This window comes from Oryctolagus cuniculus, chromosome 6 (genome assembly GCF_964237555.1).
Source record: "Oryctolagus cuniculus chromosome 6, mOryCun1.1, whole genome shotgun sequence".
NCBI classification, from domain to species: Eukaryota; Metazoa; Chordata; class Mammalia; order Lagomorpha; family Leporidae; genus Oryctolagus; species Oryctolagus cuniculus.
The window spans coordinates 160,024,556-160,268,159 of NC_091437.1; the positions used below are offsets into that span (position 1 = coordinate 160,024,556).

Genomic DNA, 243,604 nt, shown 5'->3' on the forward strand with positions numbered 1-243,604 from the left:
TCCCACTGCTGAACCCACAGTCAAGTGGTGAGAGAATTCCCTTGAAGTTTGTGGGAAGAACTGCAAAGTTGCCTGGGCGTGGCCTGGACACCGAGGACGGAGGAACAGTCGGCTATGGTGGGTCATCTAAACTGCAGCACCGTGTAAGGCGTAGAGCACTGTCCCCAGTGCGGAGAGAGGAAGGTAAGGCTGGGAGTAAGCCAGCTGCCAAGGCTGTGGGAAGAGCCAGATTCAATGCAAGCACACGCCCACGATATCACCTCGCCTCCAGTCTCCCAAGCGTCAAGATGGTAAATGAAGGGCCAGCTCCAAAACAAGGTTTAAAGGACACATTTCCCATGGTGAGAAATGAGGACACCCGTGTGCCTATGGAGGCCCACGAGTGATAACCGGGGACCAAGACCCCTGGACGAAATGCTGGGTGGAGGGCGCTGTGGGGAGCAACTCGGACTAGACTAAGTTACTGGAATTAAGACTTATTCTATGCATCTGCTCTCCCACAATATGGCACTGAGAAGGGAAACAGCTTCTACACAGCTGCCTCCAGTTCAACCAATAAACTGTAGGACCTGCTCCTGATTGGAGGAGAGCAGCGTACTTGGCGTGTGGGTAGCAGAGTTGGGATTGGCGGAAGAGGACTATAAGGGAGGAGAGAGACAACATGCACCAGGAACATCTAAGGGGAACATCTATCTGAAGGAACACCTGTGCAGCCCCCGAGAGAGCCAGCCGGCGGTGTGCCGCTCCCCCGCGGAAGTGGGGAATGTGGCAGGGGGAACCGCCCTTCCACGGAGGTGGAAGGGTCGGTAGCCAACCCGGGAAGAACCAGCAGCAAACCCGGGGAGGGCCGAGCAGACGAAAGAACAGCGCAGGGTCCTGTGTCGTTCCCCCACGAAGACGGGGAGCGACAGGGCGCCGTAAAACCCAGCCTGTTTTTAGGAGCTGCTTCTCTGAGAGCACCTGAGCCCCACTCCAGCAGTAAATTAAAGGCGGGAAGACCTGGTCATGCAGGGAGCCAGGTTCCATCCCCATAAGGGGCCTTCAGCATTAATGACAACCAATGTGAGCAGTTATGCCACCTGCAAAGCCACACACAGCCGAGGATGAGTGTGTGCAGCTCTGCAGGACCTGGGGGCGGGCTGCAGGGCGGCAGCGACACACGCTGGCGTCTGAGCTGGGTCTCGCGCCAGCCTCCTGAGGAGATGCTGGCTCCGTCCTTAACTGGGCTCAGCTCCCGGCTTCCCCTTCAGGTTCCTCATCTGTGACACGGGAATCACTGTTCCTACCCTCCAGAGTGTCTGGGGTACAGGAGGAAGGGGAGGCGGCCAGGCCCGGTCAGATCTCTTCGATGACAGGTGCACCCAAACCTCCGGCTCCAGGGGCTGTGAACTGCATCCAGCCCACTGGGAACAGTCCGTGCAGATGACTGAGAACAGTCATTTAAAGGTAACTGACTGCTGGTGGTAGCCACCCCTACAAAACACCTTTCCCGTGTTTTGCTGAGTAGGTAGGTATGAGAGCCTGGCCTAAAACACATCAAGCAACACCAACATTGCCCTCTCTATGCTCCCTTGCAGCCTGACCCTCATTCAGCCACAGGCACCTGAACCCTTGGCTCAGCCTCTGCTTCCTGGGGACCTGACCAAGACTAGGGTTTAAGGTGATACTCCCAGGGACCCACTGGTCTCTCGGCTCCCTGACCACTGACCCTGTCTTAAGGTATCAGATGACCTGGGTAGAAGCTGAGCCCAGGGCTCTGAACTGGGGTTTGTGGCCATTGACTTGCTCTGTGCACAAGGAAAAACTATTCTGCTCCGATAATGCCCAGCCGAGAGCTCACACTTTGAGAGGCCACAGTGAGCCCTGCATACGCGTGGTTATAAGGAGACAGCAAATGAAGAGCAAGAAAAGCTTTGGATCTCAGAACGGAGGCACCGAGTAGAGATCAGGCCGATCAGGCAGTTAGAGTCAGCAGAGGACGGACGCGCGTGTGCTGCAGGACCAAGGCCATGTGACCTCCACGAGAGACTGAGAGGCCACCCGAGCCCCCACCCCACCCCAGGCCCCACACCTCCCTCCCTGATCCCCTCTTTTCTTAAGGTGGCCTGAACCCATCTCTGTACCTTCCAACTAAAACACCCGAGCAGCATGGCTGGAGTTGTCTTTCTTTCCCGCTTGTTCACTTGGCCAGCTCCGGGTCACCTTTGAATCTCAGCACAGCTGCAGCCCCTGGGGAGAAATCTGCCCTGAACTCCTACTCTGATCCAGGTGTGGTGTGGTGCCTCAGTCTGCAGCCACCCCACCTGGAGCACCTGCTGCATTTAATCTCTCATTAGTCCTCCTGCTTAGACCACGAGTACCTGTAGGACCAGGGCGGAGTCGTATCCACCCCTGGACAGAGAGAGCACCCAGCAAGTGAAGGGCCCACAGCCAGGCCCCACGCTGGTGGGGTGCAAGGCCCTGCTCACAGTGGGACAGCAGGTGCATAGCTCATTGCCACCTGAGGCTGGTTTTCCCAACAACATTTCCCAGTCACATCCCCAGGTCAGTACAAAGATTATGTCCAGATGGCCAGTCCAGGAAGGTTGTTCAGAGCGAGCATCCTCTCACCTGGGCCTTGAAGATGCAGAATGTTGACAAGCAGATGGGAGGGACTTAGCTCTTGGCCCTGGAGCCTACGTGGTGTCTGAGAGGTGAGAGGAACTGAGGTGGGAACCCAGGGTCCTGGCCTCAAGGGGGCTTCCAGGAGCCTCCCACAAGGACCTGCCACATCTGTCCACTGGCCAGGCTCAATGCAAAACCAAAGGCCATCGCGTGGCTGGTATAGGTTGATGTGGAGGCCCTGTTGGATTTACGGTGACACACATTGATTTTGGCTCTGGGAAGATGTCAGCTTGCCCATAAATTAGAAGATTTATCTGTAGGTGCTACAGAGATAAGTGGCTTCACACATAAATACCTTTTCTTTACACTGAGTGCTAATGTGCTGAGGACATTCTGTGAGCAAGGCTTCGGGGAACTCCTGTAAAGTCCCTGGATCAGCCTGGGGTGGGCTGTGGGGCCGCCTGCAAGGAGCCTGGCCATGGGGCTCCCATATGTCACGCCCCACCTGCCAGCACTCATCTCCTGAAGGGCTGTGCTATCAGGCCTGTGTGCCCCGCTTGGCTCTGAAGCACTCACTGGTGCACTTATCCAATATCCACTGAAGATTTATTTTGCTGGTCTCAGGGCCAAGGACATGGAGGTGAATGAGACAGAGTCCCTGCCCCCACGGAGCTCACATGCTGGTGGAGAACACAGCCATAGACACCGGAATGGGAAGACATCAGGTGCGATCCACACCATGAAGAAAGCAAACTGATGGAGGGGAAACATTGCCCAGGCTGGGGTGGGGGCTCCTCTAATGGACTGGTCAGGGGGTGATCCTAGCAGAGACTCGAGGATGAAATGAGCAGCCTTCCAAAGAGGGGGAGGAAAAGGGCCTTCCCTGCAGAGGCGACTACGGACACAGGGAAGAGCTCGGAATGTTGCTGAACAGAGAGGAGGCTGGAGTGACCGGGGGCAGTGGGCAAATGGGAGATAAGGAATAAGATAGGAAAAGGGGGAGGGGCTGGATCCCTTGAGCCAGAGGAGTTTAGTTTTTATCCTAAGTTTCATGGGAAGCCGTGTTTCCATGGTGTCTGTGAACATGGTACAAGCTACCACAGGAGACTGGATGGAGGGCCAGGCAGTGAGGAATTGTAGTGGTCACCCGAGATGGGGGGAGAGCTTGTTCGGAGGCAGGGAGGGGCAGGAAGTGGATGGAAAAAGAGCTGGAGAATTCCATCAATCTTAAGTGCCAAGAGAGACCCAAGATTCCCAGGCCACGACTGCCCAACTACAGTCAGGATCACCAGTGAAGTGTCACAGCCCCTGCGAGGAAGCCAAGGCCACCCATGGCCTGCAGGCTGTGGCATCAGATCCCAGTGCCCTGGATGCCTGGGTCGAGCCTTCTGAAGTCTAGGATGCAGCATCTGAACTCGTTCTGCACCATGGGATGGATTTAAACCCCACAGAACAGGGTAAGGATCTTATTCCATGTACCAAGGGTCTTTTCACACAATGCTCATTGCTTTGGGGAGGGAGGCTCTTCTTCCTTTTGGTTGTATGTATTATTATTTTTTTCTACATTTAAAAAAAAACTATTTACTTGAACGGTATAGTTACAGAGAGAGAAGTGGTTTTTTTTTTTTTTTTTTTTTTTTTTTTTTTTTGACAGGCAGAGTGGACAGTGAGAGAGAGAGAGACAGAGAAAGGTCTTCCTTTTGCCGTTGGTTCACCCTCCAATGGCCGCCGCAGCCGGCACGCTGCAGCGGCGCATCGCGCTGATCCAAAGCCAGGGGCCAGGAGCTTCTCCTGGTCTCCCATGCGAGTGCAGGGCCCTAGCACTTGGGCCATCCTCCACTGCACTCCTGGGCCACAGCAGAGATCTGGCCTGGAAGAGGGGCAACCAGGACAGAATCCGGCGCCCCGACAGGGACTAGAACCCGGTGTGCCGGCGCCGCAAGGTGGAGGATTAGCCTAGTAAGCCACAGCGCCGGCTGGAGAGATTTTTCTATCCACTGGTTCAGTCCTCAAATGGCCACAAGAGCCAGGACTGGGCTAGGCTGAAGCCAGAAGCCTGGAACTCCATCCAGGTCTCCTACATGGATGGCAGTGGCCCATGCACTTGAGCCGTCTTCCACTGCTTTCTCAGGAGCGTTAGCAGGGAGCTGGATGGGAAGTGAAGCAGCCAGGACTCAAACCAGTGCTCACGTGGGATGCTTAATCCCTCGCACCACAATGTCAGCTCCCGTAACAATCTATAAAAATTATTTTCCAGTTAGTCTTTTTTTAAAGGTGGTGTTTTGGGGAGCAGATGTTCAGCCTGGTGGTTAAGAAGCCCACGTCCCACACTGGAGTGCCTGGATTCAATTCCCAGCTCCATCCGCAGATTCCACCTTCCTAACAATGCAGATGCTAGGAGAGTGGTGCTGGCTCAAGTAATTGGATCCCCAACACCCAGATTGGGTTCCAAGCTCCTGGCTCCCTCTGGGCCCAGCCTTTGCTGTCGTGGGCATTTAGGGAGTGAACCAGCTCTGTCTGTCTGTTTCTGTCTCTTTCCTCTGTTTCTCTGCCTCTCAAATAAAGTAAAAATCAATCCATCAATGGAGATGTTTTGTTTTGTTTCTGTGTGACTTTGTTATTAAGCTAACCGGTCATTTAGCGGAGTGTCTCTAGACTGACAGGTCCCAGACGGATTAGTTTGGGGCGAACTCTCCTGATTTTAGCATCCTACAAGAGGAATGTTGTTTTCAGAGATAAGGAGGGGTAGGAAAGAGACCTTTGCAGGTGTTTAATAATCTCAGGCCTCCCATGCCCAAGCCCCTCCCCACAAGACCATCAGTCCCCTTCCCAATGGGTGAGGACCCCACCACCTCCATATCTCCAGAGATCTGTCACCTGGCATGGCGCACAGTATCAACTCAGTGCAGCATCAGAGGAGGCTCCCCCCACCAGCTCTGGGGCTGAATTATATGGACATAAAGTTCTGGGCTTAGGCATGGCCACAAGCTGGGAGGAGTCAGTCAAAGGTCGTCTGAGAGAGAGAGAGAGAGAGAGAGAGAGAGAGATGGAGGGAGGGAGGGAGAGGCACCAGGCAGGGAAGCATTCTGTTATCTTTGCTGGAAGCACGTGGCTTCTGGATTGGGGCATCCTATCAAGGCCATTGCTAGCTGGTTGACCAAAAGAACAAACTGACAGGTTGAGGAACTAAGCTTACCAGGCCTTGAATCACTGCACCTCTCACCTTCTCTCCTTGTGTGAGAAAGCAAATGCCTCTGTGTGTATGGGATAGGCTTTGAGTTGGGTCTTTGGCAGCCCCAAGTCCCCAGACAGGTGCTGTCCCAAGGATATGCACTTCCAATCCAGCTCCCTGCTCATGGCCTGGGAAAAGCAGCAGAAGATGGTCCAAGTGCTTGGCCCTTGCCACCCATGTGGGAGACCTGGATGAAGCTCCTGGTTTCAAACTGGCCCAGTCCTGGCTATTGCAGCCATTTGGGAAGTAAACTAGCAGATGGAAGATCTCTCTGTCTCTCCCCCTCTCACTGAGTTTTCAAGACAAATAATCTTTTTTTTTTAAAAAAAAGAGATTAGGATAATACTATCTACCCCACAGCTTGCTTAAATGATAAAATAAATTGCAGATAATCTGGGCTATGCTCCATCAACACAGGCTCTCTCCTTCTCTTTAGCTTTCATCTGTCACAGAACCAAGTGGAGAGAGTAGAAGCAAAGCAAGGTGAGTGTCTGCTGAGCAGGAATGAACAAGCTCTTTGCATGCCTCTCGCTGTTCAGTATTGTCCTGTGCTCCACGCCAAATGTGCTTGTGGATCAAACCAACAGGGAAGAAACAGAACTCTTCCCACAGCAGATGGAGAGAAAGAAAGTTCCCACCCCCTAATTCTCTCCCCAGATACTGGCCATGGCTGTGGTTGGGGCAGGCTGAAGCCAGGAACCAGGAGCTCAATCCGGGTCTCCCACACTGGTGGTAGGAATCCAATTACTTGAGCCATCACCACTGCCTTCCAGAGCCTGCATTAGTCAGGAGCCAGAGCCAGGAATTGAAACCAGGCAGTCTTGATATGGGACATAAGCAGACTAACTGGCACCTAGACCACTAGTCAAATGCCTGCCCTGAGATTACTTTTCAGCCTTGGAAACTGAACACCCCCGTATTAGTCCGCTTTCTATTGCTATAACACAAACACCCAAGGTAGGTAGCCTTTTTGGCTCATGTGTCTGGAGGCGAGAGGTCCAGAGGGAGCATCTAGTCAGGGCTGCTTGCTATTGGAGTCCTGACATGGAGCAGAGAACCACCCAGCAAGAGACAGAGAGTGGATGTGTGTCAGTCTGTGTATGTGTCCCTGTGTCTCTCTCCCTCTGCTCATAAAGACCCACCCTACACAGCACAGTGGGAGCAACTTCCCCCATCTCAATCCCATTAAGGTGGAACAGTAGGGACTGAACACTTGCATGAGTTTGGGCATATGGGGGTTAGCTATACCCAACACACAACAAGCCCTCTTATGTCTGCCAAGGAGTTGAGGGTCACTCCTGCCCTGCAGGTCTCCAGGACCCACCTGCCCCAAGTTGCCCTGCTGGTTCAGCCTCATTCTGACCCAGCAGGTCCTCTGCAGGGCCTGGACTTGGAGAGAGATAGGGCAGCGCACGAGAGAGCTGGGAGCCTTGCAGGGCTGGTCCTGGGGCGACCAGCCTCTGCACCTGCTCTGCCTCCCTCTTTGCAGTGACCCTAGTTGGGCTGATTCTCTTCTCTGGGCTTCAGGTTTCCTCACTGCCAACTAAGGAGCCCAACAGATGGACCTGGGGTTCTTCCAGCCAACGACGCCACCAGAGGCCACCAGCTGCCCTGTGGAACCAGGAAAGATCATGCATTGCAGGAAATACTATGAGCGCCTCAGGTTCCTGGGTGCAGCCCAGAGTGTGTTCCACTCGGGGAGGCCTGACCCCTGCCTGTGGAAGAGAGGTCCGTGGACCCAAGTTCTCTGTCACTTCCTGTGCTTCTCGAAATGTGCACACATCATCCCAACCCCACGTCACTGTCACCTCTCAGATGAGGAAATGCCATCCAAAACCAATACTGGTAGGGAACCTGGAGATTGCATCATGAATGAGTCGGGCCTTTGGCATGCACGTGGCCCGTTACCTTCACAACAGCCTTGAGCGCTCAGCACATCCTCCGTGCGTTACAGATAAGGCAATGAGCACAGCAGAGCAGGTGGGTGGTGCCGAGATGAGACGGCAGGGCCACATGCCCAGGGCAGAGCCCAGCAAGGAGGAGGCACCAGGAAGTCCCTGCCAGGCAGATGAACAGAGGGGCCACACCTGGAGCTCAGGAAGCCAGCTGCAGAACTCACCCTGAGGGGTGTGGGTCGGGTGGGAGGGAAGCAGGTTGGCACACACAGATCCTCAGGGAAGCTGGTGTCTGGCACTGCACCCCGGGCAAAGGATCTGACACAGGGGAAAGCCGGCTGGGGGGAAGAAACAGAAGGAAGCCTGCAGGGAGTCTGAGCTCAGAGTGGGCAGGGGAAGAGGTCATGGAACTGGGTCAGAGATAGGCTGATAATGGAATCCTCATCTCTCCCAGCCCCTGAGGACCGCAGCTCAACAAACAGAGCGTGCAAACATTCAGAAGGATGCAAGTGACCTCAGGAGCATTGAGCTGCCTTTCTGGGCAAACCCAAGGGTGCCTACCTCTAAAGATTTTTATTTATGTATTGGAGATGTAGAATTACAGACAGGGAGAGGGAGAGACAGGAAAGTCTTCCATCTGCTTGCTCACTCCCCAAATGGCCACTGTGGCCAGAGCTGAGCTGATCCAAAGCCAGGAGCTTCACGTGGGTCTCCCATGTGGGTGCAGGGGCCCAAGGACCTGGGCCATCTTCTACTGCTTTCCCAGGCCACAGCAGAGAGCTGGATTGGAAGAGGAGCAGCCAGGACATGAACCGGTGCCCATATGGGATTCTGGTGCTGCAGGCAGAGGCTTAGCCTACTATGCCACAGCTCCAGCCCAGTGTCGGCCTCTAAAGGAAGTGGAGATGTCAATCAGTGCCATCCTCACTCTATACAGGTCCCCATCCACCCTGCTACCACAGGTCATGAAGACCCTCCACCCAGGGAAGGAAGAAGTGGATTAAAAGAGAGAAACACGAAACTCGGGAATTTGCTTGTAGGAGACAGAATAGCCAAGAAGCTCCTTAACATGAAGGAGAATGGAGCAGACATAGCACTGCCACCTGGCTATCTAAGGGGACCCATGGTTTACCTGTGGCACCATGGCCTTGGGAGGAAGCTGAAAAAGGATAAGTGCCTGGTTTCCCGCACACCTGCCTCTGGTCTAGTTTGTGGATTTGCAACCACATTTCAGTAGCTGCAGGCTTGCGCGTCCTGTACCTCGCCTCTCCACGCTTCATCAGTCACAAAATGGGGAGTGATCTGAGCTCAGGGAGGCTCTGAGAGTTGTGAACTCTGTGAAATGTAAATTGAGCAGTGACTCTGGGAGCTCAAGGAAGATAAGGGACGACCTCCTGGAGAAGGAAGAGTTTGACCAGAGACCTTTCAAGGATTTCGAAAGTAAGAGGTGGGAGGTCAAGCAGAGGGAGGGCGGGTACAAAGGCCCAGGGTGAGAAAGGCTGTGGAATCTGACTACCAGTGTCTGCCCCTGGAGACGGAGGGAACTGGAGCACTGAGGACAAGAGGGAAGACAGGTGCTCAGGGTTTGCGGCTTCTGAACGGCAAACGACCAGCTTCTCATCTCCCATCCACAAACGCTTGTGAACTTGCTGCAACATTTGTCTGCAGAACAGCCTGCACACTCCATCTTCTCTTGTTCGTTTTTGGCTGAGCAGGGAAAACAACGCTCCTTGTCTTCTCTTTTTCCTCTTTTTGACAATGCATCAGGAGAGACGCAAGTCAGAAATCCAGCGCCACGGTGCAGAGGCAGTGTGTGCGGGTACTGCGTCTCGGCTCAGGAAAGCATCGGCCCAGAGCAGCTGAGGACGCAGGAGCTGCAGGGAGCAGGCACACCAGACAGGGAGGGGGCACACGCTTCCCTCGGGGCAGAGGGAAAGGCAGGAAGAAAGAGGGAAATCAGAAAGAGGAGTGAGGGGCTAGTCAAGTCGGCCAGCCATTTCCATCGGTGTGCCAAGGACTGGCAAGCGTCTCACGTTGACTGTTCAGGTCATCTTTGGAACTTATTAAAGAGAAAGGGCAGTTGACTCGGGGCCACTTCTATTCCTGATCAAATGGAGCTTTTATCATCACAGCCCAGAAAATATTACAGCGCTGAGTGCTGGCAAAGCGCTACTCAGCTCTGTGCATGTGCATGGGTGTACTTTATAGCCAGCCATTCATAATTCATGCTGTAGCTGAATGACGAGAGGGTCACAACCCTTTGGCACCCTCCCCTCTTCCCGAGCACCTGCCACCGACTCCTCGGGGGACTGCCCGTCCCTCCCTCTGCCTGGGACCAGAAGTGCCTGCCAGCCGCGCGTCATGCAGCGCCTGACACGCCCGTGACAAATGCTGACATCTCCCTCCAGGCCTGTCCTTGCACCCACCCCACATCAAAGGGCTACAGTCGGGCCATTTATCCTCCTCACATTGTCCTCCTCAGCTTCGCCCAGCCTTCAGCCACGGAGTGCCAGCTGAGCCAGGACTTCATTCTGATTGGCTGCCGCCCTGCCCGCGGCAGCCTATCAGGTGCCTGTCTGGACTAGCTTGGAGTGATGTCCCAGGGTGCTGAGCAGGATGAGTGGCTACATGTTTGTTCCTCCATCCTGTCCCCCAGCGCACTCTTGGTGCACCTGTCCCAGCACATTGCTGGGCACTTTCCCACTCTCCAGCTGCAAAGACGCAGGACAGCATCCTGTCCCCCGTCCACTTTGCTCCTCCAATGGTCATGCTGTCCCCAGGTAGGGGACAGAGATCTGGACACTGGGCCCCTCTTCTCCCTGGGGTGAAATGGGTCCATGTGACTTGGAACAGCACCAGCACACAGTCAGTAAAACCAGGGCCACAAGGCAGTGGGGACAAACTGGACCTGCCACTGCAGATGGCCGCCTCGAGGAGGGACGATGCCTCACCATCACCCAGCAGAGCGATCACCTCTGTACAGTTTTTAAGTGCAGTTCTGTCTCCATTTAGCTCCCTGTTTGTGTGATTTGTTTCATTTCCATTCCGAAGATATTTACAGAATAGCTACAGTATGTCAGGCATGATGCAAGCAACTGGCGATATAGCAGCAAGCAAAACAAAGTCTCTGCCCTCTTGGTGGGAAGGCCCGGAGGCCATGGACGCAGCAGCAGGTGCAGGTGGCATGGGGGGTGCTGAGAAGGGTGCTTGGACATCGGTCAGCAGGGAGTGATGGGGAATGGGGCAAAAGGGGGCCAGGAACACGAGGCCAAGGGGGTTGCTGGTTTGCTGGTGGGCAATCAGGGATGCCTGTCCAAAACACCTGAGGGCGGGGAGCAGCCTCTGGGATGCCAGGGCGAATTAGGATTGCCAGTTCCGCAATTAGGACCCAAATGTTGGAGACAGCCCTGCCGGGGTGTTGAAGGAGCAGCAGGAGGATGGAGGGAGGAGGAGAGGGGGAAGAAGACGATGTCAGAGAGATCCTGGCCAAGGTGTGGCAGAGACCCCTGGACATGAGGGTTGTTGCAGCCCTGATGGAGAGGGGGACCGCCTGGATGGTGTGGAGCAGAGACTCCATCTGACCCGACCCCGGCTCCCCCAGGCCCCTCTGGCTGCAGGGGGCAGGATGACAGAGCACTGCAGGTACTGGAGGTGCTTGGTCTGGCTGGGTAGCTGGGAAGGTGCAAAGGGCGCCCTCTGGATGCTGCCGTGGGTAGTGGTGCCTGGGGAGGGGCTGCATGTGGGTGAGTGAGGGCTCCTCCCTGGAGGGGCTCCCTCCTGGCCTCCCAGCAGAACCCACAGCAGCCCCCAGCTGATGCCCGCTGTGGGGAGCCAGGGCATCCTGGACTCTGACGTGGGTGCGCTCTTTCTCTCCCAAGTCTCAAGGCTAGAGTGGTAAAGGCGCACCTGTCTGAACCCTCCAGTGCACAGGCACCTTGCCAGCGCTTGGCATGGCACCCACAAGACTCCTCTCCACTAACCTGTGATGCAGAACTCTGCAGGCACGTTTTCCAGATGTCTCAGATGACGGAAGAGGGCCCTCCAGAGCCCCCTGCTCCCAGAAAGTCCAGGGGTGGAGCCACAACTCATATTGGGACATCTGACCCCAAACCACACCCTGCACCCCCTAAGAAATATCTGTTTTTCTCTCTGCTGGTCGTTTTGCAGAGAGGTTGTCCCACCACCGGGCTGCAAGCCCACATTTACAGATGCCTCTGCCGTTCCTTCCTCAACTCCTCTTCCCTTCTTCCTTGGCTTTAAGTCTTGGAAGTGCAGCAATTTTATTTTTCAAAAGTCATATACAGGGGCTGGTGCTGTGGCACAGTGGGTTAATGTCCTGGCCTAAAGTGCCGGCACCCCATATGGGTGCTGGTTCGACTCGGCTGCTCCACTTCTGATCCAGCTCTCTGCTATGGCCTGGGAAAGCAGTGGAAAATGGCCCAAGTCCTTGGGCCCCTGCATCCACATGAGAGACCTGGAAGAAGCTCCTGGCTCCTGGCTTCGGATTGGCACAGCTATGGCCATTGCAGCCAATTGGAGAGTGAACCATCTGATGTACAACCTCCGTCTCTCTCTCTACCTCTCCTCTCTCTGTGTAACTCTGACTTTCAAATAAATAAGTCTTTAAAAAAAGTCATACAAACATCACATAGATAATGTAAACCTGTTCCATATAACAAATGTTTATGCTGACATCAATACATTGGAAATAAATTGACCCAAAATGCAAACTGTAGAATAATCTGGGAGTGCCTATTTTCTTCTCTGTTGTTCCCTCTATTTTCCAAACCTCATACAATTGACAGCAGGCACAGGTTCATGTACATGGCTCCGAGGCTGGACAGCCCGGATGCCCCCTTGCCCATGACCTACTCCGATCCATGCACCTCTCCTTCCTGTTCTGTAAGTCGGGGGTTATCATAACCCTGCTTATCACACCCTGACACACAGGAAGACCTGAGTGAATGACAGCTCTCACCACGGGCCCACACTGCTCTCAGAAATCACGGAGTGCAGAGCGTTTTTACAGCAATAATTAAGAAATAATTCAGAAGTCAGGGTTGAGAGGAGGAGAATTAAACCTTGCTCTAATCTTCAAAGCGTTGGCATCTGAGGCTGCATTTGGAACGTTTCAAAGCTTCCTGGAATCGGTCTTCATTCAGTGGCCAGGCGCTGGGGAGAGGTGATAAACAGGCCTGCAGCGAGAGCATCGATGCACGTGTCATCCCGTGCAGGGACGCCCCTCAGAGTGAGCGGGCTTCTCCCTTGCTGCCGCGAGTGTGTGCTGCGTGTGTGGGTGTACCCGGGAGGGGAGTATGTTTTGTGTTTGTGTGGTGTACGGGGGCTATGTGGGGTGTGTGTGTGTGTGTGTGTGTGTGCTCTGTGTGGGGTGTACATGGGAGGGGAGTATGTTTTGTGTTTGTGTGGTGTACAGGGGCTATGTGGGGTGTGTGTGTGTGTGTGCTGCACGTGTGGGTACGGGGGGAGAGTATGTTTTGTGTTTGTGTGGTGTACGGGGGCTATGTGGGGTGTGTGTGTGTGTGCTGCACGTGTGGGTACGGGGGGAGAGTATGTTTTGTGTTTGTGTGGTGTACGGGGGCTATGTGGGGTGTGTGTGTGTGCTGCGTGTGTGGGTGTACATGGGAGGGGAGTATGTTTTGTGTTTGTGTGGTGTATGGGGGCTATGTGGGGTGTGTGTGTGTGTGCTCTGTGTGTGGGTGTACATGGGAGGACAGTATGTTTTGTGTTTGTGTGGTGTACGGGTGCTATGTGGGGTGTGTGTGTGTGTGTGCTGCACGTGTGGGTACGGGGGGAGAGTATGTTTTGTGTTTGTGTGGTGTACGGGGGCTATGTGGGGTGTGTGTGTGCTGTGTGTGTGGGTGTACATGGGAGGGGAGTATGTTTTGTGTTTGTGTGGTGTATGGGGGCTATGTGGGGTGTGTGTGTGTGTGCTGTGTGTGTGGGTGTACATGGGAGGAGAGTATGTTTTGTGTTTGTGTGGTGTACGGGAGCTATGTGGGGTGCATGTGTGTATGTGTGTGCGTGTGTGTGTGTGTGTGTATTCTGGGCATGGTGCGGGGCTGTCACATTTTTGTGTGTGGTACATGGCATTAGTAGTGGGTGGTGCGTGTGGTGTGTGTGAGATCAGGGTGAATGCTTGTGTCGGGGAGTGTGCAGTGTGTGGCATGGGGTGTGTAAGGCCACGGGTTTCCAATTCTGGCCCCTGCTGATGCAGTGGACACAAAACCTCTGCTCTCTTCTTTAGCATCAGCCTGAATGTTGTGCCACATGTATGTGGGCTGGGCACTGGCGAGCCAGATGTATACAGGGTGCAGAGGTCAGATGGAAGTCATGGCACCCACTGCATGGGGGTAGCTCCAGAGACACGATGGCCTGCACTGACCACTCAGGAGGCTGGGCTGAGCTGGGCCCCGCCCATGGACTGGAGCCCCGGGGCCTCGCCAGTATGTCTCTGATCCTTCCTCCTCTCCACGGCTCAGATCCTGTGCTCTGACACCGGTACTCAGCCCCACTGCTGCTCCTGGCTCTTCCTCCAGGCCCGGCTACCACTTCCTGGCACACGGGATGTGGTAGGAAAGAGGGCAAGACCCAGCCCAGCTGTGGGCGGTGTGACAGAATGACTGAATGACACAGGCACCTGGAGCCTGTCCCTTCACCTGTGGGTGGGTTTTATGCGGCTTAGATGAGACCACACAATAAATGGCTTAGCTGTGTGCCTGTCACATGGAGAACAGTGGGTAGACATGAGCTTCAAAGTCAACAGTTAAAGAACAAAGGCATTGAGTAAGGGGATATGACCACCCCTTCCTCCTGGCATTTGGGGCCCCCACTCTGGCATGGCTTTGAAACCCTGTCTGGGCCCTGCCCTGGTGACAGCCCTTAGCCAGCTGCAGGGGGGCGGGGCCTGACAATCATGGGATGAGCTCCTCCCTGCTCCTTCCAGGGAGACCCCAGCATGAGAAAGGATTGAAGCCAAGGAGGGGGACAAACCTTTTGCTTGGGATCTGTTACAGGGGCTGATGCTGAGGGCAGATGGAGGGCTCAGGCCAGACAGGGAAGTCCGGACTGTCACCTGACCCCAGAGCCTCTGTCACATTCCCAGGGCACAGGAGCAAGGTGGGGAGACAGGATGGGCACTGATGGAGCTGTGTGGCCACGTGGATGGGAGCACGGCGTGTCTGCCTGCTGGCGATGGAGCTCGTGGCTGCTGTTAGAGGACGTTTCTGCATCCCGGGGAGCAGAAGTTTGACGTCAGACCACCCTGACCTCCTTCCCTAGCTGGGAAAGTTGACCAAGCCTCTCGGAGCCCCTGTCTCCTATCACACGAGGTCCACTTCACAGGACAGCTCTGAGGAAGAATGAAATCCTTGGTAAGGTACCTGGCACACAAGCACATGGCTCCTCCCAGGCCATCTTAGTTCATGGCCACGTGTGACCCAAGGACTTCTTGCATGACATGAAAAGTCCCAGGAAGTACCTCTTCTGGGTGAATGGGGCTCTCCTGATGGCTGATGAGCCCCACGGTCAGCTTCCCAAGGAGTTCCAACACCTGCTACTGTAAACACACACAGTGGCTTCAACAAGCAATGTATCACCATCTCCCATGGGTCTGTGGATGCACTGGGCTCTGCTTCATGGTTCTTCTCTCTCAAGCCCGTGTGGCTAGAGGGTTCAAGCTTAAGAGACCTAAAGCCTGACTAGGAAGGGCATCTAAGAACACTCTACACATGGCTGGCAGTGACGGGGGCTGCAGGCTGGGGGCTCAGCTGGGTCACGGAGATGAGGGGAAGATGAAGAAAGTCAAAGTGGAGCAACCAAAAAAAGACAAAATCTTGTGAAACAAGTTTCTAAGACACCACACTTCAGGCAATGAAAGATGACTACCAACAGGCAAGAAACGAAGCGAGCCGAGGTTATGGCCTTGACTTTCCAGACCACAGCAGAGAGAGTAGAAGGGACCCAGGCAGAACCCGACAGACTCCCTGAGCTGAGAGCACAGGAGACTTCCCAGGGCAGAGTTCCAGAGTATGGGATACTGAAGAGAAGGGCACCCAGAGATCTGCAGAAAGCCCCTCTGAGACACAGAAGACCCCAAAGATGGCCACAGCCTTACCCCCTAAATTGTGATTATGCAACTGACATGGCAAAGGGGCATTGAAGTTGCAGGTGGAATTAAGGTTTCTCATCTTAAAGACACCTGCATCCTACATCAGAAGGCCTGAGTTTGAGTTTGGCTCTGCTCCTGATTCAAGCTTCCTGCTAATGCACACCCTGGGAGACAGCAAATGACAGTTCAGGTAGATGAGCTTCTGCCATCCATGTGGAAGACCTGGACTGAGTTCTTGGCTCCCAGCTTTGGCCGCTCGCCTGGCCTGGAGCTATTGTGTTTGGGGAGTGAACCAGCAGATGGGTCCTCCTTTGCTCGCTCTCTTTCTCCTTCTTAAATAAGATAAAGTATTTTTAAAGGCTGACCACAGACTGACCTGAGCACGGGGATCATCTTGTTTCTCTAGGTTGGAGATCAGAGGAAGGAGAGGCTGGAAGTATGAGGGGTGCCCAACCCCCCACAGGTCAGGGAAGGGGCCAGGAGGGTATGTGGGAGGCTTGAAGCAGGGAATGGCCTGCAGTTCACAGCCCAACAGGAAATGAGGATCTCACAGAACAGAATTATGCTAAGAACCAAGTGAGCAGGAAATGAGTTCTCCCCCAGAGCCTGCAGAAGGCAACACAGGACGCCAACACCTTGCTCTTAGCCCGGGGACACACGCATTTAGGCAGAACCACAGAACCACAAGAAAATAAACTTGTGCTGTGTGTAAGAAAATGTCTGGCGGTCCATGTTCAACACAGAATGAAAAACTACCCTTGGCTGACTTGCAGGGGTAGCAAAACTCACTAGGCAAACAGGATGTTATGGAGTAGCCAACTCACAAGAGGACATTTAAGACCCAGAGAAAGCCAGAAGGTAACTGTAACTCAGGCAGTGTCTGGGAAGATTGTGCACCCCGTGGTACTCAGCCAGTGAAGAACTGGGCAGGGCCCTGCATGCTAGGACACATCGTCTGCGGTAACTACTCCGGCTGTGCCTGCTCACCAGACACCCCATCTTTCAAGACCAACAATAAAGTCTCACGTTCACTGCACTTCCTGAGTGACAGCCCAGCTCTTAAGTGGCCAGATAAGGATACTTCCCACATATGTAAGTCACTAAATTGGTGCTCATTTGTTAGGACAGCAACAGAAAACAACCCCTCCCCCCCACCAAATATTCTGCATGGTTCGATCAGCCCACCCATGTGAGGAAGCCACCTTCTAGCTGGATGGCCCAGCTGGAAGGTTAACAGGACATGGTGCCCACTGATGGCCCCGAGTCTGCCTTCTGTACTGACAGGCGGCAGAGCCAATGGGAAGCAGAGACAGCTTCCTTATCAGGCTTTGCTGCTGAGTCATGAGTGGCCCTAGACAAGACTCCACCTCCCTGGTTTCCATTCATTCCAGTGGAACACGTGGGCTCTGTCTGGGAGATTCCAAAGGCCCCTCCCAACCACAGTGATGTTTTCCAGTCACCAACACAGAGCACTAATCCTTGGACCACTGCTTCTCACTCACTGCTTTTCTTGGTGGGGAAAGAACTGGAATTCGTGGACGCAACAGTTTAGACTCGGCAGCAATGCCGACAAGTAGCACTGGGCCTGGGGGCCTGCTGCAGAGTGGACCTGAAGTTCAAGGCCATCCAACGGAGCGACCCCATTGTTCATAGGAGTTAAAAGGGGGAACCATGTGATACATATGCCACAATAGGAGAGGCATACTGCACAAGACATGCAATGGTTTTTAAAGACTGCAGCAGATCCAGGCCGGCGCCGTGGCTCACTAGGCTAATCCTCCGCCTAGCGGCGCCGGCACACCGGGTTCTAGCCCCAGTCGGGGCGCCAGATTCTGTCCTGGTTGCCCCTCTTCCAAGCCAGCTCTCTGCTGTGGCCAGGGAGTGCTGTGGAGGATGGCCCAAGTGCTTGGGCCCTGCACCCCATGGGAGACCAGGAGAAGCACCTGACTCCTGCCATCGGATCAGCGCGGTGCACCGGCCACGGCGGCCATTGGAGGGTGAACCAACAGCAAAGGAAGACCTTTCTCTCTGTCTCTCTCTCACTGTCCGCTCTGCCTGTCAAAAAAAAAAAAAAAAAAAAAAAAAAAAAAAAAAAGAAAAGAAAAAGAAAAAGAAAAAGAAAAAAAAAAAGAATGCGGCAGATCCAAACACACAATGCACAGAGTTTTCCGGGTTCTAAGAGACATGGATGTGGAAGAGTAGGTTGCTGAGCAACGCGGAGTGATACTGCTTATGTCTGAGAAAGATGACAGACACAAAGATGACGGGTGTGTGATCGTGTACAGAAAACATGTAGGCACCAAAACGCATTGAGAAGAGCTCTGTTTGCCACACAGTGATCCTGTCAAAGCCTAAGTCGGCTCATGCCATTCCTCACTTCCGGCCTCTACCACAGCCTGGCTCAGGCTCACAGAGAAGCACACAGGTCTGCCTTGGCCAGCAGGGTCCCCTCTGATCTCGCCAGCTCTTCTCGGCCACTCTGCTCATCCTCTCCCTTGGTGGCTGCAGAGACTCTGCCTCCTGCCACCCCATGACCAGGCCTGCGAGTCTCTGCCCACTCAGTGCCTACACCTGCTCTCGCCCCAGCTGACAGCCCTGCCCCGGGCCTGCCCACGCCCTCACGCCAGGCAGATTCTGCCAGTCTCCCCCAGGGAAGCCGTCTCTGAGCACGCTGTGAAATACACTTTCTCCCCAGCGCTCTCCCTCCACACACCCACTTTACTTTTCCAGAGAGCACACATCATCATCTCTTGTTTTTAAATCTCATTTGCATCCTGCTTCCGGCTCAGACTGTGAGCTCCTCAAGTTTTATGCAAAGTCTTTCCCTAGGACCCAGAAGAGAGCTGGCACCCAGTGGGTCCCCGGCCGGGATTTTATTGAACAAAAGGAGGCATGATGCACAGCAAACCACACCCTGTCCATGCCTCCTGTGGAGAGACCAGGCTGTTCTGGAAGTGGTCAGGGAACTCTCGCTTTATCTGTCTGCTCCGAGTTGCTTATGGCGAGTGGGTTTTCACGTGTGGCTTATGAGATTCAACACAGAGAACAGGCCATTGTCATGCACAGCCCTGGAAACTTGTGAGAGTCTAAACTGGGAAAGCTGGGAGCCACAGACTGGGCAGTGGGGAGGAAAGCAGCAAGAATGCTCCAGGCAGAGGGAGCAGCATGAGCCAACTGTCCAGGTGGAGGTGAGCCTGTTGGCCAACCCTCCCGGGAGGGCCTAGTACTGGGCTGAAGGTCAGGTTCAGAGGAGACGTCTGACCTGCCAGCACTGGCACTGGCAGTTTACTCAAGCCCCAGTCTGGGGAGACACAGGAGCTGGTGACACAGTGCAGACAGAGGGGTGCACTGCTTTCCTGTTCACCTCACTGAGCAAGCCTCAGCACGGAACGACCCCTCGGATCCACAGAACCACCCCTCGGATCCACAGAACGACCCCTCGGATCCACAGAACCACCCCTTGGATCCACAGAACCACCCCTCGGATCGAGCAGGCTGAGCGGTGAGAGCGGCTGGCATCCTGGCCTGAGTAAGCACCTCCTCTCTCTGCCGATGGCACCTGTGACTGGTGACCTGGCACCATCCTCAGGCCCAATGGGGCAGCTGGTGCCATTGGCCGAGGAGGGAGAGGGCTGTGTAGGGGTGGGGAAGGGAAGGGAGGGGAGGGGCAGAGGCTCAGACTGTGATGGACTCAGAGCCACCCCAGTTCATTTTGACCTCTGGGGAGTCACTGAGCCCCGCGGTCATGGGGATTTTCCTCTTCCTCCTCTGTGTGCCCACCCTGGCCCTGATCTGACTTCCATCTTGTCTCTTCAGGCTCTGCAGTTCCACCTCCTGGCTGCACCCCTGTGCCTCTCTTGTGCTGGCTGCACCCCTGTGCCGTGCCACCCCTTCCTGGACAACGTGGAAGACTTGCCTTTGGCTGTCCAGCACCCAAGGAAGCCATTCCTGATCCTCCAGGCCAGGGTGAGCCCCCTCCTCGGTGCCCCTACAACCCTTGGAAATACCCTCATTCTCACCTGTTCCTGTCATGCCCCAGGGATCTGTCTGTCCTGCCAGCTGGGACTGGGTGGAGGCTGGGATGGAGCTGTGCCCAGGTCTTGGGGCAGAAAGGGCTCTCAGTGAATACGGGGTATGGATGGAATGCGCAGTCTCCACGAGGAGACTGGGGAGGAGCCTCTGGGGAGGCTGACAGGGCAGCTCACCTGCAGGAAGATATCGCTGCATGCCCAGGAGAGGATGAGGTTGTGGGGACAGTCAGGGAGGATTTCCAGTGAAGGGAGCGGCCGAGGGCCGCCATAAAAGTGGCCTTGATGAAATAGAAAAGAACAGGAACTGAGACAAACAGTTCCAGAAACAGTCTTGGGAAATGGGGGAGTAAACTGGTTCACAGAGAAAGCAGTTAGCTACTATTCAGAGATACCGGCAACAGAACATCCTGTTATGTACATAAGCCCCCTCCCCTGTGCTTGCTCAAGCTTAACAAAGAAACTGCGAGGCACGTAAGGCACGTAGCAGCCCGCTTCTCTTCCTCAAATGACCCCCCCCCCCCCGTCATACCCTTTGACCTAGTACTTTTCCACTGACTATACCTCCCTACCGCTTCCAAACTGCCATATTAGGTCGATTGCTGAAAATTATCCAATGAACTTATGCCACCCTATAGTATGTTAATCTTGTGGTTTTGCCCCTTTAAAGCTGTGTGAGATAACTGCTCGGGGCTCCTCTCTTTCTCGCTGCTTGCGGCAGCAGAGGGCCCATTTGTGCAAATGAAATAAAACTGCCTCTTGCTTTTTGCATCGCCTGGTCTGGAGTCTGTGTTTCTGGGGTCGTCACAAAAGGGCACCACTTTTGGGGTCCTTCACCAGAAGTGCCTTGGCCACTGGGGAGGGTCTCAGGCAAGGGGCGCACCCTCCTGGCGTTAACTAAATCCCAGGGCCAGGTTCACAATTCACATTCTGCTCTGATGTGAGGTGGGGTAGGGTGGGATGCCTGGAGGAATGCAGCTTGTAGTTAGTGACTTGGAGTCTGAATTTTAGGGGGACACATCCCTGTCCCTGCCTCTCCAGGAGGGCAGGGGCAGGTGGACGAGCAGGACCCTCATTCTGGCCCAGGTGGAGGGCAGGAATTGTCTGCAAGCTCCAGAAAGATCGTCCAGCTTAGTTAAGAGTAGCCCATGCTGGGAACGCCCAGCAGCTGTTGCTGCAGCAGTGGCCAGCAGGTGTCTCAGAGTGAGGACCGGGAAGGAGACCCGGTCAGGGTGACCGCTGTGTGGAGGAAGACTCCACCTCGGGAGGGCTTCCTGGGGACTCGGAGCAGAGCAGTGTCTGGGCTTCAGCAGCACCCTGATGCAATCATTTGACGCTCCTAATTTCTCGGCTGTTTAATTACAGGCTCTTCCCCCTACATGTATGTCTCATTCTCCTCTGAGCACCGTCACTAAGGCTGCCTGACTGGGAACATCGGAACAGAAAGGAACCAACAGGAGAGGGCCACAGCCCAGCCCCCTCCCTAGGGCAGGGGCCAGAGGCCCAGAGACAAGGAGAGGCAGCCTCAGGGCCACCGCGGAATCGGAGGCAGAAGCAGTCCAGAGCAGCTCCCCCCGCTCCATCTCCCTTCTGTCTCCATCAGTGACCCTCCTCTCTTCCTCTCAGAAATGGCCTTGCATTTGTCAAAATGAAATCTGATTACCGGTGTGAAGGTGCCTGGTGGCTGGAAACCAAAACAAACACCTGTGCAGGTTCTGAGCGGCTGGCCCTGTAGGGTCGAGCACCGAAGGCAGGTGGGCCAGACTACCTCACCACCTAAGTTTTCTGGACCACAAGCACCCTGCCTCGTTAGCATACAGTCTGCAGCTGCTTCCGCGCTGTCATGCCAGAGCTGACGTGTAGTGATGGAGATCGCACAGCCCACAAAACCTACAATAGCTGCTCCTCCAGGGCTGCAGAAGCCCACCCCACAGCTCTATTAGGATTCCTTCAAGGTCTAGAAGAAGCAAAATGCTGTCTTACAGTGGACAGAGCAATAATGTCTACCAGATACTGAGACCACAGTGGACCCTGGAATGCCAATGGTACCGGCTGGCAAGGCTTAGATTTTCCCACAGCCGATGCCTCCATCAACCCTACAGATTGGGGTGGACATCCCCACTATGGATGAGATAACGAGGCGTGGGGAGGCTGAGGAAGTTGCCAGAAACCATGCAGCACAGGAGCTGTGCCCTGGAGTTGCCCCGATGCAGGCTCCTCCTTCCCAGGCGTAGTCCAGGGCTAATGCCAGCCCACAGTGAGTGACAGTTGGGCGGGCACCTCAGAGACCCTCCAACTCCAAGCTCTGTCTGGCAGAGACGGAGGCCCAGACAATGGAAGAGACTCCATCCCCCGACCAGGCTGGCCTCAGTCACAGGTGCTCTGAGTCGGCTGAGCTGCTAGGCAGGTAACACATCTTACCTTCATCTATGTGACAGCCACGGACACATCCATATCTCCACTTTTTTTTTTTTTTTTTTTTTGAAGGCACTGGGGCTCAGGAATCTAAAGAGCTGTTCCCGGGCCCCACAGCTAGGAGAGGTGAGGTGTGGATGAAGATTCTTCTGAGCCCAAAGCCAGGGTGAGCTGGAGCTGTCACAGAAGCAAAGAACCATCTACTTCCACTGCTCAGGACAGCCCACCAGCCCTCCGCTCCTGCTGCCTGCCGGCACCAACCTGGGGTATTGGCTGGGCATCCTAGCGCCCCCTTCTGGTGCATCATCACCTCGGCACGCTCCATTCCCATTTGAACCTACTGTGGGCCCACACTCACCCCCCACAGCAGTCCTGCACCTGCAGCTGACATAGGTTCCACCTGCTTCAGCACGAAGGCGATGAGGAGCAGGTGCTGGAGGGAGAGCTGAGGCCAGGCATGCGTGTATCCAAATCTCAGCCTGGGTTTCATTCCCAGCAGACGGAAGTGTTCCCCTTAAAGCAAAGTAACTGGCCAGAACCTTGATTTCCGCATCTGTGAAATGGACAACACAGGCTACGTGTGAGGACTGAGAGGTAACATGTGCAGAGCATCAGTAGAGGGATGATGTCACCGGCACTCAGCAAACGCTCACTGGCGTGGCCACCCTGCAGTGCACAGGGAGGGAAAGGAAGCACCCACAGCTCCAACGATCTGCCCCAGGATCCTAAGCTCGAGGCCCAGGAATCCCTGGCAGGTGCACTGAGGTCGTGTGTGTGCGATGCTTTCCCAAGGAGCACGTCTGTGGCTCTGCTCAGAACCCCAAAGCTAAGAACCACTGCTTGGGAGGTCTGCGGCTCCTGTCTGGGGGACCCTCCTCCCCTCCCTCTGCCCTCAGCCTGCAACATTCTCCCCACCACAGCCCCTCGCATACTCTGACATCTGGGCTTTCCCGGGAGGTCTGTGCCCACACAAGCTCCATCTCCTGCCCCTCTGGAGCCCAAGACTCGGGAGCGCAGAGCAGACCACGGTTCAGCAGGACAGAACGGGAAAGCAGCGTGCACACCAGGCCCCTTCCTTCTCTCTGCCTGGCCTTGGACATCAGCGACGCAGGAGGTGCCAGCAGAAGCTGAGGCTGAGACGATGCCCTTCACCCACCCGACACACACGACGGTTTGCAGGGCTTGTGAGAAACTCCCTCAGTTACACTGCGCTGGGTGCATGCAACCCCAACCACGCAGAAACAGATCCGGCTGATTTAGGACAAGGGAGATGCTGAAGACGTCACGGGTGGTTTGGACACCTCCTGGGGTGGTAGGTCCTTGTAGCAGGACTGCAATGCCACCAGCTGCCCTGTGTTGCCGCTGAGCCTCTGCCAGCGTGTACCAGGTATCCCCCTGCTCAGTCTTCCCTTGACCCTAAGAGCTTGGCATCAACTTCCCCATGGTAAAGCCCCAGGCAGGAAGCATGAGGACGGATGGGGTGGGGAGGGGAGGGAACGGAGGGCTCCAGGTTTACAGGCTTTGCAGGTGCTTGCGCAGACAAGGCACCTCAGGACGGGTTCTAAGGTCTTAAGAGGGCCAGGGATACACTTCTGGCTGTGATGTCCAAGGCTAAGGGCTCTTTCCCTCGGCAGCCACTGGATGCCCAATGTCAGAACCACAAGGACAGGAAGTGACCGCCCTACCGCTTTCTTAGGGCTGTTCCCACAGCGAGCCCCCAGTGGGAGGAGCCTGTCTTGGCAGTGAGAGGACCTGTAATGATCTGTTCCCAAGGGTCCCTCCTGCCCCGTCTGACATAAGACCTGGGTGGTGAAAGCAGCAGTAGCAAGGGCCAGAGGCTGCCCCAGAGGCTGGAGCTTCCCAGGCCTGTGGTGGGGACATCAGCCCTCTCCGCACACGCTTCGCCAAGGAGACGAGCAGGAGCATCGGGCACTCGTGGGCTCTGTGCCATCTGCTGAGCCCTCTTCCCTCTCTGCGCTGCAGTTTGCTTGTCTATAAAATGGAGCAGCACAAAAAAACAAATTAAAGATTTGCTTATTTATTTGAATGGCAACATTACAAAGACAGAGAGAGAGAGAGAGAATATGAATCTCCCATTTGCTGGTTTAAATGACCACATTGGCTGGGGCTGGTCCAGGCTGAAGCCAGGAGCCAGGAACGCCTTCCATGTCTCCCACGTGTGTGGCAGGGGCCCAGGCATTTGGACCATCTGCTGCTGCTTTCCCAAGTGCATCATCAGGGAGATGGTTTGGAAGTGGAGCAGCTGGGTCTAGAACCAGCACTCACATGGGATGTGGGCTCCACCTGCTGCACCCCAATGCCAGCCCCGAGCCCAGGCTCCTTGTGCCCCACGGTCCCTGCTCTGCGTTTGTGTTACACGCCAAGCAGCCATCCTAATCCCTGCAAACCAGCGACCTTCCGAGTCTCTCCTGGCATCTGGGGCTCCCGCCACCTAGGCTGCCACCCGTGCGTTCGAGGGGCTACAAAAATACATGGAGTAAAAATGACAAGAGGCCTGAGAGGTGTGAGAGGCAGCCCTCCTGGACGCTGGCCAGGAAACTGAGAGGCATCCTCTTACTGAAGCCGCACATTTCCATCAAGGGTGTTGTTGACCTCCATTTTAGGGATGAGAAAACTGAGCTCAGAGAGAAGGTAACCCCAAGCTGGGATTCTGACCCATCGTGGCACAGGTTCCGTGGCTCACCGCAGATCCACCAGGGTCCTCAAAAGAGTGCTGGCTGATAGGGGACTGAGCCCCTGACTGGGTTTTCAGTCACTCAGCTCCGTGTGACCTACAGACAGGTGAACACTCCACTCCAGCCTGCAGAACCCATCAGCTAATGCCCTCTCCTCTCTGTCCCTGGACTGCACAGGACCCACACATTCATTGCAAACAGTTCCAGTAGTGGCTCCCTTACCAGCCTCTCTGTCCCATCACAACCCTGCCCAGAGCAGGGCTGCTGTCTGGGCCATCTGTGTCCCACACATCTGGTTCCGGGGACTCAGAGAAGAGATGCAGAGTGGGGGAGGCAGCAGGTGCCCCTGTCCCGAGCCTGGTTCCCCCAGAGGACTCTGGTCCAACACAGCTTCCTTCTGTCTGCACAGCCCTTTCTCTTCCCGTTTGTCTGCTCAGTGATAGTAACAGACCAAGTCGTCCCTGCCTGCTTAGCCTGCAGGAAGTGGGACAACTTTTATCTACCAGAAACCACCGAAGCCTTAAATTGCAGCGTGGATGGCAGCAGTGACAGATTAGAATTTTCTAAGTCAAAGCCCAATGTACCTCAGTCATGACTAAGAGAAGAACTGAGTTGACTTGCAAATAATTTACTGAGAAAATGTTGTGATGCGTAGTAAATTCAGTCCCCCTTGGCATGGTTTTGTGTTTTTTTTTTTTTTTTTCCTTTTGTTCCCCTCCAGCAAAGTATTAGTCTACTTAATTGATTCGCAAAGACTTCCTGCTAGGCCTTACCACCGTGAGCAAGTGATGGATGCAAACCTGGAACCCATTCAAGGGCATGACGGACAGTTCATTCCGAAATTTTAAAAGGGGTGGAGGGGGAAAAGCATGTAGAACCACATGGGTTGTATTTCCTCCAGCCCAGGAAGACAGAACCAAACAACAGGGGGAAAATCATCAGTGACAACAGCTAATGAATTTTAAATACTGATTACAAGAAAAACTAATTTTCTAAATTAGCCCCACAGATACAGGTTAAAAACGGAATTGCTGCCTCCTCAGAAATGCAAAACCGAGAGAAGCTCACACAACTCAGCCACACTGGAAGGTCATGTCCACAGTCTAACCACCACCAAGAGCGGCCGAGCTGCCCCTACACACCCACACGACCCCGCCCCCCAGAACTGCCCAGCTACGGGGTTGCTCATCAAGTCTTCATCTACGCCCTGGTGGGCACACCTGTCCCCTGGGCCCCCCTCCCCACCACCACCACGTGCTGACCTGAGAGCTGAACACAGAACCTATAGAAAGCTCCTTGCAGAGTTCCTGATGTGCAGGGAGCTGGCCATGCCTTGTGCAATTATTATCCACCCCTGCACTACATGGGGGAGGTGGTGTGCTCGCCCAAGTCCTGCTCCGGCCTCTACTCCTTATTCAAGGCCCGGCCTGTGTTAACAGCTGGGAGCTGGGACGTGAGGCCACACTACAGAGGCAGCGCCTGTCTGGGTGCAAGAGCTGCTGGTGGCCGAGCGGAAGGGTCGCCTGTGGGAGGGACCAGGGGCTGGCTCAGCAGCCCTCAGCTGCCTCCCCCCACCCAGTGACCCAGGGATTCTTTAGCTGGTCCTCATCATGCCTCTGGCCTCAGGCTGGCCCTGGGCCTCCTGTTCTGCTGGCTTACACTTGACATGGGTCCTGGGCACCTGCCCCCACCCTCAGTCCCTGCTCCTCCTTCCTGGTGTTGGAGCTGACAGACGGAAGTGACAGGGTGGCACAGGAAATACAAACAGTACCAGAGCAATCAGGAGCCCGTGTCTGCACGCGGTCCCCAGGTGCATCACTTTGTAACCTTAAGTGTCACCCAGGGCAGGCTGCTCACCCATAGCAGAGTCCTGCGCGAGTCACTGTCTTCTCCACTATACAAGGGAGGGTCAGGTGGCAGAGGGCACGATCCTTACCAGAGCTGATCTTGCCCGGGCTCAATTCCTGGTTCTGCCACTTGCTGTGTGGCCCTGAACAAGTGAGTTAACCTCTCTGTGCCAGCATTCCCACATGAGGTCACTGGAAAGCGGCGTGTGTGGAGAAAAGCAGCGTGTCCTGTCCTCAGGGGATCAGAGTGGGTGAAGATGGCCGGACCCCGGGTGCGCACAGGTGCGGCAGGACCTGCCTCGATGCCCCCACCTCCAAATGCGTGGGATCCACCAAGAGCAGCAGCCTGGGGATGCTGGCCACACCACACCTGCCATAAGCATTGGTCTACTGCTCCTAAGATTCAAGAGGAGATGGCAGCCACTTCCCAGCCGGCAGGGCAGGGGGTGCTGGGTGCCAGGGGACGGCAAGTGAGACTGGTCACCGCAGAGCGAGTGCAACACCTTGGGGCGCATCGCTGGCCGCAGTCCAAGCACTGGGCCTTGGAAAGGGGTCAGGGCTGGACTCAAGCGTAAATCATCCCTGCACTGAGGACGCTAGGACTCGGGCAGGCAGGAAAGGCTTTTATTCCATCCGCCTCACCTCCTTAGGATGGAGGTGAGAAAAGTGCATTTCTCTTACAAGCGGAATTCCAAGATGGTGAGCTGAGACCCTGGGACGGGGCTGAGCTGCGGTGACTTCACGTGACAACAGGAACCCCCGACACTTGAGGAAGGAGGGACTTTGTCCATGGAGCCAGGACGATCCCCGCCCCACCCAGAGGTGACTCCAGCACCATAAGGTCACTTCCTGTCATGGCTTCTCCTTTTGCCAGACTGCATAGTGGTCCCTGATGAAGTCTGGGCACCTGGATGGGGCTCAGGGAGGTAGGGATGTGGAGACAGCCTGGGAGTCTCCATCTGGATCTTGAAGCGAGGGAAGAGGTGGGGCAGGTGACAGAGAAGTCTGTCCAGAAGCAGACACTACGGGGCAAGGGCGTACGTGTGTGCTGGGGACGGGGGTTCCTGGATTGCTGGTGATGCCCGTCACGCTGCCCACCCCAAGGGGGACGTGGAGAGTCCCGCCTGGGCGGCCGGGCGGCGAGGGCAGAGAGAGCGCCATTCTGGGAGCCAGGCCGGCGGCCGTGGCTGTGCGGTGGTGCTGTCCTCTACAGCTCCTGGGCCGGCTGCTCCACAGCCTGCTCCTCCGCCGGCTGCACGGCCTCCTGCACGTAGACGATGAACTCCGAGGCCTCTCCGCCCTGCGTGTACACGGTCACCGTCTCGATGCCCTCCACGTCATCGGAGGACACCACCAGGTGGTGCTGCTCGGCCAGCTCCACGGAGGCTTGCTGGAGGGTCTCCTGGATCATGACCGTGTGGTTGGAGCTGGGCTCCTCGTCGGTGACCTGGGGGAGGGCAAGAGAAAGGTCACCCAGGTCCGGTGGTGACAGCCACAAGGGAAGAGAGCAAAATCACACTCACAGGCGACAGAGCAAGTAGTACATGCCAGGAGCCCTGTCCACGCTGCGTGGAGCCCTCTGCCCAAGCTCATCTCACGGATAAAGCACAAGTCTCTGTGACGCTAAGCAACATGGGTAAATGGTGGAGCCCAAGTTCAAACCCAAAGTCAAGCTCTTTGCTGGCCATCAAGCTGCCACCAGGGCTTCCGGGGGTGTGGGAACTACCTAATGAATGGAGGCTGGAAGGCACTGTGGAGGCCCCCGCTGCAGCACAGGGGTGTTGGGGAACCAGGTCTACGCACCCACACTCCGGGAGGTCGGCTCTTGAAGGGGACAGACCGCGTGAGACAGGTTTTCCCCAGGTGCTGTCCATCAGCACTGATGCTCCCCCTTCCGGAAGCAGCCTGCCTGTGAGAACTTGATGTCACAGCGAGGGCAGAGGCCTAGCGAGCATCTGCGGGCGCAGAGCACCTGCTGCCCTCAGCCAGGCCTTTCTCCACAGCCCCAAGCTGACAGACTGCAGGCCAGGCCTCGTGCCAGCTCTTGCTGACCTCCCATGGTCTGCGCTGGTTTTGATCTTGAGAAGAGGAATAAGATATGTGAAAGACTTAGAGAGGTGGAGCCTGGAGCTGGCGGATTAGAACACAAACACAGGAGGAGGGAAGGTGCTGGGCTGCTGAGCCGGGGTGGGACACGAGAGTGCTCAGGGGGATGGAGGGGTGTAGGGCCCGCGCATGTCCAAGGGGTGCCTGTGGCAGGGTGGAAGGAACGCATGCCTTGTCCTGCACTAACTGACCTGTGGCCATCAGCTCCTCCACGTATCAGCTGCAAGGCCTCGGGAAGCACCTCCCCTACCTCCCTGTCTTCCCATTGTAAAACAGCGACCAGCTTGCCCACGTCAGAAGGCTGCTGGGGGTGGGGGCAGGACTGTGGCCCAGCAGGTCGAGCTGCCACCTGCCAGCACCAGCATCCCATATGATTCCTGGCTGCTCCACTTCCAATCCGGCACCCTGCTAATGCACCTGGGAAGGCAGCAGGTGTCCCAAGTGTTTGGACACCTGCACCAAAGTGGGAGACTCAGATGGAGTTCCCGGCACTGCCCTGGTTGTTGAAACCATTTGGGGAGAAATAGCAGATGGAAGATTTCTCGCTCACTCTCTCCCCTTCTCTGTAACGCTGCCTCTCAGATAAATCTTTATTTAAACACAACAAGGCTGCTGTGGGAATCACAGGAGACGGCGTTTGCAGACTGGATCCCTCATTACACCCCTGCCTTTCAATCTCTTCACGCATCCAGTGACACTTTCCTACGCAGCTGTGACCTGGAAGGCATGGTGGCCCCTCAATCATTCTCCCAACAAACTTTCATCACTGCCAGCCACCATTAGACTGAGAGCCCGACGGGGCAGGCAACATGCTGTCTTGCTTTAGCTGCCTCCCTAGGGCCAAGCTCGCCACCTGCCTGGCACACAGCGGTTCTCAGTGTTGGCCACGAGATGACCCGCTAAGCGCCCAACTCCACGACAGGCACTCACGCGGCGTCACGGTGGAGAGTCACAGTCGCCCCGAGCAGCTCAGCTCGGGGCTGTGGGGCTCTGCGCAGCTGCTCCGGGAGGACGGGCTCCAGGCAGAAGGGAGGGAGCAGGGATCCCCAGATGTGGGGAGCGGCAGGTTTCCCAGGTAGCCTGAGGTGACTCAGACTGGGCGGCGCCCCACTCCACAAGCCATCCATCTGCGATGGGCCATGATGCCAAGGGCCCCATCAGCTCAGAGGGTCGCATTCCAGCCCTGAGATCATCCCAATACTGGGAGCGAGAAGGCACATGTCAACAGCTGGGTGGGCCGTGTTTAGTTCAGAAAGGCGGAACAGGCACCTCTGGGTGGGCTCTGGAGGCTCCCCTGTTGTGGACACGGAGGAACTTTCTATTTGGACTGACGGAAGTCACATGATCTGTGCAGCTACCAGGTGGAATCACTGATACATTAAACTGGACTTCCCTCCTCCCTCCTCCCTCCCTCCCTTCCCTCTTCTTCCTCCACTGTTTGTTTCACTTAATGGGGAAAATGTAGCATGAGCCAGGCTTCAGAATTAAGCGCTGGTTTATTTTACTAGGAAAGACAGTACCTGACAGGAGACTGGGTGATGGAACAAGGGCACGAGCCTCAGCCATGTCAGGTTCCTGTTACCCTGCTTTCTTTCAAGGGACCAGTACTGCCCCACCCCCACCCCAGCCCACCTAAGGCATGAAGAGGCCCAGCCTGCTTCTGCCACGTGCTCCATCACCCACCTCTGCGGATTTATTTTCTCGGAATAAATTCAGACTGGCTGCAAACTCGTGCCCTACCTCTCTGTTCTGCACCCCTTTTTCTTACATTTGGTGCCCTGGGTGAGGAGGGAGCAAAGGATCCGGCCTTTGGGTTAGAGCTGTGACTCCCTTCCCCCTTTTTCCGCAATCTCTCCTCTGGCTCATCGATTCCTGTGATGTGATGCTGGTGCCCTGCCCACCTCTTACTTAGTTCTTTCCCATCATCTTCACTTTCCTTTCAAGAGAGAGACGGTGGAAGCGTGGGCCTGGGAAAACCTGGTGGATGACTGAGGGCCTCCCCTTGAATCTTCTACCCCACCCCCCGACCTGAGAAGCCGGCATCTCGGGAACACACAGCCCTCCACTCACTCCATCCCCCCACTCTCGAGCACCTCCTCTTCCTCTCACCAGCAGCAGGGGCAGTCGCCGCCTCTCCACCCTCCTCTCCCCTGAACTCTCTTTATTCTGCCCTCCCCACGGAAGGACAGCCTCCCTACAGGCCCCCGCCCCACTCTCTCTCCCTCATCCCACTCTGCCCTACGCGCCACAGGCATGGGTCTCTGTGATCCTGAGTCCAGAGACCATCCTCGGCAGGTGCAGCGGCAGGTGACAGTGGCTCAGGTGCCACATGTCCCAGACAGTTAGATTATTGTCCCTAGCCCGTCCTGATCAGTCTAAGGCTGATGGCTTAATCCTCAGTCAGTCCCTTATTCAAAATAAGCATTCGAGTGGCTTAGTCTATTAGCACAGGCTTAAAATTGTTCTCCACAGTAGCAGTAAGGCTTCCACAGAGCCATTGTCCCGAGGCGGGCACCCCTTTTCCCCAAGTGCTGTATCTGACATGTCATTCAGCTAAATGATAGCGTAACAGAAAACCTTCCCCTGTGGGACTCACGAGTCCCTCCGTCAGGCACCGCGTTCTGTGGTCCTGCCCACCTCAAGTGTTCTGGAATCCAGGCCGGATCACAGCCAGCACCTGGGCTCTCTGTGGGGTCTGCTGCTGCTGCTGCTGTGGGGCCGACTCCCGCCCAGATCCCCTCGTCCTGGGTGTCACCCTGTCACGGCCACTTACTGGGCAAACGACGGGACAACTTGTGCAGTGCCAGGCGGCCAGGGTGACTCCAGCCGCCTCGGTCTTGCTTGATCCCCACTTCCCTGCCCGTCCTGCCTTCTGCACCTCCAGCTCCCCTCCCAACAATCACAGAAATCCCGAAGTCTCCCAGCTCAGGAATCCCGCCCCTGTGTCACTCCCGTGGAGCCCCGCGGAGCCGCCTCGCGTGGGCTTTGCACCGTGATCCATTTCGGCACAGACCTCCCGACTAAGCCAGGAGTCTCCGGGAGCAAGGGCGGCCCAGTGCTCGTGGGCACACAGCAGGTGTCTACGCTCTTCTAGAATGACTGCTGTGGCCCAGTGTCCCCCCTCCAAAACTCACGCTGTGACTAGGGGACATTCTGGGGACGTTTGTGAGGTGACCTGGTCTTGAGGGCTCTCCCCGCAGGGATGGACAAATGCCCCCATCACGGGACTACGTGCCCCGGGACAGGACAAGCGTAGCCCACCTGCTGTCTCACATGTGCTCCCGCACCCTTCCCCCAGGCGTAGGCAGCGCTTGCCTGATGCCCTTGCCAGGCCCTTGGTCTTTCCAATCTACAGAACCCACTGCCAGCACTGGCATCGTAGTGCAGCAGGCCAAGAAAACACGACGCTGGCATCTTGTGTCAGAGCACTGCCCCGCTTCTGGTCCAGCTCCCTGCTAATGTGCCTGGGAAGACAGTGGAAGATGGCCCAAGTGCTTGGACCCCTGGCACTCACGTAGGAGAACTAGATGGAGTTCTGGAGTCTGGATTTGGCCTGGCCTAGGCCTGGCCACCGCAGCCATTTGAAGAGTAAAGTGTGGAGATCTCTCTCTTTCCCTTTCAAATAAATGAAATAAATATTTTTAAATTTTTTAAAGATTATTTTATTTGAAAGGCAGAGTTACAGAGAGAGAGAGAGAGGGAGAGAGGGAAAGAGAGGGAGAGACAGAGAGAAGGAGAGAGGGAGTGAGGGAGAGAGAGAGAGAGAGAGAGGTCTTGTATCCACTAGCTCACTCCTCAAATGGCTGCAGCAGCCGGATGCAGGGGCCCAAGCACTTGGGCTAACCTTCACTGCTCTCCCAGGCCATCAGCAGGAGCTAGATCAGAAGTGGAGCAGCCAGGACTCAAATCAGCACCTATATGGGATGCTGGTGCTGCAAGCAATGGATTAACCCACTACATGTCACAGTGCTAGCCCCAGAAATAAATATTTTTTTAAAAAATCCATTGTTGGGGTTGATGTTGTGGTGTAGTGTGTAAAGCCACTGCCTGGACTGCGGTTCAAGTCCCAGCTGTGAAAGGAGCAGAGGATGGCCCAAGTGCCTGGGCCCCTGCACCCACGTGGGAGACCTGGATGAAGCTCCCGTCTTCAGTCTAACCCAGCTCTGGCTGTTGTCACCATTTGGGAAATGAACCAGCAGAGAGAAGACCCCTCTCAGGCTTGCACTGTGGAAGCCGCCGCCTGCAGTGCCAGAATCCTGTATGGGCGCCAGTTTCAGTCCCGGCTGCTCCACTTCTGATCCAGCTCTCTGCTATGGCCTGGGAAAGCAGCAGAGGAAGGCCCAAGTCCTTGGGCCCCTGCACCCATGTGGGAGACCCAGAAGAAGCTCTTGGCTCCTGGCTTCAGATTGGCCCAGCCACGGCCATTGTGGCCATTTGGGGAGTGAACTAGCGATGGAAGACTTTCTCTCTGTCTGCCTAACTCTGCCTTTCAAACAAACACCATCATTTATCAGTCTCCAGCCTGTGGCATTCTGTTACAACAGCAGAATGGACTGAGTCACCCACCCACGGCAGCGCTGGAAGTGACGATACAGAGTCTCGTGGAGGAGCTGCAGGTTCCAGGCCCTGCCGCCCTGGCTCTGAGCCTCCCCAGGGCACGAAAGCAGGGAAGACAGAGCCTGTCCATGGAGAAGCCTTTTTGGCTCCCAAGTCCCAGAGGGCCAACTCTCTTATTGTACAGGGGGAAATCCCAGGCTCTGGTATCCCAGAGGGTACTGACTGCCCCGGGAGCCTTGCAGGCAGCAATGCTCTGTCAGGCGTAACATCTTTCCCTGTACACGGTGACACCTTGGAGCCACAAGCAGTGTGGTCAGCAGTGACCACAGCCAGGAGCTGGCGCAGGGCCTGGCCTGGGGGTGGACACCAAATGGATTTTCCCTGAAATCACTGAGTGAAGGAGAAAGCAGCAAACGCACACGGCGCTGGAGACACAGCCAAGCACAGCCAAGGCTCGGAGGGGGTACTTGTTTTCTCATGGCTAAGAGCCGTCCAAACAACCTGTAAGGATAGGAAGTGCCTGCCGTGAGCCAGGTGCAGCGTGAAACATCTCAGCGACAGCACTCGGTACTCATGGTGCCCAGAGCGCCCAGCCCAACATGGGGATGGGGATGAAACGGATACAAGGCTGCCCATCTGCACACGCCTACCCTTCCCCCTCCTGGCCACAGGCGGCTCTGTGCAGGCCATGCTCCTGCTCCCCTGGGCCCCTGCGCCTTTGGTGGACACAGCACCAAGCTCAGCCCAGGGGGACACTGCAGTGTTGGGGGCCACACACCCTCCTCCTGATTCTCCACTGGCCTCCAGCACTGACCCCGGCCCTGTCTCTCTCCAGGCTCTGTCTCCACTTTAACAAAAATGCACTGAAGCCCTCTGCTGCCAAAGCATGCCAAGCCTCAGAAACGGATGCTGGTAAGGATGCCTCAGACTCCCAGGGACCAGGCCGACCTGCTGCAGGAGCCCGGCTCACTGACACGGGCAGGAAGCCCAACAGGAAGACCACAGGGAGAGGTGGCCCGCGGGGAAGCTTGCCCAGGACGCCTCCTCTGGAGGGCTGCACTTGACCTTCCAGGCACACTCCCCCACCCCCTCTGAAACCTGATCCCTAAGGATCCTTAACCCTGGTGCTTCCCCGTCAGAGGCCACACCCACCCCAGTGTCTCCCAGGACCTCAAAGTGGCCCAGAGATACACATCAAAACAGGAAAAACAGAACCCATGAGCGAAAGAGTTGAAGGCATCTCATGGCTGACCCCATGAGGCGGCCATGAGAAAAAGAGCAATGTTCGTGGCAGCTGGGTACTGAAAACAACATTTTTTAGAGCAGCTGGTGGAATATGATACAGCACATATCTGCATCACAGCTTTCTCCCAGGGCTCTCAAAATACCACACAAACCCTTCCTGGTGCCCGAGCTCCCCACAGGCCTGTGCAGGGGGTCTCAGGCCACAGTCCTCAGGGGCCTTGGGGAGTCCACTCCTGATGGGGCACTGGAATCTCCAGGCTTTCAGCAGGCCAGGCTGAACCTGGCACAGTGCTTGAACTTGGCTCTCAGCCTATAAAGAAGTGGTCCACAGGAGCCACCACTGTGGTACCGCAGGTTAAGCCATCATTTGTGACGCTGGCATTCCATATCAGAGCACCGGCTGGAGTCAGACCCCACCTCCTGCCAGTGCATGTGGGAAAGCAGTGGATGATGGCTCAAGTATTTGGGCCCCTGCTGCTCATGTGGGAGTCCAGGATGAAGTCCCCGGCTCCTGGCTTCAGCCTGGCCCAGACCTGGCTGTTGCGGCCATTTGGGGAGTGATGCAGTGGATAGAAGATCAGTCACTCTCTCCCCTTTGCCCCGCATCTCTCTGTTGCTTAAATAAACGAATAAATAAATAAATAAATAATCTTTAATTTAAAAAAAGAAAAAGAAATGGCACATAAAGGAAGATAACGGTCCTAAAATGCAAAGACCCCAGAATGGAGCATTGTGGGGTGACATCGGTCTTACCCAGGGGGTGGGGGCTGCAGCGCCATCTCCCACCTCAGCACCACCACTGGGAGGTCACCTGCTCCAGGCGTCGTAAACATTTTAAATGCGTCCTAAGTAAGCAGGGCCGGCTTCCTACTTACTTCACTGCATCCTGGGGAACTGCCCTCCCTGAGGACGCATCAATGTCCACGGAAGCCCAGGAAGTCCACGGAAGTCCTGCCGCCCAGGAAGTGAAGAGAGAAGCCACTAGGTATCCTGCTCTGGCTGGCGCTCCTGTTGGTTCTCAGGACCTGCTAGGAGTCGGCCCCACACCAGGCCCCCTGAGGGAAGCAGAACTCGGCCAGGAGAACACGGTTGTCAGGGCACCAAAGCAGAATCAGAGAATCAAAGGAGCCAGGCTCCTGGGGCCGGTGTTGCGATGCAGAGGGTTAAGCCTGCGACACCAGCATCCCATATGAATGCCAGTTACTCTACATCCAATCCAGCTCCCTGCCGACGGCCTGGGCAAAGCAGCAGAAGATGGCCCAGGAGTTGAGCCCCTGCACCCACGTGGGAGACTTGAATGAAACTCCAGGCTTCTGGCTCCAGCCTGGCCCAGACTCCGCTGTTATGGCCATCTGGGGAGTAACCCAGCAGATGGAAAATCTCTCCGTCTGTCTGTCTGCCTCTCTTTTTCTCTCCCTCTGTAACTCTTTCAAATAAATAAAATAAATTTTTAGAAAACACAGACTCTCATGAGCAAACGGGCTGGATACGGGTGATAGGAGTCTGTGTGTATGTGCGCGCCTATATATGATACATGCGTGTGCATGTGAATATGCAGGTATGTTGCTGTGTTTGTGGATATCATGCACTGGTGTATATGTGTATATCTGTGAGCATGGATGTGTTTCCATGGGTTGCATGTACATGTGGGGAGTATGGACATGCGTGTGTACAGCTTTCCTGCGTGCATATGGATCTATGTGCATGGGCATAGGCAGGGTGTGGGCGTGGCTTTGAGGCCACCCCTGCACGGGCACTGCTCACTATCACCCAGTCTCGGCAAAGACCTGCAGCAGAACTCTCCCCTGCTCACACCTCTTTTCCACTTTATCTGCCTGCTTCTTAGGGTGCAACTTGCTCCCTGCATCCCAGCGCTTCTTCCACGGAGCCCAGCAGGCAGCCTGCCACCATTACAGTGTCCCCAGGCCCTGATCTCACTCAGCTCTCGCGCAGCCCCGGGGAAAAGCCAGGCAGCAGGCCTTCCTGCTCAGCCCCTGTGAAGGGCTGGCTCCGACAGGCTGAGAGCTTCCTCCAAAGGAAAAATGCAACGTGTAGGAGTTACACTGACATCTAGGGATTTGTTATTGTTCCTAGCCCTTGTCTGTATTCCTGCTGAAAGTGGGCTTCCTACTTTGTACCTGCTGAACTCTGTTTGCAGGAGCATTAAGTCTGTGACTATTAAGTAAATTAAAAATGTTATTGCAAAAATTAAGAAAGAAAGAGGAAGGGAGGAGGTATATTCCTAGAATAGTATCTATGAACTATATGAAAGCTGTTCTCTTTAATTAAAAAAAAAACATGTAAAAATTCCTAAAAAAAAAAAAATCCCTCCATGATGAACTGGGGGGCAGAGAATTCGAAGCCAAGGACACGCCTGTGGGGCCTCTGGTTCTCCTCCAGTCACTGGCTTCGTGTCACCCCCAGCATGAAGCCCAACCCCCAGCTGGACAGGCAAGGACCTCCCTGCCCTGCCCACTGCCTGTCCCCGTCCCTCACACACAACTTTGGCTCCTGAATACATCATTCTTCTGCGGCTTCCTCCTGGCCTCTGCACCATGAAAGGAGGAGAAGCGTTTTCCCACATCGGCCAAACTAAGCCACTGGGCAGCAGAAAGCAGTGTGTGTGGCCAGAACACCACATGCTTGCTGCGTGCTCAGGGAGCTGGCGCAATCCAGCTTGACCCAGAAAGTCCTCTAACTAGGAAAACAGCAGCCCCGCCCTCCATTAAATGTGGTCAAAGGGGAAGAGCAACATTCACAGAGTGTGCAAGAACCAAGACAGGTGAGCGCCGCCGGGGCCCGGACACGTATTTACGCCTCCACCGATGCCAGTCCTCCCAGGAGGAGGTGTCTGCCGCCTGTTCCTGTGCCCGATGGACGGGGGACAGGGGACCCTGTGTGCTCAGCGCGTCCCCCTGCACACCACGTCCACAGAGCCTCTGCTGACACGGGGCAGGGGCTCAACAAGCACCCAGTTATTCTAACGTGCACCCCAGGAGACACCTAGAACTGTCCAGGGACAGATCAGACAGCGTTCCCCGAGAAAGGGAAGGAGGCGGGTGGCAGCGTCCTACTGGCTGCAGGCATCTTCTGATACCCAGACAAGCCTCTTGTGCGTAATTCTTGACTGCCCAGGCCTCTCAGCATTCACACACTGAGGTTCTGCTTTCTGTAGGGCCAGGCACCTCACTCAGGAGGAGACGTGAGCCCCACCCGGAGACCCCCGCACAGAGGAGTGCTGGGGCTCCGGCAACCCCCTCCATTGCATGGCAGGTCTTTTCCTCACAGAAACGTCCCCACCCGCCCGCCTGCTCGCCCCACAGCCCGCTGAGTCCGCTTCCTCGGGGGCTCCAGCCTTTCTGGTTGCCGACTGCAGGTGCTGGATGAAGATGTGGCCATGGGGCAGGTGCGGGCCCTGTGTCTTACCAGACGCCATTTAGGAAACCTCGGGCTTCTGATCCCGGCTTCCTGCTAATATGGACCCTGGCAGGCAGTGGTGATGGCTCAAGTACTGGGGTTCCTGCCACCATGCGGGAGACCTGGATTGAGCTCCCAGTTCCTGGATTTGCTCTTGGTACAGCCCTGCCATTGTGGGCGTTTGGAGGCTGAACCAGTAGATAGGAAGTTCCCCCCTTTTTTCCCTTCCTCCCCCCAAATAAATAAATACATTTAAAAATGAAAAAGCAAGAAATGGGACAGGATGGACCCTCGCCTTTCCAATGCCACCCCGAGGACTCGCCCCCTCTGTGCCAGCTGGGGAACACTCTTCTCCCCAAGTCAGCAATCTGTCTGCTCCAGAGGTTTCTCTCCCTGTCTTTCGACAAGGGTGACCTGAGGCCCACAGGAAACCCCAGGGGAGCCCTGCTGGATAAGGGAGCAGAGGACGGTCCCCACCACTGAGCCACAGCCCTGCCCACGGTAGGGAAACCAAGCTCCCGGGGGAAGAGTGCTTGCATTTGTTGTTTGTAGCAATCACAGCAAACCAGGAGCCATTTAAGTCACTCGACAAACTGGCGATCCCTGCTCCTGCTGAGCACTGGCACTCACTCACGGGCTGACGTGAGCAGAGGCCCCAGGGACACCACTTCCCATCCATCAGATCCACACAGGCCGCACCCTGCACTGTTTGCACCCCTCTCTCAGAGCAGGAGGGCCGTCCAGCACCGACTCTGCTTCTGGGCTGGGGTCACCCCCGTGAGTCCCTCTCACTCAGTGCCCAGCCAGCCTCCATGTCAGCTCAGGCTGCAACAGCAAGTGCTGAGAACGGGTGGCTGACAGCAGGAACCTCCTCTCCCAGTGCTGGAGGCTGGGTGTCTGAGATCCAGCGCCAGCACAGTGGGCCCTGGGGAAGGGCCTCTTCCAGGCAGCGACTGCTGGACCCTCATCTCCCTGTATGGTGCAGAGAGAGGGGCCCAGCCCTCTCACTTCTTACTCAGGCATGGATCCCACTCACGAGGATTCCATGAATCCCATTAGGGACCTAAGCACCTCTCCCAAAGCCCACCTCCTAATGACGCACCACACTGGGGATGAGACCTCAGAGTTTGAATTTGGAGGAGACACAGTCAGTCTGGAATGCCCCCCCCCACTCCCGGGGCTTTGCTAGCAGCCAGAGGCTCTACTGTGAGCCACAACAATGCTGATTCCCATGATGCAACTGTGCGGTTTATTTAGGGACCTGGACCTAGCAATAAGCCCTCGTATGAAACACGCCATGTCTGATGCACCCCAAGCACAGAGCCTGGAGGACAGCCCGTGCGGTGCAACCTGCTTCCTGAACAGAAGCCACCAGAAACTGAGGCTGAACTCTCCACGCCAAGACTGAAGGAGCCGTGCTGTTTCCACAAAGAGGAGAGCTCAGATTCGAGGGAGGCTTGGCACGCGCCTGACACGGGGCTGACTCCTTCATTTGCATAATCAGATACAATCCACAGGACGGCCCCATGGGTAGATGCTATTATTTTAACATTTTGCAGATGAGGAAACAAAAGTTCAAAGAGAAGAAGGGCTTAACCCAAGGTCAGGCACTGAGGGACGGATCCAAGGCTCAAGTGCAGGAAGCCTGGCTCTATCGCCACACTACCGGTCAAACCAAGGACTCTCACTGTGACGCGGACCTGGGGCGACACCTACAAACGGGTTTCTCAGGAGACACCCCTTGTGCAGTCCACCCAGGGGAGGGCCTATGGCCCAGGCTCCCCAGGCAAGCACCCTCAGCAGCCTGGACATCCTGAGGGTGCTCCGAGCAGGTCGCACAGAAGGCAGCCCGGCCCCACGGCTGGGCCTCCTGCCACGTGATCTTGCGTTCATTGATGTGAATGCCTCTAAATGCACCCAACCCTTTGCCAAGCACTGGAGATTCCAGTCGTGGATGAGACCAATCTCCAGTGCTTCTCATGGCCCTGCAACTAGACAGGGAGCTAGGCCCCGTGGACAGCCTGCTGTGCCAAGCACCATGACCCGGCAGGGGTGTCTCCTGCTCTCCCATCTGCACCACTGCCTAGAAGGGACAGGAGAGCTTCGGCCCTGCTGCTAACAGCCCCGGCATGGGAGGAAGCACCACGGCGACCCCTGGAGGGGCCGGGACAAGCAGGAACCTGCAGCTGGGGTTTGCTTGGATGGGAAGCAGCTTGTCTGGGGTCATCCACTTCCAACAGCCTGCACAGGCAGGCCAGGACTCCTTATGGGCGATGGCCATCTGGCCACTCACTTGTCCCTCGTCACATGCCAGTGGCGTGGAGGGGATGAGGAGTGAACTTTGAGCTCCTCGAGGGACCTGGGCCCTGCTCCTGGGGAAACAGGAAGCACACAAGTGCCTCCAGGCCTTCCTTGGGCCAGGATCCTGCCTTGCAGGGTATCCCAGACACACCTGGCCTGAACAAAGGGGGCTTTGTTTCTCCTTGGGCTACCGATTTAGTGACGGTTTTCACGTTCCATTACCACAAAGGCAGCAGGGACCACAACCCAATCCTGCTTCTAATTGTGCTGAGGTCTGTCTGCCACCTGGTGGGGGAGGGCTCTGCTTTCAGGGCGCATGGGATCGGGGGAGGCCCACCTGGCGTAGCTCCCTACTGGGGGCCAGCTGTGCCATCCAACAACACAATCCGGGAGCAACAGCTCAGCATGCGCCCAAGTCCTGGGGAGCAGGACTCACGGGGCCCCGCCCTCGCTGAGAGCGCATCACTGAGAAGCCAGCCCCACTGCGCCTGATCTGAGGGCCGCAGGTGGGGGTCAGCTCAGCAGAGGCCCAGGGGCTCATGGGCAACAGAAAAGGAGACTGAGGTTGCAGGGAGGCGGCCGTGGGCCTGGGAGGTCATGGTGAGGTTCCAGTGCGAGTTTACTGGAGCCTTTTTAGGTCACTGGAGGGTTGTAGGTGAGGGCTGCTCTAATCTGATGATACCTCTAAAAGATCACTCTAGGGCCAGCAGGGTGGCACAGGGGCTAAGCCGCTGCTGCAACACTGGCATCCCATTTCAGAGTGCCAGCCCTCCTACTTCCAGTCCAGTTCCCTGCTAATGTGCCTGCAATGGCATTAGATGATGGCCTACGTGCTTACGCCCCTGCCACCTATGTGGGAGGCCAGGAGGGAGTTCCTGGCTCCTGGCTTTGGTCTGGATCACACCTGGCTACTGCAGCCATCCGGGGAGTAAACCAGTGGATGGAAGATATTCATTCTCTCTCTCTCTGTCATTCCCTCTCTCAATCTGTCTTTCAAATAAATCAATCTTTAAACATGCCACCGTGTTTTCCATGTGAAGAGTGGCTCCTGGAGCAGCAGGGGGTGGAAGGGGGCCAGGGAAGAGCAGTCCCAGCAAACCGGGGCAGGCACTGACAGCATGAACCAGGCTTCTCAAGTGCTAATGAGCACGGGCAGCGCCCAGCGGGTGGAACAGTGCAGGTCTGATCTCAGCAGGAGCCTGGGGCAGAGCCAATGCTGCTGGCCTGGGGCACACCGTGCCCATTCTTTTACGGACACAATATTTGCACACATCTATGCAGTGGGCTGTAACGGTGTGGACCGTGTCCACCCCAGGTGAGGATGAACTCAGGGTCATCAGCATCTCCTTCCCCTGGAGTTTCTATCCTTCCTTTACGGGGAGAACATTCACAGCCCTGTGAGCTTTCTGAGATGTCTGGGGCCTTGCCGCCGATCATGGACACCTGCGATGCCGCACAGCAGCAGAGCACACGCCCTCCACCCACCTCTAACACACTGGCGGCCACATTTGGAGTACCAAGGGCTGGAGACAGAGGGATCTCGGGCAGGTGGTGGTGGAGCCTGGGGGAGGTGCTGGTAGGTCAGATCTAGGGTGAGAGTCAGTCCTAGGGCCCAGCTTGGACATGGGAAGGCAAGGGTGCCACCTACAGGCGGGAAACCAGATGGAGGAAAGGGAGGTGAGGGAGCCCAGAGTTCTACTTGGCAGGCGAGGTGAGGGAGTGCTCCAATGGGAATGCAAAGCAAGGGCCGGCTTGAAGAGCCGTCCAGTGGCAAATCCAAGGAGAAAGGCCTCCTTATGGCTCCTCCAGAGTGGGGGGACAGCTCTGTCAGGGCCACTGCAACCCCAACCCCGGCCCCAAACTGTTAGTTAGGAAGTTAGAAGCATAAGTTGGAAGCAGCCCAGTATTTTACACTACAAAGTCGTGCCCAGGTGGTCTCAGCCTCCCCCCAAGGAAAGCTCCCCAGGACAATCCTCTCTGCTCAGCACCAGACCGGTCACTTGGCCTGATAACACTGGGCCACTTGCAGGCTGCCCCCAAGGAAGACACCCTAGGGGAAGTACCTCTGCTCCCTGCCAGGTGGGCTCCCCAGTCGGACAGCACTGCGTAGTGAAAGCGTGGGAGGACTCTTACCTAATTCACACTCAACAAACCCTCTGCACAAGAGAAGAGGGAGAAGCGGAAGGAGAAAAGGCTGGAAGAACTGGACCCCCTTCCCTTTTAGCCCCCACTGGAATACAGACAGTGCACTCAACACTCAGCCCCTTCCTGGTCTGCCGGGTGCATTCTCTCCATCAACCATGTAGCCTTCTTTCCCCCCGTCTGAATGAGTGGGCGCTCCCAGGTCCTGTCTGGGCACTACATGACAAGGGGGCATCGTCATCGCCAAGACCTTGGGTGCGACTTTGTTTCTGAATCTGCACACTGCAGGTCGCCACCAGCAATGGCAGACAACACGCTACAGGGGGTGTGAAGCAGGAACCTGCCCTCAAGGGCACCTGTGTCATTAGGAGCCTGATGTAATTACGGTTGGCAGAGCCCCAAGTAAACTGCATGGCAAAGTTCTTGAAGTGGGAGCCAAAACTCCGAGCCCGCAGTTGAGAAGTGGCTACCGCGGAAGGGCTACGGTAAGTAATCACCAAGAGTTGGTATTCCGCAGGGATCCAAGGGAGTGGGAATTGAAAGATAAAGCTGAATTGTGGGTGCCTGAGAGGAACCCCCTCGATTGCCTGCAGATCTAACATTCAGTCATCTGAATACGGCAGAAGCACAGTGGAGGCACTCGGCTCCCTGGATGGGTCCTGTTCAGGATACACGTGACTCCTGGCACAGGTTTTCCAAAAGCACTGGCACCCATCATGACTGCGATGGGCCTGTGCAGTCAGCAAGTGTAGTGTGGGCGTGGTGCCCCCACCATGCCGGGCGGCCTGACAGCAAACACAAGTGGTTACCGCACCGCTGCTAATCTCAGCTCTTTTCACATCATACATACGCATTCTTAACCTTCCAGGCAGATTCCTTGGAGAATCACACAATGACAAGAACGAGAGGCCAGCAAAGTAAACGATGCTGAGGCTGAATTGCAAGGTTTCGTTAGGTGCCAGGGAATGCACGCCTGTTGCTGCGAGGTCACACACGCACAGGGGACATGGAAGGAGGGCCGACAAGGTGGGGAAGGGGAAGGGGCGTGGGGACAAGCGCAGGAGACCAGCTGGCCGTGACGCCCCCTCTCATCTCCTCCACGTGGACAGCACTGAAGTCAGGGAGAGATCTGTTTACCTATGAGTCAAAGAAAGGCCTCTGTGGAAACAAGAAAGGAAAATCCCATCGACTCAAGTGTCATCTGAGCCTGAAGGGATGACAAGAGAAGGAGGGCTTTCACTCAGATGTGACAGGGCCAGGACGAGAGGAAAGACCTCAGCTCAGTCCTGGTTTAGGACAACCTGGATGGCTGGGCCACCCCACACCACCTTCGTCCCAGGGGGAGTCCCTCGGCTCTCGCTACAGTCACAATCCAATTCACGGAAAACACTGCTTCTAAGTGCACCATAAATACAAACGTACATACGTATCTACCTCACGTAAATCACTCCCCAGGCCCCTCTCCTCATTATCCTGCCACGAATCCTATGAAATGTTCAGCATCTGCCCTCGGAGGCGGGGAGGCTGGTTCTGGGCCCCGCGTGCACGTGGCTTGCAGGTCCGAGGCTCCACGGGAGGTGCCCCTTCTCCCACCCCCAGCACGCCCTTGACCAGACGGACAGCTGGGAAGGGACCCAGCATCCCCGCTGACTCAGGCTGGGAATGGACCTGCACCTCCGAGTGAGGAGGCAGCTGGTACATGCAGTCTCTGGAGAAGCAGGCCGTACTTCCCAGAATAACAAACTCCAAGTACCAAGCAGCAGTTCCAGCACTGACAGGCAGCCGACGTACGTCTTCGGCGTATGAAAACGGCTCCTGGAGCGGCCTCACGGACAAACGCTGCTCACTGACCCAGGAGGAAGCTCTGCCTGCTCCCGTCCTCCGGCCCACACTTCCTCAACCTCACCTTCCAGTGCCAACCACGGCGGGGACACACCCGAAGGCGACGAGGGTGGGGTGGGCGCAGCTGGGAGCAGGTGGCGTGTTGATCCGGGCAGAGCTGGAATGCGTGCTGTCTCAGGATGCTGCGATGCGGTACATTATAAACTTGGAGCTTTACTGGGCTCGTGGCTCTGGAGGCAGGGAGACCACGATGCGGGGCTGCGTCTGCTGGACGCCTTCTTGCAGCGCGACATGCAGGAGGCATCACGTGTTCAGAGATGTGCGAGATGGGGGGCGGGAGCCAGGGGAGAGCGAGCGAGCGAGGCAGTGCCAGCCCACCCTCAGATAACTAACGCACCCCCAGGAAAGCAACTGGAATGCACTCGCGAGGGTGGTACCCCCGATCTCATCTTAAGTGCCCACCCCTCACTGCTGTTACAAGGGCACTGAAACAGCAACAGGAGTGAATTGCGGTCACGTTGGTTTTTTTGTTTGTTTGTTTTTTGGAGGAGAGGGGAATTCAAACCAGCAGTTAAAGCAGCAATCTTGGAACTCAGGACCAGCTCCGCCCCAGCATCCACCCCTCCCTAGGGGAGCCCTCCTCCCTCATCTGAGGTCTGCAGGTGCCAGGCCCCCTGACTGGTTCTGCTTGCTCCTTTTTCCACTGCTCTTTGCACCTCTAACAAACTGTGGAAAGTGACTTATTTATGAAATGTACAGGGACTAGCCAGCTTCCTTTTAGAAATATATCATGCAAGGAGCTCCAAGACGGTGGAACAGGGAGGAGCTCACACGGAGGACTGCACAGATATTTTGTGTGGTTCGTGTGGCAGCACAAATACTGTCCCCACTGGGGCTAGTGCCAGGCACTGGTCTCCTTGGAGGAGAGGAGGTGAACGTGAGAACACAACCGAGAACAAACCTCCTCTCTGATTAAAAAAAAGAGAGAGAGAGAGATTGACCACACCCAACTTGGGTGTCCCCTGGACTCTCCCCTCACCCTGGAGCACTGCTCAGAGCTCCCTGACCACATCCAGCACACACCTCTGGGTAGTCACTGAAAGAGCAGACACTCCACTAATCCACAGATGTGCAGTCCAAAGATAAAAGCCACCACAGGGGGAAAAAATAAGTATCTCCACAAATGTGCAATAATAAACGCAGCAATTCAAGAAATGAGATAATGAAACAACATGACGCCCCCAAAACAATCTAACACTTCAATGCTAGAATGTGACGATGACAAGATTGAAGAAATGCCAGAGATGGAACTCAAAAAATGGATTGTAGGATCACTTAGAGCTAATCAGAAGCAAATCCATGAACTAAAGAAATCCATACATGACATGAATGAAAACTTTGCCCATGAAATTGAGATTTACAGAGAAATCAAAACAAAATATTGGAAATTAAGAATTCAGTGGAACAAATAAAAAATGTGGTGGAAAACCTTAAGAAGCAGAAGAAAGAATAACTGAGTTAAAAAGATAACTCTCTGGAATTTTACAGCCACACCTCTGACTTCTTGCTGATTTACAGGTTGCAAGTGGAGAATCCAAAGTGAGACCCTCTGTGTTGTCAATCCTACACAGTGGACGTTTATGGAGACATAACTCCGTCCATGTCTTGGATTGGAGCACAGGCAGTGCCCACTGTCAGGGTGCTCCCCACACACAGAGAAGGGAGAACTCTGCTGCTTTGCCACAGGGGCTTTAGGCTTCATGTTTCAGTGGCTCTACACACTCATTAAGCAGATAGAATCTCCCCACTGGAAAAAAAAAAAAAACTGTAACCAATCTCTGTAATAAAACAGCTACACCAGGGCCGGCGCTGTGGCATAGTGGGTAAAGCCGCCACCTGCACGGCAGGCATCCCATATGGGTGCTGATTCGGGTCCCATCTGCTCCACTTCCAATCCAGCTCTCGGCTATGGCCTGGGAAAGCAGAAGATGGTGGCCGGCGCTGCAGCTCAATAGGCTAATCCTCTGCCTGTGGGGCCGGCACACCGGGTTCTAGTCCCAGTCGGGGCGCCAGATTCTGTCCCGGTTGCCCTCTTTCAAGACAGCTCTCTGCTATGGCCCAGGAGTGCATTGGAGGATGGCCCAAGTCCTTGGGCCCTGCACCCCATGGGAGACCAGGAGAAGCACCTGGCTCCTGGCTTCGGATCAGCGCGATGCGCCGGCCATAGCGCGCCGGCCGCGGCGGCCATTAGAGGGCGAACCAACGGCAAAAGGAAGACCTTTCTCTGTCTCTCTCTATCCACTTTGCCTGTCAAAAAAAAAAAAAAAAAAAGAAGAAGAAGATGGCCCAAGTCCTTGGGCCCCTGTACCCACGTGGGAGACCCAGAGGAGGCTCCTGGCTCCGGATCGCACAGCTCCAGCCGTCACGGCCAACTGGGGAGTGAACCAGAGGATCAAAGACCTCTCTCTCTTTCTCCGCCTCTCCTTGTCTCTATGTAACTCTTTCAAATAAAAAAATAAATCTTAAAAAAAAAAAAAAAAACCAGCAACACTGCAATTTAAACGATAGGACCGCTGAATTCAGAGGCATTCTTGCAGCTGTAAGAGCCAGATACGCTGTGATCCCTTTGCTACAGGAGTGGGCGTTTACTGTCCTCCTGCTCGTCACTCTCCCCCCATTGCTCCCCCATCCATCCGACATCAGCAGCCTCTGGGAGCGAGGTGCTGGGCCACAGAGCAAGGATGGGACACATGCCTTCAAGGGGAGCATTTGCAAACGCAATCTCTCATGATGGATTGCAGCCCTGTGTTTGCAGGGAGAAAGAAGATTCTCTGACAGCGCCACCGTGAAGACACCTAAATTGTTTGCGCTGGTGGTACAGGAAGCTTATCTCCTCCTGCCTTGTCGCTCTGCCAGTCTAATGTGTGAGAAGCTCATCTAAGTGGTATCCTAACCCCCTGATCTTGTGGTATGCTAACCCCCTGACCTTGTCCATCACCGCACTGCCCGTGATGCCCCATTCATCACGTCCCCGCGGAGCAGCAAATCAACCCGGTTCTTAGAAAGAAAAGCCCAGTCACAGTCAGCAGCATCTTCAGGGGTCTGGTACACAAAGCATCCGAGGGCCCCCAAACACTGGACCAAGTGCTGGGCCCAGGGCAAGTGAGGAGCTTAGATTCAAAAGGCAACCTGCAGAGCACAAGCCAGAGGACAAGCTACAGAGCGATTCAGCCTGTGAGTATGGAAGCCTGCTCTCAGCCGAGGCAGGACCCCCGGCTACTGCAGATGGACCCAGGCAGCCGCCCCCTGCCGACTTCCACTGGGGCCCTTCTTGGAAGAAAGCACACACCATGCAGACATTCACCTGGAGACGCTGGGGCTGGTCTGTGGATCAAAACTCTAGAACTGTACTAGAAGATTCTAAGCCATCAGAGAAGTACTTGGCCTGAAATTCATGTTTCTCATTGTGCCCTGGGCACACTCAGGGGACCGTCGTGGAACAGCATGGGGGTCTACCCCAGACTCATCAAAGACAGACCTGAGAGCCACAGGGAAAAGTGTGTGTGTGTGTGTGTGTGTGGTTGCTGGGAAAAGCTGAGCTCTTTCCTAGGTAAACTTCTGCATGTTTCCTGTCGTAGAATTCAGTACTTCCGGGGTGTCAGGGTGCTTTTCTGGAATGGCTGCATCACATATCAAAGTGCCTGGTGTGAGTCCCAGCTCTGCTTCTGATCCAGCTTCCTGTTAATGCGTATGCTGGGAGGCAGCAGGTGATGGCTCAAGGACTTCGGTCCCTGTCACCCGCATGGGAGATGTGGACTGAGTTCTGGGCTCCTGGCTTTGACCTGGTCCAATCCTGGTTGTTGAGAACATTTGGGGAGCAAGCCAGTGGATGGAACCTCTCTCTCTCTCATAAATATATATACATATGTACACTGATATACATGCATATGTATTTATTTATATATGCAGCACGCACCTCTTCCAGGCTTCTACCCGAATGTCAGAGATCTTCCCACCAACCGCTCACAATACAGCCCCCAAAGCACACTCCCCACCCCTCACCTGCTTTCCTTGTTCTCCACTGCCTTCGGTCTCTGACTGACCCCTGACGCCGGGCTGGTTTTCTTACGTGTTAGCTTTTGCCCCACTAGAGTACCGTGCACGACAGTGACAGTGCCTGGAACCCCAGCACCTAGAACACTGCACGACCACAGCAGGCGCTCAGTACTACTCCACCAGCCAGCAGAAGAACGTGCAACTCAACAGCTGTTACGGTTTGCTTTTCAATTTTTCCCTAGGAACTTGAATTTGAATTCTAGGTTACATATTTCCTTGGTTCTGATGTGTTTACTGTTTTTTTGCTTTCTGCTTTTATGTTGTTTGCATAAGCCAGCCTAAATCTTTCCTGAAATGAAGCAGGAGACAGTAGAGAGATTAAGGTACAAAGATAAAAGGATGCTCTAATTATCCAGCATAGCACGCTAGCAGATGGTACGGTCTCCTCAGAGGACAGAAGGGGCAGTGAGCCAAACGGCATCACCACTGAATGGGCATGGTGACCCTTCCTCCACGCTCGCCGTTCTCTTCCCATCCGTTCCGTTTCCCGTGTTAATCTCAACAGGGGACATTACGACTTTCAAAGGCCAGCACCCTGGGAAATCCTCCCGGCTTCGGGCTGCACCTAAGAGCTCCACTTCCTGGAGGGGCCCGAGGCTCTGTGGGCTGCTTCCTCCAACACACATGTCTAACCGTGTCCACATCAACACATGTGTCTAACCGTGTCCACATCAAGCTCATGTGCCACCCCAGGGTTCTTTTGAAGGAAGGAATGAAGAGTTCCTAGCAAGTTCCTGAAGTATTTCTCAAACGTACTACGCCTCTCACCCAAATCATCCCCGCAGACAAGGCTCCTGGAGACCCCGTTCAGTAATAACAGCAGGTGGAAGAAGAAAACGCACCAGAGCAGACCAGTCGCACTCCAGACTCTGCCCTAGGGAACTGAGCCCCAGAGAGGGGCGCGGGGAACATCGAGAGAGGTCTCACCTGCTTCACAACAGTCACGGTCCCCGGCGCCATGGCAACCACAGAGGCCACGGCATCGTGGGTCTCCGTGCCCAACTCGATGATCTGCTGGAGGATGTTCACCGCTGTGGGGTCCAGTCGGTCACCTGGCAAGGGAGGAAGCAGCAAACAGGAGACCATGAAGGCGACCGGCGGCAACAGTGGCCCCTCTGCTCCCCGAGGACCCTGGGCTCTGGGTACCAATCGCTCGTTTTGACAGCAGAGGTCACAAGCACAGCGTTTCACAGCTCCGAAAGCATCTTCTACAAGCCTGTCTCACAGGGAGGCGATGGCATGAGGACGGCATCCCCACTGTGCAGCTGACTCAAGCACAGAGAGCTGCCCGGGCCACTGGGTCAATTCCATGCCAACACCAGAGCTCAAGCCTGTGTTCCGTCCTGAACCCCAGCTTAGTGGCACAGGACAGCCCCATAAAGCCCCAGCTGCAGAGCCAGTTTCTCCTGAGCACGGGGCAGCTGGTCAGTGAAATCCTGCCGAGTAAAGGACAGGGGTCCCAGGGAGACCAACTGAGAATGTCCTCATTGTCTGCCTGGGGGCTTCAGAACCCCACACCTAGTCAAACTCGACGCTCTATTTCAACCATCCCAGAGCCTGGAGCCCACACCATCAGGGCGGCTCCTCAGTACGTCCTGCCCCGTCTGGAGTCCTCCTGAGCGCACCTGACCCTGGTTATTAATTTCCTAAAAGGAGAGTATGGTTGATTTCCACGTTAGCAGAAGATCAGCAAGTGTTGCCAGTGTCTGCATCCTCATGGCAGCCCGATACAGGCCATGCTCCAGTGAGTCCATCAGTGACATCAGGTGTTCTATGCCGAAGGCAGGCACACCGCGTGGCTGAGGCAGGACTGGCAAATACAAGAGCACCTCAGGAAGTCTGCAGACAAATGGGACTAAATGCTAAACGTATTTGGATGCCTCCCCCCAAAAAATCAAAGCCATGTATACAAGGAGCATCTTTAAAAATTTTGTGAAAAAGGCACATTATGAAAAGACAGTGCATGGGTTGCAAACCTTCTATTGTAATTCTATCCTCCATGAACCCTATAAAGTATCATTGCATTCATAAGGTGTCACCCCAGACCCCCACTCACACTCCCCTCAGAGGAGGTGATGCAGGTGTACCTATGGCCAACTACTCTGAACACCAGACTAAAACACTTGCCTGGAAGACTTACTGAGGTGAGGCTTTGAGTCCTTAGCACTCACTCCCTCAGTGACCATTTATACCAGGCCCCCACTGTCAGCCCGTAGCTCTGATGCCTTGTAGGAGTACAAAGACCTAACGCTACCTCTGCCCCTTCTCCTCCAGGGTTCACAGACTCCTGAGACAGCCTTGGAAGCAAAGCAGCACAGCACCTGGTGAGTCGCCATCGGGCAAGTATGGGGACAGTGCTGAAGAGGCCGATGGGTTTCTGTAGACAACAGAATCGGAGTCCTGAAGAGGAGGGTGAGGCAGGCTGAGAACAAACTGAGGGGCAGGGACCAGACCACGTGCCAGGTAGCCGTGGAGCAGTTGGGTCACAAGTGCAGCCATGCTGAGACCTGCACCCCAGCCCAGGACTGGGGAGGCAGGAGACAGGGGAGCCTGGGCAGTCCGGGGCCAGAGCCAGTGGGCCTGGCCTAATCAGCAAAAGCTTGAACTGAACTCTAAGAGGGTGGGGGGATACTGGAGTGCCTTCAGAACGAGTGTGTAGAGTGTGTGTGTGTGTGTGTGTGTGAGCATGTGTGTGTGCACATGTGGGAAGAAGCAGGCCCAGTATATTGGTCTCAGCCACCCACTGCCACTGCATGCCCAACCCCTAGGCATTCCGAGTGAGACCCCTGGAGTACGGGGCCATGAGGACGGGTGGAGAGGGGCAGTGCTCAAATGAGAAGTCAGGGACTGAGAGTCCAGGGCTAGCTCCCACACCCACGGGCAGCGACCCGCCAGTCCTCTATAAGGAAAAGCCACTTTTGGCAGCTGTGGCACGAGAAGAGTTAGATCTGCTGTGCTGACCAGTGGTTCTGAGAACTGAATGTCCTAAGATGTGGGGAAATCTCATATGCTGGTCAGAAAGCTCTTTTCTAGAACGTTCCAAGAGGCAGAGACCTCGGGTGGCTGCCAACAGGACTGCATGTGCCGTGTGGATGCTGGGTCAGAGATTCTGAGTAGCTCAGCCGCTGGGCCTCTCGCATTTGCAGACTCATTCATTCCCCGTGCCCAGTGAAGACCCAATCTGAGGGGCCAAGCAAGACGGGGCACGCTCTCACCGCTCTCAGAGGTGTATCTCAGGTCCTGGAGCGCGGCCACCGCTGCCTGCGTCCCCTGCACGTCCTCTTCGGCCTCTGTGATGTGGAGATACTGGGTGGAGGGCTCCTCAGGTGTGTCTGTTGCTGGCTGGATAAAAACATAAGATCTAAAAGGACCATCTAACAGATCAACCTATTACACAGAAACTGGGGATAACAGTGCAGAGAGACAAAATAAATGCCGGAAGCAAGCAATGCTTTGCTACATCTTTTACTTGGCATTCCCAAGAAATCAGTCACTCCAAGGAACACACCTTCTCCTTGCAGGTAAGTACCTGGAGGGCTTTAAAGTTAGCTTTGGTGGAAATCTTGTGCTACACATCCTTGCAGGAGTAGACAGGGGATCTCCTTGTACGTGCTCTTTGACGCACATACATCTCCTCCCACTCCTCCCACTGGCACCACTGCCACCTCTAATCTGCCCCTGACCCGGGGCCTCGTGCCATGGCTGACAGAGAGAGGGCACTGCAACAGAGCAGCCATGGTGGGAAGGAGCGTGTGGGTAACCACACAGCACACACAAGCACAGGCCCTGCATCCCGGGAGAGGACAGTGAATCTTAGCTTTGCATGCCATTCATATTTGTATAGGAAATATGTGATCGACAAAACTATAAGAAATGCATTTTTGCAAAATCAGGAGTTTGTGAAGGTGGGAGCAGCTGCAGTGACATTCACAGGTACCGCCTTGACTCAAGGGGAACAGCGGTGGGACAGGACTTTCTCAGAAGTAGGTACTGGTAACTGGCACTCCTGGAAGGGCTGAGGGTGCAGAAGAAACTCCACGGCAGGAAGCATAAACGGCACCAGTGGAGACGCAGTTTATAGGAACCAGCGTCACTCCTCCAGCACGTATCAAGCACTGATGGGGAGCTGGCGTGGAGTTCAGGGCAGCGTGCAATTATTCTTTCGCAGCCAAATGGCCAAGTTCATTAAGGCATTTCCAGCCTGACATGTAACAGACACCCAATAAATACAGGATGAGTGTGTAATTTAACCAAAAGAACATTTCCCTGTAAGTACCGCTGAGCAGTGTGTCAGCCAGCACGGGATCCAAGCCATGCATCAGCCCGTGAAAGGGCTTTCTTTCATTCTGGTGGATCGGGGTCACAGTCACTCTCGGGAAGGACGGTGCTCTCTGCCAGGCAGTCCGGAGAGCCAGGTGGCAGCCCCACCCCTACAACTGGCAGCGTGGAACTCACTGCTAACCGCCAGCGCCCAGGGTCCTGGCTGCTCCACTGTCTCACTTCGGGCCTCAGGTCCATGGCTTTGTGCTGATACTTCTGCTGGGTTTGCAGCTCTGCTGCAGGTGTGGCAATGTGCTCGAAGTGAGGCTTCAGAGGACAGCAACCTGACTGTGCGTGTCTACGGAACACCAGCCGACCCAGATGGACGGGATCTTACATCAGGAGTTGGCATTCCAGTGTCTAGGAATTCTTGCAGCAGGAGCTACAAACACCAGGGACTGTTTTTCCAGATGGAGGTGTGAAGCCGCCATCAACATCAACAATCATCGCAGCAACTGCAGCTTCCAAGGACTCACTGGGGGCCGCTTCCAGCCTCAGCACCGCACGGTTCTGTCAACCCCTTCAACCTCTCGGGTACTCGCATCTGTCAGCCTCCGGTATGCACGAGAATACCAAGGCCACAGAGCTGACACGATGGCGCAAGGTCTAACTGTTCATAGGTGACATTAGGGACACGTGGCTATTTATTTTGTTCTATGAGTTATAATCCAATACTATCAATATTTGTTACTCCACTTGTTCCTGGCCTTGGCCACTGAGAATTCCTTTTAGGTTGTTTCTCTGTCCTGATACACACGTCCTCCTGCCTTTTTGCTTTCCCCTCCCTGCTTATCTATAGATCTATCTTCCATTATCTGTCTAATTTTCTCTCCCTCTACCTGCCTTCCATAGCCCTGCCTATCTCGCTACCTTCCATGTACTCTACCTTCTGTGTATCTTGCTGATGCCCCCAACGCGATGGGCAAGGGTGCTGAGATGCTGGGCACCCTTGCCTTGTTTCTGACTTCCACCGGAAACCCTCGAGTGTTTCCCGGTGAAGGAGACACTGGCCTCTGGCTTGAGACAGGGGCGTTTTTCCAGGATCTATCCATCACACTCTGCTCTATGGACTGCTTTGAGTCAGTGAAGACCGAGTTTTGTCAGGCGGCTCTTCTGCGTCTGTGAGGCTCATCATTTCACTTCCCTCCCTCATTTCTGTGCGAGTGAGGGATTGCACTAGCACACGGCCTCTGACTAAACCACCCTTCCCCTGCGGCCCACATCATGAGGCAGCATTTTCTTTTCATGAGCTGGGGGGTTTGTTAACGAGCCCTCACGTTTGGCAACTGGGTGCTCTGTAAGTCCTTAGATCAACTGGGGGGGGGGGCACTTTGACCCCAGGGAATGGTGAACATGGAAGGTGGAGGCGTCCCTGCTTGTCACAGTGGGGGTCAAGGGTAGGGCTGATGCTGTTACTATACAGCGGGAGGTGTCCAGAAAGGCAGCCAACCCCCCTGGAAGACCCAGGGCAGCTCTCTCCAACCACGAAGTATTCAGGCCAAAACCTCAGCGGCACTGAGTCTGAGAAACCCTGGCTCAGGGAACTGCAGTCCACGGTCGTGACACTCGGCATTTAAGAGAGACGGTGATTGGCTCTCACAACACACAGGGATCCTCAGCCAGGAGACTCACTGCAGTCCTAATGGAGAATGCAGCAGCCCAAGCCTTCAGCAGAGGGACAGGCGGAGCCAGAAAGTGCGGTGGGAGGACAGAAGACCCCCTGCCTTCTCTTCTTCTTTCAGATGCGGGTAACAAGGAAAAGTGAGACCCATACACTCACAAGGCAGGCTGCTCTCAATCCAGGATGAGAACCACATGTGTGGCCCAGACCTCACCCCACTGGATCCTCAGACACGAGACTCGGTGGGAAAGGAGTCAGAGGAATCTCTCCCAGAAAACCCAGGCCTTGGGCTTGCTTGGTTTGCCACTGGTGCTTAGAAACGTCAAGATCAACACCGCACTTTGAAACGTTACCTCCCACTTGGGGTCTCCGTCAATCTCCACCACCTTCAGCCCATGCTTGTTCTTCAAGTGCCGGTTGAACTCCCACTTGGTGCCATATACAAAGCTGCACACAGGACACTTCAAACCACCTGCAAGCACAGACAGAGGTCAGATCTAGGAAACGGGGGTTCTGTCTCTGGCACCATCCTTCACTGCCAGCTCCCTGAGTCCTGCAGCAGGACAGCAGCCGCATCTGTTTTCAGAGCACAGACTCAAGTTTAATGTGCCTTTTTCATTTACTGGACAAACATTTGCAGAGAGCCAAATAAGTGCTTGATATTTTAAATGTCACTGAGAAATAGGACGTGTAGCATAACTCCCTTGGCCAAGCAGATACGCGGTTCAAATCATCCTTTTATGCTTTATTCGTAAATAACAAATTAATTGAGAAACCAAGAAAAATAAAAAATAACTGAAGGTCAGTGGCTGTTTTTCCTCAATCTCCTTTGTCCTAAACTACGAAGGGCAGGAGCCCCGCTCTCAGTCACCTGCTCCCTGGTTTAAATCACACGAATGTCCCAGTGTAGAACAAACACAGAAGCTGCTCACATCCTGACTTGTCACTATTTACTGAGCTGATCAAATTTTTCATAAGTTCTGGGAAGTGCTTAGATGCTTAGATGAAGAGAATATAAAACTCCAGGTTAAAAAAAAAATTTAAAGGATAAAGAAACGAACAAAACCTGGAGAACTGCACGGAAGACCATCTTCCTAACACGGAATCAGAAGCAGGAATGGAACGGGAGGCTCTTTGGACAAGGAGGGCCTTCTGAACCAAGCTCCGGCCCGGGAAGCTAACCACGGCCCTGGCACCATACCACTGTCCTACTGGGCAGGCTCGGGCTGTGCCCTGGCCCCACAAGGCCTCTGCCCTAACTGGGTGTGGGCAGGAAGCATCTTCACCAAAGGCCCTGTTGCAGTTATCCGGAGCCCTGAGGCTGCCCAAGGTCAGCGGCCACTGCACCTGGTGCTCCTGGGCCTTCCTGCCCTACGCCTGATTCCACTCTGGGTTTCCTCCGCTATCTCAGGACTCGCAGGCAACACTAGGCCCAACAGGGACCTGACCACAGAGAGCTTGCTCCTCCCCATTCCACCTTGAACTGTTCTCTGCCAGGCTCTCTCAAGTCGGGGCTGCTTACATTCAAGAACAGAGCTCCAGGAGGCGAAGAAGCCGGGCCAGGGCGGCAAAGCCCCCCCCCCCCCCAAATGGGAGCATCTCCCAGGTCTGCTCCTCCGGCCCACAATGCCACATGTGAAACCCTCCACTCAAAGTCCACAGTATTAGCTGATTTTTTAAAAATTTTTTGAAGACGTATTTATTTATTTGAAAGGCAGAGTTACGGAGAGAGAGAAGGAGACAGAGAGAGAAAGATCTTCTATCCACTGGTTCACTCCCCAAGTGTCCACAATGGCTGGGACTGGGCCAGGCCAAAGCCAGGAGCCAGGAGCTTCCTCCGGATCTCCCACATGGGTAGCAGGGCCCCAAACACCTGAGCCATCCTCTGTCACTTTCCCAGGAGCATAAGCAGGGAGCAGGATCAGAAGCGGAGCAGCCAGGACTCAAACCGGTACCCACTTGGGATGCTAACACTGCAGGCCATGGCTTTAACCTGCTGCACCACAGCACCGGCCCCTATTAGTTGATTTTAATGCACTAACCTGATGGTATTTTGTGCCCTTCTACCTCACTAGCCTTCCCTACCCCTACATGATTTATGAAGTCTTATTCATTCAGCTGAGTATTACCCCCATGCCTGGGGATGCACTCTGTCCCACTCTGATACCTGCCAGCACTCTGGTCTCTCTTACTTTCACTATGTTTCTTCTGTTTCTTGAGAATTTCCAGTTGGCACCATCCGCTGCTTGTCCCCAGTCCTCCCCTTGTATCTCTGCCTCCCTCTCCAAAAGGCCTACACTGCAGAGCCCAAACTCTCAAACTTCTACTGGCAAACCTCTCCACATCCACGACCACTTCTCTTTCTCTTTGACTGGCATGGGGAACCCACAGCCCACAGTCAACCCAGCTGCCCTGATCCCAGGATGCGGAGGCAAATCACAAAACTGTGACGTGTTTTCACTGCCCTGTGTCCAACCTCAAGGATTTCCCAGGCCACTCCCTCCAATTATGCAGAAGTCCTGGCCACTCTCCGTCCCATCCCACGAAACATTATCCTCAACTTCCTCTTTCAGTCACAACACGAGCTCCTATCTCCTTCTGCATGATGAGAACAAAGGGAAGAACCCCCTTCCTCAAGTCTTTCACCACCAAACGCCCTGCATCTGCACCCATCCTGGCCCGGGCTGAGCCCGTCTGTGGGTGAGGCTCTGCTCTGCCTTCAGAGACCACCCCTTCCCCCCTCTGCAGCTTCGAGTCTCAGCCCTGTTCCACCACAGCCTTTTACAGCTTAATGGAGAAACTGTGCAAGAGTTTCAAAAATGTTTGCACTAAAATAAACTCAGCTTTCAATTTCATTTTTCCATGTTCTTTTTGAAGTACTCTCATGGCTTTTTCCCAAATGAAATTTGTGCACAATGTAATCTACTAAGACATTATCAAGATAATGCACTAATATAGAGGAAATACAAGAAATCCTGGTAAACTAATACAAATTTTAAACTGAATGCTTAGACGCCCCACCCCAGTTCCTAAACTCTGCCCAGGCACAAGCCCCACTGCACAGAGGCTCGCTCGCTCTCCAGGCTGGGCCCTGGTGCTCTGCTGCACCCCAGGGCTGACTCCTGTTCTCAGCCCAGCTCATGGCCCCAAGGCGGAGTGCCCAGACTCCTTCCCAGGCTCCTCCCTCCTACCCACCTCAAACATGAAGGGGGATGTTCTGCAGCCCTGAGCCCCAGGGGCTCGTGACACCTGGACACTAACCATAAGCTGATGGCTGTCCTGTGCGTAACTCCAGCCCAGATTCCTGCCCTGAACTCCAGCTGAGACGCCCGTCCAGCAGGGACCTCGTGCAGAAGCACCCGTCCCCAGGGCCTCCCACTGCACTCCCAGTCCAGGCCACTGTCACCTTCTGCATACACACAGATGGGCACAAGCAGCTCCTCACCAGCCTCTGGCAGCCACCACCTGTTTCTCACTGTCCGTCTCCCTGCCACTCAGCACGCAGAGTGGTCTCATGAAAGGACAAAGCAGGGCCCGGCCGTGCAGGTGGGAAACCCTCCGATGGTCTTCCGTCACACCCAGCATGACATCCTGACTCCTCTCCATGGCCTGGCAGCCCCCACAGCCTCACCCCTGCCTTCCGCCCTGGCCCTGCCCACTCCACTGCCAGCCTTGTTCTCATTTTCTGGGTCTTCTGCACTGCTCAAGCCAAGTGCCTTCTCAGGACACCTTCCGGGCCTCCTGCTTGGGAGCCCTTCCTCCAAGGTCACCATCTGCCCTTCCCTTCCTCCTGAGGGTCCCAGCCTGTCTGCAAAGATTGTCCGTGACACTCCTGGCTGAGGCCAGCCCCAAGCACCCAGAGCCGTCGCCACACCCCAGCAGGTTTGCCTGCTGTAGCTCAGTCACCCCCTGCAGCTGGAATCGCGCTACTTCTCCCTCCTTAGGCGTCGGTAGCGTATCTCCCCTTCCACAGCATCCCCTCAGGAAGGCAGGGGCTCGAGAGGCCGCCTCCTGTTTACTGCTGCTGAGCTCCTGTACCGGCACCTGGGAGGCCCCCACCACCGCCCCGGCACTCGGCAAATCCTCCTCTCTCTTGAGGTCCTTTTGCAGCCACACCCGCTCTCCTGCACTTGCTCCTTTCCTCTACGCTCATCATTACCCTCAGCCAGGGAGCACGCTCAGACCCCGCTCCCCTGCCCAGGTACAGCGGGATCTCCCCCTTCCCTTCAGAGACTGGATTCTGTGAGGGCCCCACTTCCAGCGAGGCAGGAGAAAGCTGTGTCCCAGGCTCTCCTGAGATGGGCAGCAAGGCTGGGTGGCAAAAGGAGGAGGTCTATTTCCTTCCTTCCTTCCTTCTTTCCTTCCTTCTTTCCTCCCTCCCTCCCTCCCTCTCTCTCTCTCTCTCTCTCTCTCTCTCGCTGGGTGACAAAAGGAGGAGGTCTATTTCCTCCCTCCCTCCCTCCGTCTCTCTCTCTCTCTCTCTTTCTTTCTTTCTTACAGGTAGAGTTATAGACAGTAAGAGAGAGAGAGAGAGAGAGAAAGGTCTTCCTTCCGTTGGTTTACTCCCCAAATGGCCGCTACAGCTGGTGCTGCGCTGATCTGAAGCCAGGAGCCAGGTGCTTCCTCCTGGTCTCCCATGTGGGTGCAGGAGCCCAAGCACTTGGGCCATCCTCCACTGTCCTCCCGGGCCACAGTAGAAAGCTGGACTGGAAGAGGAGCAACCGGGATTAGAACCTGGTGCCCATATGGGATGCCGGTGCCGCAAGGTGGAGGATTAACCAAGTGAGCCATGGCACTGGCCCCAGAGGGTCTATTTTCACTAAACAGACTTCTGAATCCTGCAAATTTTATTGCATGGAAATGTAATTACTGTATTAAAAATGACTTCATCAAAGATTATAAATCTAAATGAGAAACGTAACAGGAATTTGTCACCCCCTTGCCTCTCTTCGTTACTTAGGGAAGCGGTTCCCAACAGGAGTGGCTGTATTCTCTGGAAGGGACATCTGGCGATGTCTGTGACACTTTCCATTGTCACTACCATCACCTAGTGGACAGAGGCCAGGGGACTGCCACGCACTTTACAGAGACCAGGACAGTCCCCAGCAAAGAAGGAGCTGGCCCAGAATGTCCGAGTGCTTTCCCTGCAGGTGCTGCTTTGGCTGGGTGCTTCCTGCACCCATTCCATCTCCTGGCACCGCACGTGTCCAGATAAAATCACTTCACTCACTCATTAATCCAACGAGCACTCTCCAAAAAACCAGGAGCCATGACAACATCCACCAATGACAGCATCATCGCATGTCCTCCACTCACAGGGCAGTCTCACGTGCCAGAGAGCTCACACACAGGCAGGCGTGCTTTCCTACAAAGCCCGCCAACGACTCTAACACAGAGGCTCAGGATAGTGAAGTCACCTTTCTGAGGCCGCCCTGCAAAACCAATAACTGAATCCACATCTGTCTAACTCGGGGCCCTTAACCCCAGACACTGCAGCTGCCCACTGTGACAGCACTTATCCCCAACATCTCTTCTTTCCAGAATCCTGGGAGACCACCCATTCCTGGTTCTTTATAAGCATCTGACTCCATCTCCTGCACAGGCTCCTCATCCTATGCTTGAAGCCCTAGAGCGTCACTAGTACTCCTGGTACATCCAGGGATGTGCAGAAGTATCCCATCTCTCCACCACACATGTGACCTGAACAAGTTACTGAGATGTTTATCCTCAGGCAGGGGACAGCTGAGCTGATCCCTGAGCGTCTGGGGCTGCCACTTTGGGTGCAGATGATGGAGGCACTAGGGAGAAGTACTGGGATTCTGACATGGAGCTTGTCTTGATAAGACTCGGGCAGATCTCATGGGATGCATCACACAACGGAATTATCTCCCAGGCACAGTCACGACGTGCTGCATCTCCTGATCTGACCATGTCAGTGAAAGGCACACAGAAGGTCATTCTACAACCAGCGGTCCTCATCTACCACTGGAGGTGGCAACGATTCTCCAGTAAAAAACGGAAGCCGACCTGAGGGCAACAGCGCATCCCCTTGCTCTTATGGCCACTGTGTGAGAAAGCCCAGTGCAGCAACAGAAAGAGAAGGCTGAGGTGGGGGTGGCTCCTGCCACGGGTCAAAAACCTGGCAGTAGACACTGAATTCTTACTTCTCTCTCTTCTAAGGTGAAAGGCTGAAGCTTGCAGCCGTATGCAGCAGGCGTCCTAATGGCCAGGACATGTGTCACCACGTGGTCTTCCATGGGAGAGATGCCACTCAGTTAAGGAGATGGGGAGATTACTCTGGGTCGTGTGAGCCCATGTCATTTCTACAGAAAACAGCTCAAACAGACGCTTGTTTTCTGAAACTCAGACATGCTGCACTTCTTTTCTGGGAAAAACCAAATGGGTTCGTTCTTTCTTACCCAGAGAATAATAACCTCTGCTTTCACCTTTTTTTGGTTATTACTTATAAACCACCTAAAATTATGTCCATCTCTGAAAACCTTCAAGGAGTGAGGTCCTCTGCTTTTTCTTCTGGCTACACCAATGCTGCTTTTTCCCAGAGATGTGATACATGAAAATGTGCAAACGAAACTACCCAAGGTTAAACTTGGGCTTGAAAATGAAATTAAAGATTCCTTCTGGGGTACTCTTTAATGGAAACCAATTTAGGGAGGAAAACATCCTCATATTATGTTTAAATTAAACTTAATATGATAGTGCCCTCGCATTAATTAAAACTTCAACCTTTGCCACACTGACTTTAATTAAAGAACAACAAATGGAAATGTGTAATCTGGACCGAATGTATAACCATGCCAGTTAATTGACATCAAAGCTGAGAGAAATTAATTTCTACTTCAATTCATTAGCGTCTCAGGCAACACACAGTAAAGTCAATGAAGGATGTGGCAAGTCCACTTGTGACCTTGGTATTGAGTGCACACCGTGGAAAGGGCAGTCCCCCAAACTGTGGGTTCCTCCCAAGGATGATCAACCAGACAGGAGCGTGGAATTCCAGGGGCAAATCAGTCAGGGCATCCTTTGCTCTTTGTGGAATGCAATATACTCTGGAGGAGATCAGGCATTGAAATATTTGCATTCCTTTGTGGTGCCCGACATTACTGAAAATTCAATTTTGTGTTCAATCATAGAGCTCCTGGAAGGGCAGGCAGGGAATGCTGGCAGGTGGCACAGACTCAGTCCAAGACTTGAACCTGGTGCCGGCTGCCATGGCCCAAAGCTGCCTGCTGAACTCTCAGGTCTTAGTCCTCTCTTCCGAGGTGAAATGGCTGCAGCTCACAGCCTTAGGCATTAGGCGTCCTAATGGCCGGGACATGCGACACCACGCGGTCTCCCCTGGGGAAATGCCCCTCGTATGTGGTCTCCCCTGGGGGAGAGATGCCCTCGTATGTGGTCTCCCCTGGGGGAGATGCCCCTCGTACGTGGTCTCCCCTGGGGGAGAGATGCCCTCGTACGTGGTCTCTCCTGGGGGAGATGCCCCTCGTATGTGGTCTCCCTTGGGGGAGATGCCCCTCGTACATGGTCTCCCCTGGGGGAGATGTTCCTCGTACGTGGTCTCCCCTGGGGGAGATGCCCCTCGTACGTGGTCTCCCCTGGGGGAGATGCCCCTCATACGTGGTCTCCCCTGGGAGAGATGCCACTTGGTTAAGGATCTGGACATGCGGAGGTCATTCTGGATCATGTGAGGCCAAGGTAACCACAAAGGTCCTTATCCGGAGGGAGGCAGGAGAGCCAGGCCCAGTGATGCACCATGAGATGAAGGGGAGAAGTGGCCGCAAGCCAAGGCCTATGGAAGCCAGCAACGCCAGCAACGCCTCTCCCCCAGCGTCTGCTGGGAACGTGAGCGTCTTCTGCGCTCCTGACTTTCAGAACCATACAAAGAAAAGTGTGTGCTAATTCGAGCCACCACCAAATCCGTGCTCACACTCCCTGGCAGCTAGAACAAACCCATACAGGCACTAAAGGAAAGGGGAACAAAAGCAATTTAGTTATTCAGGGAAAGTAGATACAGATTAATTTCATTTTATGAGATTAACTCCTTAAGTCCCATGTTTTTCAATCCTGTGAATATTTCCATAATGTAATATTTATGTCAAAGTTACCATAAGTGCTATATTTATCATTCAATTTAAGACTTCAGAGGTGCCCTACATATAGGACAAAGGGACACAGGGGGTTCACAAGTGCAATATGGATTAGGACTGTCGACTTCCTACCTCCTACAGTCCTGTAATTCAGTGCCTGCCCTGGGCCCAGTCAGAGCCCAGCTCAGAACTAGGAACTACTTCAGGGGTGGGAGTCAGGTAGAAAGCCTGTGCAGCCATGGAGGTAGAGGGTTCCTGACGACATGGCCACCATTAGATCTGTCCTGGCAATGGGCCCTGGATGTCTGTACCCTGTCTCAAAAGCCTGCCCTTCCTTCTCCCATGGGATCCTCAAGGGAACATACAACAGAAGGAACAAAGTATGCTATCACTAGCCAGGCTGACATCCCAAACCCAGCGAGGAACACTTGGTAAGCAGAGCTTACGTAAGTAAGGTCTTCCCCATGCCCTTTCTCCCCCAACACACTCCCCCAAATCTCGGGGTCTGTGGCTCTCCGGATAACCATGGGAAAGGCTGGTGAGAGAGAAAGGCCTCCCAGGTGGCCTTGGGGACAAAGAAACGAGAGAAAGTAGACAGCCCTCATGTGTGTGTCTTGTCGACATACTACTGAACATACAGCCACCAGCAGATACAACACATCTCACGCTAGAAAGGAACCACGCCTCTTCCAGGGCATGCAGGGGCTAGCAGGTGTGCGCATGGCAAAGCACCATATCATGAGTCACGATGCTGAATCTAACTTGGCCACTCATTCATTTTGTGGTTGGGGCTCAGTCATTTCCCCTCTCTTTGTCTTATACCAGAATGCCAATATCACAGGGCCATTGTAAGAAACAAATAAAATAAGAATGAATAACATCATATCACTGGAACCATCTATGAATAACTTATTGAATCTGAACCCTAACCAAAACAATTTCAAAATAACAATGTCTAAAAATCAAATACATGACTTTTGAGTTAACTGATTTTTGGATTTTCTGCTATGCTATCTTCCCTGAATCTGGTGTGCAAATCCAAGATACGAATACACACCAAGATACATATGTGCACGTATTCACATTCTGCTAACCAGTCATTTAAAACAGAGATTCTTGCCAGGTACCCAAAGCTAAGACTCCCCTGATATGTCTTCTCTCCTGCATCTTGTATTACCCCGACTGCTCTTCAGAACTGGGGGCCCTGGAGAAGGCTCAGCCCAAAGCACCAAGGCACAGCTGGAAAGGATGCATGTTTCCTGCCATGGCGTCAGAGCGCACAGCTTTGGAAGCAGACCTGAGCCCTGTCCCCAGGCTAGGCACTGACAACAATTGCTTCCTCTGACATCTAAGCCCACTGTTGGGCACACGATAGGACCCTAAGAGCTACTCATGGAAAAACGGAATGAAGAGACAAGTCTATTTTTGTGCAAAAAATTTGTGAAAGCCACACATGCAAGGGGTCTTCCCGAAGTTCACAGGAAGCAAATATTATGGGAAGAGGCGGAGCCAAGATGGCGGAATAGTGAGGGCGCGCACTGATAGTCCGGGAAAATTTAGTTTAATAAAAGGGGAGTTACGGTAGCCGCAGAAAAAAAGAACCAGGGAAAAATTGCACGGGAATCATGAATCGGAGGACCTACTGGGAGAACAAGGTCGCCCACCGCGCGGAAGCCAAGTCCCGGGACCGAGCCGCAGAAGCCCCAGGGTCAGCACGCCAGTGCTCCAAGGGGAGTGCACGCCACACAGACAACAGCGGGGAGACTTGGGACGCTCAGGGCTCCGAGTCCACACATCGGCACTGGAAGGGGAGGTGAGCTCAATAACCCGAGACATTGGTGGGGAAACGGGGGTCAGAATCTAGAGGGGGGCCGGAAAGTGCAGCAAACTCACTACCGGAAAGAAGGAAAAAAAAGCTTCGGGTTTCTCTTCCCCCTAACCTTGCAAAGGTTACAAGGCTGCAAGGCTTGAAGAGACAAAGAACAGGCCTCCTCTCTGGATTTACATATCAATGGGGGAGAGCTAAGGAACTGAGTCACTACAATTCAGTAGCCTAGGCAACCCAGTGGGAGTCCAGAGGAGCCAAAGACTGGAAGCTAAATACCATCAATTCTGCACAGCCATGCCCTGCGGTGTTACTTACCCCCTGAATAAATAAAATAAATAAATAAATAAAAAGAGAGAGATTTACCACGCATAACCTGAGGGTGTCACCTTTGCACACCCTTAACCAGGAAGAACCAGGCAGAGCTCTCAGGCCGCACCCATCTCAAGCCTCCAAGGCTCCTCCTCCAACAGCAGGCAGTCCACTTAACACGGACACAGTAAAAAAAAAAAAAAAAAAAAAAAAAAAAAAAAAAAAAAAAAAAAAAAAAAAAAAACGCACAGTGACGCAAGAAGAATTAACTATGCCGAGTAACAAACAAAGAAATAGAGGGAGCAAGATCAACGATGACACTATGATGCCTCCAAATAAGCAAAACACCCCAAGCCAAGAGTATGAAGATGATGAGATAGAAGAAATGCAAGATACGGATTTCAAAAAATTTATGATAAGAACATTTAGAAGTTTTCAAAAGCAAATCCTTGAACTACAGAAATCCTTAATGGGCAAGATTGAAAATCTCTCTCGTGAAAACGAAATTTTAAGGAAGAGTCAAAATGAAACTCAGAAACTAGTAGAACAGGAAAGTGTGATAGTGAAGAGAAATCAAAATGAAATGAAGAGCTCAATAGATCAAATGACAAACACATTAGAAAGCCTTAAAAACAGAATGGGTGAAGCAGAAGAGAGAATATCGGACTTAGAAGATAGAGCACAGGAAAACATACAGTCAAACCAAAGAAAAGAAGAGGAAATTAGAAACCTAAAAAATATTGTTGGGAATCTACAGGATACTATTAAAAAAACCAACATTCGAGTTCTAGGAGTTCCTGAAGGCATGGAGAGAGAGAAAGGATTGGAAGGCCTTTTTAGTGAGATACTAGCAGAGAACTTTCCAGGTTTGGAGAAGGACAGAGATATCCTAGTACAGGAAGCTCATAGAACCCCCAATAAACATGACCAAAAGAGATCCTCACCACGACACGTGGTAATTAAACTTACCACAGTGAAACATAAAGAAAAGATCCTAAAATGTGCAAGAGAGAAACGTCAGATTACTCTCAGAGGATCTCCAATCAGACTCACAGCTGACTTCTCATCAGAAACCCTACAAGCTAGGAGGGAATGGCGAGACATAGCACAGGTGCTAAGAGAGAAAAATTGCCAGCCCAGAATATTATATCCTGCCAAGCTCTCATTTGTGAATGAAGGTGAAATAAAGACCTTTCATAGCAAACAGAAATTGAAAGACTTTGTGGCCACTCGTCCGGCCCTGCAAAAGATACTTAAAGATGTGCTACACTCAGAAACACAGAAACACGGCCATCAATATGAAAGAAGGGAAAGGAAGAACACCTACCAGTAAAAGAGCATGGGAAGCTCAAAGCATATACTAGAAAATATTTCCGGGAAAATGGCAGGGCAAAGTCACTTCGTATCAATAGTCACATTGAACATTAATGGTCTGAATTCTTCAGTTAAAAGACACCGTTTGGCTAACTGGCTCACAGAACACAACCCAACTATTTGTTGCCTACAAGAAACACATCTCTCTAACAAAGAGGCATGCAGACTGAAAGTGAAAGGTTGGAAAAAGATATTCCATGCCAACAGAAACCAAAAAAAAGCAGGTGTAGCCATATTAATATCAGACAAAATAAACTTTAATACAAAAACTGTTAAGAGAGACAAAGAGGGACACTATATAATGATTAAGGGTTCAATTCAACAGGAAGATGTAACTATTATAAATGTATATGCACCTAATTACAGGGCACCGGTCTATTTAAAAGATATGCTAAGGGACTTAAAGGGAGATTTAGATTCCAATACAATAGTACTGGGGGACTTCAATACTCCACTCTCAGAAATAGACAGATCATCCGGACAGAAGATCAACAAGGAAACAGCAGATTTAATTGACACTATTGCCCAAATGGATCTAACAGATATCTACAGAACTTTCAACCCTACATCTACAGACTTCACATTCTTCTCAGCAGCGCATGGAACCTTCTCTAGGATTGATCACATACTAGGCCATAAAGCAAGTCTCAGCAAATTTAAAAGAATTAGAATCATACCATGCAGCTTCTCAGACCACAGCGGGATGAAGCTGGAAATTAGCAAATCAGGAAACCCCAGAAAGTATGCAAACACATGGAGACTGAACAACATGCTCCTGAATGAACACTGGGTCATTCAAGAAATCAAAAGAGAAATCAAAAACTTTCTGGAAGTAAATGAAGACAACAACATAACATATCAAAACTTATGGGATACAGCAAAAGCAGTATTCAGAGGCAAATTTATAGCAATAGGTGCCTATATCAAGAAATTGGAAAGGTACCAAATAAATGAGCTTTCAGCGCACCTCAAGGACCTAGAAAAACTGCAGCAAACCAAACCCAAATCTAGTAGGAGAAGAGAAATAATTAAAACCAGAGAAGAAATTAACAGGATTGAATCCAAAAAAACATTACAAAAAATCAGCCAAGCGAGAAGCTGGTTTTTTGAAAAAATAAACAAAATTGACACCCCATTGGCCCAACTAACTAAAAAAAGAAGAGAAAAGACCCAAATCAATAAAATCAGAGATGAAAAAGGAAACGTAACAACAGACACCACAGAAATAAAAAGAATCATCAGAAATTACTACAAGGACCTGTATGCCAGCAAACAGGAAAACCTATCAGAAATGGATAGATTCCTGGACACATGCAATCTACCAAAATTGAACCATGAAGACATCGAAAACCTAAATAGACCCATAACTGAAACAGAAATTGAAACAGTAATAAAGGCCCTCCCAACAAAGAAAAGCCCAGGACCAGATGGATTCACTGCTGAATTCTACCAGACATTTAAAGAAGAACTAATCCCATTTCTTCTCAAACTATTCAGAACAATCGAAGAAGAGGGAATCCTCCCAAATTCTTTCTATGAAGCCAGCATCACCTTAATCCCTAAGCCAGAGAAAGATGCAGCACTGAAAGAAAATTACAGACCAATATCCCTGATGAACATAGATGCAAAAATCCTCAATAAAATTCTGGCCAATAGAATACAACAACACATCAGGAAAATCATCCACCCAGACCAAGTGGGATTCATCCCTGGTATGCAGGGATGGTTCAACATTCGCAAATCAATCAATGTGATTCACCACATTAACAGACTGCAGAAGAAAAACCATATGATTATCTCAATTGATGCAGAGAAAGCATTTGATAAAATTCAACACCCTTTCATGATGAAAACTCTAAGCAAATTGGGTATAGAAGGAACATTCCTCAATATAATCAAAGCAATTTATAAAAAACCCACAGCCAGCATCCTATTGAATGGGGAAAAGTTGGAAGCATTTCCACTGAAATCTGGCACCAGGCAGGGATGCCCACTCTCACCACTGCTATTTAACATAGTTCTGGAAGTTTTAGCCAGAGCCATCAGACAAGAAAAAGAAATCAAAGGAATACAAATCAAGAAGGAAGAAGTCAAACTATCCCTCTTTGCAGACGATATGATTCTGTACTTAGAGGATCCAAAGAACTCTACTAAGAGACTATTGGAACTCATAGAGGAGTTTGGCAAAGTGGCAGGATATAAAATCAATGCACAAAAATCAACAGCCTTTGTATACACAAGCAATGCCATGACTGAGAAAGAACTGCTAAGATCAATCCCATTCACAATAGCTACAAAAACAATCAAATACCTTGGAATAAACTTAACCAAGGACGTTAAAGATCTCTACGATGAAAATTACAAAACCTTAAAGAAAGAAATAGAAGAGGATACCAAGAAATGGAAAAATCTTCCATGCTCATGGATTGGAAGAATCAACATCATCAAAATGTCCATTCTCCCAAAAGCAATTTATAGATTCAATGCAATCCCAATCAAGATACCAAAGACATTCTTCGCAGATCTAGAAAAAATGATGCTGAAATTCATATGGAGGCACAAGAGACCTCGAATAGCTAAAGCAATCTTGTACAACAAAAACAAAGCCGGAGGCATCACAATACCAGACTTCAGGACATACTACAGGGCAGTTGTAATCAAAACAGCATGGTACTGGTACAGAAACAGATGGATAGACCAATGGAACAGAATTGAAACACCAGAAATCAATCCAAACATCTACAGCCAACTTATATTTGATCAAGGATCTAAAACTAATTCCTGGAGCAAGGACAGTCTATTCAATAAATGGTGCTGGGAAAACTGGATTTCCACGTGCAGAAGCATGAAGCAAGACCCCTACCTTACACCTTACACAAAAATCCACTCAACGTGGATTAAAGACCTAAATCTACGTCCTGACACCATGAAGTTATTAGAGAACATTGGAGAAACCCTTCAAGATATTGGCACAGGCAAAGAATTTCTGGAAAAGACCCGGGAGGCACAGACAGTCAAAGCCAAAATCAACTATTGGGATTGCATCAAATTGAGAAGTTTCTGTACTGCAAAAGAAACAGTCAGGAGAGTGAAGAGACAACCGACAGAATGGGAAAAAATATTTGCAAACTATGCAACAGATAAAGGGTTAATAACCAGAATCTACAAAGAGATCAAGAAACTCCACAAAAACAAAACCAACAACCCACTTAAGAGATGGGCCAAGGACTTCAATAGACATTTTTCAAAAGAGGAAATCCAAATGGCCAACAGGCACATGAAAAAATGTTCAAGGTCACTAGCAATCAGGGAAATGCAAATCAAAAGCACAATGAGGTTTCACCTCACCCCGGTTAGAATGGCTCACATACAGAAATCTACCAACAACAGATGCTGGCGAGGATGTGGGGAAAAAGGGACACTAACCCACTGTTGGTGGGAATGCAAACTGGTCAAGCCACTATGGAAATCAGTCTGGAGATTCCTCAGAAACCTGAATATAACCCTACCGTTCGACCCAGCCATCCCACTCCTTGGAATTTACCCAAAGGAGTTTAAATTGATAAACAAAAAAGCGGTCTGCACCCTAATGTTTATTGCAGCACAATTCACAATAGCCAAGACCTGGAACCAACCTAAATGCCCATCAACGGTAGACTGGATAAAGAAATTATGGGATATGTATTCTTTAGAGTACTATACCGCAGTAAGAAACAATGAAATCCAGTCATTTGCAACAAAATGGAGGAATCTAGAACACATCATGCTGAGTGAAGTAAGCCAGTCCCAAAGGGACAAATACCATATGTTCTCCCTGATCGGTGACAACTGACTGAACACCAAAGGGGAAACCTCCTGAAGTGAAGTGGACACTATGAGAAATGGTGACTTGATCAGCATAGCCCTGACTGCTGATGGACAACTTAATACATTATCCCTGATAGTATTTTTTTTTTTGTCTGTTCTACTTGATATGACTGGTTTAATTCTGTAATTATCACACAGTTATTCTTGAGTGTTGAAAATTAACTGAAATGTGATCCCTGTTGAACGTAAGAGTGGGAATAAGAGAGGGAAGAGATGTGTAATTTGGGACATGCTCGGGCTGACTTGCCCCAATTGGTAGAGTTGGAAACATACCAGGGGATTCCAATTCAATCCCATCAAGGTGGCATGTGCCAATGCCATCTCGCTATTCCAGGTGATCAATTTCAGTTCACAATTGATCATAATGAAAGGACTGAGAGTCAAGGGGAGCACATGGGCAAGTCTAGTATCTGCTGACACCAACCGATAGAATGGATAAAGGGGAGAGTGGTCCAGCATGGGAAGTGAGATGCTCAGCAGACTCATAGAATGGCGGATGTCCTAAATAGCACTCTGGCCTCAGAATCAGCCCTGAAGGCACTCGGATCTGGCTGAAAAGCCCATGAGAGTATTTCAGGCATGGAAAGCCAAGACACTCTGGCAAAAAGATCTCTGTGAGTGAGATCCCAGTGGAAAGAACAGGTCTTCAAAGAGGGAGGTGCCTTTCTCTGAAGGGAGGAGAGAACCTCCACTTTGACTATGACCGTGTCTAAACAAGATAAGAGTCGGAGAACTCAGGGGGCTTCCATAGCCTTGGAAACTCATAACTGGTGCATAGGGAGATTACTGATGCCATAAACAGGAGTGTCAATTTGTGAAGTCAACAACAGGAGTCACTGTGCACTTACTCCTCATGTAGGATCTCTGTCCTTAACGTGCTGTACACTGAGGCTTAATGCTATAACGAGTACTCAAACAGTATATTTCACTTTGTGTTTCTATGGGGGTTCAAACGATTGAAATCTTTACTTAATGTACACTAAACTGATCTTCTGTAAAAAAAAAAAAAAATTATCAATTCCCAACTTGACTCTCACTGGGATTAAACATGACAATAGGTCTGATCTGATTTCATCATCATTTAAAAAAAATCATCTATTATTTTTCACTTTATGTTTCTGTGTGGGAGCAAACTGTTGAAATACTTACTTAAGGTATGCTAGGCTGATCTTCTGTATATTAAGATAATCGAAAATGAATCTTGACGTGAATGGAGGGGGAGAGGGAGTGGGAAGGGGGGGGTTGTGGGTGGGAGGGACGGTACGGGGGGGGAAGCCATTGTAACACATGAGTCGTACTTTGGAAATTTATATTCATTAAATAAAAGATAAAAAAAAATATTTAAACATTGAAAAAAAAAATATTATGGGAAAAAACTAAGCCAGGCGGGGGGTGGGGGTGGGTGGGAGGAATAAAACATCTACACAGTGCTCAATACAAGAACAGGTGCACCCCGCAGGGACCCAGGTGACAGGGGCCTGGCAATGTCAGCCCATACCTTTCAGGACCAGAGAATCTCTGGGGCTGGCTTGACCTGCTCACAGCCCAATGCACACCTGTGTTCCATGTCCTCCACGGCAGCTTCAAGTTGGCCACAGCGGGAGTATCTGCTCCACAGTGACAGGCACAGGCTGCCAATCAGGCCCCTCTCCTTGCCTCTGGAAGAGCTGGTGGGGAGAGGTCTGAGCAGCTGCTGCCGTCGCCAGCGAGATTCTAGAGTGCGGCAAGAAGCGGCCAAACTCCGTGGACAAGCCCACGCACCGTCCCTCTGCAAGCACCCAGGACAGCAGGTCTCATCTAGAATTTTCCTGGCTCCTGTGAGGTCTTTTCCTCATCTCCCCGACAGCGCTGAGCCCCGACACCCTGGCCAGAGTCCCTGGGGCATGGGGGCAAAGAGATCTTTCCAGCACTGACAGTGTCACGTGCGCCACGGTGTGACTGGCTTAGACCCCATCAATAACGCAGCAGAAGGGTGGGAATTTGCTTCCATGTCCTCTACTCTTTCGGGTTGGATCGGCAGAAAACAAATGTTTCCTGTGGCGGAGGGACAGGCGTGGGATCTGATTGATGACACTATCATCGCGCTGCTTCCACGCTTTCATCATTGCTTTGTGAAAGACTGTGCTGAGCTTGAACTCCTCCCTGCCCTGTGTTTTCCATTCGCTTTCTAAGATTCTGGAATCGACTGGCATTCCCTGGCAGAGCTTTGTTGCCGCAGGGCTGTTCTGGGCTTCTCTCACATTTGTATTCACCTGCCTCCCTACGCTCTTCCACGGACATGTTCAGGAAGGAGACACCTGTGTGTCTCTTGGCCCTTGAGAGTTATTGGCTGCACAGGCAGGAGGACAGCCTCTGCATGCTGGTTGGGTACAAACACACTGCAGAGGGGCTGCTATTGTGGCGTAGGGGGTTAAGCTGCTGCCTGCAAGCATCCCATATGGGCACCGGTTCAAGTCCCATCTGCTCCACTTCCAATCCAGCTTCTTGCTAATGTGAATGGGAAAGCTGCAGAAGATGACCCAAGAGCCTGGGGCCCAGAACCCACGTGGGAGACCCGGATGAAGTTCCTGGCTCCCTATGCCATTGCAGCCATTTGAGGGATGAATCAGCAGATGTAAGAGATTGCTCTCTGTAACTCTACCTTTCAAATAAATATTTAAAAGAAAAAGCCAACACACAGTGTGGAAATGACAGGGGCACAGAGCTCATGTGGTTCTCACGTCCAGGTGAGGGGCACGGGGACCTGCACTAGGTGACGTTGGGAGTTGCTGAATGGTGCGGGACTACTGAGATTTTTCCTTTTCTTTCTATTACTTTCAATAAATTCTCCCCATCTGCACTTGGTTTTCTTTTCTGTTTTCTCTCCTACTAAAATATCTTCATGAGACCTTGTAGTTTCTCAATTTGCTATAGAGGAAGAGGTACTAAAATAGCAACGTAACAAAACACTGCCAATAAAATGTCGGTTTCTCAAGCCAGTCTTACAGTCTCTTTCAAGTAAGTGTGGGGACTGCTTGGCTGCCAGCTGTGCTCCCCTCTCTGAGACCGCTGGACACGGAGGTCCTCAAAAAGTGCAGAGGCTCCAGCCATCCTAGATGTTTTCAGAAGTCACAGAGCAAGGAACGAAAATGCACTGTGTGCCCGACGCTGGAGATTTCCTCTCACTTCTTCCCCTCCACCAGCGGGGGAGCAGGCAGGGAGAAATGCCATTGTCTGCTGGATGGCCTAAGGAGCAGGGGGACGTGCCCAAGCTGCATTGCTAAAGACAAAAAACGCAGGTTTGAGCCAGGCCCCCCCCCCCCAGCACATCCTGCCCCCGGCTGCACAACACTGGCACACATGCTCCCTGTCGCCCCACATGGTAACTTCCCAGCTATCCTGAGTTCTGTGCTGTTCATCTCTGTCCTTACAGGAGCCTGCCACGCACTGTGCTGCAGGATGCAGCCAACTCGACTGTTCAACATGAAGACGCATTTTACGGCGGTTATGGTAAACGGAACTCCACGCTGAATGGGAAATGCCAAGCGTCCCCAGCTGCCACAGAGCTTACAGCCCACGTCTCTGTTTCCCCGGGGCAGGTTTCTAAAACCAGCCCCAGCTGCAAACCATCTTGTAACTCGGGAAGGAGCAGTAACTCGGGAAGGAGCAGCAACGCACGCACCGCGTGTTGCAATCCTTTTTAGTTGAATTACCTGAGTGTATTTCTAACTGCAGCGGCATTTCTTTGTGTGGAGACAGCACATAAGCTCAGCCCTCTCCAAAGTATGTGGTTATTTATTGAAAAAAAAAATACTTTATAGCATCAGAGATTGTCTTCAATTCTCAGTAGTTTAAATATTCTAGAATGTTTTTCCTTTTACTGATGAATAAGCAATGTGGGTTCTCAATAAATATTTTTAGGTCAAAAAAGTTCACCTATAAATATGCTTTAGTGGTAAGTGCATAGAAGGAAAAATCTAGAAACCACATAATGTTCAGTAACAAGACAGCTCAAGAGCTTCCACTCAAGCACAAAAAGTATTCAGAAACTTTTCTTAGTAAGATAAATGCTCCAGGCCGGCGCCACGGCTCACTAGGCTAATCCTCCGCCTTGCGGCGCTGGCACACCAGGTTCTAGTCCCGGCTGGGGCACCGGATTCTGTCCCGGTTGCCCCTCTTCCAGGCCAGCTCTCTGCTGTGGCCAGGGAGTGCAGTGGAGGATGGCCCAAGTGCTTGGGCCCTGCACCCCATGGGAGATCAGGATAAGTACCTGGCTCCTGCCATCGGATCAGCACGGTGCGCCGGCCACAGCGCACCAGCCACGGCGGCCATTGGAGGGTGAACCAATGGCAAAAGGAAGACCTTTCTCTCTCACTGTCCACTCTGCCTGTCCAAAAAAAAAAAAAAAAGATAAATGCTCCAGCTAATCAGTGTTCAGTAAAGACAACAAACCGGTAACCTCCAGGTCGCACCCTTCCTGCATGGACACGGAGGGGAGGACCCTCCTGGCACACCAACATGGCAGCAGGGAGACCCTGGGCAGCATGGAACACTGTCCTTATGCATTTTCTGTCCGGGAGCTATAGAGTTAAGCAGGTGATAAGTAACTCTGATGAGTAACAGTGAAGCAGTGAAGGTGACAGCCGTAACAATGACAAAAAAGTAACAAATCCAAAGGGTAGGGGCTCAAGCCCCCCAGGCAGGCGGCCCCTCTCCTACCTTGCTGGATGAGCGCCTCGGCCGCCAGCTCCTCGCTGCCCACGTTGCTGTACTCCTCGTTGGGGTGCTTCCTGTTGTAGTGCCGCTTCAGGGAGCCAGAGATGTTGCAGGAGTAATGGCAGTGGGCACAGCGGAACGGCTGCGGGGCGAGCAGAAGCGTTAGACAAGGAGACAGGCAAGGTCGCCCTTCTCCTCTTCCCCCACCTGGTGGGTACCTGGCCCAGGGAAAGCCCCTCCCACCCGTGCCACACCCGATCTCAGGAAGGCTGAGCCCTGCCTCTCCGCCACCCGCTGAGAGCCCAGAGTGGGAGTTTGTTTCCAGTAGCTCATCTCTTTTCTGTTTTGTCCACCGCAGAACTCAAGAGTCCGGTTGCAGAATTAGAAACCAAGAGAAGGCAGTCAGCTACCGCTTTCTATTATTTCCCTGATAGATAGCTGCTGTGGCTAAGTGACTGCCTCCTCTGCACTCACCTACAAGCACCTGCACACACGAGCGCCAGTCGTTAGGGAAGTTCACGTGGGAGAACTTATTCCCAAGCCCACCTGGGCAGGACGAGCACTTTCAGGGTAAGGGCACAAATGAGTCTGCAGTCGGTCTGCCTATTACACACTGCTCTGGGGGACCCGTGAAGGTCTGCTCAGGCCTCCAGAGGGCCCCGGTGAGACCTGGCCATCGGCTGTGCAACACATGTGCGTGCATCTGCATTCCTACCACATCTCAGGCCCCTACCTGTGGGCAGAAAGGCGCTGAGTATCCTCCTACCAGGGGAGGGAAACCTTTTGTTCTACCAGAGGCCATTTAGATATTTGTAACATCAATCACAAGCCATATAAGGTTATCAACTTAGAAATTAGCCTGCTGGGGCTGGCATTGTGGTGTAGCAGGTAAAGCCACCGCCTGTGATGCTGGCATCCCATATGGTTGCCAGTTTGGGTCCTGGCTACTCTACGTCCAACCCAAGCTCCCTGCCGATGGCCTGGAAGAAGCAGCGAGAGATGCTGGATGGAGCTCCAGGCTCCTGGCTTTGGCCTGGCCCAGCATTGGTCATTGTGGTCATCTAGGGAGTGAACCAGCAGACGGATCTCTCTCTTCCTAGAACTGCTTCAAATAAATAAATAAATAAATGTTACTTTGAAAAAATAGCTTGCAATAGACTTATTGAAATTTGAGTCCCGCCTGCAGTTGCCTTGGCAGAGCCAGACCAAATGATTCTGCAGCCTTACACGGCCCACGGCTGGACATTCCCCACCCCTGTCCTAAGACGCGTGCTGTACGACTCAGACACGAGTGCTACAGGGATCCTAGTTTGCACTTGGGTCCATGTGCCGAGAGCAGCTTCCCAGCTCAAAAGGAACAGAGGCGCATGGTGTGGCCCATGGTGGTGGCAAACACGCTGCATGTGCGGAGGATTCAGATGGGACCGGGGCACCTCTGACAAGTGGGGGATCTGATCCTCTCATCAGAAAAATGGAGAGATGACAGTACCTGCCTTGTACGGTTGCTGTGAGAACCTAACAACAGGACACGAACTACGTCCAGGAAGCTGTATAAAGCCAAGCTTCCTGTCTACGTGAAGGATTTCACCACAGCTCTGGCTGTGCACCCAGGAGCTGATGTGGCGTGGTGTCCATGAGCCCACCTCCACTCCTCCACAGCCCACTCACGGATCTTTGCGTCACTGTTATTACCCAGAGGAGCCACACAGCCACAGTGGCGTCTGAATGTCTCAACAAACAGGGAAAGGGCCCTCTCTCTCCCACTTTCAGAGGTTTCCTCAAGCCTCCAAATGTACTGAAGTCTTCCCACTGAGAGAGGGGGAGAGGGGAAGAGGAACCCTACCCTGCCCTCTGCCTAAGCCCTCACACTGCTGCCCATCCTCCCCACGCCCAACCCCAGACAGCAGTCCCCACTCAGCCTGTCCAGGCTCTCCCCCACCACTCAGGGCTCAGAGACCCCCGGGGCAAACAACTGCTGAGCTCTCCTCTCGCCTCCTCCGGCTGCACCCTGCGCCGTGACACTGTGCACCTGCTGGGTGATTCACTAGATCTGCTTCCCAAGGTCTGAAAGTCAAGGAGGGGTCTCCCCAAGGTGCTGTCCCAGGGCCAGGCTAGATCCACAAGCCTTGACCCACAGACGGGCATCTCCACGGGGACTCTCTGTGGGTGCCTTAAATAAACACAGGAGGCTTTGCGTGACATCAGCTGCTCTCTCAAATGGACAGGCACCCTGGCTTCTCCTTCTCTCCTGCTGCCCCTCTCATCTCTGGGGCCCGATGCCCTTCCTGGGGAACCTCTCCAGATCCTGCCCCTGCCCCTGCCCGTCTCCATCCGTCACTCTGGCTCGGAGAGGGGTGCTGGCCCAGCACAGAGGGAAGGTGCTGCCCCAGGAGGGCATTCTAGGGCAGAAAGACACAGGGCGGTCACTCCAGGGTATCAGCACACTGTGACACATTCCCAGGACCCAGCCCCGCATCCCGACCACACTCCACTACTCTGCCTGTGTTAAGTTCCTACATTCAGCCCCTCACGTAAGAGAATCCTCATGGTTTGGCCCAAAGGGTTTACTACACAAAGGAGCTACAGCAAATGCAAAATTAGTCTGGATTTCTATCTACTGAGCAGCGGACAAACGACAGCCTAAAATTCCAGAGTAAAAGCTAAACTATTTTTGTACGTTTTCATCTCTAAGAAAAGCAGATATTATGAAGTCATTATCTTTGCCATGCTGGCACTTACACAGAAACCAAAAGAAAAGCTGGAATGCTACTCTGCTGGCACCGGCGGTCAGGGGGCACCAGAGCAGGGAGGGGAAAGGGCAGCTGAGGCAGGACCTCACTCAGGACCCTCCCCCCCTTCCTGTGGCACGGCAGATCAAGACTACTGAGGAGGAAAGTGGCCGAAAGGCGAGCATTTAGGCAAACACCACAAGGTGAGCCCAGAAGTGAGATCAGTCTCCGAGCTGCCAGTCGCAATCAAAATCTCCAACTCTTTTTTTTTTTTTGGACAGAGTGGATAGTGAGAGAGAGACAGAGAGAAAGGTCTTCCTTTTGCTGTTGGTTCACCCTCCAATGACCACCATGGCTGGCGTGCGGCGGCCGGCGCACCGCGCTGATCCGATGGCAGGAGCCAGGTACTTATCCTGGTCTCCCATGGGGTGCAGGGCCCAAGCACTTGGGCCATCCTCCACTGCATTCCCTGGCCACAGCAGAGAGCTGGCCTGGAAGAGGGGCAACCGGGAAAGAATCTGGCACCCCAACCGGGACTAGAACTCGGTGTGCCGGCGCCGCTAGGTGGAGGATTAGCCTATTGAACCACAGTGCCGGCCAAAATCTCCAACTCTTAAAGTCGGAAAGGACCCTGGCTTGGACTGTCTTCCCCCCATAGCAAGCCTTGTTCTGCTGCAACCCTGGCAGAATGAGGTCTGCTCAGCTTTGCCTCGATGCAGAGAAGTCACAGCTTCCCAGGGCCCCAGCAGCCCCTCCCCTGAGAATGGTGCTGGGGGTTAAAAATACAAAGCTCGAGGCAGACATGTGGTGCTGCAGTCACCAGGCTGCATCTCCTGTCAGAGTGCCTGGGTTTGAGTCCCACTCCGCTCCCTATTCCACCTTCCTGCTGGGCACCCCGGAGGCAGAATGTAGAGTGAATCAAGGGATGGGAGCCCCTCCGCTTCTCTCCCTTTCTCTCTGCCTCTCAAAGACAGACAAAGATAAACCCCGCTGATTCCTTCCTCTCAAAGACAGACAAAGATAAACCCCGCTGATTCCTTCCTCGGTCTTGCTTCTGCTCCCTCATACTCACTACAGCTTGAGAATTCCTTATCCAAAATGCTCGGGACCGAGAGTCTTTTCTGGATTTCAGATTTTGTCGGCTGTGTGTATAGACCTAAGGAGATGTGTCTCAAATACACCTTACACACAAAGCCTACAAGTAATTTTATACAATGTTTTAGTGATTTTGCTCAGGAAACAAAGTTTCATGGTGTGAATTTTCCACTTGTGTCATGTCAGCACTCAAAAAGTTCCTGCGACATGTTACATTTTGGACTTACAGGTTAGGGATGGTCAAGCTACAATAGCAGCTGCCACCTAACTTCTGCTTGGGGTCCTCTCTCCTGCACCATGGAGGCAGAGCTGCCTCTGGTGCCCGTGAGCTGAGCAAGCTCTGGGCTGTGAGGCATGGCCAGCGTCCCGCAGGGAACAGCACTAGGGCTGCAGCAGGTCAGGAGGCAGGCACGGAAGCTAAGCCCTGGCGGGCAGCATGACGCCTCACCGCCTTACTGATGCCGAACGTCTCGAGATTTCATCTATGAAGCACGTGTTTCCTGGCCTCCTGCTGTGAGTCTGGCACTGTCCGACCCCAGGACACCATGACGAATGAGGCAGGTTTGCGATGCTCTGCATATATACGAGTTCAGGGACTCAGATATCACCTCCAAAGATTAAACGCTGTGTAGGCAAACTAAATCACCAAACTTTGTTTCTAAGTCAGATACTTGCAACTATCAAATGGCACTGGATCTCCAAAGAGAAGGTATTTATTCAGAGTTTCCTGGCCTGGAGCCAGCGGGAAGATATACACAGACAAGAGCAGCATAGCTCACTTAGAACAAAACAACCAAGTTCTTGCTGTGGTCCAGGAAAAGGGGATTCAAGAAGAAGAAAGCAAGTCCATTGTCACAGCTACTTTTTTTTTTTTTTTTTTTTTTTTTTGGACAGGCAGAGAGAAGAGACAGAGAGAAAGGTCTTCCTTTTTGCCGTTGGTTCACCCTCTAATGGCCGCTGCGGATGGCACGCTGCAGCCGGCGCACCGCACTGATCCGATGGCAGGAGCCAGGTACTGGTCTCCCATGGGGTGCAGGGCCCAAGCACTTGGGACATCCTCCACTGACTTCCCGGGCCACAGCAGAGGGCTGGCCTGGAAGAGGGGCAACCGGGACAGAATCCGGTGCCCCGACTGGGACTAGAACCCGGTATGCCGGTGCTGCAGGCAGAGGATTAGCCTAGTGAGCCGCGGCGCCGGCCTACACAGCTACTATTAAGTGATGCACAGGAGCTGTCGACCAAACTGCCGAGACTGCGCATCAGAACGGCTACTATTCTACCTCTATTCACGCATGTCCACCAGATACCTGAGTGTTTTACACAGGTCGATTCCCTTAAGTCTCACCAAATATCAAACGGCAGGTCCAGCTAATCATGCCCATTGTACAAACAAGGAAACCGAGACACACAGGGCTAAGGAACTTGCCCAGCGCCTGGGATTTGTTCTGCACTGGACTTTTTTTTTTTTTTTTAAGATTTATTTATCTATTTGAGAGGGAGAGACAGAGAGAAAGGTCTTCCATCCACTGGTTCACTCCCCAAATGGCCACAATGGCTGGAGCTGTGACTATCTGGAGCCAGGAGCCAGGAGCTTCTTCTGGGTCTCCCATGTGGGTGCAGGGGCCCAAGCGCTTGGGCCATCTTCTACTGCTTTCCCAGGCTATAGTAGAGAGCTGGATCAGAAGAAGAGCAGCCAGGACTCGAACCAGCGTCCATATGGGATGCTGGCACTGCAGGAAGAGGCTTAGCCTACTATGCCCCAGCACCAGCCCCTGCACTGGATTTTGAGCACTGACCACAGTCAGTGACAGACAGATGAGCTAGGTTCCCATTGGCCATTACTCCCTAAGCATCTGTCTCCCACAAAGCCCCCCTGGGAAGAGCGCGCTTTGATGGTCTTGGATCTCCCAGACATAAGAGGGTTCTGATCTAGTCACTAACTTCTAGACACAAAGAACACCATGGAAGGTGGGAGAAACGCGGGCAGTCACTGTTCTATCGCTCTGAGGCAAGGGCTGCGGAGGGCAGAAGATGAGGGTGGATCCCAGCCGCTCAGGGTGCTGGGTTAGGTAGGTGACAGTAGGAGATGGGCATCCCAGGCAGGAGAATGGCATGGCCATCTGTCTGTTTAGACTACTCTGGAAGCCAATGGAGGGCAAACTCGGAAAGAACAGACCAGAGGCAGGGAACCAAGTTGCGGTGGTAAGAAGAGACATCCAGGCCCTAACACGAGACGGGAGCAAAACTACAGATAGGAAGAGAGCATCGAGAGAGGTGGCGGGAGGAAAGTCAATCCAACCTGAGGGCTGGGATTCTGTGTGGGAGGGAGGCGCCTGGACAGCCCCACGACCACTCCCAGGATTCTAGCATGAGCAGAGTGGGGCTGCCAGTGCAGAGGCAGTTCTATAGGTAAAGGGTCAGAGCGGGTGTCTATCTGCAATTCCAGAGGTCCAGGAGGTGGCTGGAGACCCGAGTCTGAAATTCAGAAAGCTCCAGGCTACAGGTACAGATCTGAGCACAAGTAACTGGCAGGAGCCCTGAGACTCAACACACCCAAGGTAAGAGAACATGTAACAAGGCAAGGCGGGCAGCAGCAGGACAATGCCCTGGGACACAGGGGCAGGACAGGACGGTGAGCTGAGGAAGAAGGATAAGAGACGGAGATTCAGGGGAGGTGCGGTCACCATGTCAAAGTGGTGCTGCCTTCAGGGAGGGAGGATCCCAGAGTCCAGCGCAGAGAAATCCAACCAGGCCCCCTAGTGGGCCTGGCCATTAGGGGTCAGCCCTGGTAAGGGAGCCTACTGTGGATCCAGTAACACAGTGGAAACAAAAGCTGGCTTCAGCAGGTCCTGGGGAGGAGGAGCCTGAAGAGGGCTGCGATGCGTTCCTTTTTCAAAAGGTGAGGGCAGTGGCAGGTCACATGGCGCGGCAGTTTACCTGCTGATTGGAATGCCCCTATCCCGTATCAGGGTCCCTGGGTTCATGCCTGGCTCTGCTCCCAATTCCAGCTTCCTAATACAGACCTAGATCAAGCTCTTCGCTTCCAAAATCAGCCTAGCCCAGCACCAGCCACTGCAAGGCACCTGGAGAATGAACCAACACAGGCACTCTCTCTCTCCCTCACTCACTTCCCTCCCTCACTCTGTCTCTCCACTAAATAATTTTTTTAAAAAAAAACTTCTTTTTCTAAGTGTCAGCAGAGGATCTTTCTCAACAGCTACGCTGAAGACCCACAATTTGAGTTGAAAGAAAAAGTGCAACTGAATTTGTTGAGGCTGAAACTGTAAGCTTTTGTATTAATTTCAGGGAAGCAGGTCAAATCCACTTTTGCACAACGTGGGGATATACTGTCCTGAATCCTGGAACAGAGGCACCGGGCAGAAGAGGACAGGAAGTCCAGCCTCACCCTCACATACCAAAATGGGTCCTGCAAGCCCTCCCGTTACATTACAGGGAGGCCAGGCCCATCCCCACCAGCCTGGAGGAAGGACCTCGGGAATGTTTCAGAACAGACAAGAGGCTGGGGACGAGGTAATGTTCAAGGTCGTGGCACTGCAATCAGTTCCCCAGCCCCAGGTACAAGGACGGCTTCTCAGTGAAGAGAGGTTGCTTTGCCGGCTTCTGCTCACCAGAAGGAGGGAGGGCTCCTATGAGGCAAGATTCTGCAGAGGTCACGGCCGATGCCGCGGTCCCACACGGCTCCCTCTCCCGCCCCAGCACTCCGCGTTTCTTTCTGCTGATTTATTCTTTCTATGGGATTTATGAGCTTCCCATACAACATATGATTGATTCACTTCTTTAAAACACAAAACAAAGTCTTATTTATTTATATGAAAGCAGAGATCTTCCATATGCTGGCTGACTCCCTAGATGCCCACAACCACCAAGTCTGGGCCAGGTCATAGCCAGGCATTCCATCTGAGTCTCCCACGTGGGTAGCAGGGGCCCAAACACTCGGGCCATCATCTTCTACCTTCCCAGGCACATTAGCAAGAAGTAGAACGGGAGTGGAGCAACTGGGACTGGAACCGCACTCTGATACAGGACGCCAGCAGCCCACCCCACTACGCCACAGCGCTGTCCCCTGATATGAAAAGACAAACCCAGGCAGAGCAGAGCCTCCTTTTGCTGTCTTCTGGTCTGCTGTGGTCCCTGCGGACTGCAGCGCCCAGAGCGGTAACTGCAGGGACCGGGCCCTGCGTGAGGAAATCCAAACACGGGGACACCCTCTCTGCACAGGGCTTTCCTCTGAAGGCTGGGAAGCAGACAAGGATCCTGTAGGCGAGGTGGGCAACAACAGGGGAACACAGGGGGGCTTCAGGAAGTTCGTGACAAAATGGAATGACAAGTCACTTTGTTTTGGTGCAAAAAAAGTAAAAATTGAAATCCATGCATTGTTTTTCCATAATAGGCATTTTCCATGAACTTTTTGAATTACCCTCACAGACCAAAAGGTTAGGACAGCAGGCACTACTAGTGTTGTGTTTAGTTTCTTCATAAACTTCTATTTTTGCAGGCTTTCTACAACAGAATATGTTTCTTAATTAGAAATGTGTTCGTGTTCAACAGATTAATGCAACAAACCAACAAATTCCCAGACCCAGGCTAAGCCGAGAGCATTTTGCAAGGCAGAGTGGGCACAGAGGGCTCTGGGGTACCGACCACACGGAGGGGGCCAGGGCCTGGGGCGCTGGCCCTGCTGACTGTGCACCCCCTGACAGTCTCCACATGGGCCTCCCAACTCCCTGTGACAGTCTTGAGAATGATCTGTCACGATGCAGATCGGACTGTCCGGGGACCTCCTGCTGCCCTTAAGGAGAAGAACCACCCTCCCTGCCAGGTCTCTCTGCCTATACCCTTCTCCATGGCCACCTGAGAGCCTTTCTCAGTCTCACGCTGCCCGGGGCACCATGCTGCAGACCCTCAAGAGGCAGCCGTATCTGACACCCAGTCCAAGCTACCTGATGAAGCTCCAGGACAACTCCTGGTCTCAGCGAGGCTGTCCCTTGTCTCTGCCAGTTTCCTGCAGGCCTCCACTCTGGCGCATGCGACCTTGGTGCTCCTTTTTAGAGTTCCTGGGATCGAACTCTGTGTCACCTCCTCTCAAAACTCTCATAAAAGGATCTATCCATCGATTCTAATACTATACAACACCAGAGCGAGAAGAGGGTGTGGTTACCTACAACAGTGGAAATGTGCCATGCTTGTCTGAAAAAACAGGCTCAGCAAGTTGGACTCAATTCCAAGCAAGGCATCAGTCAGGGCCCTCGACTGCGTACCCTCCCCTTCAAAGACGACAACAAACACTATAGATTTGGACCAGACTTGATTTTCTTGTGTCCAAGTTACTAAAAATGTCTCTGTGTTGTCTTGGGGAGAAACATTCACCAGACAAGCTCCTACTCATCCTTCAAGAGTCTTGTCTCATGTGTTTCTCTCCCTGCCTCCATCCCAGAAACCCTCCCTAACACCTGCAGGGAGATGTAAGTTCTCCTTCCCATCTGTCCCCCCACGCACACGCCTGGAAAAGCCACGGCACTCACCCTGCCTGCCAGGGTGTAACTGCCGTCCGCACGTCCACTGCCCCAGGCTGCCGGTCCCCTGACAGCGGAGTCAACAGCAGAACATACTCCCCCACGTCGCCTGGCAGCAGGTGCACACCCTGATGGTTATGTAGTTAAATGGAAAACCAGAAACCCTCATTCTGTCAATGATTCAAATGAATTTGGCCCAGTGAATTCTGACGTGAAGTTCCAAAGCATGCAATGCTAAATTACTTTGATGATGGATACACACATGGATGATGAAACTATAAAGAAAAACCAAGATCAATTGGATAATGGTTGTTTCTTAGACAGAGAATGGGATGGGCTTTTGGAAAACCCCACGGAAGGCCTAGACCATGGGCAGTAGTCCAAATCTAGGAGACAGCCACACTAGCATTCACTTTCTCATCATTCTTCATACCATATTCGTGTGTTACACACACTGTTCTGCATACACTTGTTTCACAAGAAGAAACAGAAGACAGAAATGGATGATTATAAATGGGTATGGCATAGATACCCCCCACCACGTTTTCCACTAGGGTTACAGACAACTTACATGAAATGCCCAGAACGGCAGCAAGCACCCAGGCGGGGGCTACTGTTAATACCATTGCTGCCTACAACCACACTTAGACCCGGGCGTCCCATCATCTCTGCGAGGAGACCCAGGACTGAGAACATAACTGTGCTCTCCCCTAGCTACCATAATCATCCAAATGTCCAGAGCAGAGGGTGTAACAGAGTTTCTCTCTGAAGGCCCAGTGACAGGCCTGGAGAAAATATTAACTCTAGCTCCAGCACTGCCAAACCTAAATCAAGATACACAGCACACAGCGATGGTCTTGGGTTACGTAAGTGCTCCTCTGGGGCTCCGGGGCTGGGACACCGAAGATTTACGACGACGCCGCTGCAGCTGAGAAAAGTCGACAGGAAGATGGAGGTTTTTTCATTAATGTCTGAGGTAGCCATCAATCCCCTAAAATGCAAGCTAGCACCAAGTCGCCCTGAGATGCACGCAGCTGGGCTAGGGGAAGGCAGGATCCCAAATCCTTGAGAACTCTGGATTCAGACTTGATTCACTTCCTACTGAGACTTACAAAGCGAGTTTATCTAATCAGACCCTGGAGAGCAAAGGATGAAGTGACAGCCGTTTCAAACTGAGGGCTTACCTGGATGTTACATCTGGGGACAAAAGTCGGGATGGATGCTCTGAGAAGAGCCCCCTACCACTTGCCAGGGAGAGTCCTGGAGCCTGGGGCATTTCTCACTGTCTTTCCCTGGCAGGCACCTGTGGGGCCAGGGAGACACCTAGTCCCAGTCAGGATTCAGCAACTTCGGGCAAATTGCTGATTTTGTTTTTAAATTTTTTTTGAGAGGCTGAGGGACATCTGGAGAGAGACAGACAGAACTCCTTTCTCTGCTGCACTTCCCAAATGTCCACAATGGCCAGGGCAAGGCTGGGTCAAACCCAGGAGCTGGGAATTCAACCCAGGTCTCCCATGTGGGTGTCAGGAGCTCTATTACTGAGCTGTCATCACTGCCTCCTAAGGTTTGCATTGGCAGCAATGCTGATGTCAGGAGCTAGTGCTGGGTATTGAACCAGGTACTGTGACGCGGGATGCAGGCAACTTAACCGCTAGGCTAAACTCCTGACCCAAGTTGCTCATTTTATTGCAAGAATTAGGACAATGGAAACAGCATCTGCATGGCAATGTTCATCCAGTTATTAGCATGGACAGTGAAGTACTGAACTCTTGGCACCTGCCACCATCGGTAGGATTCGGGCTGTACCTCTGAGAATGACCAGAAGCCACTGAAGGAACAGATATGCAAAGCAGGATGGCAGCTGGTCATTTTACTATTTTCTGTACTTCTAGATTCTCTGAAACCCAGAACTTCCCAACGTGTGTCTCATAAAACCTGTGCTGCAGGCACTCTGGGAAAGGTTAAGAACCACTGCAGACTGTGTGCCCTCCACACACCACCTGCAGAACCAGCACACGAGGAACACACTTGGGCTGCACTGCCTCACACCAGCCCCCGGTGCAGCTGACCCATCTCCCCAGGTGGAGGGAGCTTCCTGAGAACAGGTGCCATGCCCGTGCTCCTGCTGCACTGCCCACAGTGGCCAGCACAGCACTGGCTACCAGAGACCAGCAACACAGAGCACACAGAAACAAATGCCCCGACTGCTGGCCACGAGACAACCCTCACAACTCAGTGACAGATGAGCCCAGAAGTAGCTTCTCTTCTTCTCAGAGACATTTTGCCACACTGATTCTCACAGCCCTAACACCCACCCACCCACGGTCACCCACCTTCCAGGAAGTTCTGCATGATGGTTCAGGCTGGCAGACTGCAATGTGTCAGTTACATCAGGACAGAGAACAGCGCTGGAGTCCACTCTGTGTCTGAGAGTCATTCAGCAGAGCCACACGGGTCCCCCACTTTGCACCCCCAGGGCCTCAGGTCAACCACCAAAGATGGTGACATCTGACCCCCTGGGCCAGGAAGTGCACCCTCATACAGAAAAAGGACTGAGGCTGTAGAGTGCAAGGCAGGGAACCTCCCCAGGCACCTGGAAGACTCCATCCTCACTCCCTTCTCCAGCCCAAGCTCAGGGAGGAGCAACAACACAGAACCGAGCAACAACACAGAACCGAGCTCCACCCACCCCCAGTGACACCAGAGTTGCAGGCAGCAGACAAGGGGTAAGAGATGAAGGCAAAGGCCCCACACCAGTGCCCAGGGAGGGAGGCAGCATCTGTGGGTTCACATCCCAGTGGTTGGCCTCTGAAGATCCTCCTGCAAAAGATTTCAAAGGAGGGCTGACATTCCCAGGACACATTCACTATTACCTTTCCCCGTCCCCAGAGCCAAGTGCCAAGCAGGCAGGATTGTGTGGACCCTTCGGTCTGCAACTCGAGCCTTGCTGGAGGCTGCACTGGCTTCTTCTACCCTGTCTCATCAGACTTTCAAACCCCAGAGCACTAGGCTGGGACTTGGTTCCATCCAGGGTCATCCACAACAGGAACAAAAGCAAGCCTAGGGTAGAGATCCGGGGAGACAAAGCCAGCTCTTCACATCATTTAACCAGCACAAAGCTATTGTGGTTTTAAAATAAGGCCAGGGATAAATTAAACAATTTAAAGAATAAACGTTTTTAAACCGTGGGGCACCACAAGTTCAAAAATGTCTCGCATTGAGGCAATTATCTCATCACAATAAGTAACAGTAAATCAATCCACGCTAATTGCTTTTCGTGCAAGAGCTTGGAAGACTCTTAAGCATTCTCTGATTATTGATTTTTTTGTAATCACTCGTGCTGTCAAAAATGCAATATTTCCAAAGAAAATATAGCACACTTTTAGACAGGATTTTAATGTAGCATAAAACAATCCAATTTCCTTTTCCTGTCCAGAGGTGCTTTAAAAACCTACAATACAGTGATGCTAAAGATGGCACCCAGGGGTTTCTGGCAGGGACTTTCCAGTCCACGGCAACTTAGCAAACGTCCCCTTCTGACCATCACCATCCCTGTCCCACCCCACACCCACGCTCAGAGGAAACCAGAGAAGCCTGTGCAGCCTCTGACTCCTCACGTTCCTGCAAATGCAGAACCAAGAAGCAAAGCAAATGCTGCCAACAGAACCCTGCACGTCACTTCTCACCCTCGGCCCCTGGGTTCACTAATTTCCATCGCACTGGGAAAGCATCCTGGCTGGTGACTTCACACTCAGAATTCTGCTGAAGGGTTTTGCTTGAGTTGGAACAGCTAAACGTACAACTGCTGGCTTGTGCAAAGAAGGGAGGGGAAGAAAGACAACGGGTAAAAATCTTTTTCTGCTTCACTCCAGACTCAGAAAGCATGGCGTAATGGAGAGAGTAGCTTTGTCTACCAGAGACACGCCTCCAACTTCTCAGCTAGTAACCAGTAACTGTTAGTCCTGAGCACACTGCTTAACTAGATGGGGAGCCTCAGTGTCCCCACCTGTAAAACGGAAATGTAAACACAGAGGGAGCTCCTGTAATCTGAAAATCTGACACGCCCCAAAACCCAAGATGCTGTGAGCACTGGCCTGATGCCACAGTGCAAAATTCCACACCTGACCTCGTGTGACTGGCCACAGTCAGAATGCAGATGCACAAAAAATATTATACAATGCTACCTTCAGGATCTACACATGAAACAAACAAATGCAATGTTTAAACTTGCATCTCCAAGATATCTCACTAGATTCATGCCAATACTCCAAAAGTCTGAAAAAAAAATTTGAAATCTGAAACATTCTAGTCCCAGGCATTTTGGATAAGGCATATTCGATTTGTGCCTATCTTGTAGGGTTGTTCAGGGCCACAGAAGGTGATACACAGAAAACACCTGCTATTATACCAAGTACACAGCTGCGGCCCACCTGTGCCATAACTTTGCTAGGTATTTAGGCATTCAGCCTTGTGGTGGAGCTTTCCAACAGAAAGATGAAACCATCTCCTGGGTCATAAATACGTTGTGCACAAGGAAAACCACAAGACCACAAGCAACGCCAGACGACCCAGCCTTCTGAAGGCTCCTGAGGTTCTCGGACTGTCACCCTGCACCTGCACAACGCGTGTGCCTCCAAATCCTTCCCTACTCTTGACTTCCCATCCTCGCTCACAAAGTTTACACTGGAAACTGGGAATAAATTACTTACCAGTGCTGGGGCTGGTCTCGTCCAGATACCACTTTGGTTCGGGTCAGCACCTAGGCCCTGCGATTCTACACACCCGGTGCCCTGTGTCTTTAATATCCCTGATTCCTTTCAGCTTCACATGGGCACAGTATGGTCGGGAATGCAGCAGAAAATGACTCAGGCTCCCTTTGATTCACAGATGTCCAACAATCAGAGAGCTTTCTGGTTGCTATGGTTCTAAATCTACAGTTTTGTGCAGCAGGGTATTAAATTTAATTTAATTTAATTTAGGTTATTGCACAATAGGGTATTAAATTAAAACATGAATTTTTAAAAATGACAGTGATGGAGCTTGCACTGTGGCACAGTGGGTTAAACCACCTCTTGCGAGGTCTGCAACCCATATCAGAGTGCTAGTTAGAGTCCCAGCTGCTCCACTTCCAATCCAGCTCCCTGCTAATTTACCTGGGAAGCCAGCAGGAGATGGCCCAAGTGCTTGCGTCCCTGGTACCCACATACAAGACCCAGATAAAGTTCCTGGCTCCTGGATCCAGCCCAGTCCAGGCTGTTGTGTCCATCTGAAGAGTGAACCGGTGGATGGAAGAATCTCTTTCAAATAAATAAATCTTTAACAACATTTTTTAATGATACAGTTGGAATGATTATCTCACTCGTCATCTGGGTTTCTACAGCGCTTTGCATATAACTTTCTTGTAGCACCTTGCCTGTTTTTCTGCTGCTTCTCAGACCTGTGAGCCTAGCAAACAGAGGTCTGGCTTCATCCCAAAAGCCGCTGCCCTGGCACAGCAGTGCCTGGTGCCCAGGTGAATGAATGCGTAAGCATTTCACATACTTGGAAAATCAGCGCTGTTGGCTCTAGTGCTACACAGCTCAGCTGGGGGACCCCAGTTCACAACCACCTACTCTGTGTTTTCTGAGCAAACGAAGGGAGGAGGTCTGAGGCGCTGGTCACAAAGTGATGCCAAGGAGGGGGACACGTGGATTGCCCTGATTGATCAATACACATTGTAAACACGCAGTGAAATGTCACACTCTAACCCCAAAACATGTGCAAGTCTCATAAAAAAGAATTAAATGAACATTTAGTACTTTATTTATATGCATGTCGTCTCTTAGAATTCTCGGTGTTAAACTGGCACCAGGTAGGCCATGGGGAGCACTGGGGAAAAGCTCGTCACACATCATGAAATCACCTACAGACATCTCCCTGACGTCTCCCTGGCTCTCTAAAAGCACACGATGCAAACCTTACACTGACAACAGGCAGTGCACACACTGTTGGAGATTCACCTGCATCAGAGGTAGCCTGAATGGCGTCTTTTCAGAGGACAGCCGTGGCTGCTTACCCACTCCTGGCCACAGGAGAGGCAGCTGCCACCTTCTGGGAGCCAGGAGAGGGCACAGGAAGGAGCAGAGCTGTCTGCCCGGCAGCCAGGAGGGTTTCTTGTCTCAGGACTGCAGAAGTCCTCAAGCAAGAAGGAAAGGTCGGAATGAAGTCCCACTAACTGGTTTCCCAAAGGCAGATTTCAGAAACTGCTGATTCCTCATGGGTTGTTTTCTTGTTCTTTTCGCAGAGTTGCACATCGCATACCAAATTTGTGACTTGCTTCCCAGAAGTCAGGAATCACCTGGTGCACCTGCAGCCACACAGAGGAACAAGGCCCCAGTGCAAACTCCCCACACTGGTGCAAGGCCTGTGAGGTGTGCTGGGGCAGCACAACAGCCGGAAGCAGAGTCGAGAGACAGGCGTGGGAAAATGCAGGGCAAGGTCCCTCTGCAGAGCAATCAGATGGCTGGAAAACGGAGGCAGCAGGCCTAGGAGGGAGAGGCAGGGTCGCCGAGGAGAGAGAGTCACTCCCTGAGAAGAAAGTCCTCTGCTAGGAGCTTGATAGGGGAGAGGCACCTGGTAAGGTTCTCCGTGTTGAGCTATCTATACAGCCACACCCACTGCAAAGCAATGTACCACGACAGTGGAGTATGAGGACTGTGACTCCGTGAGCAAACAGACCGTGCCACAGTCATCATGATGAAGAGGGAGGAACTGCACAATTGGAACAATCTTGGAACAAAGACAGGCAGGAGGAAACCAGGAAGGGTCTGTAAGAGGCCAACACGTGAGAACAACAGGCTGACCCCCTGTACTTACACTTTTACCACTTAGAATATGCACAGTGACAACCACAGATGCAATTCTGCCTTCGTCCCTGTGTTACAAGTACCTCACAGAAGTTAGGTCACCTGCCCACAGAGACACAGATATAGATGGCAGAGCTGGATGCAGGCTCACTGCAGAGCAGGAGTGTCAAAGAAGGATGCGCCTGGGCTGTATGACAAAGGCTTCCATCAGACCTGCATGCGGTGGCTTCTGCAAGGGCACTCTCCAGGGTCTCTGGACCTCCAGGGTCTCTGGACCTCCAGGGTCTGTGGACCTCCAGGGTCTCTGGACCTCCAGGGTCTCTGGACCTCCAGGTCACCCTGCTCTCCCGTGGATAAAGCCCCTACACAAGAGAAGCTGAGCATGCTCTCCTGGTGGCTTTGTAGCCACTTAGATTTCTCACAAGAGTGGCAGTCTGCTGCCTCACTTGCTCTCTTTGCTCCTTCCTTCCAGCTGAAATTTCTGTGTCTGCAGAGAGGAGGTCGAGGTGAACGTTCAGTGGGCACCCAGCCTGTGTAGGCACCGAGGTGGGCACCGTCACCATCACGGGTGGGTGTATTGCACCTTCCAGGTAGGCTACAGAAAATCACAAGGGAGCATCACTCCCACACTAACAACACGCATCATTTTTAAAAACCCATCAAACTGCTGAGGACATAAAGAAACCCAAGTGAACTCATTCCAGAAAGGGACAAGCTAGGAGAAAAGAAACCGCTGGCTACTTTCATCCCTGGCATAGTGTGCTATCCATCTCCTCCCTGTAATATAGGTGAGTTCACCAAGTGCATGGGGGCTGGGGACCAGGGGAGGAGATGTGGAGAAAACCCACCTGCACCTTCCCAAGTGCACACGGCCTCCATCATGGGCACCGCAGACTCTCCAGGCCTGGGCTGGGCAGGAGAGAAAAGAGAGCCTCCAAGGAGCAGAAGGCCAGGAGTAGGGCTGAGAGGAACAAGAACTCTGCAAAGCTGGCAGCTGGCCTGTGCACTGACAGACAGTCCACACGATTTAGGAAGCCAGCAGCCAAGCTATGAAACAGAGTGACTTCTGGAGTCTCACTGGTGCTACAACGCTCAACCTTGCTCAAAGCAAAGCCCTGATGGTGCTCTTAGGACATCCAAACATAGCAGAGGCCCAACTCTGGAGCCGCCCAGACCCAGCTCCATGACACAGTGGACTGATCTGTTCCTCCATCGCGGGTCCCTGAGACTCTCCCCAGGTTCAGCAACTCACGCACTGAAAGGATGCAAAGAAAAATCAGCAAGGGGAAGAAGTGTATGGAGTGGGCTCCACAGCAAAGCAGGCGCAAGCCTCCCAGAGTCCTCTCCCATGGGGTCGCAGGTGCCCTGCTGATCTCTCCAACAGCCGGTCAGGCAGTCATGATGACCCACGCTGCCCGGCAGAGGGGCTCCTTCGAGGCTCAGTGGCAGGGCTCTCACTGCAGCACCCAGGGAGGGCAGGTCTCAGCCCACGCCACGCTGTTAGTGCAAACACTCTAGACACAGGAAGCTCCTCTTACCAGCGAGGGTGCTGGGAGCTCTCCTGATCTCCAAGTTCCCAAACACCAGCCAAGGGCCGTGCTGCTAAGCAGGCCTTTCGGGGGACAGCAGTCAGACCTCCGACATTAACTCTTTCACGCACCGTTCCCCGCACTCACAGCATTTACTTTCCCAAGGCCAACTGTTAAGACCCTCAGTCTCTGCTCTTTTTTCACACATAACACCTGGCGTTCAGTTAACCATTACAAGACATGCAAAGAAGCAAGAAAATGTGGCCTCACATCAAGAGAAATGAATATGGAATACCATTTGGTATTTGCAGCAGAATGGATGGAACTGGAAGACATCGGGTTAGGTGAAGTGAGCCAGGCACAGGAGGAAAAATACCACATATTCTCACGTTTAAGTGGAAGTTGAAAATAAAACAAGCGAACCTCGATCTGAACACAGTGTAGTGATTACCAGAGGCTGGGATGGGTGGGAGGAACACAAGGAGCTTGGACCCGGGTACCAGATCAGAGGAGCACCAAAGGAGTAAGCTCCTAGTTACACAGCGTAGCAGGAGACTAGAGTTCACAATAACCTAGCATGCATTCAAGAACAAGTCGAAGACAGCAGCACCCAGCTTCCGGTCATAAATGCCAACGAAGGGGAAATGGTGATTACCCTGATTCGGTCAGGATACACTGTTTACATACACAGAAATGTCTGTAGAGAAAAAAGGGCATTATTGTTGAATAATTTTTTAAATAAAAAAAATGAGTAGGTTATTTGATGGTCTTAAGAGCAGATGTGATACAACGGAAGAAAAGTCAACAGAAATCATGCAAACTGCGACACATGGAGAGAATAACAGGTTAGAGGATGTGATGCTACCGTCCTGGGCGGGAAAGAAGAAAGCAGACGAAGCAGAAGGAATATTGAAAGAGATCACGTCCAAGACTGAGGAAAGCGAACAGCCCACAGATCCGACCAAGGTAAACACAGAAGAAGACACATCTAGACTTACTGAAGCCAATGTGAGGAGAACCTAAAAATCAAAGAAAAATCTGAAAACCAGCCAGAGGGAGAACAATTCCCTTCCTTGCAAAGGAATGTGATGAGAGTAGAAACAACGAAGGACAAAACTAGAACAGCTTCTCAGTGCTGTGCTCCTGAAATCATCACCTTCAACACAGACCAAGGCACTTCCAAGCAGAAACAGGAGAGAGAGCGCCACTCCAGAAGACCAGCGGGGGAGAAACGCTGAGATTTCCAAGCTCATGGACATGTGTCAGGTAGAAGCCCAGACTTGCAGGGGGATGAAGAACATCAGGAGAGCTAAGCACACAGATAAATTTACATTTACTGTTTAAATTTTTTGATGTTTAGTTTTTAATTTTTAAATTATAAAACTTTGTAAAAGTCATTTGTATATTTTAAATATCTTTAAACTATGGATAGATTAAATCAAATATAGTAACACTGTATGCTGAGTAGTTTTATAACATAAGTAGGAATAACACACATGACTACAAGAAGAAGAGAAATACAAATTTCAGCATTTTAGTGTTCTTATATGATTAATGAAATTGTCTAACATCTGAACTAGAATGTGTTTCAATAAAGATAATGCAATGTCTACAGAAACACTGAAAAACAGACACATAGAAAGGTATAATTTATAATTTAAAGACCAACAAATCCCAATTGAAAGATACTCTGTAGGGGCTGGCACACTGGTGTAGTAGGTAAAGCTGTGTGTCAGTTTCTTGTCCTGGCTGCTCCACTTCCCATCCAGCTCCCTGCTAATGCTCCAGGGAAAGCAGCAGAAGATGGCCCAAGTGCCTGGACCCTGAACCCACACAGGAGACCCAAAAGAAGCTCCTTGGCTCAGCTCCTCCTGTTGCAGCCATGTGGGAGTGAAACCAGCAAATGGCAAATTCCTCTCTCTCTCTCTCTCTCTCTCTCTTCATAACTCTTTCAAATAAATAAATAAATATTTTTATATTTATTTATTTTTATGTGAAAGGCAAAGTTAGAGAGGGAGAAGCAGAGGCAGAGAGAGAGAAATATTCTATCTGCTGGTTCACTCTCCAAATAGCCTCAATGACTGGAGCTGGGCTAGTCTGAAGCCAGGAGTCAGGAGCTTCCTCCAGGTCTCCCATATGGGTGCAGGGGCCCAAAGACTTGGGCCATCTGCCACTGCTTTCCCAAGCCTATTGGCAGGGAGTTGGATCAGAAGTGGAGCAGCCAGGGTTTCTGAACCAGCACCCATATGGGATGCCAGCACTGTAGGCGGCAGCTTTACTTACTACATTATAGCACTGGCCCCTCAAATAAATAAATCTCTTAAAAAATAAAGAAAGATATTCTATAAGGTATCTGACTAGTAATTCTCAAAATTTCCAAGGTCATCAAAAACAGGGAAAGTCCAAGAAAGTGTCAAATCCAAATAAAGCCTATAAAGACAAGTAATATAATGTGTTATCCTAATAGGATCCTTGAACAGGAAAAGAACATTAGGCTAAAAACTAAGGAAACCTGGTGCCAGTGTTGTGGCGAAGAAGGTAAAGCCACCACCTGAGACACTGGCATCCCATAAGGGAAATGGTCCATGTCCTGGCTCTTCACTTCTGATCTACTTCCCTGCTAATGGCCTGGGAAAGCAGTGGAAGATGGCTCAAGTGTTTGGGCCCCTGTCACACACATGGGAGACCCAAATGAAGCTCCTGGTTCCTGGCTTCAGCTTGGCCCAGCACAGGCCATTGCAGACATCTGGGGAGTCAACCAGCAGGTGGAAGAATCTCTCTCTCTCTCTCTCTCTCTCTCTCTCTCTCTAACTCAAACTTTTAAAATAAATACATCTTAAAAAAAAAAAAAAAAAAAAAAAAGCTGGAGCCGGCACTGTGGCATAGCAGGTAAAGCTGCCGCCTGCAGTGCTGGGCATCCCATATGGGCACTGATTGGAGACCCAGCTGCTCCACTTCCAATCTGGCTCTCTGTTATGGCCTGGGCAAGCAGTAGAAGATGGCCCAAGTCCTTGCCCCTGTACCCACGTGGGAGACCTAGAAGAAGCTCCAGGCTCCTGGCTTAGGATTGACACAGCTCCAGCTGTCACAACCATTTGGGGAATGAAACAGCAATGGAAGTGCTTATGATACGGACTAATGTTAGAGAAGAGGGGCAGGTGCTGTGGTACAGAGGGTTAAGCTGCCGCCTGAGATGCTGGCATGCTCTATGAGTCCCGGCTGCTCCAGTTTCTAATACAGCTCCCTGCTAATGCACCTGGGAAAGCAGCAGAAGATGGCTCAAGTGCATGGGTGCCTGCAACACAAGTGGGAGACCCAGATGGAGCTCCAGGCTCCTGACTTCAGCTGGTCCAGCCCTGGCTATTGTGGCCATCTGTGGAGTGAACTAGCAGATGGGAGATCAGTATCTCTCTTCTCTCTGACACTCTCCCTCGTGCTCTCTCTGTTTCTCTCCCTCCCTGCAATTGACCAGGACAGAGCCTGTGGGCGGAGTCTGCCTTAAGCTGTAGGGAGCTGCTCCTTCTGCTCTGTTTCCTCAAAGCAACAAATGCTTCAAAAATAACCCTTGAGATAACTGTATCATTGTTCACATTCTTCAAAGGAGACCCTGGCTCTAAAAAGCAAAGGAGGGGCTTTTATTTGACAGGTAGAGTTGCAGACAGTGAGAGAGAAAGACAGAGAGAAAGGTCTTCCTTCCATTGGTTTACTCCCCAAATAGCTGCTGTGCCGATCTGAAGCCAGGAGCCAGGTGCTTCCTCCTGGTCTCCCATGCGGGTTCAGGGCCCAAGCACTTGGGCCATCCTCCACTGCCCTCCCGGGCCACAGCAGAGAGCTGGACTGGAAGAGGAGCAGCTTGGACTAGAACCTGGTGCCCGTATGGGATGCCGGCGCCAGAGGCAGAGGATTAACCAAGTGAGCCACAGCGCCAGCCCCAGCAGTTTATTTTTAATATGAGATAATCATTCAGAAGTAAGATATATTAAAAAGCCAACATCATATGAAAATAAAAATATCCCAGCTGTCCAATCAAGTATGTTTTCTGGATTTTGAAAAGTACAGGAGCCAGCACTGTGGTGCAGCAGGTTAAAGCCCCACCTGTGACACCAAAACCCCATGAGCTACTCCACTTCTGATTCAGCTCCCTGCTAACGTGAGAGCAGTGGAAGGTGGCCCCACTGCTTGGGCCCCTGCCACCCACATGGGAGACCCAGATGGAGTCTGGGCTCCCGGCTTTGGCCTGACTCAGCCAGCCCTGGCCATTGCAGTCATCTGGGGAGTGAACCAGCAGATGGAAGATCTCTTTCTCCCTCTTTCCACTTCTTCCTCTCTCTTTCCCTCCATCTCTCTATCCCCTCCCCCCTCCTTCCTTCCCTCCCTCCCTCCCTCTCTCTCTCTGTAATTCTGCCTTTCAAATAAATAAAATCAAATTTAAAAAAAGAAAAGTGTTATGTTAAAATACTATTCTCAGGCTTTGATAGCTAACAAGAATGCTAACAGAAATCTGGCATCATTTCCTAGAGAGAATGGGCCAATCAATCAAGTTCACAGAGCTATCAGGAAATAATCCCAAATCAGCTAACAAGGGAGATCTGAAGACGCATTTTGTATGAGGTTGTGATGCAGGCCCTGACCTGATCTCCCTCTGACATGCATCTATGAATACCTCTCCCCTGCTTCTCTCTCACCGGCACTACTCACCCCAACCTCAACATCTCTCAGGACAGGAGAGAAAACAGCACAACTGCTCTTTTTCAGAACCAGTAATTACAATCCAGTTTCACAGGCTGTGTGGATCCCGGTGAATTGTACATATAAATAGTGCTCAAACTCATTCCTAAGGCCACCCTGTGGTACCAGCAGAGGACTGGCTCCAGGACCCCTCTGGAGAGCAGAACCTGCAGACGCAGGCTGGGTGTTCGGCCTGGCAAGTAGGAAACCATACATCCCAGATCAGGGTGCCTGGGCTCGACCCCCACCTCTGGCTCCCGTCACCAGCCTTCTGCTAGTGCAGACCCTGGGAGGCGGCACTGATGGCCCAAGTGAGCCGGTTCCTGCGACACCATGCAGGAGGCCTGGATGCCGCTCTCAGCCCCTGGCTGCAGCACTGGTGCAGGCACAGCCATCGCAAGCATTTGGTGAGTGAATCCACAAACGAGAGCTCTCTCAAATGAAATAAATCCTTAAAGATTTATTTACTTATTTAAAGGCAGAGTTGAGAGAGAGAGAGAGAGAGAGAGAGAGAGAGAGGATCTTCCATCCACTGGTTTAATCCCCAAGTGACTGCGACAGTCATGGCTGGGCCAGGCTAAAGCCAGAAGCCTTGAAATTCCACCAGGGTCTCCCATGTGAGTACGGGGACACAGGACTTGGGCCATCTTCTGCTGCTCTCCCAGGCATATTAGCAGGGAGCTGGATTGGAAGTGGAGCAGCTGGGACTTGAACTAATGCCCATATGGGATGCTGGCATCACAGGAAATGGCTCAACACACTATGCCACAACACTAGCCCCAAAATAAAATTTTAAAATAATTTTCTTAATCCACAGGTAAGCAAGCCCCTTATATAAAATGGCATCATATTTGCATATAACCTACACACTTCCTCCTGTACACTTTAAATCATCCCTAGATCACTTGCAACACCTAACGCAATGCAAATCCTATGGAAAATGAGGGGCCTTTCAAAGTTCATGGGAAATGCATAGTATAAAAAAAAAACTAAGCTAAGATTTCAGAAATGATTTTGAACCAACATGAACTTATTTTCCAACTCCATTTTCCACAAATTTTTGAAGCAACTTATCATTGCTATAGTGTATTATTTAGCGGACAATGACAAGAAAGTACACACGCGGCTTGGCAAAACAGGAGCCCTCGAGCGTCCCTGTTAACTGGAGTCACTTTGGATTCGTGGACAAGGAGGCTGCCTGTGTCTGCGTCAGCCAGCTCCACCACTGAGAACATTTCACCAACAGAACCACGTGTCCTGGCGCCAGACAAGGAGGAGAGCCCCACGCGCTCCCTGCAAGCAGCCTCGCGGCCTCACATGGGGTGTGTGGGCTTGTCTATCAGCAAGAAGGCAAAGAGCAGAACAGCAAGACATGAGACTATTCCTGGCCTGCTTCACAGCCGTCCATCTTGTCCAGGGACCTCCTCCCGCACCCGTGTCAGGTGAGAGGTGACAGCCACACCCCAGGGGGTGCAGGATAATCACAGACGACCCCTCCACCACCGGTGAATTCCCGGCATTCTGTAGCCCTTTGCACGACAATGCTCATCACAGGGTTACTCACAAGAGCAAAACCGAGAACAGCCGAACTACCCAATTACAAGGGACATGGCTGACTAAAGAACGGTGCTTGTCCTTCAGCAGCCATTAAATAACAAACATATTTCTGTGAAATGAGAACAGCTTGAGACGCTGATCTAGAAAGGTGGCACTGGTAATTGCATGCAGGCCCTCAGGCCTTGCCTGTTCCTGGGGGGCTACACTCGCTCCCCTAGAAGCAAAGGATTCCCAGCAAAGCCTACGACCCATCAAACAGAGCCTTATCAGCAGGAAATCTGGTGCCCTAGTGGCCGTCACACAAAGCTACCTACACAATGACCTCAACCCTCTCTGAAAAACAATGCATCCAGGGGCTAGTGCTGTGGCACAGTGGGTTAAGCATCTGCCTGCCTGTGGTGCCAGCATCCCATATGGGTGCTGGTTCGAGCCCCGGCTGCTCCATTTCCAATCCAGCTCCTTGCTGATGGCCTCGGAAAGCAGTAGAAGATACCCCAAGGGCTTGGGCCCCTGCACTCATGTGGGAGACCTGGAAGAAGCTCCTGGCTCCTGGTTCCTGGATTTGGATCGGCTCAGCTCCAGCCATTGCAGCCATTTGGGGAGTGAACCAACAGATAGAAGACCTCTCTCTCTCTCTCTTTCTCTCTCTCTGCCTCTGTCTCTCTGTAACTATGCCTTCCAAATAAATAAATCATTAAATAAAAATGCTGGCCGGTGCCGCGGCTCACTAGGCTAATCCTCCGCCTTGCAGCACCGGCACACCGGGTTCTAGTCCTGGTCGGGGGCGCCAGATTCTGTCCCGGTTGCCCCTCTTCCAGGCCAGCTCTCTGCTGTGGCCCAGGAGTGCAGTGGAGGATGGCCCAAGTACTTGGGCCCTGCACCCCATGGGAGACCAGGATAAGTACCTGGCTCCTGCCATCGGATCAGCATGGTGCGCCGGCCACAGCGCGCCAGCCGCGGCGGCCATTGGAGGGTGAACTAACGGCAAAAAGGAAGACCTTTCTCTCTCTCTCTCTCTCTCACTGTCCACTCTGCCTGTCAAAAATAAAAAAATAAAATAAAAATAAATAAAATAAAAATGCATCCAAAACTTCCAGGGGAAAGCAATCCACAAACATTTTCCAAGTCTTCTTTGGTGGATACAGATTTTCTTTGTAAAATTAATATGCAAAGGAAAATGTAATTTTAAAAAGCAATATCGGGATCTGCCTTTATTATAGCACTTTTCCGGCACAAAGCATATACAGGAAATTATTAATCTAGATCTAAAGCAAACTGGTTTTATCACGACGCCAACTGCAATAGGTGATTGCTTCAGGATTCTTTTTTTTTTTTTTAAGATTTATTTATGTATCTGAAAGGTAGAGTTACAGAGAGGCAGAGGCAGAGAGCGAGAGCAAGAGCGAGGTCTTCCAGCTCCCTGCTGTTGGCCTGGGGAAGCAGTGGAGGACGGCCCAGGTGTTTGGGGTCCTGCCCCACGTGGGAGACCCACAGGAGGCTCCTGGCTCCTCACTTCAGATCAGCCCAGCTCTGGCTGTTGCAGCCACTAGGGTAGTGAATCAGAGGATGGAAGAAATCTCTTTGTCTCTCCCTCCCTTTCGGTAATTCTCCTTTCAAATAAGTGAATAAATATTAAAAAGAAATAAAATCTGATGCCTCATGCTACAGATAAGAAACGTGTGTGTGCTATGTATCTTCTAACCTTCATGAAAACAATCTACCAGAGAGGAACAAAGGAAACCGGCGGGGGGCGTGGTGGGCAGAACAGTGCCCCTGAGGAGACATGCACCCCCAGCCCCGGAACCTGCACAGACTTCCCTCCTCCCAGCTCAAAAGCACCGGGGTTGGTGGGTGGCATTCAGTAGTCAATCAGCTGACTCTGGTACAAGCACACTACTGTGGGATAGGTGGGTGACCCCGAGGGCTCCACGAGGCCCTGAGGGATGGAAGAGGCGGTGGAAGGGGGAGTCAGAGGAGACGTGATGGAGGGAAGCACTGATGCACACGCAGGGTGGGAGGAAGGGCCGCAAGCCCAGTGAAGCAGCAGCTCTAGGAGCCAGGAAAGGGGGTGCGCACTTCCCCTGGAGCCTGCAGGAGCCAGGAAAGGGGGTGCGCACCTCCCCTGGAGCCTGCAGGAGCCAGGAAAGGGGGTGCGCACTTCCCCTGGAGCCTGCAGGAGCCAGGAAAGGGGGTGCGCACTTCCCCTGGAGCCTGCAGGAGCCAGGAAAGGGGGTGCGCACTTCCCCTGGAGCCTGCAGGAGCCAGGAAAGGGGGTGCGCACTTCCCCTGGAGCCTGCAGGAGCCAGGAAAGGGGGTGCGCACTTCCCCTGGAGCCTGCAGGAGCCAGGAAAGGGGGTGCGCACTTCCCCTGGAGCCTGCAGGAGCCAGGAAAGGGGGTGCGCACTTCCCTGGAGCCTGTAGGAGCCAGGAAAGGGGGTGTGCACTTCCCCTGGAGCCTGCAGGAGCCAGGAAAGGGGGTGCGCACTTCCCCTGGAGCCTGTAGAAAGCAGGGCGGCCCTGACAACACCCTCGTTTTCACCCAGAGGCCCACGTGGGATCTTCAGGCCAAAGATTTATACAATCTGACCAGTATGGTGCAGAGTACGGATTTCTGAGCGTCAGAACCACACGGAAACAAACGCGTGTAACCGATACAGTGACGAATCACTGGTGGTAATTTGTCACGGCAGCACAGGAAGCTTGCACAAGGACAGGATGGGGTGGAGACAGGGAGCGGGTGAGGGCTACTGCCTGGACAAGAGGAAGGAATTTCATTCTTCTCAATTAATTTGCAGTGAAGATGTACTCCAACTTGTAGGCCGAGAGCAACAAGGCCGGGTTCAGTGCTTCCCACTTAGGCGTGGGAGCACCAGGTGCGGGAGGAAGTCCAAAGCCACAGGGAGCCCAAGAGAAACTAGCCATGACCTGAGGCCCAGCCCAGTGCAGTAGCACCAGGGCCCGGCACTGGGTGCCAACGGTGTGATGGCAGGAAATGACCACAGGTCACTGCCCCCTGACTAAAACCAGGCCCCAAATTCACCTCCTCTGCACCCAAGACAAACAGCCCACAATCTTAGGAAGCAATAATGAGGGTTCCAGGGGAGACCAACTGTTTCAGCTGTGGCTGGTTAGGAAACGCAGACGTCCACACTGGAAACCAAGGAGGTGGGCGGAGGGGCTGTGTTGTGGCGTAGCGGGTAAAGCCGCGCCACCTGCAATGCCAGCAACCGGTGTGTGTGCTGGTTCGCGTCCTGGCTGCTCCGCTTCCCATCCAGCTCCCTGCTAATGGCCTGGGAAAAGCAGCAGAATATGGCCCAAGTGGCTGGGCCCCTGCCACTGACGTGGGAAACCAGGCTGAAGCTCTGGGCTCCTGACTTCGGGCCTGGTTCAGCCACGGCTGTTGCAGCCAGCTGGGGAGTGAACCAGCAGATGGATGATATCTCTCTCACTCACTCACTCACTCTCTCTGTAACTCTGATTTTCAAATAAATAAATAAATATTTTCAAAAACAGAAAACCAAGGTGTGACTCCAATTCTGGAGTCGTTAGGAAAATAATTAACCTCACCGGCCCAAGCATCTCACTCATCAAGTGGGAGCCTCCTTGGCTCTCCGTTCTCTGGCGTAATAATTGTACTGGTCTAAGAAAACTTAGAGACCCAAGGAAACACATCTATGCACTGCAAAATGCGAAATAAAGCTCTTCATTTTATTGATGCACGACACGTGTGTAGCACTGAAGAACTTCCAGGATTCAGACTGTGACAGTCCTAGCAAGTGATGTGTGGGTCCCAGCAAGAAACTCGTGTCCATCAACGAGGATACATGTTAAAAGCCATTCATAGGGGCCGGTGCTGTGGCATAGTAGGCTAAGCCTCTGCCTGCAATGCCGGACACATGGATGCCAGTTCATGTCCCAGCTGCTCTTCTCTGAATCAGGCTCTCTGCTTATGACCTGGGAAAGCAGTGGAAGATGGCCCAAGTGCTTGGGACTCTTTACCCATGTAGCAGACCCAAAAGAAGCTCCTGGCTCCTAGCTTTGGATAGGCTCCGCTCTGGCCATTGTGGCCATTTTGAACCAGTGGATGGAAGACCTTTCTCTCTGTCTCTCCCTCTCTCAGTCCATAACTCTACTTCTCAAATAAATAATCTTTTATTTGTTTGTTTGTTTTTAAAGATTTATTTATTTATTTGAAAGGCAGAGCTACAGAGAGAGTGATCTTCCATCTACTGGTTCACTCTCCAGTTGGCCGCAATGGCTGGAGCTGATCCAAAGCCAGGAGCCAGGAGCTTCTTCTAGGTCTCCCACATGGGTGCAGGGGCCCAAGGACTTGGGCCATCTTCTACTGCTTTCCCAGGCCACAGCAGAGAACTGGAAATGAAGCAGAGCAGCCAGGACTCAAACTGGTGCCCAAGTGGGATGCTGGCACTGCTGGCAGTGGCTTTACCCACTGTGCCACAGCACCGGCCCCAGTAAATAAAACTTGAAAAAAAAAAAAAAAAAAAAAAAAAAAACCCGTGCATTGTCGCTCCCCCTCTTCGCAGAGGAACAACACTAAACCCTGCCTAGGCTTCATATTGGAGTCATGGCACCATTATGTCGCTCCCCCTCTTCACGGAGGAACGACACAGGACCCTGCGCTGTTCTTTTGCCTGCTCGGCCCTTCCCGGGTTTGCTGCTGGTTCTTCCCGGGTTGGCTACCGACCCTTCCACCTCCGTGGAAGGGCGGTTCCCCCTGCCACTTTCCCCACTTCCGCGGGGGAGCAGCATACCGCCGGCCGGCTCTCTCGGGGGCTGCACAGGTGTTCCTTCAGATGTTCCTGGTGCATGTTGTCTCTCTCCTCCTTTATAGTCCTCTTCCACCAATCCCAACTCTGCTACCCACACGCCGAGTACGCTGCTCTCCTCCAATCAGGAGCAGGATCAGCTCCTGCAGGTCATCACTCAAGTTGGCGAGAGGCAGCTGCATAGAAGTTGTTACTCCCTTCTCAGCGCCATATTGTGGGAGAGCAGATGCATAGAATAAGTCTTAATTCCAGTAACAGTCTAGTCCGAGTTGCTCCCCACAATTCCCCCTTTCTTTTTATTTTTGGCGTTGATACGCGCCTGTCTTCGGTGCCCCGTGGCACACACTCTGCTCTGCTTGCTAGAGTTGCCCACAGGTGCTTACAAGCCCTACCAATCAGGCAAACCGAATCCGGGTCCTCTCTTCGCCATGTTGTGAGGAGGTTTTTAGGCGCTGATGTGTGCCTGTGTTCGGTGCCCTGCAGCGCATGCTCTGCTCTGCTAGAACTGCCTGCAGGTGCTTACAAGCCCTACCAATCAGGCAAACCGAATCCAAGCCCTCTCATTGCCGTCTTGTGGGGAGACTTATTGGTGTTGATAACGTGCCTGTCTTCGGTGACCTGCAGCTGCCCACAGGTGCTTATCGTCTTACTAATCAGGCAGACCGAATCCAAACTCTCTCATTGCCGTGTTGTGGGGAGGCCTTATTTTTCTCTATTTCTCTATCTCCGGGCATTCCTATCTCTCCTATTTTACTTCTATCTGCCAGCATTCCTATTTCTCTCATTTTACTTCTAAACTTCTGTTTCTCTTATCCCCGCGGCTTCCCGGCGCCCGCCCCGAGGCTGCTTCTTGGCGCCTCGCCCCGCGGCGGCTTCCCGGCTCTGCGGGGCTTCCCGGCTTCACGCGCACTCCACGGTCTCTGCGCCCTTCACGCTGGCACCACGGCCTCCGCACTAGCCCCGCGTTCCCTATCTATTCGCGCCCCGCGCGCTCTCTCTGCACGCGGCGGCTTCCGCGAATCACACAGCCTAGCTCACGTTTCTGCCACCGGTATTCAATCTAAGTTCCCCGGGGCTAACCTGGCGAATTCAACCTAGCTCACGTCTCCACTTCGGTTTGGCTTCCAGTCTTTTGCTCCCCGGGCTAATCTGACGGATTCCAACCTAGCTTACGCGTCTCCGCCTCTGGTTTTAGCTTTTCGCCTTTTGCTCCCCGGGCTGACTTGACGAATCCCAAGCTAGCTTACGTCTCCGCCTCAGCCTGCCCCCGCAGCTTCATTTTCCCTAACATTTTTCTCTACCCGGTATGTTTCCCTAAGTTTTCTTCCAACAATATTCCCCTCTCATTTCTCCTGGCTTCTCCCCACAGTCCTTATCCGAGTCTGTTTGTTCTAGCTTTCACTTTCGCTTTTAATCTCCTAGCTTCCCCGCCATAGTCCGCATCCGAGTCTATGTTTCCTCCAGCTTTCACTTTCGCTTTCAATCCTAACTTCTTCCAGCACTTTTTCCGTCCGGCTTTTCCCTAAGCTCTTTGCTAGTCTCTCTCTCCGGTATTTTCCCACTTCTTCCCGTTTCTTCCCTCCTAGGCTTCCTATCCGAGTCACGGCACCATTATGTCACTCCCCCTCTTTGCGGAGGAACGACACTAAACCCTGCCTAGGCTTCATATCGGAGTCACGGCACCATTATGTCACTCCCCCTCTTCACGGAGGAACGACACAGGACTCTGCGCTGTTCTTTTGCCTGCTCGGCCCTTCCCAGGTTTGCTGCTGGTTCTTCCCGGGTTGGCTACCGACCCTTCCACCTCCGTGGAAGGGCGGTTCCCCCTGCCACTTTCCCCACTTCCACGGGGGAGCGGCACACCGCCGGCCGGCTCTCTCGGGGGCTGCACAGGTGTTCCTTCAGATGTTCCTGGTTCATGTTGTCTCTCTCCTCCTTTATAGTCCTCTTCCACCAATCCCAACTCTGCTACCCACACGCCGAGTACGCTGCTCTCCTCCAATCAGGAGCAGGATCAGCTCCTGCAGGTCATCACTCAAGTTGGCGAGAGGCAGCTGCGTAGAAGTTGTTACTCCCTTCTCAACGCCATATTGTGGGAGAGCAGATGCATAGAATAAGTCTTAATTCCAGTAACAGTCTAGTCCGAGTTGCTCCCCACAGTGCATCATCAACAGCCTTGTGCCCATGAGTGACAAAAGACACAACGCTCAAGGTGCTAGACTGGGAGAGGATGAAGTCCACCTTCTGCCTCCTTCACGGTGTGGACATGAAATCCTAGAGGCCCTTGCTGCTCACACGTAGGGCCTCAACTGCGCGAGGAGAAACCATGGAACGCATCTCCTGCCAGGCTGTTCTGGGCCTGAGAAGAGCTGGCTGTTGGGAAGTGGTGGGCACAGTCATCTCAGCGGCCAAGGTCTGCGCATACGCAAGGCACTAAAGACCCCCAGGTGACCGGCTGCCTTCTGCGCTTCCAGTTCTTCATGATCAAACAGATGGAAACGCAGCAGGGATGAGCGTTGATGGACACGAAGTTCCTGCCTGGAGCCAGCACACGACACTCAGGCCGGGCAGGCTGGGAGTGTGGTGGCCAACAGCCCCTCGACCTTCCATGATTCTCTGAGTTTAGCGGTAGGCACAGTTTCAAAAACCGCCTTAGAGCAGCCTGTTTGCAGATCTCGATGACCGCATCTCCATGTGCGTGCACCAGCGTCGGCAGCATCATCAGTTTAAAGGGCAAGGCCGGCCAAGTGCTGAGCAGGACTCTTTACAGAACAAGTTACTGGACCATGGTGCTTGTTACCAGTAACCACACCGTCAGCACTGGCTACAAGGCTATGAGCACCCACACTGAAGAACACTCAATTACAGGTATTGAAGGAATGCAGGGAGCCACCTGGGGCCCTTGCTGCATGCTGGGGACTGGGCTGGTGACTTCTGAGTGCTACCCCTGCTCTCTCAACGCCTCCCAGGTGGGCACGTGACACCTGCTTCTCAGTTCACCTGAGCTAATCCAGGATCCGACGTACCACACCCTTTCCTCTCCATCATGGCAGGTGTTTAGGATAGGAGACGCCTTTTCCTCCATCTGCAAACTCTCACCCTGTTCTCTGACTTGGCGTCAGAGCGATGCTACCCACGTGGACAGAGCACCCCGACTGCACAGGCCTCAGCCCCACATGACCAGGGACTGGCCCGGAAGTGAGGGTAACCCCAATGGCTGCTGAACGCAGGCTCCCTCCACCTCACCTTGAGAAGGGAAGCCTCTGGCCTCCTGCACAACCCACCCCACCCCGCCCACGCCATATCCTCTCACCTTGAAGGAGGCGTGCTGCTCCATGTGCCGCAGCAGCTGGGGCTTCTGGGCCGCCGTGTAGTCACACACTGTGCACTTAAACTGCTTCCCTGCAAAGAAGCAGAGGACAAGGTGAGTGTCGCCAGGCCGGCAGCCCTGTGGGCGAGGAGTCGCAGCACAGAGCCAGGCACACAGTCCTGTCCCCTGCTGGGAAGGAGTCCCGCCGTCCTGGGGAGTTGACAGGGGGGCACAGGTGCGAGGCAGGAGGCTCAGTCTTCAGCAGTGGGTGCAGACGGGAGCTGGGGGGGGGGGTCGGCCAGCTCGAGCTGCTGAGGCCCCACAAGCAACGGCACCCACGCAGGCTCCTGTAAAGAGCCAGGTGAGCCCCAGTCTGGAGGGGAGGGGAGCAGCCCAGAGGACTGGACCGTGGGGTGGTCAGGAAAGTGGAGCGGCTGCAGCCTCCTTGTGGAATACCGTGTGAGGGCTACACTGAGTCCAGAGCCAACTGGAGAGAGCGCGCCAGAACCAAAAGGGCCTGGGGATCTCACCCCAGGAGCAGAGTGACCCTCAGGAAGGGGCAGGATCTGTGACAGCTCCTAACGCTGGCAGGAGTGGAAACGGTGACTCTGAGGGCAAGCTAGAAAGCAAACTACAGAGAAACGTAAAACGTGGCCGTCTCTGGCAGGCCCACACGTCGAAACAAAGCAATGGGCATACACGGGCACACGGCATATTCGCTCCTCATCGTCAACTTGCAATCATACAGACCTGTGCAACCCTCTGCCCCTGCAGTAAACTGCTCCACGAGCCACTTCTAGGCGTGCGAGCGTCCTCGGTAACAACCACTGCCCTGCAGCCCGGCTCCCCAGAACACTGGCTCCTCAGACAGGCCGAGTAACGCTGCCAACAGGTGCATCCCCTTCTGCTCGTCTATGTGCGCTCAAACCCGAGGAAACAAACTGCAAACTGTGTTCTCAACAAGGTCACCAATGAACCCACGGTGCCGAGCCAGCAAAGGCCTTGAGCCCCTCTTCTACTGTTTGAATCCACCCAGCGGTGCTGATCACCCACGCTCCAGGAATTCTGTCCTCTGAAGCCACAGCACTGCCGCCTCCTGGACCTCCCCAAGTACTGATTCCGAGCATCCCCAGGGCAGCCCCCCAGGCAGCCAGCTTTCACACACCGATGCTCCACGGTGCTCCAGCCACATTCTTCTAGCTCTGCGATCTCCTTGCATGTAACACTCTCCCTTACGGGCTTCTGTAAACCTTGAAGCCAAAATCTGCACCTTCCACTCTTATCTTTTCCCTGAACCTGGGACTTGAGTGCCTAATCACCTGCAGGACTGGCCACTTCGCTGTCCCACACCTCCTAAGCTGGACTCGCTGTGTTCCTCACCAAACAGCTTCTACCTCCAGCCTTCCCTGTCTGTCACTCACGTGATCACCCAAATCAGACACCTGCTGGCCCTTTCTCAACATTGCTACAGCCCTTTCACTCACATCACTCTCAGCACGTGGTCTCATCTCCTCTTCCCATGCCTGTGGTCTATGTCTAGTCCTAATTCCACTATTTCCACAGTATTCTTTTCACCTCACTGCTTTCCTCAGTCAACTGCAAAAGCTCCTAAGTTGGTTTCCTTGCCTTCATGCAACCCTCCCATCCCCCTGTCATTCATCCATCCCAACTCCCCATCCTCCGTCCAGATGACGGACAGCATAAACCATCCTGAGCTCTCCTGTATAACCCACCAGTGATGCCCATTGTAGAATGACATTGAAGTTCCAGGGCCTGGCACAAAAATCTCTCTAGAATCAGAACTCCCTCCAACCAACACACCTTCCAACTTCCTCTTGTGCCTGTCCTTCTGTGCTTGGGCTCTGTCACACAGAACTCCTGGCCTGTGTGACCTCAGACTCCCCAGCCTTTGCAAACACTGTCAGTGCCGGGGTTCACTGCCTTTCGGCATTGACTTTTCTTTTTTTCTTTTTATTATTTTTTACAGGCAGAGTTAGTCAGTGAGAGAGACAGAGAGAAGGGTCTTTCTTCCTTTGGTTCACCCCCCAAATGGCCACCACAGCAGGTGCACTGCGCCGATCCTAAGCCAAGAGCCAGGTGCTTCCTCCTGGGGTCCCATGTGGGTGCAGGGCCCAAGCACTTGGGCCATCCTCCACTACCTTCCCAGGCCACAGCAGAGAGCTGGCCTGGAAGAGGGGCAACCAGGACAGAATCTGGCACCCAAACCAGGACTAGAACCCGGGATGCCAGCGCCACAGGTGGAGGATTAGCCTAGTGAGCCACGGCACCAGCCTCAGCATTGACCTTTCTTTGCCTTAACTCAAGCTCAAGTTGAATAACATCTCCAGGACTTGGGCTAAGAGCCAGCCCCTCAGCCCCTCTGCATGCCCCCACTGGCCACTGGCCATTGGCCACGTGTGTCAGCTTGTTTCCTGACTCTGCCTTGCACCCACCTGCTCTCGAGGCAGAGGCTGCTGCCAGCTGCCCACATCTGGATACCCCAGAACTTGGACGTATGCACACAGTGAACAGATGCCATGTATTTCATTAAAATGAACTGTATATCACACAATGGGAGCAACAAGTGGATACACACATCATACACATCTCAGTGCTACAGCTGTATGGTTGTATCTATCACTCAAGGTGAATGAAGCCCAAACCCTGGATTTTACCAATTCAGCAAGTCCAGAGCAGAGTGAAAACTTCTCAAGGCATTCAAGTTATAAAAAGAGCACTCACGACTTTTTCTTAAAGGTCAACTTTTTCCAGCTGTACTACCCCACACTTCCACACATTTCAGTATAAACTCCACTACGTCCACTTCGGCACCAGCCTCTGACTCATAAACACAACACCACGGAGCCAAGAAGCCTGAACAAAGTGGTGTTGGGTTCCAAACCAGCCCAGTGTGGGGAGGAAAGCAGACAGAACCGTCCTCCAAGGTGACAGTCTCGCCACTCGTCATCAAACACTTGGACCAACGAGTGAAAGATGCAGCCCTGACGGGAAGCAAGGGGACCGCCTCGCTGGCGATCGGGAGCACCCTTGGCACCACTCTGGTTCTGAGATGGGAAAGGGGGCAGCGCCGACCGCCGTGCCCCAGCGAGCCTGCAGGGCCTGGTGGCAGCTCAGTGCTCTCGGCAGCCCCTGTCCAGGGGGCCTGGGAGAGCACTTGCTTAGTCCTCGGCTGCCGGATTAAGATAACGGACTGCAGATCCACGACGCATCATGAAACAGCAGTAGTGCCTGGAGACGATCCTGGATGTTTCTCATCAAGAGAGCTACCCGGGAACAGCCTGGGGAGATCAGGCGGGCTGATGGACCTCAAAGGGCCGGGGGCCGGCATCGAATGTCTGTGTGCCGGGTGCAGACCCCACAGATCCCAGGGAAAGGAAAACATCACAAGGAGGGAGAGAGGTTACCTTTCCAAAGTCAACCACTTTCTCCCACAGCACACAGTCTAGCTGTACCTACCGGACCGTACGGACCCCTGCGCTGCACCAGGCCTCAGTGGCTTCAGCCTCACTGTGCACCAAAGCCCGGCAGGCCACACAAGCAGGACTCGCCAGGGCCTGCACTTGCACCCCAGTCACTCACAGACACAGGAGAATCAGAGCCTAAGAACGCAGCACAGTTTCCATGGGGGGTGTGTGTGTGTGCGTGTGTGTGTGTGAAAATCACGCAGCAGCATCCCTGTGTCTGTGCCACTCAACCTGTCTGTCACACAGACAGCTGCCCTGTGCAACCGCCCTGGAGGCCAGCGGCAGGGAGTGCTCTCTTTCCGGCTCTGTGCAGCTTTGCCCTGTGTGGCCCCAGGCCCTGTTAGAAAGTGGAGCGGTCACCCGGCTGCTACAGGGGCAGCCTGGGGCACCAGGCCTGCAGACACCTAAAAAGTACCCCTTAGGAAGCAAGGCCAGGGTGCAGACAGGACTGGGGGTGGACCCTCCCCACCACGGCGACCCAGGGACGCTGCGGACAGTGCCTTCTCTCCTGCCACTTTCCACCTCCCTGTTTGTCTCAGACAAGCAAACGCCTCGGTTCTCATTAAGCCGGCCAAAAATAATACACCGAAAACAAAAACGGTAAAAGCAGAGCAGGGCAAGCGGCGGTAAAGCTGTGGGAAACGGGAGCTGTGACAGCACCAGAGGCCTTCAGCCCCGCCCCCAGCAGCTGCTCCCAAGGCCTCGCAGGGCTGCCAGACCCTGGGGATGGGCTCCATGTGACTCTCTGAGCTCAGGTCCTGCCACACCCTGCCCACTGCAGACACACCCACCCCACTCCAGCCCCCAGGGCTCGCTGGGGCCCGAGCTCTGCTGGCTGCATTTCCCTCAACCCTTCCAAAAGTCATCCTGCTTCGGATCCCCCCACCCCCGACTCAGCTCGAGCACTCCTCTGCTTACGGCATCTCCATATTTGTATTTTGTATTTTCACTTTCACAATTTTCCCATTATGACACTTTGTCATGCTGCCACTGTGACACAGTATCCATGTTCTTTTTCTTTTTCTGTTGTTTTGTTTTGTTTTTTAAGATTTATTTATGGGGGCCAGCATTGCTGCCTAGAGAGTAAAGCCCCTGCCTGTGATGCTGGCATCCGGTCTGGGTGCTGGTTCTAGTCCAGGCTGCTCCACTTCCGATCCAGTTCCCTGCTAATGGCCTGGGAAAAGCAGCCAAAGGTGGCCCAGGTCCTTGGGCCGCTGCACCTATGTGGAAGACCAGAATGAATGGAATGAAGCTCCTGCCTCCTGCCTTCAGCCTGGCCCAGCCCAGACATTTACAGCCATCTGGAGAGTGAACGGGTGGATGGAAGATGAAGATCTCTCTCTGTATCTCCTCCTCTCTCAGTAACTCTGACTTTCTTAGAAACAAGTCAATCTTTAAAAAAAAATTTATTTTATTTTATTTTATTTTTGACAGGCAGAGTGGACAGTGAGAGAGAGAGACAGAGAGAAAGGTCTTCCTTTACTGTTGGTTCACCCTCCAATGGTCACTGCGGCCGGCGCACCGTGCTGATCCAAAGCCAGGAGCCAGGTGCTTTTCCTGGTCTCTCATGGGGTGCAGGGCCCAAGCACTTGGGCCATCCTCCACTGCACTCCCTGGCCACAGCAGAGAGCTGGCCTGGAAGAGGGGCAACCGGGACAGAATCCGGTGCCCCGACTGGGACTAGAACCCGGTGTGCCAGCGCCGCAAGGCAGAGGATTAGCCTATTAAGCCACAGTGCTGGCCAAAAAAAAATATTATTTATTTTACTTTGAAAGGCAGAGTCATGGAGAGAGGGAGAGAGAGACATTTTCCATCTGCTGACTCACTCCCCATATGGCCGCAGTTGTCTGGGCTGGGCCGGTGAAGCCAGGAGCTTTATCCAGGTCTCCCGCATGGGTGGCAGGGTGCTCAGGCACTTGGGCCGTCTTCTGCTGCTTTCCCTGGTGCTAGTAGGGAACTGCATAGGAAGTGGAGCAGCTGAGATTCGAACCAGCTTGCACATGGATGCCAGCATCCCAGGAGGTGGCTTAACCCACTGTACCACAACACCAGCCCGAACACATTCTTGATTTATATTGTGGTCATCATCTTTCACCCCTGCCAGGCTTCTGGCCTCTTGGCAGTGGTCTCTGCTTCAGCTGTCACCAGTATCCACTGCAGTATCCAAAGGCCTTAATCGCCAAAGCAGCGAGGTCGTTCACCTGCGGTTGGCTGCCTGCCACCTGGAAGGTGGTGGGAACCTCAGGGTCCTGAGGGCCTGGAAGTCTGGGCACTGCAGGAGGGCATGGAGCTCCTCCTTTGAGGTCTGCTCAGCCACAGTTCTGTCCCTCTCCCTAATCAGCAGGTCACAGCGAGCCAGCGACATGGCCCTGCCCACCATCCCCCCCCTCCAGCCACCGTGGACAAGCGACCGAGCTGAGCCAGGAATCTGAGCAGCCGGGCAGGGGGCGAGACACACTGGAACAGCTATGGCTGAGTTTTCACTCTGCGGATGGAAGCTGCAAGCAAGCCCGTCCACAGGAGTTGGGGTGGCAGCGAGGAACACGGACAGGATGTCAGCAGGAAGGCCAGGAGCAGGGAGCAGAGAGGACCTGCACCAAAGCCACTGGGCTGGCCACGTCCAGCCACTCTGTGAGCATCACTGAGCGGCCACTGGGGACAACAGGGAGCAAGGCCCTTGGACTCCTGGAGCTCATTATCAAAGTGGACAGCCAGCAAGCATGCCAAGAATAATCATAAACCACTCGGCCAGGGCAGGGGCTGGGCTGATGTCAGGCTGAGAGGGGAGGATGAGGAGGACCAGCCACATGACGAGCAGGTGGAGACAGTGCTAAGAATGTCCCGGGTCACTGGGGGATCACTGGAGCCTTCGCAACAAACAGCCCTGTCTGCACGTCTTCAAGTGAGTCTCTGCCAGCAGCGACCCAGAGTTCTAACAAGAACAGCGTTAGAGACCAGCGAATGGGTGAACAGGAAACACCAAGACCCCAGAAGGCCAGCAGACCAAACAACTCACGCAGGAGAAGGTAAAACCAGAGATCCGTACGCAAAGAAAGCCCAGCGGCGTTAAACATGCAGACAGCACTCTGAACCAATGCTGCACGCAGTTTATAAAAATAGCTCATTTAATTTTCACACACCTGTTCAGTCTTAGGAATTATAAAAAATTAGGACTGTAACATACTGGTAAAATGGTAGCGTTTGATGCTCACTGAACTCAACAAACTGGTCAGTTTTAGTGATAAGAAAGGGAAGAGGCCCAGCGTGGTGGACAGTCTCAGGGGAACCGCTGCTTGTCCTCGGAGACAGGCTTTAACTTCTGCGAATGGCCAGAAGTCTTCTGGAGCCCAGTCTTGTCACTAAGGAGGATGAAAGAAGGCTGAGTCACACCACTTATGGAGAAACACTCTTCCATGGAAGGCATTCCAAAATTATCGCAAAACCACTGCCAAAGTGGAAAAAAGCTAACTTTGGGGACAAAGCTTCCTTGGCCACAAGCTGCAGCATTCAGAATCTCAGTTCTTAGAAAATTCCTCTTAATAGACCCAGAACTCCAAGTGGGAAAAGTCAAAATTATAGCAACCTAGAAGAATCTCACAAGCATCATGTTACAGGGAAAAACTAGAAACACAAGAAACATAGATTGTTTGAATCAATCTATATAAAGTTCAAAGACAAGAGTGGGAGTTTATCTATCTGGTGGTTGGGACGCCAGCATTGCACATCAGAATACCTGGGTGTGGCTCCGCCTCCTGACACCAGCTTCCCACCAATGTGCATTCCTGGGAAGCAGTGGTAATGGCTCAGGAAACTGGGCTCCTGTCACCCATGGTGGGAGAGCTAGACTGCACTTCCAGCACCTGGCTCCAGCCCCAGCCCAGCCCTGGCCTTTGTGGGCATTTGGGGAGTGAGTCTGCACCTGGGTGCTATGTGTGTGTGTGTCTCAAATTTTTAAAAATTCAAAAAAGAGCTCAAAAACAGGAAAAGCCAAGTTATGACACTGGAAGCCAGAGAAGTGGCTCCCTTCATGAAGAGAAAATGGGGAGTCATTGGGTGGGGCACCTCAGAGGGGCTGGCAACATGCTGCAGAGACACAGGTGTGCCTCCTTCGAAATACCTCATTGGGCTCTACCCTTACAAAGCTGTGTGTGTGTTACTTTAAAAGGCAGAAAGAGCTGGCGCTGCGGCTCACTAGGCTAATCCTCCACCTGAGGTGCTGGCACTCTGGGTTCTAGTCCCGGTCAGGGCGCCAGTTCTGTCCTGGTCGCTCCTCTTCCAATCCAGCTCTCTGCTGTGGCCCGGGAAGGCAGTGGAGGATGGCCCAAGTGCTTGGGCCCTGCACCCGCATGGAAGACCAGGAGGAAGCACCTGGCTCCTGGCTTCAGATCGGCACAGCGCACTGGCCGTGGCGGCCATTTGGGGGGTGAACCAACGGAAGGAAGACCTTTCTCTCTGTCTCTCTCTCTCACTAACTCTGCCTGTCAAAAAAAAAAAAAAAAAAAAAGAGGCAGAAAGAAAAATAACCCAACCACACAAAACAGGCCACCTGGCCCAGGCAGTTCCCAGGTGCTGGCATCAAATTCCTCCAGGAAAGCAAGACTCGTCCTGCAGACTAAGCGTCAGCAGATGCAGCAGGCTGCTGCCAGTGAGAGGGAATTCCCGCTCATCACGACGTGCCCTTGCTGTTAAAGGATCAGTTTATTTCAGTGCCGAAAAAAATGGAAACCCATGCATATGAGGGGTCTTTCAAAAAGCTCATGAAAATGTGTACATGAAAAACCTATACATGGATTTTTTTAAAAATTGCACCAAAATAAACCTTTATATTTTTCAAATTTATTTATTTATTTATTTGAGAGGTAGAGTTACAGACAGAGAGAGGGAAAGACAGAAAGGTCTTCCATTTGCTGGTTCACCCCCCAAATGGCTGCAAATGGCCGGAGCAGAGCTGATACAAAGCCAGGAGCTTCTTCTAGGCCTCTCATGTGGGTGCAGGGGCCCAAGGACTTGGGCCACCTTCCACTGCCTTCCCAGGCCATAAGCACAAAGCTGGACTGGAACAGAAGCAGCGGGACATGAACCAGAGCCTGTATAGGATGCTGGTGCCATAGGCAGAGGCTTAGCCTACTGTGCCACAGTGCAAGCCTCAAAACCTCTTTTAATTTCAGTTCTTCACAAACATTTTGAGGTATCTTCTGATTTCTGTTCATCTCTCAGAGGGTGTGGCACCATCTTTGCAGGATCTTTCCCCGTTTCCAATCTTTCCTTTGGAAAAAGTCTATTTCTTCGAACTCTCAGGCCACTGCCCAGTGGATATGACTGGCCAGTAGAGCAAGGCTGACCTATGACCTTTGGGGCACTGCCTTGGCCTGACAACCAGAAGTTGGCCGAAGTCAAGCATCAGCAAACAGTAATGAGAGCATGGGGTCTAGAGGCCGACAGTCCTGAGCTGTGCCCACTGCCTGGGCCACCCGCAAGTGCCTGCCTTGTTGGGGTGGGGAGAAGGCAAGAAAGGCTGGGCACTCCTGTAGCCCTGCATGGGGTCAGGTAGACAGAGGCACATCATACCCACGGCGGCAGGCTGGCCTGCCCACGGAAGCAAGCAGTGAACAGCAAGGTGGCAGAGGGGGCAGCCAGAGCACACGCCCTGCTGAGGATGGGCTCAGAAGCACAAAACCACACTCGTTTCCCTGAGCTTCTGAAAGGTTCAACACTCTAAGCCCCCTTCTCTGCCCACATTTGCTGGGTGGTGGACAGGCGCCCAGCCAAGGTCCCTGAAGCCCCACCTGGGGAAGGGCAGAAGGAGCACCTGCCGCCTCCTCTGCATCTCACGGTCCCCGCGTCTGCCTGATGAGCCTCCTGGGGACGACTCCCGCTGCCCAGCTGCTTTAAATAGAGTTCTACATAAAACAAAGGAGGAAAGGAGCCGTGGGAAAGCCTGCAACTGCCACCTTCGGCTTCTGGAATTTGGATTCCTTCGGAACACAGAGACAGCGATGGGAAGTGCTTTCCGACTTGGGGCAGCTTGTTCGAGGTACCTGTCAGATGAAAGCACGCCTGGCAAATCAAACTTTGTGTGTACCTCCAACTCGCAGGGGCACGGAGGTACTCAGAGAAGGTACACGATCTCAACTGTGATTAGCAGTAATATCCAGAGGCGTGAAATACCTCCTTGTGACTGTTTATCCAGCCTCACTGCAAAGGCGGTGTTTTGCATAAGTAAATTTTCAGCCGTCTTCAGAAAACTGACCTTATCCTTTTCTCAGAAAACTTTTACCCTTTCCAACTGCCATACTCTTTAAATACTAATGACTGCACTGTGCCTTCCTAATGAGAGAACATTTGAGAGAAGAGTGATTTGATCTTTCCTAGGTGATGTAGATGAATTGCTGCACTCCTTCTCACTCGGTGTTGTCTGGAGCTGTTGGCAATATGAGAACCCTGACCACTACAGAGATGGGTACATGAAGCAACAGCCCTTCCCGCAAGTCCACAGTGGCAGGATGACAATGACCCATAGAGATGTCCATCTCCTAACCCTTAGGACCTAGAAATGCCACCTTGCCTCATACAGGAACCTGAAACATTTCGCAGACATGATCGATGAAGGATGCTGAGATGGGAGACAACCCGGATCACCCAGTGGACCCAACGTAACTGCATGGGTCCTTAGAAGAGGAGGCAGGAGGAGCCGGCACTGGCGTAGCAGGCTAAGCGGTTGCCTGCAACGCCGGGATCCCATATGGATGCCGGTTCGTGTCCTGGCTGCTCCACTTCAATGCTGCTCCCTGCTCCTGTGCCTGTGAAAGCAGGGGAAGAGGCTCAAGTGCTTGGGAAACCTGGAGAAGGCTCCTGGCTTCAGCATGGCCAAGCCCTGGCTGGTGCGACCATTTGGGAAGTGAACCAGGACATGGGGGACCTTTTTCTCTCTCTGTCCCTCTCTCCCTCTCCCTCTCCCTCTGTAACTCTGCCTTACAAATAAGTAAATAAATAAATAATTTTTTAAAAAACAGAAAGGAAGAAAGGAAGGAAGGAGGCAGGAGGGTTGGAGCCAGAGGAGGAGACGTGATGGCAGCAAGGCCAGCAGGGCTGGAATGCTAGGCTGTGCATCAAGACGGGGAAACCAGCTCATAATAAAAAAAGGATTCAAAAGCTGCAAGGGGCGAACAAGGAGACTTCCCCTAAGTCTCCAGATGGAGCACAGCCCTGCTGACATCTCGGTTTTATACCACGGACCTCCAGAGCCAGAGCTTAATACGTTTGTGCTAAATTTGTGGGGACTTGCCACCGCAGCCACAGGAAATTCATGTCACAGAGAAGACGAGGATGTGGCTGCTCAAGGTGGCACAGACAGGAGGTGCCCCGACCTGGGCCCCCCCGCCTGACCCATGGTCTTCCCCCCCCATCTGCCCCGTCTCCTTTCCACAGAGCCCAGGAGAGGGACGCGCCTCACAGGGTGCGTGAGGGGTGTCTGCCGCAGGCATCCTGCGGAGCGGTGTCTTCACGGTCCCAGCATCTGTAGTAATCCGTGCAGCAGCATGTCAGAACAGAAGCAGCTCCAGCAATAAAAAACAGTTTCAGAAGTCTCTGTGCTGTAAAGGCTGGACTTGAAGCAACAGCAGACTTAGCACACGGTGACTGTAACTGGTTTATCCGTTTGGACACGAGGAGGATGGATCAGCCCGAGCTGTGGCAAGGCACCCGGAGCCAGATGAAGGGGTGGGGGAGAGCACGTTCACAGGGACCGGTGAAAGGGACGCCGCAGTGGTGGGCACCTGCACCCAGGCCCCTCCACTCCAGCGAGAGCTCAGGCAACAAAACCTACTCCACAGCTGAATCTGCATCAGTCCAAGCTAAACTGCTCAGGAAGCCGCACAGTTCATGTCACAGGAGGGGCTCCGTTACCCCGACTGGAGCTCGTGCTTTATAAAACTGGACCCCACCTGCAAAAGAGAACTCCTGAGCCTTGCCATCAGCCCCCAACGACAAGCACAGAAACGCACCTGCAGTCAGTGGCCCCTCTCCACCGCGGCCAAAGCCTTCCCCAGGAGCGTGAGGAAGCGTGCCAGGGTGCCGCAGAGACATCCGTCTCTGAGCCTTGAGAATGACCTGGGCAAGATCCCCCAGGCTGGTCGCTCGGGTGCCATTCTCTGTGGGCTTCTGGGTTCCCCAGAATCAGGTCTGTGGGATAAGGAGGGCTACCTGCCCTACGGTCATGTTGCTTTTTGGAGGGCAGGGGAGGAAGACAGAACAAAACTCCGTACTCACATCTCCCAGAATAGTCAGGGTGCACCCACGGGATCTCGCCTCGTAAACTGGAGAAGGGCGGGGTGGGGGAGCACCACTCCCTCGGCTCTCGGCTCTCTGCGGCTCTAATTATACCCAGCACAGGAGAATGTGAAGGCTCTGCAAGCCCTCTTTAGCTTAGACTCCAGCGCGTGCAGGTTGGCCTGGGGGAGGAGGAGCCCCCTAGGAGTCAGCACTGAACTTCAAATAGCATTCTACTTCGTGAGGAGAGAACTCCTGTGTGATGACACCACACAAAGGCTCTGCACGATACAACCTTCCCCACCTGCCACGGGTGGGCAGAATCTGGGGCGACCTACAGACTGCACGTCACGTGTGGGCCTTGTTTCATGTTACAAAAGGGGAAACGTGGTACAGCATGGCTTTTGCGTCTGATTCTCACATGCGCTGGCTTCTGTGCAAAGTGTTTGGCCAGTTCTGCACCAGTTCCTCCCTTTGTACGCACCGACGAGCAAACCTTCACCCAGAATGACCCAGCCTTTCTGTGGCACAGTAATGAGTTCCTCTGGGAAATGCAGATGCCACAAACAGAGATCCATCACGTTAAATAAGCCAATAAATGTGGAACATTAAATCCACAGGCAGGTGCGGGAGAGGATAATTGCTCAATTCTTTTATACTTCATTAAAGCATGCAAGAAGATTCATTTAACAGCGACTTCCTTGACCATATTTTTAAATATTTAATTCTCAAGCATTTGATGTAACACAATTATCTGAGAGACGAAATTGGGAAAATAATTGGCATTTTTGAGTACTGCTACATCACAAGCACTTTATGCTAGGCATTTTACTTTTTTTCCACTTAATTAGCAATAATTTATCAAGCACCTACTATGAGCTAGGTCTGTCCTGGGTGCTAAGGCTACAAAACCAATGGAGAAAAAAAAAAAAATCCCTGCTTGCAGAGCTTAGTAGAAAACCCAGAACATTCATTATTAGCAAGAAAATTGTCCAGGCCCTCAGAGAAAGACCAGCCAAGGAGAAAAGTGGGAGGAACTTTCAAACGGGCACAGTGCCTGGGGGAGGCATGCTGAGAGATGGCTGCACTAAAGCCCTGGAGGGCCAGACTGACGCATCCACTGAGACAGGAGGAGGCCAAGGGCTGTGGCAAAGGCTCTGAGATGGGTGTGCACCTGGCACACTGGAGGGGCAGGAAGGAGGCCGCAGGGCCCGCGAGGAGGTGAGTGGGGCTGGGAAGTTCACCCAGGCTGTGGCAGGTCTGGAGGAGGGTTCTGAACTCGGGGTTTCAAGGAGCTGCTACCCTGAGAAAGACCCAGGGCACAAGGGTAGACGCAGGGAGAGCAGTCAGGAGGCCACTGCAGGGAACGGCGGACAGAGATGACCATGGCTGCTGTGGGACCCAGCGAGAGGTGGGAGGAGACCGGACCCTGCTGAAGAGGGAACTCCAGGGATTCGGCTGGTGGACCCCTGGTGACCCTCTGAGAATGAGACCGACTGCCAGGACGGACCCGAGGTTTCTGATGCCAGTGACTGACACGGAGCTGCCTTGCAGAGATGGGAGTGCCCCAGGCCACATCTGCCTGCTTTTGTACAGGCGGGAGCTTAAGGCCGACTTTCACAGATTGCCAAGGTTTGTAAAAGCAAAAAAAGCAACAACAACAACGAGCAAGAAATAGAACACACAGAAGAAGTCGTCAAAACCTAACTATTCACCATCTCCTGTCAAAGTATGGTGATGCCGGGTGGTAAGAGGCGTGCTGTGGGGAGGAACAGGAGCTCAGGCGGGCCCTGCTAGGCGTAGGGCCCCTCAGACTCCCTGGGCAGACCCTGAGTGGCAGCCACGGACGCAGCACTGAGCCCGGGGGAGAGCACACGGCCAATGTCCCACCTGGGAGGCCTGTGACATGAACAGTGTTTGAGGCCTAGAGAGATCACCTGGGCTGTGAGTACGAGAGGAAAGCAGCCAGGGGCTGAGCCCCAGGCCTTCCAAGATGTAGGGATCAGAGACAAGGAGGACCCAGAAGAAGACGTGGGGAGGGGCAGCCAGAGAGCAGGAGGAAACCCGGGCAACGGTGGGGTGCGCCTTCCTGTCAGGGGGCCTCAGCCCCATTCCTGAGAGGCAGGACAGGCCCAGGGCGTCACACCGGCCGCACTCCTCTGATTAGACAGCACCCTGTCTGCTCTCTGCCCACCGCCCAGCCCACTGAACCAGGCGTGAGGCCAGCACACCCCTTACGGTCCCTGTGACACAGCTGCGGACACTCCAGACTCCCCTGGCTCAAGAGACAGATTCTCTACATGTCCGGAGGACTTGAGGGGGTACACAGGGGTCAGTGAGGCTCACTGTTTGTGGAGGTCACGGTTCATGAACAACCACACGGCCCCAGTGCCTTTACGGCCATCATAGCCACTGCCTGTTTTATTTTGATGATGGTTTTTTTAGAGAGCACCTGCTCAAGTTTTACAAGAGCTCAGCCGTAAGCTTCAACCCTGAACCCTGACGAATCCCAGCCAAGCATTCAGCTTTCCAATAAGTCCCTGAAGCTCAACCGAACCCTCCCCAAGCTGTGACCTTGCACCCACAACGTGACTGGTGCCCAGAACACTCTCACAGTAAGGGTGGGACTCAGTAGCTATACCGTGCCCTAAGTTCTGAAATTAAGTCACTGTTGAAATAACTTTGATTTATTTTTTTTTAAAGATTTTTTTTTATTTATTTGACAGGTAGAGTTACAGACAGTGAGAGAGAGAGAGAGAGAGAGAGAAAGGTCTTCCTTCCGTTGGTTCACCCCCCAAATGGCTGCTACAGCCGGCGCTGCACAGATCCAAAGCCAGGAGCTAGGTGCTTCTTCCTGGTCTCCCACGTGGGTGCAGGGCCCAAGCACTTGGGCCATCCTCCACTGCCTTCCTCAGCCACAGCAGAGAGCTGGACTGGACGAGAAGCAACCAGGACTAGAACCCGGTGCCCATTTGGGATGCCGGCACCACAGGCGGAGGATTAGCCAAGTGAGCCACGGCGCTGGGCCCAAAATAACTTTGATTTAAACACCCAATCCCGATTTTTGTATGTAACTGTGCTAAAACAACAGTAAATTTCTAAGCAAAGCTTGTCCATCTGATTCGTGGAGTAGGCACTGGTCCCTCCCACAGACAGGGTTTGTAAGTGAAGTGCAAAGCCGTGAAGCCCTTTCCTGGCTCAGAGAGCAAGCCTTCTCCTGTTCTACGCAGTGCACAGAGACAGCCCTTCCCAGACACTGGGCCCACCTCGGGCTCATCCTCCTGCCCAGGGTCCCGGCACGTCCGTCACTGCACCTGTGTTCCCCTGGCCATCAGGGTCCTCAGCTTTGCAGAACTGTTATCCACAGACCCTGCCTTCGCGGATGACACACAGTGGATCCAAAGGAAATAAGAAACCCGTGAACTGTCCCTTATCAGGCTCAAATCTGCCTGGGTGCTGTTTGTCTTCTATTGCTTTTTACATTTTTAAAAGATTTATCTATTTATTTGAAAAGAGAGATCTTTCATCCACTGGTTCACTCCCCAAATGGCAGCAACAGCCAGGGTTGGGCTAGGCTGAAGCCAGGAGCCAGGAACTCCATCCAGGTCTCCCACATGGTGGCAGGGGCCAAGCACTCAGGTCCTCTGCTGCTTCCCCAGGGCATCAGCAGGGAGCTGGATAGGAAGTGCAGCAGCCAGGACTCTGAATGGTGCTCCTGTGTGAGGCCAGCATTGCAGGAAGTGGATTAGCCTGCTGTGCCACGCCAGCCCCCCACCATTGTTCATATTTTAGGCTGAGCCCCACTTTGGACTGCACACAGGGGGCAGCCTGGATGACACGTCAAGCCGGGTGTGACCAAGGTTGCCCCTCACAGTCCTCAGGCTGGGGAGAAACTTCTGGAAGCAAGGATGCCCAGCTCCCTGCAGCAGTGTCCCTCTCTGTGCCCCAGCCCCCACATGCTCGGACAGTGACCGCCCAACCCCACTAGTGCTGGGAGCCACAGGCTGCCCCAGGACTGAGCACGGGCGGGAGGAAGACGGGCTAGGACTCCACTGCCCTTGTGTCAGTTCTGAAAGACACACAGTGGCTTCCGCCCCGGGAACTCCAGCTTCCCACCACGCACGGAGCCTGGCCACTCACCATCAGCCGTGTGCAGGAGCTTGTGACTTTTCAGCGTCCCTTTCGACTTGAATTTCTTGCCACACATGTCGCACAGGTGGGTCTTCTCAGTGCTGTGACGATTCATGTGAGCCTTGAGGTTGCTCTTGCTACGAGTTGCGTATTCACACAAGGAACATTTGAAGGGCTTCACACCTACCGGGGGACACACATATGCCATTCTGTAAATATGGACATTGACGCGTACAGACTCCAAGAGAGCAGACAAACAACGCGAAGTGTCTGTCTGGATGAAAGAGTGCACCTGCTGGTCCCCAACATGCCACATCCATTCCCGTGCCTGGCACCTACCCAGCTGCTCCCTCCGTCTGGGAGGCTCCTCCAGCCTGGGTCTCCCAGGTGCCTCCACCTGCAGCCTTCTCTGACCTTCCCAAGTGGCTCTCCCCAGTTCCCTGCCAGCGCTCCCAAGTCCCGTAACTCAGCTGGCTGGAGTGGGCAGTGCCGGTTACAGTGAGCTCTTCCCGTCCGCCTCTCCTGATGCTCTGGGAACTCCTTGAGGACAGAGGCCCTGAGCAACTTTCAGGGCACACGGTCATTACATTCAATAAACTGCATTAAACTTAACAAATTAAAGGCGCCAAGGGCCTCTGCAAAAACCAATGGGATCAGGCACCCAGGATCAGATGTGAAAGCCTGCTTGACTTCATAAAACAAAGCTTTACCGTGCTGGCAGTTGTTGGGCTAGGGACTGAGACCACGGCAGCGTATTGGCATGCAACTCATCTTGCGTTCAGCAAATCCCTACTGAGGGTTAATCCTGGACCTGAGATAGCTGGTGCCCACCTCCACATCCACTGGGAGCCACAGACAAGCAAACAGGCTGTGATGTGCTATGGGGACGACAGAGGGGTCCACGAATCTGAACACAGGGACGTATCAGACAATTCTTAATGAACCAAGCACTTGCACCTGCTATCCACACTGCATCTGGCTCCACACCTGAGGAAACCAGGGCTTTAAAGAGGCTGTGGATGCATCCTGGGGCTCAGAGCTCAGGTGCACACATCAGCCCAACACACTTTGTGGCCTGTGCAAAGCACAGCCCTGGGCTGGGTTTCTGGAGAGCAAAGTGATGTAATCTAACCACAAGCACCACCAGCCTTTGTGACCATGAACCAGTTCCCATGTTTGTCAAGAGATGGGACCAACAGCCACCTCCCAAGGAACCTTCTGGACCCCGTGACCCCTGTTCTGGGCTGCTCATTAATAACACACTCTCCTGAAAGCAGGGCTGTGGCCTGGAGTGAGCTCACATTACTGCACTGTGTGCTGCCCACCAGGTGTTTCAACACCAGGTCAAAGCTGCAGACGGCTCAGGACTCTGCCTACCATGGAGAAGCCGCACAGACCACAATGGCGGGACACGGCTCAGGGACGCCGACTCTCCACACATCATATCAGTGTCTGAACGGCTGAACTCTGCTCAGCTACTGCACGGCCAGGTGCCCTTCTAGAAGGCTCACAGACCTCAAGAATGCTCCCCATCCTGGAGAAGCCAAATTCCTAACTTCTGTTCCTGCTGTGCCTGCAAGGAGACGCGCCAAGCACAGCTACCCAGGGCTTGAAGGAGTATCTCCACTCACGGCTTCCCCTCCCACTGGCCGGCTGTGCCGCCGTGCAGAGTCGCCCGACGGTTCTGCAGCCCCGCACTCTCCGGTCACGTGTGCTGAGGGAGCCGGAGGGAGACTCTGGTGCAGACAGGCCAGGTGTCCAAACTCTGGACTGTCCTCAGCTCGGCGCTGGCCCACCACAGGGCCCTGAGACACCATCTACTCCAAGTTCTCTCACTCCCACCCACCGAGACCCACTTCTGACCCACCCTCTTGCTCTCCATGGGACCTGCAGCAGAGTTCAGATCCCCTGAGGGACACACGTCACGTGTAAGCCAAACTTCTACACAGACAGCCTATATGACAACAGCGACAACTCTGCGTTTCTTTTTCTCTTGATTTTTTTTAATCTCTGCTTCTTTAGTTCCCTGTTCTACTTTGAGAGTATGCAGAGGGCAGGAAGTGTTACGGTGCAGAGATCAACCCCAAGGGCCCCAAACACTGCCCTGGGAGTACAGACCTGCTTTTTCGACTTGCAGGGCCTCATCAAAGAAACTCATAGGTGAACATCTGTCACCATCCTGAAGTTGTTTAAAATGCTGGGATATTTTCACACACATTGCGCGTCATCACATGTAACAGTTATTAATTTACAGACATGTCGTGTGTCATCACATGTAATGGTTATTAATTTAGACACGTCACGTGTCATCACATGTAACAGTTATTAATTTACAGACACATCGCCTGTCATCACATGTAACAGTTATTAATTTACAAACACATCACATGTCATCACATGTAACAGTTATTAATTTACAGACACATCACACGTCATCACATGCAACATTAATTTACAGACACGTCACGCGTCATCACATGTAACAGTTATTAACTTACAGACACGTCACACATCATCACATGTAACAGTTATTAATTTACAGACACATCGCATGTCATCACATGTAACAGTTATTAATTTACAGACACATCACACGTCATCACATGCAACATTAATTTACAGACACATCACGCGTCATCACATGTAACAGTTATTAACTTACAGACACGTCACACATCATCACATGTAACAGTTATTAATTTACAGACACATCGCATGTCATCACATGTAACAGTTATTAATTTACAAACACATCACATGTCATCACATGTAACAGTTATTAATTTACAGACACATCGCATGTCATCACATGTAACAGTTATTAATTTACATGAATTATCTCATCCATCCTTGCAGCACATCCCAAAGTAGCTCACAGTCCTAGTTCATAGGTAAGTAAACTGAGTTTAGACAAACTGGATTCTTTGTCCCATCCCACAGCTCTGAAGTGGTGAGGGCAGGATTTGAACCCAGCCCTCTGTCCCTCCAGAGCCTGGAGTCTCTCACGTGAGCACAACCACACAGCCTGATGCCTTTAGACCCCTAGAGTCTTCAGCAACCTGGGCTCCGTGCGCCTCCATCGGGGTCGGCTCCCCGTGCCTCCCGTGGGCGCCAAAACCTGCCCTCCAGGCACATGCGTGTGCCTCCACCTCCTTTGCCAAGCAAACTGCGGCTACGGATGCCTCAACGTCGTGACAGGAACTAACAGGTGCACACACACCTGCTGCATGCTTCCCGATGTCAGCGCGGCCGGTGGAGAAGGGACAGGGAGCGGCATGGGTCCGGATCCCTACCCGCTACTGCTAGCTGTGTGACCCTGGCCTGTCACCTCATAGGTAAAACGAGGTCACAGCACCTACCTCTAAGGTAAATCAGAGAATGGGGGTGAAGCACTGAGCTCACTGCCTGGCAGCCGGTTGAGTTCAATAAATGCTGGGAACCCAAGAAGCCATCTCCTGACCTAGGCGTCGGTCTCAGCACCTCTGCCTTCGCCAGGGTCCTGCTCTATGGGATACCCTTCCTTTCACTGAGCTGGGGGGTCTCTCCTAACAGCTCCCTCCCTGGGGCCTGGGGACAGATCACTTTCGTCCCTGTCACGGAAAACTCCCACGCCTCCATCCTTGTCTCCTCAGCTGATTTTCCCGTCTGCAGCGCTCCAGGCTCCCAGCCAGCAGAAAGGGGCTCACTGCAGAGGTGCGGAGGGGCTTTTCCTGGCCCCGCAGGTCCCACCCTCATTCTGGGCACGAGGGGTGAGGAGCAGAGAGTGGGAGGAGGGCTCATTCCTATCTGGGGGAGAAGATGAGGTGGGGCCTGCTGCCTGCAGCACAGCATAGACTCCCAACTGCCCAGAGTCCCAGGGAGCAGCCCTCACCAACGCCGCACATGCAAGCCCCTGTTCCTCCTCCCACTCCACTTTCCACCCTCTGACTCCTCCCCAACGTGGCTGAAGACACCGTGGGGACTGGGGGATCCTGCTGCCCTCCTCACCTTCACCCAGTTGTGAGCCACCAGGTCCTCAATGCCTGCCATAGGCAGTGCACCGTGGCAGGCACAGGGGTTTCCCATTCTCGGACCCGTGCTTGCTGCTCCCTGATGGCATGATAACTACGAGGGCCTGAGGAAGGGCACACCTGCACCCACTGCCAGTGCAGTCATGAAGTCCTGATCTAAACCACCCCACCGCCGCCAGCCGGCTGATGGGCACGCCTCTGTGTTCTAAAGAAACGGCAGGGGACAGGAGGACACGGCTTCCTCCAGGAGCACTCTGCAGATGTGGTCCAGCGGCACAGGAGTCAAAGGGGAGCTCCGTGTGCAAAGGCCAGCACTCACCTTCGTGAGCCCAGATGTGGCGCTGAAGGTCTGAGCCGTTCTTCATGAAGTAGAAATCACAGTACGGGCACTTCATGGCTCTCTTTCCAATCAGCCCTTTCAGCTGAACCCTCCTCCCGAGGACCTCGGAAATGGTGCTCATGGAGACCTCTGGAAGAAAGGCAGGGGCAATCACAGGGGCCAAGGACCCCGTGCACGCTCCGCACAGACAGACCTCGGGATGGCGCCGATGGGTGAGCCTCATGCTAGCTTTACTTTGCCACGGGCACGGTAAGCAGTCAAAACCTCCATTTCAGAGCAGGCAAAGGGAGAGAAAGTTGTGAAGTGTGGACATAGCTTTCCTCATGGGCACTGTCTACCTCCCAGAAAAACCACTGTCAGAACTTGCCTGTGCCTACAGACTTCCAGTTTAAGCCACCAGAGATCAGAGATGGGACAGAGCACCCCCTTGACTTGCATCCTCTTAAAGGTCTCCCCTGGCCTGTTTTAATAAAAACCAGGAGGAGGAGAAAGCTAGGCGGCAGCAGCAATGTAAGGACAGGTAGAGGCCAGTTAAACGCTGCTTTACAGCGATCTGCCACCAAGGAGGCCCAGCAAGCCAGCCCCCTGCCTTGCTTTTCCATGTGGAAAGTCAGGGATTCAGCAGAAGTCAGCTTGTGAAGAGCTCTGGCAGCTCTGCCAGCCAGGAGCTGGGTCACCAGAAACAGACCTGCTCTGGAGTCGAAGGACTCCCAGGTCAGAGCCGCAGGCCTTGTTGGCTCTAAGCTGCAAGGCCCTTCACTCGGCTCAGCTTCCAAAGTAACCACCACTGTAGAGCGGATGGCCAAGTAGGGGCAGCAACATTGCAGGCAGAACTGAGTATTAACTAACCAATGTTTTCCTTTTAGAGATGCCACCTGCCTCTCTCTGAGCCAGCTCTCCTCCCAAGGCCAGCTAGGTAATGGAAGTCAACAGGGTGCCTCCCTGAAGAGGTTCACACCTCCCTTAGGATGTCTCTTCCCGTACCCCATGTGAAGAGGTAGACAGGTCAGGGCCTCACACCTGGCCAGGCCTTAAAGCCCACCTGATTATTATCAGGCCCCTTCTGTCAGTTTCTATTTGCCTCTCAATGGGAAAACTTGCTTGTGGTTTAGACAGCATCTTTCTTAGGTCCTCTCTGTCCTTTGTTTTAGATCCTGGAAGTTTCGACTGCTTGTTAGATTTATTTTCTCCAGACGTGAAACAGTGAAATTCTAGGTGACCATGCACATAAAACCTCGGATGGAAGCAGTTTCGGCAAGCTGGCACTGCATCCCCCTGGATACTCCTGCTGGAACCCTGTCTAGACCCCCTTCCCAGTGAAGCAGCCACAGAGATCATCACCCAGTCCCCTAACAGATGTTAGGGACCATTCTTCTGCAGGTGGGATGTGAGGAGACAGATGGGTTAATAGGGAGTAAGGGTGGTCTTAGCGGAATTTGGGGTGTAGAATGCTTGCTTCCCTCCCAAAAGGTTATCTTTATCTTTAGCAAGAACAAAATGTCTGCCCTCCTTCCTTAGGGATCTCCAAATTCATCATGAGAATAGCAAGGGAGTGGTGATCACAGTTTACTGTGAAAGCAAGTTATCTATTGCACCCTTTTGGATGGCTTTTTGTTTTATCATAAGCAAGCTGTAAATCAGGTCTTCTGATGGGTTCTGTCCCCACCCAGTAACTGGACGTCAGTCTGATTGTCAAGTTTTTTTTTCTTCAAAACTGTACTTAAAATCCCCAGTGCTTGGGGCTGGCACTATGGCATGGCGGGTAAAGCTGCGGCCTGCAGTGCCAGCATCCCATATGGGCGCTGGTTTGAGTCCCGGCTGCTCCACTTCCAATCTAGCTCTCTGCTACGGCCTGGGAAAGCAGTGGAAGACGGCCCAAGTGGAAGACCTGTTAGAAGCTCCAGGCTCTTGGCTTCGGATCAGTTCAGCTCTGGCCATTGCGGCCAACTGGGGAGTGAACCAGCAGATGGAACACCTCTCTCTCTCTCTCTGCCTCTTGTTCTCTCTTTGTATAACTCTAATTTTCAAATAAATAAATAAATCATAAAAAAACAGTGCCATGGGGTCCTTTGGGTTTTTTCCTCTCTTGGAGCCCCCCCCCCCCCATGCCACTCTGGTTGGAGGTCTTTGACTCTAATAAATCTTGCTTTTAAAAAGAAAGAAAGAGAGAGAGAGAGAGAGGGAGGGAGGGAGGGGGAGGGAGGGAGGGAAGAAAAAAGAAGAAGAAAAAAAAAGAGGTGAGCCTCAGGGGATCACAGGTAGGATTTTTGCCTAAAATGCTGCACCAGCATTGAATTAAGTCCCAAGTCCCAACAGCCGTTAATGTAAAAGATGGGGGGGGAGTGGGGGAGTGGAGAAACAGTACTGCCAGTGATCAGGCAAACACAGACTACGGGAGGGGAAGCTCGGTCTCTTCCCCCCAGGCAACGTCACGGGGGAAATCCCAGGGAGGTGCACCTTACACACATGGAGGGACACCACCACTCAACAGAAATGCCGGGACTCAGCCAACCGACAAAGGAGAAACCACCCTGGTCAAAGGGAACGCTGTGAGTGGGTGGGCCCGAGGGAGGGGCGAGGAGTTCTTGCTGACCCTGCTTGTTTCACTGGTAGCACGCTGGTCATCCTGACAAACACCTGAACAGGGGCAGAGGCATTCTCAAGTTTTCTCAGTTGGGGCAACTAGAGGACGTCTTGGATACATTTTGAAATGTTCTACAAAAAAAGAAACTATGTGGTAGATGCATGAAATGAGTGTCAAAACGTAGATAACTGTTTGGCTGAGTTATGGATAAATGGGAAGAGTCCATATATATTTTTTCCAAGTTTTTTTTTTTTTTTTTTTTTGACAGGCAGAGTGGACAGTGAGAGAGAGACAGAGAGAAAGGTCTTCCTTTTGCCACTGGTTCACCCTCCAGTGGCTGCCGAGGCCGGCAAGCTGCGGCCGGCGCACTGCGCTGATCTGATGGCAGGAACCAGGTACTTATCCTGGTCTCCCATGGGGTGCAGGGCCCAAGCAGTTGGGCCATCCTCCACTGCACTCCCTGGCCACAGCAGAGAGCTGGCCTGGAAGAGGGGCAACCGGGACAGAATCCGGCGCCCTGACCGGGACTAGAACCCGGGGTGCCGGCGCCGCTAGGCGGAGGATTAGCCTAGTGAGCTGCGGCGCCGGCCACCAAGTATTTTCATGTTCTGGATTTTCCATAGCAAAAGAGTGCCTTCCATCTGTCTATAGGCAAGGACTGGCCATTGTAAGTGACTATCCCCAGCTCCCATTGGGCCAGTGGCCACTTAGGACACAGGTGAACACAGAGGGTCAGAACCAGGCCCTGACAGAACCACACAGGCTCCAACAACTCCCAGACAAAACACTGCTCATCCCTTTGGATTTATTCCTTACCATTTATAATCAACGTGTCAGTTCACGACACCAAGAGCAGACACAGAAATAAAGGAAAAGAGAAAGGAGGCATGAACAAAGACAGAGGTCCCTGCAGCCTTTTTCTTACTTACAGAACACAGCACCCATGTCTGTTCTCGCAGGCACCATGAATGTGGCCCTGGGGAGCTGGGGGACCCTCATCCGGGCTGAGAACCACAGAAGCCTACCAAGGGCAGGGCTCTGAGAGGGAACTTAAAGAATGTACAGAAATGAACAAGGCAGAACAGGAGGGAAACTGTCTCAGGCAACAAGAACAGAAGGGATAAGGCATAGATGCCCAGGTGGCTGGTGCGTCCACCCCCCAGGCAGTGTGGGATGCGAAGGGACCGCAGAGACAGTCGCCCCAACTCTGGAGGCTCCTCCGTCTGCAGGGGAGCCAGCACCCCTTGTAAACCACCACTCTGAGTTAACACAAACTTATCATAAGGGCAAAGCATAAGACAAAGAAAGATCTAAGTCAGACCCATACCGTCCATGACCACTCAAAAAAAAAAAAAAAAAAGCCACTCAAAGTTCACAGTGAAAAAAGGAAGGGGAGGTCACCAAGACTGCAGGGCAGGCAGAGAAAGCTGCATCTAAAGACAACAAGGTAACATGAAACCATTAGAGAACTCCCCAGCTGTAACAGAGACAACAGCTAGCCCCACTGTACCCAAGCACCCCTCCCCCGCTGTAATAGAGACAACAGCTAGCCTCCCTGTACCCAAGCACCCATCCGTCTTCACAACTGATCTACAGTGCTGTGTCCTAAAATAAACATAAGCATTTCAAATTATTTTCCCATTGTAAATGTTGGACCTTACCAGGATGGTTGGTCTTGATGTGTGACTTTATCAATCGGTCTTCTGAAAAAGACTTTTCACACACAGGGCAAGAATAACTCCTTTTGTCCTTAACAGAAAGAGAACATCATCAATTGATTATCTCATTTAAATCTAGACTCTATAGAAAAATGTCCATCACTGTTATTATCATCATAATTCTCACATCATTACCATCACCACCATCATCATCCTCATCATCCTCATCATCCTCACCACAACCAACACTATCACCATCATCGTCAGCATCACCACCACCACCACCACCATCACTGCTATCAACATCATCACCCTCACCAACACCACTACCACCATTGTCATGACCACCACCATCAGCATTGCCAACATCACTGTCACCACCACTATCATGGTCGTCACCACCACCATCATCACAATTACTGCACTGTCACCACACACTCATCAAGTCCAACATACTTATTTACAGCTCCCACCTGGCCCTGCACAGCCTGGAAGGGTGGGGTTTAGAGGTGAGAGTCCTGTGGAGGTGGCAATGGGCCAGGCTCAAACCCAAGGTCAACAGTGTACCCTGCAGACCAGTACTTCTCTATGGCCAATGGCTCATTTTATCCTCTAGCACTCAATGCATGGCTTGCATGGGAATCCATGTAGGTTATTTTATTGAGATAACCACTCACAAAAGATAGGCACTGTTCATACTTGTGTTACAAACTGAGAAACTGAGACCTGAAGGCATGAGCTGGGTTTAAATGCAACCTACAGATCACACCCATAAAAGAAAGGGACACAGCCTGTGCCACCCCCTTTCGTCCATCCATGTGGAAGTATTGGCAGAAAAACAAAGAAAATACCCTGCAGGTGGCAAAAGAGTGAGCTAACCTGGCAGAGAAGAGGTGCCGAAACCGGTTCTGACTTTGACATAAGAGAAGAAATCATTCCTATCTTGAAAGGAAGGAAGGGAGAGTGGGAGGGAGGGAGGAGAAATGAAGGTGATGAGCCCAAGGCCCAAGAGGAAGAGCCTGCTTCGGACTGCAGAGTGCAGGTGCCCACCCAGGGTGCCTCCTCCCCTCCGGGACCCAAGTGCCCCCAAGGCTGTGGGAGGGGGTTCACCTGCGCTGCTGCTAGCAACACAAGCAGGTCACCAGGCTCACACTCTCCATGAGGGAGATGCTCTCGCTCACCTCCCTGTTCTCTGAGCTCACCTGACGGTGATTTCTCCAGGGTTAGAGGAGGACACAGGTTGAACTGTGTCCCTTGACAGACCACTGTTTGGAGTCCTAAACCCTAGGACCTCAATATGGGACCTCATTTGGAGACAGGGTCTTCACAGATGCAGTCTGGTGAAAGCGTGATCACTGGGGTGGGCACTGGCCCAGAAAGACTGGTGTCCTACGCAAAAGAGGACCTGGACACACGCACACAGAGAGGACCGGTGTGAGGATGGAGGCAGCGAGGGTGACGCATCTGCAACCCTCCAGAGGCTTGGGGGTAGTGGTGGTGGCGGTGGGGAGCAGGTCTCCCTGAGCCTCGAGGGAAGCAGCCCTGCCATGCCTTGGTCCCAGACTCCCCCTCTCCAGAACTGTGAGACCATCAGCGCCTGCTGCTGGACCCCCAGGGTTGTCCCAAGTCCACCTCTTACTGAGATTCAAAATCTGGTGGGAGGGACTCTGCTTGCCCAGACGGACACAACCTGCAGGCGCCGCATGTTTGGAGGATGCTAACACGGTCCACACTCCGCGAATCTCTAGGAGTGCTGACTTCTGCCAGGGGGCTCAGTGAGGCGCACATGCTTTCCATGCCTTCTGGAGGTGAGCCCAGCTCCCACTGCCCGTGGCACAGTCTGCCCCTCCCTCTAAACAATGACACCACAACAGCCATCGCTTCTGAAGCACCTCTTGCATGCAGGTGCTTTCCACATCACACCTTGTGGGGCCTTCGGGAACACACAGAGGGCAGAGCTGTGCATCCAAACTGGGCCATGGCACCAGAGCCCCCGCTCTTGTGTGACAGTGACCAGTGCTGTCTCAGGGCTCTGAACACCTCGGCTGAATTCTGGGGAGCTGGGAGACTCTGGGCAGGTGATTTAAACATTCGTTGCCTCAATTTTATCATCTCTAAAATGGAAATTAAAACTATCTCCTTGGGGCTGGCATTGTGGTGCAGCAGGTTAAGCTACCGCTTGCAATACTGGCATCAAAGGTCAGAGTGCCAGTTCAAACCCCAGCTGTTCCACTACTTTTTTTTTTTTTTGACAGACAGAGTGGACAGTGAGAGAGAGAGAGAGAGACAGAGAGAAAGGTCTTCCTTTTGCCGTTGGTTCACCCTCCAATGGCCACTGCGGCTGGTGCACTGCGCCGATCTGAAGCCAGGAGCCAGGTGCTTCCCCTGGTCTCCCATGCAGGTGCAGGGCCCAAGCACTTGGGCCATCCTCCACTGCCTTCCCAGGCCACAGCAGAGAGCTGGACAGGAAGAGGAGCAACAGGGAGAGAATCCGGCGCCCCGACTGGGACTAGAACCCGGTGTGCTGGCATCGCAGGCGGAGGATTAGCCTAGTGAGCTGCGGCACCAGCCCATCAGCTGTTCCACTTCCAATCAGCTTCCTGCTGGTGAGACTGGATGGGCAGTGGGATGATAGCCCAAGTTCTTGGGCCCCTGAGACCCACATGGGGAACCAGTATGGAGTACCAGGCTCCAGGTTCAGCCTGCCTAAGTCCTGACTGTTGCAGTCATTTGGGGAGTGAAACAGTGGATGGAGAATCAGTCAATCAATCAATCAATCTCTCTCCCCTAAATAAATCTTTTTTTAAGATTTATTTATTTATTTATTTATTTGAAAGTCAGAGTTACACACAGAGAGAAGGAGAGGCGGGCGGGGGGGGGGGGGGGGTCTTCCATATACTGGTTCATTCCCCAACTGGCTGTAACGAATGCAGCTGTACAGATCCAAAGCCAGGAGCCAAGAGCTTCTTCCAGGTCTTCCATGCAGGTGCAGAGGCCCAAGGACTTGAGCCATCTTCTACTGCTTTCCTAGGCCATAGCAGAGAGCTAGGTCAGAAGTGGAACAGCCAGGATTCGAACTGGCACTCACATGGGATGCTGGCACTGCAGGCAACGGCTTTACCCACTACGCAACAGCACCGGCCCCCTAAATAAATCTTAAAAAAAATAGAAGCAAAACAACAATAACTGAATCACCTGCCTCCTCCATCCCACGCAAGAGTGCTCAGAGAAAAGCTTGGACTACAGCGAGTGCCCGGCCCACCTGGAGCCTCTGAAGGGGTCTTGGAGCCGTGGGCTCCCACAGCAGCCCAAACTCTAGCTGTTCCCTAGGCTAAGGCGCCTCGCAGCTCCACAGGAAGCTGGGGATGAGTGCCCCCACCTCACTGTGGACTGGCTGCAGGCCGCTGTAGACCACCTCCCCAGGGCCAGTGCTCCTGCAGCACGCTCAGGAAAGGCGCATTTTTATATTCGAAACAAAACTCAAGCCCCTCCCACAAGGTCTGGATGCATTTCCCAGCACTGTCCTGGCTGTCTGGCCAGGCAATGCCGCAGACGTCCCCTGGCTCCATCACAGGCCTAGAGCTTCTCCACGGGCCTCATGCTCGCACTGCCACTTTGCAGACACCCAGGGGAGGCCTCCATGGCCCCTGGTGCCCTGGTCATCAGAGCGGGTGGAGGCATTCCCATGGGATCGGACAGGGTTTCCAGTGATCCCCCCGCCCCGCCCCTGTGAGCCCCTGCTATTGTTTTTTTTTCTTTGAATCTCTGATAGTCCGAAAGCGATTTCTCTCTGAGCTTACCGGGGCCCTTGTTTCAGACTCCTTTGAAGATTGCCAGAAGGACACAGGCGGAGCGAGAGGGCGTGGAGGAGGGGAGAACTCCTAGATGCATTTGCCTCTCTTACAAACCCTCAGTACCCTGCTGCAGATGAAAACCTGAACTGACGTGGCAAACTTAAAAGAGTGGCGGTTGAAAGAGTTCCCAGGACACGCGGGAGCGTGAGAGCTGTAGCTGTGACAGCAGGAGAGCCCAGCCCTGGAAGTCTGTTTGCTCCAACACAAACTGCCTTCAAAGCAGCCAGGGCACTTTGAAAAGAGGGAGGTGTCAGCAGGAGGCGGCAGCCACGACTGGGGGCGCAGGGGCTCAGGGCCTGGCTCTTGGCTACAGGCAACCCCACAGGCTGTTCTCATGGGGGGGAAGTCAAACGCCACCCCCCACCAAATGATGCCACCGTTGCATGAGTGAGTGCACCTATGAAATATCTCTCATAGAGGCACAGAAATAAAGGTGGGTCGCACCCTGAACAATGTCTCAGGCAGAAGGACCATGGTGATGGCATCTGCTTTCACCCGTGGGTTCGCTCCCCTGGTGTTACAAGGCCCCTGGGACCACCAGGCCCTGCGTCAAGAGGAAGGTGGGAGACGCTTGAACTCATGGAGGGAGATGTGACCGGCACGCAGCCTTGGAAGCCAGGGAAGCTGGTGCCCCCATCGGTGACGGATGTGAGCAAGTCAGCAAAGAGCCAGCGCGGGCGCCATTCAGGGTTTCAGCTCCGGAAGTTCTTGCCCAGGGCAGATGGTTCTGTTTTACCAGGCCTCTTCCATGGAGAATCTTGGTTCTAACCAAAACAAAGCTGCTCTCCACCCAGGAGGGTCTCACAGCCCCGGGTCTCCTGCCCCGTAAATAAATGCCCACAGCCACACAACACCAAGCGGTTCTGTGATAAAGAAAAGTCCACGTTCTCATGGTCTTTGGAAAGGAAAAATGTTGTGTTCATCACTTCAGTTAAGTAACATTTTTCCTCTACTTAAAAAAAAAAAATAACATTGATCAGGTTTAACTACTTATTTCCTCTACTTTCTCTGCACTTTGTTGACAATACATTGTTCTAGCTTATTTTCAGAAAGTATACATAAGACTGACTCAATATGTTATCCACTATAGCCAAAAGTTGACTATGGACCTTTCAAAAGCGGAAGCCAAGAATTTTAATTGCTTGTTGAGAAACCATCAGGCCCGGGATGGATGCTCCAGTGCCACGGTTCCTCTTCTCCTTGGAGGAGGAGCAGGAGGAAGAGGGAGGAGGAATGACTGATGACGGACAGGTCTCCCTGTGTGCCTGGCGCCGTGCTTTGGCCCTTACAAACATCCCCTCGCAGAGCTCCCATGGCTCCCCGGAAGTGGGGACGGCTGCCCCATTTCCAGGTGAGGGGACTGGCGAGGTCAGCTGGCAACACCACTTCTCAGAATGCAACCCCAGAGGTGCCTTCTCCCCAGCTCAAGCCGTCACCACTACAGTACCCTAGTGCTGCGTACCCCTGGGGTCTTTTGAAAAGGAACACAAGTCAGAGACAGCACAAACTGTCATGTCACTGGCACCCCCACGCTCCACGTCCTGCTGCTTCACACACTGCTGTCGGGGGAACTTGCTTAGTAACATCCCCGGATCCCACCTCAAATTCTGGTGGAGGCAGGGCGTCCAGGACTCTCATTCATTACAAGGTCACTCGGACTGAGGAGGTCTCAGACCGCATCACAGACTCACGACACCACCCCGGAGAGGCACACACTGTCACGGAAAATTACACACGGAACAAAAGCCTCAGAAAACCACTGTGGCTCAGCGGGTGAGGCCATCACCTGCAGTGTCGGCATCCCATGTGGGCGCTGGTTCACATCCCAGCTGCTCCACTTCCAATCCAGCTCTCTGCTGTGGCCTGGGAAAGCAGAAGAAGATGGCCCAAGTGCTTGGGCTCCTGCGCCCGCATGGGAGACCCAGAAGAAACTCCTGGCTCTTGGCTTCAGATTGGCCCAGTCCTGGCCATTGAGGTCATTTGGGGAAGTGAATCAGCAGATGGAAGACCTTTCTCTCTCTGCATGTGCGTCTGCCTCTTTGTAACTCTTCCTTCTAAATAAATAACCTTTAAATTTTTTTTTTTTATGTTTTTGAAAGGCAGAGTAACAGAGAGAAACTAGAGAAAGATCTTCCAGCCATCAGTTCATTGTTTCACCCCACAAAATGCCAGTAATAGCCAGGCCTAAGGCAGGAGCCTGAAACTCCATCTGGACCTCCCACGGGTGGCAGAGACCCAGGGACTCCAGTCGTCATCTGCCGCCCTGGAGCATAAGCAGGAAGCTGGAGAAGCAGGTGGGACTCGACCCCTGGCACTCGGATATGGGATGCAGGTTTCCCAAGCAGCAGCTCGACCCACCGTGCCCCCATGTACAGGTTTTCTGATTCAGGGCTCACAGCTCGGAGAAGCAGGGCAGAGTGCTTTGTGTCCACTTTACAGATGAGGAAACAGAGGCTCAGGGAGGCCAAGCAGTTTACCCAAAATCCCAGAGACAGATACGGGATCTGAACTCAAACCCCACAGAATGCAAAGCCCCCTTCCACTCGACTGAAATCCTATGTTCTCAGTGTTTCTCGTCACGGAAGTTGCACGATGCTGTAAAAGGTAGATTTGCTCTGGGGACAATGTTGATGAATCCCCTTGATGAGGGCTCCACCAGTCCTTGAAGCCAACACATCCCTGCATCTGAAGATTCTGAATCCACAGACAGAACCAACTGTGGGCCAAAAGTACTTGGAGAAAAACTGTCTGTACGGAGAATGTCCTCTCTTCTGCCATTATGTCCTAGACAATGTAGTGTGACAGCTACTTACAAGGCATTACATGGCATTAGGTGTTATAAATAACTTGAGATGATTTCAAGTTGTAGAAGGATGTGCATGAGTTACATACAAATGCCACCCCATTAACGTAGGGACTTGAGCATCCACAGATTCTGGTACCCATTAGGGGAAGAGGCCCTACACCTTCCTCACAGACATGTAGGGGTGACCACATCTCTAACTTCAAAGCACTAGTGGGAAGGACTGCATTGAGTGGACACACTCTTTCCAATCACTGGGTGTACCCTTAGCTAGGAAATGGCTGTAAGAGGCCCAGAAGCAGATTATTCCAGAGTTCTAATGCAACTGGAATGCGCTAGATACAGACACATCTGGGGAGGAGGGGCTTTGCTCTTTCATATTCCCTAACTGTTGCTCTGCATGGAACTCTGTTCTGCAGCAAGTAGAACAGCCTGGTCCCATCTCCAGATCACAGGTAAGGACACCAACCCCACGCTGGGGCAAGGACCCTCTGCAGGCCCCTATTTTCCCAGGTAACACAGCAGCACTGCAGGACCCACCGGGACCCTGCCATGACCAGAGCCCTCGGGAAGCACTCTGATATCACAAATGCACATCACTGCACTGGAGCTTCACCACCACCCGGGACAGAGGGGTGGCGCTACTCACTCCACCCCGTGGAAAATGGAGACCAAGCTGTCTGCACAAGGCTGCAGGCCTACAGCCAGCGACCCTGTCCTGTGACCTCACCCCCTGCACAGCAGCAACGGTGCTACTAGTGTCAGGAAGAGTGGAGATGAGAGGAGGGGGACGGCGGTGACACAGCTAAATATGGGGACAAAAGCATGGGCTCTTTCCTAGACACTTCAAAATTTTTGAGAGCCTCTTTAAGGAAAGGTTAACCCCTACCATCTGAGAGTTAACCATAAATGCTTAATTAATTTCCAAAGACTCAGATCAAAGTTTGTTGATTTAAAACACTCTGTAGTTGGGGCCGGCACTATGGCGCAGCAAGTTAAAGCCCTGGTCTGAATTGCCGGCATCCTATATGGGCGACAGTTCCAGTCCCGGCAGCTCCTCTTTCATTCCAGCTCTCTGCTATGGCCTGGGAAACAGTAGAAGATGACCCAAGTCCTTGGGCCCCTGCACCCATGTGGGAGACCAAGAAGAAGCTCCTGACTCCTGGCTTTGGATCGGTGCAGCTCTGGCCATTGCAGCCATCTGGCAGATGGAAGACTCTCTCTCTGTCTCCACCCCACTCTGTAACTCTTTCAAATAAATAAAATAAATCTAAAAAAAAAAAAAAAAAAAAAAAAAAAAACCACTCTGTAGTCGGGAGTCCCATCTTGGTGAAACTCCCACCAAAACCATACTGTCAGATGTCCATCAACCATGAATGATAACAAGATGCAGCCCATCATCCAATGGAACACCATGCAGTCATGAAAAGGATAGAGGAATTCACACCTGCTACAGCCTGGATGGACTGAGAGCAGTCAGTCACAGAAGACTGTATCCTGTAGGAAACATCCAAACACACAAAGCTAGAGATAGGTGGTAGCTTACAGTTGCCTGCGGCTTGGAGAGGGGAAGTGAGGGACGGGTAGGGCTTCCTCTACGGGAGGAAGAAAAGTTCCATGATTAAACGTGGGGACAGCTGCACAGCTCTGAGGACATCCTGAGAACCACTGAACTCACACGGCGATGACACTCCACTGAAACATCCGGTGATGGCCCTTGGTTGTCAGGTCCAGGAGGGCTGCATCGGAGGCAGCGGGAGGCCTTCCTACTGCGGCAACATCGCCTTGGACGCTTGGCTTCCTGACAGAAAACGCCTACGGGCTAGAGAGTCCGCTGGAACTCATTTTGTAAATCATTCTTTCATTATGTAGGCAATACAGTCCACCCGCTTCAGGAAAACACCTCGTACCCCAACAAACTGGATGGATTCCAGGCTTCCCCTTGGCTTGCGCCATCCACTCTGCCAGAGTTTCCTCTCCTGACCTCTTCCTTTGCCCAAATCAACTCATCAACCCCAGAACACCTCCTCCCGGCAGCCCTCAGAACCCATCAGCCGCTGGGGAGGTTGGGGTGAGCAAGGCACTCTGGGCCTGGCTGACCTTCCCACGGTCACTCAGGACCTGGATGACCTTCCCACGGTCACTCTGGACCTGGCTGACCTTCCCACGGTCACTCAGGACCTGGCTGACATTCCCATGGGCACTCTGGACGTGGCTGACCTTCCCGTGTCTGGACCTGGCCGACCTTCCTGTGGTCACACTGGACCTGGATGACCTTCCCGTGTCTGGACCTGGCTGACCTTCCCATGGGCACTCTGGACCTGGCTGACCTTCCCATGTCTGGACCTGGCTGACATTCCCATGGTCACACTGGACCTGGCTGACCTTCCCATGTCTGGACCTGGCCGACCTTCCTGTGGTCACTCTGGACCTGGCTGACCTTCCCGTGTCTGGACCTGGCTGACCTTCCCATGGGCACTCTGGACCTGGATGACCTTCCTGTGTCTGGAGCTGGATGACCTTCCCATGGGCACTCTGGACCTGGCTGACCTTCCCGTGTCTGCACCTGGCTGACCTTCCTGTGGTCACTCTGGACCTGGCTGACCTTCCCATGATCACTCTGGACCTGGATGACCTTCCCGCGGTCACTCTGGACCTGGCTGACCTTCCCGCGGTTACTGTGGACCTGGATGACCTTCCCATGGTCACTCTGGACATGGCTGACCTTCCCGCGGTCACTCTGGACCTGGATGACCTTCCCGCGGTCACTCTGGACCTGGATGACCTTCCCACGGTCACTCTGGACCTGGATGACCTTCCCATGGTCACTCTGGACCTGGCTGACCTTCCCATAGTCACTCTGGACCTGGCTGACCTTCCTGCGGTCACTCTGGACCTGGCTGACATTCCCGCGGTCACTCTGGACCTGGCTGACCTTCCCGCAGTCACTCTGGACCTGGCTGACCTTCCCGCGGTCACTCTGGACCTGCTGACCTTCCCGCGGTCACTCTGGACCTGGATGACCTTCCCATGGTCACTCTGGACCTGGATGACCTTCCCGTGGTCACTCTGGACCTGCTGACCTTCCCGCGGTCATTCTGGACCTGGCTAACCTTCCCACGGTAACTATGAACCTGCTGACCTTACCAAGGTCACTCTGGACATGGCTGACCTTCCCGTGGTCATTCTGGACCTGGTTGAGCTTCTCGTGGTCACTCTGGACCTGGCTAACCTTCCCATGGTCACTCGACATGGCTGACCTTCCCACGGTCACTCTGGACCTGGCTGACCTTCCCATGGTCACTCTAGACATGGCTGACCTTCCCGTGGTCACTCTGGACATGGCTGACCTTCCCATGGTCACTCTGGACCTGGCTGACCTTCCCATGGTCACTCTGGACCTGGCTGACCTTCCCACGGTCACTCTGAACCTGCTGACCTTCCCATGGTCACTCTGGACATGGCTGACCTTCCCGTGGTCAATCTGGACCTGGTTGACCTTCTCGTGGTCACTCTGGACCTGGCTAACCTTCCCACGGTCACTCTGGACCTGGCTGACATTCCCGCGGTCACTCTGGACCTGGCTGACCTTCCCATGATCACTCTGGACCTGGATGACCTTCCCGCGGTCACTCTGGACCTGGATGACCTTCCCATGGTCACTCTGGACATGGCTGACCTTCCCGCGGTCACTCTGGACCTGGATGACCTTCCCATGGTCACTCTGGACCTGCTGACCTTCCCGCGGTCATTCTGGACCTGGCTAACCTTCCCACGGTAACTATGAACCTGCTGACCTTACCAAGGTCACTCTGGACATGGCTGACCTTCCCGTGGTCATTCTGGACCTGGTTGAGCTTCTCGTGGTCACTCTGGAGCTGGCTAACCTTCCCACGGTCACTCTGGACATGGCTGACCTTCCCACAGTCACTCTGGACCTGGCTGACCTTCCCATGGTCACTTTAGACATGGCTGACCTTCCCGCGGTCACTCTGGACATGGCTGACCTTCCCATGGTCACTCTGGACCTGGCTGACCTTCCCGCGGTCACTCTGGACCTGGATGACCTTCCCACGGTCACTCTGGACCTGGCTGACCTTCCCACGGTCACTCAGGACCTGGCTGACCTTCCCGTGTCTGGACCTGGCTGACATTCCCATGGGCACTCTGGACGTGGCTGACCTTCCCGTGTCTGGACCTGGCCGACCTTCCTGTGGTCACACTGGACCTGGATGACCTTCCCATGTCTGGACCTGGATGACCTTCCCATGGGCACTCTGGACCTGGCTGACCTTCCCATGTCTGGACCTGGCTGACATTCCCATGGTCACACTGGACCTGGCTGACCTTCCCGTGTCTGGACCTGGCCGACCTTCCTGTGGTCACTCTGGACCTGGATGACCTTCCCGTGTCTGGACCTGGCTGACCTTCCCATGGGCACTCTGGACCTGGATGACCTTCCCGTGTCTGGACCTGGATGACCTTCCCATGGGCACTCTGGACCTGGATGACCTTCCCGTGTCTGGACCTGGATGACCTTCCCATGGGCACTCTGGACCTGGCTGACCTTCCCGTGTCTGCACCTGGCTGACCTTCCTGTGGTCACTCTGGACCTGGCTGACCTTCCCATGGTCACTCTGGACCTGGATGACCTTCCCATGGTCACTCTGGACATGGCTGACATTCCCATGGTCACTCTGGACCTGGATGACCTTCCCATGGTCACTCTGGACCTGCTGACCTTCCCGCGGTCATTCTGGACCTGGCTAACCTTCCCACGGTAACTATGAACCTGCTGACCTTACCAAGGTCACTCTGGACGTGGCTGACCTTCCCGTGGTCATTCTGGACCTGGTTGAGCTTCTCGTGGTCACTCTGGAGCTGGCTAACCTTCCCACGGTCACTCTGGACATGGCTGACCTTCCCACGGTCACTCTGGACATGGCTGACCTTCCCATGGTCACTCTAGACATGACTGACCTTCCCGCGGTCACTCTGGACATGGCTGACCTTCCCATGGTCACTCTTGACATGGCTGACCTTCCCGTGGTCACTCTGGACATGGATGACCTTCCCGCGGTCACTCTGGACATGGCTGACCTTCCCATGGTCACTCTTGACCTGGATAACCTTCCCATGGTCACTCTGGACCTGGATGACCTTCCCATGGTCACTCTGGACCTGCTGACCTTCCCACGGTCACTCTGGACCTGGCTGACCTTCCCACGGTCACTCTGAACCTGCTGACCTTCCCATGGTCACTCTGGACATGGCTGACCTTCCCGTGGTCACTCTGGACCTGGTTGACCTTCTTGTGGTCACTCTGGACCTGGCTAACCTTCCCACGGTCACTCTGGACCTGGCTGACCTTCCCGCGGTCACTCTGGACCTGGCTGACCTTCCCATGGTCACTCTGGACATGGCTGACCTTCCCGCGGTCACTCTGGACCTGGCTGACCTTCCCACGATCACTCTGGACCTGGATGACCTTCCCACGGTCACTGTGGACGTGGATGACCTTCCCATGGTCACTCTGGACATGGCTGACCTTCCCGCGGTCACTCTGGACCTGGATGACCTTCCCATGGTCACTCTGGACCTGGCTGACCTTCCCATGGTCACTCTGGACCTGGCTGACCTTCCCGCGGTCACTCTGGACCTGGATGACCTTCCCATGGTCACTCTGGACATGGCTGACCTTCCCGTGGTCACTCTGGACCTGGTTGACCTTCTCGTGGTCACTCTGGACCTGGCTAACCTTCCCATGGTCACTCTGGACCTGGATGACCTTCCCGTGGTCACTCTGGACCTGGCTAACCTTCCCGTGGTCACTCTGGACCTGGATGACCTTCCCGTGGTCACTCTGGACCTGGCTGACCCTCCCATGGACCCGTGGGTCTCTGCACACAAGCAGAGTCGCTGCAGGCAGGGAGCGAGCCTTACACCTGCGATCCCATGCCTGGCAAGAAGTGCAAACAGCAGCAAGAGGAAAGGCTGAGGTTAAAGGTTAACGACTCCTAGGATGATGCCAGCACTAAGGAGAAGCAGGACGGCACTCCTTCTCATAAGGTCAACTGAGCCACGTGCCCCGACTGGGCACCTGTTCCTCTCCTGCTTTGTTACTGCAGCAGAGGACACGAATGCCACTCGGCACAGGAAGTGTCCACACCACCCCTGACCTCAGGGGACACAGCCCATGCCCACAGCATTCCTTCAGAGGGTGTGCGAGGGCCCAGGGCACATGGCAAGAACAGCATTGCTGACATTAATATTAATGATGACCACCACATGGGGCAGTGACAAGGACGTGACCTGAACTCTGTCCCTTACCCGTGGTGACCACGGACAGGTGAACAAATGACTCTGAAACGCAGGCGCCTACTGTACCCAGTGGAGGAGATAATCCCCAACGTCAAGACCACCCCAGACGACACCCAGCCCGGCCACAGAACCAAGCCAGCAACCGGTCCTCTCTCCGCCACACACCCCTCCCCTGGCTGTGGGACACATTGCCAAGTGCTGACCCTGGTAAGGTGAGTCTCTCCGCAGGGGGACTCACAGCCAGAGTACAGTGCAAAGACACTTCTTCAAGTGCCCCTTCCTCAAGAACAGCACAAAGCAGGGTCAAGGGCTCAGCAGGTGCCTGCTGCTCTGCCAGGGCCCGGGACACAGGGGGGTGGCCGTGGCCAGGAGCCTGAGCACCAGCCTCCGGGGAAGGAGAGGCCGGGCTGGGCCAGGAGTCCGTCGGCTCAGACACTGAGCAGGCACCGTCTGAGTGTGAGCAAGGAAGGTTCCAGAAGCTGAAGCTCACTGACAGCCTGCCTGGTCTTATCATCCACTCGCCTTGCTTCAGAGCAACGCGTTTCCTAAGGACAAGCAGAATAAACGACACAACGGTGGCCCCTCAGGCTGACTGCACGCCGGGCACTGTTCCAGGACCTTTGCACACGTTCCCTCTCCACTCCTCAGCTGAGGACGGGTCAGCCGAGGCACAGAGTGGCTACGCGGTGCATCCCTAGGCTGGACAAAGCAGAGGAAACGGGGCGGCCAGGGTTACAGCCTGGCAGTCTTCCCGGGCTCCAGCCAAGGCTCCTCCAGAAACCTGTTCTCATGGGGGGCTCCTCACTCATGCACCTGCTGGAGCCCCCAGCAAAGTCACCCTGAGGAACTCTGCCACCACAGACCCTCTGCCCAAAGGAAATGACCAGAAACAGCGCCAGCCTCCCAGGAATTCCACGGGAGTGACGGACTAACTGCTCGTGCCGAGAGCGGTGGGCTGTGGTGAACAGCTGGCACACACGCTCAGCTGTGCAACAGGCGCAGCACTCCATGTTAACCTCTCCATAACCACAGATCTATATGCACACACACACACCTATGTGTCTACATGCGCACAGATGCATACAAATAGCATGTATATATACACGTACTGTAAATATATGCGTGATATATGTGTACATGGACACGGGATGGATTTTTTTAATAGACATGGTTTACAGAAGGCTTCTACTTGTCCTTGAGCCCAAGGCCACGGAGCCTGTGAGAGAGCTGGAGACAGTGTTGCAGTCCAGGATCTTACCCCCAACCCTGGGCTCTGACCGCCCATACACCCAAGCACCCTGGCTTCACGGTCTACAGACAAACAGCCGCGGTGTCAGCCGTGTTCATGCCGGAAAACCATGGCAGCATAGCGACTTTCTGAGGCCTCATTTTGAGCTTCGTGCTGCATTAAAAGGGATGCAATTAAACAGAACCGCACCTGGGGCCAGGTGCGCCTCCTTCATCACCGTAAGGAGGCTCAAATGGCTCTCAGGTGTCAGCCTCTTGAGTCAGACAGAATTTGCAAAAATAAACAGCGATTCATTGTGCTTCAAGCTCTCCCACCAAACAACTCAGCAAACACAACATCATGAATATTCACGGCACCCTGAACCCGCACAGCATTTTTAAAATAAAAGCACCTCACGGCCACTCCTTCTCTAACAGCTTGCAATACGTGACGGAAGGAAGCCCCAACGCTGGTTGTCCACACTCCCTGTGCTCTTCCTAGCAGCCCAACACTGTTCCTCGCACTTCAAGGCATTATCTAAATTAACCCCCCAACAACTTCCAGTGGCAGCGGTTACTATTATCCCTGTCTCGATGAAGTCTTTCAGTCGGCATCTAGGAAACTCTCGCTCCCTCCCTACTCCGTTCTTTCTTCTGTGGGCTCCCTCTGACGCTGAGACATGTGCACAGAAAGCAATTTGTTCAACCTCATCTCTTTTTGCAACGGATTAGAGGCTCTCGCTGAGACAGGGCCGGGGGAGCAGCTGTGTGCAAAGTGGAACGCTGCTGACCGGGGTGGCCCTGCCTACGTTTTCGAGGCCAGATGCTCGGGCACGGATGACCGGCAGCAGGCACACCTGCGTTAGGCATAAACGTGAGAAAGCAATGCGCACCCAGGGGAGACGGGGCTGCCGCTCGGGCGGGCTACTTACCAGCTCTGTGTGAACTTTAAGATGTGCCTGCAGCTTATATTTATCTGGAGTCGAGTAGTCACAGCCGTCAGTGGGACACTTCAGCAAGATGTTACTGTGTTTCTGAATTACATGGCGTTTAAGGCAGTTTTTGGTGATGGAGGAATAATGACACTGGGAGCAATAATACAGATGTTCCCGGGTGTGGGTGCGGACATGCATGTCAAAATGCACTTGGTACCAAAAAAGTTTGCCTAAAAAAATATTTTCACATGAGAACAAGGAAGTTTCTTTCATACCGAATTTGAATTTTTTTTTAAATTACTATTATTTTTTTAAACTACCATATTTAGTTCCTCTCTGGCTTGTCTCCAAGTCACTCTTCACACTTTCCACCACATTTCTGTCTGGACATTACTTTTCAGAGTAAGGGTGCTACTACCTTCTGCATGATGCCAGCGCTGAGAGAGGAGGAGGAAACAAGTGCTTATCGAGGACCAAGTATGGTGCCAAACGCTACGATGCACATGCACAAACCCTGTGAGGCGCCTGGGCACTGGGGCTGCAGCTGGGCTCCCTACTGCCGCAGCACCAGCCCCCGCCGGAGACCCAGGAGCCAGCATTTCACCGTGAGCGGGAGGGAGGGTGCCATCCGGGGCCTCCCGGCAGAGAGCTCCAGCCACTCGCATACCTCTCCCTCCTTGGCTAGAACGCGGCCACACGTGAAAGCTGACTCGACACTCGTCATGAGCTGGAAGATCCTTCCTGGTCAGGGTTCCTGTCGAGGTCGTGCGGTAACCTCAGCAGGCACACCTGACCAACCCAACACGGGCAGCTGTGTGGACACCCCGGCTGCCCCCACAGGGACTCCAGGTGCTAACTGCAGCCCTATCTGCCGTGGAAGGGGTCTCATTTACAGTGTTCCCTGCAGAGAGACAGAGCTCAAATAGAACACGAGGTGACCATGGCATGACAGGACGGAGGGGCTGCTGGGAAGGAGCCTGCTGCTCGGCCGCACCGCCGGTGCTACCCTTCCTTACCACAGTATTCACACTCCAGGTCTCCGTACACCTTCCGGATCCGCTCGCACAAACCGGTGTTCATCTGCTTCTTCTGCAAACTGTCCAGGACCTTCATGAACGCAGTACTACCAGGCCTGTGCTCAGAGGCAGGTTTGCAAGAGTCAGGCTGGCACACGGCCGTGTCCCCGCCACCAGCTGCGGGGGGAAGGAGTTCAGAGGCTTCGGCTGGGTTTGCCCTGAGACACTGGCTAGGCTCTGGCTCGCCGGCTGCAAGGGCAGCCGTTCCCTGCCCTCCACCTGGTGGGCTCTCTGCACCCGGGGTCTCCTGGTCCGGCCCGGCACTTTTGGCCTGGGACAGCAGCAGTGCCATCTCCTTGTCCTGAGTCTGGGCTGAGCCTCCGTGCTGGGAGTCGGAGGCCTTCTCGGGGGCAGTGTGAGTCTCCGCAGAGGAGGTATCGTTCTTCAACAGAAAGTCATCGGAGACCACGGCCAGCGCGTGCAGGTCCGACGAGACCACAGTGGTCTCCAGTTCGCAGGGTGGCAAGGCCGTGCCGTCGGCCGCGGGGGTGGCCAGCTGCACGGTGGCGGCAGGGGTTTGCAGGGGGGCCTCCAGCTCCGTCTGCACCCCCCCAGGCCGGGCCTCCTGGGAGCAGGCCTCCTCCTTGAGCGCACTCCCCCCCGGGAACACAAGCTCCTCCTCGGCCAGCTGCAGCTGGTCCCCCAGGGCTTCCTGCTGGATGTCCCCGCCGGGCTCCAGGAGGCAGAAGCTCTGGTTGATGGAGCTGGTGAAGACCAGGGCCTCCTGGGCAGCGCCGTGCGTCTCTCTGATGTGGGAGCGCAGCCTGATGGAGCTGACGAACTTCTTGAGGCAGATGGCGCAGACGTAGACGAAGGGGTGCTTCCTGACGTGCAGCTCCAGCGCCTGGTACTTGGTGGCCCCGTGGCCGCAGAGCTCGCAGGCGAAGGGCCACTTGTCCCCGTGCACCAGCATGTGGCGGTCGCGGTCCAGCTCGTTCTTGAACTTGCGCTCGCAGATGTGGCAGTCGTAGAGCAGCTGCCGCTTGCCCTCCCTGGTCATCAGGCGGAGCTCGTCCAGGGCCTCCTTGACCTTCTTGTCCTGCGGGTCGTGTGTGTCCCGGATGTGCTTGATGAGGTTTTTGACGTCCGAGTACTTCTTCTTGCAGAAGCGGCAGTGCTGCTTGATCTTCTTGTGCACCCGCTCGATGTGCACCTTGAGGTGGCCCTTGCTCAGGCAGGTGAAGGAGCAGTAGTCGCAGGCAAACTTCTCGCCGGTGTGCTTGCGCAGGTGCACGTTGAGGTTGGCCTTGATGGCGCTGGCGTAGCTGCACTGGGGGCACTTGTACGGCTTCTCGTTGGTGTGGATGCGCAGGTGGGCCTGCAGGGAGTGCTTGAACTTGAAGACCTTGTTGCAGTACTCACAGGTGAAGATTTTGAGCTGGGTGGGACCTAGCCTAGAAACAGATGACAGCGAGGTTAACACCTGGAGAACCCGAGCCTGCCTACTGGACTCATAGCAGAGAACTAAGAAGGGCGGAGGCTGGATTATGCACACGTGCACTTGGCAAGCAGGACCAGTGGTCTGGAGTCTGTCAGGAGCTTACAGCCTAGAGGGAGAAAAGAGAGGTCAGTGCATGGTACGCGACAATGTGACGGTGTTGACTGGAATATGCTGGATCCCTAGCCTCGGTGAAGGCAGATGGGAAAACCTGACAAGGAGAAGTTTGGGTGTGGCTTGAGGAAGAAGGAGAAAAGACAACAGGGACACAGGAGAAGGAAAAGGGAAGTAGGATGTGTCACTCACACATACCTGACCACCAGCGAGGTCTGGGGCTGAGCTGTACAGATCCTGGCATCGTCTAATGGGGCAGTTTTCACGGGCCAAGCTCGGTCTGCTCATGACCCTAGATACACAGTGCTCCAGATGGCTGTGCTCATCCAGACTTGCCAAGTCACTTGACTGCAGCTGGGAGTGACCCCTTCCCCTGTCTGCAGGTTTCCATAGGAGAGGGCCCCATCAGTCCTCACTTCCCCCCAGGAAGACAGAACCTGTGCATCTGACTGGTGAGTCTGGAAGAGGATCTGGACTCAGGAGCTGAGCTCTGCAGCTCGCTTTCTGGACAGGCTGTGTCTGCCCGTGGGAAGCAGGGACACCTGTGAGCCCGGCCTGCAGGTAGGAGAGGTGGGTTGTCTCACTCTGCAGCACAGAACAGGCAGCTCCGTGCCACCTTGCACCACACGGCTGCCTCCCATGGCCCTGCCAAAGGAGATGATGTGCGGCTCTCCATCTTTATCCACTGCCAGGACTGGACCGGAGCTCAGATGGAGAAACCATGACTGTCACTCGCTGACCGCATGCATCACTTAGTAGCCAGTGACTGCTGGTTCCTGACCCCTGCCCGTGTGTTCGGCGACTGTGTGAGATGCTGGGTATGTGATGAGAAAGAACATCACAGGTGCCTCATGGCTCCTCTTTCGGTCTGGGCCTGGACGTGCTGAATGAGACAGGACAGTGGCTGCTAACGGTGACTGGGTGCTCATCATATGGCCAGCTCCATGCCAACTATTTCATCCCAACCCTACGGTCCTAACACCAACTTACGGGGGGAGACTGAGTACTTGCCCCATGCCATACAACGATAAGAGGGGTCCAGACAGACTCTGACTCTAGAGCCTGCACATCAATCCTGATCCTGTCTACACTGCCGGAAAGACCACAACACAGCCATCATGCCCCGGTGTGACCACACACACAGAGAACGGCCCTGCACAGGGCCACCCCTGAAACCTGCAAACGGCAGCTGCCCAGGTCCTGCACACGCACTGGGGACAGGAAATGGCGGGTGAACTTCCTCCCTGGCCACACTGCACCCCCCAAGGGTGCAACCAGTTTACTGAGCTAGAATTAAAGAGTCTAGAGCCAACCCTGGTCTGTGTGACTCTAAAGTTTATGCTCTACTCAAGAACACCTCAATACCCTTCCAAAAACAGGGAGAAACATCAGCAACAGGCGTGTTTGTCCACCTCCAGCGATCAGAGGTTGCTACAGCTACAGCCAGGCAAGGGAGGGTGTGGAGAGCCGCACTCGTTCACTGTAGGCCGTCAGCGGATACAAGGAGCTTGCAGGACAGCTGCTTATGTTGATTAACGTATTACGCACTCACATCCTTTGATGCAGCCAATTTCAATTCCAGCAATTTATCCCTCAGGAAGTCTTGAAGAGACATCAATCAATGCATTGTCCATCACAGCAAAGACTGGCTATATAAACTACAACAGACCCACACAATCGAAAGCACCGTTTCTTAATATGTATTAAGAATGAAAGATTAATTTCAAGATATAAGTTTTTTAAAAAGTTAGAAACAGTACATTCCATGTTTGAGAAAAGTATCAAAACTGAAACAATCTACCTTAGTATACTGTGAAAACTATTAAGGCATGTGAACTCTAGAAAGAGTAAATCTGGGATACTTTAAAACATATGAGATTCTTGAACTTCCTATGACATAACTGTGTTACTTTTAAAGTAGGAGCAGGGCCAGTGTTGTGGCGTAGCAGGTTAAGCCCCAACCAGTGACGCAGGCACCCCATGTGAGAGTGGGTTCGAGTCTCGGCTTCTTGACTTCCAGTCCAGCTCTCTGCTAATTGCCTGGGAAAGCAGCATAAGATGGTCCAAGTGCTGAGGACCCTGCCACTCGGGAGAGCCAAATGGGTTCCAGCTCCTGACTTCCACTGGGACGACACCAGCTGGGGAGTGAACCAGCTGATGGAAGATCTCTCCCTCTCTCTCTGTTTTTAAGTAATGTATCCTTTACAAATAGGAGAGAAATAAAGATGATTTTATTATTATACTATGTGCCGCTATAAAGCTCAGCAAATCTGAGGCCACATTTACACTTCTTTTGATTAAGGTTGAAGACACATTTGCTTGGGGCCGGCGTTGTGACATAGCAGGTAAAGCCACCACGTGCAGTGCCGGCATCCCATATGGGTGCCAGTTCCTGTCCCGGCTGCTCCTCTTCTGATCCAGCTCTCTGCTAATGGCTGGGAAAGCTGCAGAGGATGACCCAAGTACCTGGGCTCATGCCACCCACGTGGGAAATCTGGAGGAAGCTCCTGGCTTCTACCCAGCCCTGGCCATTGCAACCATTTGGGTAGTGAACCAGTAGACAGAAGATCTCTCTCCCTCTCTCTCTGTAACTTTGCCTTTCAAATGAACAAATCTTAAAAAAAATAAGAGTTACATCTGCTTAAGTAAAAGGGTCTACCTCCATTAGCCAACTTCTGCTTGGCGTATTGATGTGCCCAGTTTTCAAGCTCAGCCAACACAGTAAGGGCTGTAACAGACCAGCTTATTCTGCTGTGGAATCAAGAAGTCAATATGCTTTACAAACAGGCTACGAACAGCACACAGGTCAACGAACGCAATGACACTCCTTGTGCTCTGGGGAGGCCACTTGTGTCCCAACTCTGGCTGCAGTGACACAGAACGAAACACTTTACCTGCTCGACTTCATCGGCTGCTCGTACGGCGTCTGCTGAATCGCATATTCCTGGTACCCTCTCCGAGGCACCAGGTCTGCTGCCGTGGTCTCAGGATTCGCAGCTCCTGTTTCGGGGGGACCTGCTTCCACCGGAACAATCTTGGTAGTACCTGAGATTGATGCACAAAGCACTGCTTACTGACTCGATCCCTACCTGATCTGGGCCCTGACGGCCACCACCCCAGCACACAGCCGTGCTCAGCAAGACTTTTCTTTACTACAAGAGACCCCACAAGACAGTACATTTTTCTTCAGCTCACACATGTAACCTCTGTGTGAGTGTATGTGTGTGTGTGCACATGTGTGCACGTGAAGGGGGTGAGGCCAAGTGGCATATTTTCTTTGATCTTATTAAACAAAAACATATTCACATATATGCATATACATATCATATACATATCATATACACATGGATGGCCTTGCAAGGTTCTATACACGGAGTAGAGGAAATGGATGTCAACAGGACACTGGGCTGTCTGGGGTCCAACCCCAAATACACGAGTGCCTTGAGATCTCAAGGTGCCTGGTTCTAAACCGTGAAACGGTCTGCAGTGGAAAGCCTCAACTGTAACTCTGCAATTGTACGAAGTGAGAAGAAGGACACCCTCTCCTAGCAGTGGACCCTGCATACGTAGGTGTGCATAACATGTGTGCAAAACAAAGACCCCAATGTCTCTTTGTTCCTGGAATAGCAAAGAGAATTAACCCCACTTGTTGCCCTCACTACAGAAACCTCAAAATGCCTCCACTGACTTTCCAGAACATTTGTGGGGTGGTGCCTGTCTGGGTACCATCGAGAACAGGAAACTCTCTTCTGGGACTTGCGTTTTTTAAAACAATACTGTTCTCCCATGAGTGGGGCAGACAAATGGCTTTCCAGAAAGTTCTATTCATATGATTGTATATGATTTACTCTCTACTGATCACCTCACCCAGCAGTGAAGTATAAAAGAAGAATATCTTTAATAATGAATTGCTATGAGACAAGTAAATAGTTGCCAAAAAGGCTGAAGCTGTTCTAAAAATCCTAAATAATATTTAAAGTTTTACCTGATGGCTATTGCCCCAAATGGATACAAAAGAAAGTTACTGGATTTTGAAATCGATCATAAACTGCTTCTGACTGAAGAGCCCCATCCTGGAAGAGACTTTTAATAAAAGGTAGTAGAAAAACAGTTTGGCACTTGCTCAATCGGACTTACCCCTAATGGTAGAGCTAGAAACGTGCCAGGGGATTCCAATTCAATCCCATCAAGGTGGCATGTACCATTGCCATCTCACTAGTCAAAGTGATCAGTTTAAGTTCATAATTGATCATAATGATAGGATTAAGTGTCAAAGGGATCACATAAACAAGACTACTGTCTGCTAATAAAAACTGATAGAATTAAAAAGGAGAGAATGATCCAACATGGGAAGTGGGATACACAGCAGACTCATAGAATGCCAGATGTCCTAAACAGCACTCTGGCCTCAGAATCAGCCCTTAAGGCATTCAGATCTGGATAAAAAGCCCATGAACGGGCCATCAAACCATCAAAGAATGAGGTACCTATCTCTGAATGGAGGAGAGAACTTCCACTTTGACTATGGCCTTGTCTAAATAAGATCGGAGCTGGTGAACTCAAGAGGCTTCCATAGCCTTGGCAACTCATGACAAGAGCCTCAGGTGATTACTGACGTCATAAATAAGAGTGTCAATTGTTAAATCAACAACAGAAGTCACTGTGCACTTACTCCCCATGTAGGATCTCTGTCCTTAATGTGTTGTACTATGCAAATTAATGGTAAAACAACTACACAAACAGTACTTTATACTTTGTGTATCTGTGTGGGTGCAAACTGTTGAAATCTTTACTTAGTATATACTAAGTTGATCTATATATAAAGATAATTGAAAATGAATCTTGATGAAGAATGGGATGGGAGAGGGAGTGGGAGATGGGATGGTTGTGGGTGGGAGGGAGGTTATGGAGGAAAAGCCGCTATAAACCAAAAGTTGTACTTTGGAAATTTATATTTATTAAATAAAAGCTGAAAAAAAAGGTAGTACAAATAGATAGAATTAAAAAGGAGAGAATGTACTAACATAGGAAGCAATCCACACAGCAGATTCATAGAATGACAAATGCCCTAAACAGCACTCTGACCTCAGAATCAGCCCTTAAGGCATTTGGATCTGGCTGAAAAGCCCATGAGAGCATCTCAAGCATGGAAAGCCAAGACACTGTGGCAAAAAATGTTCTGCATGAAGGATCTCTGTGAGTGAGATCCCAGTGGAAAGAAGGGGCCATCAAAGAAGGAGGTACTTTCTCTGAAGGGAGGAGAGAACTTCCAGTTTGCTTATGGCCTTGTCTAAATAGTGATGGTGTTTGTGAACTCAAAAGGCTTCCATAGCCTTGGCAGTTCATGTCAAGAGCCTCAGGTGATCACTGACATAAATAAGAGTGTCAATTGTTAACAACAGGACGCACTGTGCACTTGTTCCCCACGTAGGACCTCTGTCCTTAATGAGTTGTACTATGTAATTAACTATAAAACTTGTTTTCAAACAGTACTTTATACTTTGTATGTGTGTGTATGGGTGCAAATTGTTGAAATCTGTACTTAGTATATGAGTTGATCTTCTGTATATAAAGTTAATTAAAAATGAATCTTAATGAAGAATGGGATGGGAGAGGGAGTAGGAGGTGGGACAGAAGTGGGGTGGGAAGACGGGTATTGGGGGGGAAGAACCACCATATTCCAAAAGCTGTACCTATGAAATTTGTATTCATTAAATAAAAGCTTTCTTTTTTTTTTTTAAACTTTTATTTAATGCATATAAATTTCCAAAGTACGACTTATGGATTACAATGGCTTCCCCCCCATACCGTCCCTCCCACCCACAACCCTCCCCTTTCCCACTCCCTCTCCCCTTCCATTCACATCAAGATTCATTTTCGATTATCTTAATATACAGAAGATCAGCTTAGTATACATTAAGTATGGATTTCAACAGTTTTTCTTTAAAAAATAGTATAACTTATCTACCAGGTATTCGTGCAACACGAAATTGGAGACAGAAATTTCCAGCATTATAAAATACCTGGTGAACCCACTAAAAATACAAAAGGAGTTAGGCAGAGTCAGCCTGGGCCGAGGGGGCTCACACAGAGGAGGACAGCTGAGCAGTGGGGGAGGGGCAGAGACTAGCAGGGCCAGCAGGGCTCGCCGCCTCCTCTGTGAGCCACCCCAACAGCCCTGGCTATGTGGGTCTGCCATGGTTCCAACGTAACCGGGCACCAAGTAGGGGGCCACCAGCAGATGAACCCCTGGGGCCACAGGCTGGAGCGAGAACTCGGACAACGCCGTCGCACCGCCCACGGCTGACACGGCCCCACAGTGACACTTCCACGTCCCGCCTGCTGAGGTCACCTGGAATGGCTTCATGCGCAGTTAGGACCACACTGATGATGGGCTTCTTTGCTCCGGAAGGCTGCCCGGCCTCCTTTCCTGAGATCTTCTGCACTTTCTCTGTTTTCTGTGCCCGGGGTCTCTTCGGGGCCTTGTCGCGATCATCTTCCTTATGCTTCTTTTCCAGCTCAAGATCTGACTCATTACCTAGGGAGTAAGCAGCAAGAGGTATAAAATACCCTTTGTGTCAGTGACAGGGAGTGGGTGTGACTCTCCTTTGGGCTGGTGATAGAGGAAACAGATGGATACAAGCCCCTCCCTTGCTGGTCCACAGTCCGCCACAGTCTTGCTGCACGGCCCCCTCTGGCTCTTCCCTCACTCAATGCGACACACAGTCAGTGCACCCAGCCACAGGCTACACTCAGGGCCCCGGAACACAGGAGCACACTGCCAGAAAAAGCAGACGTGGCGTCTTGTCTTTTTCTCACAAAGCCTCAGAGTCCTCAAAAGCATTAGGTAGCAACACCGCAAGGAAGATAAACTCCAAGGTTTACAGCCTAAGAAAGAAACCACTCCCTCACTTATGAGTGTGTGCCAGGCCTGGTGGCAGGAGCAGGAGAATGCTGGATCTGGCCCCGGGGGCCCTGCAGTCCGGGACAGTCCACTGTGAGCCCAGGGGATGAGAGGGGGCTCCAGACGATTCCAGAAGGGACAGCAGATTCTACTCGAGAGGTCAGGAGGGCTTCCTGGGAGGGAACTCATATCTAAAAAACACAGTTAGTACAAGAGTGGCTGGGGTTATGCGGCAGAGGTAGCTGCTGTCCAAAACAGCAGGATTCCAGTCTAATGTGGGGCAGCAAAGACCAGGAGGAAACTACTGGGTACAAAGCTGTGGGGAAGCAGTGAGGCAGAAATAAAACTGGGAAAGGGAGTAAGACAGAGCCAGCCCCAGAGGGCCCTGCATGCCCACGAGGTGTCTGGGAGTAAGACAGAGCCAGCCCCAGAGAGCTCTGCATGCCCACGAGGTGTCTGGGAATAAGACAGAGCCAGCCCCAGAGGGCCCTGCATGCCCACGAGGTGTCTGGGAGTAAGACAGAGCCAGCCCCAGAGGGCCCTGCATGCCCACGAGGTGTCTGGGAGTAAGACAGAGCCAGCCCCAGAGGGCCCTGCATGCCCACGAGGTGTCTGGGAGTAAGACAGAGCCAGCCCCAGAGGGCCCTGCATGCCCACGAGGTGTCTGGGAGTAAGACAGAGCCAGCCCCAGAGGAACCTGCATGCCCACGAGGTGTCTGGGAGTAAGACAGAGCCAGCCCCAGAGGGCCCTGCATGCCCACGAGGTGTCTGGGAGCTTCCTTGGCAGAGTGCCAGGGCACTGGACTCCAAGGCTCCTGGAGGAAGCCTGGGCGCGTAGTGGGAGAAGCTGCTGGCGTTGCACGGATGGAGCAGAGGCCCAGCTCTTGCTGAGGACGTCCTGCCAAGTGGCGCGACAGCCACGTCTTCTGACCATCAAAGGAAAAACTGCAAATCCAGACTCTTACAGGCTCCAACCTTAAATTTCTTGTAACAGTGGGGGAGCCCACTGTCTCTGGGGAGACTTGCAGGCTCCCATCCGCAGCCCTTGGAAGGCAATGGTGAGCCACTGACGCAGTCTAAGCTGGGGAAAGGCTGCACAGCATCTGGGCTTTAAGTCTGTGCCACTGTTGTGCAGGAGAAACCGAGTGGGTTCAGAGCACCCAGTGCAGAGTGACGGCGTGGGCCCCAGACAGGGCATCAGCCCAAAGGTGAGAAACGTGTATGTGAAGGTGAAGAACGAAGGCCTGTGCGCTGCTCCAGGTTTTTACAGGAGCGGGAACACAGGGAAGGGAGAAAGACAGCTCTCGCTGTCTTAGAACCACAGCCGCGCTCTCTGAAACAAGATGCTTAAGAATCCCCTCGTCACGGTGCCTGGCAGGTGCACAGGGAGGGACTCCACAGAGCGCTGCACCAGACATGAATGGGCAGTGGGTGGGCAGGGGCAGGTCAGGCGGGGTTCAGAAAGCCACTATCCAGGAGCTGAAATCAGAGCCAGGGAGAGGCCAGAGGAATGGGAGAGAGCAGACAGAGACAGCCCCAGGCAGCCCGGTCAGTCTGCGCTCCTGTGCTCCATGGGATCAAGTCGGCCTCCCCAGGCCCACACAGAGAGGGTCAGGGATGTCCAGAGGGAAGAGATAAAAGGAGAAGGTGATGATCCCGGGGAAGGCGTGCGCTCAAGATGAGGCAAGGGAACACCTGGCTGGGGCTCAGACAGTCCAGACACACAGCCTGCTTCTCCACACCCCCTAGGCGAGGGCTTTGCAGTGCCTGCCCTGTCGGCCAGGGGCCAGGATTGCATTCAGACCTAGTGGAGCAGGGCAGTGCTGGCTGGAAAGGGACCTTCAGTGTCCCTTCACACCAGGTGAAGGGGAAAATGAACAGAGGAGGTCGCTGAGTCACGCAGAACCGAACGTCACTCCCCGAAGCCGAGGCAGAACTCCAGGCCCACACCTAAAGGACAGGAGACTCACAGGGCAGAGGATCAACCAAAAACAGGAGTGCTGTGTGCGTGAGGCTGGACAGCACCACGCCCAACAGCAGTTTTTGCCTTACTTCTGTTTTTTTTAGTGACTACAATAAAAACTTTCAAGAGGTCTACAAATTGCCTAAATTACAGAAATGCGTTGTGCGCCCTACATGTTGGACAACCCACATGCACAGAGACCTGAGCGTAACACATGGAATGTTATAAAAAGACAGAAACAGCATCTTACAGGGCTTCTTGCTTGAAAATGATGCTTCACTTTATAACAGAATTCACCAAGAGATACAACTCGATATGTGGGTGATAAGCCAGGAATAGATATGTGCTCTCTCACTCGCTCTCGTGCTCGCTCTCTCTCTCTCTCTCTCTCACACACACACACACACACACGCACGTACACAAGAAGGACCTCAGAATCAGATCTTGCCAAAAGCTTAACCCAGGTTAACAGCGCAGATCAACAGCAAACAGGCACGCACCCAAGACAGGCAGCATCCATAGGAAGCAGCGGAAGAGACCCCCACGCTCCGCAGGGGATAAACTGGATGTCAACTCTGTTTGAGCATCGCGTGTCAGGTGCACACTGCAGAACCAGGCATGTGGGGATGGGGGGTGGGCAGGTGAGGGTCTGGAAGCCACACACCAGTGCCAAGAGGGGGGCAAGCAAGATGGCAGCAGCAGAACACATCCCAGAGGTCATCTCCCCACTGAGACACTGGTTTGCACAGCAACTCACCAAAGTCACAAGAGCTACAGAAGCCAGGCAAGAGACCACAGTGCCTGGTTTTAGTTTAATAATAAGAAAAGATGGGGCCGGTGTTGTGCCATAGTAGGTTGAGCCTCTGCCTATGACACTGGCATCTCTTTTGGGTGTTGGTTCCTGTCCCGGTTGCACATCTTCTGATCCAGCTCTCTGTTATGGCCTGGGAAAGCAGTGAAGATGGCCCAAGTGCTTGGGCCCCTGCACCCACTTAGGAGACCCAAGGAAGCTCCTAGCTCCCAGCTTCGGGTCAGTCCAGTTCCAGCTATAACAGTCATTTGGGGAGTGAACCAGCAGATGGAAGACCTCTCTCTCTCTCTCTGTCTCTCCCTTTTTCTGTCTGTAACTCTACCTCTCAAAGAAATAAATAAAATCTTTTTTTAATTAATTTATTTTTTTGACAGGCAGAGTTAGGCAGTGAGAGAGAGACAGAGAGAAAGGTCTTCCTTTTTCCATTGGTTCATCCCCAAGTAGCTGCTACGGCCGGTGCGTTGCGGCCCGCGCACTGCGCCGATCTGAAGCCAAGAGCCAGGTGCTTCTCCTGGTCTCCCATGGGGTGCAGGGCCCAAGCACTTGGGCCATCCTCCACTGTACTCCCAGGCCACAGCAGAGAGCAGGCCTGGAAGAGGGGCAACCAGGGCAGAATCCGGTGCCCCCGACCGGGACTAGAATCCGGTGTGCCGGCGCCACAGGCGGAGGATTAGCCTAGTGAGCCACAGCGCCGGCCAAATGAAATCTTAAAACAGAAAAAGAGAGAGAGAAGATGCACTGAAGAAGGCAGGACAGAGAAAGCTGCCGCTCACCCCTTTCCCAGCCCCGGGGAGCACAGCCTGAAAGGATACTCCCGTGAGGGGGGAGGGGGACTGAGTTCACTCCTCAGACTCCAGACCAGGGCCAGGCCTGCTATGCTGAAACCTAGATGCAGACAGGGCCCCACAACCTCCAGTCCCAGGCCACACCTGCAGACTGGCCCCTCAACCCTCCTGAGCCAAGCGGACCACCCCACCTCCCCTCTCCTCACTGCTGCAGACAGTGGAGCAAGACTTCAGCCACTGCAGGGTAGGTGAGAGTGAGCCAGGGTTTTGCACTGGAGCGCAGTATCAGCACCGCCGTGGTGAGACGCAGCACCAGACGGCCCCTCCCACAGGCTGGACTCCCAGACAGCTCCAGAACTGCTCTAGCTCCAGTGGAGACCTGGACCCTGGCAGAACAGGTGGATGCTGCATCACCCCCAGCCTCTCGAGAGCTTGCTATGCTGCTGCAGCACAGAGCAGGGCCCTGTGCAACCCAGGGCAAACTCGGGTGTGAGCCAGCTTAATGCTGGCCTGGGCAGCCAAGGGACTGCCCTCCCCACCCCTTCCCCAACTGCAGGTTATGGCAGGAAGCAAGTTTTCAGCCACTGGGGTGGGCAGCAAAGTGAGCACAGGACTGTCGTGGACCTGGTAAGACCACCACTGAGTAAATACCAACAGTGCTTGTTCCCTCAGTCAGTGGACAAACCAGCACCTAAAGATACTATCTTTGTGAAAAAGCCTTTTAGCACTAGAGCTGCCCTGGTCCTAAGGGGAGACCTGTGGCCCCAGGCCACTGGGCTAACATCCTGGCCAGCATCACCTGTGCCTAGCAGCAGCAGCCGTGGGCTGCAAGCCCACCTCAGCAGCAGGTGGAGTCCTAGCAAAGTGAGCCTTGGCCATGCCCTGTGCTGTGCTTGTCTTGGGAGGCTGTGGTCTCTGGCTGTGACCTGGCATCACAGGGCAGGTGGCCACAAGTCTGCTCATCCCATCCATGGCCCAGTGCTAGGCAACATAACACTGACAGAGTAATCACCGGCTTAGGAGAAGGAAAGGTAGACGGGTGTGGAGACACTGCCTAGACACCAGGGACTCAACCTGCCCTGCCAGGCGTGGGTCAACGCTATCTGAATCCTGACCACGTCCTTGCCAAGGGTACCCAAGCCTGAATCCTGACCACGTCCTTGCCAAGGGTACCCAAGCAAACTCTCCCAGACCATGGGCCAGCACTCCCACAACCCCATCATGATGACTGCAGGCCAGCACGCCTTTGACCCCAGACCCACTAACAGTCCCCATACCCCCCTGCTGGGTCAGAGAAGCACCATGCCACCACTGTTGTTGTCACCAACTGCTGTGGAAGAAGGTATAGGGAGGCTACCCTACTGCTTCCAACCAGAACTGAAGCCAGAGCAGCCTGCAAGCCAACATCTGAAGGCAGAGCTTCAGGAAAAAGCTTCTGACCACGAAAGCGCTCATTAAAAGTCACGGAAACGACGAATCCGCCAGATGCACGAACATCAATGCAGGGACCCAGGGAGCGTGAAAAAGCCAGGGGACAGGACGGCCACGGGAGAGCCCAACAGTGCTTCTGGTGACAGATCCCAAAGGAAGGCAGGCCGGGGAAATGACTGACACGGAATTCAAAAGGACGATGGTAAGGATGCAGGAGAATACACGCCGCTGAATGGACTCGGAAAACAATGCGAGATGGGAATGAGAAATTCAGCAGAGAGATAAGGATCTTGAAAAAGCAGCAAACAGAAATCCTGGAAATGAACTCAACAAGCCAAATGGGAAAAAAAAAAAAAAATACAGCTGAATGCCCCAGCCACAGCCCAGAGCAAGCAGAAGTGACATCTGAATTGAAGACATGGAAGTCTTTCCAAATTTCCCAGCCAACCAAAAACAAACAAACAAGCAAGGAATGAAGACAGCCTTGACACCTCTGGGACACCACTAGGAGAACAAATGGTGGGCATCTTGAGGGCAGAGGGAGGAGGCAACGCATAGATGACCTCACTGAAATGACAGCTGAAAACGTCCCCAAATTTCAGAAATACCTGGACATCCAAGTACAGGAGGCCCTCAGGACCCCAGATAACACGACCAGAGAAGAGCCTCACTGCAACACATGACAGTCAACTCTGCAGCGTCCAACACAGCCTGAGACGTCTACCTCTGCAGGAGCAAGGCACCCGGGCCAGGTAAGGTGGCCCCGTGGGACCAACAGCACATTTCTCCCTGCAGAAACTCCACAGGTCGTGAGGACTGAATGGAATGACAAACTCCAAGGTCTGGAAGAAAAACAGAATTCCAGCCAGGAATACCACACCCAGCCAAGCTACGCTTCATCAAGAAGAAATAAAGACCAGCAAAAACTGAGGGACCTCCTCACCACCAGACGAGCCTTACTGAAGAGGCTTAAGGGAGTCGTCCACTCAGAGGCAGGGAAACTTAACTACCACCATGAAGACATGTAGAGGTGCAAAACTCACTCCTAAAATAAGGAGCAAAGTAAACATAAGAAATCCTTTAAATGACAAGGCTGAGTCAATGCTTATCAGTCATAAACTTGACTATAAACGGGACTAAACTCCTCGATTAAGTGATTCATACTGGCTAAAAGGATTAGAGAGAAGGACCAGCATTCTAGTGCCTACAAGAAACTCACTCTACCTCTGAAGACGCACAGAAAAGAGAAAGCAGAAATGAGCAGGCGTAGCCGTACTGGTGTCAGACAAAACAGACCTCAAGACAAAAGCTAGAACAAGAGACAGAGAAAGTCATCATGCAATCATCCAGGGATCAATTCAACAAGATTTAACAACTGTAAATGTATACTCACCTAATGAGGAACACACAATTTTATTTAAAAATTATTATAACTAACATAGGAGAGAAAAGTCCCAGTGTAATAATAGAGACCTGACCTACCCACTTTCATCAACGGACAGAAAATCCAGGCAAAAATTCAAAAAAGGGCATCAGAGTTAAGCTGGACTACAGACTAAATGGCTCTAACAGACGTTACGGAACACTCCATCAAACAGCTGCAAAACACACATTCTCTTCATCAGCACCTGGAACATTTTCTATGCCACAAAACAAATCTCAACGAAGTCAAGAAAACCAAAATCATATCATGTATCACTTGTGACCACAATAATAAACCAGAAATCAAAAACGAAACCTGAGAAATGATGCAAATACAACTGAACATGCCTCAGAAACAACGTGTCACTAGACAGGACCTGGTTGGTGGCCTCCACGGGTGCCTGGGATTTCGTCAGGAAGGAGCCCACCGCCAGCATCACTGGTCCTTTGGGAGAGCACAGAGCCCCGAGAGCTCTGAGGACCCTCCCCAGGCACGCCTGGCTCTCAGCCCACATCCCCGACACGGGCCCAGGACACACCTGCTCTCAGGTCCTGTGTGGGAATTCTCACTCTAAACCAAAGCCCTCTCCAACAGCCAGACGCTGCCGGAACCCATGGCCAAGTCCCCCTCAGGCCTGCCTTCCTGTCTGGCCCCCTGAAAGCATAATAAAGAAGTAAACTACAAGCTCTGTTGGAAGGTCACAGTTCTTCTAGAGCCCAGTGAAAGTGCAGGGGTGGGGAGCAGTGAAGAATGAGTTCCTAGAGTGCGGCCCACCACTCTCACTCTGACCAAAGTGCCTCCCGCAACACTCCCTGCTGGGCAGGAAGCTCCAGGGACCCGGCTCTTGTTTCTCATCTGCCTTCCTCCATAGGACACGTGTGCTCTAAGAGGCCAGACAGGATTCAGCCTCCCACTGCACCCAACACATTCAAGAAATGCAATAAAGAGGATGGAGAAGGGAGACGCCTCGAACCTCCCAACCTCACCCACTCACCCAATAAGTAACAGGGAAGGGCTCTGGGGGTTTCGCTGGTGCCGGACACTGGGACCCACAGAAGGGCCAGGCCAGACCCTGCCTTCAGGCCACACATCCCTGGGCAGGGGATGAGCAAGTACGGTCACCGCCCAGTCAGGCAGCACACTGCACCTGGCACCATCTCCATCAGCCCTCACCACCCGGTGGGGCAGGACCAATCCTGAGCCCTCTACAGACACCAGGGAGCAGAGGCTCCGTGACAGAAGAGGTGACCCCACCAGAGGTGCTCCCCTGCAGGGGCAGACCCCCTGGCGCCCAGGCCCCTCCCACTACAAAGGGAGCCCTCCCACACCCCTCCCCAACCTCTGACAAGGGGCATGGAGGAACCAGCTCTGCGGTGGGCTCCAGGAGGGGACGAGGGGCAGACGGCACTCTGGCCTGGCCAGTCTTGCTTCTGTGCGGGAATCTGCTCCTTAAAGGCAGGCTAGCTGCCCGTAAAGGACCCCATCCTGCCTCCCGCCCCGCCGCCCTCTGGTGCAGACCGGGCGCTCTCTGACATCAGGGCAAGCAAATGCTATGGGGCTGTGGGTGCTGAAGGCCTGCAGGTGGGACGCTTGAGCTGTGTGGCCTCAGTGAGTCCCCATAAACAGCCATAGACCATTTGTTCCTAATGCTTCCTGCAGATGCAGGACCCCCCAGGACATAGTTGGCTCTGTGTCCCTCCAGCCCAGACGTCCACGGCCTGGCACTGGCCCAGTGCATCCGCTCCGCCCGCTGAGAGCCTGACCCCTCTGGTGGTAAAACTGCCAGGATGGCAGGGCAGGGACACAGGCAAAGTCAGAGGCCCCCAGGGAGCTCTGGTGGTGTACTTGCCCTGGTCTCAGAACGCCCAGGGCCTAGGACAGTGTCTGGGGAGGGCGAGCTGGCAAGTTGGGGTCTCCCGATAAGCACGTCCAAGGGTGGGAAATAAAGAAGTCAAAGAGAGCTGGTGGGGCGGGCACCCAGGCTAGACCCCAAGCCCCACAGACTCCACCTGCAAGAGGCACCAGCTCCCAAACACCCTGACTCGGGCACGGGAGCTGATTACACGATTAATGCTCAGGCCAAGTCTTGCTTGCAAGCTGCACTGAAGATACATCTTCACGGGGCACTGCAAGAGCTCTCTATCCAAGAGCAAACAGGAAGTGAACTTACTGAGATCAACAGCCGAAATCTGGCCGCCAGGCTTAAACAGGCAACAGAGGGGACGGGCACAGGCCCCACGGAACTTTCTATGGCCCTGCCCTGGGTGAGCCAGCTCCCGGGAGGGGGGCGACGCCTGTCTGGCTTTGCTGCTTTATGGACGTACTGCGAGGCAGGCGCACTGCACTCCTCGGGGCGGGTCGTGACAGCGCACAAAGCACTTTGATCAGCACTAACCAGCACCTGCGCCCCCGCCGTCACACACACGGCGTGCACAGTGTGCCTCTGAGACAATCTTCCCACGCTCCGCTCCTTCCTCCAAGGATCATAAACGTCTGCGCCGGGAAAACAAGGCCCTCCGCGGCAGTCAGTTTCACAACACTCGGCGGCGCCGTCCGAGTCCCGCTGTGACTGTCCGGGCACTGAGACCACGGTTATCTTCTCACGTGAACTCCTGAGGCAGCTGTACAATGAGTCACTGATGAAAGCGCACACTTTCTCCCCCACAGTCTCCCTCACCTGTCCTCCACATCCCTCCAGGGCCCTGCAAACAGCACTGACGCTACAGGGCAGGCCGTGTGAGGCACCATGTCTTACATCACCGCAACGAAAGGTCACCGTTCGGACGACGCGTGGAGAACACCGGGTCTGGAGTCAAGGGCACCTGAGCTGGGGCCAGGCTCCTCCCTTGGCAGAGGAGTTTGGAAGGCTGGAATCTGCAGAATGAGTCAGCGTAAGGTCACTGCAGGCACGGCCGCAGAACCTGCTCACACGGGGAAGCGCACAGTGAGCCTGGGGCCGCACACCTGGAGATGCAATGCTGAACTGGTGACGGGCAGGTGAGGAGTTAAATGTAAATGCAATCAGGCATTTGTAGAAATTAGTTCAGACGCGTTCATTTATAATTAATGCTGCGCTAATATTCTACAGCACCTATTCTAAATTGCCCAAGCACTAATTAAATCTCAGAATACCCTGTAGAGTGAAGCGTTATCAGCCACGGTAACAGAAAGCTCAGAACAGTTGTCAGAACAGCAGACTGATAAGGGATTATGCTAGGGGACTCTGCCACGGAGCCAATCCTCCCTGCCAACACAACAGTTTGAAAAGCTTCTTCGCCGCAAGAAGTTTGCTCTAACCTGCTGAATATGCATCACACTCCTTCCCCTGTTCCCTCGGGCTTTCTCACATCTCCCCGTCTCTCTTGCTGCCAGGGAAGGGCAGGCAAGCACCTGCTCCCACCAGGAAGACACCGGCCCTCCTCTTCCACATCACCCCATGTGCCCCACACTGAGCACACTGACAAACCCAGACCTCCTCACGCGTACCTGCACCGCTTCGCCTGCAGGGCTCTGCAAGAACCATCAGCGGGGGAAACGCCCGGCTCATCTCCCCCACCTCCACCTCCACCTCCAGGGGCAAGTCATCCTAAGAGATGGGGTGTGCGGCCCCTGCTCCAGGAAGTCTTCCAGGATGCGCCCGACAGACACGTGGGCCCGCCTGCTCCCTGTGGTTCAACCCGCCACCGTATTTTATCTGTTTACATCCCTGTCCTTGTCCCCTGCCCCTCAGACGCTCAAGGTAAGAGGCTTTTATTACTCCCACCCCCGAGGTCTGGCTTGGTGTCTGGCCACAGCCCAAGCTCAGAAAGCTGGAGGGAGAACGAGGAGTGGAGAATCTGCCTGCTGCAGGGATCTCACTGAGGCCCTAGCCGCAGCCACGTTCTGACATCCTGGATGCCCGAGGCCCAGCGGCATGGCTGCTTTTAAAGGTTGCTGGGCCCTAGGCCATCCATCCTACAAGGGCTCAGCTCCTCAGGAGGCTCTTCCAAGACAGAGTGAGAATGCACAGCGCTGTGTGTCTCCCCAGCAATAACCCCTGGGCGGAATTCTGTCAGTGTGTCCCCAGCTGCTGCCTCCAGCAAAGGCTCTGAGTGCCCTCTGGTGAGCAAGAGCCACAGTGGACTGGCAGCCAAGGGAGGGTGCACGGTAGCAAGAGCCACAGTGGACTGGCAGCCAAGGGAGGGTGCATGGCACCCTCCTGGTTTCAGATGGTGTCCCTCTCCCTGGAAGTCCTCATGACCAGCAAGAGGGGAGCTCTAATTCATGGAGCTTGGGGGCAGGCAGCAGCCAGGTCCCAAGTGGCCTAGCAGTTCCTGGCAGTTCCTGAGCAGCCTGGACTGTGTGGGAGCCACAGTGGTTGTCGTGGGGGTGCAGACTTCAGGGCAAGGAGAAGGCTGCAGGGAACACCTCTAACACGAGGGAGAGCACCCCAGTGGGAAGGCCAGACCATCCACGGCGACGGGAGGAGAGGGAAAGAGAATTCCTCTCCAGGGCTCCCAGCTCACCCTCCTGAGTGTATTTTACGTGTGCTTTGTAATATCTGGGACATATTAACACAGGACCAAAAAGCCTGGGTTCACATCCCTGGCCCATCACTTCCGTCTGTGAGACACTGGCAAAAATGTTCCCCTCAGTTTCTTAAACCATAAAACAGGGAGCTCATGGGGCTTAAAAAAAAAAGATTTATTTATTTGAAAGGCAGAGTTAGAGAGAAAGAGAGAGAGAGAGAGAGAGATCTTTCATTCACTAGCTCACTCCTCAAATGGCTCTAACAGCTGGGGCTAGGCCAGGTCAAAGCCAGGAGCCAAGAGCTTCTTCCAGGTCTCCCACGTGGGTGCAGGGGCCCAAGCACTTGGGCCATCTTCCACTGCTTTCCCAGGCCATCAGCAGAGAGCTGGATTGGAAGTGGAGCACCTGAGGCTGGCACCATGGCACACTAGGTTAATCCTCCACCTGCAGCGCCGGCATCCCATATGGGCGCCAGGTTCTAGTCCCGGCTGCTCCTCTTCCAGTCCAGCTCTCTGCTTTGGCCTGGGAAAGCAGTAGAAGATGGCCCAAGTGCTTGGGCCCCTGCACCCACATGGGAGACCAGGAAGAAGCACCTGGCTCCTGGCTTCAGATTGGTGCAGCTCTGGCCATTGCGGCCATTTGGAGAGTGAACCAATGGAAGGAAGACCTTTCTTTCTGTCTCTCTCTCCCACTGTCTGTAACTCTACCTGTCAAATAAATAAATAAAAATCTTAAAAAAAAAAAAAGTGGAGAGCCAGGACTTGGACTGGTGCCCATATGGGATGCCAGCACTGCAGGTGGCTGCTTAATCCATTATGCCATAATGCCAGGCCCCTCTCATGGGGGGCTTTGATGAAGAGAAAATGAATGGATATTTGTAAGACACTCAGAACAATGGCAGACTCACAGACAGACCTCTACAGATACCTATTAAATTAAAAAAGCAAAAATTACTAATAACTGAATATTTACTATCTTCCCCAGAATATGTGCAAACCACCAAAGTACACTGCACAGAGATAAGACAGGAACCTGCAGGAGAAGTGATAAGGCCCAGCCTATGGCACCACAAGCAGAGAGGCAGGGGGCTACAGAAAGGGCAGGGGACCATTGGACGGCACGGGAGGTGGCAGGTGAGATGTGTGAACACTGGGACCAGTCACCAAGATGGGGTGTGGGAGCAGCAAAGAGCTGGACCAGGAGTTCAGTGATGAACACTCGGTGCGGCCACGCTGCAGTGTGGACACCCACCCCCCACCCCGGTAATGAGAGCCAGGGCACCTTTGCAAAGTGCCAGGACAGAACCAGTGTCAGAACCACGGAATCGGAGAGGGACCCTGTGGGAAGGGGGGGGGGGGGGGGGGCCTGAGCACTTCTAGCTCTGCCCACCCCAGGACGCGGCAGAGCCGCACTTCCTGGCCAACGAACTTCTGGAGCAGAGACAACACTGAAATCAACCCTCAGGGCTCTGACCAGCCATGTTGAGAAATGATAGCTCCGCTCTGCTGGGCCCTGCAGGTGCAGTACAGGACGCCTCTGGGGTCTGGGGCACGACCCAGCCTCCCTGACCAGCAGGGTCAGGGACTGTTACATGATGGGCATAAGAGGAGCAGCTCCCAGAGCAGGCAGAGCAGCGGTGCAGAGGGACAGGAGCTGGGGACAGCAGACACGGAAGGCAGTGCGAGGTGTGCCAGGCCCCAGGCCCACAGGAGCAGCCCAAGGCTCAGCACAGCTGCAGCAGAAGAGAGAAACCATGGGTCAACAGCAGCAAAAGGAAACGGGCCTGGTGGCTGTGATGGTCAGAGGCTGACCGCCTGCAGCGTTTCACACACACTGTCGGGTCAGCTGGTTTGCTAACGCAAATGCAGAAGGCAGAGACTCAAAATACTGAGGAAAACCTGTTCACGAGGATTACAGGTGCATCTCAGGTGAGGCCGTGAAACAAACGCTTGTCTTCCAAAGGAAGGGCTTAACAAGAGTTCAGAGGAAATCTTCGCAACCCTCCTTGCATAAGATGACCCCAGAAATAACAAGCGTGGAGAGGTTCTAAAGTCACTTTTATAAACTTGACATATTGATTTTGGAGGGCAGCAAAATGTTTCTCTAAAACACCAGCTGTTCCGCATAAGGGCAGAAAAACAAAAACCTCTTTTCCTGGATTCTGTTACTATAGAAATGCAGAAAAAAATAAATAGGCATTGAATACGTATCAAAAGTGTTATTTTCACCTGCCATAGTTCACAGCAGGGAAAAGGTTTATTTTGTTTTCTTCTAATTGTTTTAACAAGCTATGGCGTCAAGGTCAATTACTGGAAATGTCACTAAGCTGCTCCTCACCTAGCAGGTATTGCAACAATTACATGAGACTTTTCCAGCTACAGTGTCGCACTTGGCCAGCCTGGGAACACAAGGCAGCTGCAGGAGCATGGCCACAGTGCAGTCAGGCCTGTGGTCACTGGCACATGTAAGAGAGGCTTCCATAGGGCACAGAGAGGGAAAAACACCCAGAGCTTTCAACTTCCCATGTGAGAACTGTTAAATTAACATCCCGTTGGGTGGCTGGCATTATGACATAGCAGGTAAAGGCCCTGCCTGTGAGACCAGTATCCTATATGAGTCCTGGCTGCTCCACTTCCAATCCAGCTGCCTGCTAACGCACCTGAGAAAGCAGTGGAGGATGGCCCAAGTGCTTGGGTCCTTGCCACCCACATGGGAGCCCTGGGTGGAGTTCCTGGCTCCTGGCTTCAGCCTAGCCCAGACCGTTGCAGTCATTTAAGGAATTAATCAATGGATGGAAGATCTCTTTCTCTGTGTCTCTGCTTCTTTCACTCTTTAAATAAATCTAAGAAAAACAGGAAGAAAGAAAGAAAGAAACACACACACACACACACACACACACACCAGGCAAGACTGTCATTTCTGCAAAGTCAGACAAAAACCTTAGAAGTGAGCGAGAGGGACAAAATCCACCACGTGCCCGGAGTAGACAGATGGGAACAGGGCAGGAGTTGGGAGACCTGGGCTCTGCCCGCAGCCCTGCCCCCAGCCTAGTGGTGGGGCTCAGCATGGTCATCAGTTCTGCGCCTTCTACTCCTCAATCACCAAATTAGAAACAGCCCACACTGTGATTCTGTTTCTAGGGCACCCTGGAACCTAGGAGACCCGGGTGTGGTCAGGGCTACCTGGTGGGCGTGGGGGTTACTGGAACAGGGCCATGGTAGTGAGCTTTCTCGTGAGGATCAGCTGAGCTGTGCCTGACATGGTTCTGGTCACAAAGCCTAATGGGTGCCAAAGTGACATCAAACCCCACACCAGCTCACACCGCCGGTGTCCTGGGCTGGACGCTGCAGCCTGCTTGTGTGGAAGGCACCCTCCAGGGACGCTGGGTAAAGTGCACACGAACCTCTCTGCACTAGCTTCGCAACTTCCTGTGAATCCACAAAAATTCTGAAACACAAAACTTAATTTTTAAAGGGACTTTTACGACTTTGAACTGCCAGGCCTGAATTTCCCTGCAGTTTGAAGTACTTTCTCTGTCAGACTGCACGTCTTGCATGCAATTTCTCTGCTCATAACCATTGGCCAAATATACATAAAACTCTCTTATTTCACAGCTTACACAGAAGTACAACTTCCAGTGTGATCAAAGACAGAGGTAAAACAAACCCATGCAGATGGCAGAGAAATATCCAGAAACATTTTTGTAATTTCAGAGGACAGAGCAAGTATTCTAAACTACAATACAATGGGCAAGAAATGTAAAAGAAATATTTAGTAATGGACGAGAGCACAGAAATTGTAAAAGGCAGTTAAATGCATAAGAGAAGAAAAAGCGATGCTACCAAGGATATTAAAAGACAAGTAACAAATTACAGAAAACATGCTCAGTGTTGACATAATCCAAAGGCTGAATCAGGGAAGGGCACTAACAAGGAACTGTCCTCCGTCTCACACCAAACACGAAGTGCTGACAACAATGCAGAGTCCACGAGTCGGCAAAGAGATGGAAATCAGAGCTGGGGCCACGCCGTGGTGCCATGGGTGAAGCCATCGCTTGTGACACCCGCAGCCCATATGACAGCAGTGGCTGAGCCCTGGCTGCTCCGCTTGCAATCCTGCTTCCGGCCAGTGCACCTGGGGAGGCAGTGGAAGATGGTCCAAGTGCCTGGGCCCCTGCCACCCGTGTGGGAGAACCAGATGGGGTCTCTGCCTCCGGGCTTCGGTCTGGCCCGGCCCTGGCTGTTGCAGGCGTTTGGGGAGTGAAACAGATGGAGGATCTCTCTCTCTCTCTCTCTCTCTGCCTCTCCCTCTCTCTCTGATACCCTGCCCTTCACATAAATAATAAATAAATCTTTTTAATAATAAACAAATAAAAACAATGAAAGAAAGTCATTCACATAAAAGATTGGGATGGCTAATGACTGGCACAACCCAAGAAAAGATGACAAAGGTGCCGTGAGGACAAGGCCCATGATGGACAGGTAACTGTGCCGTGAGGACGAGGCCCATGAAGGACAGGTAACTGTGCTGTGAGGACAAGGCCCATGACGGACAGGTAACTGTGCCGTGAGGACAAGGCCCATGACGGACAGGTAACTGTGCCGTGAGGACGAGGCCCGTGATGGACAGGTAACTGTGCCATGAGGACAAGGCCCGTGAAGGACAGGTAACTGTGCAGTGAGGACGAGGCCCATGAAGGACAGGTAACTGTGCAGTGAGGACGAGGCCCGTGATGGACAGGTAACTGTGCTGTGAGGACGAGGCCCGTGATGGACAGGTAACTGTGCAGTGAGGACGAGGCCCATGACGGACAGGTAACTGTGCCGTGAGGACGAGGCCCGTGAAGGACAGGTAACTGTGCCGTGAGGACGAGGCCCGTGAAGGACAGGTAACTGTGCCGTGAGGACGAGGCCCGTGAAGGACAGGTAACTGTGCCGTGAGGACGAGGCCCGTGAAGGACAGGTAACTGTGCAGTGAGGACAAGGCCCGTGACGGACAGGTAACTGTGCTGTGAGGACGAGGCCCATGAAGGACAGGTAACTGTGCTGTGAGGACAAGGCCCGTGATGGACAGGTAACTGTGCCGTGAGGACAAGGCCCATGATGGACAGGTAACTGTGCCGTGAGGACAAGGCCCATGATGGACAGGTAACTGTGCCGTGAGGACGAGGCCCATGAAGGACAGGTAACTGTGCAGTGAGGACGAGGCCCATGAAGGACAGGTAACTGTGCAGTGAGGACGAGGCCTGTGATGGACAGGTAACTGTGCCGTGAGGACAAGGCCCATGAGGGACAGGTAACTGTGCCGTGAGGACAAGGCCCGTGACGGACAGGTAACTGTGCCGTGAGGACAAGGCCCGTGACGGACAGGTAACTGTGCCGTGAGGACAAGGCCCGTGATGGACAGGTAACTGTGCCGTGAGGACAAGGCCCATGAGGGACAGGTAACTGTGCCGTGAGGACGAGGCCCATGACGGACAGGTAACTGTGCCGTGAGGACAAGGCCCATGAGGGACAGGTAACTGTGCCGTGAGGACGAGGCCCGTGACGGACAGGTAACTGTGCCGTGAGGACAAGGCCCGTGACGGACAGGTAACTGTGCCGTGAGGACAAGGCCCGTGATGGACAGGTAACTGTGCAGTGAGGACAAGGCCCATGAGGGACAGGTAACTGTGCTGTGAGGACGAGGCCTATGACGGACAGGTAACTGTGCTGTGAGGACGAGGCCTGTGACGGACAGGTAACTGTCACGTGAGCACAAGGCCTATGAAGGACAGGTAACTGTGCTGTGAGGACGAGGCCCGTGATGGACAGGTAACTGTGCCATGAGCACAAGGCCTATGAAGGACAGGTAACTGTGCTGTGAGGACGAGGCCCGTGAAGGACAGGTAACTGTGCCGTGAGGACGAGGCCCGTGACGGACAGGTAACTGTGCCGTGAGGACGAGGCCCGTGACGGACAGGTAACTGTGCCGTGAGGACAAGGCCCGTGATGGACAGGTAACTGTGCCGTGAGGACAAGGCCCATGACGGACAGGTAACTGTGCAGTGAGGACGAGGCCTATGAAGGACAGGTAACTGTGCCGTGAGGACGAGGCCCGTGACGGACAGGTAACTGACAACGTGCACTCTACAGGGCTGTGTAACAGGATGTGAGGAGAGGCCAAGCATAAAACACACCCTACTGACCTACCAATTTTATTACCATTCACCTAGATAATAATGGCACAAGCACAGAAATAATAATAAAATAAAAATACTTTCTCCTAGTCATGCTTTTTGATCAGGAAGAAAAGTTTAAAATAATCCTAAATGTCCATTAACCAAAGAAATTATGGAGTCAAATTTACAGCCTCCAGTGAAATGCTGCAGGGACTTTAAAAACCACAACAACCAGGGCTGGCATTGTGGCACAGCAGCGTAAGCCACCACCTGCAATGCCAATATCCCATATCAGGGCATAGGTTCAGGGTCCAGCTACTCTGCTTCCAATCCAGCTCCCTGCTAATGTGCCTGGGAAAGCAACGGAAGATGGCCCAAGTGCCTGGGCCCTGTCACATACACAGGAGACCTAGATGAGCCCCAGGCTCCTGGCTTCAACCTGGCCCAGTCCTGGCCATTGCAGCCATCTAGGGATTGAATAAGCAGATGGAAGATCTCTCTCTGTCTCCACCTCTTTCTCTCTGTCAGTTCACCTTTCAAATAAATAAAATAAATCTATTTTTTTTTTAAATCAACTATTGGTTGTAAAACACTGAGAAGAACAGTGTCTATAACATTAAAAAGTGTGCTAGGAGACAGCTTGTTAGATAAAAAATCTTGCCATGAAAAATTTCATCTGCCACATTAGTGAGTGGAAAAAGATGGTGGAAAATTACGCATGATCCCATTTCTGAAGTCAAGTGGTGAGCAGAGGGGAGGGCCTTCTCTCAGCGTGGAACAGCCTTGGCAGGGAGGCCTGGGATTACTTACTTCCTTCTTAGTATTTTCTGTATCATCACAGGTATTTAAAAAAAAAAATAAACAAAAATGGTACCATTCCATAGGCACTCTCAGATATTTTTGGAATCAAAGTTGGTAGGGGCTTTCTGGAGAGAAATCTGGCGATCTGTAATATACTTTCTTCTTTGTAGAAAATCTTTATGCATTTGTTTTTATTTATATGAGAGAGAGATCAATCTTCCAACCACTGGTTCATTCTCTAAATGCCTACAACAGCTGGCGCTGAGCCAGGCTGAAGCCAGGAGCCTGGAAATCCCTTGGGGTCCCCCAAGTGGGTGGCAGAGACTAGATTACAAAGCCATCACCTGCTGGCTCCAGAGTGCACATCAGCAGGAAGCTCGACTAGGAGTAGAGCTGGGACTCACACCCAGGCGCTCCGGAATGGACATGACCATCCCAGGCACACTCACACCCAGGCCCTCAGGAATGGACGCGACCGTCCCAGGCATACTCACACCCAGGCCCTCAGGAATGGACATGACCGTCCCAGGCATACTCACACCCAGGCCCTCAGGAATGGACATGACCGTCCCAGGCATACTCACACCCAGGCCCTCAGGAATGGACATGACCGTCCCAGGCATACTCACACCCAGGCACTCCGGGATGGACGTGACCATCCCAGGCATACTCACACCCAGGCCCTCAGGAATGGACATGACCATCCCAGGCAGCCCTGCACTTAAAGAAGAACCCAAAGCAAACATTTTCTTGGCTTGTTTAAGGGACAAACCACTGCCTGTGACAGAAGATTCGGTTACACAAACTCCACTGCTTAAGAAATCCACCAGGGCCCGGCGCTGTGGTGCAGTGGGTTAATGCCCTGGCCTGAAGCAATGGCATCCCATATGGGTACAGGTTCAAGTCCCGGCTGCTCCACTTCTGACCCAGCTCTCTGCTATGGCCTGGGAAAGCAGTAAGAAGATGGCCCAAGTCCTTGGGCCCCTGCACATGCGTAGGAGACCCGGAAGAAGCTCCTGGCTCCTGGCTTCCGATCAGCACAGCTCCAGCCATTGCGGCCAATTGGGGAGTGAACCATCGGATGGAAGACCTCGCTCACTCTCTGCCTCTCCTCTCTCTGTATAACTCTGGCTTTCAAATACTTAAATAAAAAAAAAATCTGCCGGAAGTCAGAGCTGCAGGTTCAGGGGAGGTCTGGCCTAATCCTTCCTCCTCCAATCATCTCATTTCTACGTTCATTTGCTGAAAGGATTAAGGTCTGAAACAAGATTCCTATCCCTGGGCAACCATGGCACCCCTGGCAGGGCGGTCACTCGCACCCCCTCTCGGGACAGCTGTCGTCCTGCTGCCAGGCCTGAATCCGGGTCTGTGATCCGGACTGGCCTGGGCAGCCAGGTAGGGTTTCACATAATCTGCCTGAGAGTCTGAAGGGGAGGAACAATGTCTTACACGTTCCACAACTTGCACAGCTGCTGGCAGTAAGTCTTGGTGGCTAAACCAGAGTCAGCTGATGAACTCAGTACTCAATAATTCACCCAGTCTGTGCTAGGATTTTGCACACCAAGGGTCTTGCTTCCTTGTAGGGAGGCAAACTTAACAACTTCAGAGTAGGGATTCGGAGTAGCATGGTGTGAGTTCAAAGGCCAGGTTTCCCGTAGTAACTGAAGGACACTGGACAAATTACCTGGCCTCAGTGTCTGACTCCCTGTCGGTAAACCAGGAAAGATGACGGCAGCACCATGCCCACACGGCTGTGAACGGATGACACTCATGGGTGCTTCTGACACAGTGGGCGCCATTCTGAGGACTCTACAAATCCTGCCTGAGCCCTCAAAGCAACCACGTGAGACAGCACCGACCGCTTCTATTCCCATTTTACAGACTGGGAAACTGAGGAAGAATGAAGTCAGTAGGTGCTGAAGCTGGAACTCAAACCCAGACAAGCATATTGCTGCTGCTACGTGCTTAGGCAGTACCACTTCCCAGGTGACGGCTGAGCAGCAACTAACAGCAAGAGCTTCTTTAACATAAGGTGAAGTCTGAAGACTTCAAAGTCAGCAGCAGGGGCCTCTCCGGCACAGCCTGGCGTCCCACCTCTGCCCAGGTGGTCATCTACGGGCAGGGGCCTCTCCGGCGCAGCCTGGCGTCCCACCTCTGCCCAGGTGGTCATTTATGGGCAGGGGCCTCTCCGGCACAGCCTGGCATCCCACCTCTGCTGAGGTATTCATCTATAGACAGGGGCCTCTCCAAGGCAGACTGGCATCCCACCTCGGCTGAGGTGGTCATCTACGGGCAGGGGCCTCTCCGGCACAGCCTGGCATCCCACCTCTGCCAAGGTGGTCATCTATAGGCAGGGGCCTCTCCGGGGCAGACTGGCATCCCACCTCTGCCCAGGTGGTCATCTACAGGCAGAGCCTCTCCGGGGCAGCCTGGCGTCCCACCTCTGCCCAGGTGGTCATCTACGGGCAGGGGCCTCTCCGGCACAGCCTGGCGTCCCACCTCTGCCCAGGTGGTCATCTGGAGGCAGGGCCTCTCCAGCACAGCCTGGCGTCCCACCTCTGCCCAGGTGGTCATCTACGGGCAGGGGCCTCTCTGGCACAGCCTGGCGTCCCACCTCTGCCCAGGTGGTCATCTACAGGCAGGGGCCTCTCCGGGGCAGCCTGGCGTCCCACCTCTGCCCAGGTGGTCATCTACAGGCAGGGGCCTCTCCGGCACAGCCTGGCATCCCACCTCTGCCGAGGCGGTCATCTACAGCAGTCTGGACTGCAGCAACTCCATCTCCTGCCCACACCCACCCCCCTCAGCCTCCCTCACCAACTGCAGCAGAGCTACACCCTGACTGAGACCGTCACCATCATGCGTTTTCCTCCACCATCTGCCCACTTCACTCTAGTCCTCGGCCTCCGAGAGCCAATCAGATCCCTCCAAGGGGTCTGAGCACCCGCCTCCTGGTCCTTCTGTTCACAGGGCCGCATCCCTCCATGGCACCATCCTCCCTCCTGGGATCCAAAAGCCGCCTGACCGGGACACCAGGCCCACTCCTGACTCCCCAGCAGAACGCTGTCCCCCACGGGCGATTTCTTGCCTGGTAATATTTTGCTTTCTGAAACCCTGTCGTCTCTCCCCCAGAGACTCACCCAGGGTTCAGAGTGTGTCCTACCTTTCTGTGCAACCCAGAGCGTCCACAACACCACCTGCCCTGCATGACCCGAGCGTCAAAGACTGGATGACATAGCCATGTCAGAGATGGCCTGGAGTGACGGCCAGTGACCACACGGCGAGACCTGTGTAAGCAGGTGCTGATTCCAAGTGAGACCCCGCCGTGGGGACTGCTCTCTGCGGTGACGCCTGTCCCAGGAAGCCGCCGCAGCTGGCCCCACCCACACGCACCTGCCTCCCCCTCCTCCTCGCCCAAGTTCAGCACGACGATGCAGATGTGCTTCCGCAGCTGGCGCGTGTTGGAGAACTTGCGGCTGCACTTGCTGCACTCCAGGCTGCTGGGGGCCGGGCTGCCTTCCTCGGTGGCCCCTGCCCCATCCTCACTCGGGCTCACGACGTTCTCCGCCAGCTCCTCTTCGGCGCTGGGCTTCTTTGTGGAACCCTTAGGCCTGCCCCTCTTCCTCTTCATGACCAGAAACTCTACAAAGGAAACAAGAGGCCGTGATGGAGTCACACAGGGTCACAAGGCAGGGCACACACTCAACTTCCAACTGGGAGAATATGAGGGGTCATGCAAGATGCACATTATGAGAAAAACTGTGCATGGGTTTCAACATGATCTGCACCAAAAATAAGCTTTTAATTCCACTTTTCTACTAACTTTGCGAAGCACCCTCACAGGTGCAGGCTTCACATTCTATTAGGAGGTTAAAAGTCCATAGTGAGTCCAGAAATTATCAGTTGCCAACAACAGCTTTGGGCTAACGTCACTGCATCTGAATGGATAATGGCTGTGCAACATTCCCATAGGAGGCATCCGTTTATCAGAGCCTGTGCTCTGTCTGTGAAGCCCAGAGGATTTCAGGTTACGGCCCCTGGCCCCCTGGTCTGTGATCCTGCCCTTGGGAACCCCAGCTTCCACTGAAACTCTTGGGGACCCCTTTGCAAGAGGCTAACAAAGGCTGCTGAGCCTGTCATCCGCTCCACGAGGTGCACAACTGTTCAGACTGCAGGGAGTCATAATTATGAGAGTCAAACTGTCCTGGAGAGAAAGAGAAACAGTAATTACAACCCAAAGCCACAGATTACAGGGCTCCAGGCAGGAGCAATACGCGTCAAGTTTCCTAGTGACCCGGTGATTTTAAATGGTGTGATAAGCTGCTGTGGCATGACTTCCAAGGCACGGCACAACTTGCATTTCCTCTTCATCGGCGTTCAAGGTTCATGCATTCTTCTCCGGAAGGGAGGTGGGAGTCAAGGTGGGAGCAGAGCACCCCATACAGCTCACATGAGGTGGCACAGCCTGGTCTCAGGTGACGTGAACTGAGAGTGCCCTGAGCAGGGCCAGGCAGGGAGCCGCCCCCAGTTCCACAGCCGTCATCTGGCTGGGGCACAGCACTGCAGCAACCGTTTTTGAACCTGAACTCGAGGGTAGGGGCGGGAGTCCTAGGTACCGGCAGCACCTGGGCACAGGTTCATCTGTAGAACAGGCTGTCCCTTCCTGCTCTCTGGGAGGCTGAGGCTGGGGCTCTGCACAGTGAAGCACCAGCCACTGTCCATTGCCAGCACGGCAAGGATCCTTTAAGTCGGTCACACAGGCTCACAATCAGAGTGGCAGGCTGCTGGGCCAGCCTGCGGGAGAGGGCAGCAGGACCATGGGAACCCACGAGGGCATGGGGTACCCCAGAACTCAGGGTGGCCTGGCTCCAGGAAGGGGAGCGTTTCCCAGGAAAGGGGGTCCCTTGCGGGAGCAGAGCCTCCACTCCCCAGCGACACAGCAACGTCAGCCTCGGCCAAGACACCAAATCTGAGCCCTCTCCAGCCAGTGCGGCCTGCCTTCCACCTGCCTGGGGCATGCAGGGTTGGGGAAGAACAGGGAAAGGCACCAAACGACACAAAGGACCAGGGACAGACAAGATAGAACAGGCGTTGGACACAGAGCCTCGGACGCTGTCCCAGCACTGGATTCCACCAAGGAGCACAGGGACTGTGTTTGCAGCAGGCCCAGCCTATGCACACGGGAGGGAGGGGAAGGCGGGATACAAGGCCTCCAAGTCATTAAAACTTCCCCTATTGTTCTTGACAGCAACTGCACTTACGCAACCCACAGACGCGCAATCACCATCAGAGAATCCGAGCGGCACAGACTCTGAAACACCCACCTCATGCCACAGCAGCTGTGGAAACACGGTGCCCACCAGTTCATGGAGGTCAGTGGCCCGGTCTAACCCCTAGCCACGGGCCCGGGGCCCCTGCCGTTCACAGAGAAGCCACTCCTTTGAAATGCTCTATGAGGCTGTGGCTGTGGCTAGGGGGTGACCTCTAGGCCCCCTTCCCAACAGGAGTGTCTTTGTTTGCCACCAGAGACAAACAACAGAATTTAGGGTGGGGGCTGGGGCAGGGCACTTGGTTCCCCTCTGCAGCAGGTGGAGAACGGGGCATTGGTCTGAGCCTCCAGGTGGGCGTGTGTTGTAAGCCCCAGTAAGAATTCCAGACACACAGGCCGAGGAGCTCCCCTGGGGAAAAGCTCCAGTACTGGCAGTAATGAGACTGGAATCCTAACTACGGCACTCTCCTGGGTTCTGGGAGCTGCCTTCCAGCAAATCAGTGCACTGAGGGAGACAGCAGGGAACCCCGCACTAGAAGCTGGAAGTAAAGGAGGCCTGGGGACCCCGGAATCTGCGGCTGGCAGTGACCTCTCAGGCAGCCTTGGCAGTTTCTAGGTACCCCAGGGCCACTCCGGGGCTGACTGACAGCAGCCGCAGTGCCTCCTGCATGCCTCAGGGGAGAGCGCTCTCCTCCCGCAGACCTGACGCTCTCTGAAGGCACAGTCCTGGTCCTGATCGTTTTCTGTGCCCCTCAGCAGCCAACGCCGGGCCCTGCATCCAGCAGACTGATGGGCGTGTGCCATCTGGTGGTCAGAGAAGGAACGCAAGGTCCTCCCTGGGAGCACGGCACAGGTGACAGAAACGCATCTTCCGTAGTGCTGCATCCATGATTCAGGTCCTCCACGCCAACCGGTTAGCCCAGAATGAAGTATTCCTAACAAACCCGGAATCGTTCAGCCCTGAGAGTCAGTGCTGTCAACTGCCCACCTCTGACGGGAGAACAAGCACTCCTGGAAACAGCAGAGACCGCACAGCCCCCAAGCCACAACACTAGGAGGGAGCTGCCTGGGACTCCTCCCCCTCCTCTCTGGGCCCCTTCACTCAGCTGTCCAGGAAATCCGTCCTCCGTCCTCAGGGAGGATGCTGCCCACGTCTCCTGAGTGCAGCCCCCGTCCAGGCTTACTCCCCTCCACGTCGTTATGTCGTCACTGCCCGGCTTCAGAAACTTCCAACCTGCTGGGTGACTGCCCCACGACTCTCAGACCTGGCATTCCAGGTCCTTCAGCACGTGGTCCAGCCCCACACACGCAGCCATGTGCACCCCACCACCCCCCGACTGCTCAGCACACGCAGCCATGTGTACCCCACCACCCCCCCTGACTGCTCAGCACACGCAGCCATGTGCACCCCCACCGCCCCCCTGACTGCTCAGCACACGCAGCCATGTGCACCCCACCCCCCCGACTGCTCAGCACACGCAGCCATGTGCACCCCACCACCCCCCCTGACTGCTCAGCACACGCAGCCATGTGCACCCCACCCCCCCGACTGCTCAGCACACGCAGCCATGTGCACCCCCACCGCCCCCTTGACTACTCAGCACACGCAGCCATGTGCACCCCCACCGCCCCACTGACTGCTCAGCACACACAGCCATGTGCACCCCCACCGCCCCCTGACTGCTCAGCACACGCAGCCATGTGCACCCCACCACCCCCCTGACTGCTCAGCACACGCAGCCATGTGCACCCCACCACCCCCCTGACTGCTCAGCACACGCAGCCATGTGCACCCCCACCGCCCCACTGACTGCTCAGCACACGCAGCCATGTGCACCCCCACCGCCCCCTGACTGCTCAGCACATGCAGCCATGTGCACCCCACCACCCCACTGACTGCTCAGCACACGCAGCCATGTGCACCCCACCGCCCCCCTGACTGCTCAGCACATGCAGCCATGTGCACCCCCACTGTCCCCCTGACTGCTCAGCACACGCAGCCATGTGCACCCCACCCCCCCGACTGCTCAGCACACGCAGCCATGTGCACCCCCACCGCCCCCCTGACTGCTCAGCACACGCAGCCATGTGCACCCCCACCGCCCCCTGACTGCTCAGCACACGCAGCCATGTGCACCCCACCACCCCCTGACTGCTCAGCACACGCAGCCATGTGCACCCCCACCGCCCCCCTGACTGCTCAGCACACGCAGCCATGTGCACCCCTACCACCCCCCTGACTGCTCAGCACACGCAGCCATGTGCACCCCTACCACCCCCCTGACTGCTCAGCACACGCAGCCATGTGCACCCCCACCGCCCCCCTGACTGCTCAGCACACGCAGCCATGTGCACCCCCACCGCCCCCCTGACTGCTCAGCACACGCAGCCATGTGCACCCCACCACCCCCCTGACTGCTCAGCACACGCAGCCATGTGCACCCCACCACCCCCCTGACTGCTCAGCACACGCAGCCATGTGCACCCCACCACCCCCCTGACTGCTCAGCACACGCAGCCATGTGCACCCCACCACCCCCCTGACTGCTCAGCACACGCAGCCATGTGCACCCCACCACCCCCCTGACTGCTCAGCACAGGTTTCTAAAGCTCCCCCCACACACAGATCATCCTGTGTCTACACTCCCCTATACTGTGCCCCTGCTGGTACCCACCCAACCCTAATCCAAATCTTAACATCTCGGATCCCAGGACCTCCTCCCAGAGGCCACTCTGGGAGACTTAAGCAGAACGGCCATGTCTCCCAACTGATCCACATGGCACCATAATTCGTCTACACTGCATCCCGAGCGTCTCTTTTCCCCACCTTCTATCATAAACCCCAAAGTCTGTGGTGGTGCTTGAATTCCCAGACCCCACAGAGTGGCAAACAGGCTGGATATGTTGCTATGGAGGGGACAATAAATAAATAAATGACTGGTAGTGTGAGGACAGGAAATAGAAATCATTCCGCACATCCCAGGTTTGCAACAGGAAGAAAGGGACTGAGTCACTTAACCCTGCTCTCAATCCACAGCTTGGGCACAACTGCCTCTTGGTCAGAAAACAGTTGCTGCAGACCCAAGGCTGAAGACCAGCGAGGCAGACACTCAGCGGAACGCTTCCAGATGCAACCATAGGGCAACGCGAGCGCTACAGAGAGTGCAGCCCAACGTCGAAGAGGCAACGGCGTCAGCCCTTCATCGGTGCGTCCCAGCACCACCCCCGCCACCCCAGCTACTTCCTCCTGTGGCCCTTACAGAAGTCTTGAGAGCTGGGGGTGCAAACATACTGTCGGCAACGGGAAGGAAATGGCAGCTAGAGCTGCAAGGCACCGGCACGGTTTTCAGCACCAGACACTGAGCCTGCAGTTCCGGGCTGTGACACCACACACTGAGCCTGCAGCACCGGGCTGTGACACCAGACACGGAGCCTGCCGTGCTGTGACACCACACACTGAGCCTGCAGCACCGTGCTGTGACACCACACACTGAGCCTGCAGCGCGGGGCTGTGACACCACACACGGAGCCTGCAGTGCCGCGCTGTGACACCACACACTGAGTGAGCCTGCAGTGCTGTGACACCACACACTGAGCCTGCAGTGCCGGGCTGTGACACCACACCTGAGCCTGCAGCGCGGGGCTGTGACACCACACACGGAGCCTGCAGTGCCGGCTGTGACACCACACACTGAGTCTGCAGTGCGGGGCTGTGACACCACACACTGAGTCTGCAGTGCGGGGCTGTGACACCACACACTGAGTCTGCAGCGCGGGGCTGTGACACCACACACGGAGCCTGCAGTGCCGGCTGTGACACCACACACTGAGTCTGCAGTGTGGGGCTGTGACACCACACACTGAGTCTGCAGCGCGGGGCTGTGACACCACACACTGAGCCTGCAGTGCCGGCTGTGACACCACACACTGAGCCTGCAGTGCCGGGCTGTGACACCACACACTGAGTCTGCAGCGCGGGGCTGTGACACCACACACTGAGCCTGCAGTGCCGGCTGTGACACCACACACTGAGTCTGCAGTGCGGGGCTGTGACACCACACACTGAGTGAGCCTGCAGCACGGGGCTGTGACACCACACACGGAGCCTGCAGTGCTGGGCTGTGACACCACACACTGAGCCTGCAGTGCTGGGCTGTGACACCACACACTGAGTCTGCAGTGCGGGGCTGTGACACCACACACTGAGTCTGCAGCGCGGGGCTGTGACACCACACACTGAGTGAGCCTGCAGCGCGGGGCTGTGACACCACACACTGAGTGAACCTGCAGCGCGGGGCTGTGACACCACACCTGAGCCTGCAGTGCCAGGCTGTGACACCAGATGCTAAGTGAGCCTGCAGCACCGGGCTGTGAGTGTCCTTCTTCCCAACCAGAGTCCGTGTGGTGTCCCCTGCCCTCGGGTGTGGGGCACACATATCTGAATAGGGCCAAGTGAGCAGCCTAGGGCACAGACTTGCAGTTAGGGAGCAGGAAACGTCCACACGCAGCTGCCTGCACCCTCCCAAGTCCCTGTCGTAGGCCATCCATTACAAAGCTGCGCACGGTGACCGACGGGCGGCAACTGTTTAGACTACGGCCATGCTCGTCAATGTTCTGACCTGGAACATCTAAGCCACTAGCACCTGCCCAGCCAGTCTGCAGTCAGATCACGCAGCCCCTTGATGGACATCCACTCTTGTTCATGCTGCCGGGATGTGCACCTTTTTCTTGATTTCTTCACTTCCAAATAACTCCCACACCAAAAAGTCCTACACAGAGCTAAGGGCATTCAGATTGTGTTGGGCCCGGGAGCCTGGCCTTAACGCAAGGATCAGGAGAGCAGCCAGCCCTCCGGTGCTCTCCTCTGCGGCTGGAGAGCTTCAGAAACTCCTGACGGAACAACATTTCAGGGTCCTGACAGTCCGTCTGCCTGGAAGTAATCGGGGAGCCGCTGAATTATTTATCAGAAAGGAGGGCACGTGAGCCTTTCAGGTTATGAGGAATACAGCGTCGCCGTAGTGGTGACAGACTGCACCCTGTTCTACAGCCCCACACCAGCTACATGGCGGGAAGGCCACGTGAGTAACGGCGGCAGGAACAATGGCTAAGCGCGTGCAGCTCAGGCACCACACCAAGCACTTGGCCTGCGTGTCCTCGTGTAACCCCAGAGGGAGGCGTCAGTATCATCCCTGGTTTATAGCAGAGGACGCGGAGGCTAAAAATATCAATTCTCCCCAAGGTCGCGGAACTGTTGTTGGCAGAGCCAGAACTGAACGGAGCCCTGGCTGCCCCAGAGGCATGAACCTCACACCCGTGTCGCCTGATGACCATCAGAACACAGAAACAGCGCACTCTGACCTGCGCCCTGAACACCTCCTGCAGGAGATGAGAGCCTCCCGCAGCACCGGGCCCCACACGGCCCCACTCGCTCCACGGCCTCCCTGCATGTGGGGATGAGGACAGGGAGGCACCCGGGCACCGGGCACGCTCTACACACCAAGGCCACACCGTGGGCAGCATGTGCCCAACACCTCCTGCAGGAGTTGAGAGCCTCCCGCAGCACTGGGCCCCACGTGGCCCCACTCACTCCACGGCCTCCCTGAATGTGGGGATGAGGACATGGGCAGGAGATGAGGACGTGGGAGGCGCCCGGGCACCGGGCACGCTCTACACGCCAAGGCCACACCGTGGGCAGCATGTGCCCAACACCTCCTGCAGGAGTTGAGAGCCTCCCACAGCACCGGGCCCCACACGGCCCCACTCGCTCCACAGCCTCCCTGATTGTGGGGATGAGGACATGGGCAGGAGAGGAGAACGTGGGAGGCACCCGGGCACCGGGCACGCTCTACACACCAAGGCAGTACCAGGGGCATCACATGCCCAACACCTCCTACAGGAAATGAGAGCCCCCCACAGCACAGGGCCCCACATGGCCCCACTCGCTCCACGGCCTCCCTGATTGTAGGGATGAGGACGGGGAGGCACCCGGGCACCGGGCACGCTCTACACACCAAGGCCACACCGTGGGCAGCATGTGCCCAACACCTCCTGCAGGAGTTGAGAGCCTCCCGCAGCACTGGGCCCCACGTGGCCCCACTCACTCCACGGCCTCCCTGCATGTGGGGATGAGGACGTGGGCAGGAGATGAGGATGTGGGAGGTGCCCGGGCACCGGGCACACTCTACACGCCAAGGCCACACCGTGCAGCATGTGCCCAACACCTCCTGCAGGAGTTGAGAGCCTCCTGCAGCACCAGGCCCCATGTGAACCCACTCACTCTACATGCTCTTCCTGCATGTGGGAGGGGCCCGGGCACTCGGCACGCTCTACACGCCAAGGCAGTACCGGGGGCAGCACATGCCCAACACCTCCTGCAGGAGTTGAGAGCCTCCCACAGCACAGGGCCCCACCTGGCCCCACTCACTCCACGGCCTCCCTGATTGTGGGGATGAGGACGTGGGCAGGAGATGAGGATGTGGGAGGTGCCCAGGCACCAGGCACGCTCTACACACCAAGGCCACACCGTGGGCAGCATGTGCCCAACACCTCCTGCAAGAGATGAGAGCCTCCCACAGCACCGGGCCCCACCTGGCCCCACTCACTCCACGGCCTCCCTGATTGTAGGGATGAGGACAGGGAGGCACCCGGGCACCGGGCACGCTCTACACGCCAAGGTCACACCGTGGGCAGCACGTGCCCAACACCTCCTGCAGGAGTTGAGAGCCTCCCGCAGCACCGGGCTCCACATGGCCCCACTCACTCCACGGCCTCCCTGATTGTGGGGATGAGGACAGGGAGGCACCTGGGCACCGGGTACGCTCTACATGCCAAGGTCACACCGTGGGCAGCACGTGCCCAACACCTCCTACAGGAGTTGAGAGCCTCCCACAGCACCAGGCCCCATGTGAACCCACTCACTCTACATGCTCTTTCTGCATGTGGGAGGCGCCCAGGCACTCGGCACACTCTACAGGCCAAGGCAGTACCGTGGGCAGCCCGTACCCTTGTCTCAGGAAAAGGCCAGTTATCCTGTCTCCTGACAGATGGCATAAGCAGCAGGCTGCCGGGGACCTCCATGGTGGGAGGGGCGGGACAAGTTCCAGGTGCCAAGCCCTCTGCATGGCCTCTGGGCCACGTCAGCCAAGCACGGGTGCTGTGTCTTCACACAGAAGCACTGCCTGTTACCAACTCCCAGAACAAGGCATCGTTTTCTAACTGCACAGGGATCACGTTTGCCAGCAGAGCTCTTGGCGTGCAAGTGACAGTGCCAGCCCTGGAACCTCAGTCTGCTTCTAAGACGGGCGCCGTTCCCACTACACCCAGGCCAGGATGGACAGGCTCTGGTTTCAGGAGTCACTGGATCATTAGTGACAGCATCCCCACAGACACACATGACTACCTGTGGTTAACACCCAGAAGAGAGAGCCCACAGACTGAGATCTAGACATCAACCTGCTGGGGAAGCCACCTTGCACCCTCCAAGTAGAGCAGCTGCCCCTCTTCAGCAGCCCAGACTCAGCCCTACAGAAGCACGCCCCGTGCTGCGCTCAAACCATCTCTCGCCGACTTGCCTTCGCCAGCCACGGGGGCAGAACCAAGCGGCACAGTGCCTGGGACCCCGGCATGCAGCAGACTCAGCCCAGGAATACTGAAATGGAAGAGGGAAGGGCAAGGAAGGACAAAACAAAAAGAGAGGGGAGGAGAGTCTGAAAGGGGGGCGGAGACACGAGAGCCAGTGCGAGGCTCTCCCCAACACCAGCCAGGAAGCCCACACTCCACATCTGGGGGCCTGCAGTGTGTGTGTGCGTGTGTGTGTGTGTGTGTGTGTGTGTCTAAAGGGAGGTGAGTGTGTGATTATGGGGGAGGCAGTGGTGAGGGTTCAATAATTGGGTTTCCATCACCCATGTGAGAGGCTTGGGTTCAGTTCCTTGCTCCCAACCTCAGCCCCCAGTCTAGCCCCGGCCCATTCCCAAATGTTGGAGGCCTATGGCAGATGGGAACTCTGTCCATCTGCCACCCTTTCTCTCAAATAAATTTTTTAAATTATTAAAAAAAAAAATCGTTCCTCAGGCAAGCCCAACTGCCCGGGCTCCATCCAAAAGGAAGGATCACACTTGCATCTGCACACATGCACACACACACACACACACACACACACACACACATAGAGACACACACGTGAGGGAGAGGGAATGAGCTCGCTCCACTACAGGAATCCTTCTTGAATCACAACCAGAGATTTGACCAGGAGAACAAGAAAGTGAAGGTGCTTCCACAGTCCACTTGCTACACAACCATCAAGATTAAAAGGTGATAAAATAAACCAGAGGATTTAGGAAACTTCCCGCTATAAAGGGAGACCAAAATAATAAATCAATTACTACTTAGTTACGGGTTTAATTAAACCATCACAAGTATCTCTCAACTTAAAATGAGTTGTGAAGGTTAAGCCCGAATGGAAAGCATTAGAGAGAAGCTAAGCCCTATAAGCCGGAGATTTTATGGACTTTCACGAAGCAAAAAAGACAGACTAGGAATAATTAATGAAAAGCTTTGGAGGAAATTTTCTCATATGAGAAGCCTCAGTTTATTAAAAAAAAGATTTATTGATTTATTTGAAAGGCAGAGTTACACAGAGAGAGGGAGCTAATGAGAGAGAGAGAGAGAAAGAGAGAGAGAAAGAGAGAGAGAGAGAGAGAGAGAAGGGAGCTGGATTGGAAAGTGGAGCAGCCAGGCCATATGGGAGGCTTCACTAGCTGTGCCACAATGTCAGCTCCAAGAGGCTGAGTTTAATGTCTTTCAAAACATTTTTAGGGTGCCAGTGTTACGGCATAGAGGGTGAAGCTACCACCTCCAACACCAGCATCCCATATGGCTACCAGTTCATGTCCTGGCTGTTCCACTTCTGACTGTTCCCTGCTAACGACCTGGGAAAGCAGCAGAAAAATGGCCCTAGTGATTGGGCCCCTGCACCCACACGAGAAATCCAGAAGAAGCTCCTGGCTCCTGGCTTCAGTCAGGCCCAGCACTGGCCATTGCAGCCATTTAGGGAGTAAACTAGAGGATGGAAAATATCTCTGTCTGTCCCTCCCTTTTTCTCTCTCTTTGTAACTCTGCCTTTCAAATAAATAAAAAATAATAAAATTGTTATTTTTAAAAATAATAAAATAAAAAAAGAAACTTTTTTTTTGAATTAAGCTACTTGGGCAACTAACAACAAAAAAAGAAAATATAATTGTTATTGTGTAGAAGTGCTATTGATTTTTGTACATTGATTTTGTTTTCTGTAGCTTTAATTTTTTATTCCTTTTTTTAAAAGATATATTTATTTATCAGAAAGGCAGAGTTACAGAGACCCAGAGGCAGAGAGAGAGAGAGAGAGGACTTCCATCCATGGGTTCACTCCCCAAATGGCCGCAATGGCCAGAGCTGGACTGATCCAAAGACAGGAGCTTCTTCCGGCTCTCCCACACAGGTGCAGGAGTCCAAGCACTAGGGCCATCTTCTTTTTTTCTTTTTTTTTTCTTCTTTTTGACAGGCAGAGTGGATAGTGAGAAAGAGAGAGACAGAGAGAGAAAGGTCTTCCTTTACTGCTGGTTCACCCTCCAATGGCCACTGCGGCCAGTGCGCTGCAGCTGGCGCACCGCGCTGATCCGAAGCCAGGAGCCAGGTGCCTCTCCTGGTCTCCCATGTGGGTGCAGGGCCCAAGGACTTGGGCCATCCTCCACTGCACTCCGAGGCCACAGCAGAGAGCTGGCCTGGAAGAGGGGCAACTGGGACAGAATCCGGAGCCCTGACCGGGACTAGAACCTGGTGTGCCGGCGCTGCAGGTGGGGGATTAGCCTAGTGAGCCGCGGCGCCAGCCTAGGGCCATCTTCTACTGCTTTCCCAGGCCATAGCATAAAGCTGGATCAGAAGAGGAGCAGGGGCCAGCACTATAGCACAGCAGGTAAAGCCACTGCCTCCAGTGCCTGCATCCAATATGGGCACCAGTTCAAGACCCGGCTGCTCCACTTCTGATCCAGCTCTCTGCTATGGCCTGGGAAAGACAGCCCAAGTCCTTGGGTCTCTGCACCCACATGGGAGACCCAGAAGCAGTTCCTGGCTACTGGCTTTGGATTGGCACAGCTCCGGCCATTGCGTCCAATGGGGGAGTGAACCAGTGGATGGAAGACCTCTCTCTCTCTTTGTCTCTCCTTCTCTCTCTGTGTAACTCTGACTTTCAAATAAATAAATAAATCTTAAAAAAAAAAAAAAAATAGGAAGAGGAGCAGCCAGGCCTAGAACCAGCACCCATACGGGAGAAAATATTTGCAAACCACATATCTTCTAAGGGATTATTATCCAAAATACATAAGGAATTAATACATTTCAATATCAAATAAACAAATAATCTGATTTTTAAAATGGGCAAAACAGCTGATAGACATATCTCTAAAGAAGACATCCAGATGGCCAACAGGTATGTGAAAAGTGTTTGATATCACACTAATCATAAAGGAAATGCAAATTAAAACCACAATGGGATATCACATCACTCCTATTAGGATGGCTACTATCAAAAAGTCCAAGAGATAACAAAACACTTAAGAATAAATCCAGAAGCCCTACCTCACTCCATATATAAAGAATTAATTCAGAATAGATAAAGATCTAAATTCCCCCAGGAAGATCTAAATCACAGGGAAATATAAATGAAAACCACAGTGCGATACTGCTTCACACCCACAGGATGCCTTTAATCAAAAATATGAAAACAAATGGATCTCTCACATACTGAAGGCAAAGTAAGCTGAGGCACCTGCATTGGAAAACAGCTTGGCACCTGAGAAACTAAATGACCCAGCAATTCCACTCCTAAGAAAAATGAAAACATTAATCTACACAAAAACTTAAACACAAAGAAGCATTACTCATAATAGGCAAAAAGTGCAAACAACTCAAATGTCCATCAACAAATGAACGGATGGACAATTTATACACTGAAATCTCTTTCAGCCATAAAAAGGAATGAGATACAGATACATGCTACAGCATGGATAAACCTTATAAACATAAGCTAACTGAAAGAAGCCAGACACAAAAGGCCACGAGTTGTAGGATTCCATTCATATGAAAATTACAGACCAGGCAAATTCAGTGGTTCCTGTGGATAAAGGCAAAGACAATGAGAATAACTGCCTAGTGGGTTCAGGGCTTCTTTTTGAAATGAAAATGAAAATGTTCTGGAATTAGGAGGCTGCAATAGTTGCACAATATTGTGAACATATGAAAAATCATTCAATTTTACACTTACAAACTGTTAAATTAGCAAATTGCATTTTGTGCAAATTTTACCTTAAAAATGTACATATAGAATCAGTGAACTGTAAAGTCAGTCAGAAGAAAATAATCAAAGAGACAAAAGTCAGGAAAACACAGAAGTTAAGAAAAGGGCATTGAGAAAGGCTAGCATGTGTTTAAGTCTACTTACTCAACAAATTTCAAGTCTACAATACAGTATTATTAACATCCCCTAATTCTCTTCACGCCTATCCAGTATTTCCTTCTATGGATAACGCATTATTTGCTTAACCTTTCTTTTCTGGATGACGGCTACTTTCTTGTCAACTTTGTGTTATTATGAACAAGTTACCATAAATACTGTTGTAAATAGCATTAAAGATGGCTATGTTGGCCATATTCCTAGAAAAATTGCTTACACAGAGGAAGTGTAAGAAGTTTTCGGCCGGTGCCGCGGCTCAGTAGGCTAATCCTCCGCCTTGCGGCGCCGGCACACGGGGTTCTAGTCCCGGTCGGGGCACCGGATTCTGTCCCGGTTGCCCCTCTTCCAGGCCAGCTCTCTGCTGTGGCCCGGGAGTGCAGTGGAGGACGGCCCAAGTGCTTGGGCCCTGCACCCGCATGGGAGACCAGAAGCACCTGGCTCCTGCCATCGGATCAGCGCGGTGCACCGGCCGCAGTGCGCCGGCGGCGGCGGCCATTGGAGGGTGAACCAACAGTAAAGGAAGATCTTTCTCTCTGTCTCTTTCTCTCACTGTCCACTCTGCCTGTCAAAAAAAAAAAAAAAAAAAAAAAAAAAAAGAAGTTTTCTAGGTTCTATCAGAATGCTCTCTGAAAGAGGGTTACCAATCAGGAACTAAGAATTTCTGTTTCTCCATATCCACTTCAACCTAGAATATCATCCTATTTTCAAGAGTTTTTGGCAACCTGATAGACAAAACAAGGTGTATCACTTTGATTTGCATTTTGCTGGTCATGGTAAGATTCCGGAAGGAACCCTTCTCCGGGGGGGGGTGGGGGGGGACGACAAGGCCAAGGGCAAGACAACAGAGGACAAGGACAAAAGGTGATTCACTGTCCAGGCACAGGTGTCAGGCCCTGTGCTGGGACCAGGGCCCAAGGGGACAAAACAGCTCACATCCTGTTCTCAGGGTGTTCCCAACCACTGAGAGAGTGCAGAGACAATGAGGTCCAGCCAGCAGGGACAGAACTGAGACACCTGCATGAGCCTCTGGGGTGCCACGGAGAGGGCCTCTGACCCCCCAGGGCCCGGGAGGGTGACCCCTGGGATACCTGGAAGGGCAGCCTGGCCAGTGGAAATCAGAACACGCGCCTCACAAGGCACCAACTCACACAGTCCCATGTGCACTCTATCGGCTTGGTTATCACTCATTCCTTCTTTATAAAACTTTAAGGTTATCTTCTGCCTTATTCACATCTCATTTTAGTTAAGAAAATCTTAACTAGTAAAGATGTATAAACATAGAACTCACAGCCATTTTCAAGGCTCCTTCCTTGTTGACCCACAGGACATCTACCTTTCACATGATTCTTGTGACAAAAGAAATCATGTGTGTTTCTGAGTCCATACATGAACATGCAACCACACAAGGCAGCCCACAAACACACACAGTGGGTGATAAAGCCTTGCTTCCCTCCGGCTGGGACACAAGACTCTAAAAAGCCCAAGCACGGGCCGGCGCTGTGGTGCAGCAGGTTAACATCCTGGCCTGAAGTGCCAGCATCCCATACGAGTGCCAATTCTAGTCCCGCTGCTCCTCGTCCAATCCAGCTCTCTACTATGGCCTGGGGAAGCAGTAAAAGATGGCCCAAGTCCTTGGGCCCCTGCACCCACATGAGAGACCAAGAAGAAGCTCCTGGCTCCTGGCTTTGGATCAGCACAGCTCCAGCCAGTGCGGCCATCTAGGGTGTGAATCAGCAGATGGAAGACCCTCTCTCTGTCTCTACCTCTCTCTGTGACTCTTTCAAATAAATAAAAATAAAATATTTAAAAAAAAAAAAAAGCCCAGGCAGCCTGACCGCTTAGCAGGGAGGTGGCCCTGGTGACTGTGGACGTCACCAGGCTCCTCCGGGGGCTCAGGCTCACAGGCAGGTGAGCCGGGCACTGTCCCCATGAGGCTGCTAGAGCAAGGCAGCCTGACTCAGCCCCACTCTTGCCCAAGGCGAAGAGCAGCTCGCGAGAGCTCTGGGCAGAGATGTGCACCTCACTCCTGCCTTCTCTAAGTGTGGAGGGGACAGACGTGCTCGCCAGGCCTGGGAGGGGCTGAGGCATGCAGTGGACACGCCACCCATGTTACCCGGGGTGATGGCGGCACGCACACCAGCTAACCGCTCCTCCTTCTTGGCCAACATAGTTTGGGGGCTGGCTTTAGTTTTTCACCGGACGCCACTGACAGTGACTAGTAGAACTTCCTGACTTCTCAACAACTTAAGCTGCTGTTGGTATCTTTTTCCAAGCACCCTGGGAACAGCCAGAGAGACTTGTGAACCCACGCATTCTTTGTCTGGAGCCTCCCCTTGCTAACTGTGTCAGAGAAGTGCTTGATACGCCAGCCTGTTTAGAAATGCCCGTCTGAATATTCCCAGGAACTGGCCACTGGAGGATTAATGTGGCCCACGGATGCCACCATGGGAACTTACTGCCACCATCGGGCAACCACATGGCAAACTGGCTGTTGTGCCTCGTCACATAAAAACAGTTTTGTGGGGATTTCTCTAACTCTCGTTTGTGGCTGCTCCCACTGTGCTGTATATTTTCTGTCTGTGGGGACCTAATTACGGAGCCGAGACGTTCTCTGTAATCCACGCACCTGCTGTATCCAATGCCATTCAGCAGGAGCTGTCTGGATGCTGCACATGAGATGGACCCCACTTTGCACCCCGTGACCCTGAGGGTTCCCAGGTGAATCAAAGCTTTGCGGTGAACCCTTGCTCCAGGAATGTAAGATCAGTTCAGAAACGCTGGTCCTAAGACTGCATATGCTAATTTACAAAGCAGGGGCGTCCTAACAGCTTTCCTTACTCAGCACCACCCTCGGAGCAGGAGGCATGTTCTCTGACTGAAGCCTTGTATCCCCTCCTTTGTGACATTTTTCAGATAAGCAAGTGAGGCTTGGAGAGGTAACTTCATTTGCCTCAGACGACACAGCTGGCAGGTGCTAGGACTGCGCTGAACCCAGCCCAGCTAACAACAGGCTCGAGCCGGAACACGGTGGACTGTGCTGAACCCAGCCCGGGCTCGAGCCGGAACACGGTGGACTGTGCTGAACCCAGCTCAGGCTAACAACAGGCTCGAGTCAGAACACGGTGGACTGTGCTGAACCCAGCCCAGCTAACAACAGGCTCGAGCCGGAACACGGTGGACTGTGCTGAACCCAGCCCGGGCTCGAGCCGGAACACGGTGGACTGTGCTGAACCCAGCTCAGGCTAACAGCAGGCTCGAGCCGGAACATGGTGGACTGTGCTGAACCCAGCCCAGCTAACAACAGGCTCGAGCCGGAACACGGTGGACTGTGCTGAACCCAGCCAGGGCTAACAGCAGGCTTGAGCCGGAACACGGTGGACTGTGCTGAACCCAGCCAGGGCTAACAGCAGGCTCAAGCCGGAACATGGTGGACTGTGCTGAACCCAGCCCAGCTAACAACAGGCTCAAGCCGGAACACAGTGGACTGTGCTGAACCCAGCCCGGGCTCGAGCCGAAACACGGTGGACTGTGCTGAACCCAGCTCAGGCTAACAACAGGCTCGAGTCAGAACACGGTGGACTGTGCTGAACCCAGCCCAGGCTAACAGCAGGCTCGAGCCGGAACACGGTGGACTGTGCTGAACCCAGCTCAGGCTAACAACAGGCTCGAGTCAGAACACGGTGGACTGTGCTGAACCCAGCTCAGGCTAACAACAGGCTCGAGCCGGAACACGGTGGACTGTGCTGAACCCAGCTCAGGTTAACAACAGGCTCGAGCCGGAACACGGTGGACTGTGCTGAACCCAGCCCGGCTAACAACAGGCTCGAGCCGGAACACGGTGGACTGTGCTGAACCCAGCCAGGGCTAACAGCAGGCTCAAGCTGGAACACGGTGGACTGTGCTGAACCCAGATCAGCTAACAACAGGCTCGAGCCGGAACACGGTGGACTGTGCTGAACCCAGCCCGGGCTCGAGCCGGAACACGGTGGACTGTGCTGAACCCAGCTCAGGCTAACAACAGGCTTGAGCCGGAACATGGTGGGCTGTGCTGAACCCAGCTCAGGCCGTAACATGGTGGACACGGCCACGTCCTTTCAGGCACTCACTGCACAACCTCCGCAGGAGCCTCATGCAGGAGATTCAAACACAGTCTGACCTGAGCAGGCCTAAAACTGGACAACTGCTCTGATTTCTGGGTTAGAAAGGTGGATTTTTAGGCTTCCTCTATGCCCACAAGCCCACAGGCTGGCCTCAGTTTCTGAGTGCGGGTGGGCATCCGCAGGCACGCCAGCCCCCTTACCATCTCCGGTTTTGCTTGGGTTGGGTTCCGGAGAACTGAGAGGCCTCAGGGGAACGATGATGTCTTCGACGTTCACCCCTTCATCGCCGTGCTTCTCAGAAACGTGGGACAGCAGTTCTGACTGACTGGGAGAGAACAGGTTACAGCATTTACACATGAAGATGGCCGTGTTTTCTGTAAGGAAGAAGGAAAAAGACGTTATTGCATCTCCACGTCAACAAGGGTTACTCCCAACTGCCCGAGAAAGCCCTGCAGGCGCCCTCCCCAGCCACCGCCAGGCTCCCGCAGCTGCGTCCTCCACACACAGAGCAGGAGGCCCCGACACTCGCCCTCCAGCGGCTCAGCCCTGCAGGACGGCGTCTGAAGCAGGCCTCCCTGTCACCCCACCGACTCCACCACAGCCGGGAAAAATCAAATCCCACCCAGCAGGTGGATGAGCCGCCCCCACCACAACCACGCGTGGCAGCAAGACGCTCTCACGTTAGGGGCAAGGAAAAAGTGCCCGAAACAGCTGAGACGCCTTCCGGTGACCGGCACAGGAGGATGGGCACCGGTTGCCTTTTTCAAAACCACTTAGTTCCTGCCGGAAGCAGTAGTACCAGTCACAGATACTCACTGTTGGTCCATTATGCTCAGCCCATTACACCAGGAGGAAGACATAAAGGGGGAGAAACACCCACTTTACGTCTGGTAAAATAATTACGGGCGAACATAAAACACTAAATCCAGGATCTGATTGCCATTAGAGGTCCGTGCTTTCTCATCATTAGTTTTACATCAGTAAGGCAAGGGAGAACGGGGAGGACGGGAGGACAAAGTCAGAAGGGCCCGTGTTACACCCCCAGGTCCACTCCCCGGAGGCCAGGGAGCCCGGTGGCCTGGGAGAAGAGGAGAGGATCGCTCAGCTGCTGCAGCTGCAGGGGGAGCGCGGGCGACACGCCCACTGGCAGCAGGAACACAGCAGGACTCAGCAAACCTCAGCGCTGCTCCAGTCTGCCTCTCCCCGCCCTGCGGGCCTCGGCACACAGCTGCTCAGGGGAACACGTACCGCCACGCCACCCAACTCCCCGTGACAGTCTCCCAACCAGGCTCTTGGGGCCGCAGCCCCTGTCCCACGATCCTCCGACACGCCCAGCCTTCGCTCTCTGGCCCCGGGACACAGCCACTTGCCCTCTCCTCACTCCCGGCCGCCAGTGTCCCGCCATGGTCTGGGTGCGGTTTGAGGTTCCTCCAAGGCTTCGTGCACTGAAGCTTAGTCCCATGGCGAGGTGTGAAGAGGTGGACACTCAGTCTGACTGAGGCTTCGTGCACTGAAGCTTAGTCCCATGGCGGGGTGTGAAGAGGTGGACACTCAGTCTGACTGAGGCTTTGTGCACTGAAGCTTAGTCCCATGGCAAGGTGTGAAGAGGTGGACACTCAGTCTGACTGAGGCTTCGTGCACTGAAGCTTAGTCCCATGGCGAGCTGTGAAGAGGTGGACACTCAGTCTGACTGAGGCTTCGTGCACTGAAGCTTAGTCCCATGGCGAGCTGTGAAGAGGTGGGCACTCAGTCTGACTGACGAGGTAGGGGTCCTCTGAGAAGAGATCAGGATTAGGTGAGGAGGTTAGGGCCCCGTGGCTGAATCCCAGAGGCTTCATCAGCAGAGGAACAGACACATCCGCACTCCTGGTCTCTTGTCATCACCCCGTTAGGCCCCTGGACCCTGCGCTTCTGGAACCACGAGCCCAAATCAGCTTTTCTTCTTTATGAAGCAGCCTGCCTCGGGCACTTCATTATGGTACTGAGACTCCTTGCCTCTGGTTCACACACAGCAGCCAGCGTCTTCCACCACACCTGCCAGCTCCCAGGCACCTCCCCTGCCGCAGGTGTGAGGGTGTGTGTGAGGGGCAGCCCCGCCCCCACCCCAGCAGGGATGTCGTCCCTGACAGTGTGCAGGCTTGCTGGGCTCCCTGGGGATGCCCACACTTCCACATTCTCTAAGACAAAGCCGTCTTCTGGCTGGGAAAGCTGCTCCCGGGCCTCTCCCTGACAGCCCCGCACGTGGTGCTGTAGCATGCAGAAACCAATGCCTGCCACTCAGGGACCATGCAGGGCCACCAGCTCCTCTTCCCCCATTCTATTAGGCCTTTCCCTCTGGCCTGCAAACATGCTCTTGATTCTTCCACCTCAAAAATCTCTCTTTTCAGGGACTGGAAATATGGTGTAGCAATGAAGCTGCGGCCTGTGACACCAGCGTCCCACACACGTGCCAGTTTGAGCCTAGCTGCTCCACTTCCTATCCAGCTCCTGGCTAATGCGCCTGGGAAAGCAGCTGAAGATGGTTCGAGTATTTGGATCCTTGTCATCCACACGGGAGACCTGGATCGAGTTCTAGCCTCCTGGTTTCAGCCTGGCCCAGCCCCAGCCAATGCAGCCTTTCCAAGGAGGGAACCAGTGGATAGAGGACTCTCTCTCTAACTCTGCCTTTCAAATAAATAATAGGGGCAGGGGCTGGTGCTGTGGTGTAGCGGGTATAGCTGCTGCCTACAGCTCCGGCATCCCATATGGGCACTGGTTCAAGTCCCAGTTGCTCTTCTTCCAATCCAGCTCTCTGCTATGGCCTGGGAAAACAGTAGAAGATGACCCAAGTTCTTAGGCACCTGCACCCACATGAGAAAACCCAGAGGAAGCTGCTGGCTCCTTGCTTCAGATGGGCACAGCTCTGGCCATTGCGGCCAATTGGAGAGTGAACCAGCAGATAGAAGACCTCTCTCTCAATCTCTCTCTCTCTCTCTCTCTGCCTCTCCTTCTTTCTCTGTGTAACTCTTTCAAACAAACAAACAAACAAATAAGTAAATAAATAATGGGGGCCAGTGTTGCAGCGTAGCAGGTTAAGCCACGGCCTGTGATGCCAGCATCCCATATGTGCGCTGGTTCCAGACCCTGCCGCTTCACTTGCAATTCAGCTCAACGCTAATGCTCCTGGGAAAGCAGCTGCAGGTGCCTCAAGTATCTGAGCCCCTGCCACCCACATGGGGGACCTGCATGCAGTTCCTGGCTGCAGTCCTGACCGTTGAGGACATCTGGGGAGGGAACTAGCAGCTGGAAGATCTCTGTGTGTCTTTCCCCCTCTCTAACTCTGCCTGTCAAAACATAATGGATAAGTCTTTAACAACGACAAACCTCTCTTCATCCCCACTCCCCCCACCGCACTGCTCTCCTCTTCACAGTACAGCCCCTCCCCATCAGAGGCCCTCACAGCCCTGCTGGGGTGAAGGCGGGGCCCTGCAGGGCCCTGGTGCCAGAGCAAGCTCTTCTCTTCATTTCCCAGATGGAACTCACAAGCCGGGCAGTAGGGACCCAAGAGAGTCCTTCCCTACCTAGCAATGCAGGAAATGGAAATTTAACAAAGCAGAACATTGCTTTGTCAATGAAACGCTCTCGCGACTACTGCTGGCCAACACTCCATTCTCCAGGAAATGTTCTGTTCCCAAGGAACCGAAATGCTTCCCATGCAGGAAGAGGCGACGCTGGTACTTTTCCTTTCCGGGCTTCCTCCAGCAACCCTGTCACCTCGGCGGGAAGGGGTTGGCGGGCCCTGGCTCACAGGTGAGGAACCTGAGGCTCAGATGGGAAAAGCCCAGGGCACAGTCAGCGGGAAGCAGATGCCAGACCCTGCAACCTGCTGCCGTGTTGGGTTACCGCTAAAACTAAAACTCTCTTGCCTCTACCCAGCCACGTGTCAACTGCACGCCTATTCGTTTCGGTCCTGTCCCCAGGAACCACAGTGGCAAACCACAAGGCCAGACCTGGCCATGTGAAGCCACCATTTCACAGGGGAGGCAGACAGAGCACAGGGCAAGTGCTTCTCACTGATCGTGCTAAAATGATTTCCCCGCTGCCCTGGAAGTAGTCTTGGTTCCTCGGGTGCTCGGGGGGCAGGGAAATCCGTGATGTGTATGGGGCCCGCAGAATCGCTGCACAGGGTCTCTTGGCTCAAAGGCACAGCAGGTGTCATCTGGAGATGAAATAACTGAAAATGCTGTCACAGCCACGTGTGACAGGGCGCTGGCACCTGCCGCTGCACAGCCAGAGGCCTGAGCACCCAGGGTGGCGCTCGGCCATCTGTTCTCCACGGGCGCAAGTCTCCACGGTGCCTGCTGTGGGTTCGGCTCTGTTAAGCAGGGGACTAGGCCTGGAGTTCCTGAGGTGGAGGCAGAGAGAAGCACATGTGGGGTGCAGATCACGAGACGGGGCGCAGGGAAGTGGACCCTGGCTGCCGGGACCCTACCTGCCCACAAGCACCACCCTGGCCTGCAGGTGTCCTGACGGTCATTCGGGTCCCTATGGGACGGCTACAGATTGAACTCACACAGACCTGGAACCCCAAAGTCTTGTGCTGAATGGACGAATGCTGGGGGGGGGGGGGGGCAGAGGCTGGAACCGCTGATGGTGTCTCAGGAGTGGGTTGCTAGGGTACAGCCCCACGATGGGATCATGCCAGCTTTGGGGGGGGGGGGCCGTGCCATGCTACCTGTTGGCCTCTTGGCTCACTGTGACTGCTCCCCACACACCTCCTCCACGGCCAGCCCCCACCCGATGCCAGAGTCACACAGCTGCTCAATCTCAGGCCGGGAACCTCCAAGCTGTGAGCCCAGAGACGCTGCCTTTCCCTCCCAGGTGGCTCCTCTTGAGGTTTTTTTTTCTTTTCTTTTTTTTTTAAGATTTAGTTACTTACTTGATAGGTGGAGTTACAGACAGAGAGAGGGAGAGCCAGAGAGAGAAATCTTCCATCTGCTGGTCCATTCCCCAAATGCCCGCAATGGCCAGAGCTGGGCCAATCCGAAGCCAGGAGCCAGGTGCTTCTTCCTGGTCTCCCATGAGGGTACAGGGGTCCAAGCACTTGGGCCATCTTCTGCTTTCCCAGGCCATAACAGAGAGCTAGATTGGAAGTGGAACAGCCAGGACTCAAACCAACTCTCAAATGGGATGCCAGTGCTGCAGGCAGAGGCTTAACCTGCTGCCCTACAGTGCCGGCCCCTCCTCTTGGGTTTTTAAAGTCTTGAAAACCTGACTGCTACGGGATAAAGTCGTGAAGATCACCTGCCCCATCATCTGACGTCAGGATTGTTCACATCTCTAGACAAAGTCCACGTGCACACCAGCTAGGCCACCTATTTCTAAGAAATCCTTTCTCTCCTGCTGTGGCCCGGGGATCCACTGGCACACCCAAGACCATGCCGTCTGTAAGTCCACCAATCACACTCTAATCCTGGGTTTGCCGCCTCTGTCTTCAATCTCACCATACTTCCCACCTTTGGTCACCGGTTCTCCTGCACCAGATTTTCCCCAACACACTGACGGGGAAAGGCCACCGCCGGCAGGGACGTGCTGTCAGCAGTGGACACTGGAGGCCAGGGCTGCAGCACAGACACGCACTCCAGGAGGACAGGAGGGCGGAGGCGTGCACACACCGGGAGGAGATAGTCATACTGCACCTGCAGGCGCAGCACGGTTACCAAGTGCACCTGCTGACGGGCAGGGCCTGTGCCCAGCGCCAAAGGCCTGCGGGGAGGGCGGGCATGAGAGGAAGCCTGGAGGAAAGGCTGGCTTAGCAGGGGAGGCCTCGCACTCAGGCCAGCTCCCAAGCCCTGGCCCTGCCCAACAGGAGCCCTCACTGCGCCATCACACTGTTTCTCCCAGGGTCAGCTCAGTATCCCCTGCTTCTGGAAGACAGCAGGCGGCCAGGGCTGAATGAGGGGACAGGCACGAGGGGTCCACTGGTGTGGTGGGGGTGGGAGGCCTGTGGGGCGCTGAGGGCAGAGAGAAAGGCCCGGGATGCAGGTCTGCAGGGAGTCAGGCTGAGCAGGCAGGACAGGCGTGGGCAACACCAGGGAGAGGGAGGCCAACGTGCCCGAGGAGGGAGTGCAGGTGCAGGGCCAAGATCAGGGGTCTGGGCAGGACGTCAGAGCAGGACGCCCACCAGGAGTGGGCAGTGCAGACAGGGTAGGGTGCACCAGGCAGGGAGATGGGGCTGCACCCGAGGGGGTACAGAAAGCTGAAGGTGGGGATGTGAAGAGACTGAACCCACCGACAGGGCACGTCCCAGGCCACGCCCACAACCACGTGGCTTCTACACAAGACAGGTTTACTCCCCACCCTTCTGGCAGCCGGACGCCAGCATCATGGCACCACAGGCTCAGCGTCTGCAGAGGTCCTGCTCTCCCAGTTCAAGGACAGCGCCCTCCCGCTGTGACCTGTCAGCTCTCCATGGCCTCTGCTACAAGTGCAGGGCCCATTCTTGAGGGCTCCACCTCCTCAGAGCTTAACCTGGGGGGGTCAGGACGTCCTGATGAACGGGTGCGAGGCAGAACAGGGACAATCAGGCCTTGGCAGGCAACAAAGGACCAGGGCCTTAGTAAGAGAGAAAGCCCCAAGGAGCGGGTGGCAGACGAGGAGGGTTGGTCCTGCAGCAGGAAGGGCAGGGGGCTGGGACATCTGAGTCAGTAATAAGGAAGAACCGGCAGCCGCAGGGCGTGAGATGGTCAAGGAGCGGCCACAGAGGGGAATAAAGTGGCTCAGGTCGAGGGTCCCCATCGGTGCCCGGGAAAGGGTGGCACCTCAGAAGACGAGATTCCCAGCACACCGATGACAGTGACCACCGCCCAGCACCTGCTACAGGGACCAAGTGACTTCCACTAACAGCCTTCCAGGCCTCTGAGCAAAAGGCAGGCATCTACTTAAATCACAGAATTGCAGCGCCTACTCGGCAGAGTGGCCCACACCTTCGGGGAGCACCGTGGAGGTGACACAGTGTCTCATCTCAGGTCTCCCCTGCAGCCCACGGCGGTCTGCTGAGACAGCGCTGGGGAGGACGGCTGTGCACGTGGGTGGCAGAGTCTGGCACTCATGAACAAACACCGCCATCAGCAAAGGCGGCCACAGGTAACGACCCAGCCGTGCTTCCGCGCCTTGAGCTCCTGCGGTCAGGACTGCACAGAGGCACCGGACACAGCAGGATCCGTGCTCAGCAGTGGCTAAGTCCCGACACCTCCCTACCTGGAAGGACCCAACAGCCGCTGAAAGCCCTGTCTCCTGGGGACCTGGGATGACCAGGAAATGCTCCAAAGGAGGCCGACTGGGAAACGGCGGGACGCACGACGAATTGGCATGAGCGCCGTTTGGTCATTCGTGGACAGACACCATTCATGACCTGGTGACAGGAGAAAGGCCAGCCAGGCTGACAGGAAGCACCCCAAAACCTTGACTGTAAAACTATTTTAAAAATCACTTCCATATTTTCTACAATTAATGTTAACTGACTTTTAGAAAATGAGGCATTGCTAAGGCCTTGCAAAATGCAAAGCAACACACACAGCGGGTCCGACGCAGTTCCAGAGGTCACTGCTGAGCCGCTCCCAAAGGTAGGAGCCGTACGGTGGGGAAGAGCCCTGCCGCGCGGGGGGGGGGGGGGGGGGGGGGGCACTCAGCCAGGGTGCTTGGAAGCTGACAGCAGGCACTGAATGGGCCTGGGAGGACCGCCAGGCTCAGGTGGGCACGAGAGGGGCTCTGGGCTCCAGCCCACCCCTGCAGTCACAGCCCCTCTCATTCACTCCCTGGCCTCTGTGCCAGCCAGGCTGATGAGCCCCTAGAGGGACGGAACTGAGATTCACAGAGCCAGGTTTGCCTGACCCTGGCCCTTAGTGTCCACCGTGCCATGCAGCCCACCAGGGAACACACGGACACACCAAGCCAGGAGCACCACAAAACCCCATGCTGGGTGAGCACCTGGGCTCTGCCTGGCTGCTGACGGCAGGTGCGAGCCTGTCCTCAGGCACTGCCTGTCCCAGAAGCCCAGGGCACAGATGGTGCTACAGCCCGAGACACAGCCTGCAGAGGTCCCCCAGGCCCCTGATAAGCAGGGGGCCTGCGCACACCAGAGACGCTCGCCGCAGCACATAGACAGCCAAGTGCCCAAGCCCGCCAGGCAAGCATCGGCTCGCGCTGCACCCCCCACCCCCAAATATCCGCAAAACAACACCACAGGGGCCGCTTTCCCTTCTCCTCGGGGCTAATATGAAAAGATGAGACGCCATCGTAATTACGCTGTCAGTACTCCTGATGAAGATGCTGTAATCTGGGTGCATTTTTAGATCCAATTACTGTGTGCTTGTCTTTAACAAAAGAAGTCTAAGGGAAAATGACGTATTCAGCACAAGGAAAATCAAATCACAGAAGTCTGAGGTTTGAGCATTCACTTCCTACGAGCTATCTCCCAGTTTTTAAGCAGCGACTTGGCCCTATCAGAAAGGAGAACCTTGAAATAGCTGTATAAACAAGTCCTCACTTCTGACCTCTGACATGCAAACATTCCCCGCCAGGAACAGCCAGGTCCCCGCTGCACTCACCTGCTCTGGGGACCTCGGGACAAATAAGGACTTGTGACCCCACCACTGCTCCCTGGACTGCGGGTCGTAAGGCCCCAGGAGCGCCCCCTGCAGGAGTAGACGGGCACAGCTGCAGCTGCTGGCACTTGATCGTGGCAGCGTAAGTGGTCACTGGAGGTAGCTGTGTTCAGTGACCACTCTCCAAATGCCAGACACCAGAGTAAAAGAGACAAAGGTCAATGCAGCCCAGGGCTGAGGCCACCTGCTCCGGCCAGCCTGAAGGAGGCCCTGGCACCAGCATGCGGCTCCCTTCCTCTGCCCCTGACATGTGTGAGGCCATCTGCTCAGCGTCTCATGGCCCTTCCACCAGCTCTTGTTATTACCACGACTGTGTATTACAAACGTGGGAGTATGAACCCATGCGGTGAGAGGGGCAGAAGTACGCTGAGCAGACCCCGCCCACTCCCCTTCCCTCCCCTCCCCTGCGAGAGTCGGGGCGTCTCTGAGCAGCTTGGTTTGGTGGGTTCTCTTCCAGCCCTCTGATGTGCTGACACACCGATGGGGGAGGGGCTGTGCCTTAACAGCATCCAAACCACACGCACAGCCCTCTCCACCTCTGGGGGGACCCGTGCGCTGTGCCCTCCACCCTCCCTCTGCCCGGCAGCACAGAGGGGGAGAGGAGGCCACTGGGGGACAATGGCAAGGACAGTCTCAGAGGCCCCAGGGAAAACTCAAACCCCATTTCCTTGTGGACACCAAGTGGGAAACAGCAGGAGGAGCTGAGGGATCTCCCAGAAACTGCCCAGAAGCAGGCATCAGGACTGCTGGGCAAGCCGCCGACTCAGACTCGCGACAGGGCTGGAGGAGGGCGGCCGCGGGAAGTCCCTGTGACCCCTCCCGGCCCAGGTCTGAGACCCAAGAGACAGGCATGCAGCTCGCTCACACCCGGGGAGCCGGAAGGGTGTCCACACCCCGGCCTCTCCCACAAGGCCCTCAGAAGCCCAGCTCAGAGCCTGCCTGCCTGTCCTCAGGTGGTCAGATCCGGCCGGTCCACGCACAGGAGAGGAAGGAGGTGGCTGTCAGCCCCTACTCAAAGCCGTGACCTGAACATTTTATGCCCAAATGAAATGAACACCGAAAATGAAGGGCAAGCTGGAGGCCACAGAAGGCACGGCAGGAGGGCAGCCCAGGTGTAGATGCCAGTGTCACGGCTCTGCAGGCAGCAGGTGACGCCAGGAAGAGCGGAAGCCGTCAGAGGTCAGGGCTGCAGCAGCCTGCGCCCAAGTCCACCCTGGGACCACGGCACCCAGTGCACACGCGTTTTTCACATGCAGCCTGCGCCCAAGTCCACCCTGGGACCACGGCACCCAGTGCACACGCGTTTTTCTCATGCTGCACAGCAAGTCCCAGAAAGATGGGGTGTGCAACCTTCTCCCTGTGCCTCCCACAGAGGACAGCGAAAACCCCGGACGTCATGGATAAAACAAACACAAGCACACTGGAAGCTGCAGAGGGCAAGCAGAGCAGCGACCAGCCTGGGACTCGAGGCACAGCACGGCCAAGGGCTCCAGGGTCTCTTTCTTCCTCCTAGCACCGACAGGAGCTGCAGACGCCAGCAGGCCGGGAACACCAGCACGCACGTCAAAATCAGCCCCAAGTCAAGGCCTGTCGTGGCTGCCTAAGCACAGAAATCGTCCCCAAATCCTCCCGCCCACAGCCAAAGCCCACAGAAAACACCGCAGTTCGTTAGCGGGAAGGCGGGACTGCCAGCCCCAGCAGGAGCTAAGGAAGTAGCCCCTGCCCATCGGGGCAAGGCCAGGACTTTCCCGGCACCTGGCGGTAATGAGGCCACCACCCCACCACTGGAGGCCACGTGAGGGGCGGGACTGAGGCACCGCAGCACCTCCTGGCCAGGTGTGTGTGAGCAGCACGGACCTGATGGGGAGCCTGGACACCTACCCCCAGTGTAGACACAGGCCCAGTGAGGAGCCTGGACACCTACCCCCAGTGTAGACACAGGCCCAGTGAGGAGCCTAGACACCACCCCCCAGTGTAGACACAGGCCCAGTGAGGAGCCTGGACACCTCCCCCAGTGTAGACACAGGCCCAGTGAGGAGCCTGGACACTTCCCGCCAGTGTAGACTCAGGCCCAGTGAGGAACCTGGGCTTCTGCCCCCTGGTAGTCACAAGGCAGTGTCCCCTTCCCTGGCCACAGCGAGTCCAGGGACACCACCCCCCAGTGTAGACACAGGCCCAGTGAGGAGCCTGGACACCTCCCCCAGTGTAGACACAGGCCCAGTGAGGAGCCTGGACACTTCCCGCCAGTGTAGACTCAGGCCCAGTGAGGAACCTGGGCTTCTGCCCCCTGGTAGTCACAAGGCAGTGTCCCCTTCCCTGGCCACAGTGAGTCCAGGGAGCCTGCTGTCACGGATTTCAGTAAGACACAGACCCTCGGAACACAGCGCCCAAGTGTCCAGCAGTCAGCCAGACAGCCTTCCTTGCGATCTCCCAAGACCCAGAAAAACCTCGGCTGGAACGAGAGGACAATGAACAGACGCGGGCACCAGATGTGTCTGTCAGGATGCCCGACAAGGACGGGAAGCCCTGGCACCAGGGAAAAAGCAGATCACAGATGAAGACAGAAAAATCAAGCAAAGGGCAACAGAATCAAAGATCTGGAGGAAAGAACAACAGAAACACAGTCTGAATGACAGAGAGAACAGACTGGCTTAAACAAAAGAAAGAGCGTCGCTGATCGGTGGGCTTATAGCCGATCTGCCATTCGCGTCATCACGAGAGGAAGAAGAGGCTGGAACACGACTCAAAGCAACAACAGCCAAAATGTTTCCCAAATCTGTCAGATAAAACCCAGGGATTAGGTAAACCCAAAAAAGTTAATTTCAACAACACAATCAAACTTTCAAAACCTCGACAGGAAAATTTGAAAGTAGCAAGAAAAAACCCACTTCCCGTAGGGAAAAACGGTGGGACTGACAGCAGCTCCCATCACACACAGTGGATGCCAGCAGCAAGTGGTGCTGGGGGAGCTGTCAGCCTGGAATCCCACAGCAGTGAAGACGGCCTTGGAGAAAGAACAGGGAACCGAGACCTTCTCATCAGAGGAGGGAGACGAGGGACTCCGTCACCAGCGGACATCCCCTGGAAGAAGTCAAGGGGAGTTCTAAGCAGAAAGGAAAGGATGAGACGGATCCTGGAACAGCCAAAAGGAAGAAGAACCAAGGGAACTGGAACACTATGGACAAAACCTCAGTCCTGCTGGACTTTGCTACGTCGGGTTTGACAGCTGCAGCAGGCCACCTGCTGTGGTTCTCCACGTGGGCACACGCAGCACTCGAGACAACTGGTTTATGAGTGAGGGAGGGTAAAGGCACCGGAGGGTGGCAGGGTTGTACAACTCCCTTGAGCTGGTAAAACTGTGGGTGGTTACATAAACCTACACACTATATTCCTGGACACCCACTCGGGTTTGAAATTGTGTAACAGTTGCATAAGATGTAACCACCGGGTTGAGATGAAAACACTCCGCAGATGGATGGTGGTGAAGGTGCCTAGCGCCACTGAGCTGTGTTCTTCGAAACGCTCAGAACTGTAGAAGTTACCCCGAAGGTGCCTAGCGCCACTGAGCTGTGTTCTTCGAAACGCTCAGAACTGTAGAAGTTACCCCACGTGCATTTTGCCAAACTTGAAAGGATGTGATCACCTGTATGAAATTAACTGCACAAAAGGAGCACGAGACTTCTGTTACCTCTGCAGCTTCCTACGCAGCTATTCTTTAGAAGTAAGAAGTTTGAAGACAATACTGCAGCCACAGGCAAAACCAGCCTGGACCCTCCGCAGCAGACACTAGACTTGGGAATTGTGGCTTCCCCCCAGTCCATTCCCAAACGCGCCCAGGCAGCTGCAATGCAGTCACGGTCAGCAGATCCGGGCTCTGCAGGCCGGCTGTGTGCTGGTGACCAGCAGTCAGCACCCCGCCAGCCTGACCCCACCCTCCCCTGGGCAGTGACGCTGCTGCCGACACACAGGCACCAGTGAGCACGGGATGAACTGCTGACGACAAAATGCTTCAAGGTTTATCCGTACCCACAAGAGGTGCTTCATTACTGGGCTATGACATCACTGCACTAGTGGGTGGGCGTCGGGTACAGAGGGTTAAACTGTTGCTTGGGTACGCAGTATCAGAGCGCTGGTTCAAGCCCCAGCTGTTCCATTTCTGATCCAGCTTCCTGCTAATGCATCTTGGGAAGTGGTAGGTGACAGCTCAAGTGCCTGGGCCCCTGCCACCAGACTGGGAGACCCAGGTGGAGTTCTGGGCTCCTGGCTTCAGCATGGCCCAGGTTTGTTGCAGGTATTTGGGGAGTGAAACAGCATATAGAAGATACTTCTCTCTCTCTTTTTGTAGTTCTACCTTTCAGGTGGATAAAAATAAATAAATAAATAAACAAAAGATTACTCCATTTTAAGACACATCAAAATCTGCCTCCTTTCCTGGAGTGGCATAAATCATCCTTTCTGATTTGGAGCTATCTTTTACTTGGATTTATTACCTTTAAAGAATGCTCACCAGCCAAAGCCAAGATCCTATTAAATTATCCATCTTAGGAGGAGAGGAGCAGGGTAGCAAATTCTTACTGAGCTATATTTTTTGTTTCTTGGTTTTTCACTTGCCCTGAAGTTATAAATTGGTAAGTGCCAAGAACTTCCCAATGGGAGTGGAAATATTTTAACATAAAGCTAGCTGGCTGTCACGGTCGACATGACAAAGTCTCCATTGCGCAGCTCCCTACGGGTCTCCTTCCTCAGGTTAGGACAAGGCACGCCCCTCCTGCTTCACCGATTCTGCAGGGCCTGTAAGGAGCCGTGGCTGGGTCTTCCGTGGCTGGGTCTTGTCATCGTCCCCAGCCTTACCGAGAACTTGCCGCATAACAAGACATTGGGGTTGGCGGCGCCGCGGCTCAATAGGCTAATCCTCCACCTAGAGGCGCCGGCACACAGAGTTCTAGTCCCGTTCGGGGCGCCGGATTCTGTCCCGGTTGCCCCTCTTCCAGGCCAGCCCTCTGCTGTGGCCAGGGAGTGCAGTGGAGGATGGCCCAAGTGCTTGGGCCCTGCACCCCATGGGAGACCAGGAGAAGCACCTGGTTCCTGCCTTCAGATCAACGTGGTGCGCCGGCTGCAGCGCGCCAGCCGTGGCGGCCATTGGAGGGTGAACCAACGGCAAAAAAGGAAGACCTTTCTCTCTGTCTCTCTCTCTCTCACTGTCCACTCTGCCTGTCAAAAAAAAGAAAGAAAGAAAGAAAGAAAGAAAGAAAGAAAGAAAGAAAGAAAGAAAGAAAGAAAGAAAGAAAGAAAGAAAGAAAAAAAAAAAAAAAAACAACCAAGACATTGGGGTTGATAAAGGAAGAGGCAGACGGGAAGGAAACGCAAGTTAATTAAATGGAACGCGCGTGTGTGCCGGGGTGCTTTTCCTCACAATCCCCTGAAGCAGGTTCAGCACTGTGTGTCCTCAGCTCTAAGAGGACGTCAGCTTTCACTGGCACTCACGTGCCACAAGCCTCCAGAGAAGCTGAGGGTCGAAAGGATGCCAACGAAGACACGCCGGCTGCTGCCCGAGCCCACGTGGGGTGCTCCTGCTGTCAGAGGTGTTGGGATGGGTCCCAATCCAAGAAAACTCCGTTCCAGGGTCGGCAGTCTGAATGCTGGGCAGGCCAGGCATGAACTTGGGGGCCTCCCACCCCCACTTTCCCCTGGAAGGCCCAGTTCACCACTGCGCACCTAACACACACCGCGGCTGCGAGCCCGGTTTCCAGGCTGCCCTCCGGGGGCCATATCGTGGAGCACTACCTCGGCACCAGGCTCAGTCCTCACCAGGTTTAACCTTGGCTGGCAAGGCTGCTGGGGACAGGCGCCCCTTCCTTAAGACTCTGGCGCCTCCTGTCTGACAGCGGTGGTACTACATGCATGGGCTGGAACAAGACGCTGGCCTAGTGTTTGTGGGAAACTTTCCGAATACAGTCAGATGAGGTGCCCTTGTGCAGTGAACAACCTGCACAGCTACACACGGAGCCCTGCTAGTAAGGCAGACATGAGGGTACATTACCCAGTATTGCTGATGAGGAAGCCACAACTTGCCTAAGAGGCTCCAAACCAGGCCCATACGATTCCACAGTCACTTGATCAGCTCACAGGAGCTTCAAACTCATCTGGAAAGCAGGCTGGGTGTAGAAGCCTAGGCAGAAAGCCCTGGCCACCGGAGGCTGCAAGAGGGCCGAGGTCCCCGGGCCCGTGGTGCCTGGGGTAGGCTTGTGAGGGACACAGGAGCTGGGCCAGAGGAGGCCAGCAGCCAGCGCAGCACCGAGGCCGGCCGGGCCCTGATGCGCCCTCGGAGTCAGGGCAGGACCAGTGCTGCAGGGCAGGCATGTGGGGGAGCAGAGGACCCCGCCACGGACTGACGCGTGGCCAGGAAGGGCACGGGGTGCCAGCCTCCCAAGTGGGAGACAGAGGCAGGGCACGCGGGAAGCCAGCTGTGCCGTGTGGGGAAGACATCTCCCCCAGCCCCCTTCCCTTCTCCCTCTCTCTGTAACTCTTTCAAATAAATCAACAGAAATCTTTTTTTAAAAATCTTTAAATTTTTTTAAGTTAAAAAAAAAATCAAGGGCCGCGCGGGAGGGAACCTTGCTCAGCCCTGGACAGCTTTGGCCTCAGCCGGCCACAGCACTGTCTGGGCCCACGCTGCAGGGGCCACCAGGAGCAAGGGTCGAGGGAGCAAGCGTCTCGAGCTGCTGAGGCCACGGCGCGTCTCGGTGGCTGGGAGGGTCAGGATGTGTCAGGCCCCTGCCCTGCTCTCACAGGCATGCATGAAACTGATGTGACAACCAAGAAATAAAAGGAAATTAGTTGAAGCAGCAGCAGGAGAGATTTAGAGTCTGAGTCCATAGGGGGAAGGGCATTCCTGGCACGAAAGTCACCAGGAGACACCTGGTGAACAGGACCCAGGCGAGCAGCAGGCTCACCCAGGCTCGGCCAGGCCAGGCGGGGAGAGGTTCAGTGTGCCCCACAGGGTCAGCCTGGGAAACACAGACACCAAACGCAGGCCGCGGTGGTCCAGCCAGCTGCAGGACCACACCCGCTCTGCCCCCTGCTGCTCACACGCACCTTCCCGTTGGGGCCACGTGACGGTCCTCACGGCGTTGCTTCTGCCCCTAGAGGCAGCTGTGCAGAAAGTGCCTTCACCACCACCATCATCATCACCATCACCCCCTGGGGCCTAGCGACGTCACTGAGCTGCCAAGGAGTCCTGGCCAGGTACATCACAGAGGCAAAACTTAACTCAGACCCACCCCGTGCCCGACCTGGTGCCCAGCCTCAGCAGTCCCCATGAGGGATGCACCTCTTGATGTCCCCACCCCACTGCCAGTGCACTTCTCCATAGACCACAGTCCAGAACAGGGGCTACACCAGAAGGGGGAACTTGCTCTCTGCACCGCAATTCATTCCAGGGATGTGGGCCACACTAACCCACCCCGACCACACACTTAGCAAGCAGAGCAGCTGCACGGCTTGGAGACAGGTAAGAGGCAGCCAGCCTCTTAGCCTTTTAGCCAAACGGCACTGGGAGCTGGGGGCAGGCAGAACTGCCAGAGCATGCCTCAGCAGGTGCCATACTCGGGCTGACAGCCCCCTCTGGTGGCCGATGCGGGCACTACAGCTGAATAGGCTGCACTGCAAACTGGGCCAGCATTTTGCTGTGGCTTCACTGGCCTTCACTGGGGAGGGCTGCTGTCCTAAAATGAGTAAACCGGGCCAGGCAGGGGGTTAAAGGGTTAAACCACAGGTTGTTACACAGCAGGAACACAACCCAAAGTCAGTATTTGATGGCACTGCTGTTCTACAATGGGAGGTGAGTGTCCTGGTGGCCCAGGTGTACCTGGCCAGCCCAGCAGGTGGAGCAGAGCCAACTCTGGCCAGTGTTCCACCCACCCTGATCTTCACAGGACTCTCCCACTTCTGTCCACATCTCTGTGCTGGGCAGAAGCAGCTCCACCAGGAGTGGCACCCCCACAGCCGCCCTCACTGTCCCAGTCAGGGTGTGTCAGCCAGGCAGACTGATTTCACGGGGTCCAGCAGCTGTGTGGGAACATCTGGATATCCAATGCGCCCTTCTCTACGTGTCTGTTAGACATCAGCCTAACACACCTACCCAGCAAACGGGAAACACGTGGTAAACTTCCTGGTTAAAACTGCGTGGATCTGAGCCTACCCTCGGCCCTAGCAGCTGTGTGGCCCCTGGCGGCACTCTGCCTCTCTGAGCTTTGTCCTCCTGTCTGTGCAGGCTGGTGGGGAGGAGCGCAGGGTATCATGATTACAACGGGCTCAGGTCAGCATGCAGCACGCCATGAAGTGGACGGGAAGGGCACTGCCCTGAGGCAGAGGCCCTGGACCCCAACTCCTATGCAGCTCCCACCCCCAGTGGCCAGGTTCTGCACAGGCCTCATCTTCCCACCTGGAAGCTCGAAGCCCACATTAAAAGCAGCCTTGGAAAGTTTAAAGAGGACTCTGGTCTTCCAGCCTCACCCAGACACTGGTGTGCACAGACCCAGAGCTGCCAGCACGAGCTAGGGGATGCTTAGGGACAGAACCCCCCCGACCACCACCAACAGCCTGCAGGCACATGAAGGCGCCAAGCTCCTGCCGCCTGCAGAACCTCCCAGGTGCCTCCCAGCTCTGATACTCCGAGGGTGGAAGATGCAAACCCCCACCCCACCCCCGTTCACAAAATTAGCATCATGCATCTCATAAAATGCTAATGAGCATGCCGACTTCTGCAGCTCATGGAGTTCACGTGTTTATCGAACGCAAGGGAGAAGTCTCTCAGGAGCTCCCCGGCCAAGGCTGGCAAAGAGCAGCAGGAGAAAGGCTGGGAAGCAGCGTTCACTAAGGCTGGACCCACAGCCGCAGGGCAGCGTGGTGCAGACACGTTTCCTCCATGCTGAAACTCCGCATGTGTTTCTCTATGAGTTATTTTTAAGCACACTCAAAGTGAGAGAGCCAGGCAGTGAGTATGTCTGTGCTGAATGCCATCCTCACACTGGCAAATGCAGCCCTGGGGCTGGCGCTGTGGCCCAGTGGGTTAAAGCCCCAGCCTGCATTCCATATGGGCACCAGGTTCTAGTCGAAGCTGCTTCACTTCCAATCCAGCTCTCTGCTATGACCTGGGAAAGCAGTGGAAGATGGCCCAAGTCCTTGGGCTCCTGCACCCACGTGGGAGACCTGAAAGAAGCTCCTGGTTCCTGGCTTCAGATCAGCTCAGCTCTGGCTGTTGCAGTCACTTGGGGACTAAACCAGTGGATGGAAGACCTCTCTCCCTCTGGCTCTACCTCTCTCTTTCTAACCCTGTCTTTTAAATAAATAAAATAAATCTTTAAAAAAAAATGCAGCCCTTTCCTTGGGGAAGCCCCACAGATCACTTTCCATAAACAGGGACAGCCCCTCCATGCCCAAATGGGACATTCAGGAAGCACTGACGGTGCTGCCCTGCTGACCTCGTCAGGATGATGGGGTGACAGCACGTCAGAGCTGGTGGGGAGGGAAGGGGAGGGGACGGGGGGAGACTGCAACACAGGGCCCAAAACTGACGAGAACGGGGGTTTCTTAAACCCGACTGTCAGGCTTGCAAGGTAAAACATGCTATGAAAGCCAAGACACTATGGCAAAAAGTGTCCTCCGGGAAGGACCTCAGTGGGTGAGACCCCAGTAGAAAGAGGTCATCAAAGAAGGAGGTACTCTTCTCTAAAGGGGGGAGAGAACTTCCACTTTGCTTATGGCCCTGTCTAAATACTGACGGAGACTGTGGACTCAAAAGGCTTCCATAGCCTTGGCAGCTCACGTCAAGAGCCTCGGATGATCACTGACGTCATACGTAAGAGTGTCAATTGTTAAATCAACAACAGGAGTCACCATGCATGAACTCGCCATGCAGGACGTCTGTCCTCAAAGAGTTGTAGTATGAGAGTTAACAGCAAAACTTGTTCTCAGAGATTTATTCCTTTTTAATGTATTAAGTGAAGGATAGTCTTATGCCTCATAAGTCTTAGTTATGCCTCAGTGTCCAGCTCCATTGCTTGTTTTCTTAGGTGCTTCCTTAATTAATGATAAAACTCGTTCTCAAGGACTTACTTTCTTCTAATGCATTAAGTGGAGATATTCTTATGTCTCATAAGTTCTAGTTATGTCTAAGTGCTAGCAAAAGATGCATCATTCTTGGGTGCTTCTTTAAAGTTAATTAAGTTTCTTAAAAGAAAACTCCTGCTATGTCCTTGGTTACCTCTGCTGTCTTTTACAAGCACACGTATAACACGCACGCACACAGACACAGACACGCAGAGATCCACGCACACGCGCACGAGGAGCCCAGGCATTGAGCAGCTCTCAGAGGTGACAGAAACCACACAGCGTCAACAGTGACGGCCAGGGGAGAGCAGGGCGCTGGGTCCCCAGGCACCGGCAACACAACCAGCCAGGAGCCAGGGGAAGGGAGGTGGAGAAACAAAGGCGAGAAGGAAGAGGGGGCCCTGGGAGGGGAGTGCGGACCCCGCTCTGTACAGGCAGCTGCTCATGGCCCCCCACCCTCGGGCCATCTCCTTCCTCCCCACCCCTTCCACTCCCCTGCACCCTCAGCCCAGGGCACAGGATGCACGCACCCCGGGCCGAGGTCCAGAGGACAGTGGTCATCAAGCAAAGTACCAGGCACGGGGCCCAGCACAGGAGCAGTGGAAGATGCTGCCGCCCCTCCCCACATCTGCACACCTCACGCCATGCAGAGAAACACAAGGTCCTGGGGAACGCTGGCTCCCTTCTCCTACCTGGGCGACACTTTCATGTAGCAAATGTGCACTGAGCAGTGACCATGGCAAAGTCGGCAAGCGAGGGGTCTTCCCAGGTCCCAAGCCGGCCAGTGTCAGGGGGACACTCACCCCTAAGGCCCAGGAGCAGGCAGAACCCACCTCCTTCCTTCCTTACCATGCCGAGCACTGCTCCCAGAGAGGCCCTCCCCACAGGCCCCTGCTGGGCAGAGGAGACCCTCTTGCAATTGCTCCTGTCGGAGGCTGCACGCCTTGTCCAGGCTGGCGCTGTCCAGCAGACATGGCCAGTGCCACACCTATGGTTTCCAGCTTTCTAGCAGCCATGCCGCCATAAACACCTGTAGTAAAGTCACTTTTTTTTTTTTGGTTTTTTTTTTGGTTTTTTTTTTTTTGTTTTTTTGTTTTTTTTTTTTTCTTTTTTTGACAGGCAGAGTGGACAGTGAGAGAGACAGACAGAGAGAAAGGTCTTCCTTTGCCGTTGGTTCACCCTCCAATGGCCTCCGCGGCTGGCACACTGCGGCTGGCGCACCGCGCTGATCCAATGGCAGGAGCCAGGCACTTATCCTGGTCTCCCATGGGGTGTAGGGCCCAAGCACTTGGGCTATCCTCCACTGCACTCCCAGGCCACAGCAGAGAGCTGGCCTGGAAGAGGGGCAACCGGGACAGAATCCGGCGCCCTGACCGGGACTAGAACCCGGTGTGCTGGTGCCACAAGGCGGAGGATTAGCCTAGTGAGCCGCGGCGCCGGCCAGTAAAGTCACTGTTAACAAGATGTTGCATCCGACCCACTGTATCCAAAGGAGCATCATTTGACTTAGAATCCCCGCTTCAGAGATCAATGAGGAAAAAAAAAAAAAACAATTATTGTACTAAGTCTTCCAATTGCCATTGTGTCACCTCCCACCTACAGCACCCCACAGTTTGGCCAAGGCACAAATCTGGCATTCATGTTATTTCCACAACACCAGGAAACTTTAGAGACATGAGGCTGGCAGGCTCCGCCCTGGGACCTCCAGTGGGGGAGGGGGCAGGGGGTGGGAGGGAAGGGGTGCCTCCAGCACCCAGACTGCCCGGGACTCACCAAGTCAGGCAAACTGAATCGGCAGACTTTGGGCCTGCGAGCCACAGCCCCTGCCTGGGCCAGCACAGGAGAGGCAGGTGCCAGAGGAGCACTTGCGTTTCTAACGGTCACAGGCTCAGGAGCCGGCTGCGTGCTCTGTGCTCCTGCAGTCCTAACAGCACAGAGAGAAGCGGGAACACGGAGACATTCAGCCTAGTGCGTGATAAGTGGGAACACGGGGGACATTCAGCCTAGCGGGTCCAATGCCCATGGAGAACTCCATCCCGTATCAGGGTGCTTGGGTTCAGTCTCAGCTCATGATTCCAGCTCCCTCCCCAAGTAGCTGGGACACTGCCACCAACAGGAGAGCCCTGGGTTGTGTTCTCAGTTCCCAGGCTCAGCCCAGCCTGGTCCTGGCTGTTGCAGGCATTTGGAGAGTGCACCAGCAGATGGGAGCTCTGTCTCTCTCTCTGTCCCTCTGCCTCTCAGATAAATTAAGAAGCAACAAAAACAGAGCCTTTTAAAAGAAATAAATTACAGAATGCCAGCCAGGGAAGGAACTGCAGGCAGCTGTGGGAGACACGCAAATTGTAGCCGTCTGCTTTGTTAAAAACGAAAACCCAAGACCCGTCTCTGTTTTAAAGCCTTCCGAATTTCAAAATTAATCCTGGAAGAAGGAACTGCCCTTTAGCATCCAGAAGCTCTGACGTCTTCTCAATTCCAGAAAACGGCTTTAGACTCCAGGAGCGAGAGCCACGGGGGAGGGATCCCCAAGCCTTCCCTGGTGACTGAAACACGACCCAGGGTCAGGTGTGTGACGGCTACCTAACAGGTGCCACACACTACGAGAGGCCCAGCCAGAAATGAGACGGACTCTCCCTCAGGACACCAACAAGCAATTCCACCTTCCCCGTGAGAATAATGGACCTGAAGGTGTTGCTTGTGACCCAATTTCGTAGACTCTCATCAATGAAAGGGACAAGGGAGCCAAGTCCAGCTTCCCAGCCAGTGTCTCCGCTGGCTTGGTCAGCCTTGTCCTGAGCCCCTGTGGAGGTGGCGGTCTCCTGGGTGTACACCCCTGGGACCCTCAGAAAGTCAGGCCACCCCCGCCCTAGCTGGTCCAGCCTCAGGGTGACCCTGGCAGGTCCAGCCTGCCACAGGGGGCAATGTAAGTACCCAAACCAACCACTCAGGGGCCTTCTCTCCTGCAGGCCGGCTTCTCCACTCTTCAAACATCCCTGACACGTCCCGTGCTCCAGTGGGGCCCACACCCACACCCACACACCCTGTGTGGGGCCCACCCTGCGGGTGTGTGTGGCCAGGGAGCCAGTCCCAGCCAAGGGACCTGGAGCAGGTGCATTCACACGGACGGCCCCTAGGGGGCGACAGAGGACAGAGAGAGCCGGGCAGGGAGGCGGGTCACCTCCGACTGGACGCCAGGCCCTTCTCTTTCAGGACCTGCATTCTTCACGTCTGGGTTCCAACCCTGACCCCGCAGAGACTTTTCAGAACCTCATTCAACACAAATCGGGCGCCCGATTCTCTCAGGTTACTGTGTATCCTGTCTTCGCCCAAGAGACTAAGCTCCAAAAACAACTAATTCCAAACACAGTCTCGGCTGTAAGAGACCATGTCCAAGGCTCCAGAAGACGGAGGCCTACGGACCAGGAACCAGCATTTCCTGCACAGGGTCGACCACGCCCACGGAACAGGGTGGGCACTCCCCTTCTCCAGCCCGAGACTCCCCGCATCAGGGCGGGTCTGAGGGAGGCTCAGGGCTCACCCCGTGAAGCCAGGTGTTCAGCAGCGTCCCAGGGCGGCAGGGCCCGCGGCCCACTTCCACGCTGCGCTTCACAGCCTCCCGGGGCTTCCGCTCGCTCTCCACCCTCCGCTGCCCCTGTGCTGACTTCCCACAGTAAAAAACACACAAAAAAGCAAGATCCAGTCCTTCCACCTGCAGTGCCAAAGTCCACATCTCATAGGAAAAACAAAGGAAACCATGCATGCAGGGTGCGGGGTGGGGGTGGGGGTGGGGGTGGGGGCTAAAATGAAACCCAAACGGAAACCGACACTCCCAGCCACACTACATGCACACACAGCCGCACCGGTGGGCGGAGGCGGCCCAGCCCTCCCACGCCCATGCACCGCCCACCGCCAGCTGGTAGGCTTCTCTGGCACAGACTCCACTCCGGGGCCGTTACTCTGACAGGGCTTCTAGCGCATTCTAGGACTGGACAGCCAAAGCCCATTATCCACAGGCGGCTGGTCCCAGAACCCCGAAGACACACAACGCAACGTTTGCTATGCACGGCCTCCTGGGTGCCTCGCACCATCTCCACCTCACTGATGATTCCTTGTGGAGTGTAAATGCCGTCCAAATGGTGGATATACTCCCTGAGAAGCGGTCTCCACACGTTCAACGCAGGCGTAACCTGTGTGTTCTGAGCATCTGCCATCGGAGGGTGCAGAACACACGGACCGGGAGCCGGAGGGCCAGCTGCCTCTCCATCACAGATGGGAGCTATGAATACGGGAAGTGGGAAGGCCAGAATAAGCCCTACAGGTCTGGGTGGAAAACTGGAAAGAGGTCTCATAAACCCAATGCTTTCTTTAAGATGCATTTATTTATTTGAAAGGCAGAGTTACAGAAAGAGAGAGAGAGAGACAGAGAGAGGGGTCTTTCATCCACTGGTTCTCTCCCCAGATGGCCGCAATGACTGGAACTGGGAGAGACCGAAGCCAGGAGCCAGAAGCCTCTTCCGGGTCTTCCAAGTGGGAACAGGGGCCCAGGGACTGGGGCCCTCTGCTGCCTTCCCAGGCATATTAGCAGGAAGCTGGATCAGAAGTGGAGCTGCTGGGACTCGAACCAGTGCCCATATGGGATACCAGCATCTCCTGTGGCATCTTAACCCACTATGCCAAGAAACCAGCCCCAAACCCAATGGTATTTAAGAAACAGATACAGAAGCCTGCGGGCAAGTCTGAATTGAAGTTATATGTGTCTATCACGTGTGGGCATGTCTGAACTGAGACACACATACGCAGCTTGTGTGTACAGAACTCTAGGTCCTAGCCGTGTGCAGCGAGAGAGCTGAGAAGCAGTGAGAAGCCAGAGACAATGGGCTCCCCAAGCTCCCTGGTCACGCTCCTAACCACCACTCTCCACCGAAAGGAACCAGGGCTCCTGCACAGAGCTGATTCCAGCGCTGAGGCAGGCAAAGCACACATGAGCCAGAGTATCTCGCACCAGGAAACAGGGGTACACAGACAGGACACAAAGGCCACAGGTAAGGGGCTGCAGCTGGCCACACTCGGGCTGCCTTCAGCATCCAAGTAAATAATGTGGTAAGATTACACACCACTGACCAAATAACAACGCGTGGTCCACAGCAACACAAACAAAGCCCAAGAGAAAGTTCTTGCTCACACGGAGAGGAGGCTGGTGAGACAAAGGACGGGACGGACAGGTGAATGAGCTTGGCCATCATCCCACAGTCTCGCTCCCACCCAATGCCACACTGCACACCCTGAGCACGCACAAAGCCCAGTGGTCTCCCTTCCATCTCAGTGCAGCGGGAGGCAGACACCTGGTAAAGCCGGAGAAGTGACCGGATTAGACGCCCATCACTGAGCACCCACCCCAAGCACTGGCCCCAGCAACAGTCGCCCAAGGATGTGACACTGCGCAGAGGAATGGGCTGCTGGCGTTGCTGGCAGTGGCTCAAGCCACTACTGAGGCCAGCACTGTGGTGGCGCGGGTTAAGCCATCGCTGGTGAAAGGTCCTTAGGTCCCTGCGTGCCTGTCCTTGGAGGGGATCTTGGGACCCCAGTCTCTGTGCTCCCTGTCACTATGACCCTGATGTGACAGAGCCAGGGGCCGCCACCAGGTCTGCCTTAATGCAGACGCCCTGCCCCCGAACCTCCAACACTGTGCACCCCTTACACATTTCCTGTGCATAAAGTCAGCTGCTCTTTACAGTCATTAAACAAACTGAAAATAGATCTTTGGGGCCGGCACTGTGGCGTAACAGGTAAAGCCGCCGCCTACAATGCTGGCACCAGATATGGGCGCCAGTTCGAATCCCAGCTGCTCCACTTCAATCCAGCTCTCTGCCATGACCTGAGAAAGCAGTGGAGGGTGGCCCGGGGCCCAAACACCTGCATGGGAGACCGGGAAGAAGCTCCTGGCTCCTGGCTCCTGGCTTCAGATCCACGCAGCTCCAGCCGTTGCGGCCAGTTGGGGAGTAAACTAGAGATGGAAGACCTCTCTTCTCTCTCTCTGTCTCTGCCTCTCTGTAACTCTGCCTTTCAGATAAATAAATCTTTTAAAAAAAAAAAAAAAAGATCTTTGAAAAATTAAGGGTGGGAATGGGAGAGGGAGGAGGAAGAAGGGTTGGAGCGTGGGCGGGAGGGAGGGTAGGATAGGAAGTATCACTATGTTCCTAAATCTGTGTAAGTGAAATACATGAAGCTTGTCTAACTTAAATAAAATTTTAAAAAAGGTAGCTGCCTCGGGTACGTTGCTGCAGTACCACAAAGCTCACTAACACACCCATCATAACTCTCACGTTAAAAAAAAATAAGTTATAAAATAAGTCTCCAAAGATATCTGCATATTGAAAAACACATATGAGGGGAATTCAGAAAGTTCACGCGAGCCTGGAATTATCTGCATGCCATTCTTCCAAGAAGTGTCTGAAGCACCCTCCTAAGAGAGGGAGGAGTCACCCACAGCAGCCTCCAAGAAAAAACATCCGCTCTGACAGCAGAGGCGTCCCTTCCAGGAGCGGCCCCAGCCGCCGGCCCAGCATCACTGGGCTCTGTCCCCTCCCTGGGAGAAGGGACTGCAAGGGGAGAGAAGAGGCTGCAGCCCTGTTCCTCCCACCACGTGCCCACGCAGGGTCTGGCTCAGGAAGGCCTGCAAACGGACATGCGAGGCACTCACAGGACTCACTTCGACTTCCAGCCGGGTCCCTGGCGCCAGGGTCCTTGAGGAAACACCACCAGCGCTCTGGGTTTGCCTCTGAAAGCTGCTCTTCCATTGCCCCTCCAGGTTCCTGGGCCCTGGACTCCTTTCTCATTTTTCTGTCTTTAGCTTACACAGAATCCCTGTACATCTTCATGAGGTGGACGAGCCGGCTTGGGGCATAGCACGGCCCTTTGGTGCACGTGCACAGTATGGAGCTGGGGTACCACACGGCCCTTCAGTGCATGGAGACAGTGTGCCCTGGGGCGTAGCACCACCCCTAGGTACATGTGGGCAGCATGAAGCTGGGGTACCACACGGCCCTTCAGTGCATGGAGACAGTGTGCCCTGGGGCATGGCACCACCCCTGGGTGCATGTGCACAGTGTGGAGCTGGGGTACCACACGGCCCTTTGGTGCACAGAGACAGTGTGATCTGGGGTACCACACGGCCCTTTGGTGCATGGAGACAGGGTGCCCTGGGGCGTGGCACCACCCTGGGTGCACGTGACAGTGTGATCTGGGGTACCACATGGCCCTTCGGTGCGCACCCACAATGCGTGAACAGGATGTGGTGTAGGGCTATCCCTGGGTACATGCCTACAACGTGGATATCCATCTTGCTGTGCTTGGAGCTTCCCAACTCAGGAAGGCCCTTTGCAAGTAGTGCTTGTTCCTGCTCTGGGCAGAGAGGGTGCAGGTGGAGTTAGTGACAAGGCACAGAGCTGTCCCTGGACCCTGAGGTCAGCGGCCCAGGGTCTAAACACGAACTCTGGGAGGAGGGAAAGTTACTTACTAAATACACTTTCCAAAGTACACTTTCAAATAAGAAAAGAGAATAAGAGTGACAGGGCGCTGCCCACCGCAAGGCCAGAGCTCTAAGCCAGGAGGGGGGGTGGGGGGGGTGAGAGGGCTCCTCCACTTCCCAACCTGCAAAGGCAATGGCATCCAACCCCTCCACCTGCACCTGTGCCCTCCCTGCCTTCCCCAGGAGGGCCCACAGGCCACACCCGGTCTCGGCAGGTTACACCCAGCCCGCTTCTCTAGAAACCCGTTCTCCAGAAGCCCTGTCAGGGAGGTGCCCTGACTGGTCCAGGGCCAGCATGTTACCCGAAGAAGCTACTCAGCAACCAATCAGCAAGCCTGGGGGTGTGGCCTGAGCCAGCAAGCCCCAGTCACTGCCCTGGGCAAGCTCCAGGAGTTCATGTGGTCTGAGAAGCTTCCCTTCCAAAATGCACCTGGCGACCCAGTGAGTGTGGAACACATGAGCACCACCTACCTCCCTCTCTTGGCCATTTTAGATTCTGAGCTGTCCTGCACCAGCAAACTGGGCCAACAATATTTAACTCCCCCAGAAGCTGAGCGACAGAGCTTAGCTCAGGTGATCCCGGCCACCGGCTCGGACGCCACATGGAGCAATTTGGGGCTTAAGGGCAATTGGTCATAAGGAAGCCACCAGAAAGGTGCAGCAGATACAGAGAGCGGCCCGAAGAAGGCAGCCAGGCAAGGGAAGGGCCGGAGCAGGTGGAAGAGGGTAAGAGCACCCCCAGAGACAACTGTTGGAGTGGAGAGAGCAGGTGCGCCCCTGCTCACACCTGTGTTCCCAGCATGCTGGAATTCCAACCGCCAAACTCCACCCAAATCTCTGCTGTCCCCCTGGGCCGTGGGCCAGTGAAACTCTGTGTCTCACAGGACTCTCGGCCTCTCCAACAGGGCCAACTGGGGCCCCCAGCCACCAGCCTTTCACCTCTGACTCTATCCCTGCACAGGACCCAGAAGCAGTCACCAAATCCCACCAATGTCACCGTCCATCCCTGCCTCTCATTTCTCACCCCCAAATCCTTCAAGATCCTCACCCTCTTACGTGCACTTGGTCTCCCAAGTAAAAAGCAAAGACCCAATAAATCTGAAAAAGGAAATGACGGAATGTTTCTTCATGGTGCCTTTGTTTCCTTCTGGAAAATGGAAAGAGGAGAAAGAGGAGGGGAAGGGAGTGGGCCGGGAGCGACGCGAGCCGAAGCGGAGCCTGGTGTTCAGGGCGCCTCTCTCATCTGCAACGGGATCTCCATGTTCCCAGAGCCCTTCCCTGGAGTCGTGATCTTAACCACACACACACACACAGGGGCAGAAGCAAGATCTGTACCCAGAGCGAAGGTCAAACCCGTGCCGAGGGCAAACAGCGGACTCCGGCAGGCAAGAGGTAAAAACTGCAAAGGTAGGAAGTGCTACAAATCTGTAAGAGAAACAGTGAGACGCAAAGAGGGAGAGGGACCGACACACAAAACCACAGTCACGGAAGACTGCATGCAATCCACAGTCTGTGAATATGAAGACTGGGCTTGGGGGCCACAGGCACCATGGGGCTCCGAGCCAGGATGCACACAGTGACAAAGGACAGCACTCCACCCTGGGTCATGGTAAGACCTCAGTGAGGCGGGAGCTGTGGACACGCCTGGTGCTCGTCACGTGACTGGGTCCACTGAGTCACCTGCACAGAAAACAGGGTTTGCTTCGGGATGACACAGTCCAAAGCGCAAATCCTGGCCCAGTCACCCACCAGCACATGACCGAACCTCTGCCCCTCAATCTCCTTGCCTGTAAATCAAAGACAGCATCCCAGCATCAGGGCACGGAGTGACACGGGCAGAGTGATGCTCAGGGCACCACGCACAGTGCCGGGACGCTGGGCAAGTGGACGGAGCAAGGACATGAGTCTCAGCCATTCTGTCTCCTTCCGGAATGTAAATAAAATTCCATTTTACCCCATCCCTACCTTCTTTCAAGAGACCAGCTCAGCCCTGAGCCCTGTATTGTTTTCCAAGTCTGAAAGCTCACAAAAAGCTTTACGGGGCCGGTGCTGTGGTGTAGCAGGGTTAGCCTCCAGCTGAGGCTCCAGCATCCCATATGGGCACCAGTTCGTGTCCCAGCTGCTCCAGTTCCGACCCAGCTCTCTGCTAGGGCCTGGGAAAGCAGTGGAAGACAGCCCAAGTGCTTGGGCCCCTGCACTCCTGACTCCTGCTTCAGATCAGTCCAGCTCCAGCTGTTGCAGCTATTTGTGGAGTGAACCAGAGGATGGAATAACTTTTTCTGTCTTTGCCTCTCTCTGTCTGTAACTACCTCTCAAAAAAAAAAAAAAAAAAAAACCAACCTTGTATGGAGAAACTCACCTCCAGCTACTGCCCCCGACCCCAAACCCTTAGCCCACCCTAAGATATATAAGGCCCAGCCCACTGCAGGATTGTGCCCCCTGCCACAAGTTCAGTCTATGCACGCCGCCAGGTTCAAATTCATTTTTCTTCTTGAATAAATTCATTCTGGCTACAAGTTCGTATCCTGTCTCCACTCTGTTCTGTGCCCTCTTTGCTTACACAAGTCACCGCTGTGAACAACTGTCTGTGTGTGACAACATGACCAGAGGGGAGCTCACCAGGCATGCCTCAGGACAGCAGAGGGGCTGCGGAGGCACGGCAGGGGCAGGAGCCTCGTGCCCAATTACCGGGAACTAAGAAGACACATGGCTGCTTCAGACTCCAGGCCAAATGCAGCGCAGCCAGGAACAGCCGCGCCTCCTGTGCGCCCCCCAGCAGTGCCAGGCCTGCATGACAGACTCCGAAACCCCCGAGCTGGCTGCCCACCGCCTGCCCGGAGAGCCTTGGGTGCTGGAGTTGAACGTGGGCTTGCTCAGCAAGAATGCTTAAGACCACCTCCAAAGCCCTTCTCACATGCATGCCCACCATGATACGGCCCACCAGAAGGTGCTGCAGCCAGGGGAGCCCTCAGCAGGGCCAGGCCACGCTGTGTGCAGTTTCCTCCCCCAAACTGTGAGCTCAATGCGTCTCTCCTTTATAAAGTATCTGGCCACAGTGCTGTGTGGCAGTAACAGCAAATGGACTGCCACCTCCGGTCATTCCGGTTTTCACTTCTTGAGGCACTCCCACACTGTTTCTCACATTCCCACAACAGCTCACAGGGACCCAGTTTCTCCATAGCCTCATAGGACACAGTCTTTTGTGCCCAGTTTCCTTCATTTAAGGTACTTTTGAGACTGGTCCATGTAGATACCTGCATTAGCAGTTCATTCCTTTTTGTGGCTGAGTAGTATTCTATGTGTGGCTACACACCATTTGTTCAGCTAGTAATCTGTCAATAGGCACTTGGGAGGCCAGCGCTGTGGCATAGCAGGTAAGGCTGCTGCCCGCAGTGCCAGCATCCCACATGGGCACAGGTTCAAGTCCCAGCTGCTCCTCTTCTGATCCAGCTCTCTGCTATGGCCTGGGAAAGCAGTGGAGGATGGTGCAAGTCCTTGGGCCCCTGCAACCTTGTGGAAGACCTGGAAGAAACTTCTGGCTCCTGGCTTCAGATCAGCTCTGCTCCAGCCATTGCAGCCATCTGGGGAGTGAACCAGCGGATGGAAGACCTCTTTCTCTATCCACCTCAGCCTCTCTGTAACTCTGCATTCCAAATAAATTAATTAATTAAATAGGCACTTGGCTCCAGTTGGGGGCCATTACAAATGAAGCTGCTATGACCATGTCACCTGTCTTCACATGGACACAGCTTTCGTTTCTCTTGAGTACATACCTGGGAGTGGGACCGCTGGGTCATATGGTAAGTATGTGGCTACTTTCCCATGTGGTGGTACCAATGGGAGGAGGCAGATAAACTAACAGGCAGTTAGGTCAGGTCCCTTTCGGAAAGAGTGGACGAGATGCATGCTTCTCCCCCAGAAGCTGCCTCTAGCAAGATAAAAGTGCCGATCCTGCTCCTATGAGCTTCTAGTTTTATCACCAGAATAGAGATGAAGTTACCTATCGCACTCTTCTGAAGGCTTTTTGTTTTCTCCTTAGCAGGCTGGACAGGATTTCAATTCCAGCGTTCTGATGGGCTTTGACCCCGCCCTCTGGTGGACTGTTGGCTGCTACTCTGTTCTTCCCCCAAACTGTGCTTAAAAGACGCCCCTCTGACAAGCTCCTCGGGTTCCCCTCTCTGGGAGCCCCTCCTGAGGCTGCAGCAGCAGGTTTCTGACTTAAATATACCTTGCATGCTCACTGCCCTGTCTCCGTGGAAATTCTTCTCATACGGGAGACAAGAATTGTGGTTGCCTTCTCTATTGTCATTCCCCTCTAACATTACTGTGTGTGCCTACCCACGGTGCAGCGGGAACCCAGCTGCCACAGTTTCAGCGGATGTGGGACCCTGTAACATTACTGTGTGTACCTACCCACGATGCAGCGGGAACCCAGCTGCCATGGTCTCAGCAGACATGGGACCCTGTAACATTACCGTGCGTGCCTACCCACAATGCAGCGGGAGCCCAGCTGCCACAGCTCAGCAGACATGGGACCCTGTAACATTACTGTGTGTGCCTACCCTCGATGCAGTGGGAGCCCAGTTGTCATGGTCTCAGCAGACATGGGACCCTGTAACATTACTGTGTGTGCCTACCCACGATGCAGCGGGAGCCCAGCTGCCACAGCTCAGCGGACGTGGGACCCTGTAACACTGCCATGCATGCCTACCCACGATGCAGCGGGAGCCCAGCTGCCATGGTCTCAGAGGACGAGGGACAGCCAGGGCTTCCAGCCATCCCAGCAGGTGCGCCGTCCCCAGTTGTTAGCAATGCTGGGCGTCTTTACATACACTGCTGGCCATCTGTTTCTGTCCCTCTGGGAGGACAGGCAGCCCTCCCTTAAACCACAGGCTTCTTATTTGTGAATTCAAGCAACTCTTGAGTAAAATTATTCGAAAACAACGTGTCTATACCAGAACATGTACGGACTTTTTCTTGTCACAATTCTGTAAACAAAACAGGGTAACAACCACTTAGATCTTCCATTCTGTTAGCACCGGTCCCCTAGAGATGACTTAACACACACAGTGGAACACACATCAGTCACACACAAACACTATGATACCACAGCCTTCTGCAGGAAGGACTGGAGCAGCCTTGGCTTTTGGCTCCTACCGGGGTCCTGGAACCAACCCCCACCCCCCCAGCACCAAAACAGGATCTCTCCAACCTCTGCCATTTGTAACAGGTTCTGTCTGCCCTGTGTGCTGTGAGTTCCTGGAGAACAGGGGGCCCAGCTCCTGGGGACACATTCACAGGGGGTACTGTGTGAGCAGGGGCGTGGGGCCACTGCACACAGCCCACACTGGGTCTCGGGCACAGCAGGCATCCGACAGGCGTTCACGAGCGACTCAGCAAAGTGGATGCCAGTCCCAGCAGGGAGAGCTCAGGTGCAGCTGGAGGCAGCCGGACCAGGCTCCTCCCAGGTCGCCAGGCCTTCACCACAGCTGGCCCAGACCCAGATTCTGGAACTAGGCAAAGTCCTCTCAAACGACCTAGATGGCACCTCTGTAAGGGGGGTCACAGGCCCAACATGGGCCTCAACACCAGGTCCACACGCTGAGTCCTGCGATGCCCTGTGACCACCCTCACCTGAGAGCCAGTGCAGACTCTGAAGCAGAGGACGAGCGCTGGGCTTCAGCTTCCTCATCTGCAAGGCAGAGCCAGCCAGCCCCCACAGCTCCGCGATTCAACACGGGGTCAGGCCATTGTTTCAGCAGTGCCACCTGTAGTTACAAGTCACTCCCTTTAAGCTCTGAGCTTCCAAGACACTACTAGAAACTGTAAGATGCTCCGGGGAGGGAGGCGAGGCTTGGCTGATGGAGGGAGCATAGAAGGGGAGGAGAGGAGCAGCAGAGAGGGAGAGACACGAAAGACGGATGAGGGAAGGAGGACGGTCGCCTGCAGGTGCCACGGGTGTCCCCGACCTCCTCCACAGAACCCGGACAGCCGCCATGCAAGCAGTCCAGGGCGACAGAGGCACGGGAGACCTGCCAAGGTCCCAGGGCTGGTCTAGGGCAGGGCCAGGACTTGCGCCCGCTTCTCCCTGTTCTGGCGCCTGCTCCCTGCATCGCCAGAACCTGCTTCCCTTTGGGGGCTCACTCCCAGTCAGCACTGAGTCCCAGAGCCCCTAAATGCTCCCACCAACAGGCCAGGCGAGCCGTGCACCAGCCCCCTGGCTCCACTCACAAATGAGAACAGGGAGTAGAAACCAAAAGTGCCACTCCCACCCCTACAGGTGAGAACAGGCCAGGATGGCCCAGGGCCTCGCTCCAAGCCAGGTACCAAACCAGCGAGGTATCAGGTCCCTCAGCCCGTCATGCTCACGGTTCCTCCTTCCCCCAGCTCCCAAACAACGCTGACAGAGGCCTGCTGGCACCTGAAGCGAAATCCCAGCAATCCCAGTCCCACGGGGTCTTTCTCTGAACGGTGGGTTACTCTAACTGTCCTCACCCTGGACTGCATGTGACAGCACCAAAGGAAGCTCTTCGGGCTACCCTTCTGCCCCTCCAAAAACATGTGCTCCCACGCCTGCTACAGAACATCGGAGAGTACTGTAAGGCTCTGGTCAGCATAAGACAGAACGGGGACGGCCACACCAACAGGTCGGGAAGCTCAGAAATGGAACTACACGTGACTTCCCAGGAGACAGCCGAGGGCACTCAATGGGAAAGGAAAAGGCTCTTTTTTATTTATGTATTTGAAGAGGAGAGAGAGAGGGAGAGAAGGAAAGAGATCTCTGTCCACTGGTTCACTCTCTAAATGGCCACAATGGCCATGGCTGGACCAGGCCAAAGCCAGGGGCCCAGAGCTCCATGCACGGGGAGCAGGGGCCCAAGCCCTTCGACCGCATTCTGCTGCCTTCCCAGGCGCATTAGCAGGGAGCTGGGTTGGAAGTGGGCAGCGGGGACTGGAACAAGCACTCTGATACAGGATGCTGGCACCACAGGTGGCCTCATAGCTGGAAAGGCTCTTTTAACAAACGAAGCTAGGAGAACTGGAGGTCTACACTGAACAATCCCCACTTCACAACACACACAAACCCATCTGAGATGGGCGGTGGACCTAACCCGAAAGCAAGAAGAGGAACGCGCTCACTGCTGCCACGTCCCACAGCTGGGCACCCCTCACCCCCACACAGGATGCCACCACGTTCCTGTCCAACAGCCAGCAGCTCACGGAGGCATCCTCTGAGGCCAGGTGCCTACCCCACTCATCGGGAGCCAGAGTGTCGGAGACACCTGCATTCCTGTGTCCACCACACTACACACAACAGCCAAGCTACAGCGTCAACCTGGGTGCCGATCCACAGCCGAGTGGACCGAGAAAACGGGGTGTGCGCACACAACGCAATGCTCTTCAGCCCGAGAAAAGGGGACATCTTGTCATCTGCAACAAGGCTGATGACCCGCGGAACCTGGCTCTCGGGGCAGTAGGCAAGCACAGAAAGACAAACACCCACCCTTCTCACTTTGGGCGGGGAAGCTAAAACAATCAACTCAAAAGCAGCAGAGAGCAGACTGGCAGTTACCAGAGGTGGCCAGCGGGGGCGCAGACGATGGCGAGCAGGTAGGATGCCTCATCTCAGGAAGAGCCGGCGTCCGACAGGTGTTCCTGAGCGACTCAGCAAAGTGGACGCCAGTCCCGCCAGGGGGAGCTATCAGAGGCTTTCCCCTTGAGACACGGTACCAGAATACAGTCGATGCTACCGTGGGATACATTCAAACTGAGAAATTTCAAATGTTCTGACCACAGAAAGAATGTATTTGAGGTGAGGGATATGTTAACTAGATTTAATTATTCCACATGGCACTGCCACATCACTTTGTACTCCATAAACACAAAGTAGAATTTTTCAACTTACAATTAAAAATAAAAAACAACAGAGAACCTTCTATTGTCAAGAACCTTCTATTGTCTAATTTTAAGTTCCTATTTTTATAATATGCCAAGTACTATCTTTTTTTTAATTTATTTATTTGAAAGGCAGAAAGAGATGGTTCACTCCCCAAACACTGAGAGCAGCCAGGAGCCTGGAACATCATAACATCACTTTGTAGTCCATAAACACACACAAAGTAGAATTTTTCAACTTACAATTAAAAATAAAAAACAACAGAGAACCTTCTATTGTCTAATTTTAAGTTCCTATTTTTATAATATGCCAAGTACTATCTTTTTTTTTTAATTTATTTATTTGAAAGGCAGAAAGAGATGGTTCACTCCCCAAACACTCAGAGCAGCCAGGAGCCTGGAACATCATAACATCACTTTGTACTGGGTCTCTCACGCAGGAGGAGGGATCCAAGCACTTGAGCCATCACCTGCTTCCTCCAGCGTGCATTAGAAGGAAGCTGGGGGCCAGTGCTGTGGCTCAGCGCGTAAAGCTGCCACCTGCAGTGCTGGCATGCCATATGGCCGCCAGTTCAAGTCCCAGTACTCCACTTCTGATCCAGCTCTCTGCTATGGCCTGGGAAAGCAGTAGAAGATGGCCTAAGTCCTTGGGCCTCCGCACCCACATGGGAGACCCAGAAGAAGTTCCTGGCTTCTGGCTTCGGATAGGCACAGCTCTGGCCATTGTGGCCATCTGAGGAGTGAACCAGCGGATGGGAGACCTCCCTCTCTTTCTGCCCCTGACTCTCTGAAATTCTGCCTTTTGAATAAATAGATAAATCTTTAAAATAAAAAAAAAAGGAAGCCGGAATCAGAAGTAGAGCCAGGCACTCTGATATGGATGCAGCCGTCTCAAGGGGCTTCTTAGCCACTGTGCCTAATGGCCATCCCCAAGCATTATCTCTTTATAAGCAAACTCAACCATTTATATATTTTCTGATCCTGGACAAAACAAAAAGAGAAGAGACAACTTCAACCGATAGTGTGTTTAAGATGCCTATTTTGCTTCCCTCTCCAATTACTTAAGTAGTTACTTAAGTAATTTTCCACTTTTAAAAAACTAATCACACTCCACCCCAGCTTTCCATTCACACATGCCGTGGAGAAGCCAGAGAGTGAGAGACAGCAGGCTGGGCTGTACAGTGGGGAGACTGGGCCCGGGGGGGGAACACAAGAAACGCCGTCCTGAGTGTCACCGGCACCCAGGGCTGGGACCCGGTCACGTGTCCATCAGCAGGTGCAGGGGCAGGCTCCCAAGCGTTCCCTAACATCCCGCAGGTCAGGAATCTGGTGAGGACCGGATCTCTCCACCCCTCAACTGCTCCAGCCCTAGCAGCTGAAGCCTACCCTTGAGAAATCTGAAGGTGAAAGTTTAACAGGTAAACAGCTGAGAGGAGGGGAGCCCGACCGGCAGGCTAAGTCCCTTCCACGTAATTAAATCAGCCCCGTTGGCGCGGAGCCTCTCAGAGGCCGCCTGCACCGAGCCATCTATAAGAGGAAATGCAATTAAGGAGAGTCTCTTTCATACCTCCCCTTCTTCACTGCCCTTGCCGCAGGCGGCAGCTTAGCTCTTCCCAAGGATAGCTCTCTTGCAACGCTGCCCTGCGAGTTATAAGGCCTGAAGCAGGCCAGGTGTAATAAAGTGCAGCTCTCGGCGGCGGCCGGCTCAGCTCGCTCTGCCACCCAAACGCTGTCCCTCGCGGGCCACGGACAACTCCGTCTCAGCACAGTTTACGGTTCGGCCTCTCCCAAATTAACCCAACATCAAAACGGGAAACTGCTTTCAGAAATTAGCTGGCCATGGATTGACAGAAACAAGATCCTTTCTCAGTTGTTACTGCTGGAAACTGAAGGAAACTACAGCAACGGAGACCTCCAAAGAATTCACGGAAAATGTGTGTTAATGAAAACTATGAATGAATTTCCAACTTCATTGTAACTTTACTGCAAAATAAAAAAAAAAAAAACTTCATACTAAGTTGTTATAACACATAGAAGAGGATCCAGGATGAAGCACTGAGAAGATGTCACTTTCTAAAGGCCCTTTCATAAATTCTAAAACTGAAGCAAGAACAGACATCAAATTGATGGCAATGCCTGGGAGAAGAATGGTGAAATACCCAATGCTTTAGGAAAAGTTTCTCAAGTCAATGCCTGGAAGAAATCAGCAGTCTACAGATGGAAACACTGTTTTAGAGAGGATCAGGTGGGGCTGGTGTTGCGTTCAGGGTGAGCCACCACTCACAACAGGGGCATCCCGCTGTGGAAGTGTCCGTTCAAGTCCCGGCTACTCTGATTCTGATCCAGCTCCCTGGGAAGGCAGCAGAAGATGGCCCAGATGCTGGGCTCTGCCACCCTGTCGACTCGGCCTCCTCTTTCTATACACAGCCTGTGGTGAGCAGCAGGAGGCTGAGAGTTTTTGTTCCTTAGCTTTTAACTCCATCTGAGGGCCACTCCTATGCCCAGGGTTCCTTTCCAGGCTGTGGGGCAAATCCCACAAGATGGCAGCTGGGCAGCTCGTCCCATGTCTGGACCACACCAGCAGCTCGCGGCACTGAATGCAGAAGTCATTATTTTAAGGCGGCGAGCCGGCACAGTCTGGCCTCCCCACGCAGCACCCTGGCCCTGGGTGCACCAGTCCACTGCACACACTCCTACGCCTGGCACAATGCCGGGCTGAGGGCAGGCTCTGGACGCCCACCATCCTTCACCCCTGCCGGCAAAGGGGCTTCATGCCCTGAACCAAGGTGGCGAAGGCGCCCCTGGGGGACGGCTAGTGGCACCTGTCTCGCCAGCATCCCCTATGGACACTGGGGGGTGTCCCAGCCACTTCACTCCCGACCCAGCTCCCTGCGAATGTACCTGGGAGAAGCAGCAGAAGCCAGCCCAAGCGTATGGGCCCCTGCACCCACGTGGGAGACCCAGATGAGGCTCCTGGCTCCAGCGGGGCCCAACCCTGGCCATTGTGGCCATCTGGGGAGTGAATCAGCAGGTGGACGCTCTCTCTGTAACTCTTTCAAATACATAAATAATTAAACACACACACACACACACACTTCCAGGCTGACCTATCTGAATTTTCACTCCTCCTACACGGCCTACAAATCAGAGTTGCCAGGACAGCCGAGCAAGACAGGGTGGCTGGGGCCCAAGGCGGCTGCCAGCGTTAATCACAGGTGGAGTTGGGCAATGGCTGGCTGCCTGGAGGCGGTGACCTGACATTCCAGTTTCAAAGGGAGGGGCGCGACAGCCTCAGAACCGGACAACAGGCAGACTGCAGAGGATAACCTGAGGGTTGCAGGGTTTCCAGTAGCAACGCCGCAGAAATGTGACCCTTCAAAACACCCTGGCCAGGAAAGCGGACGACGTGATCTGGGAGGGCTACCCATTTCAAGGGGGGTGGGGGGACGGACGCGAAGCCGAGCACGAAGAAGGCCCAACCAAGCGTTCCTCTGGCCGGGCTGGCAGCTCCGGGATTCGAACCTCCCGCCCGCAGAGACGCCTGCGCCCCGGCGCTGCGCGTTGCCCTGGAAACGGTCCTGCGCACGCGCGCGCCCTACTTTCCCCTCGCTCTCCCGGAGCTCCTTTGCCCCCTCCCCTCGGCGGCGGAACACCGCCAGCGACTGAACGTGCGGTCGAAGGACGCCGTCACGCTCGCCCTGCGGCCTAGGCCGCGGATCCCTCCGCCACGCCGCGGCCGGCGCGCGGCTGCCCGGCGGCACGCTCCCAACGGCTTCCCGCGCGCCGCGCCGCGCCCGCCCCACCCCCACCCTCTCCGCGCCCCAACCCCCAGCCCGCTCACCTGCCTCCCGCGTCTCCATGGCAACGCCCCCACGTCGGAGGAAAAAAAAAGCTTCGGGCTCTTCCGGGCCCCCTCCCGTGCCGCTCGAGAAGGCGCGGCGCCCCGCGGACGCTTCGCTTTTTTATTTGTAATTTTTTAAGAAAAGAGCCGGCGAGCTTATGGCGAATCTGCGGCATCCAACATGGCGGATGGAGTCTTCGCCCTCCTCCCCACGGGGCGCTGACGTCGGCGTAGCGGACGTCCGCCTCGGGTGACGTCCCCCAGCGCCGAGCGCGGCCGCGCCGCGCCAGTACGCATGCTCGGGCCCGGCGGCCGCGTCCGGCCCCGCTCCGCGGACCGCGGCGCTCCGCGTTTTGCGGCGCGCTCCGAGGGAGTCTCGCGAGTCCCGGGACCCGGGCGTGGGGCGCGGGCGTCGCCCCGGCGGCTGGGGCGGCCGGACGGGGGCAGCGAGTTCCGGCTCGGGTCCGCGTCTGCCCCGTGTGGACGCCTGCGGGGCAGCGAGTGAACTTTTAGGGGGCGGGGGTTGTCTCCGTTTGCGGGTCCATCGGCCGGCGTGGCCGCGGCCCGTTCCGGAGCCCCCGGGCCGTGAGGCCGCGGGCCCTTCGTGACGGCGTGTGTGCGGTTGGCGGCTGGGCAGGCCCGGATGGCCGAGCCCCGCACCGCGGGCCGTGCGCGGGGTCGTGTTGCCCGCGCGCGCGTCCGGGGTTAACTTGGGCTCGCAGCAGACGAGCGCGCCGTGGTGTGCGCTGGTCCTGGGAATACAGCTGTTCGCGGTTGAAATAAAATGCTGCGCTAACGTGGTAGCCCAGGGCACGGACGAGGCGCCAGGAAACAAGAAAAGGAAACGCAGTCGCCGAGTGACCCGAGTGGGGACTCCTGAGGTCTTGTCCATCGCTGCTGTGGGCCCACGGCCTCCCCGGGGCCTTTCTGCCTCGCGCTTTGTCCTGTCCTGGATCCCGGGCGCCCTAGCACACCCCGCCTATGTCCGGGCCAGAGCTGCCTGCTCCCCCAGCCCCTCATCACATAACCCAGCAGATCCAGCTGGGCGGGTGTCCGTGGACACACCAGATCCAGCTGGACTGGTGTCCGTGGACACACCAGATCCACCGGGACGGGGGTCCGTGGACACACCAGACCCAACGGGGCAGGTGTCCGTGGGCACACCAGATCCAGCTGGACAGGGGTCCGTGGACACACCAGATCCAGCGGGACGGGGGTCCGTGGGCACACCAGATCCAGCTGGACTGGTGTCCCTGGACACACCAGATCCAACGGGACAGGGGTCCGTGGACACACCAGATCCAGCTGGGCGGGTGTCCGTGGGCACACCAGATCCAGCTGGACGGGGGTCCGTGGACACACCAGATCCAGCTGGACGGGGGTCCGTGGGCACACCAGATCCAGCTGGACGGGGGTCCGTGGGCACACCAGATCCAGCTGGACGGGGGTCCGTGGGCACACCAGATCCAGCGGGACGGGGGTCCGTGGGCACACCAGATCCAGCTGGACGGGGGTCCGTGGACACACCAGATCCAACGGGGCAGGGGTCCCTGGACACACCAGATCCAGCTGGACAGGGGTCCGTGGGCACACCAGATCCAGCGGGACGGGGGTCCGTGGGCACACCAGATCCAGCTGGACGGGGGTCCGTGGACACACCAGATCCAGCTGGACAGGGGTCCGTGGGCACACCAGATCCAGCTGGACAGGTGTAATGCGCGCCGGTCTCCCGGTGGGGAAGGTGCGAGGTGCCCAGTGCACGCTGGAATCGGCCAGCACGGAGCTCACGGGGCTGGTGCTGCAGGCCGCTGCACCCCACGCACAGGGGAGGTGGGGCCCACCGAGTCCCGTTTGGAAGTGAGCTGCGTGGACTGCGTTTCCCCTTCGACCGTTAATATTTACAGTAACCACTGTTTCCCGGAAACCGGGGTCGCTGACAGCATGGGTTTTGTGGCTGGTTGCTCTTCTCGAAGCAGCATTTAAATGTGATGTATTGATTAGCAGACGCATTGATTGCTCCTGCATGTTGTGATGTTTGGAAACGGAGCGACTTCATATTTGTCTACCACCGTTTACCTCAGAATATTGAAGGGAGAGGAACTGCACTGTGGCTGATGGGTGGGCCGGCTCTTCTCCTGTCCCTCTTCTGCGCCCGCCTCAGTTCCTGAGCGCCTGGTGACGGAGAGCTGTCCTGGCTGCAGGCTGCTGGAAGTTCCAGCGGAGCCCCTCGGGCAGGAGAGGAGGCCCAGGTCCGTCCTGGGAGGGTGGGTCTGCAGCTGGATCCAGGAGTGTCTGGCCCTGGCATTTGCACCTTTTCAGGCAGCAGTCGTCTTTATTCTTTCATCTGCCAGCATTATTTCAAATTGCCTTTGATTAATGAAAAAGCATTAGTGGAATTACACATAACCACCCAGAATTTCACAGTTGATGGCATCCTCTGCGGTGGTGATTCCTAGCAGGGCTCAGCACCCCAGCTGGCCCAGGGTGCGGAGTCGACAGCCCCAGGAGGCCAGCCCGTCAAGGGGTTTGTGTCAACAACGTTACCAACATGAAACGGCTTCTAGTTATGTAACTCAGATGCATAATTTAATGTTTGCATCCATAATTTTATAATTATACCTAGTAGCTATGAGACAGATGGCATTTGCCTGAAAACAGTAGTTTATTCCATAATTTCATAACATGCTTTCTTAAAAATATATTTGAAAGACTTGGGGAGAGAGATCTTCCATCTGCTGGTTCACTCCCTAGATGACTGCAGTGGCTGGGCTGGGCCAAGTCAAAGCCGGGAGCCAGGAGTTTCATACGCGTCTCCCACATGGGTGCAGGGGCCCAAGCACTTGGTCCGTCCTCTGCTGCTTTTCCCAGGTCATCAGCAGGGAGCTGGATCAGAAGTGGAGCAGCTGGACTTGAACCAGCAACCACACGGGATGCAGGCATCACAAGCAGAGGTTTAGCCCACTATGCCACAGCGCCGCTCTAAGGTGCTTTCTTGAAAGTAGGTTTTGATAAAGGATATCTAGGGGTGGCCAAGGAATAATGGGTTTCAAGTCACACAATGAAGATAACATCAGAAGTGGGGATTGTTACAATTTAAGAGTAAAAATCTAAATAGGCACATTGTAGGGAAAAAAAATCCGTTTAAAAAATTGTGTAGGGGCCGATGTTGTGGCATAGCAGATACAGCCACTACCTGTGACAGTGGCAGCCCCTGTGGGCGTCGGTTCAAGTCCTGGCTGCTGCATTTCCAAATCCACTCCCTGCTAATAACATGGAAAAGCAGTGGAAGATGACCCAAATGCGTGGGCCCCTGCACCCACATGGGAGGCCCAGATGAAGCTCCTGGATTTGGCCTGGCTTGGTGCTGGCTGTTCCCATCAGGGGAGTGAACGAGCTGATAGAAGATCTCTGTCTCTAACTTTCAGAATAAATAAATCTTTTTTAAAAAACATTGTTTAAGGGGCCGGCGCCGTGGCTCACTTGGTTAATCCTCCACCTGCGGCACCGGCATCCCATATGGACGCTGGGTTCTAGTCCCGGTTGCTCCTCTTCCAGTCCAGCTCTGTTGTGGCCCGGGAAGGCAGTGGAGGATGGCCCAAATGCTTGGGCCACTGCACCCACATGGGAGACCAGGAAGAAGCACCTGGCTCCTGACTTTGGATCGGAACAGCTCCGGCCATAGCGGCCATTTGGGGAGTGAACCAACAGAAGGAAGACCTTTCTCTCTCTCTCTCTCTCTCTCTCTCTCTCTCACTGTCCATAACTCTGTCAAATAAAAAAAATGTGTAAAAGAAAAGGATATAGGCCGGGGCAGTGGCTCACTAGGCTAATCCTCCACCTGTGGCGCCGGCACCCCAGGTTCTAGTCCCGGTCGGGGTGCCAGATTCTGTCCCGGTTGCCCCTCTTCCAGGCCAGCTCTCTGCTGTGGCCAGGGAGTGCAATGAGGATGGCCCAAGTCCTTGGGCCCTGCACCCACATTTGGAGACCAGGAGAAGCACCTGGCTCCTGGCTTAGGATCAGCGCAGTGCACCGGCTGCAGCGGCCATTGGAGGGTGAACCAACGGCAAAAGGAAGACCTTTCTCTCTGTCTCTCTCTCGCTGTCCACTCTGCCTGTCAAAAAAAAGAAAAAGAAGAAGAAAAGAAAAGAAAAAAAGAAAAGGATATAGTAATGTTAGAACTTTGCAGCTGGTCTCACCATGACTGTAATCAGGGGCTTGGGAAGTGATATCTTTACCTGTCTCTTCCAAAGTCAGTGAGTCCATCTCTTCACCTGTCTACCTGCAGCATACCTAGGTGCACCCTCAGTGCCCAAACACTTGCTATTATTAGTATTAGTACTATGAGTAGTAGCCAGGCTGCTTAAATGTGGGAGTAGGAGAACATTGGAATGGCCCAAGACACGCTGCTGTGGACAGAAAGCCCGCCCATGCCTAAGAGCATGCTGGGCCCTACTGAAGGCACAGAGGAGCCAGCTGCAAAGGAGGCTCCCTGCAACCAGACTGGGACAGTGTACATACCACTAAGTCAGTGCACATGCCACCAAGACAGTGTATGTACCACCAAGACAGTGTACATGCCACCAAGACAGTGTACATGCCACCAAGACAGTGTACATACCACCAAGACAGTGTACGTGCCACCAAGACAGTGTACATGCCACCAAGACAGTGTACGTACCACCAAGACAGTGTACATACCACCAAGACAGTGTACATGCCACCAAGACAGTGTACGTACCACCAAGACAGTGTACATACCACCAAGACAGTGTACATGCCACCAAGACAGTGTATATACCACCAAGACAGTGTATGTACCACCAAGACAGTGTACATGCCACCAAGACAGTATATGTACCACCAAGACAGTGTACATACCACCAAGACAATGTACATGCCACCAAGACAGTGTACGTACCACCAAGACAGTGTACATGCCACCAAGACAGTATATGTACCACCAAGACAGTGTACATACCACCAAGACAATGTACATGCCACCAAGACAATGTACATGCCACCAAGACAGTGTACATGCCACCAAGACAGTGTATGTACCACCAAGACAGTGTACATGCCACCAAGACAGTATATGTACCACCAAGACAGTGTACATACCACCAAGTCAGTATATGTACCACCAAGACAGTGTATGTACCACCAAGACAGTGTACATACCACCAAGACAGTGTACATGCCACCAAGACAGTGTACGTACCACCAAGACAGTGTACATACCACCAAGACAGTGTACATACCACCAAGACAGTGTACATACCACCAAGACAGTGTATGTACCACCAAGACAGTGTACATACCACCAAGACAGTGTACATGCCACCAAGACAGTGTATATACCACCAAGACAGTGTATGTACCACCAAGACAGTGTACATGCCACCAAGACAGTATATGTACCACCAAGACAGTGTACATGCCACCAAGACAGTATATGTACCACCAAGACAGTGTATGTACCACCAAGACAGTATATGTACCACCAAGACAGTGTACATGCCACCAAGACAGTATATGTACCACCAAGACAGTGTATGTACCACCAAGACAGTGTACGTACCACCAAGACAGTGTACATACCACCAAGACAGTGTATGTACCACCAAGACAGTGTACATGCCACCAAGACAGTGTACATGCCACCAAGTCAGTGTACATGCCACGAAGACAGTATATGTACCACCAAGACAGTATATGTACCACCAAGACAGTGCACGTACCACCAAGACAGTGTACATGCCACCAAGACAGTGTATGTACCACCAAGACAGTGCACATGCCACCAAGACAGTGTACATACCACCAAGAACACCAGCACAGCTGTTGTTGCTGCCCTGCAAGTGGGTTAGGAAAAGTCAGAAGCCCTTAATCATTAGGGAGAAAAGCTAATATGTGTGCAAAAATATGCATGTAACTATAATTAAAAAGCTAGTTACAATTCAAAGAAGGATAAAAATAGGCTATTTTAATAAGCAGGTGAGTTTTGTGTACATGAGGTTCTGTTTCCTACTCAAAACTCTGTCTGTCTACCCGAAAGGCCATCCTTGGGAAAGGCAGATAGGCTTACTATGAGTAAGTCCAAGACTTCCACACAGGGTGGGAACTGTGTCAAGGCCAGAAAGAGGCAGGTCAGGACTCAGAAGGGGCAGGTAGAGAGCTCAGTAATTTGTGTCGCAAGCTATGGATTAGCCAGAGGTGCTGGGAAACCAGCTGACAGCTTAAGCTGCTACATGGCCCTGCTGTTTACAGTGACATGCAAAGAATACATAATGTCGATCATCGTGAGCTGACGCAGAACGTGATGTTCTGAAAACTTACAGTACATCACAGCGAAGACTGCAAGAACTTCTCCTGAGTCCTGTTGACACAACAGTCGAGCCCGGTCTGCAGCGAACACCTGCTGCCATGAGTCACCTTGGAGGATTCTGTGTCCCAACCAAGAACCTGGGAGTCAGTGGTCCAGAGGCTGTGACTTCAGGGCCCCTGAGAAAGATCATCTTTCCCTTCTGTGCCTGGAAAACTTCATAAATAAGTTTTAATAGAGGTGAGGAAATGGGTCCTGTCCATGGAAATGCATTTTATAAACAGGCTTAGGTATGGGTGCAGTAGAACCTTCTGTGTTCTCAAGGTGTTTGCAGCATTTAAAAGTCACAGTCGGAGCTGGTACTGTGGTGTAGCAGGTAAAGCCACCTCCTGTGATGCCAGCATCCCGTATGGATGGAGGTTCAAGTTCTGGCTGCTCCACATCTGATCCAACTCCCTGCTAATGGCCTGGGAAAGCAGCGGAACAAGGCCCAAGTGCTTGGGCCCCTGCACCCACAAGGGAGACCCAGATGAAGCTTCTGGCTCCTGGCTTCAACCTGACCCAGCCCTGGTCATCATGCCATTTGGGGAGTGAACCAGAGAATAGAAGACCTCTCTCTGCATCTCTCTCTCTCTTCCCTCTCTGTCTGTAGCTCTGCCTATTAAATAATAAGTCTTAAAAAAGAAAAAAAAGCAAAAATCCATCCATAGTTATATTGAAACAGGATAATTTGTGCAAATGTTCAAGAAAGTTTTATTTGTAACATTTTAAGCTTTGATTCACAAAAGGGGTTTAAATAGTTTGGGAGGATACCCAGATTTATAAGGGCAAGAAATTTTCTTTTAGGAGTAGCAAGGCTATGAGGGAAATAAAGGAGGGTGACCTTGGATTCCAGCAACAAAGACGGAAAACCAGGAGAGCTCCCAGGACCTAGCAGTGTCAGCCCCACAGCCGGAACTCAATAAACAGATGTGGAAGGAAGAAAGGATGGAGCGAGAAAGATGGGCGAGGGGTCGACTCTGGGGGTGAGCACAGGTGAGGAAAAGGAGCAATAGGTAGCTTAAACACTTATTTTGTAGCACTCTTATAAGCTTTCAGATGTTCAGAATAGAGAAGAAACAGATTTCAAGACCACGCGGGTATATGGTGTGGGTGACAAGAAGGTTGAAGGAAAGTGTTCAGCTATACATGGCAACAGAATGCAGATGCTTGAAAGAATAAGGTTAACTTACGGGGACACAGGGTGCGCTGCAACATAAGCAGGGTGCAGGCAACGTGGACAGCAGGCCGCCCTTTGGGAACGGCTGCTACAGGACTTACATGAACATGCTCCTGTGTGCAGAGAGTCCTGGAAAACGGCCAGAGAAACTGGTGAGAGCAGACAGCTTAGGGGATGGCGTCTGGGCCCGGAGACCTGGCTCACTGGGGCATTTGCTTTTCACCCACCATCCTTTGGAAATTTCGCAGCGCTTTACCAAAGCACACACTGCCTCTTCCGAGAAGGGAGGACGGTGGTCTGCAGACCTAGTGTCGGGGTTCTGCTCCTAGTTCTCCCGCTCAGTAGCTCTGTGCTGTTGAATAAACCACCTACGTACTCTGCTCTCCTCTTCTGGGCAAGAGGTACCGACCCCAGGAGGAGGGAGCTGTGGGAGGGGAGTGAGAGGGCAGTGCCGAGAGCGTGGCTGACGCTGCGGTGGTGCTGGTTCTGGGTCAAGTGGCCTGGGTCCATTTGAGGACCAATAGTAACACACGGCAGCCGCGAGTAAGGGAGAACCTTGCTCATAGGCCTCGTTGAGATCCAAGGGCTGCCACCAACCGTTAGCTTAGAAAAGTAGCCTTGAAGTCTGTGGATTTCCACGTCTTCAAAGGAGTGAGGAGAGGGGAGTAAACTAGTTTCCCATGAATAGAAAGACAAGAGCCTGATGACAGTGCTGGTGCCTTCGCAGAAAAGGAGGCAGCCCTCAGGGAGGCCCCAAGCAGGTGCACCTGCAGGTCTCGGGAGAGCGGCTGGCAGTTCCTGCTGAAGCTCCTTTGGAAGCAGAGAGGAGGAAACCTGCAGAAAGAAAACACGAGACGTTGTCACCTGAATCGGCCAAACCCAAGCCACAGAGGGGCTTCTCGGGCCCTTGTTGTGAAGGCCAGCAGAAAAGCAAGGTATCGTGGGCAGTCCCCAGTGAACCAAGCCTCTCTGCCATCCCACCCTGGCAGAGGCCCCTGTGCCACTGACTTTGGGTCTGGCCGTGTGACTTGCTTTGACCGATGCGCCACAGGCAGGTGTGGTGCACAAACAACAGGACACGCCCAAGCAAAAGATGGACAAGCACAGCCATTGGAATGTGGCCTCCGGAAGGTCGGCGTCCATGCTGTAAGGAAGCTCAAGCAGCCCTGCCAGGTGGGAGGAGCTGCATGCAGAGAGGCCCAGAGGGGAAGGGGTGGCCGGGACATCAGGTCCCCGCTGTTCCCAATGCAGCCTCGTGGCGACCTCTGCTACTCTGTGCAGTGCAAAACTTTGCAGCCCAGAGGAGAGACGGCAGTTGATCATGGGGGTGGTGTGTTGGGCAGCAGTAGACAGCTAGGATTTCCATCTGGGGGAGGGTTTTGAGGGTCTCTGTGTCCATTTATGGGGAGGATACAGTCTTAGGAAGCAACAGAGGAATACAGTAGACCTTGGGTGGACTCCAAGCTGTCTTGCAACCAAAGAATGTTGACTGGAGGTAAGAGGAGAAATGTGCCTGAGGTCTGAGGGTGGTTAGGATGTGGACCGGGGAGGACAGAAGGGGAGCCTGTCTTCCTCTCTGAAACAAGGAAGCAACGAAAGCAAATGGCACCAAGGACAACCCGGGGAAGGCTGCTCGGCTAACAGGAGCCACGCAGGGGACACGGGAGCTGGCGGTAAGCAGGCACTTTTCACCGGGATCCCCTGGCCAATATCCAGGTCTGCTCCTGGTTAAGCTGTGCGACCACGGCGGGCCCAGGCTGTGTGGCAGAGAGCTGCTGCCGCCGAAGTGGGTGGCAGTGAAACGGAATAAAATGAAAGGTAGGATTGCATAGCCCAGCCTCCTGGCGTTTTCCACACCCTTCCATCCCATGCAGCCTGCACGCCGCCTGCCCGTCCGGTAGGGGAGGGCAGGAGTGAGAAGCCTTGTGCTAAAGATGAGACAACAGAGGCTGAGAGGGGCTGAGTGACTGTGCTGAGGTCACGGTTAGCCCAGGCTCTCTTCTCCTGCACATGCGAGGAAGAGACTGTGGTGGAGAGGAGGGGCTTTTTGTTTTGTTTTGTGATCCCGCATGTACCAGGTGGGTGGGGGAGGCAGACGGCACGGAGGAAGTGAGCGTGCTGCTCCTCTGTGTATAGCACGCGTGTGCTTTGTCTCGAGCCACACAAGCTGCACCCCTCTGACAGCTCGCCACGTCTCAGGGGTGCCAGGTCTTTTTACGACTCGGCATCTTCACCTGTGTCCAAACCCTGCCCACAGCACACTTCTCCCCCTGCTGCTCTCCTCTCCTTCCTTCTGGAGCCGATCCACGTCCCACGCAGGCGAGCGACTCCCACAACCCCTTCCACACCTGTTACTGCACCTGCCCTCCCTGCTGACCTCGGGGGCCCTGCAGGCCAGCAGCAGGGACAAGCTCACCTCCCCAGGCCCTCTCCCTGAGCCCACGTGGCTGAGGAAGCTGGTCAGGAACTGACAGTTTAGTGCAAGGAAGTGAAACAGCAGCCGGCCTGTGAGCTGAGTAACACTGGGGTGTGTGTGTGTGTGTGTGTGTGTATTTATTAGGAAAAGGGAGCCGGCTCCTTGGTTCATTCCTTAGGCGTTTGTGGAATGCCTGCAGAAAGCCAGAACTGTTCTCTGTGGTGGCACAAGTGCAGGCCAGGGTCTGCGCTCCCCGTTCTGGGGCCCAGCTACAGGAGTGGGGCATAAGAAGAGTATAATTCAGTGCGCGGAGCAGAGAGGAGCTTCAGGCAAAGCACACGGCCCCGGGCTGTGGTCCCCTAGGGCAGAGACAGGGTCCTTCTGCGGGACTTGGGGACTCTAGACACTGCTTCAGGCAGAAGGGGACAACCTGGGCAAAGGCACAGTAGTGAGACGGAGCCTGCTGGCCATGAGGATCTGTGGTCATGAGCGGGGACAAGGATATGGGAAACCAGGGCCCACCGTGCTGCAACCCAAGGTGACCCTCCTCCGCCAGCATCATTCAGGTGGTGTTTTGGGTTGTCCCCCCGCCCTGTCCCAGGCGAAAGGAGACACCTGCACGAGCTCTCACCGGCCAGCCCCTGGTGACCCGCAGCTTGTGTTGTGGAGACAGCTGCTCAGATCGTGACGGGAAGCACAGCTGCCCAAAAGACAAACAGGAACGGAGCCAAGAGGCCCCTTGTGTGGGCCTCGGGGTGAGTGAGACCCAGGCGGGAGCCCCTCATCTTACTGATGAGGAAGCTGAGTGGGGGCTGTGGGACTTTAAGATGAGCAGTAAGGCCGGCGCTGCAGCTCACTAGGCTAATCCACCTTGCGGCGCCGGCACACCGGGTTCTAGTACCAGTCGGGGCGCCAGATTCTGTCCCGGTTGCCCCTCTTCCAGG

The 243,604-nt window shown here is 53.9% G+C and overlaps 1 protein-coding gene and 3 long non-coding RNA genes across 6 annotated transcripts; 1 reads left to right on the forward strand and 3 right to left on the reverse strand.

Annotated features, from left to right (window-relative positions):
* Positions 1–18,011: 18,011 nt before the first annotated feature.
* Positions 18,012–26,241, forward strand: LOC127490626 (uncharacterized). The gene is made up of 3 exons (XR_007918822.2): positions 18,012–19,361; positions 19,676–19,825; positions 21,253–26,241. It is a non-coding gene; the product is annotated as an uncharacterized lncRNA (long non-coding RNA).
* A 1,214-nt stretch (positions 26,242–27,455) lies between these two features.
* Positions 27,456–233,358, reverse strand: ZFAT (zinc finger and AT-hook domain containing). 3 transcript variants are annotated; one of them, XM_070075863.1, is made up of 16 exons: positions 232,704–233,358; positions 194,887–195,060; positions 177,226–177,474; positions 155,401–155,586; positions 151,943–152,093; positions 147,437–148,890; positions 146,418–146,650; positions 131,284–131,371; positions 127,018–127,167; positions 122,698–122,871; positions 106,808–106,896; positions 74,694–74,778; positions 54,866–54,984; positions 51,787–51,913; positions 49,499–49,623; positions 27,456–28,292 (listed from the first exon to the last, which is right to left on the reverse strand). In XM_070075863.1, exons 1-16 carry the CDS (start codon positions 232,720–232,722, stop codon positions 28,053–28,055), a joined length of 3,663 nt encoding a protein of 1,220 aa, XP_069931964.1. In that variant the 5' UTR covers positions 232,723–233,358; the 3' UTR covers positions 27,456–28,052. The 3 variants fall into 3 exon arrangements, with proteins under 3 accessions (XP_069931964.1, XP_069931962.1, XP_069931963.1); XM_070075861.1 differs by having other exon boundaries at positions 74,694–74,832; XM_070075862.1 differs by lacking the exon at positions 232,704–233,358 and adding an exon at positions 231,764–232,433 and having other exon boundaries at positions 74,694–74,832.
* On the reverse strand, positions 79,971–95,270 carry LOC138850082 (uncharacterized). The gene is made up of 2 exons (XR_011389565.1): positions 91,170–95,270; positions 79,971–91,135 (listed from the first exon to the last, which is right to left on the reverse strand). It is a non-coding gene; the product is annotated as an uncharacterized lncRNA (long non-coding RNA).
* On the reverse strand, positions 137,915–140,409 carry LOC138850083 (uncharacterized). Its single transcript, XR_011389566.1, has 2 exons — positions 140,369–140,409; positions 137,915–140,028 (listed from the first exon to the last, which is right to left on the reverse strand). It is a non-coding gene; the product is annotated as an uncharacterized lncRNA (long non-coding RNA).
* Positions 233,359–243,604: the final 10,246 nt, after the last annotated feature.

Excerpts from the sequence above, each read along its gene's own strand:
- ZFAT (XM_070075861.1), bottom strand. Across the intron at positions 131,372-146,417 it reads TTAAAGTTCACACAGAGCTG|GACAAAAGGAGTTATTCTTG; the intron begins GTAAGTAGCCCG and ends CTTTCTGTTAAG. Across the intron at positions 106,897-122,697 it reads GCTCCTGCACACGGCTGATG|GGAAGCAGTTTAAGTGCACA; the intron begins GTGAGTGGCCAG and ends GCTTCTTTGCAG.